The sequence below is a fragment of the Cryptomeria japonica genome, chromosome 5, assembly GCF_030272615.1.
Source record: "Cryptomeria japonica chromosome 5, Sugi_1.0, whole genome shotgun sequence".
Classification (NCBI taxonomy): domain Eukaryota; kingdom Viridiplantae; phylum Streptophyta; class Pinopsida; order Cupressales; family Cupressaceae; genus Cryptomeria; species Cryptomeria japonica.
The window spans coordinates 539,247,621-539,535,978 of NC_081409.1; the positions used below are offsets into that span (position 1 = coordinate 539,247,621).

Genomic DNA, 288,358 nt, shown 5'->3' on the forward strand with positions numbered 1-288,358 from the left:
CCAGAATCATTAATGAGACGTATCTGTTTTCAGTCTGTATATTTATATTTTTGCAGGGTTTTCATAAGGTATATATATATATATATATTGGTTTAATTAGCAAGGGGGTTAGTTTCCTCTTTTTTGTAAAACCAGATCTGTAAATATATATATATATTTTTTTTTGGAAACAGATTCTTGTAATGATACTCAATGTTTAAGTATGTTTATATATATATATATATATATATATATATATATATATATATATATATATATATATTTATATATATATATTTATATATATATATATATATATATATATTTATATATATATATTTATATATATATATATATATATATGGTTAATAGTTACACAAGTAAGCATATTTTTTTAAAAAATCATAACTTATATGGACTTTTATGGGAATCATATTATTTTTTTGTGAATAACAACAAAGTACATTTAAGGGGTCTCCTACATACATTATTTTTTTTTTTCTCTTGTCACTAAAATACTAAAACTAAATGCTAAGTATTCTTTTTTTTTTCTTGCAAAGAATAGTCTAATATAACAAATTTCATTTCTGCAATGAACAGAAAATAAAAGACTGTTTTTTTACTTAAATTTACAGCAATCTAACATTGTAAAGAACATGCAGCATTAAAATCCATTTCTTGCAGAAATCATAATAAATGCAATGGCTTCTCTTTCTTTTGTGAAACATATAAAAATTTTCATACAATCAAATGTATCACTTCTTTCATTTGCAGCTATCTAAAATAGGGAAAACATCATGTATTTCATTAGCAAGGTAGATACAAAATTACTATGGATACCAAATAACATGAATACAAATGGGTTGAAGTCCCAACAATGTTTCTTCTCTACATAGTAACTTAAAAACAAAACAACTCTTTTTTTTGAAAAGAATACTACAAATGCTCACTTTGCATCTTTTACACAAACTATTACATTAAATCTACCCTTTTCTCCTTTTTCTTTGAAACACCTTTCTGCAACAAAAATCAGCCACATAGCTCTTTATTTCATCTTTTCCCATTCCCATGCAACCTGCAATAAAACACATTTTGACCATGGGAAGCTCACCTCCCAGCCTAGGCTTACTAGAAGCCACCCCCGAGCTTGGAGAACCAAGCACTAGACGGGCTACAAACATGCAAACTCTTCACAAACATAGGAAAACACTTACATTCAAATTTCCCTTCCCAAGCTACACATTCACCACTTTCATGGTGACTCTTCCATGGGTGGAAGTGGACCAAGTACCAATGGGGAGAATGCATACCAAAAAACAATATAACATAAGCCACCTTATGGCAATACAAATGCAACCAAGAATACTCCCACAATCCTTATGCCCCCCAAAAGGCTCATGGCCATATTTACTCCTCTTATGACCCCCAAGTGCATACACAAGGCTATGCATCAAGGGTCATCAAGGACACCCTTGAGAACACTCTCCATGAGGAGAGCCTCTCACCCATGGCTGTCATACTCCTTCCACCCCAAGATCTTCCTACCCTCCCAAGGATAGGAGATCTTGGACACTCCCAAAAACAACAAGAAACACAAACAAACACATAGAAAAGAAAACTACACATTTTAACTTCAACAAAAAAAAACTTCATAAAACACATTCTTACAAGCAACTCTTTCTTTTACAAAACAACATAAACTAACATTTACAACATAACAAGAGGAAGTAAGAAGTAACCAACCTTATTCTGCCAAAAGGTTTGCTAAACTTAGTTGGGGATGAGCTGCCCAATTCCACACTAACTTTCTCCAAATTCCACCAAAAATGCTAAACTCCTACTAACTTTCTCAAAACAAGCATAATCTCCAAGAAGGAGAGTGGGTGATTACTCACTAAGTTTCCAAATTCTTGCCTAAGAAGGCCTCTCACACACTTCCCAACCCCCTTGGGTGAGGTGTGAGTTCCCATTGGTTGCCCTTCCCAAACTCTTGCACATTACTCAAATTGGAAAGGGAAAAGGTGGAAGAAGATGGGGAAGAGAGTCTAACTTCTAAAAGGAAGGTTCTCTATCCTAGGAAGAACTTTCTAAGTTGAATTTTCGTGCATCTTGGAATTATCACTTTTTGAAGTGACTAAATAGTCACATGGGAGAAGCCACATGTTTCAAAACACCCCTAACCCATAGGTATACCCTTTGGACCTTTGGAAAAGCCTAAAAACTTACCCTAGGAGTCCATTAAACCCTTTGGAAACCCCACTGAAGTTTACCTACGGGTCAAGCTTGAGTTGACCACTCCCAAGACTCCCTACCCAAGGCAGATTTGGGACCACACTCATGTTTTTGAATGGCTTTGGTAAAAACAAAACTCCCTCCAAGAGACAAGTCAAAATCAATGACACTTAATCAGCACATGTGTCAAGTGACACAACAAAAATACAATATAAAAATCACACATGGAATTTATCTCTTGAAAGATTACACATATACATATAAATTAAATTTTACACTCAAGCATTATACACATCACAAATAAAATACATTACAAGGGAGGGGTGTTGTCTCTCCAAATAGACAACTCCCGGCTTAACAAACGCACATTGGTCTAGGCTTGGTTCTCCATTAAATTCCATGGTCACATGGATTATTTCCTGCGCATCTCAATTAACACATTAGTAACTCCAAATAATCACAATTATACATAATCAAATACATGGATTTTCATTACACATCAAACACTCATACATTTGACAACAATAATCCAATATCTCATTTGTTTCAAATTCAATTTCACATATGCAATTAACATAATTTCCCAAAAATGAACCATTCATAAATATGCATCATTTTTCTTTCATCAAAATAAAATCCTGCAAATTTCCAATAACGACATTCACCATCATAATGTAATTCTATTCTAGCAACATATCTAAAGTTTCATAATCATCATGCATGAAATAAAGCATCAACATATGTCAGTGTGATCCAAATCATGGAATCATATAAGTTCTAAGTCCATAAAACATAAAATAAAGCAACCATAATAGTCTCAATATGCAAATAACTGAAAATGTCAAACTGAATCGGGGTAGGGCCTCACACATCTTGTGCCTGAATCACCATCATCTTTGTTTCAAAAACCAGAGCTCCCACATACACATGGTCAAGCATATGATACTCACCTTCGTAGACCATTATGGAAGTCTTATGCAGAGAAATATGCTCAATCACATATCAATGCTAAAAATCAACCACCAAAGCAATTGGATATTCAAAGGCATGCTCAAAATTTGGACACAAGGAAACCCCGTGTCAAATTTGGGGCAACACACTAGAACAAACTCATGACATGCTTGTAGAGTATGGTATACATGGACAAAGAAGATATGTTGTTCCTCAACATGACTCTATACCAAGTGGTCCATATACGTAGAATCATTATAGACCTCCTCCATATGAACATGTGTATGATCAATATCATCCATATATGCAACATGCTCCTCCTCCACCCAGTACTTCAGGCATGGGGTATGGTCCAAGAAGTTGGTCTCCACCGAAGAACAATTTGGAGCAACAAATCAGGGACTTACAAAAGAAAATGGAGGACATAAATACATTGAAGCCAACATACACAATGAGAGACATATGTCCTTATCCATTTGATAAGAGCATTCCAATGCCTCCTTTTCCTACACACTTTGTGACACCTAAGTTTGATAAGTATAGAGGAAAAGGGGATCCTAAGGCACACATAAGATAGTTTTTCACAGCTTGCATTGAGGTAGCTTCAGAAGAGACATATTTGATGAGATTATTCCCACAAAGCTTAGGAGATCAAGCTATGGAATGGTTCTCCCAACTTCCACCTGGTATTAACTCATGGGGTGACTTAGCTGAGGCATTTATCCAACATTTCTCCTACAACATAGAGATAGACATATCAATCAGTACTTTGTGCAACACTAAGCAAAAAGATGGAGAGTCATTTTCATCATTTTTACAAAGATGGAGAAATCTAGCCAACAGATGCTCTTGTGAAATTCCACAAAAACAAATGGTAGAGATGTTCACTCAAAATGTCAACAAAGACATTGGTTATGACCTAAGAAAAGCTTGTTTGTCCACCTTCAAGGATGTCATTGAAAAAGGCTTAGCAACAGAGAAGTTCCTAATTGAACAAGGAGTCACTAAGATATTCAAAGAAAACAAAGAGGACTTTAAAGGAAAAGATAAGCCAAGATTTTGGAATAAAAACAAGAACACGGTCAATGATGGTGTTGTGGATTCCAATACAGTACGACCTAAAATCATTTTTTCTGGATCAAGCTCTACAAACAATCAAGTGAATACTCAAACAACTTCTAGATCACAAAGGAAGTACACCCCATTGGGAGAACCACTTGAGTCCGTTTTCAAAAAAATAGTGGCAAACAAGATAATAACAATTCTAGATCTACCTCCATATGAGCCAAAGGTCAAACCAAATTGGTGGAATGATGATGAGTATTGTGAATTTCATAAAAGCAAGGGACATAAAATAGGAAATTGCCATCGACTGAAGAACATCATACAAGATCTCATTGATAGAGGTGACATTGAGATTGAAGGACATTCCTCCAATCAAGAACATGAGATGTTTAAGGAACCATTCCCAAAACATGACAAGGAAAAAGCTAAAGCCACAGATGATCAGACCAAATATACTAGAGCATCTTATAACTATGATTCAACTGTCAATCACATTTCAATGGACAATTATGTCTCTACCATTATCATCAAGGACAAAACGCCTGAGAATTCTACCCAAAGACCCAAGATTGTTCTAAAAGGCATTGGATCTTCTTCAGAACCTACCTCTGAATGTAATGTCACAACGCATTGAGGTATATTCACTTTTCAAGGTGCTCCAGTTAAAAACACCGCTTCCTCATCAACCAAGCCTGAGTAAAATCTTGTAGAACAGTTAGGGAAGACACCCGCACACATCTCCATCCTTGAGCTTTTACGCATATCTCCTGCACATAAAGCCATTCTTGACAAAATCTTGAGAGACACTATCATTCCTACTGATCTCAACGTGGACCAGTTTCAAGCCAAGGTGGGATACCTTTCTGTAGCATAGAAAATAGGAAATCATCACAAACAAGATAAACGTAATAGCTCAATCACAAAAGCATTCATTGCAATGATCTATCCTAAACACATTCAATAGAGACATGAAATAAAAACATTCAAAAGCAAAGATTATGCAAACCAAAGATGTGATTTGAATGCTCCTTCATGCGGCTCCATTGTTCTTCTTTCCTCTTCAAATGGTTTGGTTGTGGATCTCACCTACAAGCGCATACACACAATTGAAAGCAAGTAGACGAAATTTTTGATCAAGAGTACTAGAAGCATAAATTCGATAGTCTGATTAAGGATTCGGGGATTGATTGAAGAAATTCATCCAATTTATAGATAAATTGGAGAAAAGACAAGATTAGCATGATTCAATTCAAATGGAAATTGCAAATCAATTATGTCAATTATGACAAATTTATGACAAATTATGCACCTTCTATGCAAAATTTGTTGATTGATAATTTATGACAAATTATGACAACTTCTATGTCAAAATTGATTGATTGTCAATTATGACAAATTTATGACAAATTGACATGTCATTTCCATGAATTTAGGAGAGAAATAGGAGGAAATTGAAATTAGGAATTAGAAAATTAGGAAATTAGAGAATTAAGAATTTAGGAATTAAGAAATTGATGGAAATTAGACATTAGGTAAATTAATTAATAATTTGTCATTTATTAATTAATTCACAAAGAGGAATAATTAGCCAATTAAATGAACATTTAATTGCAATGAGAAGACTTAGGATAAATAAATAATTTATTAATCCTAGAAGAAGAAATGACAAACCAGGTTAAATGATGAAATCACAAAACCCTAGAAGATGAATTAGGTCTTGATGAAAGATAATTGACTCGATCATGATTTGATTTTGGATTGATAAATGACCAATGTGATAAATGATTTAATTGAGAAAATGCACCAATTGACGAGGAACAATGACAAATTGATCCAAATTGACATAATTGAGACAAACAACGATCGATGACAAATCGATCGCAAAATGACAAGATTGACAAGAGGACAAGAATTGATGACAAAATAGATTGCAAAATGACAATATTGAAAATGACCACGATTGATGACAAATCGATCGCAAAATGACAAAAATCGAACATGACAACGACCAATGACAAATCGATCGTTAAACGACAAGATTGAAAATGATAAGGATTGATGATAAATCAATCGCCAGATGACAAGATTGATAAGAGGACAACGATCAATGACAAATCGATCGCAAGATTGATAGGAGGACAAAACCCTAATTAGGATTGACGATGTCCAAAATGATGACAAATAAGCACGCACATTGATGCAATAGGATAAGATTGATTAAAATCATGACTGGAGACTATTGTCGACAAGACAAAATTCGAGAGCGAGATAAAGGAAGTATGTAGAAGAATGACTCGATGTTCGCAAATGATAAAAAACCAAGTGCGTATCATAGGAGAAATGTTAATGCGATGCAAAAACCTAAAATGAGACAATGCACAAATGTTAAAGTATGACTCCACAAGCATTGACCATTTTTAGGTGTCTACATTTTGCCCCTCTTTGAGACAATGCGATTGTAAGCGTTGTTTCAAAGAACAATAATGAAAATGCCTCAGACAATAACAATGACATATGCATGCCCCCTCGAGGAATTGACCGGAAACATGTAGAGAATAGGCCAATTGATCGATAAGAATGATAGGATCGAACGGACTGACAATCGGAGATCGGATGCATGAAGGACAAGCAATTGAAGATGCAAAAGACCGTGACCAACATAAGATGGAGAGGATGCACGTCCATCTATGCACTGACAAAGAGCTATAAATGAGACCAAGAGGTTGAAAATTGCTCATTTGCACTAGACAAAGAGGAGAATTTGTTGATCTGGACAAGGACACTTGCAGAGAGATGGCGAACATTCCAATGGCGGATCACCTCGAGGAACGTGTACGCACATACAGATGACCAGATGATGCAGGAGCAGCGGTATGGATCTCAAAAATCCATGTTTTCAATTTTATGAATTTTGATTGCTTGCGGGACATTGTGGGGCCCACAGGGGATGCCGAAAAGGACTCCTGCGCTTGTGTAGGGCGAACCCTGCGCTTGTGTGGGGTCTTCTGTGCTTGTGTAGGGAGACACAAGCACAAGTTACCTGACACAGGTGCAAGTTACCTAACACAGGCGCAATTGTGCAATGCAAACCCTAATTTTGGTCAAAATGATATGCAAATGATCTGGAAAAAGGGGACAAGGGTAGGATAGGTCAGATTAGATGAAAAACACCCTGAGTAGACATGAAAATGAGGAAATGCAACCCGTAGGAGCAAACCCTAAAACTGACAAAAGTTGCCCCAATTGTGATGCAGAGTCGACAGTATCCGTTGATCACGCGAGAGAACCGACCAGATTGCTTCATGCTATGACATAGACTCAGTAGCATAGAGAGAGATACCTTAGCAGGACTGGGGATATACTATGTCGCGTTCATGCCCGAGATTAGGGCAAACACAGGACTGCTTACCGCATTGGCAGAGCGATGGCATTCAGAGACTTCGTCCTTCCATCTGGCGATTGGAGAGGCGACGGTGACACTGGAGGATGTATGGCGTATCCTCCGCATTCCGATTCATGGAGAGATGATGGAGTATGACCCAGTGACAGGGAGAGACGCATTGTACAGATTGTTTGAGTGCGACGCAGATGATCTGGATATCATCGAGAGGGAGATTGGCTGGGAGACTATGGCGTCAGAGTATGATCGGCGATATATGGTGATAGCAGTGGTGATAGCATGTCTACTAGCAGGAGACAGATGAGGACATGGATTCCCTATTGGATGGGGAAGAGTGCTAGAGCGGATGGCGACAGAGGGGATGGTCTATGCATGGGACAGTGGACATTATGTAGTGTGACATTTTATAGTCAGCCTGCGGGCCATGCTTAGGACAGACAGTCTGATTTTGTACTCCGATATTTATTGTGGCAGATGATATGATATGCATCGATATGATGAGATGCAAATGATTTATGTGATTTTCCATGTATGGATGACTTATGCACTATTTATGTACCTTTGTGGAATATGTATGGATATATTTTTGTTTATGCGCTTTTTGATGCATTGATAGTATGAAATGGATAAAATGCTTGATATGATGCTTAATGTAATGCAAATGTACTAACCAAATGGATGCAGGATGTAGTATGTATGGTTGGAAATCGGAGCACTAGACCGAACTGACCAGCCGACCGGACGGAAGAAATGTTAGTAAGAAGAGAATGAGACGGAGCACAGTTAGAGATGAAGAAAAACTTGCTTTCAGTAATGCACTTTGTAGGTGAGAACCTTTATTTTTAATGTAGCAAAATGGATGCGTAGCATCATGGCATTGAAGGCCAGAGCTGAAATGCAACCCTTTTTGCAAAAGACAGACACATCACAGACAAACAACAATCACAATCAAAAGAAAAGGACCATGAACCATCCCGGTCACTCTAAATCACTTAGTGACATCATCGAGCAACATAGAAACATGATCGAAGATAAATCAATAAAAAGATAAGATGCACAAATTCCAACAAATCAAACAAACACCTTGATCTTCATTGTCAAAAGTTGAATGTACTGATAGGACGATCATGCTGTCTGGTTTCAGGACATGTGGTACCCCGTTTAAGACAGGACACAGTCTGGTTTCGAGTATACCACACCCTGTATAAGACCCATGATAATGTGACAAGGATAGATAATGTTGATGCTGATTTTTGATTGATAAGACAATGTTGATCAGTTTGAATGCTTGGTTGAATAGTTCATCTGTGAACGCATGATTCCGTTAAAGCGTAGCGTGTGATTGCGTGTCGTTGGATGTATGCTCAGTGACTTGTCTTATGCACAAAAGGATATATTTATTGACAAAATGCTTGTGTTTTTGGATTTTAATGTTTTGAAATGTTTTTGTGTTCATTTTTTTTTTCAGGACTTTATTTGATTTTTTTTGTTTTTATTTCAGGACATTTTTCAATTTTTATGATTGTTTTTTCAGGACATTTTTCCATTTTTATGATATTTTTTAAGGACATTTTTGAATTTTTATGATCTTTTTTTAGGACATTTTTGAATTTTTATGATCTTTTTTCAGGACATTTTTGAATTTTTATGATCTTTTTTCAGGACATTTTTGAATGCAAAAGTTCCAGTGATTGATCATGACAAGGGAAACACACCCCATGCACATCTGAAAGACATACATAGACCGGGACCAAAACATATGTACAAGAAATTAGGGTATGCAAGACAATGATGTTGACCAATAACAGGCCTGGGAGAGAACATTGGATCAAGACAAAGATAGACGTGAGAAACCGGCCGAGAAAAAGCATAGATGAGAGATCATGATAGATGACGGAGCAACGATCTCATTTTACACATGGCGCCTGTTTGCCAGGTTTTCACCTAGAGGGCGAATCATTTTTTTCTTTACTTTTTTGCTTTTTTACTTTTTTTTTTGTATTTTTCTCTTTTTTTCATTTTTTTGTATTTTTCAGGATCATATTTGAAGAAGTACTGATAGAAAATTATCCCCAATACTTGCAAAGATGCATGTTGTTTATAGGATCGGACAGAGGTTCACCTTCTGGGGTAGCAAGCTGATATGCCCCCGAGCCATATGCTGCAGTTACTATGAAAGGACCAACCCAATTAAGTTCAAATTTCTCTTTGATGATATCAGTAGACTGTGGATTCTTAGGGTTTGCCTTTAAAACCAGGTCTCCCACTTCGAAGTGTCGCCCTTTGACCTTCTTATTATAAGAGTGACGGAGACGGTTTTGATATGCTTGCAAATGTGTCAGAGCTGTCTGACGTTTCTCATCTAACATCTCAAGCCGATGCAGCCGAGAGACTCTGTGTGTCTCGTCATCAATCAGATGTTGCAAGGAGACACGCAAGGAAGGAATCTCCACTTCCAAGGGTAAAATAGCTTCCGCACCATACACCAAAGAATAAGGTGTTGCGCCAGTAGGTGTGCAGATAGAAGTGCGATAGGCCCATAGTGTTGGATTCAACTGAACATGCCAATCGCGACCAGCATCATTGACAACCTTTTTCAGGATCTTGATAATGGTTTTATTGGATGCCTCGGCTTGACCATTCCCCTGTGGATAGTATGGACTGGAGAAATGGTGTTGGATATGAAATTTTTCACAAAGTTCCTTGACATCTTTATTCTTGAAGGGACGACCATTAAATGTGACTATGGCAAGGGGAACCCCATACCGGCATATGATATAATTCAGCAAGAATTTTGAAATTTGGACACCCGTTATATAGGTCATGGGGATAGCCTCGATCCATTTTGTAAAGTACTCTGTAGCTGTAATGATGAACTTGTGTCCATTTGCAGAGGTCGGGTGAATCTTGCCAATAAGATCCAATCCCCATTGAGAAAAAGGCCACGAAGATATGACAGAATGAAGCTCTTGGGCTGGTGCATGAATGTAGTTTCCATGAATCTGGCATTTGTAGCACTTCTTAACAAAATCATGAACATCTTTTTCCAGAGTGGGCCAATAATACCCAGCACGAATCAACTTTTTAGCTAAGCTTAGACCATTGAAATGGCCTCCACATATACCATCGTGAACCTCGTGTAAAGTCGTTTGTGCTTCGTCAGAATCCAGACACCTGAGGAGGGTATGGTCAAAGGAACGGTGGTAAAGGGTGTCGGCGATGATGACATATTTGGCTGTCTGTCGGATAAAGGCTCGGCATTGGTTAGCGGAAAGGTTGGGTGGTAAGGTTTGGGATTTTAAATATTGATATACCTCATTGTACCATGGGGAGTTAGGACCAACAAGAATGCACATCACATCCACTGTCGGAATGTCAAAAGAAGGAACCAGCAATTGTTCAACTAAAAATTCACATCTTTCCATATTGTTTGGCATATTTAACATGGAGGCAATTGTAGCCATTGCATCTGCCGACTTGTTTTGCATTCTGGGAACTTGATTGAAATGGATAGCCGTGAATTTGGTCTTCAAGAAATCTACCATATGCTTATAGGGAATAAGTTTTTCATCTTTTGTTTCGTAGTCATCATTCACTTGTCGAATGACTAATTGAGAATCTCCATAGACTTGCAAATGCTTGATGTTCCAGTGGACTGCTACTCGGAGTCCTGTGACCAGTGCTTCATACTCTGCAATGTTATTTGTACAGTGGAAATTTATTCTGTAAGACTTTGGAATAGCGTCACCTTGAGGGGTGACAAACAAGATACCAGCTCCGGACCCGAACTTAGTATGGGACCCATCAAAGTATAACTTCCATTCATTAGAGGATGTGAAAGCAAAGACTAATTCATCTGGAAAATCAGTCAACATGGGATGATCATCAGAAATAGGAGCCTCTGCAAGTTGATCTGCTATGACTTGTCCTTTGATGGCCTTTCGCTCCATATACTCAATGTCAAATTCACTGAGAATCATGACCCATTTTGCTAGGCGACCCGTCAAAGCTGCTCGGCTAAGCAAATATTTTAAGGGATCAATTTTTGCAACCAACAATGTTCGGTGGCTCAGCATATAATGTCGAAGTTTCTGCGTTGCAAATACCACTGCTAAGCATGCCCTTTCAATAGTTGAATAATTGAGCTCATAGCCTACCAGTGTCCGACTGATATAGTAAATAGCTCGCTCTTTGCCGTTCTCATCTTGTTGGGCCAAGAGAACTCCTAATGTCGTTTTAGTGGCAGAAATATATAATGAAAATGGCTTTCCATCTATCGGAGGCATTAGAATAGGTGGCGACAACAAATATTCTTTAAGGGCTTGAAAAGCTGCTTGACATTGCTCAGTCCATTTGAAAGCGACATCATTATGCAATAGATGCTGGAATGGATGACATTTGTTGGCCAACTGAGCTATGAAGCGGCGGATTGACTAGAGCTTTCCTTGCAGACTTCTTAATTGCCGGAGATTTGAAGGTGGAGGCATATCCATTATTGCTTTGACTTTGGCAGGGTCGACCTCAATGCCTCAGTGAGAAACAATGTATCCTAGTAACTTTCCAGCTGTGACACCAAATACACACTTCTTTGGATTGAGCCTGAGTTTGTAGGTCTCCATTCGGTCAAAGATCGGGCCTAGGATGGCTAGATGACTATCTCGGGTGACATATTTGCATAACAAATCATCAACATAGTCCTCCATCAAAGTGTGCATGAAATCATGAAAAATGGTCGTCATTTCTCTTTGATATGTTGCGCCTGCATTTTTTAGACCGAAGGGCATCACATTCCAACAGTAGGTACCCCAAGCACAGGTGAATGTTGTCTTATGCTGATCTTCAGGAGCAATGCGAATTTGGTTATAGCCGGAGAAACCATCCATTAATGAAAGCATCTCATATCCAGCCGTCATGTCCACTATGATGTCTATGTCTGGCAATGGAAAATCATCTTTAGGGCATGCTTTATTGAGATCCCTAAAATTTGTGCAGATTCTGATGCCCCTAGTTACTTTGCTAACTGGTACTAAATTTGAAATCCAGTCTGCATAATCAATGGGTCTGATGAAGCCCACATCTAGCAATTTTTTTAGTTCCACTTTGACCAAAAGAGCCACCTGAGGATGCATCTTTCTAAGTTTCTGCTTGACAGGCTTAGCATCAGGTTTTAGTGGCAAATGATGAAGAACCAATTTTGGATCAAGGCCAGGCATATCTGCATAGGACCATGCGAAGCTGATCTTCTTCTCAATAAAGAAATTGACAAAATCTACTTTTTCCTGTTGTGAGAGAGAAGCGGCAAAATGAATGACCTTAGGGTTGTCAGGTGAACCCAAATTGATTTCCTCAGTCATTTCCACAAGTAATGTTGATTTGTCCTGACTTGATAGGGGTATGTCCACTCTTCCACCTTTGGGCGCCTCAGAGAGGTTTTCACCCGCAGGTACGTCTTTTCTTTTTACTTTTGTATGATCAGAGAGTGCCTTACGGTTTTCACCCAAAGATCTATTCTTTTGATTTTTTACTATTTCTTTTCTTTTTTCATTTTGATGACTGGAAGAGGGAGTTGACTCCCCAAAATATGCCATGGAATCTAGGTCAATAGCAAATCCTGCCTTGTGATCACCTTGTGGTATGCCTTCTCGTAGTCCAAGGAATTCTACAATTTCTTCGTCATTTTGAAAATAGTCCAATGTGAGCGGTTCTTGTTGGTCATGTTGGATAAGCTGGGGATAGATGAGGGGCATGTCATCATCAGTTGTAAGGAGAGAGAGGGCTGATATGGTAAACATATGAACATCTGTAGTGTCACTATCCGAACTGCTTGTATCGGATTCAGAGCTTGGATCCCAAAATGTCTCTATCCAAGCATGGGGACAGGTTTTAGGAAGAGGAGTTATTTCATGTTTGTCTTCCATAGGCAAGTTATCAGGGTCAATGAAAATATTGTCGAGGGCATAGGAGCTAGAAGAAAAAGAGCTCCACTCCCAATCATTAGAATCAGTTTCGGGTCAGGTATCCGCAGGTGTTATGTCATCGTCAGAATCACGCCCTTTTCGACATGTGGGCACTTTGGTAGATGTGGATCCAATTCGCAATGGTACAAAACCTAACCCTAAAGTTGGAGGTCGCCTCTTGGGTATGACAGGTTCTAGCCTTCCATTGTTGTGCAGGCCTAAGCCACTGCAACCATCATATCCTTTCTTTTGCAGCATAGTAAATCCTTTGCCATATCGTTCCACTGGCAATCTAACAGGTGGGGTCTCAGTTGGATCTTTATAAAGCCAATCTATGACATCATCATCTACAGTTTCTTTGTCAAGTTCTCCTCATCTTGTAAATGTAGTAGGAGGCTGATATTGAATAATGACCTTAGGTTCCTTTTGCAATAAATGCGGTTTGCCATATGATTTTGAAGATATTGGCAAATTCCCGATGAGGAATGTTTGATCCATTGAATATTCTCCACATCCTTGGTCTTGTATCTTCAATTTTCCTTTGACAGCATCTAATAATTGATTAGGATCCACATAGTTATGTGATTTGGCCTCTCCATTGACTGGGACTTGCTACTGAGGGGTATCCTTTAGCGTAGCACAAAATTGGAATGGATTAGGATCTCCCGGAATGGTTATCTCAGTTCCATTATAAGGATATTTTAAACATTGATGATAGGTGGATGGAACCGCTTTCATTGCATGAATCCATGGACGGCCAAGGATCATATTATAAGGGAGATCAAGGTCTAGGACTTGCAGGAAAGTGTTTTCTGTCACTGGACCAACTCTGATAGGCAATGTAATTATCCCTTTGGATGGGCGCTCAGCATCATCATAGGCTTTAATTGTTATTCTTTTAGAAGCATCAATGTCATTCTCTGTATACCCAAGGCCAATAACCACTCTCAAAGTACAAATATTAAGACCTGCTCCGCCATCTATCAAGACTCATTGGATTTTGTAGTTATGAACAAAGACTTCAAGGTGTAAAGGATCATTGTGAGGGAGTTTATTAGGTGAGATATCATTGTCAGAAAATGCGACATTTTGGGAAATGGCTAAATGTCCAATCCAGGCTTGAAACTAGTCAACATCAATATCTGTCGGAACAGTGGACTCAATTAAAGCCTTATCCAGGACTGCATGATGCATGGGAGACATTTTCAGCAACTCAAGGATTGATATTTGTGCACGTGTCTTTCCTAGATGATCCAAAAGATTATATTGACTTGCAGGAGTTGGCTCTGGAGGAGCTGCAGGAGCGCCTTTCAGGACTATCTTGGATCGATGAGTGTTGACTGCACAAGAAGGATCTTGTCCCTTTATTCTCAGGGTAGAAACATACTCAGTTGAAGCGCGAAAACAATTAATGACATTATTATAACCAGAACTTGCATAATTGGCCGTTTGGGCAGAGTTGGAAGAAGATGCTTTACCCTTGTCATGATCAAGCAAAGGAGTTTTAAAAATAGTATGATCAGTGTTAGAGGTCAGATGGGGTGGATCTACCTCAATTACTCCTTGCTCTAATAAATCTTGAATCATGTGTTTCAATTGAAAACAAGATGCAGTTTTGTGTCCTTTGGACCGATGATATTCACAGTACGCCTTATCATTCCATCAATGCGGTTTTACCGCTAGTTCTGCCTTGATATCTAGTAGCTTAATAAATTTTGCTTGTATCAATTGTCTCATTACTGATTGAATAGGCTCTCCCAATGGCGTAAATTGTTGAGGAGGCCCATCCCGCGATCGAAAGGGTTTGCGCTGCTGGTTTTGTTGTTGACCTTGTTGTTGATTGTACTGTTGAGTGTGCTGTTGTTGAGCAGGCTGTTGAGTAACATTGCTCATTGGTGCTTGATTTTGTTCCATAGTTGACATATTAGGAACACTCAATTTCTTGATCATGAATGGGGGTTGATTTGCATTCACCGCTCTTGCATCAACAACTCCATCATTAGTGACATTCTTGATCTTATACCAAAATCTGTTTCTGTCTCCCGAATAATTGGTGTTATCACTACCTTTATTGAGCTTAATAATTCCCTTGGCTACAAGAGCAGTTTCAATATTCATCCCTTTCTTAATGAGTTTCTCAATAGTACTGGGACTTTTCAATTTTAGCTCATACATCATTTCTGGGACCAAATTTTGGATAAACAAATTCACTTGTTGTTCTTTAGGTATATCGAGGGAAGAACGACTATACAAGCTTCGCCATCGTTGCAAAAAAGTCACTAATGGTTCACCTTGCTTTTGCTTGGTGTTGCATAGATCTGACATAGTCACATCACTGTCGATGTTAAATGCAAAGTGAGATATAAACTTTTGAGCCAATTCAGACCAAGTCTTTATATTTCTTGGCAAATGCGAATACCAATCCATGGCTTGTCCCGTGAGACTTCGTGCAAATAATCACATTAAATATGTATCCTCATAGCTCACTTCAGTACATGCCACGAAAAATGCATGAATGTGATCTTTTGGGTTGCCATTCCCTTTATATTTCTCAAAATTAGGTGCTTCAAAATGCTTAGGGAATGGAGGCATGTATACACTCTTGTCAAATGGATTAGGACATAAATCTTGGTCTGTATACAACTTCTTTGTTCCTTTAGTTTCTAATGCATCAACTTTTTGTTGTAACTGCTCAAGTTGTTGTGCAATTGTATCAGATTGTAGAGGTCCATCATTAATCCTGGTTGGTATTCTTTGTCGATACATCGCATTTCCGATCGGTTGTTGATACTCTGAAATGGCCGTTTTTGGTGTCTCTGGCACATAAACTTCTTGGTACATTGCTTGTTGTTGTGGTTGCACTATGCCTTGATATCGACCTTGTTGTTGTGCTTCTTGGAGCCTAGATTGAGATTGCAATTGAGTATGTTGTTGATATTGCACAGGCGCCAATTGTGGTTGTGAAGTAGGATAGCTTGCTTGCCTTGGCACATACTGAGGCACATGTTGTTGATGTTGACGAATCGGAATTTGTTGACTGTGTGCCAATTGTTGTCATGGTGTATATCCCATCATTTGTAAAAAACTTTGTTTAGGTGCTTTTCGTTGCTTCTCCTTAGGATGGGGTATAGCACTTGCATTAACTTGCTATGTTTTTTGTCCAATCCATTGTGATGATTGCAAGTTTGCATTAACTTGTAATGGTGCTGAAGGCGCTGCAATTTGTTGTCGAATGCGAACTTGTTGTTGTTGCACATTACTTGTTTGCACATTCGATTGTACCTTTTGTATATTACTCAATTGTTGCAACAATTGTTGTTGGTGCAAACCACTATCCGTAGCTCTTTGTGTCGCCATTATTGAAGGATTTGTCACAATAGTGTTTGGAAAAGATATTGAACTTAACGGGACATAAGAACTTTGTTGCATCATGGAGTTATTTTGGACATTGTTGACATTAGGCATTCCAGTTGTGAAGCTTTCCTGCATCTTAGATTTTGATCCCACTTTATGCATGTAAGGAACCACTTCTTGTTGAGGGACAGTTGTGAATGCTTGCGTGTTCTTCATTTGATCTTGTGTTACAGGCGTTGAATTGAATAGTGGATTATTTATTGTCTCAAATGGTGACTTTTGAGGAATAGTCATTGTCAATGCCTTTGAAGCACATTTGCTCATCAATGTAGGTTGAGTTGCTTGATGTGTATTGTCTTCATTTGGATGCGGGGAAAAACTTAACTCACCGCTTTGTTGTTCTTGCACATTGATTTGGTCACTTGAAGAGGTCACATTACTCATCATGTTAAGATACTTTTGTGGAAACATCTTAAAGACCTTGTTCAAGAACTTATCCATCTTTTTTGTTACCTTTGGATCTTGAAGGAATATGTCAACATCATCCGAAGCATCAGAATCAAATGAAGAATCTGGTTGGACATTTGGATTCATTTCTTGTTGAATGCCTTGATCTAAACCAAATCCTTGTGAGAGGGTTTGTTCTTCATATAATGTTTGAGTTTGAATGTCATGTTGCAAGTTTGGTTGGTTCTAATTGAAAGGCGCACTTCCTCTTGGAGTTGGTGGAACACTCCCATGTCCTGGTTTCATAGGTACAAACAATGGTTCATATAATGGAGGTGGTTCAAGTTGAACCATTCCATATGGTGGTAGGGATGTGTTTAATGAACCTTCAATTTGTACTGTTTGACTGGTTTGAAACTGCGAATTTGTTGTGTTGTCCATGGGTTGATACATTGGTTCGCCCATCTTTTTAGATTTAGATCTTGTCTCAACAGGCATGTCACTTATGCCAATGCAATGTTTTTGGAATTTTCAAGGATAATGTATGATATGAAACTAAATGCAAACTAGATAGACGAGCATGCAATCTATGTTTTTGGTTGTTTTGAAGATTCTAACAAACTTTTGAAATGCAAATCTAAAAAGAGACCCTTAGGAAATTGGAATGATGTCTAGACCTCAAAGGACAAAAGGACTTAAGTGACAAAAGGACAAAATGACAAAGTCTCCCCTATATGCTTGGATACTAAGCTAGGTTTGACAAAATGATATTGATGACAAAAGGACAAAAGGTTGACAAGGTCTAGACTTCTTAACAATGACTTAGGGTTGCATCAAAGATTTGGATTACCCAAGTATGACAAAACCTAGTTTTGACACTATATGCTAAGGGACAATTAATATGCAAGTGACCCTAATATGATATGATAATGATTTAAGCCTAATGAAGAGACTTAAGGTATGCGAATATGAATGTATGACAATGGTATGACTTCAATGCAAGAGAACATATGCAAATGGATGACCCTTATTGAAAGGAGTATGACTTAGATGAAACCTAACCTTGGTACTTGACAATGACTTTTGCAAAATGCAACCTAGGATGAACCTAAATGTAAGTAACATGCTTGTTGAGACAAGATTTTGAACTATATTTGACAACCATGTTTGAAAGTGTGCTTTGAAGATTTGTTGGACCTTTGTTGGATGAATGTCTCTTGTGTTTAATCTTATGTTTTGAATCAATTTGTTTTTTTGCTTTTGAAATGGGATGCAATTCAACTTCTGACAATCAAAGAATACAAGATATTTCAACTTAGACTCAAGACAATCATGCTCATTTCCACATTTCTTATGGTAGGCAAAGACATTAGGTACTTGAGAGGTAGACTCATTATGGGATTCAAGGAGAATACATAGATGCTTGACCCCACGGGCTCCCCTCTACGGCACTCACTTCTCAGGGCAGCCAAGCATCAATCCCCATGGAAATCTCCCCATGGCGAACTTAGTATCTCTTCCAAGTATCCGAATTTGTCCTTCTCAAGCAACTAGAAGGGTTTTTGGCCTCTAAAAACAAGGTGTTTAGTAAGGATTTATGTTAAGAGTTACTCCTTGATGTCACGCAAGTGTGATTGAGACATTAAGCCCATCAAGATACCAAACAAATGTAGTTGCGCAAGCACGATTTAGACCAAGAGGCCCTACTTAGATGTTGATATGAGAAAGAGTTCAAGGTTCATCACTTCCCAAGTAACTGCAATTCCCATGTAACACTTCCTTCAAAGCTTTCATTCATCGGGTATTTTTTTAGAGTGAGTTAGAATGCCAAGGAATTCTAGCCGTACTCACTTTGGGTCATTCCCTTCTCATGATTATCACTTGATTGCAAAAGCAAAGTGGTCGGGAAGGCAAGCCCTCTAAAGGAGACAAACAGTCAACAACACAAGCATGGTATCGAAGATCTGGATTTCTAATCACCCTAAGAAGGATGAGACAATACTCTCCTACTCCAATGTCATACTCAACAATCAAAGCAAACAAATGTTCATTCCAACCTATTTAGAAATCACTAGGTGCCTAAAAATTAAATACAAACACAAAGTTTGATTGTTTCTCCAAGGCAACCTGCAAAAACCCAAGTTAGAAGTTTGATACGCTTATTCTTTGACTTTTGAATCTGCACAAAGCATGTTAGTAGTTTGATTTATTGTCTTTGCCATGCGTATGCCAAGATTCTACACAGATAATTAGTACCAAAATCCAAAGCACAGAAAACAGAATGCAAAAACATAACAAATTTCAAGTAAACACTGCATTTTTTACCTTTGTTCTGGACTTTACACAGGCGCAGAACCCATGACACAGGCGCAGAATGCAGGACACAAGCACAGAATGTCTTCTACACAGGCACAGAATGCTCAACACAAGCGCAGGATGCAGGACACAGGCGCAGAAGTCTCCAGAAAACCCTGCACGACCCTATTTTTGGGTTTTTTGGCCTGCAAATCAACTTGAGAGCACTCAAAACACCATAAAGAGGTTAGAAGGTTAGTGTTCACGTCGGGTTCACCAATTAATGTAGCATAGGAAATAGGAAATCATCACAAACAAGATAAACGTAATAGCTCAATCACAAAAGCATTCATTGCAATGATCTATCCTAAACACATTCAATAGAGACATGAAATAAAAACATTCAAAAGCAAAGATTATGCAAACCAAAGATGTGATTTGAATGCTCCTTCATGGGACTCCATTGTTCTTCTTTCCTCTTCAAATGGTTTGGTTGTGGATCTCACCTACAAGTGCATACACACAATTGAAAGCAAGTAGACAAAATTTTTGATCAAGAGTACTAGAAGCATAAATTCGATAGTCTGATTAAGGATTCGGGGATTGATTGAAGAAATTCATCCAATTTATAGATAAATTGGAGAAAAGACAAGATTAGCATGATTCAATTCAAATGGAAATCTCAAATCAATTATGTCAATTGTGACAAATTTATGACAAATTATGCACCTTATATGCAAAATTTGTTGATTGATAATTTATGACAAATTATGACAACTTCTATGTCAAAATTGATTGATTGTCAATTATGACAAATTTATGACAAATTGACATGTCATTTCCATGAATTTAGGAGAGAAATAGGAGGAAATTGAAATTAGGAATTAGAAAATTAGGAAATTAGAGAATTAAGAATTTAGGAATTAAGAAATTGATGGAAATTAGACATTAGGTAAATTAATTAATAATTTGTCATTTATTAATTAATTCACAAAGAGGAATAATTAGCCAATTAAATGAACATTTAATTGCAATGAGAAGACTTAGGATAAATAAATAATTTATTAATCCTAGAAGAAGAAATGACAAACCAGGTTAAATGATGAAATCACAAAACCCTAGAAGATGAATTAGGTCTTGATGAAAGATAATTGACTCGATCATGATTTGATTTTGGATTGATAAATGACCAATGTGATAAATGATTTAATTGAGAAAATGCACCAATTGACGAGGAACAATGACAAATTGATCCAAATTGACATAATTGAGACAAACAACGATCGATGACAAATCAATCGCAAAATGACAAGATTGACAAGAGGACAAGAATCGATGACAAAATAGATTGCAAAACGACAATATTGAAAATGACCACGATTGATGACAAATCGATCGCAAAATGACAAAAATTGAACATGACAACGACCGATGACAAATCGATCGTTAAACGACAAGATTAAAAATGATAAGGATTGATGATAAATCAATCGCCAGACGACAAGATTGATAAGAGGACAACGATCGATGACAAATCGATCGCAAGATTGATAGGAGGACAAAACCCTAATTAGGATTGACGATGTCCAAAATGATGACAAATAAGCACGCACATTGATGCAATAGGATAAGATTGATTAAAATCATGACTGGAGACTATTGTCGACAAGACCAAATTCGAGAGCGAGATAAAGGAAGAATGTAGAAGAATGACTCGATGTTCGCAAATGATAAAAAACCAAGTGTGTATCATAGGAGAAATGTTAATGCAACGCAAAAACCTAAAATGAGACAATGCGCAAATGTTAAAGTATGACTCCGCAAGCGTTGACCATTTTTAGGTGTCTACACTTTCCATTCCACACTCCCTTACATTCACAGAAGCCAATGACGCCTCCGTAAGTCAGCCACATAATGCACCTTTACACATTGAAGCCTTCCTACACAAACATCGAATAAAATGAGTCCTGATAGATGGAGGAGCTGGTCTAAACACTTGTACATTGAGCACTATTAAACAATTGGGATATTCAGACAAAGCTGTGAATGTTGCAAACAAAATTTCCATCAAAGCATATGATGATGAAGAGCGTTCATCCAAGGGCACAGTCATTTTACCTCTCAGAGTTGGGCCAGTTACAAAAGATGTGATTTGTCAAGTCCTAGACCTGGATCTCACATACAATATATTACTAGGATGTCCTTGGATTCATGAAATGAGGGCAGTCCCATCTACATATCACCAATGCATTAAGTTTCCTCACAATGGAGTTGAAGTGACCATCAAAGCTGACCCAAATCCATTCATATATTGCAACAATATGTGACCTAGATCATAAATAACAATCCCAGTCAATCAAGAAGCTATTCCTTCTTCAACATATGTGGATCCAGATTCCTTGAAAGCTTCTACATCCAAACAATTAGAGCTAAAAGAAAAGATCAAGATTAAAGACCTTGGATGTGGTGAGTATATCTTCGATGTTGATCAACTCCCACTATCTCCTAAGGTATTCAGTCAACAGGAACAATCTACAAAAAAATTGCAATATCAAGGAATTGGGTGTGAACCACCTAGTGTTGTGGCTACTAAGTCTGAATGCAAATCTCCTCTAGTGGTGCAAGCAACCCTTGATATCAATAGTCCTAAGAGTAGTTCCAACAAAGAATCTATTGAGTGTATCGCCAACCCTCTTGAGAGCTCACATAGCTTTACCATTTCATCCACTCATTCCATTTCCACTCCACTTCCAGACTTGGATCAACAAGAATCACAAAAGCCCTCACTTATTGGGGATCAAAAATCAAGATTTGAAAAGAAAAATCTAAAAGTCAATAATAAAGAAAAGTCCTTTAGTCCAAATCAAAATCAAAAGCTTCTGGACTCCACAAAAATCAAAGTCAAGGATAAAAATTCTATGAAAGAAAAAGAGAAAGATATGATCTCCCCTAATATCAAAATAACTGGGGGCAAAAGTTCTATAATTTTTAGTCAAACAACATACTTGTTGATCCTAAGTCTCCATCATGCTATCCTACTTTCACTTCTTTTTACAATCATAAGCCTTCATCACTCATCCACTTGTTCCGCACATCCTTTCCCTTTTGGCTATACATCATGGACCTTTAATGGAGCTTCCTCGAAGGACTTTTCTATCAAGGGTGCCCAAACTTCTTCAGGTGACACGGATATGGGCCTGTGTAGTCCACACACTAGTAATTCTATCGCAGTTCCTTCATCAAGGAAGACAGCCACTCAAGCTACACATCATTCAGCCAAGGAACAATGCAACTACAATCATAAAGTCAAGCCTCACACATTTGAGGTAGGTGACTTGGTTCTTAGAGAAAATCCTAAAAATCAGCAAGAAATAGAGAAGAAGGGCAAGTTTGAACCAAACTAGCTTGGTCCTAACATCATCTTAGCAGCATATGGATCTAGTGCATATCAGCTCTCAACCACAGAGGGTGAACCTTTGGAGGATCCTATCAACAACATGCACCTTTGCAGGTTTTACACATAGCTCTTCAGAATATCCTAATTCAAAAATGCAAAAAAAATCAAAAAATTCAAAAAAATACAAAAAAAAATTATAAAACAAAAAAATTGTTACTTGGTGAAAACCTGACAAACAGGCGCCTTGTGACACAAAAAAAAAAACATTGAAAAATCAAAAAAGGTAAAGAGAAATAATTTCATCCAACGGTGAAAACCACTTCAGTGGTGCCCTGGGCAAGTACCATGGTGAAAACTGGGTCACCAGCGCCATTTGTAGAGACATTGCTCCTCCCTCCTTCAGGATTCACTTTCATCCTTTCACTTTGCGCACACTCACAACCTATTCGTTCATAATAAACTTACCCATTCCCATCATGTCTTGTTATTGATCTACCCAAGATTGGTTAGCCATTCATAATAAACCTCCCTTTTCACCTCCCTTTCCATCCATAATAAATCAGATCCTATCTGTGGCTAAGGCAAATCCTACGTCTAGTGATGGGTGTGGAACTGAGAGCATCGCCTGTTTTGAGGAGTACAGTTTCTTCCAGTTTTCTTCAGTCTATCCGTGCACAATCCACAATAAAGCAACATTTGCATCACAGATCCGCAATAAAGTTTCATCTTCTCCGCAATAAAGCAACATTTGCATCACAGATCTGCAATAAAGTTTCATCTTCTCCGCAATAAAGTATCAGTTTCATGGATTCAGTCAGTTTCAGATGAGACACAGAAGCAACAATGGGCTTCAACAAATCAAATCTTTCGACAGACTTAGACAACATATGGTTCAGTGCTATCTATCCTTTCTGTGAAAGTAAACATTGTGACCACAATCAAATAAGACTTATACAAGTGACAAGAGACACTACACTTGAGGACTACAGTGGATGTTGGTGTCGAGTCTTGGTTTTCTTTTTTGATTTTATCTTTTGGTGACATGTCTTTTAGCTTTTCTAGGATGTCTCCGACTAGAAAGGCGAGGATGGGGTATCGTCACCTATTTTTCTTTGTTGTCTATGGATTGTCTCTTAGTAATGCTATGACTTGTCCAAGGATATGAGGATACTGTGAGTCTAGTGTGAACTGGGGCATTCCTTGTTTGTGACTATCTTATCTCCATGCAAACAGGTACAATGACTTTTTGAGTCGAACATATGCCTCGATTGTCATAACCTACTTGCCATAATAAAGCTCAATGATGATAATGCACAAGAAGCTCTTTCACTTTCATATCTTCTATCTTCCATCCCCATTTCTTGATTGACCTCCATCGTCCTTCTTGAGTCTGTGTAGCCTGCTATCACATGACTGAGTATAATGACACACCAAAAAAAAAAAATCTGCATTTCATGTAGTTGCACCTGCATTATCACATATAAGCATTTCATACATACATATAGATATCACAATTGCATCACATCCTGCACACAACACATGTTAGTACACTTTACATTTTCATCATGTAAATTGTTATTTGCATTATCATATTCGTCTGCATTTCATACATTCACATTCACATATGCATAACATATAAAAACATAAAAGAACAAAAATATTGCATTTCATTATGTACATATTTGCATCCATATCATAACCATCACATATAAACATACATCATGAAACATCTCATCACATAGGTACGCATGCATATAGCTTCCGCAAAGATGAATCATCTCATATATATAATCATAAGTATCATGATACAATGATGTCTCATATGGCTACAATCACCCGAAGGTGTCTACATCATCATACAAAATGGTACAAAACTGATACAAAGGAACCCACTGATCACTCCTCCCAATACCGCTGGCAGTACTAACCCTGTCGCTGCCATGGTATCCCAAGCAACATCTCCTGCCCTCATCTCCAATGTCAAATCCTGGAACACTCGTCTAAGGGCATCCCTGTCTCCATCTCGATCGTACGGAATCAGCTCCCCATCGATCAGTATCTGCAGAATCCTATATACATCCTCCAGGGTGACTGTCATCTCCCCCATCGGCAAATGAAAAGTGCAAGTCTCAGAGTGCCACCTCTCCGCAAATGCAGTCAGCAATCCCATGTTCGCCCGAAACTCAGGCACATACAAAATATGTCTCAATCCCATAGCCTCAATCGCAACTTGGTCCTCGGCTGTCAACTCAGGTCGCAACCTATGAGTCGATGGGAATCTCTCTCGTGACTCTAGCATAGGCAAATACTCCTGTAGTCACACAAATCAATCATCTCGGTCCTAGTGACACTCACTGTTCATCACAAAGTGTTGCTTCTATCCTAGTGGTACTCCCTATTCATCACAAAGTACTACATGTTTGGCACTCCCTGTTCATCACAAAGTGCTGCTCACATTTGCACTCACTGTTCATCACAAAGTGCTGCTCATATTTTAGTACTCTCTGTTCATCACAAAGTACTATATCTTGGTACTCACTGTTCATCACAAAGTGCCTTGATCTATCTTATCCTAGGGCCTATGCTTGAGTGAATCCTCTTGAGTAGTTTCCTAATTGGCAACATATGTTCTATCACAGAATTCTCAATCCTAGCCCTATTTGCTATCCTAGTTTTCCCTAGAGGACCTGTTTGAGTGTATCCTCTTAGCAGCTTATCCAATCGATAGCGTATGTTCATCACAGAACTGCCGATTTGACCTAGAAGACACAAATTCACATTTTTTGGACACAAACGTGCTTTCATGACATAAACATGCATTTATTAAATTACCTAGCATGCATTAATGACAACAATAAATGCATCAAAGTACAAGGAGGTTTTGTGGTACTTACTGGCTCTCCTGCCTCTGTTGGCCTCTAAAATCGGCGAACGCGATCGAATCTGTGAACCAATGCCATCACTACTGACTACTACTGCTCTTTTCTCTCTCTACACTCTAATCTCTTGGAGGTGTAGATGACAATGAGGATGTATTTCCCTCATGGTCTATCTTATAGACTGCCCTAGCCCTCATTTCCCGAGTCAATCTTCATTATCCCGTGACTCTGTCACTTTATCCGGTCAGTCCATTCTATCCTGTCTTTCTTATCGAGAGATTGTCTATGATCTTTTCAGACATTTTTTCATCCAATCTCTTGAGGGGGCATATCATTCCCATCTTGGGGCAACTTTGTATCAGTTCATATTATCTTCTTTGAAACAACGCGACAAGCCGCATTGTCTCAAAGAGGGGCAAAATGTAGACACCTAAAATTGTCCAGTCTAATTAAATAAATATTTTATTTATTTAATTATCTAAGCTTAATTCTTCTATTAATTAAATAAATATTTATTTATTTAATTAATTCATTTATCCTCTTCTAGCCTTATTTCTCATTTAAATAAATACATTTATTTATTTAAATTATCCTTTTCCTAAATTAAATAAATATCTTATTTATTTAATTGATCTCACTCCTTCTATTAATTAAATCAATCTTTATTTATTTAATTAATTCATTAACCTTTTCTACCCATGACACATGTCATTCATCTCTTAATTCATACACTACCTACCCCTTTCATTATTTTATTATTTCTTTTACCTACCCTCTAATCATAGCCGGCCTCCTTTTACACCTCTCAATCTTATCCCTCCATTTCATATAGTGTCTTCTATATAAGGAGATGCTTCCTTCATTATCAAAACCCCCCGTGGACTACTTGACTACACTACACTTTTGAACATAGGCAATCCTACTTGCAACCACATTCTGTTCTTTGTTGAGCTCTTGTGCACATAAAATCTGAGAGCAAATATATCAAGCAAGATCAATGGAGATAGGAAGAATGGAGATTCAAACCCTATTGGACATGTGACGGTATAATCTTTGTGATTTCATTTGATTTGCATTGTCTTAGGTAATCTTCATATGTTATGGTGGATCTTTGTTATTGTTAGGCTAGGGTTTTGTGGTTGAATTCATTTAGTCTTTCAATATCATTATTATTGTTATCCATTTTCACCATATACAATAGGAAATACTTTGGCTAGAGACTTTAGACTCATCGGGACCATCTGAGTCCTAGGTCACTCTCTAAAGACTACACTCCCCTACTAGGAATGCACTAAGGTCACCGTCTTTAGGAGTATATTAAAATAATTATATAAACAAGCTTGAGTTCTTCCTTGCAATTCAGCCTAAAACCTTAGGAAGTCAAGTGAATCCATATGGGATTCCTTTTGAGTATGCATTGAATTAATTTTAACCTTCCAATTAGCATTATATGTACCCTTTAATTAAAAGACCAAGGAGCTTCGAGAACCAACTACTCACCCATAACCGAAACCTAATCCCCATCCCCGAACTCCTGAGTAGAAGGGACAACTCCGTCCCTAGACTGCCTACATACCCATTTCAACATGGGATCAAGGTGTAAAGTATGTAGTTCTGGTTTCTAACTATGGTTTAATGTAAACTATTTGGTGGGCACACAACCCTTTCTAGGGTCAATGTCCCAGACAATTTCTTTGTGGTTGCTACCCATGATGGTAGCTCTATAGAAAAAAGGCTCAAGGTGGCCTCATGCTTGTGGCCTAAAAACTAGGTCCTATTTCCTATTAAATATGTCACCCTTAATCTGTTATCATCTGTTGAAATCATCAAGATAAAATAAATTTCCAAGATCATAACACACAACCAAACCCTAATGGGGTTTTCTAAGGTTTAACTGAGGGAATGTAAATTCATTTAAAATTTATCTTTTTAGATTATCGATCCAAGAGGGATTACCCTTCCCTTGGATTTTAACTTCCAAATGACCCTTATTTCTCCCCGATGATTTAGAGGGATGATGCCACAGACACTGTTGTTGTAGCTTTATTAGGCATTAAGTGCAGTAGTTCAACATGATGGCATTACCCGTAAGTGTGACCCAGAGGCACCATAGATATCGAATGTTGCTAAGGTTTTTGGATTCAACTCCTCTTGTTTAGTTGTCTATCCAAGAATTTAACTATGAATTCATGAAATCATAAATAAAGGTTATACTAAAACAACTATGAAAAGAAATTATTACATGCAAGGAATTACTGCTTGGAATTAAAAATTGAGATATAAGTATTACATGCTAAACAATTCAACCATTTTAGAAATAGTATTTTCTTGAAATAAAACTATAATAATAACAATTAAAATTATAAAACTTGAATTATATACATGAAAGTACTAATCGCTTGAAAACTAAGATACTTATAGGAGATAGCTTACGAAAATGACCATTACACTTTAAGTATGAATCCTAAAACTTGAAAGATACTAAATTGTTTGAAAGAAAATTAAATGATTAAATAGAAAGACTTTGGAAAAGAGTTTAACATTAACTTATTGAAGAAAAAAAAACTATTTAATAATAAGCTTGAGAATAACCACATTATTGATAAACCAACTAATTCTTTCATTTGAAATAACATAAATTTTATCTTTAATTATTTTCTACAAATGATAACCTTACATAAATATGAATCCTAATACTTGAAAGGTACTAAATTGCTTGAAAAAAAATTAAATGATTAAATAGCAGGACTTTGGAAAAGAATTTTAACATTAACTTGTTGAAGAGAAAAACTATTTAATAATAAGCTTGAGAATAACCACATTATTGATAAAGCAACTAATTCTTCCATTTTAAATAGCATAAATTTTATCTTTAATTATTTTCTACAAGTGATAACCTTACGTAAATATGAATCCTAATACTTGAAAGGTACTCAATTGCTTGAAAGAGATTTAAATGATTAAATAGCAAGACTTTGGAAAAGAATTTAACATTTATCAAACTTAACACACTATACCATAACTTAAATAATTTGAAGGAACTAACATTTCATTTAATAATAAACAAAATGTTTAATAATAATTTATTTCATATGTTATTTGATCTCTTAATTATAATTCATCGTCAACATATTACTATAAATAACTCCTTATCCATTTATATCCCAAATATAAGGATTATATAGCATTTAAATAATTTTTGAAAGTAAAGTCATTTAAATAATTATAGAGCACGTGATAAGGTCAAAAGTAAACTTTACCCAACAATCATCCAAATATGAAAATAAATAAAATCTTTTTTTTTCGTTTTTTAATAAAATTTCCAAACACTTAAATTAAGATTATTCTTTTTAATAAATATAATTTAACAAATGATTTTTAAATTTATAGCTTTAATAGGGAAATGCAAATAAAAAAGTTTTAAAGATTTTTAGATAACTTACTAATTATCAAAAAGGCAATCTTCAAGACAATTTTATCCCTTAGCATTTTAAATTTTAATCCTCATGTAATTAAATAATAAGTCGATTAAATCATTGGTTCAAAACTATTGGTGCAATTTAAAATTAAGGGTGTTAATATCTATTTATAAAATAAGCAATTAATTTAATATAATTATGATTAATTTTTATACAATAGAACATAACAACCAACCAATCAAATCAATGGTAAATTTACTATAATTAATTTTTATTTATTTTATCTAAATTTATGTTTATCAACAAATAGATTACTTAATGTTTGTCTTAAATAAAATTGCCTCACAAAAATGTTATCTTAATTACCATGATAAAATTAAATTCAAATATGAAGGAAAGAATTTCCTTTTTATTTTAATGAATAAACAAATTAAGGAAGCAATCTCAACCCTTAGATTAGATTAATCTTAGCCCTTAGATGTATAGTTCACCCACAACCCTAAAATCTTTATACTAATACTAAAATTTAGGGGTTTTCATCCATTTCATTGTCGTGAATCTTGCAGGAAGAATGGAGAAGAATGAAAAATGCATACATAAGAGTTCTACAAAATCAATCATGCCTATCTATGCATTTGCAACCCCTTGTCATCAACCAGCTTCCTATTTTGCATAAAACCTTCTTAACTAGATGAAAAAAATTCTACCATACTGGTTAAAAATATGCAAATCTCTACAGATTTTGAAAACCCTTTTGCAAGGATTGAATGGTTGATTTAACAACAAGTTTTCAAGCTAGTTGTTTTATTTTTATTTTTATTTTATTTTCTTTTTAAAGCTGCAGATGCCATGACTTTCCTCAAGGGAGGTCGTATGGAGACTACGATAGAGCTCCTCCTAAAGGTTGCAAGCTTCTGGAGGCTGGAGGCTGCAAGCTTCCACGGGAACTCACAGACACCCCCTCCTACAAGCTTGACATTTTTTTATTTTTTATTTTTTATTTTTTTTTTTTTAATTTGAATTATTTATTTATTTATCTAATGATTTTCTTTTATTAGATTGTTATTATTTTATTTTTTCTCATTTTTTTTACTAATTATTAAATATTGTTATATTCACTGAGTTTGTGGATTTTTTTGAAAGTATTGTATTGCATCATAAGAGAATGGCAATAAAACTAAATTTTGTGCATATCTTATTTTTATCATATTTAATATTTTTCCCTATACATGTAAATGTATATATATTAAGCCATATAATGCTAATCACAACATACATTTTCTTCTCCTAAATTTATATATACATTTTCAAATAGATAAATAAATGGGTAATTACATAAACTCTTATAGAGTACATAAAATAGACACAATTTCACTATGACAACACCCTTTTTATTCAAATATAATTTTTGTTTCTAAGACTAATTAATCTAAGGGAATAAAAAGGTATTAGCTAATCATAGAGATTTTTCCATTAATTTTATATTTTTCAAGTAATATTGTAATATATAAACTATTATGGATGTAAATTAGAAATATAAGAAAAAGAAGTTGAATGTATCTTATACTACCTAGCTAGCTGGGCAATTAACTAATATTTTCAACTTAATAGCATTGTCTAGTTTCTTCATGAGGAATATAATAATTCATTCAATATCTTATATAACTTCCTAGAACCCAATCTATCAAGCATGACCCAAATAACACAATAAAAGCTATATGCACTTCAACCAATCTCATAAATTCTACAAAACAAGAATCTCCTTAAATGAGCATTTATCATTCGTTAAATCATAAGATGGTAAAGTAAATAAGACTTATCTCTCTATGTAACTTGAAAATAAGTAGACTCTTTCTCCACAATATTCCCTCCTCAAGAATACCCAAGAACTGGATCTGCAAAAGATCAAATCCTTCTTTTTACAACAAGATCCTTCTTCCAACTTCCTTTCTTTAAATCCATCCTCTCCTGCAATTCTAATGGCAAACTCCTTCCAAAACCTCTAAAATCCTGCAATATCACTACAAAATTTCTCCTACAAATAACATGATATTGAAAACTAACTTCATAAGAACTCAAAGACTATTTAATCACAAAAACAATGAACTCCCCTTTTCAAAAATCTAGAATTCAATATATAGAAAAGACAACCATTTTCCCACTACCAAAGGAATTATTGATTTTGAGATTCTTTTCCCAAAATAATCCCATGCAAAAATGATTATTGTCATAGTGGGGGTTACATGCAAAAATTTGAATTTGAATTTTCCTTCATTTTATCAAAAATGAATTTTGTAACTCCTTTATCATAAAAAAAAAAGCCATGAATAGAATTATTCTTGTCATAGAATAATTTTGTAACTCCCATGTCATATATTTGCTAAATATAATATTTATTCCTTAATATTTTGAATTTAAAAAAAAATCTAGAATCTTCTTATTTCTCCTACACCATGTGCTCAATTAGAATATTGAGGAAATAAATAATTTCCAAGTAAATTATGACCTCACGAGTGTATCACCACTATTTAATTCTTCTTTTAAAACTAATTCCATCCTTATTCAATTTTTCATCTCCAACTAACATTGCTCATAAAATTAATAATTATATTAACAATAGTAGTAGTAATAATAATAATAATAATAATAGCAAGTCATATTGAGGTCCAAAAAGAGGGTTATGACAATTTATGTGAATCATATGGTATACATATATCTTAGTCAACACCCCATCATCCCCAAGGCAATGGACGGGCTTAATCTAGTAATAAAATCTTAATGAAGATCATTAAGAGAGTTTTGGATGCAAACAAAAGAGCATGGGATTCAAAACTACGGATTGCTTTGCGGGCTGATAGAGTGACTATTAAGAAGGCTACTAGAAAGACACCTTTTGAGTTGGTTTATGGTGTTGATGCTAGACTTCCAGTAAATAATTTGTTACATGTCTACAAGTTTATTCAGAATCATGATATTAATATGTCTAACCCAGTGCAAGAAAGGATAATGCAAGTCACAGAGCTTGAAGAAAAAAGAAGAGATGCTCAAAAAGAACTCAAAGCACCAACAGAAGGTCAAGTATCTCTTTGACAATAGGATTGTTCAAAGGACTTTCCAGCCAGGGGATATGATCCTAATGTGGAATGCTAAAAACCAAGATAAGGGTAAGCATTGAAAATTTGAAATATTGTGGCTTGGACCTTATATGATAGTTGAAAATCATGGAACAGATTCATATGTCCTTCAAGATGCAGATGGGAGGAACATAGAGTTGCCTTTACATAGGTAATACTTGAAAAAAAAAATTCAGCTAGTCCTCCTAGTTTTTTTTGTGTATATATTATATAGACTATATGTATCCTCTTTTGCTTCCTTTTACTTCTAGTCTGTGTTCCTACAATTATGGACTCTCATGATAACCTGACATATTATATCCCCCCAACTAGAGCCACTATTGGGATGTATTTTGAAGTTTTTTCTCTAAAAATGGTCTAGGGTTTAAGTTCTTTGCATATCCTAAGCCTAAAACCCTAAAACCTAAATCCCAACCTTGCTGTATTTTCTTTTTGTTCTTTTTAAGAGGTGACCTTCAACAGCTAATTCCTGATGATTTAAGTTATCTTTTAATCCCATTATGTTATTCTGATGATCAGCCCCTTGTTTTAGCTATCCAGTCTGACCTTTTTCTTTTGTTGCTTAATTGTCCCTCACCTTCGACCAAATCTATGGCTTGCATTTGTGTGTGGTTGCGCGATTAGGTCAATTGGCTAGTTAATGCTAACTCTACAACCTCGCCTTCCTACCTGGCACATGGGTCCCATTTGAATAGGTCACATCCCACATGGATCAATTAGCTACAGCCAGATCGATGATCGTGGACATGTAAACAAAAGTGGGTTTTATATCTTTGTGATATATACCGATCATGTTTTTAGTGATCTGATGGCCCGGATTGTCGCGCAATTGCACCATTGATAGAAGCTACTCATTAAAGTTAACTCCACAACCCCACCGCTTGCATGGTAGGTGGGACCTACTCGAGCTCACTGGGAATTATGTGGACCAATGAATAAGTAGCACGTGGCATTGGCTAACATATTACTACAATGTTAGACTAGGCACTAGTGATTAGTCCATGTTGGAGATTACATGGCACAATGGGTCCCACTTAAATTAGTCACCACCTAGGTCAACCCAATACAGTATATAATGCAAACAACTTGAGGAAGATCAATGGACTAGATGCTTGTGACATTGCACGATTTCAAAAAGTTGTACTCAGAGGCTAACTCCACAACATTATTTTGGATGTAGCATGTAGGACCCACCAAGGCTGACGGAAAATGCTCAAGCCAATTTAAGCATGAACACTTGGATAAGTGAGCCATGTAACAGTGATTACCAAGAAGCAAATAGATTTCAATATGACTAAAGGCAATGACATATAAAATACAATAAATCCATTAACGTGTCAACTTCATATTCGTCGTCGATTGACCAGGAGATTGTTGTTGGGGCCTAAACGTTCAAATATGAATTGTAAGGGCTCTCTCCCACCATCGCACCAGCCTACGTCCCTGCAGTAATTGAGTCCAATTTTCCCGTTCTGATCCACATCTTTCAGATATTTTAGTATCGATTTTTCTCTAATTCACATCTATTGTGCTTTGTATATGCTCTAAGTTGTCTTGCATTTCTCTATTACTATAATTACGATTTCTAAGAAGCAACTGTCATCTATATTTTGTTGCATTCCCCTTAGCGTTTTGGCCTTCTCTACATAATTCTAGATTATTTATAGTTGTCTGAGTGCCACAATCTTAGCTTGAAATATAAAGGCTTCTTGTTGATATTTCATTGAGTTTGTGCATAAACCTTAACCCTATAAATGGAAAAGTCTTTTGGTTTAGGAAAGAGGAAGTTCTCTGAGGAGATAATCATACAACTCCCTAGATCAATGGAGACGTAGAAGAGGTCTAAGCAAGGATCTAGACCAGGTGAGTTCATTATTGACCATTCTACAGGAATCAGAGATGCTTTGATTCCACTAAGGGGTTTCAACCTCTAGAAAAGGGAGTATAACAAAAAGAAGGAGAGAATCCCAGTGTTAAATATCTACAATTGTAATTTGGAAAGGCTTGTCATTCCAAATTTCTATGTAAATACTGAATTGATTGTTGCAATTGCTGCAAATTATAGGTCTGATAGTAGAGAAATTGTGTCTAGTGAAGGTGGCAAGCTAATAGAGATTATAAGAGATGTCATCAATAAAGTTTTTATGCTCAACCCTAACATAGATTGGTCTATTGATCCTTAGGAGTTAGATATAGAATACAAGAAGAATGATCTGCTGTATAGAGGAAAATTGGCATCATTTAGGCCTCCAAACATAAAGTGTAATGATAGAAAATTCACACCACAACAAACTACCCCTTATAGCATAGATTTATTTGTTAATTATTTCCTAGACATATATTATGCCTTCTGTCAGGTACGTGATGCAGATGAAAGGAACCTGATTCCAAATTGGATGTTGATGATTTGTATGGACATCTAAAGCAGGGATATCAATAGGCATTTTGGCTATGCTTCTTTGGCAGCTCAAAGTCTACATAATGCCCTATATGATTTCAAAACTATAAAATCAACATTTTTTAGGTATTACTCTCTCACCCTAATGCATGTATTCCTATATAAAGGTCTTAAGGTGTGGCATCCTAATCTACAGATTGCAACCATGGCTAGAGGAGAACAGCTCTCGGTTCAAGAATGGACATACATTTGGGACTCACACATGGATGAGTCAAATTATCTGGTCTTTGAAAATATTTTTGTAAGAAAGATTTTAATTATTTTCCAAAAGGAGGTCAAGTGGGGTCTAAGATCAAGGGCTAAGGATTTTTCAGGCCCAAAGACCTTAAGCCTAAATTAGGTATCACCCACAATTGGGGATCATGGTTATACATTAAGGACCATGCAATTATAAAGATTTTTGGTAGCCCTGTCACTCCTAGGTGTTTTCCAATCACTATTCAAGATAGGGTGGCCTTCTTAGAAATCATGCATCAATTAGGTGAGGTTGATAAGTCCTTGGTAGGGGGGTCTCAAAAGAAAGGATCAATGATCCCATCATAGGGTGTGATTGGGATGTATCATTTTTTGAATAGGAAAGAATATGATATCCTTGATTCTATGTCTAACAAATATAGACTTCCTTGAGCCAAATATAGATTCAATGATTCTAAATGGCTTATCAAAAATCTTGGCAAGCTCAAGACACAAGAACATCAATGGAATGAGGAAGATGATGAAAACCTTATAAGAAATGCAAAAAATATGAGGAATTAAAGGAGAGATGACCTAAAATCCAACATAAGTAAAATAGAAGGAGGGAGAACAGTTTTTATGCTCCTGCTTGGAAGACATTATGGATTCTAGAGGCTAGGATGAGGGAAGTTTTTGTTACCTAGATAGATTTTGACAGTATGCCTATGCCTCATGAGAGGCCCCGCTTGGATGTTGTACCTCTAGTACAAGTGGTGGAGGAAAGGCCAAAATCTCCTAAGTCAATTGTCTCCCCATTTTCCCTACCTCCCCTCTCCTAAGTCCTCAAGAACCTCCATCCACATCTACTCTTCACCTTGAGTCATCACACCCTTCCCCTTCAAAAATGTTGCTTGCAGAAGTTGCCAAGAAGAAACCTATGGTTGTCTTATCCTTTGTTGGCCCTCTTTCTTATGTACCAAAGATACCCAGGGTTGTGACTCCTTTACATATGTTATCCCCGGGAAGGTATCCTATTTCAATCTTATAGGGGTTTTGAATTCCAAGGAGATGAACCTCTACCTCCTCAAGGACTTGACACAATATTAGGTCTCACAATTCAAGGTCCTCCCAAGGAGTTGGCCCTTAATGCATTCAAACATGGAGGAGATCTTAGTGAAGATGTTAGATTGATTGTTTGTCAACAGTTCATGAGTGATGACAATTTTATAAACACTAGAGAGTTCACGCATTCTATCATAAGAAATTTGACAAAGGAGATGGAAAGGAGCAGAGGTATCAACTTTGATGATTTGGACAATGAAGAAAGGTTGAGGATAAAATATAAACTGTTAAAAGTTGCAAATAAGCAATTTGTTGCTATGACTATTGATATAGGAAGGGAAATTGTGAAAAGGAGTGGGGTACTCCTTTTGGAAGGATGGGGCATTTATTCTACTATTGTCTTTGATTAGCTGAGAAAGAGGTATGATATAGATTTAAATTCAATGGATCCAGCACAAAGGGAGAAAGGAATTTCAGGAGTACTATTTGATGATCACCTTGATAAGTTAGTTATTTGGCGCCTTAGTAGAGTTACAAGAAGGCCTAGAATGAGTTATGAGCTTGACCAGCTATTTGGAAGCCTATTAGTCAAGAGAGTAGCTGACACATCCATCATAGAGGCAACTACCCTGGATCTAAATGTGGCAAAGTTTGTTGGTGGCCATGAAGACAGAAGAGGAGGTCACCATTCTAAGAGAAAGAGTGACTACTCCACAGGAACAATTATATGCAGGATCTTTTCATACACCGTTGTGCATGATTGAGCATACATCTAATGAATTTATAGGATTGAGGAATGATATAGCTCAAGGTATATTAGAGATAGTCAATTTAAGTAATGAAAAGGATGTGTTGAAGGTAGATGTTTTGCAGATGGCGAGGAGAATGAACATAGATATGGAAAAATCATTGTTGGAATCAAAGATAAATGAGATTTTGGACCATGCAGATGCAGCATGGGATGAACATACAGTTTATAAGGCTTTCTTAGGAACATTTGAAGTGGCAACATTTCGTAGCCTGCTCATTATCTCATATGAGAAAAACAATTCTAGTGTTAGAAATTCCACTTATTAAGCCTCTCCCAAGTTTCTTACATGCCATGATGGAGGGCTTTAAGGCCAAATTTGGGGTGATCGAGAAAGCTTTTACTATTCAAAAGATGTATACACAAAGAATTGATAATGAACTCAGAGGCTTTCATTGCCTGGTCACCAGTCACATGCCTACTCTGTTTGGCAGAGAGAGAAGCAGAATGGAGGGAGAAAAGGTCTTGAGGTCCAACACAAAATGGAAATATGACATCAAAATAATTTAGAGCCAGATGTTTCCTGATATAATTTCAGACAATGCACAGATCATCAAGAAATTAGGGTCATACATGCCTTGATAGTGGTATAACCATAATGGAGGTGATCAGATCAGAAATTGAAGACAATAACTACCAGCAACATCTCAAGGTTCTCCAAGACTTCAAGCAATCTAGATTTGATGATTTCTAATCCTTTCCTCTTCATTTTTCTTCTTTCTCTGATTTTGAAATTTTGAATTTTCAAATTCTCACTTTCCCACCTTTTTTATTATCTATTTATTTCTTTCTTCCTCTTGGTTAAAAAGGATATCTGATGGTGTATTTCTTGATTAAATCACCAGTCTTTTCTTCTACCTCAAGATTTTTATAACCATCTTGCTTATTTATTGAATATCTTTAGAAAGAGCTCATAAGCTTCTCTTTGTCACTATGTATTCAATAGGTTTGGAGGATTATTACACTTTTCAATATGATAAGGGAGCTTGAAAGAAGAAAAGAAATACTCCAGATCATCTTAGTCCATCTCTAACACCTACCACCTGTGAAGGAGCTAAAAATAATCTCTGTCTTTGTCAGAGAGATGAAAAGTTTTTTGTCTTTTTCCTTTTAGTCGGTCAACTAATTTTTGATTTTGTAAAAGGCCCAAAGCTTTTTGCATCCTCAAGTTTTCTATAAGATGATATTCAAGGTGTTGTTTTTCTTCTTCTTCCTCCTCAACAAAAATATAACTCATGTGGTTTGATATTGGAATCACGGTTTCCATTGCACCAAAAGAATGACCTATTAATTCCCAATACAACCGCGTGACACATAGAATCTACGAAAGGCAGTTAAACCATGTCATTAACCTATCGCTTGCATTGAACAACATAAGTAGAATAAGGGCGCACGCCTTACAACAATCCATGTCCAGCGCAAGTAGGGGGTTTGAACCCGTGACCAAGATTTATTGGTATTATGGATGTAAAATGTGCATTTCTAAATGGTGATCTTGAAGAGGAAGTTTACATTGAATAGCCTGATGGATTTTCATTGACAAATGATAAAGATATGGTTTGTAGATTAAGGAAAGCTTTGTATGGATTGAAGCAAACTCCTAGAGCTTCGTATGCTAGATTGGACAAATATCTTTTGAAGCTTGGTTACACTAAAGGTAATGTTGAAAGCAACTTATATTTCAAAGTGTTGGCATTTTAGTAGAAAGAGAGATTGTTGATATTCATTAAGGATATTGAGAAGGTTGTTGGAGATTATTGATATAACTGAAAAAGGATGATAACTATCTTTATAACATTATTTTGTCATTGATGTCAAGAAATTGATTTTCTGATTCAGTATGATGTTGCCATATCTTGAGAAGATTGATTTGAAGAGAATTAAGATGTCAATAAAAGACATAGAAAGAATGTGATGAATAAGGGGAGAAATAAGATATTCAATGGGAAACTATTACCGAGTTAGACAATGATGAGATCATGATGTTTAGATTGTTTTGATATCCTACATATGTTGTTGATTGTAAGGTTAATACTATACTATGTCACCGAGCAAAGAACCTAGTCGGTAAACCCTAAGGAACCTAGTCAGCAAACCCTAAGGTTATCGATATCGGTTAATCAAGATGGAATGTCTACCGAGTAAAGTTTAATATTTACCGAGTTGCAACTGAGTTATGACAGATCATATTGGATGAATATGAGCATTATTTAATGAAGGACAATGATTAGCTGGATATGTATAAATGATTGGTATGTCGTGCATGAAGTTTGTTAAGGATCTATGGCAAAGGAAAATTGGCAGGAAGATCTATGGTGCAGATTGAACCACAATAACCTAGTGCAAGTTCCTAGAAAGGACTACAAGTCCCTAGGCAAGGTCAAATGTTTTAAAATCGAAGGATGCATTGAACCTAGTCAAGATTGAAGATCTGATGGCTAAGATTGATCATGGGAAATGTGATCAAGGAGATTAAGCGGTTAGCAATTGTTTATAAATAAGGAATTATTGATAAAAAATGTATGCGGGCAAGTGTAAGCACAGGGATGCTACATAGTGATTACCGAGCACAGAAGCTTGAAGACCTATTTGAATAATAGATTAGGGAGCCCAACAGAGGGGCAAGGTAAGTCCTATGACAAGATTGTTTTGAAAAAATAAGAATCTTCTTTATCATTTTAGATGTGAAGTTGCAGATATATTTATTACTGTTATTTTGTAAGTGACGGGTAATCTCTTAACCAAGTGGACCTAACAGTCTTATTTGTAAATCCTTTAGCAAGGTAACATTCTAGTTGAGTGTTTGAAATCCTTTAACAAGGTCACTTCTAACAAAGTGAAGATCCTAACAGATCTGAGGGAAATCCCTTAACCGGGTCACATCTAGCAATGTGTTTGTAATCTTTAACAGGATTTGCTTTTAACCGAGCATACTCTAGAAGAGTATATTTCTTAGTGGGTCCGAAATGCCACAATGGTTTTTCCCTATTTGGGTTTCCACGTTAAATCTGGTGTTATATGTGTTATGATGATTATGTATTTATGAGTTGGCATGTTTAGCAGTTTTTGGTTATATTGCTGAAGTATAAGTTACTGAGGTTGAATCTGTTGATTTTATGGAAGATTAAGTTTGTATGATTCACCCCCCCCCCTCTCATCTTGTTAGCTATTAGCATCTATACTTTACATTTATTAGCAAAACTTACAATTGGTATTAGAGCTTTGGACTCCGAAGAAAAAATTTAAAGGTACTTGAGGCAAAGATCCGAAGATGTATAAAATGGATGCACCAAAGCTGAACAAGTCAAGTTTCTCCACATGGCCGAAAAGGATGAAGCTGAATTTATCAGGAATTGGAGAATATGCAACATATTATTTGGAGAATGATTACATACCACCAAGCACCAACCTAATGGCCTTGGAAGAGATAAAGGCAAAGCAAGAACATATTCAAGCTATGATTGAAATAACATCAGCATTGACCGACTCAGAGTTTAATGATCTAGAAGGCTGCAATGATGCAAAAGCAATGTGGACTAAGCTCATATCTATGTATGGCAGTGATGAACATGTTCAAAGAGAAAAATTAGATAGTCTAAGAGGACAACTTGAATCCATGAGAATGAATGAAGGTGAGAACATAACCCAATACAGTACAAGGTTAAAGGAGATTGTTAATCAAATTAAAGGAGCAGGAGGAACTATTGAAGAAAAGGATGTAACAAGTAAGTTGTTGAGAACCCTTCTAGCTGCTTATGCTATTCGAGTCTCTGCAATCAATGAATTGAGGTCTGTACCTAACATGCCAGTTTCTTTGGATGCTACTATTGGTAAGCTACATGCATTTGAGTTAAGTAATTTTGATAATAGTGGGTCTTCGGTAAATAAAGTAGAATCTACATTCAATTCTTTTCATATTGGTGAAACTGATGATTACAATCATAGAATGAGTAAGTACTCTGAATGGAATCACAGTGGAGCAAGTGAAAGATTCCGTAAGAATATGGAAGAAGTACACAAACTGTATGAGGAAATCAAGAAGCAAGAAGAGTTTGAAGCATTATTAGCCAGAAGGTTACCGAGAGGAAAAGGTAAGTATAAAGGGAAGCTACCTTTAAAATGTTTCAATTGTGATAAAATAGGACATATGGCTTCTAACTACCCTGACAAAGAATCTAGTGAAAAGAGAGAATACTGAGATAACAAGCAGAAAGACAACCAATACAGAGGACACCGAGACTTCAAAAGGAGAGATAGAAAGACATGTCTAATAGCTAATGAGGAATCAAATGATGATAAATATGATGAAACTGATACAGAGGAAGTTGTTTATGTGGCTATTAAAGATGGATCTGATGAAGAAAGGTATGAAGAAAAAGCCCTAATATCTCACATAAATAATAATGATTCTTGGATCATAGACAGTGGATGCTCACATCATATGACAAGTGATAAACACAAGTTTGTTAAATTAGAAGACTATGATGGAGGCTATGTAAGATTTTGTAATGATGAACCATGTCCGGTGAAAGGTAAAGGATCTATAACACTTCTTGACAATGCTAAATGTGATGATGTATAGTGGGTTGAAGGTTTGAAATACAATTTGTTGAGTGTAGCACAGCTAAACAATACAGGATACCGAATAGAATTTCAAAAAGGAATTGTCAAAGTTCATGACAAGCATGGAAAGTTAGCTGCTATTGGGACAAAAACAAAAGGTAATACATTTCATCTTGACTCAACTTAGAACAAGTATCTTTATGCTAAGATAGATGATACCCGGTTATGTCATAAAAGGTTTTGTCATGTAAATTTTGATAATCTGATCAAAATAAGCAAGAAGCACCGAGTAAGAGGTCTACCGAGTCTGGAAAAACCTGAGAATGCTATGTGTCGAGGATGCCAAATGGGTAAGATGACAAGATCAAGCTTTACAAGTAAGTCCTACACTTCTAAAGGAATTTTAGATCTAGTACACACTAATCTTTGTGGTCCCATGAAAGTTCAAAGTTATTCTGGTGATAAGTATTTCATATTATTTGTGGATGATTACTCAAGGATGATGTCAGTTATGTTTTTAAAAGAAAATTCAGAAGCTTTTCAAATATTTAAATGGTACAAGGCAAGAGTTGAAAATGAAACAGGAAGACAATTGAAATGTCTTAGATCTGATAGAGGAGGAGAATTCACTTCTGATGAATTTAACTTATTTTGCAATGAACATGGTATAAAAAAGCAAGTATCTACACCGAGAACACCATAGCAAAATGGGATAGCCGAGAGAAGAAACAGATCAATTGTGGATTGTGCCAGAACCCTGATGATAGAAAAAAGGGTACCTCAAACATTTTGGAGAGAAGCAATCAGCAGTGCAGTTTACACCCTGAACTGAGTTCAACTGAAGAAAGGATCTATGAAGACACCATATGAGATCTGGTATGACAAGAAACCTAATGTAAGTTATTTTAAAATCTTTGGAAGTAGATGCTATGTTCACAAAGACAGAAATGGAAAGTTTGATCAGAAAAGTGAAGAAGGAACATTTCTTGGTTATTCTTCTAGAAGTAAAGCATTTAAATGTCTGATCAAATCATCTAACAAAATAGTAGAAAGTGCAAATGTGAAAATTGATGAATTTGCAGAAAGAAATGATGAAGGAAATTCTAAAGAACCAAAATATTATGAAGACATTTGTTTATGTTCAACCAAGAAAGTTGCTAAAGAAAATGAAGATAATGTCCAGTTACCGAGTGATGAAGAAGATCATACAGAGCCTACCAAGCCTATATTAGCCAAATATGTTAGAAGACATCATGCATCAAGTCAGATTATTGGAGATAAGGATGATCCAGTGATGACAAGGAACAAAGTGAGATAGAACACATGTCTGATATCTGAATTTGAATCAAGAATAGTAAAAGAGGCATTTAACAGTGAAGATTGGGTAAATGCTATGACAGAAGAGATTAATCAAATCAAGAAGAATGACACATGGACATTGATCCCAAGATCAAAGGACAAAAATGTAATTGGTACAAAGTGGATTTTCAGAAACAAGCTAAATGAAAAAGGTGAGGCCATTCACAACAAAGCAAGACTAGTTTGCAAAGGTTATGCTCAAGAAGAAGGAATAGATTATGGTGAGACCTTTGCACCTATGGCTAGACTTGAGGGAGTAAGAACATTGTTGGCATATGCTGCTTTCAAAAATTTCAAGATATATCAAATGGATGTTAAATCTGCATTTTTGAATGGTATACTAGAAGAAGAAGTTTATATTGAACAACCTAAAGGATTTGTTGAAGACAAGAGTAAAGATCAGGTATGTAAACTAAACAAAGCTTTATATGGTCTGAAACAAGCACCTAGAGCATGGTATGAGAGACTGCACTCTTACTTAATCAAGATTGGTTTTATAAGGACAAGTTAAAACAGCAATATGTACATGAAGAATGATGAGGACAATGGAATACTGATCTCAGCCATATTTGTTGATGACATTATATTTTGTGGAAATGACTCTCTATGCAAGAACTTTGGAAATGAAATGTGCAAAGAATTTGAGATGTCACTAATCGGTGAGATAAAGTATTTTATAGGTGTACAGATACTGCAAATGAAAGATGAGATTTTCATTACTCAATCCAAGTACATAAAGGAAATCTTGAAGAAATTTGGAATGGAGCATTCTAAACCAGTAAGTGCTCCTATGACTACTAACTGTAAACTATCAAAGAATGATGAATCTACATATGTTGATGAGACGATTTACCGATCTATGATTGGGAAGTTGCAATATGTTGTGCATAGTAGACCGGATATAGCACATGCAGTAGGTATTGTTGCAAGATTTTCTGCAGATCCCAAGGAAACCCATATGACAACAATCAAGAGAATTTTCAGATACCTGAGAGGCACTCAAGATTATGGCTTAGTATATGAAAAGAAGAATGATTTTGATTTAAAAGTTTATACTGATGTTGATTGGGCAGGCAACATTGATGACAGGAAAAGCACAAGTGGTGGAGCTTTCTTTTTAGGAGAAAGACTAGTGAGTTGGCTTAGCAAGAAACAAGGATGTATCTCACAGTCAATAGCAGAAGCTGAATATGTTGTTGGAGCATTGAATTGTACCAATATAGCATGGATCAAACAACTGTTGGAAGGCATAAATGAAAAAGTTATCGAGCTAGTAACTATATTCTATGATAAAAATAGTGTCATTAACATTTCAAAGAATATGGTAATGCACTCTAAGACAAAGCATATATCTATAAAGTATCAGTATCTCAAAGAAGAAGTTCAAGAGAATAAAGTTGTGCTGGAATATATCATTTCAAAGGAGCAATTAGTAGACATCTTCACAAAGCCACTGCCAAGGGACACTTTTGAGTATCTCAGAAGCAAGTTAGGGGTCCTACCCCTATCTTCTACTCACTGATAGAGTTCAATGAAAGCATCAATTCGATGAATCTACAGAATATTATGTGTGGATTGCTGCTGATTTACGCACTTTAGAAGGTTTTCTAAAGGTGTGTAGGAAATAGTGAATAGAGACAAGTTGCTCTGACCGAGACTAAGATGATGCATAGCAAGGCAAATCACTTCACAAGGGAAGAGTTCATGATTTAGTTCTTTTACTTTTTGGCATTGTTGTCAAAGGGGGAGAAGACTAAATGGTTGACTGAATGGTAAAGCCTTGAATGATGGAAATAACAAAAGACTAATGACAGGGGTAGAAGATTGCAAAAAGGGAGAAGACTAAATGCAAGACAACAGCTCAGAAGCCTAATGAAAAAGGGAGAAGACTTCAAAAGATTTTAACAGCTCAAGCATAACAGGAGAAGTCTATCAGCAATCTAAATCCAAATCCATTTGAATATCTTGTTGGTATTACCATTTAAAAGCTGGTTTTGCCATCAATGCCAAAGGGGGAGATTGTTGGCATTTCAGGAGAAAGAGAGATTGTTGATATTCATTAAGGATATTGAGAAGGTTGTTGGAGATTATTGATATAACTGAAAAAGGATGATAACTACCTTTATAACATTATTTTGTCATTGATGTCAAGAAATTGATTTTCTGATTCAGTATAATGTTGCCATATCTTGAGAAGATTGATTTGAAGAGAATTAAGATGTCGGTAAAAGACACAGAAAGAATGTGATGAATAAGGGGAGAAATAAGATATTCAATGGGAAACTATTACCGAGTTAGACAATGATGAGATCATGATGTTTAGATTGTTTTGATATCCTACATGTGTTGTTGATTGTAAGGTTAATACTATACTATGTCATCGAGCAAAGAACCTAGTCGGTAAACCTTAAGGAACCTAGTCGATAAACCCTAAGGAACCTAGTCGGTAAACCCTAAGGTTATCGATATCAGTTAATGAAGGCGGAATGTCTATCGAGTAAAGTTTAGTATTTACCCAGTTGCAACCGAGTTATGACAGATCATATTGGATGAATACAAGAATTATTTAATGAAGGACAATGATTAGCTGGAGATGTATAAATGATTGGTATGCCGCGCATGAAGTTTGTTAAGGATCTATGGCAAAGGAAAATCGGCAGGAAGATCTATAGCGCAGATTGAACCACAATAACCTGGTGCAAGTTCCTAGAAAGGACTACAAGTCCCTAGGCAAGGTAAAACATTTTCAGATCGAAGGATGCATTGAACCTAGTCAAGATTGAAGATCTGATGGCTAAGATTGATCATGGGAAATGTGATCAAGGAGATTAAGCAGTTAGCAATTGTTCATAAATAAGGAATTGTTGATAAACAATGTATGCGGGCAAGTGTAAGCATAGGGATGCTACATAGTGATTACCGAGCACAGAAACTTGAAGACCTGTTTGAATAATAGAGTAGGGAGCCCAGCAGAGGGACAACATAAGTCCTATGACAAGATTATTTTGAGCAAATAAGAATCTGCTTTAGCATTTTAGATGTGAAGTTGCAGATATATTTATTACTATTATTTTATAAGTGACAGGTAATCTCTTAACTGAGTGGACCTAACAGTCTTATTTGTAAATCCTCTAGCAAGGTAACATTCTAGTTGAGTGTTTGAAATCCTTTAACAAGGTCACTTCTAACAAAGTGAAGATCCTAATAAATCTGAGGGAAATCCCTTAACGGGTCACACCTAACAATGTGTTTGTAATCTTTAACAGGATTTGTTTTTAACCGAGTATACTCTAGAAGAGTATATTTCTTAGTGGGTCCAAAATCCCATAGTGGTTTTTCCCTATTTGGGTTTCCATGTTAAATCTGGTGTTATATGTGTTATGATGATTATGTGTTTATGAGTTAGCATGTTTAGTAGTTTTTGGTTATATTGTTGAAGTATAAGTTACCGAGATTGAATCTATTGATTTTATGGAAGATTAAGTTTGTATGATTAACCCCCCCCCCCCCCCTCTCATCTTGTTAGCTATTGGCATCTGTACTTTACATTTAGTATCAAAACTTACACAAAGTGACTAATCAAGACATCTTGGTTATTGAAGTTTTTGTTCATGATATCATTTTTGGAGGAGAAGATGGACTATTTGAAGACTTTGCTAATAAGATGCAGGAAGAATTTGAAATGTCTATGATTGGGGAGATTAAATTCTTTTTAGGATTGCAGATTTCACAGACTGATAAAGGTATATTTATATGTCAAACAAATTACTTGAAGGGACTAATTAAGAAATTTGGTATGGAAAACTCTAAACCAGTAAGTACTCCTATGACTACAATTGATAAATTGACATTGAAGGATGATTCAGCTCCTGTTAATCGGACAAGATATAAATCTATGATTGGAGGTTTATTCTATTTGACACAAACAAGACCTGACATAATGAATGCAGTATATATTGTTTCAATATTTCAAGGTAATCCTAAAGAAAATCATGAATCAGCAGTGAAAAGGATTTTTTGGTATCTACAAGGCACAACAAATATTGGTTTATGGTATCCTAAATATGAAAACTTTAATTTATGTGCATACACCAATACAAATTGGGCAGGAGATGTAGATGAAAAAAAGAGCACCACCGGTGGGACATTCTTTCTTGGTAGTAGATTGATTTTATGGTTAAGAAAGAAACAAAGTTGTACATCATTATCAACAGCAGAATCAGAATATGTTGCAGCAACAACTAATTGTACTCAGGTATTATGGATTAAGAAAATGTTGAAGGACATAAAGGTAAAATGCAAAGAACCTATAATCATTTATTGTGATAATTCAGTAGCAATTGATATATCAAAGAATCTGGTATTTCGCTCTAAGACTAAACATGTTTCTATCAAATATAATTTTCTGAAAGAGAATGTTGAAGCAAAAGAAGTGAGATTGGTTTATGTGAATACTAAAGAGTAGATTGCAGATATCTTTACTAAGCCTATGCCTAAGGAAACTTTTGAATATCTCATAGAGCAGCTTGGGGTAATACCCTCAACGGTAGAGACTTAGATAGTTGATGATTGGCATCAAACTGGTAGAATTAACAGAGAAACCTTTTTTCATCTTTGATGAAGGAGAGCTACTTCTCAGGGGGAGTAGTTGGTTATAACAATTGGTTATTGTAATTCATTCAATGAGTTGTTTGTATGTTCTGGTATTTGTATTGCTTTGGCATTTGATGTCAAAGGGGGAGAGATATCTATGGAAAAACATTATCCTTTGGGGAGAAAGAGGTTATTCATTGGGGGAGAGACTTATACTCTCTGCATTTATTTTGATTTCTGGTATTGATCTATTCTAGAGATTGTTGGTTTTTGGTTTTTGGCATTCTGTTTTGGCACTTAGATGTTTTTCCATCTTGTGTTGCCATCAATGCCAAAGGGGGAGATTGTTGGTATTATGGATGTTTTGCATTGGTTTTGTTATTGATGTTAACACTTATCTTCTGGAGATCTTTGGTTATGTTGAACTGGCACATTATGTTCACCAACAAGTTCAGTGACTTATGCACAGTCACTGGTATATCATTCACCGACAGGTTATATTGTTCACCGGCACTAAGGATGACTTGTTATCATCTCGAGATCACTTGGTTATGTCAAAGACATGGTTTGGACACTTGGTTTTGGTATTTTGGTTATTGGTCCAATCGAGTCGACATCTTTGTTGTTACCAGCAAACTGGTCTAGGTTATGGACTGACATGCATTATCTATTCCAAATCAGCACGGCATGTTATGGAGATGATTCAATTAATTGGATATTGTTATAAATATATTGAACCGACATGATGCATTGCATCTTGACTTATTTGTAATTGGTTTAATTGTAATATTCTTGGTAAGACGACCTACACATTTGGTCTTAGGTTTTGGTATATATGTAAGATCTCATTTGTGAGATGATGTAATAGGTAGAAGGAAGAAAATAGTAGATGGTATAAGGTTTTGTGACATAGTATGTGTGAATACTAAAGAGAAGATTGCAGATATCTTTACTAAGCCTTTGCCTAAGGAAACTTTTGAATATCTCAGAGAGCAGCTTGGGGTAATACCCTCACCGGTAGAGACTTAGACAGTTGATGATTGGCATCAAACCAGCAGAATTAACAGAGAAACCTTTTTTCGGCTTTGATGAAAGAGAGCTACTTCTCAGGGGGAGTAGTTGGTTATAACAATTGGTTATTGTAATTGGTTCTATGAGTTGGTTGTATGTTCTGGTATTTGTATTTCTTTTCCATTTGATGCCAAAGGGGGAGAGATATCTATGGAAAAACATAATCCTCTGGGGAGAGAGAGATTATTCATTGGGGAGAGACTTATACTCTCTATATTTATTTTGATTTCTGGTATTGATCTATTTTGGAGATTGTTGATTTTTGGCATTCTATTTTAGCACTTAAATGTTTTTCCATCTTGTGTTGTCATCAATGCCAAAGGGGGAGATTGTTGGTATTATGGATGTGCCGCATTGGTTTTGTAATTTTGACAGTGGTATCTCCTTCATTCAATGTCTCCAATTTATCCCAAATAGCTTTAGCAGTAGATCAGTCTAATAATCCCATATGTCTCTTCCAATGCAATTCAGATGTGTCTCCATTCTGATCTTCTATATACCATAGTTAGTTCCATCAAGTTTCAAACTATCCTTCCTAAAAAACTTAGTTGCCATAAAATCTCCTCAAGCTGTTAAACTTCTGAGCAGACCATAGAGAAGGTTCAAGGAAGGTTTGAAGATGATTATCAGATCTTAATTGGTACTGAATCCAGAATTGGAGATGCTACTTTGAGCAGTACATTATCATTGAATTTAACCATCCAATTGTAGTCAGTGTGACTCCTATTTTGTGATTGAGTAGTGAGCTCTAGGCGATTGGCCTTTCTGCATGTGCAGACCCCATTTGTATACACATACTATCTGCAGTAGTATCATCTAATTGTGGGTAAGGTTTCCCACCATTTTTTTTCCCCTTATAGGTTTTCCACATACAAATCTTTGTGTTATGTGTTGTGGATGTTGTTTCTCTTTCTATTTTGTGCATTGAGTTTCGTCGGTATTAATATTAACTGCTAATCTGTCAACTGGCATTAAGTTTGGTTTACAGGTATTAAGTATCAAGTTTGAATAAGTTATATTTGGGTTGAAATTAATTGACAACTGATTCACCCCCCCTTCTCAATTGCCTTCGAGTCCTAACAAGATCTAATACCACTTGTTGGAAACACGGTTGTCATTGCACCAAAAGATCGACCTGTTAATGTCTGATATAACCTCGTTACACATAGAATCCATGGGAGTCAGTTAAGTCATTTCGCAAACCTACCACTTGTGATGCATAACACAAAGAGACCAAGAGTGCACACCTTGCAACACTTGAGGCTTCTGTATTGTTTTTGCAAAAGTGTTCATATGTTCTGTAGTGAAATATTGTGATTATGTGTCATGTTCCATTTGCAATAAATAGTTGAAAAGGATATGCACACATGTTTTGCAAAAGATAATCATTTGGAAATCAAATTCTATGAATTATATGTTGATTCTCTTTTCTTGTTATCCAGATTCTTATATGAATCAATGAAATCAAGGGTTTTTGGTTCATATCTCTTCACTATGTTTATCAATTTGAATGATTTTTAGCTTCTTCTAAAGTAGGAGATTAAATTTTTGAATCTTATTCAAAGAGGCTCTATATAGAGAGTGAGAATTGAGATATAACTATGAAATTCATTTCATGTTGTGATTGGTATTAGGTACCAATTATATAAGGCAAATGACGGTGCATACTATGCATATTTTATATTGTAATAATGGTTCATCTAATGTCTAGCCCAATGGATAAGGCACTCATTATGATAATGTATACTTAACTATGGAAAGGAGAATGATTTATCAAATGATATAATAACCACTTTATGGTTGTGTATTTTCTGCTTTTAAGCACATAGGAAATTAGTTCTCATTGTGATCAGATTAATATACAGATGAAGGCCATATCTTATGAAGTTTAGAATTTTTTTGATTCACATAGTAGTACGAGAGAACATATGTTATAGCATCACATAAGTTGAGATAATTTCAAAGATGCTACTATAAGGGATACCCACCTAGGTTTAACAGAGCTTGAAGTGTAGAGAGGGTGACTAGTTCCTTGTCCCTAGTCATTTCTATGCCAGTTGTCCCACTGATCCAAGACCTTAAGAATTGAAGTTGGCCTCTCATAAAGGATCTTTTCAAACAATCAATTGGAAACACCAACAAGAAGGATGGAACTTGGCATCTTTGTATTGATTTTCAAGCATTAAATAAGATCACCATCAAAAATTGTTATACACTTCCACACATTGATGATCTTTTCAATAAACTTCAACGTGCCAAATTCTTCTCCAAGATTGATCTAAAAAGTGGGTATCATCAAGTTAGAGTTCAAGAAGAGGACACTTGGAAGATAGCTTTCAAAATCAAAATGGTTCCTTTTGAGTGGCTTGTGATGCCATTTGGTCTAACCAATACTCCTACCACATGTGATTGATGGATGAGGTAATTTTTTTATTGTTTGGACATTGTCTTTATCATCTTCTTAGATATTCTTATCTTTTCTCACACTTGGAAATTGCATCTTAATCATTTGGAATATGTTCTTCACACACTTCAGTAGAACAGTTTGTATACTAACTTTCCTAAGTGTTCTTTTGGTCAAACATTCATCCCATATCTTGGGTTTTTTATTGATGCATGTGACATTCAAGTAGATCCTACAAAAGTGGAATTTATTCTCAAGTGTCCTACTCCTTCAATTCTCACTGAATTGAAGAGTTTTCTTGGTCTTTCAAAATTCTAACACAATTTCATCCTATATTACACAGACATTACCACACCTTTACACCAATTGGCAAAGATGAATGTTGCATTCAAGTGGACAAAAATTAACTCTCATGCTTTCAAGACATTGAAAGAAAAATTATGTTATGCATATGTTCTTCTTCTACTGGATCTCTCATATCCTTTTGAGATTGAAATAGATGCTTCACAATATACACTTGGAGTTTTTCTCAAGAAAAATGGTCATCTTGCGGTCTTTCATTCAAAAAAAATTATATTGTAAAAAGGGACTACTCCACATATGATAAAGAATTGTATGCATTGCTCCAAGCCATTAAGTATTGGAGACATTATCTTTTGGGAAAAGAAAAAATTTCTCATACTGATCACTTGCCTCTATAATTTCTTCAATCTCAAAACAAAATTGAAGAAGCCAAGCATATAAAGTGAGCTTCCTATTTGCAACAATTTCATTTGGTAATAAAATATAAGAAGGGGAACACCAACAATGTTGCAAATTATTTCAGTTGACCTTTTGCAACACATGCTTCAACTATTGTAACCACTTCTCATTTGGGATTTCAAACGTGATCTTCTTTGTATGCTCAAGATCTTGACTTTAGCACCACATACACAAGTCTATGGAATCCTTCAACTTTAAATTTGACACCTTTCCAAGATTTTCATATTGAGAATGGGTTACTCTACAAGATGGATAAACTTTGTGTCTCTGGCAATCATCAAACTTCTCTTCTCAAGGAGACACATTCTATTGTTTATGATGGTTATTTGGAAGAAAAATATACTTCATCATTTATAATTATTCTTCTATTGGTCTCATGTGCAATGAGATGTGTAGTTTGTTTCCACTCCAATTCAACCAACGGAAAGATGGGCTTGATTATTCATTTATATTTTCCTTATTATCCTTGGGAGAGCATTTCCATAGATTTGGTTAGTGCATTTTCATTAACTGTTCACCGCATAATTGTATTTTTATGGTTTTTGATTGATTTAGTAAGATGGCCAAATTCATCTTGTTCCACAAGACAAGTTTTGTACATGACTTAACACAACTCTTGTTTGACCATTCTTGGAGATCTTTTGGTTTACCAACATTGTTTTTTATCGTGACTCATGTTTTGTGGACCATTTTTGGTGATCTTTGTGGAAAATTTTGGGAGTTTCACTTAACTTGCCCACTTCTTTTTCATCCTCATTCAAACAACCAGATGAAAGTTGTGAACTAAAATATTATACAAAGTTTGAGGACTTATCACCATATTTCTCCTACCAAGTGGGGATTTCAACCTAACCCAAATAGAACATGCATACAACCACACATTTTGTTCATGTATAGCTCACTCACCTTTTGAGGTATGTCTTGGTTTTCAACCTTTGGCTCCATATGAGTTGCCTTTATCTTCGCCTTCTCTATCCACTATGCATATTCAAAAGGAGAAATAGAATATTTAATCCAAAGTAATTCAAATTCTTCAAGACTTGAAAAAAGAAAAACTAACTTATAGATCCCCATCTTCTCCCTCATACTTTTCAAGTTGGGATAGAGTTTGGTTATGATTGGACAAGTGTCATTTCCAAGAAAAATCACACAATAAGGTCAAGCCACTTCACGATGTGCCTTACACTATTCTTGAGAAGGTGTCTAAAATGATTTTTGACTTGATCTTCTAGCTCAGTTGGGCATCCATGATGTTGTCAATGTTGATCTCCTCAAGCACTACCATAAGTTAGCAATAGAGACTAAGCCTCTTGTCATCCATCCTACATATTTTGTTCCTGGTTTTCAGCTACCACTCAATTCCAACCAAGTTTTTTATGCAAAGAATCATCAAACCCAACATGGTTCCTCCACTTCCAACCTTATTGTCAAGAAAGGTCAACTTCCACATCAAGCTCATTAGATATCTCATCATTAGCTATCTCAATAATTTCTTTCTTTTGGACGAGCATTGGAGTCCAATGCCAATGTTGTTGGGAGGAATGACGAGGAGTAATATGGTATATTTATTCATAAGGTATAGATATTTATAGGTATATAAAATAAAATATTTTGGTCTTCTATTAGTTATATTATCCTATGTAAAAATGTAAAGGACAAAATCAAAAAGTTAATGTTAGTTTCATAGTTGTTAAGAGGTTAGCATAAATTAGTATATTGTTATTGTATTTGTTATTGGGTTATTATTTTCCATATCACATTTAAATTTGGGTAGATATGTCAAATAATGTAAATATGGCACATTTTATGCCTATGTAATTGTATTTTCTCCTCACATAGGAGACATATTTGAGAATAAAAATTTGCAGCTTTAATTGCAAAGAATATTGTTTTTGCTTGTATTTGTTATCTAACTGTAGAGATTAATGTCTCATTAGTAGAGTTGAACCTCTATTTATTTCTCATTCATTTTATTGTTTTTGTTTCAATATGTATATGTATATTAGCATAAGTTGTAACTAGATAATGGCTATGTAGTGATGAATTAGCAATTGCACTTCATTAGATCCAAGACAATTATACAAATCAATAATTGTGTATGGACCTTGTTATTAGGGAAGATGCAAAAATAGACTAATGTAATACCCTTAAATTTTAATAGTCCTAATCTCCAAGGCAATACCTTATTAGGTTGCATAATAGTATTGATAAAAAATAAGTGATATTAATTTATGTATTCATAGTTGAGGTTGCACCTTTTCAAAAAAATCAATAATTCTAAATTGTTGATGGACCTCTCCAACGGTTCATTGATACTCTTGAATTATTAACTTAGGGATAGCTTTGTCCCCATTTGAAAAATAGGGCTTTGATCATGTTTATCACAACAATTCTTACATGAAGATCAAATCAATGACAATAAGGCTAGGGAATTTTGAAAAGTTACTTAAAGAAGGTACCAATTAATTCCATATTGCAACTATGTGTGTAGTGCAACATATCATTGCGATCACTAATATAAGAAGGCTTTGATCACGTTTATCACAATAGTTTGCACATGAAAATCAAATCAATGACAGTAAGGCTAGAAAACTTTGAAAAGTTCCTTAAAGAAAGTATATTGAAGGATAATGGAGTATCATTATTATCACAATACCTATCATTATGTACAAAAATATGTAATGAATATCCATGGGTTTGCATGAAGTTTAAAATAACATGATCACCACAAAACATATCATTGTTTATAAAATAATGTAGCATAGCAATATTTTAGAAAGTCGGTGTTGTTTTCCGATTACCTCTATTGAAAAAAGGTTCATGTCTTTGGTTTTTTGTGGCGCCTGTGTTGATACTCTCTGTGAGTCCATTATAGGTGGCAATAGAGTGTGCTATGAGCCAAATGAGATAGGAAAATTCAAAAAAAAACCCTTTTTGGGCATTACTGTAGGGAGGAAAGGGTGGTTGAATATTTGGAGAAATTGAAAGGGTTTGATGAGCAAATTTTGGTTCAATTTGCCACATCCTAGACCAACAGAAGGATTGTTTTAGGGGGGATTTAATTTGAAGTGTCTGAGGAGGTTATTTCCCAAGCCATAGGTCTTTCCTTGGAGGGAAAAAGATGGAGGAGGACCAATCATTTTGCCAATAGCGATAGCCTCAATAAATTCTTTAAGGGGAAGGAAGCCCTTATTAAGCCAAGGATAACTTTAAGAAAGCGCCCCCCGGGAAAAAGTGTAAAACCCTGGCGAATCAGGCATTATTTTGGGGGAGAAATTTTCGTTTTGATGGCAAAAAAAAATTCAAAGTAGGAAAAAAAATCAATTTGTACTAGCGATTTTTTTCTAGGGTACGAAAATTCCATAAAATTCTAGCGAATAATACCTTGTTCTGTGGGGAAAATATATATTGTAGGAGGCGATTTTTTTCATTTAAAGAAACAAATATATAAGCATATGGGCGAAAAATTTTACTCCAAAGGAAAATTTATTTAAGTGTATTGGAGATTTTTATCCACCGTTTGAAAAGTATTTAATTTGTTTGGCTAATATTTCGTTATTTATGGAAAAATATATATTTTATTGGCGATTTCATGAATTCATTGTCATTAATAGACAAGGCACATCACATCACATTGAGTCCAGACTTTTCACAATGTATCGATAAGCATGACCTCATTGACACCTCACGCGTACCTAAAATCTATCAATGATTTTAAACCATTCAATGATTGTAGATCAATGACTAAAGTTTTATTTCGGCCCAAATTTCTGAAGAGAACGTAATTCTCTAGAAAGTGCCCGGAATAGAATTGGATTCAATAGGCACGTATCAAATGTCACGGTCGATAATGTTGGTCATTTAATATATGTCTTGTCACTAACTACAATCCACTCTACCCCCACGACTTCAGTGTGACTTCCAATATAGTATTTGGTATTGGTTTAGAGTTGTTTCCAATTTCATACACTAGTGCAATTATAGGAAAGATTTGTAGAGATATACAAAATATTTTAAAAAAATTAAAGGAATTGGATGCGAGAAAGGCAGGGAGATTGTGGTAGTTAATGCGCCACAATAGTTTTTCGGTTTTGTTGGTTTTTTATTTTGATCAATTAGTCACCCCTCATATTTAATCATCAGACTTCATGTACTTAGTTTTTTGGTGGTTGGTGATTTGGTGGGTCTTTTTTTTGTTGAAAATCGTATGTAATAGACTGTTTTTGACATTTCAATATAAAGTAACATTTACCGATCAAAAAAAAAAAATTTAAAGAAATTAATACAGATAGAGAAGGAATTATTACAATCAAGAGATTTAGCTATTTATAGACGATCTCTGCTTCTTTCATCTTCAATCAGCCTTTGGTAGATAAGTTGTCGGAGCTCACGGTAGTTAAATTCTACCTCTGGTTTAGGTCTATAGGCTTAGGCTATATAATTTGGTATTTTGATTTCTCGAGATGGACACTCCTATCCACTTGAGAAGCATGTCTATGGAGGACTAGAGGGCATTTTTGGGCTCCGTTAGAGACCCAACCCTCCAATCAATCTGTAAGGAGGTTGGGATGTTCACTAATGAGGCTGTGAGGATGGTGTTGGGTAGAGAGTTTTTGTGAAATGAAAATAGATACTGTGTTAACGCGGACGTTATGTCCTGGTTCTTGGCGTCTCTTCTGGACCTCAAAGGAGACAAGGTGGATATGTTGTTGTTGTTAAGGAAGGTGTTTCAAGAAGACTTCCTTGGAGATGACGTTACTGTTGTCATCTTTGTAGAAGTAGGGGTGGGGATCCCTTGGGCAAATGAATTAACCAAGCTTCTCCTCCCTGACCAAACAGTAGTTAGGCAACCTTTTCTTTTGAACTTTAATGCGGAGCAGTTGACGCATCATGAGAAATGGGCACAGATTGGTAGAGACTTTCTTCGGAAATGGTTTCTCCTAGATGACTTTCCAGACTACATATGGCTTGAAGAATTCTCACAGCTTATAATGTCTAAAGAATTCTACATAGAGGGAGGGCAAGATTCTTAAGGTAAACCATGAATGTGTCCACTGCCTATGCCCTCGCCTCGACCCCCTAGTAGTTTTTTTTTTTTGGCTATTTCCTTGTAACCTCACTCATTTTGGCTTTAAATTTTTTGAGGGACTCTGACATGTAAAAATTGTAAATTTGTGAAACATATATATTAATGATAATTTTGCAAATTCCAGTTTGTTTCAGTTTGCCTCTTATGGATATAAAAATGTTTTCTATTTCATTTTATTATGTGTTGCTGCAATCATGCCACGGCAAAATACTTAGCATAATCATTATATTTTGAAATATCTTAAATAGTTATTAATTTGTGTGGATATAAGATTTAATTTTCACTATAAAAATAGCAGGTCTATTCTAATTTCTTCTCTAAAGTTAAAGAACAAACTCAGTGTCACTTCTGAGATAGTCTTTTCTAAAAGATATTTGAAGTGCTTGACAAAGAAGTATTTGAAAAAACATAATGTCAGGGATTGGCTGCAAGTGATAGCATCCAATAAGGATCGCAATGTCTATGAGCTACGTTTTTTTTGTCTATGAGCTATGTTATTTCAATATTTTGTTAAACAATAGAAATAAATTTAATATTGTGATATTTTTATGTATTGTTTCTTCCTCTATATTTAATATATAAAAAAATCCAGTTCGTTTCATTAATTATTTGTACATTGATTATAAATATAAAAAAAAAGATGTTTATCTCACGAAAATAAGTGAATTAAAAGTCCAACTAACTTCTTGTAATTTTTTCTGCATAATTTCAATATTAAAAAAAAAGTCCAACTAACTAGATACATGGACGTGTATTTATGATCCTATTGAATATAATTCAAAGGGTTAACTTAAAATAGAATTCACATAGTTAATATAATTTTTTAAATATGTTTTAAGAGTTTTATTTTGGGAGTTAACAATTCGTATAGTTGTCATAACATCCCCTAAAATCATTTATATTTAATTTGTTAAGGTGGATTTTAAAGTTTATTTTTTAAAATAATTAAATAAACATATAAATTAACAAAATTAATCTAAATATTTAAAATTGATTTAATAAATATGTAGTTAAATAAAAATTAATTTAAATCTTGTAAATTAATTGAATTATATCCCTTTAGAGAAGCCACCTTCTTATCATTAGTTTCCAGTTTATGGAAGGTTACTAAGGCCTTGAAATCAACATCCAATGTGTAATTTTAGGCTAATGTATAATATTAAATTTCAATTATGCTTAAAAATATATCCTCTCATTAAAATCTTATACCACAAAAAATAAAATAAAATATTTGAGAGAATATAAAATAAAATAGAGAACATTAAATCTTTATTGATCGGTTTATACTGTTTTATTATATTATATTTATTCATCTTTTCATTTATCTTTTTAATACTCATATGTATATATATTTTGTTATATATATATATATACACACACACACATATACACATATATATACATACATATATATGTATACATATATGTGTGTGTGTGTATATATATTTATTATTTATTATTTGTGACGTTGTTCCATTGATCTTTTATATATTTATTTACTTATTTATCTATTTTTTGTTTCTCTCTCACATACTCTATTACTCATATGTGTATGATTATAAATTTATACTTGGTCTATAGTGGCAACGGTTGCACAGCCCTTACATTGCACCATTCACAAAACTGCAACATACATCATAACTGCTAGTTAACCATTGCTAATGCTGGAAAATATCCTTAAAGATATTTAAGGGCTACATAGCCGTTGTCGTCTATAGTAATGCATTTATTATTTAGATACTTAAAGATCTCTCCCACCTTCTATTGCCAACGCAACTTGCTATTTTGTGATTTGAAACTAGGTTGGTTCTGACATAGTAATGATGATATTTATCACTCATTTTTTATTATCGAGGAATGAAGTTGTCTTTTGTTCTTCTAGCAGCGGCCTTTGAGGGTCGATGTTTATTTCCCTTCTATGTGGTTGATCCTGGTTCCTAACCTTGTCTTGTCCCTTGTTGCATATGAGGCTTATGTCTAAAGGCTAACAATAACAACCCACGCATATTTATGATATTTCCCCTCAGAATTTATTACTCAAGGTAAGATTTCACCTTTAAATTCAGCATTAAGGCAACGTTTGATCACACCCTAATGTCTGAGATTAAGCTCACAAAGCTCCCTGTTGTAGATGGATACTCTGATAAGACTCAAAAGCTTGAAAAGGCAAATGGCCTTCTGGGGAGATATTACGTATGAAAGATTGCATGGCATCTTGTAGTATCCGCATGAAGTAGTTATTCATGCAGTGGCCAAGATATTAGGAAATGATTTCATGAAAAGTGATGATAGGACTAGGGATAATCCTGATATTGCTGCAATATCTCTTGTGGTTTCCATATATATACTGTGTGAGGCCCTACCCCGACCCATCCTAGAATTTGAGTGATTTTCATGTTGGAACTATTATGGATTCTTTATTTTTATGCACTATGGATATAGAACTTTATATGATCCCAGGAATTGGATAACATTGATATATTGATGCTTCATTTCTATGCATTGTGGATATAGAATTTTATATGATTCTAGAATAGGATAACATTGAGATGGTGTAGGTCATTATTTGATTTGCAAGACTTTATTATGATGCTAGAAATATGATGCATATCTTATGAATGGATTGAGTTTATGAGGACTATGATAATTGTTTATGTGGATTTGCTTTGATATATGGTAAATTGATTTGTATGATGTCAATTGTATGCAAAGTGGTTGAGTTGTATTCTTATTTTGTGTTTATTATTATATGAGGCTATTGGAAAGTACTAATGTGTAATTGAGATGCGCAGAAAAATTATCCATGTGACCATGGAAACATTATGGAGAATCAAGCCTAGGCCTATGTACGTTCTTAAAACCAGGGGTTGTCTATTTGGAGAGACAACACCCCGTATGTATTGTATTTTATTCGTAAACATAAATGTTTGCATGTGTGTAAATTGTATTTATTAAATTATTTAAATCATTCAAGGGACAATTGTCATGTGTGCATTTGTGATGTGGAATTATGTTGTAGTGTCACTTGACACATATGTTGTATGATGTGTTGGCAATTTTCATGTCACCTTTTTGAGAGATTTAATTTTTGTTTACTTGATATATTTCCAAATTATCCTTGAAGGTTCCATTAAATCAAGGATAGTGCGCCATAAGGAGGGTCAACTCAGAGTTGACCCGTAGGTTAACTTTAGGTGGACTTTCAAAGGGTTAAATCAACTCCTAGAGTAAGTTTTGGAGCATTTTTATTGGGCCTCATGGGATACCTATGGGTGAAGGTCAAATTTGGCCATGTGTCCTTCCCCTATGGCTTGTTTAACCACCCAAAAAAGTGGGTTTTCCTAGATGGCCGAATTTCATCTTTAGGAGTGTCATCCTTGGTTAGATAACCTTCTTGGTATGTGTCATTCCTCTTCCTCATTCATTCCTCTTCTTGAGGTGCCTTGGTTAGGGAGTGTGTAATACCTAGGGAAGACCAACCAATGGGAGCCTCTCACTCTATCCAAGAGGTTGGAAAGAGTGGGAGAAGCCTTCTTAGGCAAAAGATTGAGACTTAGTGAGTTAATCACCCACTCTCCATCTTTGGAGATCTAGAAATTTAAAAAAAAAACCAGTTTGAGAATAGAAATTTTGGCTAAGTGTTGCAGAAAAGATTTGTGAAATTGGGTTGCTCTTCTCCAAGCTATCCCTAGAATACCCTTGGCAGATTCAAAGTTGGTTTTTTTTCTTACTTATATGTTTGAAATCTGTTTGCAGGAATGCTTGATTATAAATGTTGTTTTTCCTTGTCTTTCCTTTGTGAAAATATTATGTGATATTCCTCTTATTTATGTTTTTTTTCTTGTGTTTTGGGAGTATCCAAGGCCTTCTTACCCTTGGGAGGATAGGATGGTCTTAGGGGTGGAAGGAGTTTGACAGCCTTAGAGTGAGAGGCTCTCATTTTGAGAGTGATCTCAAGGGTTTGTTTATCTGACCCTTGCTGCATAGTTTTGTTTATGCATTCGGGGGTCATAAGGGGAGAAAATATGGCATGTATGCCTTGGGGGTCATAAGGATGTGGGGTTAAGATGATTTTTGTTGTGTTCTTGGTTGTCATGAGTTGGTTGTGATTTACTATCTTGCAGTTCTCCTCAAAGGTATTTGGTCTACTTCCACCCTTGTAAACATCACATTATGTGACGAAAAATAGCCTTGGATGGGAATGTGTCTGTTTGAGTATTTCCCTTGCTTATTTGAGTTTGTTTGATTGTAACCCCATCTAAGTCTTGGTTGTCCAAGCTCGGGGGTGGCTTCTAGTAAGCCTAGGTTGGGAGGTGAGCACCCCATGGTCACAGCCTTAAGTTTTGAATGCAAGTTGCTTGGAAAAGAAAGCTAGGAGTTGCAGATTTTACTTTAGTTGCAGAAAGAAAAAAGAATGTAATATTGTATTTTGTTGAAAACAAAAGAATAGGAAATGTAATATTATATTTGAGTTGCAGAAATGTAAGTGAGGAGATTTATGTTGTATTTATTTTTTGTATAAAGAAATGTATTATTTTATTTAAGTCCTCATTATTAGGAATGAGAGACCAGTTGGTGTATTTCACCCATTGTAAAAGTTGACTATTGTATTCAAAATATTTCTATGAGAAAAGAGTGTTTTTTTTTAATGAAAGGCTATAATGTAATGCTGTTGTATTTTATCTTAAATCTATCCATTATATGAAAACTGTCATTTATCTGAAAAATGTATTTTATTTAAATCTGTCTTTTAACTAAATTCTGTCATCTATTATCTCTGAAATTTATATATATAAAAAAAAAAAAAGATGCAGAAAGAGAAAAGAGAATGTTTTTAGTGATTTTCCTGTAATATTTAAATGTTGTTGTTTACTGTCATTTTTCTACTTAAAACAAAAAAAGCAGAAAGGTAAAGTAGAACAATGTAAATTTACTTTTCCCTATAGATATCTAATTGAAGTTAAAAAGAAAAGCAATGTTGTTGATAAACCTAATAGTTTAAAAAGTCTTTTGTTATGTGTTTGTTTTTAAAAAAAGGGGGGGAAATGGATGCATTCACAGACCTACAAAACTAGAAATCTACAAATAGATTTATGACTATTTTATCAAACTGTTGAAACTGACAGACATAATAATGTTAGAGCTGCATAAATAAATAAATAAAAAGAGTCTACTTAATCTAACTAATATTGTATACATGTTTATCCAGATCTATTACCTGTATGTTTCTGTTAAAAAAATATGTATGTATATCTGTATATGTATATATATATATATAAATAACAAAAAAATAAATTTTAAAAAAATAGACTTGCCATCTTTTTTCTTTTTTTTTTCGGGGGGGGGGGGCGCGAAACCCTTACCTTTCCCCCCCTCCGGGTGGCGCAAGTCCTCAGCGGCGCTCCCGCAGTGGGCGGGCCGCGTCCGCCACTGTGGGCATCCATAGTGGGTGGCGTCGGTGCTACTACTGTGGATAACCACAGTGGCCGGTGTCGGGGCCGCCACTGTGGGTAACCATAGTGAGCGGCATGGGGCAACCACTGTGGGAATCCATAGTGGTTTTCCTGTGGACGCCTCCGCCCCCGCATTGGCCTTTCAACCTCTGCCCCTCCATTTCGGTCGTCGTCTCATGGCCACCGAACCCTGTATCACACACAGAATAAACACACACAAATATATATATATATAATAAACCCTAACCCAATTTTGGGTTAGGGTAAAAGCAATAAGAAAAAAAAAAAAAATTCTAGTTGTTAAAAATGCAACCCTAAACCAATTTCGAGTTAGGGTTAGCATTTAAATAATAAAAATATATTAGAAATGCAACCCTAGCCCATATTCGGGTTAGGGTTAGCATATAAGAATAATAGAGAGATTTGAATTATAGTTTTAATTATAACTTTTAAATTTAGGGTTTTTGGTAAATTATAATATAATAGTTGGTATAGTTGGCTCATTTTATAAAAAATATATATATGTATAAATAGGTATAGATTTAGATTTGTTTATCCTATTGTTTATATATATATATATGTTATATTTATATATATATATATAAGGGGTTAAGGTGAAAACCTATTTAATTTTATTTTATTAATAAATATTAATTAACGCTTAATTAATAATTTGACCCCCTTTCACTTTTAGCTGAATTTTAAATTGGGGGATAAATTTTATATAGTTCTAATATCGCAATTATTGATGTAATTTTATCAAGGATTATTAATAAGGATATTTCATAGATAATTTTTGTATTTAATTAAATGTGGACGTCAAGTTAAATGTAATTTGGGGGAAATTTGTAAATGATAATTATTAATTATTTTATACAAATTTTTAGCCTATGAGGCCAATCTTTGACCAAATTATTTAATAGTTGAAATTTGAAGGTTTAGGGGAGATTAATGTTGACTGTAGTATACAGTACATTTATTGGGCAAATGACATTATTGAATTTGTAACCTTATTGGTTAAATTTAAATAATGAATTTGCATGCGCCCAAAATAATTAATTTTAAATTTAAGATAGCATTATCACTATTTGTGGTCTGGAATGTTTTGAATGAAATTGAGATATTTAAATATCCCTCGACCTTAATTAGCGGCAAATTAATTAGGTTGATTTAATTAATTAAATTGCGATGATCCTCTTAGAAAATAAATTAGTCTTCACTAACTATTGTCGCCCTATTGGTTGAATTAATTATTCCAATCCTAGTAAACAATACTATCTACATCTTACTTAAGACAAAACTTAATTGACTTCGTTATAAATGTAGGTTATTCTATGAGATTTTAATGTTCAAAAAAAAAATTGTTGTTCTATTTTTGCCCAAAAGTTTGGGCATGACATTTTGGTATCAGAGCAAGGTTTCCAAAACTAGGAACCTTTCTCCATGATGTTTCGCTTTGACTATTTAATTAATTAAATTTTTCTCCAAAATTTATTTTTTTTATTTTATTTTCTCATTAGGATGCCTCCGACTACGCGACAAGCTCGCAAGCGCAGAAGGGGTCCTAGGCATACGCGTATGGCACGCGAAGATGTTCATAGGGAGGAACCGGTTCTGAAAGGGAACCCAGAGGCCCCTCCCGAGCCACCAGTTGACCCAAACCGAGACATCTCATTAGCACTTCAGAACCTGATTAGGATAGTTCAGGATAGGCTTCCAGCAGTCGACTATTATGCAGAGAACCAGAACTCAGGGAGCCATAGATCAGCATTTAGGGAATGGAGTAGAAGTCCACCTCCTAATTCCTTAGAGGGCCAGGCTGAGCATGAGCCTGAGTCCTTTCATCTACCTGGACCGCCTCTAGTAGCCGCACCTATTTATATTGAGAGGACACATTGAGATCCAGGGGATCTGATCAGAGAGGTTTTGTGCCTCCAGCCACCATCTTTTGGGGGATCTACCGATGGGGTAGACGATGAGGCTTGGATTTTGAGCCTAGATCGATGCTTTGCATTGCATTCTTATGAAAGAAATCTGAAGGCATGAGTTGCAGTCCACCTTTTGAGAGGGACGGCCTCCACATGGTGGAGACAGGAGGAATACAAGTGTGGCCTAGTTGCAGACACCCTCACATGGGAGATCTTCATGGAGAGGTTCAGGGAGAGATACCTATCAGAGCACTTCAGGAAGCGTAGGATAGATGAGTTCCACGACCTCTAGCAAAAGGGTCTCTCAGTGACCCAGTACAAGAGCAAGTTCATTGAGCCCCTCCCGTATGTGGATTACCTGAAGGATGAGAAGCTTCTCATCAACCATTTTATCAAGGGACTGAATGTTGGGATAGCAAAACTAGTGAGGATGGCCGCTCCAGGGAGCCTTCGGGTTTTCGTGGAGAAGGTCTTGATAGCCGAGGAGATTTAGGTCAAGCCACAGAACATGAGGGATCAGTTTTAGAACCGAAACCCAACACCCTAGTCTTTCGGGTTTCAAAAACCCCATTGGAAAGGCAACCATAGAAATGCATCGCGGTCCTATAAACCCCCTTCCCCACAGCAATCACAGCAGAGTCAAAGGCAGAGGCCCCCTTAGGGACAGCAGGGCTTTAAGCCCAAGTAGTGGCATTCATAGGGTCCTAGGCACGACCAGAGAGCACAGGGTACATACACACCTTCGACACAAACTCAGCAGTCCTCCAGCAGTGGGTATAGTGGCTCAAGCAGGACTAGTGGGCAGCCTTTCTCTAGGCCTCAAGGAGCACAGTTTTAGGCATGTGGTGCTTGTTTCACATGTGGAGCCATGGGGCACATGGCAAGAGAGTGTCCGCAGGGTCAGATGGCAGGTAGTCAGAGGATGGCAGCATCAGAGCCTACAGTTGCATATATGGGCAAGTCCCATAGGGTCTTCGTAGCAGTTGACAATCGCCAGGCAAAGCACTAGGCGACAGTTATTGAGGCTATAGGTATGATCAGAGGTATCGATATTTCTATATTGTTTGACTTAAGAGCTCCTGACTTCTTTATATCTCCATTGGTTGTGGAGCATTGTGAGCTAGTGGCAGTTAGGCAAGGTGCCAGTTGGGAAGTGGAGTTAGCATCAGGGGCTAGAGTGTCAATGGATTCAGAGGTTAGGGGATGTCCACTCCAGATTGGTAATACAACCACCTTAGTAGACCTTAGAGTTACACCACTCGGATCTTATAGCATCGTACTTGGCATGGATTGGCTTTACGCCCACAGAGCTAAGATGGATTGTCACCTGAAAAAGATTGAGTGCGAGGATGATCATGGTGCTCCCATAGTAATCACTGGGATTCAAAGGCTCGTGTCTCTTCATATGATTTCCACTATGCAGCTTAAGCGGAGCATGCGAAAGGGATGTCAGTTGTTTGCTATCACCATTAGTGATAGAGAGGAAGAAAGTGAGAAGGAGTCTTCCCTAGATGATCATCCCATCCTTGAGGAGTTTGCAGATCTGTTTCCAATCGAGCTACCTGGTATGCCACCTAGTAGAGAGATTGACTTCCACATAGATCTTGTACTACGAGTCGAGCCAGTTTTGAGAGCACTTTATGGGATGACCACACATGAGCTTAATGAGCTCAAGATGCAGCTTGAGGAACTCTTAGAGAAGGGTCACATTCATTGTAGCGTCTCCCCTTAGGGTGCACCAGTCATCTTTGTGAAGAAGAAGGATGGATCCCTTCGGTTATGCATGGATTACAGGCAACTGAAAAAAGTAACCATCAAGAACCGTTATCCCTTGCCCAAGATCGATGATTTGTTTGATCAGCTTCAGGGTGCTAAAGTGTTTTCCAAAATAGATCTGAAGTTAAGGTATCATCAATTGAGGATTGTGGAGAGTGATATCCACAAGACCACATTTCGTACCAGATATGGCCACTATGAGTTCACTGTGGTCCCATTCGATCTTATGAATGCTCTAGTCGTATTCATGAGTCTCATGAATGGGGTATTCTGCACTTTCCTTGACCGATTTGTGATTGTGTTCCTCGATGATATATTGATATATTCTCAGAATGAGAAGGAGCAAGAGGAGCATTGAGGCAGGTTTTGCAGTGTTTGAGGGACAACCAGTTGTTCGGCAGTTTGTCGAAGTGTGCTTTCTTTAGATCAGAGGTCAAGTACGTTGGGCATGTTACATCCGGTGATGGGATCTCAGTTGACCCATCAAAAATCAGAGCTATTATGGATTGGCCAATGCCAACCAGTGTGACAGAGGTCAGGAGCTTCATGGGTTTAGCAGGATACTACAAACGCTTCATTGAGGGATTTTTTAGAGTTGCACTTCCCATTACATCCCTCCAGCAAAAGGGAAAGAAATTCGAGTGGACAGAGAGGTGTGAGGGGGCTTTTCAGGATCTGAAAGGGCAGTCACTAGTGCACCTATCCTCATTATGCCAGACCCCATAGCTAATTTCATGGTATGCATGGATGCTTCCTTGGATGGTTTAGGAGCAGTCCTTATGCAAGAGGGTCGAGTTATAGCTTATGAGTCTAGGAAGCTTGAGACTCATGAGCTTAACTACCCTACGCATGACCTAGAGCTAGCAGCAGTAGTACATGCACTTGTGAGATGGAGACACTTTCTTTTGGGTCGTCATTTTGAGCTTCATTCAGACCATCAGAGTTTGCAGTACATCTTCACCCAGCCTAATCTTAATGCCCATCAGAGGAGATGGATGGAGTTTCTATGTGAGTATGATTTTGATGTCCACTACATCAAGGGGAAGGAGAACGTAGTTGCAAATGCCTTGAGTAGGAGACGACATGAGGTATACTCCATATCTATGAGCACAGATTTGAGAGACCGTATATTGTAGCAGTTGTCAGAGGATGGATGGTATCTAGAGGTTTGTTAAGTGATTCGATCATAGGAGACCTTGGAGGGGAAGTATGTGGATTATTCCTTAGAGTCCGATGGACTATTATGCCATAGAGGGTGCATCTATGTACCTTATCCCGGGGGATTGTGAGAGTTCATTGTCATGGAGGCTCATAGAGATCTTTATGCAGCGCATCCCAGGGTTAAGAAGATGCATGGAGACTTGAGGCAATTATATCATTGGCCAGGTATGCGGCAGCTTATTGCTAAGTTAGTAGCCTGATGCCTTGAGTGTTAGAGAGTCAAGGTGGAGCACCACCATCCTGGTGGGTTGCTCCAGTCTCATGCTATACCAGAGTGGAAGTGGGATACTATATCCATGGATTTCATTATTGGTCTTTCCATGTCATCCTGTAGCCATGATGCTATCTTGGTGACAGTTGACAAGTTGACCAAAGTGGCCCACTTCTCACCAGTCCAGACTACCTTCACAACACCAGCAGTGACATAGATTTTCTTGCAAGACATTGTTAGGCTTCATGGCATTCCATGCAAGATTATTTCTGACAGGGATTCCCTCTTCACTTCTTCCTTTTGGAAGGAATTACAAGAAGAAATGGGCACCAAGCTCAATTTCAGCACAGCCTATCATCCAGAAATGGATGGATAGACAGAGTAGGTTAACCAAGTGTTAGAGGATATGCTCTGCATGTGCGTCATGGATCATCAAACCAAATGGGAGGAGTACCTTCATTTAGTAGAGTTTGCCTATAATAATGGGCATCACACTTCTTTGGGGATGCCACCTTTTCAAGCTTTGTATGGAAGACCTTGCAGAACACCTCTGAGTTGGGACCGTATTGAGGATAGAGTGGTCATAGGTCCTGAGATAGTTCGTGATATGGAGCAGTAGGTAATTTTGATTAGATAGCGCCTTAGGGAGGCACAGGATAGGCAGAAGAAGTATGCAGATGCAAAAAGGATAGACCAGAGTTACATGGTTGGGGACAGAGTTTTTTTGAGAGTGCGGCCGCATAAGAGTCCAATCCATTATGGAAAGGGTTCTAAGCATGCACCTCGCTTTGTCAGACCATTTGAGATCCTTGAGAGGATAGGACCAGTTGCTTATCGCCTAGCTTTTCCACCTAGCCTATCACGCATCCACGATGTGTTTCATGTTTCAGTTTTGAGGAAGTATATCTATGATGAGTCTCGTATTTTAGATTAGGATGCCTTGCAAGTGGAGTTGGACGGGCAGCTAGCTTTGGAGCCCATTCACATTTTGGCTCGCCGGACATTGGCCTTTCGAGGTCGAGAGCTGGACTAGGTTAGGGTATAGTGGGATTTCTATGATGAGGTTATAGCTTCATGGGAGGATGCAGCACGTGTGAGATCACAGTACCCTCATCTTTTTTATGAACTCCAGGAGGAATTTCATGGCTAGAGGGGGAGGGTGTGAGGCCCTAACCCGACCCATCCTAGCATTTCAGTGATTTTCATGTTGGAACTATTATGGATGCTTTATTTTTATGCACTATGGATATAGAACTTTATATGATCCCAGGAATTGGATAACATTTATATATTGATGCTTCATTTCTATGCATTGTGGATATAGAATTTTATATGATTCTAGAATAGGATAACATTGAGATGGTGTAGCTCATTATTTGATTTGCAAGACTTTATTATGATGCTAGAAATATGATGCATATCTTATGAATGGATTGAGTTTATGAGGACTATGATAATTGCTTATGTGGATTTTCTTTAATATATGGTAAATTGATTTGTATGATGTCAATTGTATGCAGAGTGATTGAGTTGTATTCTTATTTTGTGTTTATTATTATATGAAGCTATTGGAAAGTACTAATGTGTAATTGAGATGCACAGAAAAATTATCCATGTGACCATGGAAACATTATGGAGAATCAAGCCTAGGCCTATGTACGTTCGTAAAACTAGGGGTTGTCTATTTAGAGAGACAACACCCCATATGTATTGTATTTTACTCTTAAATGTGAATGTTTGCATGTGTGTAAATTGTATTTATTAAATTGTTTAAATCTTTCAAGGGACAAGTGCCATGTGTGTATTTGTGATGTGGAATTATGTTGTAGTGTCACTTGACACATATGTTGTATGTTGTGTTGGCAATTGTCATGTCACCTTTTTGAGAGATTTATTTTTTGTTTAATTGATATATTTCCAAATTATCCTTGAAGGTTCCAAGAAATCTAGGATAGTGAGCCATAAGGAGGGTCAACTCAGAGTTGACTCGTAGGTTAACTTTAGGTGGACTTTCAAAGGGTTAAATGAACTCCTAGAGTAAGTTTTGGAGCATTTGTATTGGGCCTCATGGGGTACCTATGGGTGAAGGCCAAATTTGGCCATGTGTTCTTCCCCTAGGACTTGATTAACCACACAAAAAAGTGGGTTTTCCTAGATGGCCGAATTTCATCTTTAGGAGTGCCATCCTTGGTTAGATAACCTTCTTGGTATGTGTCATTCCTCTTCCCCATTTCATTCCTCTTCTTGAGGTGCCTTGGTTAGGGAGTGTGTAAGACCTAGGGAAGACCAACCAATGGGAGCCTCTCACTCTATCCAAGAGGTTGGAAAGAGTGAGAGAAGCCTTCTTAGGCAAGAGATTGAGACTTAATGAGGTAATCACCCACTCTCCATCTTTGGAGATCTGGAAAAAAAATTTAAAAATGAGTTTGAGAATAGAAATTTTGGCTAAGTGTTGCAGAAAAGATTTGTGGAATTGGGTTGCTCTTCTCCAAGCTATCCCTAAAATACCCTTGGCAGATTCAAGGTTGGTGTTTTTTCTTACTTGTATGTTTGAAATCTGTTTGTAGGAATGCTTGATTGAAAATGTTGTTTTTCCTTGTCTTTCCTTTGTGAAAATATTATGTGATCTTCCTCTTATTTTTGTTTATGTTTTTCTTGTGTTTTGGGAGTATCCAAGGCCTTCTTACCCTTCAGAGGGTAGGATGGTCTTGGGGGTGGAAGGAGTTTGATAGCCTTAGAGTGAGAGGCTCTCATTTTGAGAGTGATCTCAAGGGTTTGTTTATGTGACCCTTGTTGCATAGTTTTGTTTATGCATTCCGGGGTCATAAGGGGAGAAAATATGGCATATATGCCTTGGGGGTCATAAGGATGTGGGGTTAAGATGATTTTTGTTGTGTTCTTGGTTGCCATGAGTTGGTTGTGATTTACTATCTTGCAGTTCTCCTCAAAGGTACTTGGTCCACTTCCACCCTTGTAAACATCACATTATGTGATGAAGTTTAGCCTTGGATGGGAATGTGTCTGTTTGAGTATTTCCTTTGCTTGTTTGAGTTTGCTTGATTGTAACCCCATCTAAGTCTTGGTTCTCCAAGCTCGGGGGTGGCTTCTAGTAAGCCTAGGCTAGGAGGTGAGCACCCTATGGTCACAACCTTAAGTTTTGAATGCAGGTTGCTTGGAAAAGAAAGCTAGGAGTTGCAGATTTTACTTTAGTTGTAGAAAGAAAAAAGAATGTAATATTGTATTTTGTTGAAAACAAAAGAATAGGAAATGTAATATTATATTTGAGTTGCAGAAATGTAAGTGAGGAGATTTATGTTGTATTTATTTTTTGTATAAAGAAATGTATTATTTTATTTAAGTCCTCATTATTAGAAATGAGAGACCAGTTGGTGTATTTCACCCATTGTAAAAGTTGACTATTGTATTCAAAATATTTCTATGAGAAAAGAGTGTTTTTTTTTAATGGAAGGTTGTAATGTAATGTTGTTGTCTTTTAAATGAAATCTATCCATTATATGAAAACTATCATTTATCTGAAAAATGTATTTCATTTAAATCTGTCTTTGAACTAAATTCTGTCATCTATTATCTCTGAAATTTATATATAAAAAGAAAAGATGCAGAAAGAGAAATGAGAATGTTTTAAGTGATTTTCCTATAATATTTAAATACTATTGTTTACTGTCATTTTTCTACTTAAAACAAAAAAAAACAAAAAGCTAAAGTAGAACAATGTAAATTTACTTTTCCCTATAGATATCTAATTGAAGTTAAAAAGAAAAGCAATGCTGTTGATAAACCTGTTAGTTTAAAAAGTCTTTTGTTGTGTGTTTGTTTTTTTTTAAATGGAGAAAATGGATGCATTCACAGACTTAGAAAACTAGAAATCTGCAAATAGATTTATGACTATGTTATCAAACTGTTGAAACTGACAGACATAATAATGTTAGAGTTGCATAAATAAATTAAAAAAAGAGTCTACTTAATCTAACTAATATTGTATACATGTTTATCCATATCATTTTTTGCATGTAATATGTTGTCATTAATCTTGCTATTACCTGTATGTTCTGTTAAAAAAAGGGATTCTAACCCCAGAAAATTACACACACACACACACACACACACACACACACACACACACACACACACACACACACACATATATATTAAAAAAAAAAAAATTTAAAAAAGACTTGCAATCTTTTTTTTTGGAGGGGGGGGCGGGGGGACGAAACCCTTACCTTTCCCCCTCGGGCGGCGCAGGTCCTCGGCAGTGCTCCCATGGTGGGCAGGCCATGTCCGCCAATGTGGGCATCCACAGTGGGCGGTGTCGGCACTACCACTGTGGATAACCACATTGGGCGGCGTCGGGGCCGCCACTGTGGGTGACCACAGTGAGCGGCACGGGACTGCCACTATGGGAATCCACAGTGGTTTTCCCGTGGACGCCTCTACCCCTGCATTGGCCTTTCAACCTCCGCCCCTCCATTTCGATCGCTGCCTCATGGCCACCGAACCTTGTATCACACACAGAATACACACACAAAAAAATATATATAATAAACCCTAACCCAATTTCGGGTTAGGGTAAAAGCAATAAGAAAAAAAAAAGAAAAGAATTCTAGTTGTTAAAAATGCAACCCTAACCCAATTTCGGGTTAGGGTTAGCATTTAAATAATAAAAATATATTAGAAATGCAACCCTAGCCCATATTCAGGTTAGGGTTAGCATATAAGAATAATAGAGAGATTTGAATTATTGTTTTAATTATAACTTTTAAATTTAGGGTTTTTGGTAAGTTGTAATATAATATTTAGTTGGTATAGTTGGCTCATTTTATAAAATATATATATATATATATAGGTATAAATTTAGATTTGTTTATCCTATTGTTTATGTGTGTGTGTGTGTGTGTGTGTGTGTGTGTGTGTGTGTGTGTGTGTGTGTGTGTGTGTGTGTGTGTGTGTGATTTTTATACATATAGGTATATATATAAATATATATAAGAGGTTAAGTTGAAAACCTATTTTATTTTATTTTATTAATAAATATTAATGAACGCTTAATTAATAATTTGACCCCCTTTCACTTTTAGCTGAATTTTAAATTGGGGGATAAATTTTATAGAGTTCTAATATCGCAATTATTGACGTAATTTTATCAAGGATTATTAATAAGGATATTTCGTAGATAATTTTTGTATTTAATTAAATGTGGATGTCAAGTTAAATGTAATTTGGGGGAAATTTGTAAATGATAATTATTAATTATTTTATACAAATTTTTAGCCTATGAGGCCAATCTTTGGCCAAATTATTTAATAGTTGAAATTTGAAGGTTTAGGAGAGATTAATGTTGACTATAGTATAAAGTACATTTATTGGGCAAATGACATTATTGAATTTGTAACCTTATTGGTTAAATTTAAATAATGAATTTGCATGCACCCAAATTAATTAATTTTAAATTTAAGATAGCACTATAATTATTTGTGGTCTGCAATGTTTTGAATGAAATTGAGATATGTAAATATCCCTCGACCTTAATTAGCGGCAAATTAATTAGGTTGATTTAATTAATTAAATTGCGATGATCCTCTTAGAAAATAAATTAGTCTTCACTAACTATTGTCGCCCTATTGGTTGAATTAATTATTCCAATCCTAGTAAACAATAATATCTACATCTTAGTTAAGACAAAACTTAATTGACTTCGTTATAAATGTAGATTATTCTATGAGATTTTGATGTTCAAAAAAAAAATTGTTATTTCATTTTTGCCCAAAAGTTTGGGCACGACATACTGAGCGGGATAGAGACGTGGTTGAGCGAATCTGTAGGGAGGTTTTCATCTGAGCAATCCTTGTGGAATTGGACAAAGTGTTGGTTAATATTGATGATGAATTAACTATTCCCAAACCAAGGTACTATGATATCCTTATACTAAACAATCATTTGTTCCCAAGGATGCCTATTCTGACAATTTATGATGCAGGTGGATTTGCATTAAGGAGAGCTGAAATTAGGTGGAGCCTTAACTTTATCCTATGTCTCTTCCAAGTCCAAGGACCCAGTTGTGAGGATTGGTTTGAAAACTACCTCGCAGAGGAAGGGATTTGGGTAAATGAGAAACCAGAAATTCCGGCCAGGGTGTAGGCCTGGCTTAATGGGTAGCCTGAGACAGAATTTTGTTAAAATAGTTATAAAATTTAAACCCTCGAAATGTTATTTTTTCTTTAATATATTAGCTCCGTCAGACTTTGAAGTGATATAGTTTAACTGTAATTTTTAACTTTTACAGTTAATCATACTTGATATAAATCGGTAATCATACATGGGTATTTTGATAATTTGAAGGCATTATGCATTATGCTTTTGATAATTCCTCTCTTAAAGTTGTCTCATTGATGATTACTATGGATTCATATACTCTATTTTAAAAGCATATTTTTGACTAACATCTTGTAGAGGAGATTGCGGAAGAATTGTTGAGTGGTTTTACAAGTTCGTTGCAAGAAGAGTGGAAGCTAATCGAGAAAGAATGGACATCAGCGAACAAGCTTAAAATCTGGAAAATGACTCATATCATTAGATAGTGAAAGGATAATCCTTAGTTGATGTAATATTATGTTATGTATAATAATGCAATAGATCACTAGACATGTAAATGGGGAGATAAATACTAAATGCTCACCTCAATTCTTCTGCAAAGTCCAGGGTGGAGAAACTTTGTAATTTAGATTGATCTAGGATTTTTTGGAATTATGTTGGACTTAATAGTCTCGGGTAAGACTGGAGGTTTTCTTGACTCTCTTCTTTCCTATCAGTGCCTGCACTGAATGGAGTTTGTATAATGTAGCATTTTATTAATTATTAATAAAATGGTGGCCCTTGGCCTTTTACCAATCCAAAAAAAAATCTTGTTTCCATAGATAAATATTATTTTACTATTTTATAGAAATTATAATTATATACGCTTTCATTAAATTTTTTTAATCGATAATTTAATAGTTTTATTAATAAATAAGAAAGATACAAAATGTGGTGGGCAATTTTATTTTTCTGCCATGCACAAAACCACCAGACTACAAAACACCTATTCTAAACCCCTATTGCAAACCAACCCCAATTTGGATGACATAGCAGAACCCATCCAACTATCCATAGTTAAATAATTTTAAATTTCAAAGAATATACATAAGAGGAGAAAGGGGATTAACCCCCAACAAGAACATGCAGGGCACATATCAAAAAGCACATCAAACTAAAGAGCACTAGGACTCCTCAGGAGTAGGAAGACCTAGCAAGTGACAAAGATCCGGGTCCTCTTTAACATTAGCCACCACCTTGTAGGCCTACTCAATTGCCCCTCTTGGGCATAGCTCTCTTCCAACTTCAGCCCGAGAAATCACATGCAGGGCATGGAGGTATTCCTCCGTACGCATAAGCTTGGCGCACAATTTCACCGCTACCCATTTGTGTTTGGCTCGTCTTCTACACCTCCTCATCAATCCTTCCTCTTGCCACCTAACAAATGGGATAGTAGCTACCCTCTCCGAGCTCCCTTTGGTAGGAGTGAGTCCCACCTACTACACCACCCTCAGTATTATTGCATCCAAATTCACCAAGTTGTCTTCCTTGATGAGGGTGGTGAGGGTGTTTTGCACCTTAAACACCTCCTCCTCAACATCAAATCACCACGCTACTATGAGGGCCAAAATCTTGTTGTTAGTTCAATAGAGATGCCCTACATAGGCAAAGTCTTCACAGAGGAAAAGCTTCACCGCATCAACGAGCTTTTTGTCCTTACATTTGAAAAAGTCTTTCAATCATTTGTATGTCACCTTCCCCACAAATGGGACAAGCTTCTTGTTAGAGGAAAAGAAGAAATTCGCCTCTATTGCAGATTTCAATTCTCTCCTTCACCAAACTAGTCTCTTTGAGAGGAATTTCCCACTACCACACACAACCTCAGGATTAGCCCTAAAGGAACGATTTAACACACCTCACGATTATCCATAAAGGAACGCTTTCATTAATATAATTTATACTTTTTAAAAAAATGTATTTTAAATAATATTTACAATACATTAGATTATATTATATTATATCTTATTTATTATCTATAAATTCATAGGCTCATAGAAAATTCTTTCATTACAATATGCAGATATTATAATACTATAAAGGCAAGTACTAGCCAATACGTGGCATTTGTTTAATTAGAAAAAACTTTAATTTTCTAATTTCTTTTCTTGAAATAAATTAAATCCATCAAAGTCTTGGACCATCACTTTGATAAACAATATGAAAATTAAATCCATCTGAATCTCGGACCATGTCTTTTCATGAGCAACGAGCATAGATCAATGACATAAGGTGGATTTCAGGCTGAAAGTGGAAACGATAAACATTTTTCCAAACTTTGCCTGGAAACACCAACCACCCATCGGACGATGAAGTGTCACTATGTCTAGTTATGTGGCTGAAAAATGGCAAAAGTCTTGGGACCCATGACAACTGACAATAGATACCATCATCCGTTGGATGAGCAGAGATCTATTATACAGTTTAAATAATCGGAAGACAACTGAGAGGGAGGGTGAATCAGTGGTCACAAATTACCGAAAGCATTAGCAATTTAAACTTTAATACCGAAATCCAAAACATTAATACTGGAATAGAAAATAAACCAATTATGCATAAACAATAATCATAGAATAAATACCATCCACATGACACCAAGATTTGTAAGTGGAAAACCCGATAAAGGGAAAAACCACGATGGGAAGCCTACCCACAATCAGCTAATACTTCTACAGTAATTATGTGAATTGCAATGAAGGGGCCTGCACTTGCAGGAAGGCCAACAGCCTAGAGCACACTGCTCATCACAGAAGGAGTCTCACTGACTACATATAAATCCAGACTACAATCTGGAGAAGTGTTGAACTACAAAAGATAGCATCTACTATGCCTGAGTACAGTTTCGGTTAAGCTCAATACTGGAGGACTAAATCCTCTTACACAAACCCAATTCGATCTCTAATGATCGACCAACTCCTCTGCCTGAATGATATTACATTATTCGCACATTACATTCCTTGACCATGACCTCTTACATTAACCATGATGATCTACAATGAGATCTTACATCTATTTATACAAACCCTCAACTATAAACAATCAGGTCAGCCACCAGACAATAAACTGATTACATAATTACAAACCATGTCAGCCTTAGACCAAACAAGTAATATTAACACATAAGACATCCTGGAAATACAACAATAGGTCCTATCCACACGTTACATTAATGTCGGTCCATAACCTTGATCAAACGGGACCAATTATAGGTCCACACACTTCAGCAACGATCTCCAAACGCCAAGTCTCAAACATGATCACCAACAGCATCCTAAAACTCCATCAGAAGCTGCACTAATACCACTTATGCAATTCATCAAAGATCTCCACCAAAAGCTCTGCCAATGAAACCCTCGCTGAAACCAAAAACCAATCTTCTAAGAAAGCAGGATAGCATCCAATCAACAGACCAAAACCAACTGGCCATATGAGTATAAGTATCATGAACAAGCCATTTCCATCACCGGATTATATCAGAGCCTACCGGATCATGCCGGATCCAAGTTAACCAGAAACTACTCATCCTACCAGGACCGGAAGAGTGTCAGGAAATCATCCAAACAGATAGTGTTGACATCACTGACAAAACATCAATGCAACACATAATCAATTCCACCAAATGGCCAACAATATCCCCCTTTGGCATTGATGGCAACACTAGATGTGAAAAACATCTAAATACCAAGAAATGCCAAACAAGTCTCCCCATGTGGAAGACAGCCAACAATCTCCTGCATATAGCAATGAATATCAATATATCTCCCCCTTTGAATAATATATCTCCCTTTGACATTTTTTACTTTTTTACATCACTATCTCTCCCCCTTTGACATCAATGCCAGAAATCTAACAGAAATATCAAAGCAAAAACATAAGCCTTTGAATCTCAAAGCTGACTATTCCCCCTGAGCAATAGCATCCCACATCAGTGCCAGAATGAATAGTATCTCTGGTAATGCATGTCGGACTGATGCCAAACCGAATCAATCAAGTCTCTATCGGAGGGGAAGAAACCCCCAATCTGTCTCTCAAGTACTCAAATGATCCCTTGGATAAAGGTTAGTGAAAATATCTACAATTTGTTCTTTAGTGTTCACATAAACCAGTCTAACTTCATTTGCTTCCACCTTCTCCTTCATAAAGTTATACTTGATAGATATGTTCTTTGTCATAGAATGAAATATCGGATTCTTTGATATATCAATAGCAGAAGAGTTATCACAATGAATAACTACCGGTGCATCACAATTCACCTTTATATCCTTCAACATTTGCTTCATCCATAAAACTTGTGTACAGTTAGTAGCAGCAGTAACATACTCAGCTTCAACAATAGATAAAGAAGTACATAACTGTTTCTTAATGATCCATGAAACCAACTTCTTTCCAAGAAAGAAAGCTCCATCAGAAGTACTTTTCCAGTCATCAACATCTCCAGCCCAGTCATCATCTCATCAATTTCTAGTCTTCTTCTTGTCATCACTCCATTGCTCTTATCCCCAATGATTTGATCTTCAAAATGATTCAGTCTCACATGCCTAAGAGTCTTCTGACTCTCTGTTCCTCTTCCCTGTTCTTTAGTTACTGTAGAATTCTCTAATGTTGCCGGAGTAACTGGTTCAACTCTTTGTTCCAGTAAAGGTGCTACTGGTTCAGATATAATCATTTCCACTGTCGGTTCCTTCTCATAAACTCTGATTTGACTTTTTCTCAGCTTATCTACTTTGCCATTAGCACTCTCCACAATTATCTACAATCTTATAGCATCTATATGATTTACTTTCATTAGAATAACCAAGAAATATGCCTTCATCACATCTAAGATCAAATTTCCCAATAGTATCATCTCTCCTGATATAGCATTTACTACCAAAAATTCTGAAATACTTAATTGTAGGTGTATTGCCAAACCATAATTCATAAGGTGTCTTGTCAGTTTCTCCTTTGATATGTACTTTGTTGAATGTATAAACCATTGTACTCACTTCTTCTCTCCAGTAGATATGAGGTAGATTTTCTTCCATCATCATTGTTCTAGCAGCATCCAAGATAGTTCTATTTTTCCTTTCCACAACTCCATTCTGTTGAGGTGTCCGAGGAGCAGAAAATTGTCTTCTTATACCATGCTTGTCAACAATGTCTCTATTTCCACTTTAGCCTTAAAGATTTTAAACTTTTCGAATGCTTCATATAGTTCTCTCAAAAAAGTAACCCACATCATTCTAGAATAATCATCAATGATTAGCATGAAATATCTATCACCATGAAAACTTTTAACTCTAGTAGGGCCACACAAATCAGTATGAATAAGATCAAGAACATCATTTGATTTATCATGTATACTCCTAAAAGAGGTTCTGACATGTTTACCCATTTGACTTTCTTTACATACCAGATTATAGGGCTTCATAATCTTAGGTATATCGCTAACAGCCTTAGTTGAACTAATCTTCACAATGCAATCAAAATTCACATGACACGGCCTTTTATGCCATAGCCAACTCTGATCAATTTGTGTAATCAAACATGTCTTCTCACCAAAGTTCAAATGAAATATATTACCTTTTGTTTGTGTACCGATTGCAATCTACAAACCATATCTGTTAATGATTTTGCATTTTCCATCCTTGAACTGTAATTGAAATCCCTTGTCTACCAATTGTCCTACACTCAAAAGATTATGCTTCAAACATTCAACATAATAAACATTGTCAGTATTGTTCTTACCATCCAATGGTATAGTTCATTTTCCCTTGATCATACATGCCTTGTCATCTCCAAATCTAACTAGTCCACCATCAAATTATTGCAAAGACAGAAAATTCTTGTTATCTCCAGTCATATGATGTGAACAACCACTGTCAATTACCCATTCATCCTTGTCCTCAATTTTAGCAGCAAGTGCTTTCTCCTCAGGTACATTCTCTTCTAGTGTCGGATCATCTTCCTTGATAGCCAAGAATACCCATTCCTTCCCATCATCAGATCCACTAGAAGAGTCGTCTTTTGGTTCATCATCTGAATCAATAATGTCTTCCTCATCCGCTATGTAGCATTATTTATCTCTATTTTTCTTGAATCTATACTTGTTCTGATATCCAGGGTTAGGCTTAAATGATCTTTTGACTCTTTCTTCAAATCTTGAATTCCTTTTAGGACATCTAGATGCAAAATGACCAATCTTATTGCATGCAAAACATTTAAAAGGTGCTTTTATTTCATACTTACTTCATACCAGTCCTTTCGGTACTCTTCTAGAAAATAGTGCTTCAAGTTTCTCAAACTCATCATCTTCTCTCTTCATATCTTCTAATTCTTTTGCATATAAATTTTTCTAGTCTTGCTTACCAGTTGTAGATGTAGATGCATGAAAAGCAGGTTTAGTCTTCACAGCTCTAGAAGGTCCAAATTCCTCAATCTCAAAAGCAGATAGTTTCCCAACCAAAGTATCTTTGTTAACAGATGTATTAGTCATTGTTCTCAACTCATTGATAGTAGTAGCCTTCATTTTGTAAGCCGGTGATAGGGCTCTCAGGACTTTAGAAACAATTTCATCTTCGCTTAGGGTTCCACCACAACATTGAATTCCCATAACAATCTCATTTACCCTTTCCATGAATGTAGTAATCCTTTCATCTTCTTCCATCTTCAGGTTTTCATATCTCACCTGGTAACCATCAAGTTTAGCAATCTTCACTATAGGGTCACCCTCATTAAGAGTCTGCAACTTATCCCATATAGCCTTTCCAGATGATTTGTCGGTTAATCCCATTATTTGTTGATCAGAAAGTGCACACAAGAGGGATTCTCTTTCTCTACAATCATTCTCAAGCTCCTTGTCTAGGTTAGCCAAAGGAGGATTGCTAGATCTTGGATTAAAGGGTGTGACGCCATTCTGTGTGATCTCCCAAATCTCCTTGCCAAGAAATCTCAGATGAGTCTCCATCCAAATCTTCCATACTGTGTAATTTGTTCCTTCAAGCCTCAGTATATCCCTTCGAAAGATAGCTCCAGAAGAACTGGATGAACTTGAACTGTTAGTTGCCATAGGATCTTCCTCAAGTGGTTAAGCTTTCTGCAGAGAGGACCAAAGCTCTGATACCACTTGTTAGATAGTTCAAATAACCAGAAGACAACTGAGAGGGGGGGTTGAATCAGTTGTCACATATTAGTGAAAGAATTAGCAATTTAAACTTTAATACTGAAACCCAAAACATTAATACCGAAATAGCAGATAAACCAATTATGCATAAACAATAATCACAAAATAAATATCATCCACATGACAACAAGATTTGTACGTAGAAAACCTGATAAAGGGAAAAACCATGGTGGGAAGCCTACCCACAGTCAGATAATACTTCTATAGTAAGTATGTGAATTACAATGAAGGGGCCTACACTTGCAGGAAGGCCAACAACCTAGAGCACACTGCTCATCACAAAATGAGTCTCACTGACTACATATAAATCCATACTATAATCCGGAGAAGTGTTGAACTGCAAAAGGTAGCATCTCCTATGCCTGAGTACAGTTCCAGTTAAACTCAATACCAGAGGACTAAATCCTCTTACACAAACCCAATTCGATCTCCAATGATCAACCAACTCCTCTGCTTGAATGATATTACATTATTCGCACATTACATTCCTTGACCATGACCTCTTACATTAACCATGATGATTTGCAATGAGATCTTACATCTATTTATACAAACCCTCGACCATAAACAATCAGGTCAGCCACCAGACAATAAACTGATTACATAATTACAAATCATGTCGGTCTTAGACCAAACAAGTAATATCAACACATAAGACATCCTGGAAATACAACAATAGGTCCTATCCACACATTACATTAATGTCGGTCCATAACCTAGATCAACTGTGACCAAGTATAGGTCCACACGCTTCAGCAATGATCTCCAAATGCCAAGTCTCGAACATGATCACCAACAGCATCCTAAAACTTCATTAGAAGCTGCACCAACACCACTTATGCAATTCGTCAAAGATCTCCACTAAAAGCTCTGTCGGTGAAACCCTTGTCGAAACTAGAAACCAATCTTCTAAGCAAGCAGGATAGCATCCAATCACCAAACCAAAACCAACTGACCAAATATGAGTATAAGTATCATGAACAAGCCAATTCTATCATCGGAGCCTATCGAATCATGATGGATCCAAGTTATCTAGAAACCACTCATCCTACCAGGACCAAAAGGGTATCGGTAAAGCATCCAAATAGATAGTGTTGAAATCAATGACAAAACATCAATGCAACACATAATCAATTCCACCAAATGGCCAACAAGATCAATGACTTAGGGTGGATTTCGGCCCGAATGTGGGAAGTAAACACATTTTTGAGAACTTCACCCGGAATTGAATGTTTTATATTTAATTAACTATAATTAAGTCTAAAATGCTCTATTTCAAGCAGAAGTTGAAAAGGATTAAAAAGACTTCAAAAACAGTCCGGAAAAGTGACTCGTGTCTAGTGACGTGGCCAAAAAATGGCAAAATTCTTGGGACCCATGACAAGTGATAACAGATACCATCGTCTGTTGGATGAGCACAGGTCAACGTATAAGGGTGGATTTCTATCTGAATGTGGGAAGTAAACACATTTTTGAGAACTTCACCCGGAATTGAACGTTTTACATTTAATTAACTATAATTAAGTCTAATAGGCTCTATTTCTGGCGGAAGTTGAAAAGTATTAGAAAGACTTCAAAAACAGTCCAAAAAAGTGACTCGTGTCTAGTGACATGTCCACTGTCCTCATAATTTAGACTGAAGCAATGAATGTTTTATCCTTTGGCAGCTAATAGATATTAATAATAATTTATAAATTTACAACAAGATTCTAGAAATTTTACCCTTTTGGTATTACTTTTGAAATTTTCAATGTTTTCAAAATAAGTGACTCATAATCGTATTTCATTTCTTGGACAAACCAGTAAATCCAGAGAGATTCAGAAATGGCTACTAGATTGAGGAATGCAACAGAGTCTATCTGTGCCAATCTAGTGAAATAGAAATTTTGGGTAAAATATAGAACACCTACATCTTGCGTTTTTTATTTTTTTTGAATCTCGTGGTTCAATTTGAGGGTTAGCATTTTCAGGCTTGTATCTAGCATTATTTTGAACCATTAACAGTAACAGCAATGGGGAAACCGGAAAGTAGTAGTTCAACAAAAAGCCAAGTGAATAAAAAAACATACCTAACCAAACTGGTTAAAACACCAGGTTTCACTGATGAATACCATGATATTTATGACCCTCCTATCCATAGTAAAAAAAAGATATCATAAAAATTAGACATGTATTGTCTAATAAGGCAGGAGATCCAAACAGTGCAAAATTTATTGTTTTCAACACAATGTTAAAACAAAGTACAAATAAAATTGCATTGTGGGATGCTGGATTGGGAAGCATGGTGTTACTTGAATTATTCCCTTGCCCTGAATTTGTCATGGTCTGCGCTGAAAATTATGATGAAGATAAAAAAGCAATTGCCAATAAAAATACAAAAGAGAAAATTCTATCCATAACCGAGGGAGAATTTGCTCGTTTGTTGAACCTAGGGTTTGAAGCACAAAACTCAAACGTCCACATTAACCTTGAAAAGGTGGCAGATAAATATGAGAGTCTCGATCCAAGTCATAGAGATTCATTTATCATAGCTCTAATAATGTGTGGTACTCCATTGGATTGGAATCATAAGCCTCCTTATGATTATAACATTTTTGTTCAATGGGTTTAGGATACTATTTCCTTGCTGAAATTTTGCCTGGGATTGGAAAATGATAGGAAAGTGGGTGCTAGCCTTCTTGAAATTATTTTTAATATCCATTATCTAATCATTTAATATCCATTATCTAAGTCAACTAGTAAGATATAATTTTGTTGAGCACATTTTTCAATCCATGCAAAAATAATTACTAATGATCAAAAAAGGTTCATGTAAGACATTTAGGTTCTCATCCTACTTGTGCTATCTTCTTCTATCCAAGTATCATGCAATATTCGAGACCAACAATCTTTACATTGTGAACTATAAGATTGATGAGAAGACTCAGAACAGAACAGAGTGTCCAATATATGAATGGACACCTAAGATAAGGATGGATGATAATAGAAAAAACTACAACCATTTTGTAAACTTCTTTTTGGCACCAATGTTTCATGTAATTACAAGCACTCCAATGCCTAGATTGTCTGGGTCTTGTATAGATTGCATTCAACTCAGAATTCAAATACAATTGGTTGAATGGTTCTTCATGGAAGAATACACTATGTTAAGGTTCTACGGATCAGAAGTAAAACCCTACAAACTTCCAATACATGTGACAGAGAGTGTATTTGCATTGGAATATGTACGGCAGTTGGAGAGCACAGATAGGCTCTTTCATGGTCAGGAAAAGAAGAGAATATTTCCTTCCTTGCCTTTCTCATGTGGAGGGTTCACATTTGAGAGAAAAGAATTCAATGTGGCACATGATTTTTTGACAATTTTTAGCTTTGGTGATGAGGGTCTCTGGCAGTATGATCCAATCAGTGTAGTTCAAGAAAGCCTTAAGAAAAATGGGAACTCTGAAAGGTTATGTCAACATGAAAGTAAACCATTGCTAGAAAATCTTAGAAACATGGACTCTTGGGATGAGGTAAAAAAAGAGATGGAGAAAATTGTCGCTGACATTAACATTTCAATAGAACAATTGTCATCACAAATTATGGCATTGCACACACAGAGGACAACAGAGCAGGACAACCAAAATAGGAGGTCCTACAATTTCTACCAAAAATCTGCTAATCCATCTAACAAATCTATTCCCAAAACAATTCTACAAGAATGTAAAGACATATTTTGGACTCAAACCAAAATAAATGATTTTTGGACTGAGTAAGAATCTCGGTGAACCAAAGACTAGTGCATAATTTGAGTCCATTGACAAGGATGAAGATTTTAGAAAATTGTAGAATATGGAGCATCCCACAATAGCATATGACAGGAGTGATGATGAAAATGAGTATGAGGTTGAGGCCACTCCAACAACTACTACAGACCCTGCAATCTTTGGTGGATTCAATGAGTCCATGAAAGAAAAATATAGCAAAGGGGCAAACATTGTGGAAAAAATGAGTTTTGAAGATGGTGGTCTAGGTCCCACAGAAGAAGCAATTTGGTTTCCACTTGAGGTACAACTTCCATCAGATTCAAAATCAAAATCTCCTATTAAACTGGTCATTGGACTTGATTTGTCAGATTCGTCACGGAAAGGTACTACTCATTACCCTCCAGCTCCACCTGCATTTGTTATAGGTTCAAATCCACAACCACCACCACATCATGGTATTCCTATTGGTGGTGAATCAAGTGCCACTGCCACTAGTGGGGAATTTGGGGATATTATTCCTATTAGTGTGCAGTCAAGTACCACTGCGACTGGTGGGGTTGGCATGGGTACTACTATTGATACTAGTTGTCTTGGTGTTGGACAAGTGCAACAACAAAATATCTCTCACAAGAGGCCACTAGTGGTAGATACTCATACTATTCAGAATCCTATATCAAGTGTCACTATCGCTACAAAACTATCATTTGCAGCTTCAGAACATACCCCTCAAAAGGCTAGAAAAACTACACATGCAAGTGACAGTGGGACAGGATCAAGATTGGTTGTTGGTACTCCTCATAATGCATTAGTTAAACCCATAGGCATAGGTGGAACTGGAGCCTCTGCTATTTCACCTTTCAAACATTCAATTGCTTCAGCAAGCCCAGATTTTCAATTACGTGATTACTATGAAAATTTTGAAATCACAACAAATATAAATGTAGAAGAAAAGAGAGCATTGCAAAGGGTTGCCCTAACTGAATTTTTATAGGAATAGCATGCAATGAACAAGGTATTTCCAACATATGACCCACACAAAGATATGATGGATTTCATGGTTGTTATGCCCCCAAATAAAGATAAAAATCCACCACACAGTCAGATAGATCCCTCTGAATTTCAAGTTAGCACCCTCCAAATAGATTTTTCTAAAGTACAAAATGTGGACAAAATTAGTGTGTCAAAAAAGACTAACGAACTAGTCTACACTTCACTGCTAAAGGTGGAGAGAGAGAGAGAGAAAAATAAGCTAGAGAAACAAATAAAAAAGTTATAGGAAGACCTGGAAAATGAAAAATCAAAGAGGAAAGTAGCAGATAACAAGTGCAATGATTTACAAAAAAGGATAAAAAATTTGGGCTCTGCAGTAGAAATTGCAGAGTATGAAAAGATGGAGCCAGAATTGAAGGAACTGAGGGAAAAACTGGCTAAGCAGTAAAAAAATTGATGATGAAAGAGCCAGTTCACAAAAATTATACAAAAGTTATGAGCTTGTTGCTACCGAAATAAAAAAAAAAAATAGGACCTATTAGATCATGAGAAGGAAAAAGAAAAACATTTGGAAGAGGAGGTAGAGGAAGAAAGAAAAAAATGTGCACAAATGAAAGAAGACTTACAGAATGCAAATGATAAAATTAAAACTTCGAAGGACAGATTGAAAGATAATATAAAAAATACAACGAAGTATATACAAGAAAACATTTGGGGGCAAATAATACAGAGGAGTGACAAGTTGCGTGAATGGTTTGAATTGAATCAAAGTCAAAGATTAATTTATTGGAAGATCAAAGGGCACATTGAGAAGAGCATACATGTTTATTCAAAAGAGGATATGGCAAAACAAATTTTGCAAGTAGTCTACAGTACCAATGATAGCTATTTGGCATCCAAGGGAATTAGCAATCGCACTGATGCCACAGTTAAGACATCATCTATCCTTCAAAAATGCCAGAAACTAAGGTAAATATCAAAAATTATGGATAAAGGTGGCAAAAAGATATTGAAGTTGCAAGAAAAGACAACCACTTTGATTAAACTTGGTTTGTTGAAGTCCATTGACCCATCAAATAAATTCATTGGAAAAGAAGCTTACAAAAAAAGCATGGAGAAAAAAATAAAGTCTGATTTAGACTTGCTTCCTAAGAAAACAAATCCCCAAAGATTTCTGGAATTCATCAAATCATTTACAACTTTGAATGCGGTATTGGGTGAAATAGTGATGTCAATTCACTCTTCTAAATATGGATTGTTGATGAAGTTGTAGTTGACTGACCATAGTTTAAAGAATATTGAACTTACATCAGACGAAGAGTGGAGCACCCTACAAAAACTGGCACAGAAATCTCAAGAATCATAGTATGTATTGCACAGTTTTTTGCTTTTACTCTTAATTTCAAGGTTTTATGTTTCTTCTGTTTGGAATTCGGCATCACTTGAAATAACTCCATTTTATGAACAGGAAAAAAATAGCACTCGCTATTTCTAATTCAGCCTATGATGCACAGTGCAAACCTTTAGCCTTGTAAATTTGTATTCTCAAATTCTCCCAAGTTTTAACATTTTTGCATTTCTCTATTTTTTATTTCTAGGTTTTGCGCACTGCTATTATCTATATTTAATTTGTCATGGCTTGAATTAATATTTAATTTTGAAATATGTTCTTTGAACAGGAGACATGTAGCAATTGTTAAATTGCTAAATTGCTAATCCGGCCCATGATGGCCATGTAAATTTGTGTTGAGTTTGTGATACTGATGGCAGTTGGGATGATATATTCATTGTTCAGTGCCCTAGTAATTGATTTTGATGTTGAGTCTTGACATATTGCAAATCAACCTGAAGCTGTTGTTGCTCCCTTGTTTCTATAAAAGGGAATTCAGAGTCATTTGCAAAGGGTTCTGAAATTTTGTATTGACTTTTGCATGGAGAATCACACAGAGTTGTGTATTAAATGGATTGTATCGTATGGCTATATTTTGAAAGAATTAATGAAAATCTAAGTTCTCAACATGTCTAAATAAACATCTTTGTATCAATAAACACATTATGGTCTTTTATTATGCTATTTTAAATCTGAAAATAAAAAGTTGAAAAATAAAATTACAAATCAATATTAAATTCTAATTACAAAAAGTTGACAAACTCATAAAATATCTTCAAGTTATCAACCATAATAATATGCTTTTGTAATATGAATGATGAGATATAGTAATAAGATTAATAAATACTAATCTCTTATAGTTGGCATTCCTCCTCATCAAATTCAGAGCTTTCTTGATTTTTGTATGTGTTTTCTTCACTTTGAGTCTACATACCTTCGCTCAACTATACCTCAATGCTACTAGTAGGTCCAGTACATGAGTCAATAGTCCCACTGGCACTTTGGTTTGAAGTGTTTCCCAAACCTCTTCTTTTAGATTTGGACCTCCAAATTTTCAATGCCCTATCGTAAGGAAAAGTGTGGACATCATACCTAGATGTATAGAGCCTCAAGCAATTTTCCAAATTTTTGTCTCATTTGTTTCTTAGCTTTGATTTTAGGAACCCCAAACCACTGAAAAATCTCTCATCTTCCACCGAACCCAATATCATGGTAAGACATAAATCAGCAAGCTTGAAATATTCTGATATTGAATCACGCAACACTTCGCTCTAACCTAGATTTTTCCAAAGCCTTGTTATTGATCCCTCTTCGTGGGGGTTCTCCATTTTGTCATATTGTTCCCTCATAGTGTATACAAAATGAGTTGATTTCTCTCTAAGAAGAGTTTCGTCTAGATAATATTGCATTTATAGTTACTCCATTCAATTCTCTAGATATGCAAAATTGTTTTATCAAAGCCAGTAGCTTACTTCAAAAATCTGTTGGACTGTTGAAGCTCCAATATTGAGGAAACATAATAGACATGGCTTCGAGTAGTTTCTCATGAGAGAATCTTCTTCTAATATGTGAGGAAAGATCATACACAATTTTCTTTACAGAAGTAGTTACAGACTCAACAATCTTCTCAAAATCTTCCCTTGTAACTCTTGCTAGTTGATTCTTGGGGTGCTTTCTTGGTTCCTCAAGATCAACCGTGGCATAGAAGTGCATTGGTATCTCAACTCCCCATGCATTGGCACATACCTCCCTGTTTGCATTGATTTGTAAAAATTTATCAGGATTGTTCAAATATGTAAGTGTCTACCACTTAACAAATTTTTCATCAGATAGTGTTGGTTGACTTCGATAGAGATTATTGAGGGTCATACATGTCAACTTACGCAGCTTAGCATATTCTGCAATATACATATCTCTTTGTCAGGCTTTCTTCATAATATTCCTTATTTCCTCTAGCATGGGCAGAAGAGCTGCTAAATTTAAGAGTGTCTCTATATTACTTAACGTCCAAAGAAGGTCAGGAAATTTTGGTTGCTCTGATTCGTCACGAGTTGTGTGAAATAGTCCAATCAAGGATGGATATTCTGAAAAAACTTGATGCGCTGGACCATCCAAAGAGATCCATCTAGAATCATTATCCTTGAGAAGCTTGTTCTCATCAGTTATTCCATCAACAAAGTGTTGAAATTCCATAAATCGCTTGGAACTTCAATAGAAGTGTGAGTAGAGCTCTCTGATTAAAATTTCAAATTTTTTTATCGGAGCATACTTGCTCACGATTTTAAAAGATAGATTCATTATGCGAGCCATGCAGTGAATGCCAGTAATGTAGGGTGTAGAAGAAGTTTCCATCTTTGTACAAAGACCGTTCTTGTCACCTTGCATTACTAAAGCTCCATCCGCTCCAACATACACCAATTTTTTGGCAATCGTCATGTCATCCATACCTCCATATTCAATTAAACATCTCTTTACTAGTTGAAATAAATTATCCGTTGTCGCACTATCCTTCATTTTAACAACAGATACTAGATGAGGTTTGCGGACATGATTTTGTATGGTATAAACATGCATGCATACCCACGAAGTATTATCTACTGTCGTAACTTCGTCTAAAGACAATGCAATAAAGTTTGACTCTTATTTTTTCCTTTACATCTTTTTCAACCTCAGCAAGACAACTTGCCCATTCCCATCCACTGTTTACTGACCAGTGACTATTAGGATAGTTCAGAACTTTCAAAAAGTGAAATAAACCACTAATTGATGGGAAATCTATCATAACACGCCCTCTGCTCAAAATATAAAAAATAACACTTAACTGAACAGCTTTTCCCAGTTGTTTTGTTTGCATAGCTTTTCCAAAAATAGCTTTAATAGAACCTTAAACTTCAGCAAGCTTCGTCTGTATTTTCTCATGAAAATAATACTCTTCGACATTCCTCACATGCTTACATTCCTCCTTTGTTTTCCATCTTATCACTGATTTTTCAACTTCGTCTATCATTTGTTTTTCATAAACTTTACCCATATGTTTTTCTATGGTGTCAATTTTTAGTTGCAACCTCTTTTCCTTGTTATGTTTCCAAGTGCAAATCTTACACCTGCATTCTATTGGAGGCTCACCTTCAATTGGATTCTCCACTAGTTCAATTAATGGATACTTTACTGCCCAATTAATTTGAAAATTCCTCACTGACATATCCCACTCTCGATACTTTTTTTTATTTTGGTTGATCCTTTTTTTTATTTGGCTTTTATTTTCCCCTTTCGTGCATTATCATCTATGGCATTATCACCCAAGTCGATTATATCATTTCGGCTAACTTGGGTATCTACCAGATAATTTTCTTCAAGTCCATCCTGATCAGATATATTAGGTTCGTTGTCGTCTTCAACATGCAGTGTAGGATGTGAATTTTGTACTTGTACTTGTGATGATGTACATTCCTGATTTTCACCATAATATTTGCCAAAGCCAAAGTACGAAGACAACGTTCTGCATTTTTTTGGCCTCTCATGGCCTTCCCCACATTCAGGATTCCTACCCTTCCTCCTGTTTGACATCTCCAACGATATATTGGCTGCAAAAAAAATATCAATTTGTTGAAGAAGTAATAATAGACTATAAAGTATAATATATGTTTCATTGGCCCTACGACCTACAATATAGATGTCTGAGGTCTCCTGACTGACCTTTTGGCATTGACGGGTCCCCACTGAATAAGAATGAACACAACAGTGCAAACAGATATAGATAAATTAGGAATAATATTATAACACTCCAAAAATATGATCGCTCACCTTTAGGTCACTAGCAGTCGCCAATGCAGTCAACAGCAATGATTTTCCTTGGTCTGAACCGTCGCTATTGATCCGAATTCAGAGCCTAGAACCCACTAGATTGTCTAGAGATAGATCTAATCTTTGAATGTATTTATACCAATCCTTATATGGTGAATTTCACGGGAATTTTATATGGTATACAAATATTTGGTGAATCTTGCTTAACTATAACACAACTTATGTAATTTTCAAGGTGATTATGGGTCGTCCAATTAATTGGTAAATACAATAGAGTTGGCGAAAATTGGGATGAATGGAGACACACGTCGGCAAAATGTCGGGCGAATTGGATCTTCCTGGCCAACAAATCTTCTTATGCCTATAGGCGATTTATGGTCATCTATTAAGGCAACCTCGGAGAGTGTAGGCGAAAAAATTAAATTTACCATGTGTCCACCGTAAATTGTATTGGCAAAATCCTTTCTTAGAAACAATTAATTACATAAAACATATTGTGATTGGGCCGTGAATTTGGCAGAAATTGATAATGTTCTGGCAACATGGCCACCCCCAGTCGGTACATTATATTCATCATTTCTCAGGTCGCCGATGTGAAAAATTTGCCATTGACGAATATTCACCACTAAAGTAAACTTCGTATTAAGCTACAGGGCGGCTTTATCAAGGAAGAATGACCGCACTCGTGGAACTAAGTATGCCTCATGGTTATGAAATATTCTACCCTTGAGGGTCACCACAAGGTTTTTTATTACTATCAAATGCCTTTGCTAAATCATTTTAGGAACAATGATCCTTGAAAGCTCCATTATCCTTAAAAGGCCCATTCTTCTCCACCAGGGCCTGATTTACAAACTCTACTCCTACCATTCGGCCTTATGTCCCCCAAGAAATATTATTATGTTTGAAAGCCCTCTTTATACTTCCCACCCTCTAGTTGGCTATGCGGGTGGCCTTACTTCCCCTAGAATTTTTTGCCTCTCGAGTGAAGCCTTTGCCTCTCCACCCATTTCTTCCTCCTCTGTGACTATTGTTGAACTTGGCCCTCCCACATTTTCCTCACCTGCTACTAGCACTCTCAAAGAGAAAAAATCCACATGTTCCAAGGGCAAGAGAAAAACCTTGGGTAAAAGGAAGTGAATTGTCATTGACAATTCTATCTCTGAAGAGAATGAGAAAGAGGAACCCAGTGTCAAGATTGAAGAGAGGAGGATATCACATAGGATTGCCTCTCGTGATGTGAGTGGTAATAAAGAAGGCAAACAGATTGCTAATGAGTCTGAAAATGACATTGGGGAGGGTGATGGTGGGAATAAGAATTTAGAGAAGACTGATGAGGACACGATGATTGGGGATGTTGGAGTCGATGATGAAATGAGGATTTTGGCTGCTATTGGACCTCCTTTGGATTCTCAAGAAATGAAGGTGGACCCAGTTGAAGAGTTGTAAAAGCTGGACCATACTAAAGAGCTGGAAAAGGTGGACCCTGTTGAATTGTTGGGACTAGATATTGGGGATAAGGTGGACAATGAGAGGGAAGGGGATATATTGGTTACTGCGGTGAAGGGAGAAAACAGGGGGAGAAAAGGGACTAGCAAGAAAAAAGGAGTGAGGAAAGAGGAGAAGAGGAGTCATCAAACTGTTGAGGGTATGCAACAAACCTTGAAGGTAGACAAAGATGCTAAGATGAGCAACCAATCGATGGAAGGTGAGTTACAAACCTTGAAACTAGACATACAAGAGCTAAGAAACAAGTTAGAGAGCCAAGGGGTGAATGTGTAATTGCAAGCCCTAAAGATGGATATGAGAGAAATGAAGAACAAATGTGATGTTCACGACAAAACAACTTACAAGCATAAACAATCTTTGCCTAAAGGTTATGCATAGCTCAACAACCGCCCTTTGTCTACTGTAGGATAATGCCCTGGGAGAGGAGGATGAAGACAAGGAATCATGCAAGGAGTTCTTCAAGTTTCCCACCGATAACTGGGACAATGTCCTTAAATAGGTTGGGTTACAAAAGTTTAGTCCCTAGGTCTAGGTGTTTCTTTCATGGCTACTTTGGATTTACGGGGTTTTATCCCCCGTTGATGTTTATTTTGTTGTTGTTACTTTGTTTAGACATTTTGTTTCAATTTTTGGTTAACTTTTTGTTGTGAATGTGGTGTTAAAGTTGAATGCCTTTAGGTTGTGTTAAGGGATAGTGCCCTAGTTTTCGCAACTTTTAATATCAAAAACATGTCTACAATAAACATCTCAAACCAATTATTAATGTGAAGATTTTATGGAAACAAGAGTGTGAGAAAGAGCTAGGGCACAACAAATCATGGTCATTAACCACGAAGCAACTTCTAGATGTGGTGTTTATGAAGGCTTCTCAGAGGAAGATGGAAATAGAGACTACACGAAGGAAGATGACAATGACAAGATTTTGCTTGACATTTTGTTAGCTGCTCACCTTGTTGCTCGCCTAGAGGCTAAGGATGATGTTCTCGATAATTAGTTATGCTCCAATGATGCCTGAAACATAATTGTTGGATTCTCTCTCATGTGGTTCGGGCTTTAGTTGGATGGTCAACCTTTGTGGCAGCCCTTGCTATTTTTGGCATATACAAGGGCTTTCCTTCAACTCCTAAGACTTCAAAAGGGTGTTCAATTGCTAGGAAAAGTATGAGGAAGTATCAAAGGGTTCGTTGGATTTTGATAGTCGCAAAATAAAAGGTGTTCGAAGAAGAAGGATAGGCCTTCTCCCTCTATTATTGAGGAACAAATGATCAATAATAAGTATGAAAATGAAAACAGCAAAAACTACGCTTCAAAGTGCCCAAAGATGAATGTCAGGTTGAAAGAAAAAATACCATAATCCTCTCCCTTGGTCTCAATAAATTCAAGATAGAGGATTTTGCTCCTCATTTGTTAGAAAAACAAGCTGCTCAAGGGCATTATTTTGAACCACCCTGATGGGTTGGCTGGTTGGTTTTGTAATGTTAGTTTCTGCTCTCTCTTTTTTGTTTTGTTGTTGTGTCTTGTTGTGATTTTGTTCGGTGGTGTTTTTTGTCCCTTCTCTAGGTTGATATTGTTATATTTCTTTGCTTAACGTTTTATTGTTAAAGTTTCTAGGCTCTTTCAAAACCCTACTTTCCTTGGTGTCCTTGGCGGTTGTTGGCTTGCTCTCCAAACCTCTTTTGATGGTTTATATTTTTTATATGTGACGGGCTGGGGCCTTTCCCCACTTATCTTACTCAAAAACATGGCTACATTTATGGATGTAGAATTGCTATGACATGTAGAGGTTTGGAATATAATCATAAGGTGCAACAATGTTACATAATAGAGTGATCAATAAGTCTTTTAAGTTTTCCTTGATAAGGAGCGAAGAAATAATTTGTTTTTGCTAAATGGAAAATCATACCAATAATTATCTGATTACGAGACAGGTATTGAGTTTTCATCTATCAAAACATTCACATTTCATTTATGGGATGAAAATTAATTTTAAAATACCTAAATCAAATTTAAAAGTACAAAATAGGGAATTTTTTTTAAGATGCCCCTCACATCCACCTAGTGCCTTAATTTAACTTTTGTATGATATTTAGGCATTTTTTCTATAAAACCAATCATTTTTTATTAAGACTATCAAATGAAAAGGGAGTTTATGGATAGGTTATAAAAAAATGTATATCAAATTTACGCCTTGCTAACTTGTCTACATAAACATAGTTTGGATAGACTATATCACATACAAAGAAAGAGTTTGGATAAGTTGAGCTTGAATGGATGGTTGACACAAAATTACATGATAAACAAGATTGAATTTTAAATCAAACCCTCACATTTTGAGAGAAAAACTAGCATACCTTCATAAGTTCAATTTGTACAATTTTATAGTTTCATAAGTGCAATCTGTAAAGTTTCATAAGGTACCTAAGAATTTCATAGTTTCACAAGTTACCTAAGAGTTTCATAGATTCAATTTGTAGAATTTCATTTAAATTGTGTAACATGCTAGCCACCTTTATGTACCTAATGAACAAGATATTGATCATCTATTTACTGACATATAGGTGCTTAGTAGGTACTATGAAGAGCACATGTCTCTCCTTGAAAAGGTAATTTGGATATTGAGAATAAATTGGTGTTCAATGCTAAGAAGTGCAAGTAATGCTAAAACCTTTTGTGTGTACCTTAGTCATGTGGTGGGTGACAGAGATTGTGGTAAAACCATCTAAGGTCCAAGCTATTTTTAATTAGCCAAAACAACTACCATAAGTGAAACTCGAAGCTTTATAGGTACAACATAATACCTCAAAAAAAATAGGAACTTCTCATATAGCATTGTCCTATCACATGAAGCCATGCACAAAGGAATGAAGTTTCATTATGGTAATAAACACTAACAAGCATTTGAGAAGTTGAAAAAAAAAAGTATTGCAATAACACTTTGACTTTAACCGATTTGCAAGCAACATTTAAGGTAGATATAGATAATAACAACTATGTCATAGGCGTAGTGTTTTCACAAAGATAGGCATGTGTGTTATCACTCAAAAAAGTTCAAAGGAGACATCTTAGACTACAACATTTAAGACAAACAACTTTATGCTATAGTTTCAATAAAGAACTGGAAAAACTAACTCATGAGAAAAGAGATTGCAGTACACATATATCATAAATCCTTGTAGTTGTTGCAAGCACAAACAAAATTGTAGTAGTCCAAACATTACAAATCGATGGGAATTATTTAACAATTTCATTTAATTGCCAAAAAAAAAAGCATCATGTGACAAATAGGGTGGTTGATATGTGTGTTGGTTAACAGATTTGTCTCCTTCTTGAAATCTTAACTATTATATTCTTAAAGCAAAATATGACTCTGTTTTACCCTTTAGAAAGAAACAAATATACCAACAGTTGGAAGAATTAATGATAATTCAACCTCTGCGTTAGAGGGCGGCTCCTCATATGATTTAAAATGAATTAACTGTATAATTGATTTTCGTAACACTTTTAACCAGAAAGTATTGAAAAGGCTTCAGCATTTATCCATCAACACAAATAAACGCCTAAATTTTCTTGAGAAATTGCTTAAAGAGGAGTTCACAGACTCCGATTAACATATGTTTACTGCATACATTTGAAACAAAATGGAAACTCAACACAAGAAACTAGCAGCTTAACCGAGACTCTCTCATGCCTCACAGGGCAAGGGGGATCAAGCTGATTTACAACATGCGAGTCATCCAACAATCTATAATAAATATGAACCAAAAAGAAATGCCGAGATAACTGATTATCAGATTAAATTATGCCCACATAACAACCTAAGAAGAATTATGAATCTCATAATGCACAGATGCAAAGATGTCTCAACATTCTATTAATAATCAGTCATTACTTCATTTTCCACAATTCGTATCAAAAACTCTTCTATTGTTTCTAAAATCACAGTTTCAGAACCTATTCAAAAGCAAGCTTTTCAGCTTAAATAGCCACCAGGCCATAGTTTTTACATAATTATCAAATAACATTTACTTTCACTTCAGTAAAAGAAACCGTTCATATGATACAAAAGAGAGCTTAACTAATAGCCACTGAAAGGCCAGCATTTCATTGTAGCATAACTAAACATCTACCGCAACTGAGGAAGTTACGGGCTTGTCATGTTTTGTTGCAGATCCTCGCCATTCTAGGTGTGCGGTCGAAAAGTTCAGGATAACTTGGAAATAGGGCAGGCCAATGTGTATGATCCTCTCCTTACATACTTCCTTGTCCATATTCACCTGTGTGACCTTCGCTTTGTGAACCTCCAAGTGATCCGAACAGACAATGAGCATTGATTCAATCCTTGCTACTTTCGAAAAGTCATCGGTAGTCAAAGATTTTGTGGTCTGAATGGAATGAACTCTATCTTGAAAGACTTTAATCATGTCTACAACTTCCTCAATCACTTTAGCTCCCTCCTTCATGAGTTGGATATCAATACATTTAAGGTCCTTCTGTATAGTATCAATCAAATCAGTCAGTCCCCTGAGTAGCTTAGTGGACTCTTCATGGCCCTACCCGATGATTGAGTTACGACATTCCACGTTTTTTTTTGACACATATAGCACATTATCATCTAGGTTCTCCATTGGTTTCTTAGCTAAGAACTTCGCCACTCCATACTTCTAAACATCATTCATTTGTGCGAGGACTGCTACCCACTTAACCCTTTCCTTTTCCCAAGTGATTGTCTCCAGCTCAAGTTCTTTATTCACTATTTCTGCATCTTTATAAACCTTGACCAGATTAATAATATATTCTGATCCTTGTTGAATTATTAGATCCAGCCATTTGTTGAACATCTCTGTCACTACCCTGTTCCTTTGAACTTGATCAAGAATCTTCTGGTTTGCCGGAGACTTAGGGTCAAATGACACTAGTATCTATGACAATGGTTGAGGATTTGGATTATGAATGGCATTGATGTACTCTGTCATCTGTGCAACCATTTGTTTCATTTCTCTCTTGTCTTTTTCATCTTTCCAAGTCTTGGAGATTATCCTCTTTGTAGAAGATTCCAAATGCTTTACATCCACGACCCTTGATGCGACACCCAAATCTATTTTATCCACAGTAAAATCTTCCTCCGTAGCCTTATCTGCATCTCTCCCAGGAATGGGCTTGGCCACTTCAGTTGTCTAGTGTCCTGTTGTGTCATCCACATCAAACATTGTTTGTGTTTTGAGCTTTTTGGGCTTTAATGCTTTTCCTAAGCATTTACTAACCATGTCCTCCAATGGGATGGTAACCGGCACCACACTCCTTTTCTTTCCAATTGCGGTTTCCAGCCATCTTGGAGCATTGGTAGATCCTTTAGGTGGCGGGGTGACCTGTGTATCTGGGGAAGTAACGATTACCAGGGCATTCATGGGATCCTGTTGAGTTCCAACTCCTTCATTTGTATCCACTTCTTGCATCCCAGGTTCACTTTGATCCTGTGGGTCCATTATTTCTTCAGGCTCTTCATTGGGATCTAAATCCACCACGACCTGTTGCAGAACAGGCTCTCTACACTTCTTCTTGCTTCTTGACCGGGTTACTCGAGCAGTTGTAAGACTGGATGGCGACCTTCCTGACCTTCTTGGTGGTATTTTCTCTACAACGGGCTTTGAGACACCTTCAATATAAGTAATTTTTTTAGTGGCAAAAACAGGAGATTGAACCAGGATGTGTGAATCACTTCTTGATTCGTGTGGGGACATGGAAGGACCCTCCTTGAATTTCAGTTTCCTCAACCATCTTTTTGTTCCAGTCAATTTCTGGAATCGATTTCCCTTCAATCTCAGTACCAAACTCAGGGTCCAGGACATCTTCCTCTGTATCTTCCAATACACCTGATGTATTAATTGGGAGCCTCAAGACAGCTATCTGCCGCAGAGTGAATCTTGACCACAACCTCTTTCTCACTTCATGCTCATCCTTGCAATTTTCCCAATACTCTTCTATCTGAGGTTCATGGCAGAAATGACTACCTATGTTAAGGTTTTCCCTTGCATAAACTTTGCTGTCAAATCTTCGCCTAGCTACAATGGCTGCAAATTCATCCTTTTGAACTCCAGTTCCAGATTCAAAGCATCTGATACCGACTTAAAGCTGTAATACCCAAGCTCAATGGGAAAAACCACCCCGGATTCTCCCTTTGCCCCTAGTCTTTTATCTATATAGGCTAGCTGCCTGCTCACCTCTGTAAGTACGAAGCTATCAAAGGCGTACCTGGGCAATTTGAATGGTTGGCCTTCAAAACCTCCTACCCGTATGTAAGTAAATTGTGGAAACTGGATAAAGAAGCTTCCATAAATACTCACAAACTCCATAGCCTCTGCAGACATTCTCTTGTTGGCATCACCTTGAAGTTCAAAGGCCATTCTTCCCGCAAAGACTCCATTCCATTTGTCAATTTGTTCAACATATCTCTGTTGTCGCAACAAAGGGTAAAAATCATAAACCCTCATTCCATCAATCCAAGGTTCATTGGGTAATCCAAGCCAATCCTTTGTGCAGGCTAAAATATAAAACAGGTAAGAAGACATGTAAAACCCACTCATACCCACAAAGTTGCTTAGCCCTTCGTGAAGCCTCTCTGCAATTACCTGAGACCAATCCAGAAATCTGTCACCAAATAGAACCACTTGGACGAAAAAGTACATCCAATCTTCCCAATAGAAGGAATGTGATTTCTCTTTTACTCTATTTAAAAGCACAACAATGTCCCACAACTCAGTGATAAGGTGTTCTCTAGTTAAGGGTTTGGGTAGTCGTGATCCTCCTTTCTGAACCCTCAAGAGCCAATTTCTTGCAATTACACTTCTATACTTGCTCTTCTTCTCCGAGAAATAGGCGTATGAATTTCCAATGGTCCAATCCTCATACTTCTCTTTATGCGGAATACCCATTGTTGCCATCATTGTTTCCCTATTAATATGGACTAACACCATCACTAGTTCTGATACATCTGTTCTCAGAATCATATCTGCTCATACAAGCCAACACTAAATCTGGACACGGTGCGGCTAATGGAAATGCAACAGCTTCCACAAGACCACTCTTAACTATCTTCTCCATTAGCGACCCAACCTGAGGATTCTTGGTCCTTTCAAGGAAATTACCCAAATTTGCATGAACTAAGGAGGTGTCTTCCATTTCCGGCAAGATACTCACTAAACATGAGGTTCGGTCAAGCTTTGGCAGCACAGGCCTCATTTTAACTATCTATTCCCTTAACCAAGAAATTCTAACAACAATACAATATGCTACCCCAACAATTTTTTAGATCTTCCCCCTTTCTATACTAATAAAGCTTCAATGCACAAAGAAACACAACATAGGAGGAGACAACTGAACTTACCCGATAACACCATGAAAACTGGAAATTCTTCTGAAGAACAATGTTGGATTTACCTTCGGCGCCTCCAATTAATTAAAGTCAGGCAACTGCGACATTCCTAAATATGGAAATAAACTCATACATCTTCCTTTAATCAGACGGGCAAATATCAATAGGGTTGCACACGCTTCATCATGATTAACTTCAAGTGTGCGAAGTAATGTTGAAATGACAAACCTAACACCTCCTTAATTAGCCATCACTTCCGCAGAAGAAATTTGATATTTTCATGATTACCTTCCACATTTAGAATTTCAAAAAGTCGAATAAGGGAATATTCCTTCTTGTCGCGCCGCTTTTATTTCCACCAAAAAGCTTTTCGGATTAGTTTGAAAAGAACTTATGAACCTTGAACCACTTGAACACAAGGTTCAATGGTTCAAGTTCATTTAAGCAATAAAACAGTAACGGTCGGCACAGACAACACCGGGAACGAGCGACAAAAAAAAAGGAATAATTAAAGTGAACCTTGAACCTTTTGAACCGCTTGAAATTTGGTTCAAGGTTCAAGACCGCATATCAACTTAACATAAAAAGAAAGACTTGCGCTCGTCATATAACAATACCTTGTCGCAACCCACTAAAAAGGCATTTTTGAACCTTGAACTCTTGAACCACTTGAACACGAGGTTCAATGGATTCAAAACTTCAATGACCGAAAACCAAGTAAACACGTTTGAAAATTTGGTGACAAACCGGAACAACAGACTTTTTTTTTCTTTTTAAACTGCGCTTTGAACCTTGAACCCTTTGAACCTTTTGAAAAAGAGTTCAACGATTCAAGTACAAAGAGAACAAATGACCCGATGGAAACAAAAGGCACAAAAAGATAACCCACAAATTGGAATAAATTTTTAAAATGAAAACTTATGGGTGGACTAACAATGTGCAAGTAGCTTGTCTAAGTAAAAAGCTTTTTCTTATGATGTGTACATAGAAGATTATAATCATGACAAAAATTTCAGCAATGTATATTAGACCATACACAACAGAAAATATGAAGGATTTGATCCTTAAGATAACTACTATATATGATAACCCTTACACAAAATAGATAAACTTGGTCAAACCCTTACACAAAATAGATAAACTTGGTCAAAAGAGTGAAGAGTTTTGTTAACGTGAGAAGCACACGTGGCACATGTATAATGACAAATAACATTCAATGTACACATAACACTCATTGTGTCAGGCCTATTTTTTATTTTATGCCACCAAACCCACTTGATATCTATGTGGGGCAATCAACTAAGGGGCTTAAAAATCAAGACTCGGATTGATAAAGCTCACAAGTTTGTAGAAAAGGCTACACGGATACACTTTTGAATCTACAATAAATTAAACTAGTCTCAACTCAATATAAAAGATTATATGAAAAGAATATACCACGAATTTCATGTTGGTTTGGATCTACTTTGGCAAAGAGAGATAGCAAGTGCATTTACAAAAGTTGAAATGTCTACAATATGATCTAATTCAAATTAGAGTGGGTGGGGAATAATGGTTTTTGTTTGCAATTGCCCAAGTATATTAAGATATTGTCAATGATCAAAGTCAACCAATTGTACTTGTTCATGCCTTCTATGTTGGATGAAGAGCAAGCGTATGTTGTACTTTGTTAGATAATTTTGCATGTAAAGAGAGATTAGTTAAGACGTCATTCTAAGTATAAGGGATAGGTGGACCAAGTATAGAGAATTGAAAACATTGTTCATTGGAAAGAAAAGTTAATTCTCATAATGGGCTAAATGGATGTCTCGTAAAGATGTGTGAAAAAAATTCCCACATCTGATTGTATTTTGAGGCAATTTGGGGAAACAAGAGCCCCTCAGTTGGAAAGTGCAATCTAAAATTTGCTCCAATAGTCCTATGTTACAATCTTACTTCCAACAAGGTATAGGTCACTTTTGGTAAAGTTGCAAAGAATGATAGGCTATTGCAAGTGTTGAAAAACACATTGCAAATGTCTAGTGAATTGTTGCAAATGCACTCTAGCATGTTACAAGTCGTATGTTTGCACCCTAAATGGCATGGTCTCTTGTGGAGTTGTTCCTGACTTTGTACAAGTTGTTAGTGCAGCATTCTTCTATTTGAATCATTGAAGACAATTCTTATTGCTTTCAACAATGTTACAAATGTCAAAAAAAGGATGCAGAACAAGTCGGTGGTAAATAATTCTATAGGCATCCTAGTAGCAATTCCAAACATCATCAAGGTGCATAAGTACCTAATCATCCATGTCTATAATTGTTGTAATAGCGACAAGAAGAGATCATTAAGGCAGAAGATTATGAAAAGGGATAATTTGACATCTTTGAAAAGTACTTGTTTGAGTTTGTTTCAACACATTTGTTGTTTTCATATTGGGTGGGATTAGGGCAACAACTATTTTGTTATTTTCACAAGTTGTTAGTTACCTGGGAATCACATTGGCTTACTTTCCTTGATGGGCAGCCTTCTTTTCTTTGTCCCCATATGTTATGATTGATACAAAAGGTCATTTTCTTTATTGTGCAAGAGTTGGATAGATGCATGGACAATTTCATATGGATAACCACTGCAATCAAGGCAACTTTCCATCTCCCAATGTTGGGCAAGAAGCATATTAGGTGACCAAGAAGTCGTTGAGGTCCAATTGGCTCAACAAACACTCTTTTCGCCATGTCAATTCTCTCCACGAGCAGTGTTGCATTGGCAAAGAGGGTGTTTTCAGAACCAAGTGACAGGTAGCAGTGATGCTTTGGAAGCCATAATGGAGCTGGGGTCCTTATTGCTACAACTGATTTTGTTTTTGTGTTTACTACACATTCGTTTGCAGGATCTTTTGAAGGTGGCATTTGTCTCGTCTTAAGGGAATGTAATTTTTTCCTTTGTCTTATGGGTATCTTAGCTTTGTTATGTGGTTCCATGACTTTCGCTTAGGCTGTAGTAAGCCATTTTTCACCACTCCGTCTACAATAACTGGTATTATTTGTATTTAAAATGTTTATGCTGCTCTATGGGTGAAGGCCACAATAGAAACAATAGAACCCTAAATTCACCTATAAAATAACAGGGAGCGAATAAAATGCCTCTTTTTTTAAAATCACATGTAGGAATTATAAATATCATTATATCCATAAAAATATCATGAATTATTTTGTTCATTTCCTAAAACAAATTTCAACATAGCAGTGTAAGTTATTTCCTATTCACATATAAATTTTCAGCAAGTCAAATTAATCAATTATGTCAAAGAATAATTCTGCCAGCCATTAAATTTAGAAGAAAAAAAATCAATTCCAATTTTCTTCATTCTTCATAAAAAAGCAAGGATAACCTCGAATTTCTTTGAATTATTACATCAATTGCTAAAACAAGACTTTGTGGCAGCAACTTGTATACCAGAGTAGGCCAAGCAAAAGGTTGTACTACCAAAAAAAATGTGAGCTTGACAAAGTCAACGAGTAAGCCACTATGAGCCCAAGATATGTTCCTGCAATGATCTACATATAGAACCAACACCCAAACCACACTATGTACACTCCCTAATCAAGTATTCTTCTATCACCCTGAAATTTAAAATAAAGGCAACCAAGGGAATTCTCCTCCCTGCTACTGAAAAGTTCTAAATGTAGATAAGTTTTCCCTACTCTGCCATTGCTAGAATTCTGCTCGTACATTTCCTACAAAGATTTATTTACTTTACAAAAACTAATTTTCCCTATATTTTCCCTATAATAATATATAATTTGTAAATATGTATCAATAAATTATCCTACCAGATATAAATTCCCCTTAAATAAATTTGAAAGTGTGACCGACTCAGTACCAAATAATTATATGTATCAACCGAAATAATTAATTTAATATAATCAAAAACTCTTTCTGATCCATATTGGGAGCGACAGAAACAAACAAAAAGAAAACCAAGTGCATGCTCAACAAATTTCAATGCTTCATATTTACACACTAAAGCTTTAAAATAGATCTTACTGTATGAGAACATTGATACCAAGGAAACTTTCTGAAAGCCGCCATTGGTCTAGATTTCCCGAGTGACTCAAATATAGATACCAAACAGAAATTTAGCAACCATCTTTAAGCACTCAAAAATCCTTTGTAAGTAGTTATACAATTCCTGCAATCCATTCTCATTTCATTTTACATTCTATCAAGGCAAAAACGATTGAAAATAAGTTCTCATATCTGGACAAACCCATATCAAAACTTCAAACCATTTCCAAAATCTTAAGTCCTGAAATGTGACAATTTAGTGATGTAGAGTTGAACTCGGTCAGTGCAAAATGTCATTGATGCCACAGCTTATACAATTGCTCGTTCACATATTGAATCAACTTCTACATTAGTACCTGTAAGGTCAAAGAATATCCTATCAAACAAACCAGTACCAGCATAAAATGTATAAATCCCTTTGAAATTGAACCAAAACTGTGAAGAAAATTTGCTCAGACAAGAACAGCTTATAAAGAATGCTTACAGCAAGTCACACTAAATGACTGAGATGCAGTTTTTCATATGATGCAATTGCTTTCAACAGAAACATCTTTCTTCATACTCATGAAAATAGTTTATGAAATTTGAAAAGATAGTTCACATCCAGTAACTTGAGAACTTTGCAGTTAGATTACTTGCATGTTTCATTATTGCAGCTACATCAATAAGATACTTAAACCCCTAAATGCCCTTCAAAAAGACAACCGTCACAAATAGACAAATGGTGTAAGCATCACCATATCAATAGATGTTCAGATGCATTGTGCCCAGTAAGCACTGATTCAGCAACTTGGTTTCACACTTCATGAATGATAGCAAATTGCCAATGCATATCCCCACACAACTATTGCAACACAAAAAAAAAAAAACCAATATTGCTTAAAATCATGGAAGATCTAGCATATCTTTCCTAATCAAAAAAATGGATGCCTAGGAAATCTTAACATTTAATGATTGATTGTGTGTTGACTTTCACTTCAAACTGTGTTCCTCCTCATGGATTTGCTGGGGCTAACACCCTGGGGTCTGGAACTTCCTGCAGCAGCATTGGTGGTTCCCTTGGCTGTTTTGTGACCCTTGAGCAATAGCGATGGGTGGAACAAATGTAGGATCCTCACACCTTGGGGGATTCAACAACCCCTCATTGTATTTCTTGAGTTTCTTATTCTCCATTTCTAACATTTACTTCTTTTCTTCAACTCTGTGTGCCTCAATCTCCTTGGCGGAATCATTTAGCACTTGAAACTCTTGTTGCTTCATGGATGGTCCAAGATCAATTGTCGTAACCTGATAGTCCATGGGAATGGTTTCATCACTAGGCTTCTCAACTGTTGGGGCAGCCACTTGCAAAATGCGAGATCCTAAATCATCTCTATTAATTTTAAAGAACTTCTTTGCCTTCCTCTTTTCTTTAGCCTTACCAATCCGGGCTAAGAAGTCATCTATATCTTCAATGGGCTGCATTTCTCCAACTTTCTTCTTTTCCATGTTGTTCATCAACCAATCAGGAATTGTAGAAAATTCCATTCCATCCTCGAGCTGATCATCATCATCAACTCCTCTTAAGGTGGAAATTATCTCTTCATCTACTCCCCTCTTACTAAGGTCTTCCACATCATCTCCTAAATGGACCCCAAGTTGAATGGTTGGAGATCTTGGTTGTTGTTCTTCATCTTCATGTGGTGCTGATTGAATTGATGCGTACTCATCTCGATCATTATCTAGTAGGATCTCTCTGTAGGCTAAGGAGTGTCAGATTTGTGCTTCTTGTGTCTAGATTCTTGACCGGCAATCTCCTTACCCTTTGCTTGCATTCCTCCAGCTATACCCTTTCTTCTCTTAGGAGCTTGATCCTCTTCTTCATTGTTTGTTCTCATATCACTTATAGTTCTCTCATCATCATATTAATAGAAGACTCTTCGCTTTTCATCTTCTCATAGGTCAAAGTAGTACTTTGCCTCCTTCGCTTGTTGATTTGTTTGTCTACCCATTCTCTACAACAATCATTCACTTCCCTCATCAAAATGTTTAAATCCACTACTTCAAGCTGCAACCAATCAAGTGATGGAACCGGCTTGTCTTTCTCCTTACTATACGGAGGATGAATATGATTCCCATCATCCTTTACTTGATCAAGAATTGAGAAGAAGTTGAACTTCCTCATGAAGTCCACCGACATTCGAGACCACATCTTTCTCCTAACTCCAAACTCATCTGTAAGATTTGCCCAATAGTCCTTGATGTCAACCTTGTGCATAAACTTCTCTCCTTTAGCTGTTAAAATCCTCTGAAATGTATCAAAACGGATCCTCGCCTTGTATATTCCAAGATGGAAAAATTCTAACTCTTCATTAGCTATATCTGTTGTTGCCGCGATGGGGCATATCTCCATCATTTTCCCAAGCGTGATAGAAAAAGTAATGCCTTGCCTATGATTCTCTTTTTGTATGCAATCAAACTCTGATAACTACCTCGTTACCTCAAGCAGCACCATCTTGTCTGTTGGATACCTAGGAAGCTTGTAAAGTTCGAAGGTGAATCCTTGGATCCTTAGGTATGTGAAGGTAGGGAATTAAATAAACCATGATCCATGTTTTTCTACTAATGACATTGCCTCCTTGGACAACCTCTTATGTACTCCACCCCGTTGCAACTATGCGAGGTACATAGTGAATGTATCATTCACCATTCTATATTGATCTTTCTCATGTAGGTGGAGTTGCGGATAACATTCATACACCTTATGTTGTCCTTGCTTGTTCCCTACTTCACGTTTGCATATTAGTCCTTTGTATTTGATGTGTCTTGCGAGCATGTAGACTAAGTAAGAAGTCATGTACAATGACTTTGTTCTCTCCAAATTCCTCAACTGCATATCCAAGTTATCATTCATGATCTTTGCCAAATTTGTCATCATTGTTCCGAATGAAATCTCCTCAATGAAATAATACATCCATGTTTCAAACTAAGCTCCTTGAGGTGTTCTCAAAATCTTGTTGAGTAGAAATATCATGTCACTATACTCTTCTTTGAAATCTGAACTTAGGAATCTCTTCGACAACATAGAATGGTGACGCCTTGTTTCAAGAACCCACTCATTGTTGATAAGCATCATACATGTATTTGTTCCTTTTCTCAAACATAGCTTGGGCATCCTCTTTAGTTCTTGTTTGCATGCCCTGGTAATTGGTTATCCCAAATGCTTTTCTTACTGGATCTTCGGTGAGGTATGCAAGCACCAACCCCTTAGGTGTTCTAATTGTTCTTGACTGTGGGTCGTAGTGCCTAGCACACTCAACCATGAGCTCATTCCATTGTATTGATGGTGGGAATTCAGCTGCATGGTACATTCCACTCTTCATTATGTTGACTGCTAAGGGAGAGGGTAGTTGGTTCTTTGTTCCGTACATCCTTCGTTTTATCCTCTTTCTATCCAGGTACTCCATGTTGGTGTCTCCAACCTTCTTCCATTTGGAAGATATCTGAGATTCTGCATAGTGTCCCTCTAGTACTTTCCTCAACTGAGTCTTCCTTGCAGCTATCCCCACTTTTGACATGGTACCTGTATGAAGCTAGAACTCAACAAACTTGAACAAATAATTTTCCAAAATTAACACAGGTTCTGATTTTAATTGATTTTCAGACTTATTAGCTTTCTAAAATCAGAAATTTGAAACTATGCAGTGCTGATTCCAGAAAATACAAAGGATTTGATCTAAATCTGGAAATTTTGCCTTAACGAAACCTGATTTTCAGACTTACGAAAAGTCTGATATAACTTATAAGTCTGAAAATATCCTTCAACTCAGAAACGTGAATGATGTTGCAATCAAAATCTCTGTCTAAGTCTGATTTCTGAGTGTAAAGGTCTGAAAATGTCTGAAAATCATCCCCTATCAGCTGAAAATTCTTCCTTTCCTTGCGCAATTCTTGTAGCTGATGCAATCTGCATTCATATTGGCTGGAAATGATATGTTTTTCCCCTTGAGATGATGGCTGGTAATGGCATCCTCAGCTAACACTGGTATCTTCAATGATGCTGTGAAACATCATTAAAGGTGGCACCATTGATGCCTTAGGCAAATATCACACCTCTTCCTCCTCTTGCTGACATAGGCAATTCTAAACCTCTTCTCTTCCAGCTCACTTGACCTTGAATCAGTGACTTAATGATTATTTTATTGCTTGCTGGTGTTGTTTTATATAGCATTTCACCTTTTGTTTTCACCACACAGCGAATGTGGGACAAATAAAATGTTAAATCAGCCACGTGAGGAAAAACGATATGCATAGGGACAATAAAATTCAGCCACATTTCCCTTTATTTCGTCCACCAAATGAAATGGTGGAGAATCGATCTCCATCTAGACTGATTTGTCCTTAAAATCCTCACTTAATTTTTATCTTATACCCCTTGGTGGAAAATTGATGCCCATTGGGACACTTAATTTTGGTCAAATTCTTATAATTCAGCACCAAGTGGAAAATCGACCTCCATCAAGACACAATATTCATGTTATTTTTGCATCATTTCATCCTTTACTCTCCAAGTGGAAAATCGATCCTTGACAACACTTGTGATTTTTGCTTGGTTTACTTTATTTTGGTCGCTTTTCCTTCAAGTGGAAAATCGTGCGTCATCGAGACTTTCACTTTCCTTGTGTATTTTCACCTTGCAAGCCCAATGGAAAAATGACCTCCATCGGAACTCTTGATTTCCTTTGTTTTTGTCCTGAGTGGAAATTCTTTCTTTAGTAATCAAGACTTTCCATAATAATACCTTCATTTGCTTGTCTTGGAGTGGAAATTCGACCTCCAACAAGACTTTACTTGTCCTTATAGGTAATTTGATGCTCAGAATGGGGTGGTAAAAAGTCCTGCATTGGGACTTTACTGATTTTCACTTAACTGCTCAATGGAAAAACATTTTCCATCGGGACTTAGTTGATTTTCATGCTTTTTAAGTCTAATTATATCAATTTATGTAGTGGAAATTCTATTCTCATCAGGATTTTGTGAATTTTCTCAAGATTTCAAGGGTGTAAAATCAAAATCCATCGGGACTCTGCATTTTTAGGTTCATTTCACCTTTTAGGAGTGGAAAAACGACTCCCATAGGGACTTTTAACATTTTCACACAAAACTCGCATCAATTAGCAACATTTTCATCATTTTACACTCAAATTCTAAGGCAAAATTGAAACTCAAAACTCAGCTAGATAGATTAACATGCTAAGGCAACTTGACACTTAGGATCATTTAAACATTTTTAACATCCTTTTCAGCATTTTGAACCTATTGACTTCAAAACTCAAAGATTTATCATTATTTGCATCATGGGGACTTGAAAACGCGACCATATCTAAAAACGAGGCTCGGACATTTGAAGCTCAAAATTGTCACTCGACTCCCAAAACCCTAAACAAACAAAAGCAGAAAGCAAAGGGGGTCCCCATTTGCAATGGGGTGATGTGTGAAAAGGTCACAACACTACCCCCAAATCCTTGCTCTAATTTTAAAAAACAAAAAATCAAATTATTTCTGGGCCATATTGGATGGAATAACAACGTTTTTTATTCTGTCAACTTTTTCCCAATTAAATTCATGATAACTAATTACAATTTTACTTCACTTTGCTAAGTTAAACCTTATGGCTTATCCTAAGTAATGCTCCTAATGCTGTACCCATATTTATAGACTTGTCTAAGATATAAGTGCATGAATCCACATAGAGCTAGTTTTTTGAAATTTCACTCATGCATGAATATATTTTATTAAGCAAATTTTAACAATTTTTTAGCAGTTTTTTGAAATTTGCCAAATTTCAAATTTCATGAGTGAAATTCGATGAATCCTGTGACTAAGACCTCAACCATAGAAACTAAATGTGTTTTCTGTAATGGGGTACATCACAAAACAATGTCACATTTCATATGCCATACAACCCTTCATGGATGTCTTAGTGTGAGACACAAAATTGACGAATGCTTGTAATGTTCTTCTTGGACATGATTTCATGTAAAAAAAGTTTGAGTATTTACATGTCACAAGAACAAAGCAACATCATTAATGGAAAGTAAGCAAAACAAGATGCACTGCATTATCAAAACTCAACAAGGCAGCCTTAAAATTTCATGAGAGATGGGGGCAACATCAAAAACCTTGGTTTATATTGATCTTGAAATAAAGAAAATAGCCAAGCCAGGATGAATTTCCCCTTAGGTTGTCCTAGATCCTAAGGTGAGGATTGATCTTGTCCAATAGATGAGATTTATCTATTTTCCATTGGGATTAAACCCTAATGAGGATGCTAATCACCTTTTAATTTCTTGTTTAGCATATTAAGGTCTTAAAACATTGGATGGGAGGCACCTCCCTAGGACATAAATTATGTCCCTTGGTCACTTTATACGACCATTTAAAAGTGACTTTACAAAGTAATTCTATGTGTAAACTTTTACCCCCTTGGACCCTTGGCCCTAGAAACTTGACCCTTATTTGACTCTAGGTGAATACTACCACTGAGGTGATTGTCTAAAACCACCTTTTTACCCATAAGTTCCATGTTGCAAATGGAGATGTGTGAAACCTACACCCCTTAAATCAAATACCTCATTTCGACTTCCACCCCAGCCAATACAGCCAATACATTATCTTGCCTACGTTTTGGTGGTGTTTTTGCATGTGCATGTGTGTGTCATTGTTGACCACTCATCACATTCAAGGTTTCCTAGAAATATATCAAAGCAATACTTGTATCATTTTTTGTGCAATTTAGTGTCATCAAAAGTCAATATAGCCAATGCTTAACTTGTAAACATAATAAAAAAGTTATTTATGAAATGACAAATATCATAATTGCAAATCAAAAGAAACAATTATAACTAGGTACAACTCAATATACATGCTAGTTGGTATTCATTTCACAAGTGGAGATCAGTGATGGACTTGTAAAACTGAAATATTATTGACTAATATGTATTCAAAGGCTACTTCTCCCAAAAATACTCATAGATTAAAATTTTATTAAGCAGCATTTTACAGGGTAAGAAGCACACGTTTTGAACAGTTCTACATGGCTAGTCTTGAGTCCAGTGTTCCCGTTGAGCTTCCATCTCCTGTCAATGTTCGATTTCGATCCTGAACTTGAAGTGCTATGTTAGTAATGTAAATACAGCTTGACCTTGTTTTAGAAATTCAAATCAACTATCCATATGAAATTACAATGAACAGTCAAAAAGAATGCATAAGTATACCTCCATGCCCCATTTAATATAATCTGGTGACTCGCAAGCTTTGTATTCATCCACTAAGCTCTGCACTATTTCTCGTGATTCATCAAACTCTGACAGATCATTGTCCTAAACCATGAAATAGCATTTATTAGATAACAATGGTATAAAAAAGTTCAATGTAACCAGACCAAAAAAAAAAAAAGAAAAAAATCAAATAAGAATAACTTAGCAAATTATTAATTCCTTAAGCTAGTTACCCATTGGCAAGAACCCAATACTCAGTCAATTCTATATTATCAAACACTTGTAACACATTTTATTTTCACACTGAAAATAGATAAAACAATTGAAATCACACGATTGACTCAAATATAATATGCATCATTATAAATCATGGTAGAAGTGCATTCTCCTGTGTCTAAACATCAATGCACCATTCTCACAATTCACTAGCATCATACGTTCAATAAAAATATCAAGTCAGAACTCCATTCACAATGTCTTGGCAAGATATTACTTGGTGCACATGATGTGTAATTGTTCATCAAAAGTCAAATTTACACACATAATGGGGATTAGGAAACAAATCTGAAATTATTTATGAGAATTAAAATAGTTAGTAAGATTTTGTAAACAAAACTTGCATCAATATCTACATAAGCCAAGGGAACGCTGATAATCATTATTATGGAATGAATTATACACATTGTTATTTTCATTTGATCTATTTGTTTCTGTTTGAAGGGTGTTTTAGTAGAACTGGAATTCCCAGGTCATCATCCAAACCAGTTTTTTGGCACTCACATGCAGAATTTCTTCCTAGCTTGTTTCCACACTATGTATCTGTCTGAATTTTCCATATAATTGAGTGTATAAGTAAATTCATGTTCAAAGAACACTCTTCATGCTATATGAGACGGGCTTAATCAAGAATATTTGAATTCACACAAGCTCAGCATCAAGAAAAACCAATTGCAATATGTGAATACACCATATCAATGATATTCAGCTGTCAGTAACATTTGTAAAGTTTATTAAGAGTTGATTGACAAGGTGATCATTCAAAGAAATTATATTATTTAATATAAATATGGCTTCGGAAGAACCTTACTGAATTAGTACACAGTCAAAAGACAAAACTAACTTGAAGGTCAAAGCTTTATTATACAAAAGGTGTTCGATGAATTTTCTCTATTTAATTCCTATTTTAATAAAAGATCTATCATGAGTATGATAAAAAGACATAAATTTGAATACCATGCATGTAATACACTTTCTCAAGACTATCCAAGACAGTAACAAGTATACAATTGTAGAAAAAATGTATTCCAACTCTGTATTTCTGAAAGTCAAAGGAACCAAATCGTAGGTTGAATTTACCATCACACAATAAACATTTATTACACATAAGTTTTCATTGATCCCCTTTTAGCACTGATTCAGAGTATACTCACATTGACTTGCTAGGTACATTTGTTGATGTGAACATATAAAGAAAAGTTAAACATTTAGGTACTGCGCATTAAAATTTGTAGTTTACAAATTTTACAATTGCTCTAGTTTGGTATTTCTACTAAATCTCATGCAGAAAAAGAACTTATAATTTCTTTTTTTTCTGTGTAGGGTAACTGGGAACATCACTGAATCCTGGCCAGTACCAAGCATGAAAAAGCCATGTTTGTAGACGTATTATTACACATGCATTCCTGCTGAGTTGTGGACATCCTTATTGCAATGTTGAGATTCGAAATTGGGTGATTCTCTTTACAAATGCACCACTTTACCATTACACAATCACCCCATCAACTATTATTTCATAATTCAAATACTTATTCTCCCTTCTATCTCTGTTCAAACAACTTCATTCCTAAGAAATATTTACCATTGTTAATATTTTATGTGCAACAGACATTTCAGAAATATGTTCATTAGATAACTAAAAATTGTTTATCAAATAATCAAATAGATCCATCTTCAAAAACCTATTTTGGTTTTGTCAAATATAGAATACAAAATTCTTAAATTCCATATCATATACAACTCTGCAGTGAATACTCACAGCAAACATAGGGAACTTCCGATAGTTGTCCAGAAAGGCTTGTTTCTTCCTCAACTTCTCATATTGGCTTAGACACTTGCTAAAGAGATGCCGAATGCTTGTGTGGCTTGCCAGCATAAGACCACTAACCTGTGTGTTATGAAGAATGCAACAAGAGTAAAAAGTTATGGAACCTTTTATTTGTGGTCTACTCTTGAAACAGGATTTTTAAAGTAAAGTATTGTTGACACAAGCCATAAAATGCAAGGTTAAGTGTTTGAATGATTCATAGAGGCTATAGAAATTAGTAATTACATAAGATAACAATGATTAGGAGCAACATACCCTATGAGAAGTTTGTACATAAGGAGATTTTCTTGATAAAGCAACCTGAAAAGAATCCTTTTTGTCAATTCCAAAATAAAAGATACAATTGTTCAACATCAATAATAAAACTGAATTTCAAGTATCCATCAATACAACACACCTGAATACTTGCTGGGCCCCATTCAATAAAGTTAGCAAGTTTCCTTTCACGTATTCTCTGAAGACTTTTATGTACCTTTACACACAATATATAGAGTTAGTGAAGAGCAACTTCCAAGTCTGAAATATTGTATCTGCATAGCATTAGTGTCAATCAGCAATATTAATCCAAAACTACTGAACGGTTGTGTTCTGATTATCCACATATCCAAATGGTTCATTAGTAAGAGGAATGTGACTCGAAGAATGAAACATACTGTGGCAGATGATGCAATGAGTTCATATCATAGTGCTTCCTACACCTACAAGCAACTTGCTTTCACATTGGTCCCATGCCTCTCATTCAGAAACAATAATTTTCAATATAAATGAAATACCTGTGTGGGATCAACTTCCCCTTGAATTATATTCAGGATAGATATATATTTTGCTTGGCTTGCTTCCTTTGTACGAGCATAGGAAGAAACCATGATGTTTTTGGCCTGAACCATCAGAGAAACTAAGTTATCTGTAAGCTACCCAAAAGTACTTTCCAAAAAGAACAGAAAACCATCACAAGAGGCAAATTTTATTCATGCCTGCAAAAGCCTTCTCATAACATCAAGTACAGTTGTCTTGCGAATAGCATTGGCCTGCAGACCAGAATAAGTTCAGAATAAATGTCAACCAAGCTCTAAAAAACAAGTACTTATCTTTAATGAATTGCATCCTATAGAACCAAAAAAGTAATTAGTTTGCTAAATGCAATTAAATAAATTACCAGTATGCATTGCTATCAAATACTGTCTAAGAAAGAGAACTAGTTTGAAATAAGAATAACATTCTATTTCATCTTCATCCTTGGCAAGAAACAAATGAGGCAATTCGGGCCTTAGACATGTTCTAGAGCCCTGTAATTTCTACTGCACATGCCATATTGAAAAATCGATACACAATAAAATCTATATGGTACAGCAAATCAAACTTAATAAATAAAATACTTGCTGAACTAGATAGAGAATGCTAACTCATAACTAATTTACAATTCTATTTCAACTTCATTCCTGGCTTGAAATTAATGTTCCCCAGGGCCTCGCTACCCATAACAGTCATTGACATTTTGGGGACCGTGGAATTAGAATGGGATGCCACACCCTCCCATTTCCTTTATTTCTGTAAATGGATGGGACATCCCCTCTATTTCTGTAACTGGATGGGGCATCCCCTTCTTTGGCAGACAACGGAAACGCCCTGGCATTCCCAGGAAGGCAAGAGAAGCCATCACATCCCTTGATTGCCCTCGAGATGTCAGAGCATCTCCCATATAAGAATATAAAATATACATGAATTAGGATTATTGAGATTTTTAGTGCTTTAGGTAAAATATGAGAATAGAACAAACACAAGGAATCAAGGTAAACTAAAGTCAAACTAACAACTCAACTAATAGAAATCCAGACAACCCCCAGATGAAAGAATCTTTGGATGGGAACAAGCATCTGCTTGAGGAAGTTCAACATCTCCAACACCAAAAGCAGTGAAAATCTGGAGGTCAGGATCTCTGGACGTCCGAAATGCAAAAAATAGAAAAGTAATTTAAAAATAGAATATTGACTTCAGAAATACAATAGAGCAATTATCACATAGACTTCTAGCTGTTTCTATCTTCAGTATATGCCAAGTGCAAACATGTGATGATAGTATTTCAGACTTGTTAGTTATTATAATGTAGTTTAATCTTCAGATGCACTGTACAAGCAGTAGCCTGAGATTTTGTCAATTTTGGAAAATGTTGGGACTCTGTCCTTTGCTTGGTGAAATTATTTATTGTAGCATGCTCCAGAGTAGCTTGCCTTAATGAAAAAAATCTGGAAGGTGACATTATTGCCTCTTCATATAATATTTAACAATCAAGAATTATAGATAAAAATTTGTATATTGTTCTTGACAAGCTTACCAGACATGACTATTTCAAGTTTAATTTATTTTTTGGTATTTTAACACATTTTAATAACTGTCCGCCAAACTGCCCAAAATCTGGAAACTTTTTTGCCATCCGTAAAACCCTTCCTCTGAAATTCGGAGAAACATTACTTGAAATCAAATGCAGTATAAGACTTCAGCAAATACAAATAACCCTTTATATTTTTGTGATTGCCTCAGAATCATAATATTTATTTCCCATTGTCAGCAAATGGGAAAAAATTGCTTCCATAAGCCTTCAATAAATAAGACTTCAAATAATTGAAAGAATCTTCAATAAATATGAATAACATTACTTGAAACATTACATAATATGGAAGTAATGTTTCAGAATTGTTAGTTATTATACTGCATTTTAAACAGAAAATGCAAGAGAGTAAAGTTTTAAATTGTTACAAGGCATACGAATAATATAATTGAAACATTATTTGAAATCAAATGCAGTATAAGACTTAAATAAATAAGAAAAAATATTTTCTAGTTTTAAATAGAAAAAAGTTAAATTGTTTTGGCCCCATGGTTTTCACAAATGAAATTTGTAAAATATTAATACAGATATGTAATATATATATATATGAATTTGCCAAAATATATTAATATATTATATATAGAGAGAGAGAGAGGAAAAGGGGGAGATACTTCAATAACTGATAACAACAATATCATTATGTAAATAAATCATGAGAGCAGTAGTATAACAGCATAAAAAATTTCAATAAAGCATTATAAAAACAGTCTCAAACATCAAAAAGCCATGGCCTATCAATATCCAAAAGTCTCAAACATGTATCCAGAAGTCTCAAACATCAAAATACAACAGCCTATGAAACTAAGCCCCATTCGGACTATCACTATCCAAAGAACTTAGAACATCTGAGTCACTATCACCCTCTGCTAGAAGTGGATCATCCAATGGTAGCCCAGCCAGTCCTGGTTGTTGGTTTAGTGTTTTGTTTTGGTTTTAACTCTTTGTGTTATTTCAGGGTTCCTTTGTAGTTTAGAAGTCCATGTGGACCCCCCATGGACAAATAGAAGCAAATAAAATTTAAAAAAAAAACTTTTTTTTGTTATTTTAAGCCTGGAATCATTCCCAACCGCAAGGGACAGCTAGCCATTTTGGGGATGGTATGATGCCAAGGGGACGTCCCCTTGCTGTCCCAAGGAAGGCGAGACGTCCCAAAACAGCTGGGGACATCTTAGCGTTTCTTGGGATTTTTGGTGTAGCAAGGACGGCAAGAGGATGCCCCCTTGGCATCCCCGAAACGGCTATAGGACAGGGACATCAGGTTCCAGGGCAGGGGATGCATCCCCATGTAAGCTAAGACTAATTTATGATTGTTTGAGTCTGATGAGAATTGAACTCAGTTTTTATCTATAAATGAACAAAGATCTACTTTTTGTAAATTCAGTTTTATGCATGCATTTTAAGATGATTTTACATATTTATGTAGTTTTTAATGTTTGGGAACTTTGTTGAGTTTTTTCCTAGACTTTTGTCCTATAAGTTTTTCAACTAAGAACTATTCAATTAGGTTTTTGATTTTCAAAGAGGTAACTTTATCTAATCCAGATATATCATATATCAAAATATATGAGTTATCAAGGACCTAATTCATCAAAAGCTGCAAGTTTAATGCAAGAAGATGCAATAATTCATTAGACAGCAGTTTATCTGACTCTTAGTTAATTTTATAAATGCATCTCATGCCAATTTGTCTTTGGATTTAACCATGGCTTATTGCAAAGGTTCATCCTAACCCAAGTTAATCACAAGCATTGCAGTTCCTAAACAGCAGTTAATCAAGGACCTAATTCATATGACTTATCAAGGACCTAATTCATCAAAAGCTGCAAGTTTAATGCAAGAAGATGCAATAATTCATTAGACAGCAGTTTATCTGACTCTTAGTTAATTTTATAAATGCATCTCATGCCAATTTGTCTTTGGGTTTAACCATGGCTTATTGCAAAGGTTCATCCTAACCCAAGTTAATCACAAGCATTGCAGTTCCTAAACCCTTGCAAGGACAACTCCTAACTCTAAATACGAGAAAGTGATTAGACATAAGAAGTTAACTAGTTCCTATGTTACACCAAGTTTCCAAGATGGGGAGGCATATTTTTGGGACTGATTTTTCATAAGGAGATTGACAAGGCATTCATTATATACATCATAGAACCTTAATACATAACATTAGAATCAATTTATCAATAATTTTGATCAATGATATCATGGTTTCTTAGTTTCTACTGTGTTTAGGACTAATGAATACAGTCAAAATATTTCCCAGTAAACTCAACTATTGAAACATCCCAAAACTATTTTGTAGATGCTAGTTTCCATCTTCTTCTCAGTTATGATTCCAGCAACCATTGAATATCATGAACAACTAGCATGGACAACAAATTTTGGATAATAACACTCGTTAATTTACATCACAGAATGTTATCATTTTATAATTATTTCTTGTGGAGAGTGTTCCTCCACATAGATCAGATGTTTATCTTTCACTATATAATCGAATTATTCTTCCAGAGCATCTTTGCTTATTCAGGATCAGTGTTTGAAACAAGCAGTCTGATATATGCACCAATTATCTCTACCACTGTCATTACACATATAATTAGAAAACTAAGAAATCACTTTATTCAAGTTTATTCAAGATACATTTAAAGTTACCAAAAGCTAAGATAACATGAAAAATTGTATAACCAACCTGCCGCTCAACCGTAAGGGGTGTGTACCCTGTCATTAAAAAGTGGCATCTTGGAGTTGGTATCAAAGATGCAACCAATCCAACTAGATCATTATTCATATACCCTGGGTAGCGAAGCGTCGTCGTGCTAGCAGACATCACTGTTGATACCAATGAGTTTGTTTGTGCAAATGTTGGGTTTTGTATATGGAGGCGATCCACAGCAATTCTATTCAAAGCAGTATTGTCAAGTACCACAACACAGTCCGCATTAAGGGTAAGTCTCTTGAGAGTCAAAAGAGAATTGTAAGGCTGAACAACAACATCACTGGTTTCCATCTGGTTTGGAAAGACACTGTATGTCTGTACTAGCTTTTTGCTGTATCGATCATTCAAAGCTTCTAAAAGATAGGACCCCATTCCTGAATTCATCAAATTATAAAGTATAATTATCATTCATAAATGTTTTGAATCTGGTATAAAAACAGTTGCTCAAACTCAGTTTACTCCAAATCTCACAAATAAACAAGAAAAATCAGTTAGAAAATACAATCAAATGAATTATGTTAAAAGGTCCATAGTCATACCAAAGAAGAATGAGCTTAAGTGAAGACCCATTACTTACCATTAGGACCCAAAGTAACAAATGCAGTAAGAAGTATCTACACCCTAAGGAAAGAATAGTGGCCCCATCACACATAACAAAAGACATGGAAACAGCAATCCCATGAGGATACATCTAAAATTCTTCCAGACACGTGATATGAATAAATAACCAGCTGAAGATATCATGCACCTCTAAGCACGGAAATTACCTTCCATGACCTTAATTTCACACAAAAGATATTGTGCACTTAACAAATTAAATATCAAAAAGATGAACAAGTGCATCAAATAAACAGTTAACCAGCCAACAGAATACCATACTCTGCAAGGTACATGAACAATTAACAATTAGGTGTCAGAATTTAAATCCTGATTAGACAGTACAAAAATATGACTAGAGGTCATATGTAAGTGTAGTGTCCCTACTAGTTAGAGATCACTGCCCTGCAAAACAGATTATTAGAATACAACATATATATATATATATATATATATATATATATATATATATATATATATATATATAATCTAATTTGCAATTAAACTTCAATTACTTAATTAACACTAATCTCAATTCTTATTTAATAAAAAGGATACGAGTGCAGTATTGGGACATGTCCTTAGGTGGTTGTGAAGCTCGCCTTATTGGAACCCATCTTAGTTCCAAGCCATACCAGGAAATCGAAGGTTAATCCGATTCCTGTCTTGGGTGTAATTTCTTACACCCAAGCCATACCAGGAAATCGAAAGTTAATCCGATTCCTATCTTGGATGTAATTTCTTACACCCAAGCCATACCAAGGCAGACCATCATAGATGATCAATTCCTTGCCTTGGATGATGCATCTCATCATCCAAGTCTACCAGAGAGGACCGGCCAGATCCATCTCTTCTTGGATGACTCTTTATCACCCAAGCCATACATATATGCATATAGATATTCAGTATATACTGCCTACCAGGGATTATCATAATCCCTAAATTAGACTACGAGGATTTCCTCCCAATAGCCTCCATCATATAATCACATTATTGCCATTCATTGATATACAACATTTCATAACAATTCATATTATCAATATCATTTGCATTATAATTCATATTATCATTATTACTTATATTATAATCTTGTGACATACAACCTTATGCTAAAATTTTGTAACATACAACATTGTAATAATGATGACATAATTTTGTAACATACATATTATAATAATCATGACACAATTTTGTAACATACATATAATAATCATTACATAATTCTGCAACTACCATTATAATTATAATAATGACATAACCATAAAATACTACGAGTATATTTATATGTGTGTGTGCGGCACACACATCCACACACATATACGTACATGTGGCACCTCTGCGATCTTCTCCTTTTCTCTTCCTCTAGCTATGTCGTTGTACTTCCTATCTCCATCTATCCTTCCGTGCCCCCTGTGGTCCTGCGGTTTGTATGGGTTATATACCCGTGGAGGGGAATAGTCGTGTCCCTCCACGGGGTCCCTTCTGTGGGAAGGGGTGTGACAGGTTGCGGCTACCGTCACACCACTTCAAGAGATCTTCCCGTAAGGGCACGAAGCTTGTTTATTTCCCCATCTTTAATATATTTAAATATATCAATGTATTTCCCGATCTTTAAATATAATAATTTATTCCTTGTAAATAATATATTAATATTATTTAATAATTTAATTCCTCATTATTTAATAATTTAATTCCTCCTTTAGTATATTAACCATATTTAATATATTACATCATTTTAATAATTGTCTTTAATTTATTAAATCATTATAAGGCTCACATCGGGTAGTATGGTAGGGTTATCACAGTAAGAACACAGAAATGTTAGAATATTCAATCAAATCTATTGTTAAAGAAGAATTTGTATTGGAGAGAAATGAATTAGATACTTAATATGGAAAACATCATTTATCAGATGCATATTTTCCTTTCTTCGTTTTATTTTGAAAAGAATCAAGTTCAGATGACATTGCAACTACAATAGTTTTATGATTTTATAGATTGATTATGAATCACCATTTGACCTGCATGTAACATGCATGTAAGATGCCTTCCTAAAAATTCAACATTACAGTAGAACATTTATACACATGCACTTCCTTCCATTAAATTCACAAAACTCCCTAACCATGTTCTGTTAGTGGAGTCAAACGAAATCTAAAGCTATAATAGTTGTAAAACCTAATAAAAGAACATGTCAAAATTTAATACTTATTTGTACATAAGAGGTACATGCTTGGATTTCAGGAATCCACACATGTTGCATGTCAGATACCCATAGTCAATTCTAATCTAAAAAATTGAATTGGAGATTCCCAATCCTAACAACTGTAACAGGAAAAGCACACCAAGAATGCCCATTCCATATCCTTATTCCCTTTTTTAAATGTGGTGGCATCTTAAATATTATTTCCAAATCACTGTCACTCATGCAGGAATGCTTCCATAGATCTCCAATCAAAATACATTTGCATTTCAAAACTCTAGGTTAGGAATTTCTTGGGGTTTGAGTCTCAATCTGCCATTCAATGCCCATCTCATGCCCTTCCATCCACTGTTTCCAGTCATTTCTGCGATGAAAATAGGAAATTTTCTCACCTAAACAGCCAACAGCTAATAAGACCTAGTGCTTTGCCCCTAGAGGAGGTCACGCCTCACTCTCGAAGCAATATCTATTGAAATCTAAACCAAAATTTTGGATCTGGTAGACTCGAGAAGTGTCAAATATCTATAAGAAAGATCTGAATGGATTCATCTAGTATCACTCATGATACATAATTTACAACCCCATTTTCCCATCAAAAAGGGAAAGTGAGTGCTATCTGAAGCCAGAAACGCCCACAAATATCTCCTCTATCAATGGAGGATCAATAATGGGTGCTCAAGGAAAGAGACCTAAAATGCAGATTTATGATATTATCTTGTCCCCAACCAAAAATCCTGAGAGTTTGGATACAAGACAACTACAAACCCACAAGATCTATTGAGGTTCTCCTAATACCGAATCAAAAAAGACTGGATCTTCCAAGGAGGACCATGGCTCCTAAAGAAATAAAGACTGTTTATGAAATACTAAACTCCAGCTTTTAATCCAACAGTAGACCTTCCAAGCATAGTACCAGTATGTGTTAGGCTACCTCTTCTCCCTAGTGAATAACAATCGGTGGCAGAAGAAAATCAGTGGATCCATTGAGGAGCATATAACAGCATCTGAAAACACAATGAATCCAAGAATCCTGTATCATGAATGAGTCTGTCTGAACCAAGGTCCAAGAGATCCCTTTGGAATAGACTGATACTTGAAGTTGGAGGAATCAAATGGCAACAACCATTGGACTACAAAAATGTTCCATTCAAATGCACAGTATGCCAGGAGAATGGACACTTTCAAAGAGTGTAACAATAGGCAAAAGTCCAAGGCACCCCATGCTGGAAGGAAAAAAAAAGCACAAAGAAAGAGAAACAAAAGCAAGAACCTGATAAAAATCAAAAAAAGACATCCAAAAAAAATTTAAGTTCCAAACAATTTATGTGGGAAGAGTCTACAGCACAGTCACTTAAGCCAGACAATACTATCAAATCCCCTTGATGCATTAAAAGGCATTGTTGAGGGTGACTCTGAGGATTAGGACAAAAAGTCAAAAACAACAGGAACCTAGAGTTAGAACCAATTAAGATTGTTGCTCAGCCATTCTCCTATTGATACAAACCAATCACAAGAAGTCAGCATATACACTTCCAAAAAGGGCAACACATGGATCTTAGAGGCAATTGAGGAGGATGCATTTTTTTAGTTTGGATCTCCCTCCTTATATGAAAATCCACTATAATGTCAATTGTGAACATCTCTAGTTATACAAACCATCCATGTTGGAAAGAGGAGAAGAAGAGTTGGTGCTATCTTTAGTGGAGAACCTAGTGTATGATAAGAGGGTTGTGCTCCCCAAGGGTGTGGTACTTCAGCAAAAGTAGAGAGAGATTAGGAAAGGGGTTCACGAGTCTTGGCAAGTGGGTCCTAAAGGACAAAACGTGGACAAAGCCCATTGGTACTCCAAAGAGAAGGTGGGGACCTTGTTTCTTCATCTTATGTCTCATTATGCTTTTAAGGGACCAAAAGGCATCTCTACAAAGGAAGGTATGATCCAAAAAGGATCAAGGAGGTTTGTAGCCTTAAAAGGAGTGATTAGTCAAGAAATTGGATGATTGTAAATACTTGTTTTGTCACAAACAGAACAGTCAAATTCATTAGGAAGCAATTCCAAAAGCAATGATGATCAAAAGTGTGATCATCAAGGCAGTTTTGTGAATAAGCAGTGATATTGTGATTGACAACAACGATACTGTTGTGATGTTTTCACACATCGCTCCATTGCAAATGGGGACCCCCACTTTTTCGCTTTCTAGGTTAGTTGTCTTACCTTAGCCACTGGTAGTTGTAGAGTCTTTTGCTATTAACCTTGTGTTGAAGAAGTATAGTTGGTCAAGAGGCCAGGAGGAAATCAAGTTACGTCTCTCTCTTTTGGATGGAGTGAAGGCAGCCAGTTATCAAGGCTTTTGGAGTGGATGACTCATCTTTTGCTTTCAGGGCTAGGAATGAAATGAATAACTAAGGCATTAACAGTAACTTCTTTTGCCCTTCCTTGGCATTGACTGCCTTCCTTTGCCCTTCCTGTGGGATGTGAAATGAAGCAATGTGAGATGAGGTGTCAAGTCAAGAGGGTTAATTGCACTTTGTTGAAAGGCAGGTCGCATAGGGCAAAATTTGTCTAAGTATCGGAAAATTTCCATTGCCCTCTGACAGGAGTGATTTCCATTGCCTAGAAATTGGAGCGAATTTCTTCCTTTGCCATCAAAAAGGGTTGATTGCATTTTGTTGAAAGGCAGGTTGCATAGGGCAAAATTTGACTAAGTACATGAAAATTTCCATTGCTCCCTCATTGGAGCGATGTGACTTCCTTTGCTCCCTGGCAAGAACTTCGCTCACTTCCTTTGCCAATGGAAGAGAGCTATATGACTTCTTTTGCATACTTGAAGGCGATTTGATGAATTTCAACTAATGGAAAACAAAGTCTTAAGCATTTCTAATGCTTCACTTGCATGGAACCTCACCTTTGCTCATTAGAAGGATTGAATTGAGGGAATAGTACTGAAAGTGCAAACTTCGCTCACTTCCTTTGCCAATGGAAGGGAGCGAACTTGCTTCCTTTGCCATTGGAAGGGAGCAATTTTCCTATGACCACACCCAGTGACATGAGTAAACACACTTTGGCACCAAAAATTGAATTTGAAAAAGAAAATGTGCTAAATGATTAACAAGTCAACCACCTTGAAGAAATAATATTAATTTTATTTTGAAATAAAGAGGTCGGCCTATAACTGAAAAGTCACACCCTCATGCTTGATGTATATAAATATCAATTCAAAAGGTTCATTTGATCAGCCATTTCAAAGCGAATTTCTTCTCCACAAGAGCAGAGCAGCGAACTCAATCATAAGCAAAGCGAATTATATCATAAGCAGCAGAGCAGCGAATTGGATCAGTAATAAGAATGAACATTATCTATTCATCTTCAGCATCAGCGAACCTTGTCTACAATCAGAATCAGAAAGGAAAGCTTTCTGGACAGCGAGTTCAACCTCAACATCAGCAATCAGGACTTGGAAGACGATAGCACAAGAAAGTCAGAGATGATATGTATGATTGCAAGGGAATACGAAGGAAGCATAAAGATGAAGGAGAAACATCAAAGACGTGTTCTACACACTCAAAGCAAAATATTTTCTACATTCCAAGGCGAGTCAACACCTTCACAACTTCAAGGAAGATAAATTCAGGACATTCAAGAAGGGGAATAACAAGACGAATCTAAACTCAAAACAAAGGATTTCACAAATACACCAAAGAATTCAAGTCAAAGACAAGAAATTTCAAGATCAAACATCATCATAACATTGAGTTACTTGAATAATGTTGAGTATCAAGAGATATTGCCCAACATTCCTTCATGATAGTCTATTAAGTCTACAAGCAAAATGAGGTATCATCCTAGTCACCACGCTATCAATCAAAGAGTTCCACATCAGCATGTCTAGATGCAATGCACCTAATTCATCTTATGGAGGCACAAACTTCGAGATACCTACCCCCATTTTCTATTGGTTCACATTTGGTATTGAACCTAAATGTAATTTTCTCATTGGCCAGAAGAGTTTGTTGTAACAAACCCTAATTAGGGTTTTCATCTTGTAATCGTGGCCATTGATCTGAAGTCAATCCTGGCCACTCATTGTAAAGGAAGCTCTATATAAGGCTCAAACTTCTCACTTGTAAAATATAATAGAAGGTTAATAGTGAATAGCAAATAGTAGATAGCAGCTAGAGTAGAGTAGGAGGAGAAGGCAGAAATTGTTGCCAAAGTTGTAAATAAACTTCCTTTTCATTGAAGTTATGGTGGAATGTGTTGTTTCTTTACAAGTGCATGGTTTTTTGTTGGATCTTCATGTTAGATGATGAATAATTAGATGAATGGAAGGAATTGTGCATGATTCATGGTGAAACTCCTAATCCACAACGCTAGCAATTTGTTGATTGCAAATTCGCCTTGTGTGATCAACTAGAACACTTGAATGAGCTTAACTTCAATTGTTATGCAATCATTGATATGCATTCAGTTAATGGTGTCTGTGCTTGATAATGATTTAAAAATCATCTAATTCCCTTAGAAGATCGCACTAAGCTTTGCGGAGTTGTTGCATTGCATGTCAAAGCAGGGCTTAGTCGTGTTTCCCCAAAGATTGTCCATCGTTCCTACATTCCTAGACTTCTTAAACCCTATGCCTTTTGCCCTTTTTTATTCTCCAAGCAAGTAATTAGAATCTAAGTTCCAGCAATTCAAGCATTCAATTATTCAATGTAAGTCTCCTTGGATTACCAACAATCACATCAACCATTGAGCTTATCCACAAGTCGTGACCCGACATTAGGAACCTTGGAGTCTTCCATTTGATCACATAATATAGCATTTGGGAGGACTTTGTTCAAGAGGGGATAAGATACTTTTGAATATTTTATTTTGTGTTTGATTGTGCATAAAAAACACATCAACAAATACCATGAGCTACAAGACAACTTTGTGATCAACAACAATCATGTACAATTAGTGGTGGTTCCATCAAACAAAGCCATAAAAAGAAAAGGCATATGGAATGGCCAACTACTTAGGTTGTATGATGATTAGGCTACTCTAGTGCATGGGAATAGCACTCAATAACATAAGAAATAAAAGAGAAAAGAGAAGAGAAGGATGTTGGAAGATTAGGGAGCACAAAGCACTTGGCACATTCCAAGAACAAATTGTATACCACTTTTTGTAGAGGACATCGGTTAATGATAAAATATTTAGGACTACTATTTGCCACCTATCAAGTTGGGTTTTTCCTCCCAAATTGTGCAAAGTTTGTTGAATGTGTTGCTTGCATTTACCAATAATAATTGAAAGCGATTAGTTAATTGTGATTTCAGAATTTAAGTGATTTTGTAGCCACAACCTTAGCCTTTGTAGCAATGAAGGATCATAAAAGGCATCCAATTAGCCAAATTTGAAAATGGCAAGGATGAGTCCTCATTCATGAGGGAATCCTTGTGTTCACAAACTTGTCTTAGAACACAAGGGCTAAATTGAAGTGGGTAACAAATGAATGGAAATATGTCCGCACACGAGTGAAATAAATAACCAAATAGGGTGAATGTATAGGAATATGTACATATAAGGATAAAGCAGGGGTTACAAATTGTGTCAGAATGAGTGTGTATAGAATGGATAAATGTTAGGGGAATGAGCCCAACTTCACACAAGTCCTGTATCAATTAAAATTTCATCAAGACTTGTACCAATTACGCCATTTCTTATCATTGTATCAAGACATTTCCCCAAAATGGGCACAAAGCTTTTTAGGGTTTAAAATTGAGGTTAAGTAATTTTATTTAATTTAGTATGTCCTCACTCCAATTTAGAGTTTACAATTAGGGTTAGGCAATTTTTTTATTTCCAAAATGTACTAAACTAACCCTAAACCCTAAATGTTTTAGACTTGACAATTATGTTCATTTTAAATTAGTATTTATTATGTTCTAAAACTAATCCCGATGGACTTTTTTTGCATTATTTGGCAGATTCGAGTTATCATGTTGCATTAAAAAATAACTTTGCATGGACAAATGGCATATTCATTGCCAATTCAAACAAACTCAAATGCAAGGGGTGGAAACATGAATGCCTTGTTTTCAACTCATACTTCACCTAGACTGCAACCACTTTTTGAGTACGAGTGGAATAAGACTATTCGCAAGCAAGACAAAAAGACCATTGATGATTTTTTGTATTATTATAGCATGTCATTCAATATTCTCAAGTTTCCATATTGGCAAGCTATGATCAATGCCATTGCAATTGTAGGTATTGAGTTCAAATACCCCACTTGTAAGACTTTAAGGATTAACATGTTGAAAGGATGCAATGCAAGATGTGAGTGTTGTCATTGCCAATGGGCTAAGACAAGTTACACTATCATGTCAAATGGATGGATGAAAAGCAAGAAATCACACTCATAAATTTTCTTGTGGCAACCAAGCTTTGCATATTGTTCCTAAAATATACGGATGCATCAAATAGGGTTAAATCAACATGGGTGATTTTCACTCTTTTGATGATAGATGGATTGACAAATGCATTGCCTCCTCCATTTCATTCAATACTATCTCAATCCAACATTGTTTTATAGTGACTCATACAAAGACATTCCAAAGGTGACAAAGTGCCTTTTCAAATGCATCAAAATATTTTTCCCTTCTTCAAAGAATCGACAAGTATGAATGAACGGTTTTAATGAGGTCCACAAGATTCAACAATCTAAGGGACCAGGACTAACAGCCTTAATTTCTCTTCAAACTCCTCTCAATGTCTAATTTCCTACTATGAATCTTGATTAGGAAGCTAGTCGTCTGGTTAATCCTAGCTTCATCTAATAACAAGTCAACATTAGCTGTTTTTATATTGAGTATGGATGTCATCATAAGTTGTATATTCCATGATAAGTGGCATTCTGTTTCCACAACTCCCTTATTGCAAAATATGCAAGATCAAACATTCCAAAGGTGACAAAGTGCCTTTTCAAATGCATCAAAATATTTTTCCCTTCTTCAAAGGATCGACAAGTATGAATGAACGGTTTTAATGAGGTCCACAAGATTCAACAATCTAAGGGACCAGGACTAACAACCTTAATTTCTCTTCAAACTCCTCTCAATGTCTAATTTCCTACTATGAATCTTGATTAGGAAGCTAGTCGTCTGGTTAATCCTAGCTTCATCTAATAACAAGTCAACATTAGCTGTTTTTATATTGAGTATGGATGTCATCATAAGTTGTATATTCCATGATAAGTGGCATTCTGTTTCCACAACTCCCTTATTGCAAAATATGCAAGATCTCTCTTCCCAAGCTTCCTTGGATATCTTCCACTTACCAATCTCACATCTAAGATGATGCAATCCAATCCTTAATTGTGCAAATAACAACATCACTTTTCCTTCAATAACTACCCCGAAATATGTTTTTTTACTATGATCCTTAGTTGGGTTAAACTCTTTGATGTAGTATTGTTTTTTCCTACCCAATCTATTTTGTCCACATAGCAGTTATAATTTTTTCTCTCACATAATTTTTTATTTCTTCATTGGTGTTAGGACATTCATGCAAATTGATGACCCACTTGCTCAGCCAATTGTTGTTCAGCTTCATCCAAGTTTTCTTCCTATGGCCTAGCACCTCCTCCACAACTATTTTTGGCCAATGATGATTATTCATGTTTTCAACCTTCTTTAAATAATTTACTAGCCAAATTATCAATGATGCCTCCAACAGAAAAGCTCCTGCTTCAACTAAAAGGATTTCATATAGGCCCATAATTTTGGCTTTGAGATTGCTTGTGATTAGATGTTTTTGGATTCTTTCTAATTGTCTCCAACTGCATTTTGACATGTTGCTTCGCCACACTTCACAACCGTACAGGGCAACCAGCATGACCAGCAAACCAAAAAGGGTTTGCTTGGTTTTTGTTGTGACCTTTTCACACATTGCCCCACTGCAAACGAGGACCCCCTCTTTCCTACTTTCTATGTTGGTTAGTTTAGGGTTTTGGAAGCATAGTGGGCAATTTTGATTTCTCGTGCCTGAGTCTCAGATTTTTTATCATGCCGAATTGTCGTTTAGGGTTTTTGAAGTTATAAGATCAAGCACGTAAAGTGGAGATTTTAACTGATCCTAATTTTGTCTAAGTGTAGACCTTTTGAGCGTTAACGTGTTTTTGAACGTCCACATCGGTGATTTTAAAGTGCTGAAGTGTTTTAGGGCTTTTCGAAGTTGTTTTCCCGCTCCTAGGAAGTTATTCCAGTTGATTTTGCACTTTATCCCAATAAGTTTCCTTGTTTTTTGCTCAAATTTTTGGTGAATTTGCCTAGGTCAAGATGAGTTTTATTGAGTTTTAAAGTTTCCTAGTGGTTTTGAGTGGAAAAATCATCATATTCCAGATGAAAATCCATATTCTAAGGGTTAAAAGGTCAAAATTCCAAACTAGAGGTGCTTTTCCCCTCATATTCCTGACCACCCATGATTTTCCCCACTTAAAATCCAAAGTGGACATGGATTTCCCTTGAAATCCAGACATGCACTATTTTTCCCCCATTCAAAATCCAAGATAGAGGCAATTTTCCATCAGGATGATTAAATTTTGTCTAAGTGTTGGGAATTTTCTTGACTACCTTTGAATTTCCCCTAGGAAGTGTGGATGAAGTTGAGGATGACTTAAGTGAGGATTCCTGATGACTATTGATTTTCTACCAAAACTTTCATGACGACTTTTTGTGGATTTTAGTGCAGATAATGATTCAAGACAGTGCCAATTTCCACCAAGTGCAAATTGAAGATTTTTGAGTCCGGATTGCTATCCAGATTGGGGTCGATTTTCCCCCAAAGTGTTTTTTTTTGCCAAAGTGATGATTTCTAGTTGGGATTTTGACTCCCAACTTGGGTCGATTTTCCCTTAAAGGCAATTTTGTGCAATTTATGATGAAATTTTGTCCGGATATTTATCCAAACATGGGTCAAATTTCCCCAATGTGCATTTTTTTTTTAAATTATTATTTGGATTTGGATTTTTAATCCAAATAGGGATCGATTTTCCCCATGGGTTCAATTTTGGATTAAATTTTAAAATCTTTTTAATGACGTGACCCAAATTTAATTGTTTTTAATGATGTTGACGATTATTTAAAAAATAAATAACAATTAACAATTAATAAATGACTTTTAAATTAAAAAAATTAATTATTTCCCAGGCAAGTCAATTTTCCCCACAAGTGTGTAAAAGAGCAAATGTTTTATCCCACATTGCTTGCGTGGTGAAAACTCAAGGCAAAAGCAAGTTTAAAAGAGGAGGCCAGCATTATAATACTATTATATTTGCCAAGTGTGAGCTTACTTAGGCGATTTTTCCTCCATCTGGCGAATTTTAGCGAAGTGTCAAGTTGACACATTGGGCTGAAGATTGGTTTTATTGTTCAATCTTCCTCCATTCCCAGCCAAGGCGATTTTTCTTGGCTGCCATTTGAGTGTGTTTGAAGCATCATTTTTCAGACTTTCGCGATTTTGGGAGGATGGCGCCATTATAGGAGTTAGGCGATTTTTTTTGGGAGGATTTACCTCCATTTTAGCGATTGATTCTCCTTGGGTGGTGGCACCATTGTTGGGAACTTGCTGATAATTGTTCTCAGACCTAAATTTCACCATTTTGCAGACTTATGTGACCTCCATTGTTGGCTGGTAATTAATTTTCAGAGTTCATTCTTCATTGCCCGGCTAATTCCAACTTGGACGATTTGCATTTGGAAGGGCTTTGTGGAGTTTTGTGTGTGTTTTCAGACCATTTACATGCTGTTGCAGGTCTGAAACTCCATTGATAAGGGGCTGTCTTCAGAAAATCATCATTTCCAGCCACTTGTCAACATAGGCGATTTCGCTTGGGAAGCATTTTTGCTTCATTCCGAGGCCATTTTCTAAGTTTATCTTCATTCCTAAGGGTGCAGGTAGGTCTAAAAACTCCATTTTCAAACTTGTCTTCAGACTTAACTATCATTTCCAACCCTACATACATACTCAAATTTACCCATGTTTGCCTTGAGAAATTGATTTTCATCATATATTTTGCATTTTGAGTGATTGCAACATGATTTTAAGTAATAATTTACACAGTTGCAGGTTGTCTTCAAACTTTTGGCAGCCATTGTTGACTTCGGAAGGGTGTCCTCAGACATTTTTTGTGTGAAAGTTATCCTTTTCACACCTTTCCATAGTCATCTCTTGATCCGGTACGATGTCGAAGTCTGGAATCAAGGAAAGGAGGGAACAACAAAGAATAGTTGAGATGGGATTCTATCCAGAATCCAAAGATGTCATCCAGATTGAAGGAGATTACAAACGCGAACATGCATTTCTTGAACATGGGCCAGATGCGACAATGGAAGTTTGGAATTGGAAGCCAAATTCCTTCCCCAGCTTATGTGAACATTATGAAGAGTGATATTTATCAGGCCGTTGGATTCCCGCAGTCCATACAGTGTAGCGAGCTAATCCTGGAATGTGCACGATGTTATGATCCTCACTCCCGAATGATCAAGACTCCTAAGGGTGCCATCATTGCCTACCTTGTTGAGGATACTATTGCTAAGGTGTTTGGAATTCCACGTGGAGCAGATATGAAAGATATAACTAAGGATGAATATGAAGAAAGATAATAGAGGAAGATGGATGCGTGCAAGACCGTAGTGAACAAGGAGTGGATGATTGATCCTAGGACTCATCATTCCAAGGCTCACAAGACACTCATGTGCACGGACTTCAAAGATGAATATAGTGATTTAATATTCCTGCTTAACTGAGTGATGGAGGTGTCACAGGGTGCAATATATGATGAATGGATGTTCTATTTCATCCAGGATTGTCGAAAAGGAACATTGATTAATTGGTCTAAAATCATAAGTGACAATCTGGATTTTCAGCTGAGGAATGTGGAGCGGTCCAGGTCATTCACCATGACTTCCTATTTGGTGTACTTGCACGATTTGTTACCTACAAGGGATTGATATGCAGAGGTGAAGTCGGGAATGGACAAAGACAATTCAGGAATTATGAGTGCTATCCACAGCTGAACATGTATTGAATTGAAGATTATATGAGAGTGAATGATGTATTCCCTATGTACATAACATGAATGTTGCAAGGCGGAATCCACAGGAAGTTGTCCAAGGAGGCAACAGAGCTGATAGAGAAATATGGATCGTGGTTCATACAGTTTCCCACTTTCACATACCTCAGGACTCATGGATTTCAATCCGAACCTTACAAGCTTCCTAGGTATCCTACTAATAGAATGATCCTGTTGGAAGTGGTGAGACAGCTTCTGGAATATGATTCTATCCAAAAAGAAAAGCACAGAACAAGCATGTCATTTCCTATTTCAGTGGGGAAGACATTGGAGGTTTGTCAATCCGTCATGGCAACTAGCACAGTAGTTGAAGAGCTTGCATTCTATCGATTTGCAACAAACAAGAGAAGAGAAAGATTTGATCCAGATATGAAAGTTGGAAGGATCGGGGGAGATAAGTTCATCCACAAGGTAGACATAGAAGATTATTGAGCCAACCTAATGGACGAGCAAGCAGTAAAGAAAAGAATGTGGTCCAGAATGTTAGTGGACTTATGAGGAAGTGTGGACTTTTCCTCATTCCTGATCAGGTATTAGATGATAAGGATCATATGTATCCACAATATGAGAATGAAATGAAGGCAATTTTATTGCATAATTGGTCAGAACTAGAAGAAACAGATTTGAATGTGTTGACGAGAGAGGTCTTGAGTTTCTCTTGAGGATGGGTAGACCATCAGATGAACAGGGTAGTTGGCATGAGTGTTACCTTCACTTATGAAAGGATGAAATCAGAGGAATTCGCTTCTGAGGATGATCAGAGAACTATCAATGATATCAAGATTCATACAAATGAGGAGAGTCAAGCTCCTAAACGAAGGAAGAACACATCAAGAGAAGTCAAGGCTAGAGGGAAGAAGATTGAGAAGGTCAAGAAGAAGAAGCAACAGACTATCATTCCTTCACCACCCCTCAATGTCTCATCGATCAAGGAAGTTGAAATGCCAAAACAGAACAAAGAGGTTGAGCAATGTTCCAACACAGTGATATTACTAGAAAATGTTCAAGATTTAAATGCTATAGCTACATCTGCTCCACCAAATGAGGATGAAGATCAGTCGGGATCCCCTACTGTCCTTTTGGAGGTTAGTTTGGGAAAGAATGTATATGATTTGACCAAGGATAATCCTGATGATGATGATGTTATCTCGACATTGAGAGAGCTTGATCGAGAGATGTGCCTCGATGATGGTATGGAGATGGCCGCTATTCCTGATTGGCTAATGAGGAGTGTGGAGAAAAGTAAGATGGTAGAGACACAGCCTATTGACGACATTGATGACTACTTAGCTAGAAGCAACAAGGAGAAAGAACCTAAGAGGGATGAGATTTTTTCACACATAGCTAGAGATGAGACAGGGATGCAAATTGCGCAGGTGGTTGTTCCTATTGGAGATGTGACGACAGACATTGCTACTCCCATGGATTTACAAATTACTTCAGTTGCCCTTGGTCGTACTACAAAAGAGCAAGAATTTCAAGAAGTTGTCGATACCCTCTAGGCAATCAACACGAGATTGGATTGGGAGATAGAGAAAAGAGAGAAGTACGAAGCAGAGAATATCAGACTTAGAGAGTATATTGCAGGGATAAGGCGTGAGAATCCCACCCTTATATCCCCTATTGCAGTCGATCGTGGACTACATACACATTATGAAGCACCAAGAGATACGCTCTTGGAGGTGGAGAAATGGATTGAAGATACAAAGAAACAGGCGGATGATTTCCTTACTCATTTTGTCCAGGTTTTTGACAAGACAACAAGGCTTATATTCAAGATATAGTATTTGGAGGGAGTTTGGGAAAAATTCTAACCTATTCACGAGAAGACTATTCCACGCCTCAGAGCTTTGAAGAGGATTCCTATGTCCACATTGATCAAGGAGAATATTGTACACAATGGAGATAGATATGATTTCCATGGCTAGTATTGTTCATTAGCCATGAAGAAATCAACTTATGAGAACGCACAAAAGAGTTGTGCAGAGATGGAAGAATCAATTCATGATATTCAGTTGAAGATCCTTGCCTCAATTGAGGAGTTATTGGGGGTTGATGTCAGTGAAGCCAATGGGTTACACTTAGCAAAATTGAGAGACAAAATGAAATTCATATATTTCAATCAATTGGACTCTTTGAAGAAGAGTCAGATAGATGACTTGGTCTCCTTGTTGATTCATGTTGGATGCTTGCTCTGATGCACTAGACGTGATTGATTTACAGCAGGATACCTTACCCAACATTTCCATGGAGGAGATAGATTTTGTATTAGCTAGAATCTTGGAGTATGCTAGGAGAGAGAGAGAGATACAAGAAGGAATCTTCTAGAAGATTCCCTATTTGATGACTAGGTATATTTCTATTGGGCCATATGTTCGTGGCACCATTTTTTATGTCAACCCTAATTAGGGTAACTCCAAGGCTTTGTTGGCATGATCTTAGCCCTTGATTTAGTTTTAATCTTGGCCATCCATTTCGTATGAGACTCTATATATACCTCATTGCCTCTCATTTGTAAGAGAGATTTTGTAGAATTGTTGGTATATGCTGCAGCTTTTGAATATAAATCATTGTTCGACTTGATGGTGATTTTGTTTCAGTGTTGTTTTTGCATTCAAGGTTCTCAATTCCTCCAAATTAGATTAGATTTTTAGATTAGAATTTTCTTTCAATGTTTGTTAAATTGAATGAAAGAATTGTTGAGTATATTTGAGTGGAATCTATTAATCCATACCACTAGCCTCTTGCTGATTGTAAGTGCATCATGCGTGGTCAACTGGAAATTTATGTAAACTTAACTTCAATTATTATATGTCCATTGTTATGCATCAACTTGGATGGTCTCAATGTTTGATGATAGTAATTTGAAAATCTATGAAATGCACCTTAGAAGATTGCACTAAGCTCATGTCAAAATCTGTTTGACTTGATGGTGAGACCTTGCCTAGTTTGATTCCACTAAATTTGTTCATCATTTCCTACATTCCTAGGCTTAGAATAGATTTCCTGAACCCTATTCCCTTTTTGCCATTTGTTTTTAGAAAGTCTTGTTAGAATTAAGTCAAGAACTACATTTGCCAAATCCTAAGTTATCAGCACACCCATTCCACATTCATGATATACAAAGTTAATTCGAACAATTGTGTAAGTCCCGAAGTGAAAATAGCAATTCACATCGACAATTAAGTTACCCACTCATCAAGACCTGACTGTAGAAACCTTGGAATCATTTTACTTGATCTTATCCTTAGCATCTGAGGTGATTTTGTTCAAGAGAGGGTAAAATACTTTGGTATTTTATTATGATGCTTGCATGTGCATAAAACACACATCAACAGTTTTTTAATCCTAAAGTTCATCTTTTCTGCACCTATTTTGAAGTATGAGGCTTCCTATCCTCCCTGTATCCATTTCATTCTACAAGTAGCTATTGCAAGAAATGGTAATTGATTGTATTAACAATGGAGACAAAAGGCTCCATAAATAAGAAATTACAAGATGTTGTTTCTAAAACAGAAAAAATCATAAACAGAAAGTAGAAATAGAAAGATGCTAAACTAACTAATATAAATGGCCATTAAATATAACATTAATTACTTTAATACCCTCCCTTAATGGTCATTCTACTAATTGTACCAAGTTGCCCCCAAATTTTACAAACTTATACAGGCTCCAAGACTTGGTTAGGATATCTCCAATGTTGTCCTCAGTTAGAACATACTACAAGATTACAATTCCATCTTCAACAAGTTGTCTAATGAAATGACAATGAAGCTCCACATGTTTGTTTCACTCGTGGAAGACTAGATTCTTGGCAAGTTTAAGCACCCCTTTATTGGCACAAAACAAGGGTGACGACCTTGCTTGAGACATTTTCATGTCAGAAAGCATCCTCCATAGCCATACTACCTCAAATGTTGCTTTAATAGTTCTCTAATACTCTGCTTCGGTCGAGGAAAGAGCTATTGCCTGCTACTTCTTACTAGCCCATGTGACTGCACCCATACCAAGACTAGAGACATACCTAGAAGTAGACTTCCTATTATCAACAGAACCTAACCAATCTAAGTTTGTAAAAACCAATCAGTTGAGGATCTTTGATTCTGTTGTATAAAATGCTAAAGTCAAGTGTCCCCTTCACATATCTCGGTACATGTTTCGCTAAAACCCAATATTTTGCTTTAGGGGTTGTAAGAAAGATGAGACTACCAACTAGTTGCCTGAAAGTTTACTCATTCACCACAAGTGATTTGGTTAATAGTTTCAGCCCTTTCTCCATAGGTGTAGATGAAAGTTTGCAATCTGCCATCCTGAACTTATCTAACAAACTCCTGGCATACTTCGACTAAAAAATGAAAATGCTGCCACCTGTCTACCAAACCTCTACACCAAGACAATAATGCAGAAGTCTCAAATCTGTCATATCAAATGTCACACACAAATTCAATTTAATGTGCTTGAACAAATGTGCTCCACTACTAGTAATGATAATATCATCCACATAGATGACAAGAAAAATGATGTCATTACCAGCACTCTTGACATACAAGTTGGGATCTAAAGGACTTTATGAAAGCCCTGTTCTACCAAATATTGATCAATCTTGAAGTACCATGCCCTAGGGCTTTCTTTAGGCCATAAAAAGCCTTCACCAGTTTGCATACCTAGTGCTCTTTTCCTACAACCTTGAAACCTTGAGGCTGCGTCAAGCAGACCTCTTCCTCCAAATCACCATTAAGGCACTCTTCACATCCAGTTTATGAACTTTCCGACCAGACTATGTAGCAATGGCTAGAACTAGTTGGATGGTGCTCATCTTTGTGGTAGGAGCAAAGAATTCCTCGCAATCAATACCTTATTTCTGTGAGAAGCCTTTAGCAACCAACCAAGCTTTGTATTAGTCAAGTGTTCCATCAACTTTGAACTTGAATTTAAAGACCAATTTGCAGCCAATGGGTTTCTTCCCTAGTGGAAGATCTGACAAAACCCAAGTAATGTTCAGCTTCCATAGCCTTTTCCCATTCAAGCTTACCTTTTGCCTCTAAATAAGTTTGGGGCTCATAAACACTCTGAATGTTGGCCATAAGAGCGAAATTGACTATGTTCTTTTTCTTGCTCTTGCCTCCGAAAGATCGACCCTCAACAAGCCCATCATTCCAAACATCTCTGTTGTTGCTTTTTCTTGCTTTTCCCACCACTTAGGTCAGAGAGTAGAATCATCTACTTCCAAATCAGGAGTATCAACATAACTTGGGCTGCCTAGAATAAAATCATCAGGAAGCTAATCCAAGTTATCCTGAGAGAACTTTGGTAGTACAATGTCATGACTAGAAATTTCCACTAGTTCGGGTTTAGAATCATCATAATCCCTCCCTTCATATGGAGCTAATGGAAGCCTAACACCTATATCTTTTGTCTGTAAAGGCTGATTTTCAAGACACCGGATGGGAGAAGAGAGCAAAAAGGGTCCACCTTCATCAAAAATCACATCTTTACTGAATGTGAGACGATCCGTGTCCACATCAATCAACTGATAGGCCTTATGATTGTCACTATAGCCTGTAAGCATCAACTTCTAAATTTTGGAATCCAATTTGGTCCTCTTTGCATGTGGAATCCAAACATATGCTATTGAACCAAAAAACTTGAGATGGCTAATTTTTGGTTTCCTCCCAAACCAAGCTTCCTCAAGAGTCATCTTCTTAACGGCCTGTGTGGGAGACCAATTCAGAAGGTATACTATAGTATACACTACCTCAGCCCAAAACTTCTTAGGCACATTCTTGTTTTCTAGCATACATTGAGACATCTTTGTTCTGGTTCGATCCATCCACTCAACAACACCATTCTGTTGCTGGGGGGTATAGGGTGTGGTAAGTTCGCGCTTGATACCATGTTTAGCTCATAATTTCGTGAATTCAATGGAACAGAATTCATACCCATAATCTGGCCTAAGAGTTATGATTTGATATCCTAACTCTTTTTCAAATAATGCTTTAAACTTCTAAAATTCATTAAACAGATCTAATTTTGCTTTGAGAAAAAACATCCACATTTTTCTACTAAAATCATCAACAAAACAGAAGAAAATACCTAGCACTAGTGACCGATATCATATTCATTGGTCCACAAACATCTGCATTAACCAATTGCAAGACCTCGGATGCTCTCAGGGCTTGTCCATATGAGAATAGAGTTCGATGTTGTTGGAATCCAAGAACACTGAGAAGGGGGGAGGGGGGGTTAATCATTGTTCTACCGAAATGATCAATTTTAACTTTATTAAACCATGCATTCACCAACCGGTATACCGGTACATATAGAATTGAAAGAAGTAAAGCAATCAATAAGCCAATCACACAAATGAATACCATAACACAGAGAATTATGCGTGGAAAACCTCAAAGAGGAAAAACCACAGTGGGATTTGTGACCCACAATATCAATCCACTTGCCATATGAAAAGATATTACAAATATGGGGGCCTGCACTTGCAGGAAGGCTTCCAGCCTAGAGCACACTGCTCATCACAAAAAGGAGTCTCACTGACTACATAAAAATCCAGACTATAATCCGGAAAAGAGAATGAACTGCATAGATAGCATCTCCAATGCCTGAGTACAGTTCTGGTTTAAGCTTTGTCTGTTCTGGTTCTAAAACCCTAAACCCTTATCAGAATAACCTCTTACATAATCAACATTCCTCGCATTACAAAAATCACTCTCATATCACTCCTCTAAAATATATCAAAATGATCTAATCAACTAACCTATATACCCTTTACAATCCTCATGCCTTATGTCAGCTTACATAGATAATTACAAAATGAATATACAAGTCGACTCAATTACATATATACATAAATATCAAAATCAATTGCCAATTGTCGGATCTTCCAAAATGATGTCGGCCTCCTATACCAGTATCCTGATGAAGACATGTCGACCTGCAATGCCAGTACCAAAGAATTCCTCCTACCGATGAAGATACCTACCGATGTCAATGCCGGTGTCGGTGAAGTGTCTGCCGGTAAACAACTAAACCAAAATATGAAAGCCGGAACATGTTGCCAGCAATGACATATTGAAACCAATAAAATGAGTGTCAATTGCCAACAATCTCCCCCTTTGGCATTGATGGCAACACTCATGTGAAAAATGATAATGGTTTCCATCTGTCGGTTTCATCCTGAGACTGCTCCCCCTAAGCTGAATATCCATCTGTGATCATGATCTATACAAAATACTCCATACCTTCGATGTCAAGAATATATTTTTTGCCTATACTCCCCCTTTGACATCAATGCCAAAAAAATACCAAAAACCATGACGAAGAATGAAGTCTGTACAAAGAATGTTCCAAAAAACCTTACCGAAGCTGAATATATTTTAAAATTTCCAGATAGGCTTTCTCCAAAAGCTCTAGATAGGTATCCTAACCTGATTTGAGTGTGTCGAAAACAGATACAAGTCCATTTAGCATATGGGCATATGACTCTTTATCCTTAAGCTATGTCTGTGTAGGCTAACCAACCATATCAATACACTCCTTATGTACACTTAATGAGTCCAACCGCGGACTCACCAAACCTCTGAGACCTCTAGCTCTCCTTATAATTTTATCCTTATCTCTTTCCAGAGCTGAAACTTTAGCTTCCAATACCAAAATTTGACCATCAATGGAAGTTGTTAAAGAATTTGATTGATGCAGAGCATTTAAGAAAACCAATCACAACTCTAGGTTCATGTTGATCCATCCATATTTTAATAATGATAACAATTCATTAGAGGCATATTTCATCATTCTTCAACAATCAATCAATCAAGAAAACATAAACTTAATCTAGATATCAAACTTGCCAACTTGTTGTCCCTTTGGATAGACCTGTACACAGAGGTCTATAACTTTCTAACCAGATTTAAACACCTCAATCCCTTCGGTCAGACCCTAAATAACTGGCTTACAAACAACATATCCAAACATTAGCCACATCCAACGGTTAGATTAAAAGTTATGGCCGCTGCATTGAGACCCATTTCTATTTCCCAAACAAATCATGTGCATGCCCAGTCCGCCTAGGGCATCAAATATCTTTCAAACAACAAACCAAAATGATCCCAAACCAATTTCACATGAACCCTTTATGGTTTTATTTTCATAATATGCAATCCATTAAATTTTCCGATGGTTTAATCATTATATAAAGATAAACCATTGCCTGCAACTCCATTGAAGATGGTTTAAAACCAGTTTTCACCAAAATCTTCATAACTTCCACAAATATAAACAAAAACGACTCAGACCAAAGGGAAAAGAAAGAGGATTCACATATCTTTCCAATAAATCTGTTTAGAGGTCTTAATCATCCCATATGAGTTCATACCATACGCTGAAACATGACTGTTCTCAAGAAATATCAAATCTGCAATTAACAACTTTCACCAAAAATTCCATACTTCTTAATTTCTAAACATAATCACTCCAAACCAAAAGGAAAAGAAAGGTAATTCACGTATCTAGCTATCCATTATACATATACAAAGGTTTCCAGGCCATACATGGTCATACAAGGCCTGGAACAAACATAAAAACTGGAAAGCCAATCAAAATAGCAATAGTGGAATGCACCAAAATGTATCAAAATGTTCTTTCTTCCCTTTTTTTGGGAGGGAATGACCATACAATGCCTTTTTATAGACTCTTGGTCAGTTTGGACCTTATAACTACCTCCAAGACCTTTCAACTTCCCATTTACAACTTTTAATGCAATTTTGCATTATTGCATTTTTGCCACTTTTCATCTTTTTGACAACTTTTTGTGACATTTTCACAAATGACCCCAGAACTTGACAAAAACCTTATAAACATATCAAATAACCCTTAAATGACCTTTTACAGGCATTTATGCCCTTTCATGGCATGTTTACATCATTTTGACTCTTTGACCCCACTAGGTCTTAAATGGACAACTATGCAACTTTTACACAAATGGCTCAAGTAGCCTTACATTATGACTCCATTGGATAAAAATGAACTCAAATACATACATATATTCTTTACAAGTCATAAATGACCCAAATATAATCAGATAGTGACCTTGGACATCCTGATTGTGCTTCTACAATGGGGTGCTCCTGCACCGTTGATCCATCAAAAGAATTAACCATACCTACAATCTTCTCCTGAGATTCCTTAATCCTTTTATCTAAATCAGCTGTAAGTAAGCCTGTGTTACAACATACTCTATAAATATTAGTACACAACCTCAATGCATTATCAATCAATTTCAGCTTATCATTAATCTCCTTCTTCTTCGACTCAATCATCTGATCAAATGTTGCTCTCTTAGCCTGTGTAAACCTCTCCAGTGTCTGTCGGTTTGATATCTGCTGTAAGGATTGAAAGTCCTTGAAAATGTGCTCTGTGATTGTTTTAAGCTTGCCAGATGGGCTTGCTCCTTTGTCAAATTTGCACTCCGAGACAAGTCTATGCGAAATTGGGATAGACTGATCAATAACTCCTTTGTCCACAAATCCTTCCTTCATCATTTTCTGTGCAGCCATCATCATGAGCTCAATAGAACTCATCTCAGTTATGCTTTTTTGTTCAACCTGTGAGGTGTCAATTGACAACAATGATGGGCTCACTACCGGTTCCCTGTCGGATTCCTTTCCCTTCTCTTCTGATGGTTTATTAACTTTTATAGCTTCCTCTCTTGCACTGGTGGCTTCGCCACTTGATGCAGTATCAGTTACTGTTGGTTCCTCCTTATGAACTGTGACCTCAACCTGTACACTCTGAGAATATGTCGATATATCTACATTTGTCGGTAACACCTCTGTGTCCTGTACATTAGATTCTACCGGGGGCTCTATATCCAATATCTTAATATCTTTCAAAATTGTAGATGAAGTACCTACTATACCTTTACCTTTCCCTTCAACCGGGATGTCTATAGTGACAGTTTTAGGCTTCGATGAAGTATAAAAACCAGGGTTTTCAGCAAAGAATTGAACCCATGCATTGTGGGTATCATTGATAATCTCATTAACCCTACCTAACATAAGACTGACTATCCTGTGCTTCCTTTGAAAGATTTTACTGTCTGCAATCTCAAGTGTCATATCCAACTCCTTAAGAATAATGGATACACAGGTAGTTAACAATTCTTGAATTTTTATCTGCTTGTCCTCCTCCATGGCAGATAATCTTCTAGCATCTAAATTGTTATATAACTGTGTCGGGATTTGCTTCTCAATTTCTAACAAGGCTTTCTTATATATATCCAAATACAATAAAACTGCTTCATCGACTTCTCTCTGTTCATCATCATCTAAATGCTCATAATTAAATTGTACATTCTTCAACATACCATCCTTAGTTATTTCATCAACCAATTCTGCACAAGTCTTAGGTGGAATAATAGTTACATTACCAAAAACAATTGCAAGGTTGGTATCATCCATCTTCTTTCTTCTTCCAGTACCGGATGGAGTAGAAGGTGTTTCCATTGGAGCTTTTTTCCTTGCCGGTACCTTGATTGTAACCTTCCTAACCAATTGCTTCCTTGTTTCCTCCTTTGACTCTTCACTTTTCTTCCTCAATACCCTCTTGAATGCTAAGGGTGTGTCATCCTCAATTCCAGAGTCTGATGGAATAGGTTCAATAAAAACTTCAAGCTCTTTTCTCTTCCTTCCTTTTTCCAGAACAGCATCTATTAATGCTTTGATGTCCTGAGATACCTGTTCCACAAATTTGCTTGCCTTGCCCTGCTGCTTCTCCCTCTTCTTCCTGTTTAACTCAATTTGAACCTCTTGCTTTTTTTGTTCTGCAGTACCAAATGACTTCTCAGCTTCATCAATAGGTGCATCAATTAACATCTTTGCATAAGCATCTAGAATCTGAGCATCAACTTCATAACCCATCTCTTCAATCCATATCTTCTAGGGCTTGACCGCTTCCATCAATGTTTCATCATTTTTAACCATGAAGCATATCTTGGTTGAGTATTTCTCAACAATTTGCTTCGGAACCCTCTCTCTCAATTTCATAGCCTTCTGGAATGCCTTGAAGTAACCCCAAACCTTATCATCTCACTGACTACCCAGAGTAGCAATAGATTGTTTCAATTGTCTTCCTACCAGGATATCAAATGCCCATTGCTTCTTCCCAAAACCGAGAGTTTCATTTATGAAAAACAGCATCAAACAAACAATAAGATTACCATACCGGAATGTTCCCTTCTTCTCTCCTTTGATCTTCCCTAGGTTAATTAATAATTCATCTAACATCCATCCACAGAGATTTAACATCTCATTATCCCTCATTATCTTATGTGTTGCATAAATGCAAGAGCTAGAAACAGAATTCAAACGATTGGATTGAGACCTTGTAACCAATAATCATGCTACTGAATCTGATATCTTTGTCTATGATAGTACTAACCCTCATCGATCGCCGGTTTGATGTTGCGTCGGTAATCTTGTTAACCTGATCATTAGAAATCTTCTTCTCCGAATGCTGACCAACCTGCGGCAAACCGGTGATGGCCCTCCTTCGAGATTTTATACGGCATGTCCAACCAGATGAATTCTCCATGCACTCTGCTCAAAACATATCTGACAATCTCATCTTCAAATTCGGGAATATCCAAGATGCTAGTAAACCCTAGATCCTCAATATGCTTGTACTCGAGCTTAATCTTTCTAGAATCTCCCATCAACTCGCTCATATACATGCTCTTAATATCACTAGTACCCAAATCCTCAATATGACAGTGAATGTATGCTCTGACATCTTCAACATATACAACTTCCGTGACACAGGAAAATGAGACAACCGAATCATCCAAGGTGGCAATATGCGGACATGGTTTGAAAATCGACCTAAGACGATCCTTAACCTCGACAACAATGGGATTTGCAATAAAAGTTGGTGCAGAGGATGATCTCGCTTCCATGATGAAAGATAAATTCGATGAGTACCTAAAATAGTTGCCGGTGAAAACCCTAAAGAACTCTTCCGATCGCTGGTGAAATCGCTCAAGAAAATATCAATCGCACTGAATTGCCTTAGACTTGCTCTGAATCGCTCTTACTTGCTCTGAATGCAAGGTGATCAAAAATGAAGTGAATTCAACCTTTTATCCTCCAAGAAAACCCTAATCCGTCATTGATATGAATGACTTCCGGTGAAAGATACTGGATCTCGATCAAACATCTCCATGTCGGATAAGCATTTCCAATGTCTGGAACATCTTCCAGAACCCTCTTCTCGAGGCATAAGCACTATCTTCATGAATTTTGCCTACCCCTAAGGCATCTGCCTCAGTTACCGGATGAGCTTCCTGCCGGTGCAGGAGCAACCTCCTATGTCGGTTGAGTAACCAGAGCATTCCCATCTGCTGATTGATCTTTTAACTTCCTGACCCATTTCTTGATATGATCTTGTCGGATTTCATTGACCTTCTCTTTCCCTTTCTCATTCAATCCATCATTATCAACCGTTGGATTTTTGCTTCTACAGAACTTAGCAATGTGTCCAATTTGTTGCATGCATAACATGTAACATTGTTCTTTTGAATTGCTTTGCTAAAACCGGTAAAATTGTTTGACCTGCACTGATTAGCCATATGTCCAAATTTTCCCCATGCATAACACTTAACATTCATTCTGCAATCTTTTGTCTTATGACCATACTTATTGCATTTAGAACATTGACCGGGAGCAGAATTATAGTTCTGATTTGCTCTATTTCTACATTGCCTAGCCATGTGACCAAATTCATTACAAACAAAGCATCTACCATTAAATTTGTAAGCATTAAGTTGTCTTACCGGTGCCTTCTAATTTTGATCTTCATTTGCAGTACTGGAACTTTGACCTTCTTCAAATCCAAGTCCACTGGAATCTCCATTCTGCCTTTGACTTTTCAATAACTGATCAAGCTGTGTTGAACTAACCTTGAATTTGTCCTTATACTCACTTGCAATAGCCAGATCATCTCTCAAACTTATCATTTGTTTTTCAAGTTCTTGTTCATTACATTGGGATTGCACTAAATCAGTTCTCAACATATCATTTTCATGAACCAACCCGATGCATTCTTCAGACCTATCTTTCAAGGATCTTCCAAAATTTTCTTCATTAATCTTTCGGTCCTCAATCTCCTTTGACATTCTCATAGTTAAGGCTTGCATTTCATTCCTCATGACCATGTTCTCCTGACTCAACTTCAGACATCTCTCATTAAGGGCATCTTTCTCTTCATTATCCTGACTTTGCAGTAGTCCCTTCCTCCTAGCTTGAACAGATGGCAGCCTCTCCTGTAGGATAAGAGTGAATTCATGAGCAGAGTTCAATTCATCTTGTAACTTCAAGTTCTTCATTCTTTCAGCATCATAATCTTCAAGTGCTACCTCAAGTTGCCTTTCCAAACTCATATCCATCGATTCCAAATTCAGGATCTCCCTCAAGCTGTTAAACTTCCTCCGAGGCACAAGGCTCTGATACCAATTGTTGGAATCCAAAAACACTGAGAGGGGGGGGCTGAATCAGTGTTCTACCGAAATGATCAATTTTAACCTTATTAAACCATGCATTCACCAACCGGTATACCAATACATATAGAATTGAAAGAAGTAAAGCAATCAATAAGCCAATCACACAAATGAATACCATAACACGAAGAATTATACGTGGAAAACCTCAAAGAGGAAAAACCACGGTGGGATTTGTGACCCGCAATATCAATCCACTGGCCATATGAAAAGATATTACAAATATGGGGGCCTACACTTGCAGGAAGGCTTACAGCCTAAAGCACACTGCTCATCACATAAAGGAGTCTCACTGACTACATAAAAATCCAGACTACAATCTAGAAAAGAGAATGAACTGCATAGATAGCATCTCCAATGCCTGAGTACAGTTCCGGTTTAAGCTTTGTCTCTTCCGATTCTGAAACCCTAAACCCTTATCGGAAAAACCTCTTACATAATCAACATTCCTCGCATTACAAAAATCACTCTCATATCACTCCTCTAACATATATCAAAATTATCTAATCAACTGACCTATATACCCTTTACAATCCTCATGCCTTATGTCGGCTTACATAGATAATTACAAAATGAATATACAAGTCGACTCAATTACATATATACATAAATATCAAAATCAATTGCCGATTGTCGGATCTCCCAAAATGATGTCAGCCTCCTATACCAGTATCCTGATGAAGACATGTCGGCCTGCAATGCCGGTACCAAAGAATTTCTCCTACCGGTGAAGATACCTGTCGGTGTCGGTGCCGGTGAAGTGTCTGTCGGTAAACAACTAAACCAAAATATGAAAGCCGGAACATGTTGTCATCAATGACAACATATTGAAACCTATCAAATGAGTGTCAATTGCCAACAGTTGCTTCCTTGCTTGGCAAGCTTCGCACACACCATGTGTTTGCTGCTAAATCTTAGGTAAGCCCTCTACCAAATTCTCCCGAGCCAACTAAGAGAGATATGATAGGTTGAGATGCCCATACAACTAATGACAAAGAGCGTTGATGGATGAACTCTTCGCAGCCATATCAATCTCCCGACACTCTCCAGTATCAACCAACCTATACTATCCATGATCTTCAAAGCCAACTGGAATTGTCTTCTTGGACTCCTTATCAACAATGTGGCACTTGTGTGCACTGAAGAGGGCATCCAACTTCAAACAATGTTGCATCATTTGACTAACAGAAAGTAGATTGAGCTCCATGCCTCGAACATAGTATATGTTAAAAATATGAGATTTCTCCCACCAAATGTAATCTGGAGGTTGCCCTTGCTGACAATCATATACTCTTCACCTCCGTTGAAGATCACTGAATAGGAGCAAGCCTTATACTCTGTGAACCAATCTCTCCTGTGTAAAGTGTCAAGAAGCTCTAGAATCAATGTACCAAACAAATGATTTGACATAGTCTGCTGGTCTTTTGGCCATAAATGCATAAAAGGTAGACTTCTCCTGCTCAGCATGCTCTGCAACATGGCCCTTCTGTTGAGACCCTCCCTGGTGTGATTTCTCATCAGCCAACCATTTTTTCAATTGTTTCTTCATATAGCCAAGTTTACCACAATAATGATATGTGATAACCTTGTTGGAGTTGTCCTCGGATTTGCTTTGTCCTTTATGTTGAAAGGACTTGCCTTTGCCTTTATCTTTGGCTTTGGCTGTAAATGCTTATTTTGGAGCGAGTGATTCAATACGGTTTCCAAATTGTTGCTTCCATCTATCCTGTTGTAGAAGCTTGTTGCATAGGTCAAGAAACTTCAAGTCAACGTTGAGTGTTTCAATCAAGTGTTTGTAGGATCATGGTAATCTTTTCAACGTAATAACCACCATATCCTCTTCTTCAATCTTTCGACCAATGGCCTCTAGTGGATAGCAAATATCCTTGATCCTTGTAAGATGCTCCTGCAGGGACATCTTTTTGTCCATCATGATTGAAAACAGCATATTCTTCAAAAAGAATGCTAGGCTCTTGTTTGACATTTCATGGAGATCCTTCAAATGCATCCAAAACTCTGCAACTGTCTTGCCAAACGACACTTGTGGAAGCATGTCATTGGTGACTAATAACTTAATGAGCATAACCGCTTCCCAATTAAACTCATCGAACTTGTCCTGGTCTTTTCTTGTCACTGAGTGATGAGCAATTTTACCCAGAACGATCTAGTTTAAACACCGATATTGAAAGATAGCGAGCATGCGTTGTTTCCACAAGTTGCAATTCTTGTCGTTGAAGCACCGACTGCTTTCCAATAGAATGTTGGCCAACAACACCATCCATCGCATTTTCCAATGCACAAAAAACAAGGACAAACAACAACAATGAACTTCGAGAAAAAAAACTACTTTTTTTTTCAACCCTTCAGACACAGACACCAAGGCAAATTCGAAGCACCACAGTTTTATCCAAAAACTGGTAAAAAAAAATCTGCAAAAATTTTTTAAAAAGGCTTGTACCCATATGATTTCTTTAAAAAATATCAAAAAATATGCAAACCCTACCTGCAATTTTTGTAGAAAACCTAGGCACACAACAAATCGCAAGCTAAAGAAACCTTGCCTAACTACAATTTTTGTAAAAAAATTGCTCAAAAATTAGTGCAGTTGCACAATTTGAAGAACCTACAATTGTGCGGATTTAAGTTCCCCAAAAAAGCCGTGATTCTCAATGGAAAACGACGCATTTTTCTTTTGCAAAACAAACCCTTGATGCGATCCCTTGACGCGAGCAAAGAATAGCTCCTGCAGCCATACTTTTTAACAAAAAACCCTCACGTTTTGACTAGAAACAAACACAAGCTTTCAGATGCGATTTTTCTCAATCGACAGCCCTTGCTTTCAAACGCGATTACAGCAATAAACCTGATACATTTGCACAAAAACACAAAAGAAGCCCTCGATTTCGAAGAAGAAACCCACACGAAAACATAGAAGAAAACGCCCATGATTTTTCACCTTGAAAAGCAATGAGAATTTACAGACTTTAAAATCTGTGATTTCAACAACAAAAAAACCTTTGAATTTTTTTCACCTTGAAATCCTCGAAATTCCCAAAATCACCACGATTTCCAAAAGATAACACCTTCGATTTTGAAACAAACCCTCACGATTTGAAACCTTCAATATTTGTTGTAAAAAAATCAATGAAAAACTTCTGAAAAACTTTCCAGGTTCACCACAAATTTTGTTATAAAAAATTTGCCAAAAAATGAAACTGGCTCTAATAGCATGAAATGGTAATTGATTGTATTAACAATGGAGACTCAAGGCTCCATAAATAAGATATTACAAGCTGATGTTTCTAAAACAGAAACAACGTTAAACAAAAAGCAGAAATAGAAAGATGCTAAACTAAATAATATAAATGACCATTAAATATAACAATAATTACGTTAATATTGCAAACTTGCTCTCATATGAGGAAAGAAAAGTATTTTTCACTATTGTTCCTATAGAAGGTAGGATCACCTTAAAACCAAGTATTTGCAATCAACTTTTGCCTTTTCCTCTCTTGCATTTGAAATACATTATAGATGCATCTATATCAAAGATGATAGAATCTTGATAAAATTCGGGGTTTGTGAATACAAGAATGGAATTTTTTCAACAAGGAAACTAAAACATACAATGGATGGCAATGTACATTCTACATCAACTATGCAGCTCATCTGCTTGTGAGCATTTTTGGGGTGTATTTAAATGCATACACTCTAAGAAACACAATTGTTCGACTTTGACTCAATAGCAAATGATGATTTTGTGTTTGTTCACCAACTTTTGTCTTTTGCTCAAGAAAATTTGGGGTTAAGAAAATTTCAATTCTAATTCTAAATTATGGTTATTGTATTGTTGCAATATACAATTACAATACTTATTACCTACATTACCACGAGACGCGTCTCCTACCCCTCGGATGCGTACTGGAGATGGAGACGCGTCTCCGGTACCAGAGATGGAGACGGAAACTTCCCGATGCACATGCCATTTGGATTGGCTATGGTACCAGCAGTATAAGCAATTTTAATATCAATTTTTGTTCAATTTTAAATTTAACGTTAAACTTTACCACTGTTCTTGTTTTCAAAGTTCTGTCATGATATTTTCTGGAAATTATTAAATTATATATATTTTTTTAAATTGGTGTCTCAAAGTACCCGTCTCCTAGTTTTGAAAATTAGCCGTACCAGTACCGGTACTAGTCTCCAACATCTCCAAGTACCCCCGTCTCCCAGTAACCTTGCTTATTACATATATGTCACAAATTTATGCATTCAATTTAATTATACTAAAGGGCATCAAAGACAATTGATTGACCTTGATAAGAATGGTTCATAAAATCATAAGAAAGTGATCCATAATTTTCTACAAAATTATCCTTGTGAATTACAAGTCATCACTATATTGTTATGCTATGTTCTAAAACTGTTTTCAATCTTTTGGAAGCTATGTGATTATGTAACTTAAACCTATAAAAGCATTCTTATACACAAACACTTTTCTCAGTGATTTTGAGATTGCTGAGTACAATACACACTGCATAATGCATTACTACATATTTTAACTTGAATGTCTGAAATTCAAGACTCAAAATCAATTACAAACTACAAAATACAAATGTCAACCTGAAAAGTTGCAATTTCAAAGTGTGATTTGGAGGAAAGTTGAATTCTGCCTCTTATATCAATTGAGGTCCTACATATGGAGCATTACGGTATTAGCAACAGAAAAGAGACTCTTTGAAGATGTGTTCAAACAATGAAGCTTGCATGAACAAAGAGCTGTTGTACATGAGAATGACAGTTGTCTTTATAGGGATAGAAGTTATAGTGAAATGAAAAGCCTATATCATAAGACACTGTCTCCTGATTACAACTCCTCAATTGACGAATACATTTTCTTGCTCGATTGAAAGAAATTATGCTGAATATCAGTATACAATGTCAAACAAAGTTCAAACAATGAAATACATTAGGAATGAAAACACCCAGGCAATATCCCTAGATGATAATCAAAATCTGCACTTAGAGAGAGACTTATTTTTTTCCAATAAAGAAAAGTTTTAAATATTGAAAAAGATATAAAATACACAAACTTAATCTAAGCATATGCTTGCAGGGGATGTTACAACCACCTTGCTGAAGGTGTAATCAAAGCAAAAATCTATTGAAATCAAAGAAACATATCCACATAAGTAAAATAAGAATCTGCAATTAGTTTTAATCTAGCTTAGGTTAATATATGATTAAAAACAAGGGCAGAAAAAGAAGCAATAAGAAACATAAATCCTTGGCTGTCATCATTGACAATGTTGCAGAATGAGGGAAAAAACAGGGCAAACGGCATATATAGCAAAAACAAAAAACATATTACCAAAATATCAAAAAAAATTGGGCATTTTTCAGTCAAAATCTCATTGACCGGTATTTTCATAATATCACAATATATTTATGAATTTCTCAGTGGAGTTATAAGGCACCTGTAACTAGATTTCTACATTGTAAAATTTGGCTTGGGCAGAACTTTTGCTCCTTGTAATAAAATTTTGCATTATAAATTATAAAGGTTTGATGAAATGAAGTGCTTGCCATCAATTGAACACAGTAAAAGGTAAAGAAGCATCATAGCTCTTCCAAAGTTCTTAAAACAATCAATCAACTAACATGGCTTACATGTCACAATCACGGAGATTTTGAATGATTTTTCCTCTGCTAGCATTTAGAATGCATGCAGAGATTTTAGAAGTTGTCAGAGATTGGAGAATTCTCAAACCATCAAGTACCATCAAATGCTTATCAAAAGTGATCATGAGCCATCAGTTTTCATAAGGAATTCCCACAGAAATATACTACGCAGAAAAGGAGTTTTCATAATGGTTGCTGGAGCGCCTGGAGCTTGCACAGATAATTAGGCAAATGAAAGAACTGAGAAGATTCTCTAGCAATCTTAACAAGCAATCATGACAAGAAGAGGTTAAGGAAGATACTTGCATTGCAAGTCGTAAAAAATTATCTTCAGGACCTTCCAAAAAAGAAATAAAGCAGGGAAAGTAATACTTAACCAGTCAAGGGTTTAACCAGAGTATCCACGAGCACATTTCAAACACATGGCATAATCTCACTACACTGGATGAAATTGTAATGGCATAAATAGAGATCCAAGTTCTATCCCTAGCATCTTTTGAGTGTTTCAAATCAGCATTAGTTTTAACCTAATCATTTTCTTATTGTCAACACTCTTATTGAAGTTGGATGCAATTGTGTATGCTTCAAACTATAATTCGTAGACTCGAACTTGGTGAGTACTCAACAAGCCCAAGATTTTCGACTAGGCAAAGACTCAGAAAAAACAAAGGTTTATTGGAGAGTCAATGCAGGGTTTTAAACTTTTATAGAAAAAATCCTCATGAAATACACATCTTAACCCACATTATAGCCCTGCCCCGACGCATTTTAACCCATGTTGGGAAATTTTGATCCCAGGTTGCGATTTATTGCCTCAAAATCACATGAAACCCAACCAGTTTTCGTCTTAAATCCAATGATTTTTCATCTGCAATGAGACTCACAAGTTAAAATTGAGTACTTGCCCAGCTGAAAAATCCATGAGTACTTGGCAAGTACTCGCAGAGTTTTCTATCCATGCTTCAAACAGTTAAATGATTGAATTGTGGCTCAAGCGCTTAGCATGATATTTTGTGCAGATGATCAATTTAAATGTTATGTTGAAAATCTTACCATTTTCATTGCGCTTAATTGTATTAGTTAGAGGCTATTTACAAGAGTAGTTTGTTATGCACTATTTTGTTGCATTTGCTTTGTAGGATTACACAATTCTTGCACATCACACAATTTTCTTTTTCTATTCTTAGAATAAGACTTAACCCTTCTCAACCCATTCCCCACCCCCAATATTAATTTGAAATAGAATAAGGGAGCTGCCCTAGATCTGGAGGTTGTTCCAAGCTTGAAACACCTTGGATTTCTCTTTCTCACAGTATGAGCCTATGACTATGGGTGCAACTAACAGACAATTGGAAGAATGAACTTCAAACCAATTAAAAGTCAATGCAGAAATCAAACCCATAACCATATCAATCCAGCAAGGTACCACATAGAGTGCAACAACTGGGAAAAGAATAAAAACCTGAACCAGTCCCTCCAGCTATTGAATGACAAAGAACAAACCCTTCAAGGCTGTCACTTCCATCTGCTTCCCTGTCAATCATGTCCATTATGTCCTCTTCCACCTGTTCCCCCTGCAAATTTCACCAAAAATTGAATTGAGTAAACAAACATCAGCAAATAATGAAAAGTTGAAAAACCAAAGATAACTGAAACTCAAAAGAATCTACATATCAATTGTACAAAGACAAACTGAAAAAACAGGAAATCATAGACTTGCTTTGAACAACAAGCAACAATTGTTGATTTTTACGCAGACCTTCCCAAGATCTTTGTGCAAAAGAGAATAGTGCAAATTAAATAGCATGAAAACTTATATCACTTTTCCCACATTGACGAGAATGATGCTGTTTTACAACTACATAGAATGAGCAACCTTTGTGTGTGTTCAATTGGTTTTACCCAGCATTAACAGACTCAACAAGGCTTACTTTTTAGTTTGACTTGGACTCAGTAGACTGATTTTTGACTCAGACTAAGACTTGGCTAATTTTACCAGACTTGCACTCAGAACAACCAATGAGTACTTGACAAGTCCTGTGACCTGACTTTATAGTCACCCTAGACTTAAAAACGTCCATAACAGACCATCATCTGCTTTCTCCTTGATATTAAATATAAATGGCTGAATAACAAACAAAAATAATTCCCAAATATATGTAATTAGCATTATTTAGCAAACAGACTTACTTGGCATAGGACAAATCAATTTCCCAAACAAAAATCTCAATGCAATTCGTTTTAAATGTATTAGAGAATTGCATTTAATCATACAAATTGCTGACCTAAATCGCAAGTCACAAAATGAAGTGTGACCATTTGATACTGCTAGTTTACACCATTGATTTTTAAAAGCAATCTTTTTGGGAAGTCAAGCAAATTTCTTCTTCAACAATGTGGAAGATGAATTCAAGATAAAACCCACATCCAACAAGAGCAATGATCAAGTAAAAAACAGCCACCAAAAACCATATTCATACACTTCTATTGGTGTAGATTAATAGATTGGCAATGGTGCAGATGAATGCTCAATCCCCATGGGAAAAAAGGAATGCAAAAATACCTCAATAAGTCATCTGTACATACAGGAAAGAAGGAGTCACACGTACAGAAACCATGTAGAGACAAGATATTTACAGCTGACATGTTGAATTATATTTAGGTAGCTGTCCAATTATTATATTGACAATAGATACAGAAAACATAGAGAAAGATGCCAATAACAAAATCAATTTGACCTCTGGTCTCCAGGTTAAAAAAGGACAGAAATCCATCTAACAGCCAATATTCTCTAAACATGCTTGAAGAACAAATTGATAGCTTCAAGATCATCAACTATTTTCGCCTGGGCATAAAGACTGCCATTTTGGCAAACTGGCACATTCTTACCAATTGTCAGTGCTGACTAATTTGGCCTATGCAAATGGATTCTCATGGCCTTGAAAAAACAACTAACAGATGAAATAATAGAACCTTCTAGTTGCATGGCTGAGACTATTTGGAAAGAGTATCGTGATGAATATATCCTTGACCTACCAATCAAGGTGCCATTAAGAATGTTGAAAAGTCTTCCATATGATATCCACCATACAAGTATAAGTGAGAATCATCAGGCAAAAGTTGGCAACAAGTGCAAACAAGGGCACAAAGTTGGGTAAAATTGTAAAGCAACCTGTTGATGGTGTTTTTACGCACTATGCAACACATAATAAAATACTAAGTATTCTATCCTCTCTTAAACAAAGACTCTCCAAATGCTAAGTTGCGTGATCAAATGGGACGACTCCAAGGTTCTAGAATGTCAAGTCTTGACGTGCTCTTGGATAGACTAAGTTGTTTGATGTGATATTGCTGGAATCACAAGGTGGACTTATGTTGAATGCTTGAATGTCATTGGAACGTGGAATTAACTTGATTGAAAAGAAAAAAGAAAAAAAAGGATAGAGTTGAGAAAGCTAATCTAATCCTAGGAATGTAAGAGGAATGGATAATATTTGATGAGAACTCAACTAATCTTTGTTTTGACATGCGGCGAACATCTCCACAAGGCTAGTGCGATCTTCTAGGGATAGCTTTATGATTTTCAAATCACCACTACTAGCATAGACACCATCAAGTTGATACATATCAATGGAGTGATAATTAAAGTTAACCTTGGCTAAGATGGATCCAATTGACTACGCAAGACACTTTACACTCAGCAAGGTGTTTAGTAGTATGGACATACGAATTTCACCATCAATCATACGCAAAGTTATTCCATTCATCTAAACAACATGAAAATCAAATGAGAAGTAGAGATCATGCAAATTGCTGAATCGACACATAAAGATCACCATATCTTCAATGAAAATAATATGCCTCTTACAACAATGTCTTGCCAACAACCTTTGCCTTCTCTTCCCACTCTACTCTAACAATTTGCTTGATATCTAACTTCTATTTGCTATCTATTAACTTTTACAGATGAAGAAGTGGAGCCTTATATAATGCTCTCATTACAATTGAGTGGCTCAAATTGATTCACAATCAATGGCAAAGATTGAAAGATAGAAACCCTAATTAGGGTTTGTTACAAACATTGCAAAGCATTTAATGCTTGACCAATGATAAGATTACATTTGATGGGACACATGTCCTTCCTTGAAAATTCGACCAATGAATGACGAGGGTAGGTGCATCGAACTTTGTGCCCTCATGTGGCAGTTATCCTCTTTGATGGATGAGTTGGATACATTGAATCTGGACACCTTATCTTGAAATGATGTAATTGGATAAGTGATGATAGGGTGCCACCTCAACTTGTTCTTTGTAACTCATCACAAGTGTGTGGATGAATGAGGCATATCTCTTGATACTATCTCCCATCTTGATCACTTGCATTCTCCTTGTCTTGTGTAGAAACTCATTTGTCTTGGATATGTTTCACTTCCCAACCTTGGAATCCTTCGTCTTGATTAGCGTTGATCTTCTTTCCCTTCTCTTGATCACTCCTTTGTACTAGCATTGCTTCTTGGATTTCCAGAGGAAATTCAAGATTGTGAAAATTTCCTTCTTGAGTGCTTGATGTTGATCGCCACCCTTTGCCTTGGTCTTTGTAAAATTCCCTCTTATTTTTTTTTTGAATTTTTCCACGATTACATTCAACACAACAATTGTTATGGTTAGGAAATGAAAACCAAATGCTGCTAAAAGGTAACCCTTCCACTTTCTGATCACCAAGAGCCCAATGTGGGAAGGTGAGAGCATACGGTGACAAGGGGTTCGTTAGCTTTCTAATCCACTGGAAATTACAATGCAATTACAAAACTGGGCGACAAGCCAGCCCCTTCCACTTTTCAGCGGGATGAAGAACATAAACTTGGCGGTAAACCAGCCAAGGCAACAAAGCATAATAGAACCAAATCACTCTACCGCTTATGCAGCGGGAGGACTTTTAAATGAAACTATCACTCAACCGCATATCTCAGCGGGAGGACTTTTAAATGACTATCACTCAACTGCATATCTCAGAGGGAGGACTTTTAAATGAAACTATCACTCAATCGCATATCTCAACAGGAGGACAATATCACTCAACCGCATATCTCAGCGGGAGGACAATATCACTCAACCACTTGCTCAGTGGGAGGACAAAACTGAATTACAAACATACAGGCGGCTAAGCCATCCTCTTCCACTTGTTCAGCGGGTAATACAACATAGAATGAATTAGTCAGTACTACTAAAGCAATTCTTGCAATGATAGAAATGTGAAAGGAGATAGAGTGAAATACATATCTTATGAATTCCCTAACACATTCTGACCAATAATACTACTTGCTGTTCTGAAATCAAATACAAGGAAAATGCAGAACCAGCCATCCCGAAACCCACTAAATTGCTTGTAACTCACTCAAAACACCACAAAATCATGCCAAATCAGAGGCAAATGAAGCGTATGACATAAGTAAACAAAACAATACCTCGAAACTGCAAATGAAGAGAACCAACAGCAAGGCACACATCCCAATGCAATTCTGGAAATGGCGTTTTTGCTGAAAAGTTCGATGTGCAACTAAAAATTGGAGAGTTCTCCAAATGCCACGCCAATATAGGAGATTTATTGTCTCTCCGGTACGCTTCCAACGAGCCCTCACCCAGAATGATGCACTCAACACATAGGCAGCTACGAGTGAAATACACTTTCAGCCGACACACACCAACAATACCAAAAAACCAGCAGCACACTCAAATCTTTGCCAACACACCCAAAATATCACCAAGAAGCTCACAACTACGCACCACAGCTAGGAGTGATGTCTCACACTCGAAACCGGAAGGAAGGGTCTAGGAGGTATTCACCCTCGAAGAATGTCTAGTCATTCCGACAGCATAACAATATATTTTCTCTCGATGCCAAATGAGGAGCCCAACCTCTGTTTATATAGTTTTTCCCATCTGAAATTCAAATGAAACTGCCTCCCAATTTCGCCTCATTCCAATTGCATTTCATTTCATGGTGGACCCAAAGAGGCGCCCACTTTCCCAAGTCAAAATCGCGCCAAGGAGAGGGGCCACGATTTTTTTTGTCATTATAAATTCTTTAAAATATAAAGAATGAAGTCTCCCTTTAATTTTCCAAATAAATCGCCCAGACATGACTTAGGAAAAATATTATATTTTGTACAATTTCCCATAACATCAATAAGTGATAAAATAATTAAATAATAACCTTAGGATAAGGAATAATATTTAATTAAATTGCTTATAGTTCCAGTACTGATTATTAACGGAATCCAGATGAGGCTGAATAATGAGGATCACTGAATTGTGCTGGGACAGGACCAAATCCGGGACTGCCAAAAATAGAATACCCCAAACTGCTACTTACTAAAAATAGTAAGTCATGAAATAATGCTCCAAAAATCGTTATCTTCGCAACTAGAGAAAAAGCTTGGCCAGCTTAGCAACTCTGTACCATCCTGACAACCAAACCCTAACTTACTAAAAATAGTAAGTTCACCTTCCACCCCTGACAAGTCTGGATCGAAACTCCAAGGAACATGGGAACCCTTAATTCATCTTTCCACATAGCCTACGGGTCTCCGGAATAGGCCAATGGACCACTGAATGCAACATCACAAGGAAGGGGACATTACAGTGTTGCTTTTCCTTGTGAATGGTTGATTTCCTTGATGTAGTCTCGAAAGATCTTGAGTTTTTCTCCCTTGAGATTGCCCTTTTGTCTTCATTTTTGGAATGTGAATTTGTCCATGTTTCACCATCACCCTTATTCGTTGAATATGTTGATCTTTTGTTATAATTGTTGAATCCTCAGCCCTAAATGTAAAACTTGAACTCTTCTACGTGAATGATTGCTCACGCCTCCATTGTATGTTCATCCCTTTTCATACCCCAAGAGCTTCCTTATATTAGACCTGAAAAGGAAAACATTTTGATCAAAATTGTGAATCAAAATTCCAAGTTAAGAGAATACAAGATAATTCACAAGAGTCACTTCATAAAATCCTTAAAAATCTGGAAATAACCCCTTTAAATCAGGAAGTTCTGATGTACTATATTCGTTTAGGCTATTTTCTCCAAAATCGAATTGTTGATGATGATTTAAATCATTTTAATCCTGCAGCGTTTTTGCTTATGCGATCTAACTTTGAATTGTGCTTTGGATGAAATGGAATTGCCTTCCCTTTATATCTCTTCGAGACCCTTGAACTCGCACCATTCATGATGTTCCAGCCGACTTAGTAAATAAATGAGTCGTTTTTGTCTTTGATTCAAATCACATTGCTTCTTTTGATTTTCCAGCCGACTTGTAATTGCAATGCTTTGTTTTGCTTATTTTATTTCCATCGATCACATTTTGAATAGAATGCCTCCTTCTATGAGTCAGCCTTCCTTATCCTTGCTAGCGCCTAAACATATCAAATGCTTCCCTTTCTTGCCTTGAATACAAATTGCATTTCCTTAAGTCGCTCTTTTCCATTGCCAAAGGAAGTAATTCAATCGCTTACTTAAGTCGCCAATTTGGCTAGGCAAAGGAAATGACACAAGGCTTAGTTCGCAATTTTGAATGGTCAAAGGAATCGCACTATCCCCTTAATTCGCACCTTTGACATGGCAAAGGAAGAGCTGATGTCGATGTTTGAAGTGGCATTACCAATGCCTTAGAAACTTTTCGCTATCCATTCTAAAGGTTTGTGGGAACCAAGCAATAGCACGAGAGTGAAGGGAGTCGAAGGCAATGAGGTGGAAGAGATGTCATGGCAAGAAAGGATGAGGGGATGTGGTAAAGAGATGTCATGGGGAGGTGTTGTGACCTTTTTCACACATCGCCCCATTGCAAATGGGGACCTGTTGTGACCATTTCACACATCGCCCCATCGCAAATGGGGACCCCCTCTTTTTGCTTGTTTTTCGCTTGTTTTCGCTTTCGTTTTTAGGGTTTTGTTAGTCAGTTAGTTGTCTGGATTTAGGGCTAAGCCTTAGGGTTTTAAATCTTGCCTTTTCAAGCCAAAATCCAGTCTTTTTTTAGAGCTTTTGAGCTTTCTTTTCTAGAATGCAAATTTTGAATGCAATGATCTCGCCAAAATGGTCTAATTTTCAATTGGAATGTTCATGCAGAGCTTAAACTTGTCTAAATGATGACCGTCAATATGAATTTTTGTCTGACTGAATATTTTGACCAAATTTTGACTTTTTTGAAGTTTGATCCTGGGCATTGGAATTGATTTGTTTTCGCCTCGTGAAGTGTTAAAATGTGAAAAATCTTGTTATTTTGGCCTGTAGGAGCAAAATCGCTCCTGTCCCTCAGTGAAGGACGGGAGCTCATTTTCAATTATCTCATCATCCTTGTAGAGTCCGGACAAATTTTACGTTTGAAGTGATAGAGAACGACAAGATCTTTCATTTGAATATAAATTGAAGATTTTCATGAGCACAGAAAGGCCTCCAGGAAGAAAATCGCCCCTGTCCCTCAGTAAAGGACCGGAGCTACAATTCAAATTTCGCCTTGTCCTTGCAAGATTTTGATAACTTAACAATTTGAGGACGCCCAAAGGAAGATACTTTGCCAAATGAATATAATTTGAGATGCAAAAACGAAGGAAAATGACCTATATTGACTAAATCGCTCATGTCCCTCTCCAAGGGACCAGGGCGAAGTACCTTGTAGCTCTCGTCCCTCTCCTAGGGACCAGAGCGATTTCCTCCATTTTGCAAAATCCAGACAAGGGTTGAGGCAAGTTTACGTTCAAAAACGAAGGAAAACATGAGATGAGCACATTGAATATAAATTGAAGATTTTTGGGACGTCCATACCAGTGTTAAATGCCTAGTTCGCTCCTGTCCCTCAGGAAGGGACCAGAGCGATTTTTGATATAATTGCTTTTTTTGCAAAATTACAAACAATGTCAAGGCTTGGGCGGATAGAGGGAAGAAGGACGACTCCGTTGAATATAAACTTGGAACCTGGCAAAGTAAGATAAAGGCCACAAAGGGAGGATCGCTCCTGTCCCTCTCCAAGGGACCAGGGCGATACAATGGTGATGATACGTCCCTCCAAAGTTCAAGGTCGTCCCTCCAAGGTTCAAGGCCGATCCAAGCCAGGACGAAGGGTGGCGAGGACATTTCAAGGCATTTCCATCAAGCGCAACGTTGCAAAGGTCATCACATGGAAGGATTTGCACTCTAAAGACCTAGATCGCTCCTGTCCCTCTCCAAGGGACCAGAGCGATATCTACATAATGGCGTAAATTTCAAAAGGCAAACAAGTTTCAAGTTACCAAGAGGGTCGAAAGGACATCATTCCACGCAATGAAGATGATTGCAAGTTGGTACAAACAAGAACAAGCATGTTATGATGAACTTCGCTCCTGTCCCTCAGGAAGGGACTAGAGCGATATTGATATATTAGATTAATCCATGCAAGATTTACGTAAAGACAAAGATACACAAGGTTACATATGCTCCAGGACATCGTTTGAAGATAATTTGCAAGAGTTTTAAACGTCCAAACATTGCTAATCAAGGTAAAAGTCTCCCATCGCTCCTGTCCTTTGGACAAGGACCAAGGCGATACTATTAAAACACTCCCGTTCCTTCAAAGATCAAGGCGAAGCGAGGTTAGGAAGTGCGAAGGACAACGTTTGAAGGACATTGCAAAGGAGATCGAAGTTTAAAAGTCGCCAAGATCAAGGAGAAATAATGGATCGCTCCTGTCCCTCTCCAAGGGACAAGGGCGATGGTCCCTTTTATGCATCCAAACACATAATGAAAGCCAATGGAAATAAGCGCAAAGGACACGAGCAATGATATTTCGAAGGTCAAAAATGCAAGGTGAACGTGAAAACATGGAGATCGCTCCTGTCCCTCTCCAAGGGACCAGGGCGATAATGGTCATGGGATGCATTTGCTCGCACAAGAGAGGCATTCAAATTCGAAGGACCACCAGATGATCGATTTGGGAGGTGAAAATGAAGGAGTTGAACGTTAAAAACGCAAGAATCATGCCAAAAATCATGGATCGCTCCTGTCCCTCTCCAAGGGACCAGAGCGATGAGGTACGTCCTTTTATTTTCATATCTTTGGCGCCAAATTTAAACAATTCGAATTTCATTAAATGCTTAATCGATTTAAAAATTGAAAATCTTATTTTTTATTGGCATTTAATATGGCGTTAACATTTATTAGTTATTTTTGCCTTATTTAAAAATCGAAATTTACAATTTAAAAACGCAAGGCATTAATAAGTAATTATTTAATTAATAAAAAAAATCGATTTGAGCGCTCATATATGGAGGTCGGCCTTGTTATGTCATTGCAAATCATTTAAAAAATGGTTTTATTTTTATTAAGTCGGCCTAAGGGGTAAAGGATGCAAGCGCTATATAAGGGGGGTAGAATTATCATTTTCTACGTCATTATTTTACCTTCCTTCATGCGAGTTGACAAGAGGCGAATATAGTGCGAGTTTCATTTATCCAAGGTGGCGAAGACACTCCAAAGGTGGTGCGAATTGCATTGAAGACCAAGGGTGGCGCGCTTAGACATTCCAAAGGTGGTGCGACTTCAAACCAAAGGTGGCGTAGACATTCCCAAGGTGGTGTGAGGCGTGCGAAGTGTGTTTAAAGAGGTGCGAATTGCATTGAAGATCAAAGGTGGTGCGAATTCGAAGACCACACCAAGAGCGAATTTGAAGATCCATTTGAGACCACGTCCAAGGTGATAATTGAAGATCACATTCTCTCCAGAGGTGGCGAAATCAAATTTGAGGGGATCATATTGAAGATTATCTTTATACCTCAATTTTGCCTAGGCAAATTTTGTTTTTGCATTCTAGAGTTAGCTCTCTATTGAGGTATGGCGATTTAATTATTATTGTTTTATTCATTCATCGTCATATTTCAAATTTTGAATTTTAAATCTCTTAGCTCAATCATTGTATTTTAGGAAATGATAACTCTAGGGACTTATCATGAGGTTTCCTAAAATCTATCTCTCTTATCTACGTTATTTATTGCAAAATCTATTTCTTATAATGAAATGTTGTGTAGGTATGGCAACCCCAAAGGCGGGAGCATCCACCAGTCGCTCGGCTCTCATGAAAGAAGATCAGAAGACTGAAGAAGTGGAGACCAAGATCGTGTCCAAGTGGAGCAACATTGGAGATACAAACTTGGGGAACTTTAGCACGAAGAAGTTCCGAGAGGTCCCTTACATCGGCAAGCCATCACCTGTCGCCCGGAGAATAATAGAGAGTGGCATTATCAAGGCGGCCGGTTTTCCTCCAGCTATTCAGTGCCACGAGTTGATGATCGAGTGTGCCCGTCATTACAATCCACAGTCCAGGACAATTGTGTCCAATGAGGGAAGCACTTTGGCGTACCTTTCAGAGGAGGCCATAAGTGAAGCCTTCCATCTTCCAGAGCACAGGGACATGATATACAAGAGCATTGAAGGAGCCAGATCAGTGTACGATGATGATCCAGATGCTTGTCTAAGCATAATCAACAAGAACTGGCTACTCAAGAGTCGTCCCCGTCTGAGCAAAGTACCGAACACACCGCACCGGATTGATTTCCAAGAGGAGTACAGAGATTTGATTACCATGCTCAACAGAGTTACAGGAGCACCTCATGCCTTCTATTTTGAGAAATGGATGTTTTATTTCATCCAGGTGATTGTTCAAGGAAAGGGTACAATACATTGGGCTAGGATAATTAGCCATTGCTTAGACGTACAGTTGAGAAGACTCAGGGCTACTAAGTCCTTCCACATGAGTTCATATGTCATCTATGCCTTAATCAGGAGCGTTGAGTACGCAGGACTACCTCACAGAGGAGTGATTGGAAGAGGACCCGGCGAGGTCAGAGTTTGTGAATCCTATACCCACTTGCATCATCCACCAGGGAAGAACTACAAGTTAATCAATGATACTTTCACGATGAACATCACCAGGACGCTGCAAGGAGGGATTCACAACAGATTATCTCAGGATGCCCAGGAGTTAATCAAGAGGTACGGTGCTTGGTTCATTCAGTTTCCCAAGTTCACTTACATTAGAGTGTATGGATGTCCTTTACCCCCATACATGTTGCCGAGATACCCGACAGACAGAATTGTGTTACTTGAAGTAACAAGGCAGTTGGCAGCATATGTGAAGGCATTCAGACACAGACATCAGAATGGAGTTCAGGTACCTATTATTTTGGGTAATTCAGTTGAGGTATGTCCCAATGTCTCAGCCATGGATGACGCAGAGAGGGAGTTAGCCTTGTATCCTTTTTCATCTTTTGCTTGGAGGAATAGTTTTGATCCTCATGGACATTTAGAGGAGACAGTCGGTAGAAGATTTAGACATGAGTACCAGATTGAAGATTTTATGATGAATCTCCTAGATGATCTCGAAGTGAAACGTAAGATACATTCTAGATTGCCTTTGGATTTTATCAGGAAATGTAAGATTTACAGAGTAGCCGACCAAGCTCAGGACAACGGCAGGCACATCCAATCTTCATATGATAGAGAGAGCAAAACAATAAGTTTGAATTGGAATGAGCCCGAGGCCGTGGATTTAGATGATTTGATGGCACCAGTCTTGTCTTGTACTCGCAGATGGGTAGACGTTCAACATCAGAAGTTGAGAGAACAAGGCATAGCCATGTCTTTTACTTTGGAAGAAAAGCCAGCCGAAGGTGGAGCCAGTGTTAGTGAAGGCAATCCTAATCCTAGGAATTCAGGTGAAGGTAACCTTCGATGTGCCAGTGAGGGCAATCTCCATTCGAGAGGTTCAAAGAGAAAGGAAAGATCAGAAAAGAAAGAGCCTTCCAAGAAAAAGCAAGGTGCTAACAAAGATCAAACACCAGGTACTTCTTCCAGGCCAGAGGATAGAACAGTTCGAGTGGAAGAATCCATGGAATCGATGGTACAGAATGATAGACAGGAAGAGGAACAGGCACAGCATGTTTCATCCGATGGATCTCTCCGAGACTATGATTTAGATAATGATAACGAAATAACATCTCCTCCCAGACAAGAAGAAGTAGTACATAAAGAAATTCAAGTTCAAGAGACAAGATCAAATATCCCAGATTGGTTGAAGGAAAGATTGACTAAGGTGATCGTAATTGAGGATGAAGACAGTGCAATTGATTTAGAGAGCCTCGTGGGACGTTCACATATGACAACAGAGAAGAAGAAGGCTATAAAGATGTCCAAGATGATTCGAGATGAGACTGGATCTAGAAAACTGCAGATAGCTACACCGGCAGCAGACAAATATGAGGGTGAGATCCTAGCAGAAGACTATCATATACAGACTATTGAGTTAGGACCATCCACAGCAGAGCAGACTTTAGATGATGCCACCGACACATTTGAGGCATTGAAGGATAAATTTAGAGAAGAAGTAGAAAAGAATAGAAAGCTTGAGAAAGAGGTCGGTGCATGGAGGACATATTTCAGTCACATCAATGAACCTTTGGGACGTCAGGATCCAGTTAGATCACCATTGCAAGCATTGCCCCTTCAATCAATCAATGAAGCAGAAAGATTCAGGAATATGGTCCAGCGTACATGTAATTGGATGGATAGATCCCACACGGTGGCCATTGAGTTTATTACAAGGATGTCGAAGATCACCCACCAGGCTATCCAAGTTCTTGAGATAATCCACAGATTGATGGCAACAGTAGCTGCATTTGCCCATACCAAGGACGTTGTCATCCCTGTCTTGAAAGTTATAAGACATACATCTAGAAGAATTTTAGCACAAGAGAGGATCTTAGAAGGTGATTCTCACAGTTTGTTTCAGTGGTCAACCTTACTCCATATAAAGAGTGTTCTCTTTGAGGACATCAGTGTTAGATGTGGTCAAGTTGAGGAGGTGATCAATCCGATCCAGGACAGAGTATTTGAAGTACTTCGTACCATTCTTGGCAAAGGGATCGAGGTCGAGACAGATGTGGATTTACAGGAATTTGAAGATAGAATCAAGATCATCTTTCGCAAAGACGCAGATGTTACAGATGAGCAGTATGATCAGATGTATGCCACCATGCTCCTGATTGATAGAACAAAGGAACTTGAACCTACTTGGGACACAGCTCTTCTAGATGCATTTGATCAGGTTATCCACTTAGAAGAGAGTATCAAGAATCTTCCCGAGATTCCAATCACAGAAATCGAAGGAATCGTGACAAAATTCATTGCATATGCTAAGAAGGAAAATTGGAAAGGGAATAAGATTCTAGATGAAAGGTTGTTACAGATGACATGACATCTTATTTCTCATTGGTTGATACCTCCTAGATTTTTGTGCCAAATTTAATATTTGGCTATGTATTTAATATTGTTCAGTAAAAAGGAGGTCATTTGTAACAAACCCTAATTAGGGTTTAGGTGTCATGATCTTGTCCGTTGATTTACTTTCAATCTGGACCTTTCATTGTAATTGGGGATGCTATTTATACCCCCATTTTTCATTTTATTTAGGGTCAGTTAATAGAGAATAGAGTTAAGAGTGAAATAGAGAGATTAGAATTGTAAGCAATTTTTATTTTGTAGCAAGATTGAGTCTTGAAGAGAGAAATTCAAGCAATTGTTGTATATGATGACTTGGAAATCAATAAAATATTGAAGTTATGGTGTTTTGTTGCAAATTTCTTAAGTTATCTTCATGGTTGTTGGATGTACTTGAATCACGCTCAATCAAAGTAGTTTGTTAATTTGAAAGACTAAGTGTGAGATTTGATATTTGGTAGGATTCGTAATCCAAACCACTAGCTTCTTGCTGATTGTAGGAACGCCTTGCGTGGTCGACTGGAAAACACTTTGAGTCCTTAACCTTCAAGCATTTTCGCATCTAGGATATGTACCTTCGTAGTAGTGTCCTTGGTCTTTGATGCATTGAACACCATTATTACCTTAGAAGATCGCACTAATTTCAGTTAAGTTGTTATCTTATGGCAAAATTGAAATTGGTTGAGTCTTGCCAAATCTCATTCATGCTAAGTCGTTCATAGGGTTAGGCTAGATTAGACCTCTTAAGCCCTATCTTTTTCCATTTTTTTTGAAAGTTCATTTTAGATTAGTGAAATCTTCGAACCATTGAATCCGTAAGAAGCCTTGGAGGAAACAGCAAATCACATCATACCACTAAAAAGCTTGTCCACACGTGGAGACCCCACTAAAAGAACCTTGGAGTCCATCTAACTGATCCTTTTTGCAGATCTTCAGCAGTTAGAGACTATTTTCTCAAGAGAGGATAAGATGCCTGTCAGTATTTTATTCTGTGTATGATTGTGTACAAAATACACGTCAACAGGACCCTCCCTTTTTCCTGCTTTCTAGGGTTTTTGTTAGAGCCTTGTGACCTTCCGGCATCAGTGTTGCCAAGTTTGTCAATTTTGAATGGTCTAAATTTTGAAAGTCATGAGTCAGTTTGTGCAAGCCATGGTTAGAACAGAGTCTAGACATCGTCAATATGCCCAGAAAGTCCAAAGGACGAAGATTGCAATTGAATTGGGTCAATTTGGACAACTTTCTATTTTTGGAAAGTTTTGCTTTTTCCTGTTTTTTAGGAAGTTTCGTTTTTGGCATTTTGAGCACGATCCCTGAAATGGCTATTTTTAGAAAAAAAAAAATCCTATTTTTAGGGATGCTTACTTTTTCTATTTTTGGAAAGGGATCTAGGGCTTGCACTGTCGACTCTGAATTACACTGGAAATGATCAACAAATTCCTTCAAAATTCAAGTTTTGTTCGAAAAGGTCAAATTCCTAAATTTTAAGGATCATGAGGAATTCAAGGGATGATTGAAGTATGGTTTTCAAATTTCAAGGCAATCTGAGGAGTATTGTTCAAGTTATGAAGATTCGAAGTTTTGATCTCATGGTGCGTGGATTTCCTGAAGTCCACCCTCCTTGGTTCTTGAAATCCATGAAGTCCGGCTTGGAGGTGATAGCAATGGGTCATGAAGTTGAGAAAGTCTGCCCTTGTCTAAGTGAAAGGTGCCTAAGATGATCCAAGTCCGCCCTCAACGTCGTGGAAGGAAGTGATAAAGTCCATCCAAGGGTATGAAGGTAGCATGAGAAAGGTTCCTAAACATCATGAAGTCCGCCTTAGGGTATGAAGCAATGTGGCATGAAGTAAAGTCCGCCCTCCTAAGATCATGAATGTGACAAAGTCCGCCCTATCAAGAGGTTGAGTGCACAAACTCATGGAAGTCCACCCTATCAAAAGGTTGAGTGCACAAACACAAGGAAGTCCTCCCGCCTTAGTCACATAAAGAACTAAGTCAGCCCTCATGATGTATGCTAGTGAAAGGTGCACAACTCCCCTCAAGTCCACCTTGTAAAGTGCAAGGATATGAACAACTCCGCCAAGAAAGAGGTGCAAAGACATGTCTAAGTCTGCTTTCAAGCATGAAGTGCAAAGGTATGGTGAAGTCCGCCCTAAAGTGAGAGAAGAAGCAAGTGAATGGTGCACAAGTCACACCAAGTCCATCCTCCTACAAATCCAAGTGCATGAGCTGAACAAAGTCCACCTAGGGCTAGTCAACACAATGGGAAGCATGCTAATGAAGTCCAACTTGAAGTAAGGAATGATAATAAGCAAAGGTTCTTAAGTTTCAAGTCTGCCCTTCCCCTACAAGCTGAAGTGCAACAAGTTGATAAAGTCCTCCTGAAACATGAAGAATGGTGCACAACTCAAGTGAAGTCCGCCCTGCATCACTTGCAAGTGAAAACAAAGCCAATGAAATCCGCCTTGAAGTATGAAAAGAAGGAATGAAGCCAACCAAGTCCACCTTAGAGAAAGGATATGTAGTGCAAAGAATGAATGAAGTCCACTTGAGAAAGAGGAATAATTCTCACAAAGTCCGGCAGTTATATGAAAAAGAATGACAAAATCCGCCTTGCTGTCAAGAAAATCTGCCTAAGTTCGAACTAAGGGAAAGAAGACAGTTTTTAGAAAGTTTCGAATTTGGAAGGAGAAATAAGGATAGAGTTCGATTCATGAACTAAAACTGAAAATAAAAACTTTCTCCTTGAACTAAACTCATGTTACTTTTAGCAATCAGATTAGCAGTATACAGCAGAAAATCAGAATACAAAGTAAATCATACGCACAACACACATGTACCCTGGGAAAACCTCCCGCTTGGAGGAAAAACCCAGCAACAATTCTCAAATCTTGATTAGGCAATATCCATTGAAGTTACAATGAGCTTCACACTCGAAGTTAACAGCAAACTAATCACAGTAATAATTCCAACCTAGGACACACTGTAATAGTGAACTTATCTGCCAATGTTACAGTCACAAGAATGAACATCGTTGCCCCTTAAATGGAATCTGCAGACCTCCAAAGGTGATCGTTGTGCTCCTAGGCAAGTTCGCTGTGCTACCACTGTGATACCAATAGCGTTCGCTGATCACTGAAGGTAGTTCGCTGCTTGATAACAAATAGATAATATTCGCTGAATATGTTTGATCGCTGAGATTGCATTGCTTATATAGGTGATTATGTCCTTAGTCACCCTTGGTCGGCCTTGCATATTTTGGAGCCAAATTACATTTCAAATATGGGTCAAGGTCCATTGACAAGTTACATCAATTGTTGCTTATTACAAGTTTCATTTGGGATGGGACTCAATATGAGTCTCACTTAATTACAAGTTACATATACCAGTCAGTTATACAAGTTACACCCATCGCCCAAATAGGGTTTTCACAATAAAGTGATATGTCAAAATGCTAAGGCCGACAGGCCACTCAGCATTTTATGTACTAGGTCGACCCCAGAAGGGATCCAACCTAGCTACAAATCAACACTCCCTCTTAGCTAGGGAGGATTCCTTCTGAAAAACCAAGTCACATAGTGACAACCATCATGGCTACTCCCAGAGGGTGAACAAACACATCATGGAATTTCTTCCATGACATCCACCATACCTACTCGCAGAGGGTGGATCCACCATGCATGCTCGTAAAGGGTGGAAGAGGGCTTTAACCTCAAACTTCTCCTAGAGAAGAATGCAACTACACCATGCCTACTCGCAAAGGGTGGATCATAAGTACATCATGGACTGGTTCACTAGTTCTCAATCCAAATGTGATGTTTCAAATTTAAGGAATAGTTCACCAATGCAAACTTCCTTACACACTCATATTGTACTAATGGTACTCCCAATTTTCCCAATGTACTAATGAAGCAATCTACACTATGGGGGATGGCATACATTGGAAAAATAGGCTGCTCCATTAGTATGAGGGTAAAGGAAAATAGTGCAAACATAATTTTTGAACTTATAATGAAGTTTGCATTGATGAAATATTCTTTAATAACAAAGCATTATATTTGAATTGAATATATGAAAGTTTTACCAATGGAAGAAAACTATTTGAAACGACGCATGAAGGAGATTTTTGAGAATAGCAATCATATTCAAAATTTCAATTAAGATGAGAGAATGAACTTAAACTATTTTCGGAAGACTAATCTTAATTTTATTTTATTTTTTAGAACTCTCCACCTATAAAAAACCTTTATTAATATTAAATTAAGGTTTAAAATTAATTAATAGTGATAACAACTTTTTTGTTTAATTGTTTCAGGTTTACTTTCCCTAGGTTGCACATTTTTAGCATCTTCAATATGTTTAATATGATCTAAAAGCACGTTTCCCATTTCTTGTGGACTTGAGAGAAGAATTATTTAAAGGTGTTATACTAAAGAAACACTCTAAGTGTTGTTAAAATGGGCACCCAAGTTATGGAGACTTTTGTGTTGTGTAATAAAGTTTTATTTCTTAAGTGGCCTTGGCCAAAGGTTGTGAATGAAGTTCTTTCGAAGAGAAAAAAGAGAAGAATTAGTAATTGTCTTATGGAGAGAAAGTTGGGCGCGCTCAAGTAGCTACATTTAATGTCCCCACCTTGAAATAGGATCTAATAATATAAAATAAGAAAAAAAACAAAAATACAAAAGAATAAAAATAACATTTAAATTAAAATATAAAATTAAATATAATTAAAATTTAACTAAGTTAATGAATGGTCAAAAGGCATAAAAAGAAAAGTTGGGACTCCCTCGAACATGAGATATAAAAGAGAGAAGAGAACCTCATTTGAGAAGGGAGATGGAGGAGAAAAGAAAGAAGGGAGCATGTGAATCAAGGAAGAGTCAATGGAAGAAGGAATGTTAAGTAAACAAGGAAGTGACTCTTCCAAAGGAAGACAGAAATTATGAAAGGTTGTGACTATTTCGAAGGGTGGTTATTGTGAAAGGTTGTAACTCTTTCGAAGGGCAAGCATGTTGAAGGGGTACGACTTCTCCCTCGCAATGGAAGATATAAAGGGAAGAAGGTCTCATTTGAGGATGGGAGGAAGAGAGAACAATTGGAAAAAAATATATTATTTTAAAAGGTAGCAATTGTTGATTTTATGTTAATCTTAGCAATCAGATTGACAGTGAATAACAGAAAACACAAGACAGACACATAACACTGTGATACCCTAGGAAAACCTCCCTCTTGGAGGAAAAACACAGCAACAATAAATGCAGATCTGATTAGATTATTCACTGTAGCTTAATACGTCTTCACCCAGCTAGGGCACAACACATAACTTATTTGATATAATGCAGATCAGATATCCAAACTTGATAATGACGCCCAGACTGTGATTCAGTGGTCCTAGTTGAGGTTTGCTTGTCCTTGAGAGGGATCGCACAGCAAGCACAGGTATTAGACAGTATAGCAGGTTCAGCAGCCTGGGAACAACTTCAGCAGACTGGGAATGATATTCACCCAGCCTGATTCAGGTTCGATAGCCCAGAAATGCCTTCGCTCAGCCATGAGATGATGTTTCCAGCAGTAACATAAATTTGCTCTTCTTTAGATGAACTCGCTGATAGAAGAACCTCAATTTGCTGACTTTGCAAGTGTTCGCTGCCCTAGGGTGATTCACAGGTGCAGAGATTAGATGCATATGAGTGTGATAGATCTTATGCTTGGTGTTCACTAATCTCTAATCATACTTTGCTGATCACTAAAGTAATTCGCTTATGGTAGATAGGAATGTGTTTGTTGAATGTGTGTCTTAGCAATTGCATTAGCATTACATATATATGAGACTCTAGCCATCAGTTTGCCTTAGGTCGACTAGGAGTCTAAATTACAATACAAAAATATAAGTTGGCGCCAAAACCAAATAACCCCACACGTTAGGCAAGATAGGGTAGGGTTAACAAAACGTGCTAGGTGCAAGATAAACCCACAAGTTACATATGCATCATCGCTCAAATAGGGCTTGCCCTTAAGGTTCACAAGTTACATTGATATCTATTTGGGCCCAGCCCAATTACAAGCTATCCAAATTGGGGCTCAGCGCTAAACATTAATCAATTATATCAATACAATTCATTTTAAGGCCAAGGGCCACATTAAAATTAATTACGCTAGGGATTCGACCTAGCTACATTTCAACACTCTCTCTTAGCTAGGGAGGATCCCTTTACACCGTGACCATGCTTCATGGACTCTTTCCATGATATCCATCATGCATTCCCACAGAGGATGGTTCCAAGATACATCATGGATTCCTTCCATGATATTCACCATGCATGCCCACAGAGGATGAATTCAATATACATTATGGACTCCTTCCATGATATTCATCATGCATACTCGCAAAGGATGAATCCTAAGTAAATCATGGACTCCTTCCATGATACCCATCGTGCACACCTGCAGAGGATGGATCCACCTTGCATTGCCCGCAAAGGGTGGAAGATGTCTTACACCTCAAAACTTCTCTACAAAGAAGTATAAACAATCACCTTGCACTCCGCAGAGGGTGAAAGAGGTATTACACCTCAAAGAAACTACCACCTTGCACTCCGCAAAGGGTGGTCCCACCTTGCACTCCGCAGAGGGTGGAAGATACACACAATGTTATCATAGGAGCTGAAAACTCCCTCTTTGCCAAAGTATATTTCAAAGAAACAAGGAACACATGTTAGTTCTATCATAGAATCATAATCAAGAACATCCTTGCAATAATCATAAAACAATTATAAATTCAAAACTGATTTGAATTCAAATGGTTAGCCATACTTCTCAAATCCAACACTAGAGATATCAATTTGTTTGTAGATCAGTTTTCAACATCAATGGTTAGAAAACAGCAACATGTTTAAGCTTTACTAAATATAATCAACAACAATGCATTCACTGAGGATAATGGGGAATATGTAACTCCCTCTTAATCCTTATCCAAGTAATAAGTTCACATTATTCAAAAACTAGTTGATTTACTCCTATAGTTTTAAGAATCTATCAACTATATCCTTAATTGAAAGTGTGAGTTGAAAGCTTGTATAGGCTTTCATATCTAATCCTGATGGCACGAGCTGATTTGATGTTGGACTCCTTAGGCCATGCAAGAACTCTTCCTTCAGAAAATACAACCTGATAACCTTTATCTTCTAGAGCAGATATAGAGATTAGATTCATTTTTATTCCAGGTACAAACAAAACATTACTGAGATGAAGGGAAATACTAGAATCTAATTTTAAGGAAGTAGAGCCAAAACCTCTTACTGCATAACGAGCATTGTCACCAATAGTCACATGAAGGTTGGACTCCTTCTCGACCAAATCTAAGAGATGCTCCCAATAGCCTGTGATGTGTCTCGATGCACCACTGTCAATCAGCCAAGTGTTACTGTTTGACTGAACATTGCTTCACAAGGCTGAGACAAAGAGGAAGTCTTCATTATTCTGTTGTTCTGAGACTTCATTTAGGTTCGCTTCTCCTTGCTCAAGCAAAGATTGACAGTCCTTTGCAAAGTGACCAAACTTGTTACATCGGAAGCATCGGATGTGAGACAAGTCCTTTGGTTTCTTCCTTGAATCAGGAGCAAAGGGTCTGAAATCTCTATTTCTCTTGAAGTTATTCTTCTTCCAATGACCACCTTCCTTCTTAGCTGTGAGGTCATGATGATCACTGTCATGAGGACTTATAATTTTTCCTTTCGCAGCCAAGCGAGATTCCTCTTGAATGCAATCTCCTCTCAATCAACCAAATTGAGGAAGCTCCACTCTTGCACTGATTCCTTGAATAAAGGGCTCCCATGTAGAACGAAGACCATTTAGAGCCATCATAGTTAAGTCGTTGTCTTCAACATTCTTCCCAACGGTAGAAAGTTGATCCCTTAGCTCAGAGATCCTCATGAAGTAAGCAGCTACAGGTTATCCTTTCTCCAATCTGATGTGAGAGAGTTGATTCCTTAAGGCAAGTATGTAGCTAGTGTTGTTGACTTTGTACATCTTCTCCAATGTGTTGAACATCTCTCTCGCAGTCTTCTTCTTGGAGATGGATGACACAATGTGATCTTTGACGGAATCAATAATCATCCTTTGTGCTTGGTAGTCCTTCTTCTTCCATTCTTCCTTCTACTTTTCGTCTTGAAGTTCAACAGCATCCTTGCCGACATATTCAGCAAGGTCATTTAAGGCCATCATTATTCTGACCTTCCATGAAGTGTAATTGGCAGAACCTTTCAACCTATCTTCAGCCCTAAGATAAGAAGCCATGTTGACCTGAACTTGAGTAGTAGGTTAGACTGAAAAATGACTGTAATTGATGAATCTAATCACAACTATTATGAACCAAGCTTTGATACCATGTTAGTTTTAGCAATCAAATTAGCAGTATAGAGCAAAAAATCAGAATGCAAAGTAAATCATACGCACAACACACATGTACCCTGGGAAAACCTCCCTCTTGGAAAAAAAACCGAACAACAATTCTCAAATCTTGATTAGGCAATATCAATTGAAGTTACAATGAGCTTCACACTTGAAGTTAACAGCAAACTAATCACAGTAATAATTCCAACCTAGGGCACACTGTAATAGTGAACTTATCTGCCGATGTTATAGTCACAAGAATGAACTTCGTTGCCCCTTAAATGGAATTTGCAGACCTCCAAAGGTGATCGTTGTGCTCCTAGGCAAGTTCGCTGTGCTACCACTGTGATACTAATAGGGTTCGCTGATCTTTCAAATAGGATCGTTGTGTATTGATGATTTTTGCTGTCTTCTAGATATGTTTGCTGCTCACTGGATATGTTCGCTGTCTTCTAGATGAAGTTCGCCGATCACTGAAGGTAGTTCGCTGCTTGATAACAGATAGAAAATATTCGCTGAATATGTTTGATCGCTCAGATTACATTGCTTATATAGGTGATTATGTCCTTAGTCACCCTTGGTTGGCCTTGCATATTTTGGAGCCAAGTTACATTTCAAATATGGGTCAAGGCCCATTCACAAGTTACATTAATTGTTGCTTATTACAAGTTTCATTTGGGATGGGACTCAATATGAGTCTCACTTAATTACAAGTTACATATACCAGTCAGTTATACAAGTTACACCCATCGCCCAAATAGGGTTTTCACAATAAAGTGATATGTCAAAATGCTAAGGCCGACAAGCCACTCAGCATTTTATGTACTAGGTCGGCCCTAGAAGGGATCCGACCTAGCTACAAATCAACAACTCAGATTCAAATGAAATCAGAACTTTCCTGAGGCCTAAACTCAACTGAAAATCAAAAATAGAAAATTTCTCAATGAACTAAAATTGACAAGGAAACAAGATCATTTATCGAATGTCTAAGTTCAATGTATGGAATGAAAATAGAAACAAGATAAGTTCGATCTAGGATGGATGAACTGTGTTTCTAAATGCAGAATTCGAACTTCCTTTGGTAGTTTATACTTATAATGAATCGGTCATTCATTTCATTCATTTCAAAGGTTCGAACTTGGAGAGTAAAATACTTTTGGAGAGAAAGATTTCAAGAGTTTTCAAAAGATTTCAAGGGTTTTCAAGAGCATTTCAAAGACATTCCAAGTGCAGATTCAAAATTTTCTAAGACAAGCAGCACTTTCTTACTTCTCTCTTGCCTAGATTCTGAAGGTGACAGGGTTTTTCAAGACAAATTCTCATGGTTTTCGATCTGGTTTTCAAGTTTTGAAGGAGTTTTCAGGGACTTAGTCTTATTTTCACATATTTTCCAGGATTCGAATCTGAATTCAATATTTATTTCACAGATTTTGGGACTAAGTTATTCATTCTCAGATCAATCAAAGACAGATTTCACTCCCAAACCTTCAAAACAGATTGAGTTTTCAAGGGTTTCTAAAACTTCTAATTGTCTGCAGCATGTTAAAGGCTAAAAGTTCTGAGGAATTGGAGAATCAGAGCACACTCTACCATCAAACCTTCGAAAATCACCTGAAAATGAGGATTCTAACTTAATTTTCTTTTGGTTTTGCAGGTCGTAAATGGCAACTGAAAGCGGGATCATCGCAGAAAACACAAATAAAGTTTCGAGCCAAATTCAGAATTGAAGACAGGACCATGAGCAATGTTCGTCCAAGCATAGAGATGGCCAAAATTTGGCTAAGTATGAGAAATACTTCACAAAGGGATTCTTCCCCAAATACGAGGCAATTGAAAGAATCTCAAGGCATCAGGAAAGAAAAGTTCTCAGACTTGGTGAAAATATAGAAAAGAATTTCAGACTTCTTGGGGAATTTCATCTACAATCCGAAACCTATGGAAGCAATCAGGACAACTTCTTGAAAGATTTCATCTCCTGAAGAAATTAAAGACAAGCTCCCAATCAGAATCAGATGGTGACAAGATGGAACAAATTTCCATACTTAGACGATTTCTTCGTACAAATTGGAGAATTCAAGGAAGACATCCACCACACTAAGGTGGCGCCTCGTCATCTCCCAACCAATCAGATTGTTCCAAGTCAACATGTCTAGGTTCAATGAACCTAACTTATCCACAGAAGCTTCTAGAGGGCACACTTAACAATGCAACAACCTTCTATTTTTATTGTTTGCTCATATTTAGCAAGAAGGACAAGTGTCCCCAAATGTAATTTTCTCATTGGTCGAGGGGTAGTTAGTTTTAGGAAACCCTAATTAGGGTTTTGATCTTTCAATCTAGGCCCTTGATCACTGTTTGATCTCGGTCGTTCAAAACTTTTGTGTGCCTATATAAGGTTTCCTCCTCTCATTTGGAGAGTGTTAGGTTTTTGAAATATTGTTGCATGAAGGTCATTTTCAGATAATATATTACATGTGTGCTTTCTCCTAAGGCTTTGTAATCCCTATTGTTTGAGTGATTAAGCAAGGTTTTCAATTTCTTCAACATATTAGTTAGAATTTATTTTACGTTGTTAGATGAATGAAAGATCTAATAAGTATTGGTTTATGGTGTATCTCTGCTCATACTTTTGGTGAATTGATGATTTTCATTCACTGTGCAAAGTTAGTCTGAGCTTTCCATTTTGTGTATGCTTAAACTTCCGATAATAAGCACATCCTTTGAAGATTGCATCCACTTTGTGTAAGTTGTCTTAAGTGAGGCGGAACAAAGTGTGGTTTATTGAGTTCACCGAATCAATACCGTCTCTGGAATTCATAGGAGTACAGTAGACTTCTAAACCCTTATCCTTTTGTCCTTTTTTTGAAAGTCTTAAACCCTGAAAATCCCAAAAAGAAAGAAAGAGAGAGAGCTTTAATTGACAAATCCATCTAAGTGCCAAAGTTGTTGACAACTCGTTCATGCATAAGTCCCTTTGTGTATTACCAACAAATCACAACACCCATTGAGCTTATCCACACGTCAAGACCTGACAAAAGAAACCTTGGAATCGCCATATGATCTTCTAGTAATCTTAGAATAAGCAGTGATTTTTCAAGAGGGGTGAAATTATCTTTGGGTACTTTATTCTAATATTTGGTAGATGATAAAACAGACACCAACATGAGGTAGATGAAGGGATGTGTGGTAGGATAAGTGATGCAGTCAGGGTTTGATGAGTGTCATGGTAGGTAGGAGGTGAATGGTAAGGAGGGCAATAGGAGGGTAGTCTAAGGGGAGTAGAAGGGTAAGGGGGTATTGTGGGAAGGAAAGATAGGTTAAGATGAGTAGGCTAGTTTGGGATCGGGGTTATGAAGGGTAGAAAGGAAGGTGAATTAGGATAGGATTGGGGTAGTGGAAGGGTATGCTAAGGGAAATAAGGGGGTAAGGAATGTGAGATGTGGGTTAGAGTATGTAGGAAATGGTAGTTGGGAGGTATAAGGGATGGAAGAAAGGTAGGAAGTGGGGTGATGGAAGGAAGGGTAGTAAAGATGAAATGGGAAGGTGAATGGAAATGAGGGGAGATGGTAAAGGAAGAAAGATGAAGTAAGATGGAGGGATAAGGGATGGAAAATAGAGGGTGGAGGAAGAAGGATGAGTGGAAGGTGAAGTGGAAAGTAGTGGAGGATGATGAGATAGAAGATGTAGGTGAGGTAGTAATGGTAGGTGAAGGGTAAGTAAGGTAGTGAAAGGAAATGGGAGTGAAAGGTGAAGTGGAAAGGTAGGAAGTAGAAGGTGAAGGTAAGGAGGTGTGGGAAGTGGAAATGGAAGGGGAGATGGATAAGTGAAGGGGGAGGAGGTGAAGGGGAAGGAAGGAAGTGAAAGGTGGTGAAGCGAAGGATGGATGAGAGGAAAGAAGGTGAAGAGAAGATGGAAGGAAGTGGAAGTGGAAGGCAAGGCTGGATAGAAATGGTAGGAGATTGAAGTGGGAATGATCAGAGTTTGGGCATCCACTAGTAGTGATGGGAGAGGTAGGTCGAAGGTTTAGGTAGGCAAAGGAAATGTTGTCAATGCCTATGTCGCTAATCTAGGCAATCAAAGGAGATTTTCATGCCTTGGCCAAATTTAGCATTTCATCTCTGATTTTGCAAGCAAAAGATGATGATTATTGTGAATCATTCACTTCCTAAGAGTTGAAAACAAACAGACCTCACTTCATCCTAAAGAGAGGGACATGACTTGATTACCTCTTAGCCACTTAAGATAACCAATCAATTAGATTGTAGTCATGGAAAGGACATTGGTTGGCCATTATGGGCCACTGCAAAGCAAAAACAATGGATCAAAATGCAAATTAGAGGAGTACAACTCTTTCCATTTTTCATAAGTTGTGCATCAAATATAACCAAGATGCTAAGTTTAAGGAATAAGCAAGACTATAAAGGTTTGCCACTTTGTTGCAATACCCTTCTTATACTTGGGTAGCAAATAAAACTATTGAATGTAAGATGCCTACCACAAATGTCAATGTTCCTAAATCTTCCACCAACAAACAAAAACTAAATAAGTCGTTGATCGATATCCCGGATGACCCCCTTGTCAATAAAATAATAGCACCATTGTTGTGCATGTACCAAGGCATACAATTACTTGTGCTAGGTGCTATATAATTGAGCATTTTATAACATGGCCTTTGAAAGATAAAACAAGTTGACCTCCCTACTTAAATATTGCACCAAAGGCATACTACAAACCATTTGTCTAATATTCAAATGAAAAGGCTGCAAGTCCATGTGAGAAGATACCGAAGCAAAACAACAAGCATATTTCAAATGGCTAAGTACTCCTACAGTTAAGGGCTTTCTAACTAAAGAGTTAATAACGAACACGAACTAACATATCAATATCATGAGCACTTCAAATAGAGGTTGATACCCCTAGAAAAGAGTTAAGGATTTAAAATGTTGGACAGATGAACAATCCTTGAAGGACCTAACCTTTCTCTAAATTTGCATATATTCCATGTTCTTCAATGGGGAAGCTCATTTACTTGAAGGACTACAACAAATTGCCTTGGATTTCCCATTTGTAAAGAAGATCCAAAAATATTTGAACATGAAGCAAGTAATTGTCCCAAGCCTTGATATAGAGTAAGATATAATTTAAATGGATACCAATTTACAAAGATGGGACCTAAAAATGTCATTTATAACATGTATAATATGAGTGCATTGATGATACCAAAAGTCATGTGAACCACTTGTAGAGTACAAACCTTCTCACAACAACTATATTTCATATCTTGCAAGGATTCATGCAGACTCTATGCACAATAAAATTGGTCAACAAGGTCATCAGCCTAAGCACATAAATGGCAATTGTAGAAAATCATTTTGTTAAGGGCCAATTAATTTATGACTGACCACCATTTGTCATGCTCTTTCTTTGAGACTACTAAAGCCGGGGATCATTATGTAAGACTATTGGTATATAGCTTTTCCTTACAAAGAACAACTTGAATAAGTGCTCTATCTCAATACCTTATATTACTTCAGTGCAATAAGGTGATCTATAGGTAACTGAGACAATTACAAGGAAGCTCACACAATTGAAATTGAGCCACCCTTGAAGGATCTCAACTTTCTTTGAACTCACATAATCTATGCTTGAAGGACTACCTGTCTTGGAGTTGGTGTTCACAAAGGAGATCTCAAACTGTCTACACACAATGCAAATCATTGTACCACGTTTGATGTATACTAGGATGTCAATTTGGTAGATAACAACAAATTTGGAAGGAGATGTCATGACCCAACCATGAGTAGAGGACAGCTGCAACAGAAAATCGTCTTAGCGATAATGATTATTTTTGTTGGAAGAGTCAAGACCTGTGATCTATTCAGAATCTACATCAGCAAGCAGGCAGAGATCCAAACACAAAATCAAGAATAGCAAAAGGATTGCTTGAACATCAATGTGAGAATTGACTCCAAGTGGTGCAATTACCCAAGGATTAGTTAAGGCAAAGAGGAATGTAGCCAAGGGACACTCACTGCAAAGAGAGGCCATGGGGGAGACACATATCTCTCCACCCGATGAAAGGATTAAGTACCATCTATTGACCCATAAAGGAGAGCATGAACATCAGATTAAAAAACCTGCAGCAATCAAGTAAAGAACTTGACTCCAGATCAAAGAAAAAGGATCAGAATTATCATGCAGTCAGCACTTATCGACCCATCTAGAAAATCATTGCAAGGAAAGGCATCAAAAGACAAGGACAAGGACTGGTCTAATAAGAATTACAGAATCAGAAATACATACATATAAGCAGTATGAGTCTATCAAATATTGTGGTTCTAAATCAAGGCATTATCTACATCTCATCTAGGAACCTATTGACGTGTATTTTGTACACTATCAAACACAGAATAAAATACCTAAAGGTACCTTATCCTCTCTTGAGTAAAGCCTCCGAATGCTGAAGATGTTGCGAAAAGGATCAATCGGGATGACTTCAAGGTTCTTGTATGTAGGGTCTCTACGTGTGGATAAGCTCTCTGTGGTATGATGTGATTTGCTGGAATCACAAGGGGACTTACATTTGATGGTTGAATGTCTGATCTGCTTTGAATATTGCTGGAACACAGGATTTTACTAGCTTTGATTTGAAAAAAGGAAAAAAGATGAGGGCGAGGAAAGGATCTAATCCTAACACTAAGAATGTAAGAGCAATGAATGATCTTTGATGAAATTCTAACTAAGTCTTGTTTTGACATCACAGGAACATCTCCACAAGGTTAGTGCGATCTTCGAAGGAAAGCTTTATGATGTTCAAATCATCACTGCAGGCATAGACACCATCACGTTGATGCATATCAATGAAGAAGCGATAATTGAAGTTAGGCTTAAGCTAAACGATTCCAGTTGACTACGCAAGGCAAGTCTGCAATCAACAAACTGCTAGTAGTATGGCTATACGAATTCCACCATCAATCAAGCATATTTCTTCCACTCATCTAATAACATGAAATCAAATATGATAAGTATAGAGACCATGCAAATTGTCGAATCGACCCATAAATTTCACCATTTCTTCAATGAAGTTACAAGTCTTTTACAACAACACCTTGGCAACAATCTTTGCCTTCTCTCTCTACTCTACTCTAATTGCTATTCTATCAACTAACTAATCACCTTCTAACTACTCTCTATCTATCTTCTAACTACTTCCAACTATTTTCTAACTCCTTTTACAAAATGAAATGTCAGGGCTTATATAGTGCCCTCAATACAATTCGATGGCTTAGATCAATTCGAGATCAATGGCCAAGATTCAACAATGAAAACCCTAATTAGGGTTTGTTACAACCATTACATAACATTTAATGCTTGACCAATGATAAAATTGTATTGCTTGGACACATGTCCTCTCTAGAAAATTCCACCAATGGATAGTCGAGGTAGGTACATCGGAGTTTGTGCCACCTTCCATGAGTTAGGTACATTGAATCTGGACATGCTGAGGTGGACCACACTGATTGGAGAAGTGATGACTAGGATGCCACCTCGTCTGACACTTGTAACTTGGTAGATATTCAACTTGATGTTGTTGAGAAGCTAGCTTTAATTAATTCATCTGGAACTATCTGCTTCTTCAACGAACCCTTGTTCTAACTTCTTGTGTCCTTGATGTGCAAGATGATTGTTGTACCTCGCCTTGGAATACTGGATTGGAGAAGTCGCCCTTGATGACGTTAGTCCAAAGAAGGCCATCCTTGTCGATGCTAGGCTGGATCGAAGAAGGTCGTCCTTGTCCTTGCTTGATCGTCCTTGATGAGAACCTGCCGACTTGTAGATCCTCCGGGCTTTGGAGTCGCCATCTTGATACCTACACAACATTTCAAAATTAGTAATATATCTTGAAATCTAAAAATTAAACTTTAAAAGGAAGATTCAAGATTTTAATTTAGGAAACCTCATGATAAATCTTGAGTTATCATTTCCTAATTAACCATGTAATACTTAGATTTTTCCAAAAAATGTCTAAAAAATCAAACCTTGAATAAGGGTGTCAAGATGATTTCGCCATACCTCCTCTTGAGTTTTAAACTCTAAGAAATGATGTAAAAATAGATGAATTTTGCTAGGCAAAGTGTAGATCAAAGCTCTCCCTTGGATAAAATGCACCTCCTTTAGCTTGGAAAAGAACTCCACCACCTTAAGTCTTCAAAAATCTGGAAATTCGCCTTCAAATACCTTCAAAACATCTGGAATTTATCCTCCAATCTAGCAAGAAATACGCCTCTCCAATAGCCTTCAAGATGAATTTCGCCCTCCTTAGTCTCCACACTTGGTAGAAATTCGCTCCACACAAGCTAGATTTCGCACCTCCTTCCTTGCTCTCCAAATCGCACTTGAAACAATGAGTGAATGATTTGAATAATGAAAAACACACCCCAAATATATAGAGCGCTCGCTATTTCACCTCCCCATAGGCCGACTTGATGAAAATAGGCCAAAAAATAAATAAAATTAAAAAGGAAGAGGCCGACTTAATTAAGCAATAAAAAATGATACCTCAAGCGCTCTTCTTTTAAATTTTAAATTAATAATAATTTAATTTCGGAATGCCTCAATTAATAAAAAAAAACGATTTTCCAAGGCTCAAAATTAATTATTAAATGCTATGCGCTTTTCATTAAATGCCAATTTAATTAGAATTTTTAAAAATATTTCGAAGTTTTTTGGCGAACTTGGCATCTAGTGCGATTTGCTAAAATAAGGAAAAAAATAATGAATTTTGATAACTTCGCTCTGGTCCCTTGGAGAGGGACAGGAGCGCCTTTTCACTTTTGTCCTCAATCCTTCATTTTTTAATTGCCAATTCATGTTATGGGGCTAGCAATGATGCCTTTCGTCCCTTCAGTGCATGTTCAACTCGTTTTTTGCAAGGCAAAATTGATGTTCTAGAGATTTTCGCCCTGGTCCTTCAGTGAGGGACAGGAGCGATTTTGCAAATCCAAGCTTATCCGTCCTTTGTTAGCCTTCCAAATTATATTCAATGGATAAATGATGTTTTCCTTGGTCTCTTCAAATCATAAAATTGTCTTGATCCTGCAAGAACAGTGCAAATTTGAAATTCAAGCTCCGGTCCTTCAGTGAGGGATAGGAGCGAATTTTGTCTTCTAGGCCAAAATGCTTCACTTTTCACCATGAAATGTCTTGGCTAAGGAAGATATCATCTTGTTACACGCCATGAATAAGAGTTCAAGTCTAAGAAAGGTCTAAAATTGTGCATATAAAGAAAATCGCTCTGGTCCCTTGGTGAGGGACAGGAGCGCTTTTACCTTTGTAGACAAAAACTCCATCATTTCATTGTCAAGTCTGGATGCTCTATCATGCTCATTTCGTCCTTCACCATGCCTTTGATGTTCCAATTTGACCAAACAAGGTCAGGAATGACTCAAATAAGCCTTTTCGCCCTGGACCCTTGGTGAGGGACAGGAGCAAATTTTGACTTTTTGAACTCTCTATCAGGATAATTTTTATGGAATATAACATTTAAGTATAAGAAAGAAGAAAGTCACTTATACTTTAAGTTATATTCCATGTATACTTTCAGGATGTTTGAGAGTGGTTTCAGACCTCCAGGAGTTATATTGCAAAATCTAGTTTTTTGAGGTTTTTCAGTTTCCAGGCTTAGTCAAATTTCAAGATCAGGACATTCCAGACTTAGCCAAATTTCAGGATCAGGACTTTCAGACTTAGCCAAATTCAGGATCAGGACTTCACTCAAGCCGGACTTGCTATCCTATTGATCTCCCCGACAGCACTCAAAAATGCAAAAGCCAACTGACAAAACCCTAAAAGACCTAAAAAAAAAAAACCCTAAAAAGCAAAAAACATGGGTCCCCATTTGCAATGGGGCGATGTGTGAAATGGTCACAACAGAACCCTAGGGCAAATTAAGCAAGTCATGATAGGGGACATTACAGAAGAGAACCTAAAAATGTCCAGTATAAATATCATGAGTGGATTGGTGAATGCAAAAATCATCTCACAAATAAAAATCTTATCTCATCAGCAAAGTTTCAAATGTTGCATGGCTCCATGCATAATTTGGTACACTATAAGTGTGGTCCAAAAGGTTGTCAATCCAACAAAGTGAGGAGCAGTAATCCATGATTAACAAATAGTTCTCGTGCGCTTTCTTCAACACTACTAGACAAAAAGATCCTCAAGGAGAAGTATTAAATTATATCTTGCCCTCGCAAAGCAATTACATGATTTGGTACTCAATTTCGAAGCCCTCCATGGGTGTGGTATGGTAAGGTCATATATGGGTAATTAAGGTTAGAACAAAGAAACTAACATAATTGACATTCCATAACTAGGACCTTCTTATAAGACTAATAGAATATTGGATGAGCCTCAAAAAATAATTTTCTTTGGGTTCTTCCCTTCCCAAATGATAAATAACTCAAAACTTATGCAAATTATGTAAAAGTATTGTAATTTCCAATTTAATGAACAGGTTATATGCAGGATGGTGTATTTTAATTTTGATATTATAACTATGACACTAATATTTCTATCTTTCTTTTACTGCAGGTTAGGAAGATGAACATGTATCGATTTCAATGTCATCTCCTTTGGTTTGAATGATGTATAAGTAGTAGGATGGCCACGATCAAGTGGCACCTTGATCAGACATGTCTTTTAGACATGTCCGACCAAGATGTCACTTGGTCGTGACCCTTACTAACATTAACCGATCCATAACTAATTGGTGCTTCAAACATACATGTTAATGTATCGGTATCATTGATAATGATAACAGTGCTTGTTGACATACCCGATAATGAATTGGTATCATTGTTAATGGTAACAATGCTTATGTACATATCCGATAGTGAATCGGTATCACTATTAATGATAACAGCGCTTATAAACACATCCGATCATGAATCGGTATTTGTTAATTGTTTTAGATATAAAACATACCCGATAATGAATCGGTATCAAAGCATATAATAATGGATCAATATAAAGTAAACAATAACAATTACGGTTAGCATTATATGCTATCGGGTTAATACCCCGATAGCATATTAATGCTGATTCATATATGAATCGACATTAATATGCTATCGGGTTAGTAGCCCGATAGCATTTAGATTGACGCTTAACATAGTTAAGTAGATCGTCAATCTAATCCATCATTATCCAATATCAATAATTATGATGAATGTTATAGTCTGATAAACATAAAGCATGAATGAGTAAACTAATAACAGAGTAGAGGGTTAGGAGAGTCTTATCTTGCAGAAGCTACTAGTGCATTAACACTCCCTCTTAGCTTTTGGAAGATAGATAAAGTAACCTGCATCACATTTCTTTTCATAATGTCAGTCTCCAAGAATATATATCATCTATACATATGATATCACGTATCATCAGGACATAGGATACAAATATAAGACATTACTCTAAGTATGTATCACCCAATCATGTGATATAAAGAATTCATCATTTTATTATAACAAAATATCACCTAGACACGTGATATTAGTATTGCCTAAACACGCAACACTGAGGATAAACATATGAGGATGGTTAAATTCTCATCTTATCCATATTGTGATATGTGCACAAACATTTTATTCAAATGTTTTATCACAACACCATCATGGCACATCCATGACATACCAGAGATCCAACATGATAACTGGTTTGAGAATCATAAGATCGTCACCTTAAAATGTCTGCATACAAGTGTTCATAATCTGAGAAATCGTCACCTCTTAGATATGAACACAGGGGGTAAACCCATAATGTCTCAACATGACAAAAAGAAGTTTGACATTTTCAACATCTTATTTACAAAGCAGATTACCTTTCTATCATACCTAAACCTTTTCTAAAGTGATCAACCTTCACTCTAGAAAGTGGTTTGGTCAAAATATCTGCAGTCTGATCTCCCGTACTAACATATTCTAATTTGATCACATTTTTGTCTACCATATCTCGTACATAATGGTATGGGATCTCAATATGTTTGGATCTATCATGGAATACTGGATTCACTGAAAGTTTTATGCAACTTTGATTGTCCCAATGGATGATAGTAGGTTTCATCGGATTACCAAACAATCCCACAAGCAACTTTCTAAGCCACACCGCTTCTCGGGCAGCCATGGAGGCTGCAATGTATTCGGCCTCGGTGGAACTTTGCGCTACAGAAGACTACTTTCTGCTGATCCAGGATATCATGGCTGATCCCAAACTGAAGCAGCACCCAGAGGTGCTTTTCCGATCAGTCACACTTCCAACCCAATCTGAATCTAAGAATCCGTGTAGATTAAGATCAATTTTCTTATACTTGAGACCAAGGTTTAAGGTGCCTTGTAGATATCTCATAATGTGTTTTACTGCTACTAGGTGTATTTCCTTTGGCTCACACATAAACTGACTCAAGGCATTTACTACATAGCAAATATCTGGTCTTGTATTTACCAGATACATAAGAGACCCAATCATTTGCCTGTATAGAGTGGGGTCAGTAGAAGGTGATTCTGCTGCTGCTTCTTTGAGTTTATGAAGATTGGTTTCCATTGGAGAGGTCATAGGTCTGCAGTTGAGCATTCCAAATCTCTTCAGGATGTCTAATGTATACTTGCCTTGGTTTAGAACAATGTTATCAGGATTCTGCCATACTTCCAACCCTAGGAAATAATGAAGGAATCTCAAGTCCTTCATATCAAATTCTTTGGATAGCTCTTTCTTGCATTGATCTATAAGGTGATCTTCTCCAGAGATTAATAAGTCATCAACATATAAAATTATTATTAGCATATCACCTTTATTCTGTTTGTAGTAGAGATTAGGATCTGCATCATTTTTAGAGAAGCCTAGTTTTGATAGATATGTGTCAATTCTTTCATACCAGACCCTGGGAGCCTGTTTGAGCCCATATAGAGCTTTCTTGAGTCTGCACACATGAGATTCTGCATGATGGATCTCAAACCCTTCAGGTTGCTCTAGGTATACTTCTTCAGATATCTCTCCATTAAGAAAAGTTGTCTTTACATCCATTTGATGCACCTTCCATCCCTTTGCTGCTGCAATGGCTAGTACGGCCCTGACTGAAGAATATCTGGCTACAGGAGCAAATGTTTCTTCATAGTCTATTCCTTCTTTTTGAGAAAATCCTCTGGCTACAAATCTTGCCTTATATTTTTCAATGCTACCATCTGCTGCATGTTTGATCTTGAAAAGCCATTTAGAAGAAACAACAGACTTCTTAGTTGGCCTAGGAACAATTTCCCATACATCATTTTTCATTATGGATTGATACTCTTCAGACATAGCATCCTTCCATACTTGATGTTTAAGGGCATCTATCACATTGTCAGGTTCGTTTTTAGATAGATCATTCATAAGAGCAACATAGCTCGTAAATTTATTAGGTCTTTTGATTTCTCTGAAAGTTCCAGAAGGAGCAGCAAACCTCTGAGCTTCTTCTACTGTTTTGGTGGCCCATAGTGGTCTTTTCTTGAGATTTATAGGTGAGTTTTCATTTTCATTTTCAGTTTCATCTAGATTCTCCCTCTGAAACTCAGGAGCAGGATTTTCATCTAAGTTAGAGGTAGGTACATGGATTTCAGGTTCTATGAAGTTCTGAACTCTTTTGAAAGCTAGGTCCTCTTCAAATATTACATCTCTACTTAGTTCAATATTTCTTTGACCAGGTACATAGATTCTATAGGCTTTGGAGGTTTCACTATATCCTACAAGTAATCCTCTTTTTCCAGAAGGCTCTAGTTTTAGTCTCTTTTCTTTAGGTATATGGATATAGACAGGGCATCCAAATATCCTAAGGTGGCTAATATCAGGCTTAATCTTAGTGAATACTTCTTCAGGAGTTTTGTCCTCAAGATGGGAGTGAGGGCACCTGTTCTATATATATACAGCGGTGTTGGATGCTTCAGCCCAGAGATTTGTGTTAAGGTTTTGATCTAGGATCATGGCCTTGGCAGCTTCAACTATGGTCCTATTTTTCCTTTCCGCTACCCCATTTTGTTGGGGGTTATAAGGTATAGTAAGCTCCCTCTTAATCCCATTATCTCTACAAAATTCTTTAAATGAATCTGATGTGTATTCTCCCCCATTGTCGGTTCTTAGGGTTTTAACTTTGTTTCCTGAGTGGTTTTCAGTTAGTGATTTAAATTCTTTAAATCTAGAGAGGATCTCTTCCGATTCTTTACTTTTCAGAAAGTAGATCCAAGTCTTCCTAGAGTAGTCATCAACAAATATTACATAATACAAGAATCCCCCTAGAGAGGATACTGACATAGGTCCACATACATCAGAATGAATTAATTCTAGAATTTTGCTAGTTTTCCTAGTACTATTTTGGAATGCACCTTTGGTATTCTTACCTAGGGCACATCCTTTGCATGCCCCTAAATGATCTTGCTTTAACCTAGGTAGACCTGTGACAAGGTTTCCCATTGAAGATAAAGCCCTAAAATTCAGATGACCTAATATTCTATGCCAAACTTCATTTGCATTAGTGGCTTCATGGATTAGGGCTAGATTAGGTTCCGTGCACAGTTCATACAAATAGCCTAGTCTCTGTCCAATGGTCTTTGCCTTCTTGATGGAGGAGTTCTTTGGCCAAGCCAATACTCTGTTGTCCATGAATGTCACTCTGTATCCGTTATCTTCTAGTGCCGATATAGAGACTAGATTTCCTTTGATGCCAGGGACATATAGTACTCCTTCAAGCCGCAGGGTTATGCCTATCTTCAATTTGATGGTGCAGGTTCCTACTCCTCTGACTGGATGTGTGGAGTCATCTTCAATGGTTACGTCCTCATCACTCTCCTCTGTCATGGAATCAAGTACTTCTCTAAACCCAGTGATGTGCCTGGATGAACCACTGTCAATCACCCATGAGTTGATTTTGTTAGAAGCTTGACTTGTGAGTGCTGAGTAGAATACGTATTTCCTGGAGTCATCTTCCCCTTTAGTCTTTCCTGCTTTAACAAATGTAGCATGTTTCTTTGTTCTTTCCGGGCATTTTGCAACGAAGTGTCCGAACTGATCACATCTGTAACATTGAATGTGAGATAAGTCCTTCTTTGAAATATTCTTGCCTTGATGACCTTTTCTCTTTCTAAACTGCCTTTTCTTGTTATGCTTGGTGGAGTTGGTGTTTAGAACTTGTAGGTCTTCATCTATATTCTTGTGTTTCATTCCCATCTTGTTCAATCTTGATTCTTCTTGGAGACAATCATCCCTTAATCTTTCAAACTTGGGATATTTGGACCTTGCATTGATGCCTTGGACGAATGTGCTCCATCCACTAGGCAATCCATCTAAAGCAATGAGTGTTAACTCTTTGCTTTGGATCTCGTAGTCCAGAGTTGCAAGTTCATCTTTTAGAACTGATATCCGCATAAAGTAGGCGTTGATTGTCTCCCCTTTGTTCATGGTGATGTGATTTATTTCTCGTTTTAATGCTAGAGTTCGACTTGCATTTGATATCTCAAATGTGCTTTCAAGAGCTTTGAACATTTTATAGGTTGTCTGATGTTTTCTTATGATGGGCATTATGTTGTTTCTCACCCCATCAACTATTATTTTTATTGTCTTTTCATTTCCCTCAATCCATGTTGTTTTGTCAGGTTCATTTTCGGGTTGATCATTTTTAGTTTGAACAAACGAATCCACTTTGTTCTCCTTTAAGATCATTTAAATTCTGAATTTCAGGCTGAAAAATCATCGCCACCTCCGAGTCTGTCTTCGAATCTGATAGCACTCGCCATTTGAAGAAATGTGATGTAGTATATAAACTTGTTCTTAAATTTGTTTCACGAAATTAAATAGCCTCAAGTTCGATCAACTTGCCTCTGATACCATGTAAAAGTATTGTAATTTCCAATTTAATGAACAGGTTATATGTAGGATGGTGTATTTTAATTTTGATATTATAACTATGACACTAATATTGCTATCTTTCTTTTACTGTAGGTTAGGAAGATGAACATGTATCGATTTCAATGTCATCTCCTTTGGTTTGAATGATGTATAAGTAGTAGGATGGCCACGATCAAGTGGCACCTTGATCGGACATGTCTTTTAGACATGTCCGACCAAGATGTCACTTGGTCGTGACCCTTACTAACATTAACCGATCCATAACTAATCGGTGCTACAAGCATACCTATTAATGTATCGGTATCATTGATAATGATAACAGTGCTTGTTGACATACCCGATAATGAATCGGTATCATTGCTAATGGTAACAATGCTTATGAACATATCCGATAGTGAATCGGTATCACTGTTAATGTTAACAGCGCTTATAAACACATCCGATCATGAATCGGTATTTGTTAATTGTTTTAGATATAAAACATACCCGATAATGAATTGGTATCAAAGCATATAATAATGGATCAATATAAAGTAAACAATAACAATTACGGTTAGCATTATATGCTATCGGGTTAATACCCCGATAGCATATTAATGCCGATTCATATATGAATCGACATTAATATGCTATCGGGTTAGTAGCCTAATAGCATTTAGATTGACGCCTAACATAGTTAAGTAGATCGTCAATCTAATCCACCATTATCCAATATCAATAATTATGATCAATGTTATAGTCTGATAAACATAAAGCATGAATGAGTAAACTAATAACAGAGTAGAGGGTTAGGAGAGTCTTATCTTGCAGAAGCTACTAGTGCATTAACAAATTAATCAGTGTTAACTCTTTTCTACATTGGACAAATGGACTTACTATTGAAATTATAGCTAAGTTCGGATTACATGTAAATATAGCTTGCTATGAATATTGGGCAAGACCTATATAATGTAACTTGTGGATAGGGCAAGACTTATAGAATGTAACTTGTGGATAGGACAAGACCTATTGAATGTAACTTGTATTAAAACGTGTTGAAGCTGACCTATATTTAAATCACTTGTAACGTGAGGGCTATTTCAGTTTTGGTGCCAACCTTAAAGCATTGAATTGTAATTAAATATGTTCTTCATGCAAGCCGACTTGGGAGAATTAAAAGGTTAAGTCGCCTATATATACAAGGCTATCAATCATTGTATGACACAACACACTCAAGCGAATTACTTCTCTAATCTTCAAATCATCTAAGTATTCAGCGAATCCTTCTAAGAGATCAACGAATTCTTCTTGAAGACAGCGAACACCACTAAGTGACTGCAAACTGGTTTCAAGTGGCAGCAGTCATCATTTGAAGATCAGTGAACTATTCTTGAAGGCTGTGAACACCATTCTAGGATCAGCAAACTTCATCCCTGGGACAACAACTTTTGTATTGCAGATAAGTTCATCATTTCAGCATGCCCTAGGTTAGAAGTATAACTGTGATTAGGTTGTTGTTAAAGAGTGAAGCTCATTGTAAATTAAATTGGTGTTGCCCAATAAAGATCTGAGATTAGTTGCTGGGTTTTTCACCTCCAAGAGGGAGGTTTTCCCAGGGTATCTGTGTGTTTTGTGTTTGTTCTTCATTGCATTCTGATTTCTATTGTTTATTGTTTAATCTGATTGCTAAAATTAACATGGCATCAGAGCAGGTTCCTACTATAAAGCCTAACAGCTTGAAGGTAGATCTTGTATTACTTCTTTCGCAGGACTAGGGCTAGCATGAATCAGCAACGAATCTGGACAATCTACCTGCTTGTCAAATTGAGGGCATCGATGGGGCCGTAACAAGGATATGAAGGGTTCAATCTTTGTATACAGTTGTTCTTACTCCTCTACCCTCATTTGCTTACCTCTATTAAGAAAGGTTTGGAGACTTGTATATGCCTGCCTTGTCGTTATTGGTATTAGTTCTTTCCTACAACCCTAGTTTGGGATCTTAACTAGTGCACAGGGTTCTCTTGCTTGTTAACTATTTCATCAGAGAGTGCCTTCATATGTTGGTTTGTGCACCTGTTTCCTTCTAGCCTCAGATCTTAAGTATTTCTTTTATTCCATTAAGGGCGGTATAATTGCCATCCTAAGGTTTCTAACTATCACCCTAGTTCGAGCTTTGTTCTTGCATTAAGAATTTGTTCTAATCCTTAGTTCGGATTGTTGAAGTTGGTATTCGGATTGTCTCACTCTCTATTTTGAGTATGTTTATCTCTCATCCTTCCTGATATGATTTGCTATGAATATGCAATGATCCAAATTGATGCATTGATCTGAATATATCATCTTTGACACTTAATATTATCAGCATTTGTTGTAGATATAAAACTAGGAGTATCTTGACGGATATACAAGCAAGCATAAATAGGAAAATTGAAAGATGAATGAAATTTATAGGAGATTTAGAAATATGGAACATTAGTTGAAAACGTATAATGAATAGTGTCCTTTAATCATTGGTGTGATAGGCATGTAAAGGTAAGATGCCTTAGTCATCCTATTCAGTAGCTATGCCTAATGATGGCCTTACTATCTTCATATTATGATCTGATCCTTTATGATACTTGCTGCATAGTTTTGATGCACTGTATTCTATCTAAGTCTTGAAATGTTCAATAGTCTTGCTGCTCTGGAATTATATACTCTTATGATGTGTCTCTTGATTTGCATCAAAACTTTTAACATCGTATGGACTATATTTTTTGTTCTATGAGTGTTTTATGTTTGGATAAGGTTGTAGGGTTGTGACTGTTCAACTATTGGTTCTCATCAGCTCTTCGTAAAGCTCTCATGATCTTTGTTATACTTTTATTGTAACCTTGCTCTACTCCTCTTGTGTAGAGGATTGCCTTTAGCTCTAATGCATTTTTTGTCATGGTTTTCACTATCCTCACATAATATTCATTGTGATATTATCTCTTCAATTTGAGCATACTGCCTATTGCATTTTTTTAAGTATTCTCTTGATGATGAAACCTAAGATGAATAAGGTATCTAACTTATTGAAGTTGTCTTTTGATCATACTCTTGTGCTCAACTACAATGTGTATCCTTTTGAGTGGTTGATACTCATATCTGATGTTACACATTGGCTGGAAAGACAATTTGGCTTATATACCTTGCTTATGGATTTTGTAAAATGTTAAGGTTTTATGAAGTCATACACTTGCCTTAGTTTTCTGATATAATCAGGCACGGCTAACTCTCTGTTATTCAACTATGGAAAACAATTTTACATTTAAAGAATGTTGTGTAGCTTTACACTATGATTGAAGTTGATCATAGACTGGCAATATCCTTTTGAGCAATCTTGGCATATGTTGTCAATGGTGGAAGTCTATAAATAAAGAGATAAGTTATTTTACATGTAAATTCATTCTATTGGGATATTTAATCATGTTAATGTTTCTCTTCAAGATATTCTTGAATTACCATGCCTTCAAGCTTAAGAGGGAGCTTGGTTTCTTCACTTGAAGGTATGACATGATAATAATGATTGTGCTATGGGTCCATTTTGTAAAAGTGAATTAAGGAAAAGATTGGCATTTCTCATCTTTGCTTTATGGTAACTTATGTTGGCTGCCTTCTTTGATTGATTCTTATATTATGCAATCTTCATGAGACTTGATTACCACAATTTTATATTAAGAATCAAGAGGGACTTCCATATGGAAGTTTTTGAGAAAATATGAAGCTAGATGTGGAGCTCATAGTTAGAAGGAAACATTTGCTCTTGCTGCTAGATATACTAATATTAGAACCATTATAGCTAATGTTGCAATTTGGAAGTTGGATATAAACATTGTTTTCTTAATGTTGTCTATATTGAATAACTAGAAGGTTATGAGAATCAAGATAGAGAATCTCATGTGTGCGGATTAAAGAAAAGCTCTTTACGGCCTCAAGCAAGCTTCTTGAGCTTGGTATGAGAAGATTGACAAGTATTTGATTAGTTTAGGATCTTGCAAGAATGATATTGATTATAACCTTTACTTTAAAAAAAAAAAAAATTGGTGAAATGCTAATTCTGGATGATTTATTTCTAACTGGTGAAAATAGTCTTATCTCTACATGAAGAAAGAATTAGATTCAGAGTTTGAAATGAAGGACTTAGGCTTAATGCATTACTTTCCAAGGTTAGAAGTATGGCAAGATCTAATGAAATTATTCTAAGTCAAGGAAGTATACTGAATAGATTTGGAATGATGGATTGCGAACCTATGTCTACTCCTATGGAAACTAACTTGAAGAAATTGAGTTCATTTTTTTTTGCAGATCCATCAGAGTATAGACAATTGATTAGATCCTTGATGCAATTGTTATCAACCAATTTATGAACAAACCAAAGCATGTTCATCTTGTTGCAACCAAGGATATCCTGAGATATTTGCAAGAAACAGTTGGCTACGAGCTGAAGTATCCAATCAACACTGTCATTTCCTTGGAAGACTACTTTGATTCTGATTGGGAAGAATGTATTACTAACAGGAAGGACACTTTAGGAATCTGTTTCAGGTTGGGTTCAGTTGTGATCTCTTGTGCCAGCAGGTATCAGTCCTCAGCTGCATTGAGTACAGCGGAAGTTGAGTACATTGCATCAAGTGTGAAGCAATGTGGCTTCACAAAGCTTCTTGCTAGGTTGTTTGGGCAACCTTGGAAACCCACAGTCATTAATTGTGACAATCAGAATTGTATTAAGATGTTTGTTAATCCTATATTTTATGACAGGTCAAAACATGTGGAATCTCATTATCACTACATTTGTGATATGATACAGAAAAGTGCAATTCAACTGAAATATGTCAGCACTATTGCAGCTGTTCTCACCAAGCCTCTTGCTCGAGTGAAGTTTGTATACTTCAGAGAGAGACTTGGAGTTGTGAAGAACACAGCTTTGGCTGAGAGGGAATCTCCGTCGTAGTGATGCATTAAGTTGCATCTTCCACCCTCTGTGGGCAATGCAAGGTGGAGTCACCCTCTGCGGGCAATGCAAGGTGACATTGGATCCTTCTCTGGGAGAAGATTGAGGTGAAAGACCTCCACCCTCTGCGGGCAATACAAGGTGGAACCACCCTCTGCGGAAAGCAAGGCGGTAGGTTAATCTTCTTAGTAGAGAAGTTTTGAGGTGTAAGACCTCTTCTCACCCTCTGCGGGCAATGCAAGGTGGATCCATCCTCTACGGGCAATGCAAGATGGATATCATGAAAGAAGTTCATGATGTGTATTTATATATTTGTGTGTATTCATTTCTTGCAGGTGTGCATAATAAAGTTTTGAATCCATCCTTTGTGGGCAATGCAAGATGGATATCATAGAAAGGTCCATGATGATTTGGTATTTGGCTAGAATCCTCCCTAGCAAAGAGGGAGTGTTGAAATTATAGCTAAGTTCGGATTAAATGTAATTATAGCTTGCTATGAATATTGGGCAAGACCTATATAATGTAACTTGTGGATAGGACAAGACCTATCGAATGTAACTTGTATTAAAACGTATTGGAGCTGACCTATATTAAAATCACTTGTAATGTGAGGGCTATTTCAGTTTTGGCGCCAACCTTAAAGCATTGAATTGTAATTAAATATGTTCTTCATGCAAGCCGACTTGGGAGAATTAAAAGGCTAAGTCTCCTATATATACAAGGCTATCAATCATTGTATGACACAACACACTCAAGCGAATTACTTCTCTAATATGCAAGTCATCTAAGTATTCAGTGAATCCTTCTAAGAGATCAGCGAATTCTTCTTGAAGACAGCAAGCATCATCTAGAAGACAGCGAACACCACTGAGTGATTGCGAACTGGTTTCGAGTGGCAGCAGTCATCATTTGAAGATCAGCAAACTATTCTTGAAGGCTGTGAACACCATTCTAGGATCAGCAAACTTCATCCCTGGGACAACAACTTTTGTATTGCAGATAAGTTCATCATTTCAGCATGCCCTAGGTTAGAAGTATAACTATGATTAGGTTGCTATTAAAGAGTGAAGCTCATTGTAAATTAAATTGGTGTTGCCCAATAAAAATCTGAGAATAGTGGCTGGGTTTTTCACCTCCAAGAGGGAGGTTTTCCCAGTGTCTGTGTGTGTTTTGTGTTTGTTCTTCATTGCATTCTGATTTCTATTGTTTATTGTTTAATCTGATTGCTAAAATTAACACTTACAAGATTGAGTTTATATGCTTCTGTAATGTCCCCTATTAGGAACCAAAAAAAAATTTGTGCCTAAATTCTTAAATTGCCAGCGGCTTCTTATTTTGGGATTAGTGGTAGCAATTTTATAAGATCTATATTGCCAGATAGGGTTCAGAAATAGAATGACTGTTGTTTTAGATCTGCAATGTCATCTAAATGGAGTAATATAACTACACTGTAATATATAAGATGTCAATTCACGAATTTAGAAAGATATCAACCTTATAGATATAAGATGCACCACTATGATATCTGACTCGGTCCCAGTCAGTGTTTCAGAGACAAATGACTTGTTATCAATTACAGTTATTATAACTTTAAGTGAACATCGAATATTACTGTTGTATGCTACTATTTAAATATGAACTTATATTGGTTTGAAAATAAGAGGATGATCGCTGTTCCCGGTATCTCCTCTTTCTGTAGGTATGTGTATTTTTTTTTCCCTTGATGAACGGATTTGATATCCATTTATATCTCTGATCAGTGATATTATTTGGAGACCTGTCCCTGCATAACACCGGTTCATTTAATCTAATTGTATCTCCTTATAACCATCGATTTTATCCATACTTAATGATTATTAGTTTGAGCCTTGACTAATAACATATATTTATAATTATCGTAGTTGTGATTAGACACTTCATTAATATAATGATTCAAGTTGAGGAATAGTTGTTTATCGAAGAGGTCATACGATTGAAGGTAAAGGTCGTGAGGTGAGTTCCGGGTGAATATGTCACTTCTAATTCTGAAGATTTGATATTGTGCGCTGCAGAAGAGTTCACTGTTCATATATTTTTAATGCTGGCTTTTCTTCTTTGGAGATGAACGATGTCTTTCTTTTAATGCATGAATTATTAATTAATGGTTGCAAAGGCAGACAGATCTGACATGCATCAGATCTGGTCTACCACTAACTATGTGTTTGCTAATGACTTAATCAATAGGATGTAGCCCATAGGAATTACCTTCAGGTATGATAAGTCTTCACTGTTATGTCAATAAGGTATATATTAAATCTTGTTTATTTATTATTATTAAAAATTTATTTAGTTCATTTTATTTATTTATTTGGATATATATATATATATATATTATTTATTGTTAAATTCTATTTTAGAGAGGGCATCATATGGGAGACATCACAACTTCACTATGTAATATCCCTTCTTAAAATGCCCTAGTTTTCCCCAGATTATAATTCTTAGTTATTAAAGGAGGGTCAAGAGAGGAGTACCTTTAACCCTTTAATAGGAGAACCCTGCAATAATATTAGTTGATAATCTACTAATTATATTTGAGTGATTAATTACAAACATACCAAGTAAATAAAGAACTGATCATGATAAAATAAGAGAACAACTATGTAGAAATAAGAAGGCTAACTATGTTTCATAAGACAAAGAGAGCTAACTATGATTTATAAAGTAAAGTAGAAAGACTATGAAATAAAGAAAAAGCTAGATAAATATAAATGTAAAGATCAAAAATCTTGGGTCATAACCATAGGAATCCTCATTATCTTGATAGGGTGCCTTAGTAACGGTTCTCCCTAATCAAGTCACTTTGTAAGGGTGCCTTAATAACGGTTCTCCCTCTGTCTGAGAGGGTGCCTTAATAGCGGTTTTCCCTCTATCTGAGAGGGTGCCTTAATAGCAGTTCTCCCTCTAGAGATAATGTTCAGCAGTATCAAAGATCAGATTCATAAACATGGATATATTGACAATCAAATGGGCAGAATGTTATCAGCCTCGGTCATAAATATGCAATGTTTTAATACTGTAAACATACAGATATTATCACGCAAAAATTACCATATAATGCATCTATAGTTTGTTTGTATATAATTCATAGAATTCTTACCAATTTGAATATTTGGCTGAGTATATTTGTGGCATGTATTAGGCTTTTTCTTATTACTTACTTCTTTCTCTTTTCTTCCTTCCCTCCATTACCTCTTCTCCTCTCCTCATGTCTATTGGAAGGTATTTATCCTTCCTATCGTGGGTGGAGAGACACATATCCCCAGCCACATCTGTTGGTGGCAGTGATCCCTTTGAAAGGTCGCTGCCCCTCTTAATCGCCGTCATACTCCATTGGGGGTGATAACAATAATAATCATCCCTTTTCAATAATCGGTTAATATTCATTTAATCGGTCAATTATTATCTAATGTAAATAATAATAATCAGTCAAATTAGTATTATTTAATGCCATTATTGGGAATACGTTCAAAAATTCTTCTATAAGAATATAAGGGGATATTACTGCCTGTCACTTAATAACAGTTCTGATCTGATCTGATCAATGGTACTCCCACTAGATGCTTTAGACTCCTTTGTTTTATATCTCTCAATGTGAGGGAGAGGCACACCTCTTCATCACGTATGCCCTTTGGCAAGAGACACACACTTTCACAATTAGCACCCTTTGAAGGAGTGCAACTCTTCATTATTTCTGCCTTTTGAAAGGGACACAACCTTTTCTCAATCAGATCTACACTTCTGATTCCCAAAATTAGCCCCTCTCAAATGAGGTTCTCTTCTCCCTTTTATATCCCATGTTTGAGGGAGTCACAACTTTTCATTCCATGTCTTTTGACTACTCATTAACTTAATTAAATTTCAATTATATTTAATTATATTCATTTATATTTTTATTTTTATTTTATTCATTTGAATTTCAATTTTATTATTATTATTTACCTTTAAATTCTATTTCAAAGTGAGGACATTACACACCATCCTTGCGCAGTCATAGGTCTTGGTGAAGCCACTAAAAACACCTTGCTGTCATATTGATAAGAAGTTTCAATTATAAAATTGTGGCGATCTAGTAGAGTGACAAACAACTATCCTAGCATGGCTCAATGCTCATCAATTACTTGCCAAGGACAAATGTGATCTGTATCTTTTTTTGACCCACCACTATACATATAGGTGCAGATACATTTCTATTGGCAACTGTACTTCATCTGTCAACTTTTGTAAAATGGGTTATTCTGATTGTCATTGTAAAGGATAAGCTCAACCTCACCATCTTTGACTCAACAATTATGCATAAAAAGAGCTTCCCTATTGCTGGAAGAATAGTCATTGACCATTAAGATCATGGTAGCTATATGATATGTTTAGTTGAGAGTCAATTTTCAAGTCAAAAGAGAGCAAAAAAACTGTCATTTTTTCACCTAATCACTTCTTGTTGAATCCTTGTTTCTCATAGTCATTAATGTTATTTTGTTGTCACTTGTCTAAAATCAATGTCAATATATGGCCATCATGATTTGCTTTCCAGCACATCAAATGAAAGGCAAACCAGAGCTCAAACACAAAAGAGGTCAAAAATCATTCCGTCATGGGAAAATGGGTATCTAGTGTATTGGAGCACTTATCCCCAATGAATGGACACCTACTGCATAGGAGAACTTCTCTCTAAAGGATGGATACTTTTCCCGTCATAACAGTAATGCCTAGTGTATTGCCAAGTGCCTCTCCATTGTATATCCAACTTCACATGAACTTTAATAGACAAAGTGTGCTCCTTGCCATAAATCATCCAATGTCGACATTAATTAGAACAAAAAGTGACTTGAGTGTTGTCTAGCGTCAACTTAATATTACAACAAAAAGTGTACAACCAATACATTGGCGCATGCTTCTCATTTAAGTGTCCAACAAAAAATGTACACCAAATTCATCAGCGTGCACCTCTATTTTGTAGTGTCCAACTTAAGTTTAGGCTAAAACATAAAAAGTGCCCATGCAGCATATCAACAAACTTCTCTCCCCTGGGTGTACATTTTTTAACAAAAGCCAAAAAGTGGCATCCTTTATATGAGCATCTGCCTTTTCAATTGAAATACACCAGTGCATTGAAATTGATAAAAAAAACTTTTCATAGCTTAAAATCTTTAGATATTACAGCAGTAGTCCTGAAACAGATATTAAGGCTTGCAACCTCAACTCGGGGCTATCAAAATAAATGTCGATATTTCTTTATTCCCAGAATATGTTTAACTTTATATATATGCTCACAATGAAAATTAATGCATGGAACTAGCCATCATTCATGAATCATCAATTTCGTTGAGAATACAAATAGTTATGCCCATAAACCCCTGATGACTGGCAATCTGAGTCTCAATACAACCTACAGCCTGATTCTATACAATTAATGCAAACATATAATATTCAGACCATAAAATCATTCAGTTTGTAACAGAAAAGTCATACTGTATAGTTACTACTTATTACTGGCCCTGGATCAAATATCCTTACAGTTCCTTGGCACAATTCCCTCAAACTATGATATTTCCTGCAATCTGATGTTCCCCTCCTGCCTGGCATCGACTCCTTACATGTCCTTGAGGTTGACGTCTCAGTGACTCTGGAACAGCAAGTAGCAAGGTATCCGTCTTACTACTACAGACCTCTCAGGTTGGCATCTAAGAAGGTATATGCATTCATTTAATGCATAGCAAATTAAAACTTCTTCAATGGTCCTAACAGTTCCCCAGCCACACAAAAATACAAAATACTGGTCGGTTAAGCGATAACTGCCCTAGGTCGGCCTGAGAGCCGACTCATTACAAGATTTATTTAATTATTTATTGAACACACTCTCTCCTAGGTAGGCCCAAAACAACTAATTAAAATATTTAATAATTTCATTTATTATTATTCTATTTACTTATTTAATCAATTAATTAAACAAGCAAATAGATGACCTGGCCGACTTGGTCCTAGCCGGGGTCATTACAATCCACCTGTTCCGAATGTGGCTTGTCCTCAGGCAACTTTGGACTTGAATCCATACCTCCCCATGTCTCCATAGTCTGTGTCTTCATCAGAAATGACCTCGATATAATGAATTTGTCCTTTGCCCAAACACCTATTACCTAGTTGCCATGATTCTCTACATGTGAAACATAACTTTTTTCTTTGCACCTCATTTTTAGACATCTCCACCGTATTTGTCTTAGATGGTATCATGTTCTTCTAAGGAGACTTATTTTGATAGCATAGGAATTGTTTGCTTGAGACTCCATCTACCTTTAGTCAAACAATCTTCAAAATTCAAAGCCCTATTAATGGCTTCTTGTAAGGTGCTAGAATTAAATGCTCTTACTAACCCTTTGAGGGATTCAACGAGACCTTCTATAAAAAAGACCATAAGCCTTTTCTCTGACACATCAAAAATCATTATTGCTAGTCTTTGAAATTTTGTTGTATAGTATTCCATCTTACCCTTTTGCTTTAGTTGTGCTAACTCCCTAAAATGAGTTTATAGACCCTTCCCATCAAACCTCTCCAATAATATTTGGTTGTAGTCTTCTAAGGTAGTGATTTTATCATGCCCTTGGGTTACCAAGCCATGGTACCACCATACGTAAGCCACACCCTCAAGATGCAAGGCGGCAAATTTGAAAGCCTCTTCCCTCAAGCATTGGATTCAATGAGAGATATGTATCTAGTTTTTGTAACCAAGCTCTTGCTGATGAGCTTCCAGACCCACCAAAACTTGGGATGGTAATCTTCTCCAATCGGTGTAGGATGTGCTTTCTTTCTCTATACCCTTTCCTCCCATGCCCAGTTGCTTTCTTCATCTCATAATAGTCCCTGAAAGTCAGATATGCATGGATAACATGGCTTGGGGCATAGTATGCATCATAGAAGCAAACATCTGCAAAAAATTGTGATTATACGCGATTAATCAAGAGTCGGGGAGCTTGCCATTTTTTTTTAATCGATAAAAGGCAGTCAATGATTTTTTTACAAAAAGAATCGCCAAAAAAACGCCAGATTAATTGGGATTAGCCGGGAAAAAAATGCAAACCCTAATTCGAAATTCAGCAAATGTATAAAAATTATATGAAATTCACAAAAAATTGTCTTAAATTCGTTGGATAACTTGCAAAAGTTTCTTTCGTTAGTAGATGACTAGTTCACACTTGTCGATAAGTATGAGAGCCACCAAAGGGCCGCACGCTGATGCAATGCTTCCAATGGTAGGGTTTGCGTTGGTTCCCAAATCAATAGATTCTAAATCCTAAAGGAATAGCCACTAACTTATCAACAGACTTAGAATAGGATTTGGCCAACGAACAAGATTCAATCACAAGATTGAAATCTTCTACACTTTAGGCTCTGCAAAACCAAGGTGAGTCTCCCTTACAATGTCCTAATGACCTACAACAACTCTATGCTCACACATTGCATGCTACAACAGATTATCCCAATTAAAATATACCAAGGAAAGATAAATAAACTCTTGGTTTTGGCTACAACCTCAACTTATAAGCATCTAGGCAACCATTAGGACTAATTTTTTACACTACACCTACTTCTAGTACAGAAAATGAAATGATACTTTAATAAGATTTGTCAATCTGAAATCTAGGCAAGCCCCATGACCAGTGCCTTGTTAGGGCAGCAAAGTCAACCCACAACAAGTAAACATTGAACTCAAATAGCATGAAATACAACCAATTAGTTATGAGCATTAATGCATTACATTAACACACTCCACCTTAGCTTCACTACAACCATACTTGAAGATCCTACATATACAATATCATTCATTATCCTATCATAAGCAATTTAATCTCTTCCTTGAAGAGAAGCTGAAGATAAAACAACACCAGAACATGCTGAGACAAAATAAAGGATCCTTGATCTTTTATTTCATAAAACGATAACAGTACATAGAGGAGACAGCTCCAAGAAACTCATAAAACTTGCTTGCACACTGATTATAAACTATTCAAACACACGAGATCTACAGGCTGAAAAATAAAACTCTAATTTGCACTAATTTCAGACTGCACATGGAAGCCTTGCTTCCAGAATATTTTTCAAAAACTACTTCAAAATCCTTTCTAATGAAGATAAAAGAAAGCTAAATACATCAAGAAGAAACCCTAAGAAAACCCTAAAAGAATCTTCAAGAGTCACATGTCTTCTTTTTGAATTTTTTATTCTAAAAATCTGCATTTTCTCCTCATTTATGCTTTCAATCTACACTTCTGAATCTGAATGTGACATCTCAAAAAATCTGAAAAAATGACCCTACAATTACACATTTTTTGTGACAAAAGACTTGTCACACTCACACTCTGCCCTTTGACTAAAAATTTCCCCATATGGGCCTCTGTCTTTTTGTTGTCCATATTTTTGTATTAACAAAAATAGACAACCCCTTTAAAAAATTTGTTAAAAAATGAAAAAGAATTACTCTAAGGCACGCTTCCCGAGGCAAAATTTTGCTTTGCCCTTGGATTGACTTAATCCTCAATCCATCCTCCATCCATGTTTCAAATTTCATCGCATTCCGAGTTCGTTTGCTATGTTTTTTCTTCAATTTCAGGTTTTTTCTTCCTAACTGCAAGTGGGAAATTTTCGTTTGATTGCAAGTTTTATTTTTCTCTTGTTTTAGTGTTGTAGGGAAATTTTAAAACAATTACAAGTGCACTTTATTTAAAACTTGTCACTTGTAACTTACTTTTTATTTCCTTACATATTTTATGTCTTTTAAGTTGAACAACTTTTTGGACAAATTATAAGTTTAAAAGAACTTGTAATTTCTTATAAAAATTCCTACTTAAGTGATTTTAAGTTGTAGTAAGGATTCTTTTTCTCTATTACAAGTTTTAATGTTCTTTTTACTTATAATAGGGTTTTTATTTCCCTATTACATATTTTATGTCCTTTAAGTTGTTTTATACTTGTAAAGGGGATTTTATTTCTCTATTACAAGTCTTTTGTTTTAAGTCATTTAAAACTTGTAAAGGGGATTTCATTTCCCTATTATAAGTTATTATGGCATTTGTTTTTGCTCTTTCCTCTCACAAACCTGATTTGCCTTAGGAGTTGAAAAGAGACAATTAAAACTTGTAGAAAGGTTTTTAAAACCCGATTGCATGTCTTTACTTGCATTTTAAACTTGCTCCTTCTCTCCAAGAACCCGACTTGCGTTTTTCTCCAAGGAGTTCGAATTTTGGAGGAGTTTCAAATCGATTTTTGTGGGAGAATCCATGGAATGAAGAAGGCGTGTCATCCTTGAGACGTTTTTGCTGCATCTTGGGCCACATTTTTTGCTAAATGGAAGGCGTTTTGCTCCTTGTTTGCCACGTTTTTGCCTCCTTTCTAGCCATTTTTGCAGCACTTATGGAGGTGTTTTTGGTCTTCTAACCTAAATGATTCACCTCCTTGCTTCAACATGTGGGTCTGCTAGGCGTTTTGACTCATTCCTCCTCCTCCTTGGATGCCATTTTTGGTGCTTTTGGTTGAAATCCGAATTTGTTAAAGTCGTGGCAAGGGTTTCAACGTGTTGGTTTTGCCTTCTATTTAAGGAGCTCATTATTTCTTTCAAAGTTTTTCCATCTCTTTGAAGGGCATCTTGATCAAGCAAGGTATGTTTTATTTTCAGTTTTGTCTTTATTTTATTTTTGTTGTTTTCAAATTCCTTGATTGCTCATGATAGTTGTTTGTTTTGTTCTTGTTTCAATTTGGGTTTGAGAGAGATCTTCCCATTCTATCCAAGTCTTGAATGCAATTTGAGAATTGCATTGTCTTTCCCTTCACATTTTTCCCTCTTTACTTGCATTCGGGTTTTTAAAGTCCGATTGCAACTAAGATGGAAATGTTAGTTTTTCCCCTTTGGTTGAAAAGATTTAATCTTCTTTTGCCAAAACTTCAAGTTTCAAAGTTGTCAAAAGCTTGTCTTTCTAATTTCGGGGTTTAAGAGCCTAATTACAAGTAAAGGTTTTTCCCATTTCCATGTGATTAAAATGAAGTTGGTCTTCCAAAAATTCAATTCATATCCATCCGCATTCATTAACCTTGTTCACAAACTTCATTCCCATCATTTTTCTCATGTCAAAATCCCATTTTCGTACATTCCTTCATTTTTCTTATTGCAAGTCTATTTGCATTTGGGTTTTAAAAACCCAACTGCAAATATGTTCTACCTCACTTGCATACTTGTAACACATCTCCCAAGATCCGAAATTGGCTAAAAGCCAAGTTTCAAGTGTTCCTATTTATTCACCATATTACTCTCAAGAGGGATGGAGTTTTTCCCCATTGAGAAGAAGAAATATATTTCTTTCGGTTGATCTTGATGTTGCTTTGACACTTTTAGATCTTCGTCGTAGCATGCCAAGCTCTTGTTCAATGACTGATTTACCGTCATCTTCCTCTCAAAAGAAGATGAAATACAAATATAATAAGTACCAAAATGAGATCTCTCCTTCCCAAGTTTCCACTCCCATGGAGCACATCAAAGATACGGAAATAGGGCATGTTGACATGTCAGAGTTCGTTAAATGGGTGGAGGATCCCAAGGATAGCAATATGCAACGCCTGTTGGACAGCCACATTCACCATGCTTCTTCCTTTCCAGTGGCTGCCCTAGAACCTGAGTTCATTCTTGCTTGTGCTAATCATTTTGACAAAGAGACAAGAACTATCAGGAATGATGATGGGAAAGTGATAATCCGTCTTGATGCGGACACTATTGAGAAGGTTTTCAGAATACCACCAGCACCTGTGTACATAGAAATCTCCAGAGATAGTGCAGCTGAGTACTATGTTTCAAGAGAGAAAGATTGCAAACGCCATATCAATAGATGGACCAGTGAGCCACAGGTTGCTTTTACACGGTGAGCTAAGTTGTACCGTTGTGATTTCAAGTGGGAGATCGGAGACACAATCACTCTTCTCAGCAAGATGATGGGTTTGGAACATTCTAATGTTTTTGAACCATGGATGTATAAGTTCATCATGCTCATAAGGCAGTCTCTAACACATCTCTTGGGGCGAAATCATCAATGATACCCTTTGTGAACAACTTGCAGCAATTCCTTCCACTATAACGTTCTACATGAACTCATATTTAGTGTATATAGCAGCGTCACTAAACACTTCCCTGGTCTTTCTACCAAGGGTGATCGCTTGCTTATACCCGTGTGGGATTACTATGACCAATTGCCTTTAAGACCCAACAAATTGCACTACAGGAGGGTCCAAGACGCCTTCTTTGATCATCATATGTCCCTGTTTGACAAGACATTGAAAAACAGAAGAGTGTTAGATGCCGCATGGGAGAAGGTGAATGAATATGGTTGCTTATTCCTTCAATTTCCAACTTTCACTTACATGAGAGTTGGATGTTATAGCAGCCAACCATATATGCTTCCTAGATATCCAACCGATAAGATCATTCTTATGGAGTTGAGAAGACAGATCATGGTTGTTCATGCACATCAATCTGTTAAGCATAAGGTTGGAATGGGAATTTCTACAAATAACCCATTGAAAATTGGCCATTATTCCCTCATTGCATCCACCAAAGCCAAGGCCATGGAGATCGAAATGCAACAAATAAAGCTCAAAAGATTCAAGCCAAGAGTAGATTTTGATTACCGAGGCATGAAGGAGAAGATCAAAAAGTCCTTCACACATGTGCATCGGATAGAAGACATCTGGGTTGATCTCCGTACAGAAAAGGAGGTTCGTAAGATGGATTATTGCAGACTCACTCTTGAGCAGATTGTTGACTTGAACTTGGTGAACATTCCTGAAGGAATGATTGATGATGGAGAGATATTTGATCCTGAATATGTTGAAAAGGGAGTTGATGAAACACCACTTCCATCAATTCAATGGTCACATAAGGAATGTACTTCCATTCTTGATAGATTTCAAACTATCTTAGCTAACACCAATACTTGGCTCAAGAGCAACGGCATTAGACTCATCAAGATCAAGATTGGAAAAGAAGATGATTCTACAAGACCTGTTGGACTCAAGTTTGAAATCAAAATAGACAACAAGGAAGGTGCATCATCTTCAAAGCACGAGAATCAAGTTGAGAGTTAGGAGAGCAATGGTACTTTCTCCTGAAGAAGTGACAGTTCGAGGGAAAGAAAAGCCTCAACTTCATATTCATGTAATTGATGTTGAAGATCCAACGGAGGAACTACAATCAGATAATGCTCCCGAGTCACCCATTTCGGAGTCACCTCATGAAGTTCCCCCTCAGATTCCTTTAGAATTACCTATGTCTTCTCTTGACGCGAATGTGGATGCTTTTTCCACTGTTCATATTGTTCCTATTTCAGCGGGTGAATCTCCTCAGAGGGTCATTCCAATTTCAACAACAAAGTCGTCTCTTGATCATCCTGAAGAGAATTTGATGAATATCTTTGAGGATAATCCTGCATATACCCCTTTGTCAAAGATTGATACTTTTGCTTCTAGTTTTGATGAGTTCATGATGCAGTCATCAAATCCTCTGGTTAATGAGCAATCTATAGTTGTTGTTCAAACAGTAACTTCTCCCAGGATGACGACTGTCGTTCAAACAGAAACTGCTTCTCCCTCACTTTCAATTGTTGCTCAAGGAGAATTGATGGATTTACCTCCATGGCTTAGTTCTTTTACTCCTAAAAGGAAGAAGCAAGATATCTCTCCTGACATCTTTGATTTCCAGCATCTCAAGCAATCAAAACCCAAGGTTGCCAAAAGAGCTAAGACGATTTCAAGGGTAACAGTGGAGAGAAAAGGATATAGTTTTTCTTGAAAGAAGAAGAAAGACTGTTGTCTCATCCATTTTTAGTTTAAGAATAGTTTATAGATAGGGGGAGCCTTCCCTTAATTAGGAGAGTATCATACTCACACGCTGTGGCTGAAACCACAATTTTGCACATCCCCCAGGTGAACAAAATTTTCAACCAACACTTTTCTCTACTAGGAGCCTACCTTTTATCTCTGATCAAAATTAGAAATTTCCCTCTTTGTGACAATCACTTTCTGCACATTTCCTTTTGTTCAGAATTAGAAAATTTTCCCTAGTGGCTAGAAAATGTCACATTTTCCCTAAAATATAGGTAATCACTGCCGCACCTTTTATTTGCTGCATTCCCTTTCAATAAAAATATATCTTCAGTGTAAATCACACCTTGTTGTAGCTGCTCATTCTGTAGTAAAAACATCCTTATGACATTTTCTCCCTTAAGCAAAACAATTTGATCTTTTATTCCTTGTGTGATAAAATAACTACTTCATTGCAAATTTTTTTTGATCCAGCTCTCTAAGTATCTGCTTGAAAGGGGTTTCACTTTTAGATGAAAGTTCTCCTCAAGTGAAGATTATTTTACCCAATTTGCCTCAACTCTTTACACCTTCCTTTGAATGAAGGCATTTCACTTTGCTTCCTTTACTGGCAAAGATATGTGAATCTGTTCCCAATGTGAAAACTACTTTTACCTTTCTCATCTCATATACTTGCACTGGAAATATTACCCTCATTATTTATCTTTATTCTCCATACAGAAATACTTGCATCTGCAGAACTGTTTGTATAACCTGTATAAATATTTCACATTGATATTCCCTTCCATCATACTGATTTGGTCCACGCTTCCATGGCAATCATAGCAAATTGATCCCCTCTGCATTTTGCATACTCAACACACCATGTTGGTTACGTGTGCGTACTCGATGCCTCATTTCAGCGAGTCTATTGGAGTTACTAAGTCACATAAATTAAACTTCAACACTCTGCGAGGAGTAGGCATGATGCTGAAATAATTGTAACGAATCATTTGCTAATTTACACATTGTGACCTGCACTTTTGTTGCCCTCCATGATTTGGCCGATCACATCATAAGAGAACCCCCATTAAAAGTGAATAGTTTCGCACCAAAACCTTTGGGACCACTCACAAGCGCCAAGCAAACATGTCTACAAAATCACTGACCTCCCTACATTATAACCTGCTTGCACGCAATACTTTGTGGCGTTTCCAACACGCCCTTGCCATACCTGCATTTACTACGATCAATAGGGGATACAAAAGTCACAACGAATGTATCCGTCTTATCACATTGGATCAATCCAGCCTCAAGGGTATTGGCAGGAGATTGCAAGGTCCATAGCCAACTCAGGACTCCATTTCATCTTTCACTCATTATGTGCGCTTTCGAACTATCCATCGTTCAGCCCCAGCATTGCTCATGTAGTCATCTCATTCCACGGGACTACACACATATGGCGGCTACAACTATTGCATCCTACAAAATTCTCCCTTTCAAAGGCATGAAATAAGCATCATTACTTCCTTTTCTGCAAATGAAACAAAACCTTTGGATCTTGCTAATTGATGCAACTTGTGTGTATTTAGCGCCTGTGGCAATCCATGTTTCAGGCAAATCGGTTCCTATGATGAGAGCCTCTACATTTTAAAGACATGTTAATGTCTTCTTCACTCCTACGCATTCATACAAAATAGATTGTGGACACTGTACATTGGAGGAGCAGGGCAATCACTATTCAAACCTAACTCCTTATGTCGCCACATATTGCTCCTTCACTGCGCTGCAACAAACCCTCGACACTGTAGCGAACATCGCCCCAACCCATGTGCTATCCCTCCGGCTCATTGTAACCAATGATTTTGACTCTGGTCAATACCTTCACAAGGGCCATTTGACTGCTTCAAACATTCAACCTCCTTCACAAATCTATCGCATCATGGATCATTTACTTCACTGCTTATGAACTCAACATTGTAAAAGAATTGCCACAATCAAGTCGGGTGACCAAACCCTGATCTTTTGTTCCCCCGCTATCTTCATGTGCCCTAACATTAGTTGTGGGGGTTGAATTCCCCTATTGGCTTTATTTCATCTTTTTCTCCCTGCAGCAACTTTCTCCAACCCTGCTTCACAACGCGGGGTGGCAAGGTGATTACTCTGCTTGCCTCCTTAGATTGCCCATATGTACCTCGCAGGACCTTTAGTGTGCCTCTCCTCAAGCTGCGAGATTGCAGGAGGATTACTCTCTCGTGCCTCCTTTCTTATCCCGCATAGCCACTCATATGCCTCTTCATGCCTAGTGGGGTGGCGGGGTAAGCTTTTCCCTGCCAGCCCACACACTTCTTTCGCACGCCAAAGAGTTGTACGGGGTAAAGAAATCCTAACCTTGTAATGCCTTCACGAGATGCTTATAAGGTTTCTCTTTTGCTTGCTTCATACATATGTCCCAGGGAGGGGCCCACCGCCACTTCTTAAAGAATTTAAAATCATAAAACATTTGAGAATTTTTAGTGGGACGATTTTGACCACATTCAGTCATGCCCGCCCTGAATCATTATAAAATGATTTCTTCTTTAAAATTATCACAACCAGCAAATAATTAGTTGCAAGATAATTTATTTTACCCTTCTCTTTTGCATTAATAGGCACATAGATGTGATAGATGTGTTATCAGTATTTTGGATGGTGTTGCTTTTGTCCTGATATCCTTAATTTTCCAATTTTCTGGATTGTTCCCTTGTCTGCATTAAATGGTTTTTTAGGGTTTAGGGTTCAATAATTTCAAAATCATTTGGTTAAAGGGCCTTTATGTCAAATTGTCTTAAGGACTCATTTGTTTGTCCGTTACCTTTTTCACTTAACCAGAAGGGTCACCACATCGTTAAAAGGGGTCATTTGAGCTTTAGGTTTAGGCAGGCTTTGTTAAAACTAAAACGCTTTATATTTTACTAAAGTCCTAAGTATGTTTCTTAATGTATGCATCGGGTTCTTAACGGTTGGGTAAGTCTTGTTTGATCCTACGGTTTTCGTGATACCGAAATAAGGAGTCGCGCGTTGAATACACATCGCGACTCAGCGACAAGCCGCTAGTGGCGGGGCCGGTCAGAGTGTCAGCAGTGGCGATTAAGTGTTAACAGTCAGCGGTGGCGGGTAAGTGAAAAGGGACATTAAAGATCGAACGATAAGGATATGATCTAACGGTTGTCGCTAGACCGCGATAAAGAGTTGCACGGGTTTTACTCTTCACGAACTAGCAACTGAATGGTGGGCTCGGCCAATGTGAGCGGCTCAGGTGTTTTAAACGGTCAACAAGTCCAGAGGAGATCAATGGTTGTCGCTATACTGCGATGGGGAGATGCTAGTCCTTTACCCTTCGAGGATCAGCGACAAAGGGCAGGCGGGTGACTAAATGGTGGGCCCTCTTCAAAGGCCTAAGTGATTAAAAGGTGTGCTAATTTTGCGTGATCTAATGGTAGTCGCTTGACCGCGATGGAAAGTTGCTCGATTTTTATTCTTCGTGGATCAGCGACTGAAAGGAAGAGCATACTGAAAAACTTCTTTTCGGTCCGTTGAAGCGGAAAATTCAAAATTTAAATGGATTAATTGCAAAACATGTGGCTCCATTGATGGTAATTAATGCTCATTTGCTGCCGGGGTGCCTTCATAAAACCTTGTTTTGAGATTTTAATCGCACAAGGCATTCAAGAAGATTAGCAGAGACAAGGTGCGCAATTTTTGTGAATTCTCAAGCGACAAGTAAGTTTTTCTGTGACTGTGGTTTGCATTTCTGCTTGTGTTGATATTGTCTGGTGCTAAGAGTTTTGAAGGGTTGTTTGAATAGCAAATTTGAAGTAAGGTTAACCTTAGATTGCTAAAATGGCAACGCGAAGAGAATTTAAGGGAAAGATAGACTATCAGGAGAGAGCTATCTATGATGATTTTCTGGAACAATTGGTTCAATCCACGAATAGTGCCACCAAGATAAAGGAACTTGTGCCCAAGTCTCTCGGCCTGCGGATTAGTGATGGTTTATATGATAAGGGATGTTGGCTAAGAGATCCCCAAATAGGCATGGCAGGTCTAGGTTTGTTCGCGGTAGGGTTTGGTCAACGGAATGCACCTGCTCCTACAAATAACATATGGGAACTAGACGTTGGGAAATTAGTGGTCCCTGGGGTTTTCATGGATGTTGATTTATTGATTCAAATTGCAAACAGCTATGACCCCATCACCAGGATTGTGAGGAATATAAGTGGAGGCCCCCTAATTGAAATTACAGCTGATGAACTTAAGAAGGTATTCCGGTTAAATGAAGCCTCAAGTTATTTTGAGCTCATTGATTTCGAAATACTGAAAAGGTTTATGATGCCCAGAAGGATCATCTTAGGAGTGGGCCATTGAGGGAATTTTTTGCAAAGATAGGAGGATTAACACTGGTAAGCCCTGGTACAGCAGAACCTTTCCCTATGAATTTCTTCACCTTGAGGGCTAAGGGTATATATTGGTCTTTGTGTCAAATTTTTGGAGAAGATGCAGAGAATGCCATGCCCACTCATTACATGCTTATGATGGCACAAATTCTAAACCCATCCATAGCAGTAGCATATGACTTTGCACCCTATCTTGCAAATGTCATCCATGAGGGTTTAATTGGGATCAATAATGCCAAGGTGGATAGACCTTTTGGTTGGTATTCAATGTTAATGCATATGTTTTTGTTTAAAGGTGCAGAGTATTTTGCAAAAGATATGGACCTGTTAAGAGAAAAGGATGGGGAAGACATGTCAGTCCAATTGTGGAGTGCAGATCTGTCTTGGGACACGGAAGAGGCCAGTTATCTGAAGTTTGATAGATGTTTTGCATCTAGGCTTAGAATTCTGCTATGTCAAGTGAACCCTAGGATCCCAAAGGTTCTCCTTGAATTCATTAGACCCGAGGAGTTTATAGAAGACATTAAGATTGTACACAATTGGGGTGACATAATTTTATATCCTATTTCTATTGTCTTTAGAGTATATGGTTTCAAGGGAACCCCATACTTGCTCCCCTATTAGGTCCCCTTGAAGATTGGTATCGCTGAAATTATAAGACAAATTGGGGGTCTGCAAGAAGCAAAACTGACAAATAAAGGAAGAGGGACAATCTTTCCAACTGTCACCATTGCACATCAGTTCATTATTACGAAAGGGGGTTGGTTACATTTTGAGAAGTTCCTCCAGCCCTACAAATTGCCAACAGCAGTGGCCAGGTTTGCTGATCCTAAAGACTTCTTTAATGGTATGTTCAGGAAGAAGGTCAGGTGTGGGGCCAAAGTTCATCAATTCTACTCCCCCGAAGATTTAATAAGGAATGAATTTAACTTGGCACAGCAAGAGGTGAGAAAGGAAAAGTGGTTAGTATTCAAGAAAACTCTTGATTTTGTCCAACATTTTGATAAGAGTTATGATCCATTAAAGAGTTTCCACCCATTTGAGGAAAAGATTAAATTTTTGATAGATTATTTTGAGGATGCCATGCAAACTTTGAATGAGAAAAAGGATGCAGCAATGAAGGTCGACCTTGAGAAGGCCAAGCTCATCTTCACCAAGCCCATGTTTGCTAAGATTGTTCCCCCTGGAGAGTATGTAATGTATAAAAAATCAGGATACAATGTAGTGATGCCTAAAGGGGATGAACCTTCCACATCAAAGGGCAAAAGGCCAATGGAGGATGCTCCTGAGTCACAAACCTCCCCAAAAAGGCAAAGGTTGGAAAAAGAGGCCCAACCAAGTAAATCTTTGTATTCACCATCTCAATCCACATTGCATATAGGTGATGAGCAGGCACTTGCTAAGCAATTAATACAACTAGGAAGCCTGGGGGAGATTTCATTTACTTATGGAGAATTGCAAGAAGGAATGTCGGAAGAGCCAGCAGGTGCTAAAATGGACCTGACTACTGAAGAATTTGCAAGCAGGGAGTTGGATCGTGTCATTAAGCAGGCTAGTGATGAATTTTTGGCCGATGACAGTTTTGTAAAGTTAGGAGCCTTTTTGCAATTTGTTTGGAGGAAGCATATGGGGCAATTTAAGGAAAGATGTGAAAAGACGAAAATTGAACAATCCCATAAAGATACATCTGCTATTGAAGTAGAAATAAAACAGGAGATGCTAAAAAAGTTTGAGGCAATTACCCGTGAAGAAGGGAGAAAATTGATTGCAGATGCTGGAGTGCTAATTCTCCCAGAATGGGACATAGCCGATGCAATAATTTTTGATGCAATAAGGAAAGAAACCAAACCCTTAGAGGGAATAACTTACAGTGATGACCATGCAGCCCTAGTAATGTGGTCACTTAAAAGAGAAGAGAATAGAAGAAAGGGAGAATCCTCAGGATCTGACTACTCAAGGGGCATGATTGTAAAGAGAGTCAAAGATACAGGGGTAGTTGAAGCCATAGATGGCACACTCGCCGAAAACTCGGCGAGTGACAAAAACTCGCCGAGTTTTTGGACCTGGCGAGTAGTAATGACTTCTACTCGCCAAGAAAACTCGCCGAGTTTTTGCCAAAAACTCGGCGAGTTTTAAAGAAAAACTCGCCTAGGTTAGCATAACAACAGAAAACGGCCAAAAATACATGCATTATTTGTTTTTCTATATGGTTTTGGGCTGAGAAGGGGGAAACTCACTTGGAAGAGCCCACTATGCCCTCAAGTAATCGCCGAGTTTTTTGGTCTATCCGTCAGGATTCATATATGGAATATAACATTTAAGTATAAGTGATTAAGTTATATTCCATATACACTGTCAGGATGTTTGAGAGTGGTTTCGGACCTCCAGGAGTTATAATGCAAAATCTAGTTTTTGGAGGATTCTTCAATTTTCCAGACTTAGTCAAATTTCAAGATCCTTCGGCGATGCCCCTTGACCCCAACTTGGGGCCCTGCCCCCAAACCCCCGTCAAAAAATATAGGGGGAAATTGCGTTGATGGAAGTAGGGAAAATTTAACCTCCGAGTTTGATTAGGCTCCATATAACAACATAATTAGCATTGAAGAAATCCTGGTATTATACATTTTAGAGTTGAAAGTTTGAAACTATGAGTATGAATGATGAAAGTTTGAAACTATGAGTATGAATGATGAAATTTCAAATATGATGAAAGTTTGAAAGTAGTTTTAGCTAGAGCTGGGAAGAGGAAGTTGTATTTACTTTTGGTTTTACAAAAACTATTTACTATTTTGCTTCCAGCCATCAGCATTTCTCATGAGGATGCGATTTTGTAGACACTTTGCATTTAAATATATCTAGAATCAGCTTGTTTCTTTTGTGTTATCATTTATTGACTCATTGGATGCATCTTCTCATTAAATTTTGCAAAAAAAATGCATTTTTTATTAAAATTAAGCGTGTTTTTACGTTGCCGAGTTTTTCGCCGGGTTTTTCCGAGTTTTTCCCGAGTTTTCGCCGAGTTTTTTTTTCAGGGGCTTGGCGAGTCGAGCCGAGTCGCGAGTAGTTCAACTATGGTTGAAGCTACTAGCACAACCTTAGAGTCTGCTAAATTTGGAGCGGCAGTGGCTGAAAAGGAAGCAAAAGAGAAAGTTGACCTCCAAGCAAAACTAGAGGTAGTCCTCAAGGCCTACAATGCAGCAAAGCTTGAGATAGCTTCTAAAGATAACATCACTGCAGAGCTAAAAGGTAAAATGGAAGGACAGTATCAAAATGGTGAGTCTTCCCAACTAATGATTGCTTCTTCTCCTGCTAGGCCCCCTCCTTCCAGTCCTATTGTTGAATTCCCTCCTTCCCCCATGACTTCTGGTTTCCAATCAGCTGAGAACATTCAAGATGAGATGGAGAAATTGAAGAAAGCTCAAGCAATTTTTGCAAACAAATATGAGAAAAAGATCAGGGGTACCATTTTGAAATTTGTTGATACTGTTGGAGCAGCAATTGTTTATATAAACATGAAAAGGATATTGACTCTTTTGGGTTCTTTGAAAGAAGAGAAGACTATTTTGGAGCCAATTTTGGATAAGTGGACTGTCAGGGAGGTGGATTTAGAATCCATATATTCTTTATCCCAGGAAGAAGTAGGTGTTGATGTCACTATAAAAACTACTTATGAATTAGTAAAAGGTTTGTCCAGGTTTGCAGCGGAAAGAGTCAACATAGAAAGGAGGGCAAACTTGTACCGAAAAGAGTACGCAAATCAAAAATTTGAATTGTTTCCTGGAGGTTTTTTAAGTATCGGTAAATTGAAAGATAAAGAAGTATGGCTTGGGGAGCTAGATCATAGGTTGTCTCGGAGAATAAATAACATTATAAATATAGATGATACTTATTTATTTATTCAAACTATTGAAGAGATTGAGAAAATAAAATCACATTTTGGCTTTTTGGAGAAGGAAGTTAAACAGTTAAGGGAAACATGGAAAAGTTTGAACAAGCTGAAGAAAAAAATTATTAGTTTCTCTTGGCCTGATGATGATACATTCAAGGTATGGGAAAGCAAATATGTTTTGAAAGAGACAGAAGCACAGGAAGATCCTACCGACGCTCCAGCATGTGGGAGTTCATAGGCGACCTGAAGCGGTTAGTTCTTGCAACAGATTTTTTGGGTAACTGGAATTTTGAAGAATTAAAGACACCTGGCACCTGATCTGCAAATATTGAGAAGTCAGTTGGCCATTTTCTAGCTGGACAACTAATCAGTTATGCTCCTACTTCAATTGTAATCGATGTAACTTTTGGGGAGAATTATGGTTAGGATAGGAATATTCTTCTAGGGAAGTCCGAAGCTTGTTGCATCCAATTTTTATAAATGGATACCAGGACTACCTAAAAAGGATCGCAGAAATTTTGTATCGAGGCTCTGGCAAAATATATGCAGGCTTTTGGTTTTGGCATTTGGAGTCATTCTTGTGTCTATGTAAAATTTTGATGAGAGAATAGTAATATACAATCAAAATATTTTTTGAGCCCAGATCTGTGTTGTCTTTGTGTTTGTGTACTAGTTATCATTTTGATTAGATGATCAAGGATTGTTTAGTTAGATGATTTGCAAGGCAAATGATGGGAATGTTTTAGGTCTTCTCCTCCAGGAGGAGAATTAAATATACTTAATTCATCTTCATTGATAATCAGTAAATTTACATGAATTTGATGACTGGGTCTAGCATAGGTTGAGACCTTATATATGTCAGGCATATATAGATCCAGTATACCAAAGTGGTGATATGTATGTGAATTCTATTGTCAAATTTTAACCTGATTTTGATGACTCTGAGGCCCAAATAAGGCACTAGTTTAAGTTGCTAGTGTTCGTGCTATTCTTTGTGATCCTTTACAATGAAAATAAATCTTTCATTTATGTTCGGTTGCACTAAAGTGAAAAGGTTTGCAAAGATTTGCACTAGTTTTCTGTAAATCATCTACTAAATTGTGAGAAAGTAGTCACAAATAGGTATACCCACCTAAGCTTTGTCAAGCTTGAAGTGTAGGAGGTTTTCCTTGTAAACCTTGTTAATTGTTGTCTTGTTTCCTATTCTTGTTGTTCTCTTCTTTTGTGAACAGAGACAAAGGATTTTAGAGAGAAAACCAAGTAATCAGAAATTGAGACCAACAAGATGACTTAAGCAGTTCCCCCTTTTAAAGGACCCAAATAACAAATTTAAAATTTGTCGACTTTAAATCAACAAAATGGTTTGAACCATTTTACTCACCACTTCGTCTAAGTTAACTTCATATATGGTATTATTTAAATCAAAACAATACATTTTCTTTTAATAGACTTTAACTTATTTCACTACCCCTCAACATTTAGTTAGGCCCGGCTAAAAAAAAATTCGTCTCTAGACAGCTGACCTGCTGAGAATGTTCCGAGACACCAACTGGATGAATTTTGGGTACGCGAATTTGAACAAACATTCATTAAATTTGACATTCGACACTTGTGAACTTTGAGCAAAACCACCTAAGTAGCTCCCGGAATCAACTTCAAAAACTAACGAAATCACCTCCTTCGGGCCTGCGAACTGGCACACTTGTAGAGTGTTATACAGCAAATCCAGAATGCCAAGTAGTGTTTCATGATGACACTTGAGGTGAAAAATTTTAATCCTCAAAGTCACCCACTTAGCTGTTTTGTGAAACTGCACCTTTCAAGTCACACTGAACCCTGTACAAACCCTGAGTTGAAAAAATAGCAAACCTTCGTTTCAAAACCCACCACTTAGCAAACTGGCACATTTGGATACCCTGAGCAGGTGTGCAGGAGGATTCAACCTGATTTGATCAGGTGTGAAATATTAACCCTCAAAGTTGACCTCTTTGAAAAATCTGGAAATGCTGATTGCGGAACCCTGAAAAGTTCATTCGGAATGGGCTTTGAAAAGATATCAAATGATGAGCTGGGGGGCTACAAACCGGCAAAATGGTAGATAATTGTGTAGGGAATCACAAGGTACACTTGCTTTTGTATGCAAGTCAATAGGTGATCAAATAGGAATTCAAATGCGAGGCTACTTTCTGCAGATTTACACAGTTCTGTTTACAAATCTGAACTTTTTGCAAACAGAATGGACTTTGAAAACTTATCAAATGGATTCATGGGGCCAAGCCAACTCACATGGGGCTTCATAAAAATGCAGAGAACCATGGGAAACTATCAGTCAGGCTTAATACTCATCCGGTGCAAAGATGCAACCTCTCAAATTTGGTCTCCTCAAAAAGGTGAAACACTTGCAAACAGCAAACCAACTTTAGGAACTCAAAACAAGGTCTTCAAAAACTCATCAAAAATGATCAGTGGAGGCTGTAAATGATCATAGGACATCTCTAAAAGGTGCACAACACTTCCCCAAGGAGATTTTGCGTGACAATTAAGGGATGCTAAAATATGGGTTCTCAAACTGAGCTACTTGAGCTTGTTCAGCAGGGGTGATTCTAAGTGCATTAGGCAAAATTTTGAACCTGGGCCCTCAAAATTAGGCAAAAATTTTGAGGTCCCAACAGTTTGTATACGAGTCGGGAAAAATTGCCACCCGATATAAATGTTTTTGATATTAATGTTAAAAAGACTTTTGTTAATGTTGTTAATTTTAACACTTTCAGATTAACTAAAACTCAGAAAATCAGAATTTATTTACTGATTAGATTAATTAGATTAGAGATTTATAGTTTCAGATTTAAACACAGCAAAGAAAGATAATGAAATAGAGACAAGACACAATTACCCTGGGAAAACCTCCTAGGAGGAAGAACCCAGCCAGAAAAGATCCTCAGATCTGATTATGGATTATAGTTATGCAAACATTACAACACTTATCTCATGTGTTTGTAGGTTCAGATGTTGCTGTCACAGGAGGTATGGCAGATCGAGGTGGCTGCCTTCAACATTCACTTGCTGTCATGTGAGAGATGGATGTTGCTGTTCCCTTAACCTAGATTGCAGACCTTCAAGGAATTCGCTGACTCCTTATGATGGATTTCGCACCTCCTTCTAATGGCAGATTGCTGTAAGTGCAGATGTCATGTATTTCGCACCTCCTTCTAATGAAGGATTGCTGTAAGTGCAGATATCATGTGTCTCCTTGAAGTTCGCATTAGGCAGGCATGTAGGTTTCGCATGAATGAAGAAGCAGATCGAATTGAGTGAATAATAATGAGTTCTTGCCTTTACTTATATGAGGAGAGAAACCCTTTTGGATAGGTCAGCTTCCTTTATAATTAACTTTAATTAATTATATTTGTTTTCTTAAATGCCTTGTAAGTAGGGTCGGCCCTATTAGCAACACGTTGAGTGTTTTAGGTTTGTGAGGCGAAGTTTAAGGTTGCCGTGAGGATAGGGCTTTGCCCTACACGTTTGAGGAAAGGGCCCAGCCCTTTTGGGCGGATTCCAATGTTGCCTAAGGCAATTGGAATCCGCCATTCCCTAATTAATATCAACAAATGTCGCCCAATATAGATGTCATTTGTTAATGTTAAAAAGACTTTTTAAAATTGCAGGATTTGAATATAAAGGTAGCTGCCCAATATAAATGTTAATTAAAAAAAAAAAATTTAAGTACAACTTAATGAATATAAATATAAAGTCTATTTTGATAAAAATTGAATATATTAACATTTGCTATAAAATTTGTCGGATTAACCATTTAATATATTAAAAATTAAATATTTTAGAATATTTAATTTAAATTTACTATTATTTTAATATACTTATTAATCATATGTTTTCCAAATACAATAAAATTTGGTATTTTTATTTTGTTTTTAAAATTGAAATACAAAATTAATATAGTTTGATTTTATACTTTTAAAACTAAAGTTAAGTGTTTTAATTTGTTTTCAAAGTTAAAAATATAAATATTTTTTAAAATAGAATTTAGTATTTTTATTTTGGTTTTAGAGGTAAAAATAAAATAATTATATAGATGTTTTAATGTTTTGTTAAATAAAATTTAATGATTGTTCTATTTTTATTTTTTGAAACAATTGTTTTTAATGGTAAGAATAAAAATTTATTATTTAAAAAAATATATATCAAAAGTATTGAATCTCAACTTAAATATTAAATACTGTTTTTTATTGGAATAACACAAAAACAGGTTGTTTTTTTTAAACGACGTATAAAGGATATTAATAAAAGATATTAAATAAATTTAAAAATATATAAATTCTTAATTAATATCAATAAATTTGTTAATATTTCGGAATTTTGTAATTAGTTTACAGGTTGACTCTGTACAAAATCACAAACTATATTGTAATTGACATTTTGACAACCGTTACCATCTAGTTATTATTTATGTTGTGGTATGTTTTGTGCAATGTAATCAGCGATATGAATATAAACAACAAAAATCTATTTTTTACAATTTATGTGTTGAAGTTTCTATTTTATTTGCCTACAATATCTCTATGCTATGGAAATGCCCTTAAATATAAAAAAAAGTAGTTTTTGATAGTTTTTCTGCAATTTTTTACAATTTTTTATAAATCCGATTTTTTCATTGTACTTTTGATTTGCCGATTAATTCCCCAAATGATTAATGCTACTATGGTATGCATCATGAAATCTTGTCGTGTCTTCCTCTAGATAGGTTGTTCTTCCCCAATATCTTCAGTTGTTTCCTTGTCAAGAAATTTAACCCTGAAGGTCATGGTATTAGTTGAAACTCTCCCACCATTAGCTGAAGCTTTTTCACCACCAGCTGAAGCTTTTCCTCCACCTGAACTGCTGCCTTCAGCAACATTCTGAATGGGCCTATCAGCACTTAGTTGCTGGCTCATTCCTCTTAAAAGTTGAACTATCTCCCTCATGGCATCCCTCACGCTGGTATTAATCTCTCTAATCTCCCTAATGAAATCTTGGGGATTTGCCTCTTCCCTATCACCCATTGCCTTCTTCTTTTCCCTTTTGTGTCTTTGATCCCTATCACTCATCAAACCACAGGCTGGCACAAAAGATGGCTCTGATACCATTAAAATACACTAGTGCGTTGATATTGAAAAAAAACTCTTAACATTTTAGATAATTACAGCAATAGTCCTGAAATAGAAATTAAGGCTTGCAACCTCAACTCGGGGCCATCAAAATAAATGTCGATATTTCTGTATTCCCAGAATATATTTATATATATGCTTGCAATGAAAATTAATACATGGAGCTAGCAAACATTCATGAATCATCAATTTCTTTTAGAATACACAGAGTTCTGCTTATAAGCCCTTGGTGACTGGCAATCTAAGTCAACCTACAGCCTGCTTCTTTCCAATTAATGCAAACATGTAATATTCAGACCATAAAATCATTCAGTTTGTAGCAGAAAACTCATACTGTGTATTTGCTGCTTATTATTGGCCCTGGATTGAATATCCTTGGGGTTCCTTGGCACAATTCCCTTCAGCTACGATATTTCCTACAATCTGATGTTCCCCTCCTGCCTGGCATCGACTCCTTACAGGTCCCTGAGGTTTGTCTCAGTGACCCTGGAACAGCAAGTAGCAAGGTTTTCGTCTTACTACTACAGACCTCTTAGGTTGACGTCTGAGAAGGTAAATGCATTCAATTAATGCATGGCAAACTAAAACTTCTTCGATGCCCCTAACAGCTCCCCAGCCACACATATAAATACAAAATACTGGTCGGTTAAGGGATAAACTGTCCTAGGTCAGCCTGAGAGCCGACTCAATACAAAATTTATTTAATTATTTATTGAACACACTTTCTCCTAGGTCGGCCCAAAACAACTTAATAAAATATTTAATAATTTCATTCATTAATTTTATTTATTTAATTAAAACAAGCAAATAGATGACCTGGCCAACCTGGGTCTAGCCAGGGTCATTACATCAATGGAGTGTGCCAATAAGAACAATACAATAAAAGTGAGATCTCATGGTGTGACACACACCAATACAAAGAGTGTCAAAGTCAAATTTAAAACACTAGAAAAAGTGTATAAATGTGAAAAAGGGTGCACAAATACAAAGGGTGTACAAGTAAACTGAAAAACATGTCAAAAATTGCACCAAATGATCCTAAATGCATGGCTCTCCAAAGATTGGACAAGCTTTATTAAAGGAAAATTCTTCAGAGTTTTCGATTAAGTTAAAATAGCTTTTTCAAGTGATTTCAGCAGGTTTTAAGTGTTACATAAGTGGGGTTCATCCTTATTTTTCATACCCAAACACTAGCAGAATTTACCATATGTTTTCAGTCATCACATATGCAACAGTTATCAGCAGGGTTTAATCATTCTCAGACAAAGGTAGAGCAAGGCTGATTCTGGTAGGTTTTGACAGAGATATCCCAGTCTTTCCATCATTATAAAGTTGTGTTGCTGATTTCAGAAACTTTCCATAAGCACCATGAGATAGAACTTGTTGCAGGTTCAATATTGGCGCATCATTCTTTTGCCTCTATTTTTTAACATTCACAGCAGGATTATAATTAGATTTTTCAGTGTTTGTCTTCCTTTCCAGTAGTTTTCAGAAAATTTCAGTCATTGTTCTTATAAGGCACTGAGAATTAAATCTTTTAACTCACTTTTCATTCTAGCACCAAGGTATTTCAAGGCCATCAGTTATACTTTTCATTTAATTCCTATGTCATTCCCATGAGATAAAATAGTCATCATCCTAAGGTTCACATATTTGACATTTGCTAACAACTAATAAGTGAATCCAAGTCGACGGAAGACTATTAGAGTGCAAACAAACACAGCTGATAATACAATTTGTATACTCTTGCAATTAGAATAAGTACAACTTCTAGGATGACAATATAAAAACACAACATACAACTTATCAGGAATCATTCAATGAGTGATGAACCTGGTGATATCCGCTTGCCCAGTTATTTCCTGCTCCTCCTCCATGATCAGATAAATATATGTTTTCATGATTATAAAGATTTCGGTAGTCACTGTTTTGAATGCCATTTATAACTCTAGGCTCCAAATCCATCAAAAGAGCTCGTGGAATGTAGTGTTCATCATCTGCTTGATAAAAGAACACATCTTTTCTATCACCTCCCTGTAAAATAAAAAATGTTTGTCAGAACCAAGGATTGATCAAAAGGCAAGTGATGGCTGAATTACCCTCACTAAGATTGCATAAGTAAAATGCCGAAGGGATGTTTACAAGGAAAGTGAATAGGGAAAAAACTTATGGGATACTGAAAAACACTGTATGGTCAAATCTGAATGCTCAAGGGTAAGTAGAATGCTTAAGGGGAAGAAGAGTACACTTGGAATTGTCTAGGGATCAAATTCAGCATGACTTTATACTCATCCTAATCTTTAAAAAACGAGAAATGTGGAAAGAATGACAAACAACCCAGGGCAAGGGAATCAAAATTGCTTGGCATACAAAACAGTGATATCAATAAAATATAAAAGTAGAACATTAAAATCCAAACAATTTCAGAAGATTTTAAACACAAACATAAAATTTAGTATAAATTTCCAAAACTTTTATGTAATCCCCAATTTCAATTTTATCATTTTGATTATATGCAAGTAAAACTTCAAACTGTATTAAACCCAACAATAACACCATAGCATTTTTCTGCAGATCAAAAGTCAAATCCAACATCTATCCTTGCCAATAACGGTCCAATATGTGTGATGAAGCATACACACTATCCTATTAACTATATAGTCTGTGCCATATAACAGAACAAGATGAGCTAGCTTTTATCCCAGTAAATAATAATATCCAACTCAAAATTATCTAACAGATGCCCCTTTGCAAAACAAGTGACCTGTACAGAACTTTCAGCAGCTCCGTCACTATGCCACACTGCCTCTTCTGCTCTGAAACACATCAAAAGGACCTAGACCTCAATAGGAAACTCATTGTTGCTATCATCTATATAGCCTCAGCAATTCCAGATCATAATTGTACCTGATTTGTAATCAAGCTCTGTGCAACCCAAAAGATGAAATGGAAAAAAATTGTAATGCAAATGCATATTCCTTGAAATGTGGCAATAGTGTTGTACCCTCCTTTCATCTTAATTACTCGCATTTTATAATTAAATGATTAAATCTTGCTGAAATTGTGTAAGAGGTAGGGGAATCACCTTGATTTAATGGACAGTAAATTGGGAATTTCAAGGGAATGAAATATCAATCAATTGCACTTTTTCCCTTTAATTTTCATGTTGTTAGAAAAAAAGAAAAAAAATGGCATCAAGTATAAGTGTGAGCAGGTCTTCATATGGACACTCATAAAATATAGAGACTAATATTCTTTTCTTTTTGAAGTTCCATGATATTTTGTACACCTACAGGAAAAAAAAAACTTATGTAGTCATTTTTCATGTCCAAACACGAGCCATTTCTTGTCCAATTAGTCATTACAGGATCATTGTCACCTAAGTTCATTGATGTTGTGTTCTTGAATTCTTATCAGCGTCATTGTATAGCCAATGCCAGACAATTTCCAGTGCATCAGCTCAGACAAAGAACAGAACTTGAGGAGAGCCAAAATTGTCTAAGTCATGGAAAGTTGGCATCCCGGTGTATTGGGGAGCACCAATACACTAGACCACCAAAAATTAAGTGGAGAAGTTGGTGTCCAATTGCATTAGAACATGCCAATACACTAAATTGCCAAAGAATGAGTTTTGAGTGAAAAAGTGGCACTTCAGTGCTGAGGTATGTGCCAATACAATAGACCACAAAAAATGTGTTTCAAGTGAAAAGCAACACTCCAGTGTATTGGTAAATGTGCTAAACTATGTCCAAACAAAAGTTAAGTAATAGATTAAAAAAATTATAATTGAAGTTTATTTTTAATTATATCAAGGGGCATGTGAAGGGTTATGTCCATTGCAGGTAAAAAAAAATTAAGAGAGACCAAGCAAGGAGAACAGGCATCATTAAAAATACATTTTTATTATCTGATTATTACTCCCTGTGGGCATCGAACTATGGTTCAGTTAACCTTAGGACAAAACCCTCTAGGGTTTAGAATTGTAGGACGAAAAGCGATTTGATACAGAGATCACCATCATGCAGCTCTGAGTTTGAATTAGAATATCCTTACAACTAGCAGCAGATTGTGACTTTCTAAGGGCAACTATAAGGCAGTTTACAGACAGGAAAAGGAGTTTCACTAAGAAATAAATCGCTGCAGTATTTGGACAGATTAACAGCCACTCAAAGGAACTAATTTAGTCATTCTGAACTATATTCTGAGCATTAAATCTGATTTACAAAATATACCATTATATTAAAAAATTAAAAATAAACAGGATATCAAAAGGGTCCAAAGTGCGTGCTCTACCAAAGGGGTGCCGAAAAACGAAAAAATGCATAAATGAAAGGTCGAAAATGGCATACCAAGTCAAAAATGTACTTTTTGCCTAAAAAGATATAAAGCAACGTATGACCCCAAAGTTTTAAGTTTGGTCTGAAATTCAATAACAAATTTGAAGAAAGCGAATAAACACTATTAAAGCAAGATCATCATTGTTGCAGGTAGAAAAGACAATTTCTTCATAAAGTAAAAACAATAGTCTGCGTTCTTGAGATGCAAAAAGTGTTTTTTGATCATTTGTGTAGAACATGCTTGCAAACTTTTAGCACAAACCATTTCCTCAATTTGTTTTAGATGTTAAAACATAAGATTTCAAGCTTTTAGAGTGATATGCCTGGGTAAAAGGAAATATGTAAAGAGTAAAGACAATCATCAGAGAAGTCAATCAATTCAGAATAGCTATTTTTTGCTGCTTCCATCTTTCACAAGCCACTTTTATTTGAAGAAATCTAGAAACAATTTCTGTTAAGCATTTAAGTGTTTAGATATTGCTTGGTTTTCAAACAATCTAATTTGGGCAAATCCTTTAATTAATATACTTTTTATATTTATCTTCAATATATTGCACTACCATGTAAAATATGCAATTGATTGATTCCATCTTTGCAAAAACTTATTAATTAGTATGTTGTGCACTTAGATTGAAGCGACTGTTAATTTTGTGCCTACTTGTTGCTGAGATTTTTGTTCAAATTAATTTGTGTGACTTTGTCTATGTGCTTTGTCACTTGAATATAGTTCAATAATAAATGCAGATTTTGCCTTGCAGTTTTTATTGATTTTAGTGTTTGCAACTGTGTATGTGACTCCAACATTTAACTCATCATATATTCTGTTTGTTTTCAATCCAATTCAGTTCTTTTGTTGTACTCATTCTTTATGGTTTCTGGTTTGGCTAGAAAGTGTGAGTGTTTGTTGGTTGTCATAGGTTAGGTTATAAAATCATTAAATATGTCATCTTGTCTAGAAGATTTGTTTGATTTTGTGCATATACTCAAGAACAAAAAGATAGGTCTTTTTCTTTAATTTGATCTGCAGAATTATGTCATTCATATTCTTAAAAATTAATGTTTATCCCTGAAAATTCTAGGGATTATTTTAGCATTTTGATGCAAGGTGTAGGAGTAGATAGGTGACTCCTCAACACCCGCAAAATCCAGCAAGACCAAAGCAACTTCCACAAGAGAGAATGGAAAGATAACTTGCAATATAAGGATGCATAAAATGAAAGATTGAATATAAAAAATACAATGAGATGCCTTGTTTATAAAGACAATGAGTGATGTAGCATAAACAACTAACATGACACAAATATTAAATGCCTAATGCAAATATTAAATGGCTAGGTGACTAAAAATAAATAAGAATTACATGACCCAACAACTAACATGACACAAATATTAAATGCCTAATGCAAATATTAAATGACTAGGTAACTAAAAATAAATAAGAATTACATGACCCCATCATAACTAACTTTTAGAAATGACACCTAAGCCCTATGTTAACTTAACCTATGAATATATCCCCTAACTAGGAAACTACAAGGTACAAGACCTTGACTAGGTACTAGACATTATTAACTCTAACACAAGGGAGCTTCTCCTTCTACGATGAAGAAAAGTTCATGCTTACACATTGTTACATTTGTTGTTGTCCTCTAAGGAACAAATTAAAATGCTAACATGATACACTACATAAATTTTGAACATGGGAAGTTAAAATCAGTTGCATAGGATGGGAGGATTGCCTAATAACATTCAGAGTCTCAATTGTTTTCTCAGGAAAGAGCCATGAACTAGAAAGAAGATAAGAGTAGAGGGAAAAATTTTAATTGTTTTCCCCAACTCTCTGAATTGATTGTGGGCAAAATTTGTAGTTGTGGAAGATTCATCTTAGAAAGAATGTGTTTTCAAGTTGTGCTTTTAATATATAACTCGACTGCATTAAAAAAGGTTCATTCTGGTCTTGAAGGGGAAAAAATTAGATAATTCCATTTGCTTTTATTTTCCACTTGTATGGTCAACTAAATAAATAGTGTGATACAGAAAAGTCCTCTAAATAATAATAGGCGAACTCTTCTAAGTTGCACTAAAAACTTCTTACCAATGAACAAAGCAGCACTGCAGGCAGATTCAGACATGAAACATTTATAACAGCCATGAAATTTCCTTTTATGCATCTAAGATTTAGAAGTAGAAGAATGTCAGAATTGGTTTTCTGTTTGGTCCCTTCAGGATTGTTAGTGAAAATGTATTCAAATTTGCAAAATCTAAACTCGGTGTTTGATTTTCTTCATTATATACACACAGCAGAATAAGCAACTGAGCTGAGCAATCGTTAATGAAATTTAAGCTCAGATATTTCTCCTAAACTCCATCCATCTTGAGAGCCTCTTACTTTCTCGGAAATACTAGAATAGACAGATTATGCCTATCAATGTCCATATCTTCATTCCTCAAACTGTTTTGGAAGGATTGAAAATGCTTATGTTTATCAATGTTCTTGGCCAGAATTTACCTTTACAATTAGATATTGTTGTTTCCAACAGATGTATATCTGTCCTGTTAATCCGTAATGCTTATTCCTCCAATTTGACGTTTTCTACTGAGTTGCCAGTATAAGTTTGGGTTTGGGTGTGGCTTCCAGATTCAGGTACAGGGGTGTGCCAATTTTTCTGGGCCTGGAGTTCAGTACAACTTATGTACAGACATACAAAAATATTAAAAACTATAGCCAATAATAAGAGCCAATGATTAGACCAATAATGCACAGGCAAACTCAAATAAATAATCATATTGCACTTCATCAAGAGCATTAAAATCATCAGGTGGTTCATTACAACCACTAACAATAGCCACTACAGTACTAGCCACATTTTGTGGCCCACTCTTCACTGATGAGTCAACTAATTAAATTTAAGTGAATGAATCATCCAAATCAGAATGCACTGATTCTACATTCCTCGTTGCCCCTTCCTTAAGAAGTTGGAATGCACGGACCAATTCCTCTGCCTTTTTCACAGCTAGTTCATTACAGTTAATTGAGTAAATAAAAGAGTATGTGCTCCAAGTCACTCTTGTGGATAAGTCTATTAGACTTCAGCTCTTAGCTTTGTTTCTTTTGGAGGTATAAGACCTCATCCAGCCAGCACTAATATTCAACATCGTACATGTATTTAAATTAATGAAGAGCGCATAACACATTTAGCAGCATATTTATCTTGCCTTTTAAACTATTTGCATAAGTTTTCTCCTCTATGTCCTGAGTTATAGGTCTTAAGGCTTTAAGCTCAGCTTGCACACAGGGGTTTACAGTTTGTAGAATTGTTCATATGTAAAAGAAAGGGAGACCATTAACATAGTTTAGTTGATACTTGATACATTATAATGTAGTGCTTTGTGTGGTTATTTCACTATTATAGTTCAAGTCATTTTATTATTGTGAAGATTAAGTCCCTAACACAACTGAGACAATGTTTGTAACAAGGCCCTAGTCAAAGCAACCTGATCTTTAGGGGTCATGATTAAGAAAAAATATGCACTGCATCCGAAACAGGAAAACTCATTAATCCAGAGAATTTATTTATTTATTTAGGAAAACAAGTACCACTACAAGGAACCCTCTCATTGTTAAACACCACTTGTTTATATTACCACACAATATAGTTCCTAGGTTAAAGCCCCGTAGCCATATCCTATTGCCCACAAAGTGTTGTTTCATAATCATTATTTTTGGTTACAGGAATACTACCTGCATATAGAAAGTGAGGGCAACAAATTATTGCTGATTTCCAACACATGAATGAAGATAAACATCAAGTAATTTTAGCCATATGAATTAATGCTCTATGGAAGCTTGATGGCGATCATATCATATAAGGTCTTATAACTATCGATCACAAGCATATCCTGCAGTGACCACATTGTGTGTTAACAGCCTGAACATGGTTCTCTTGCTTCCATATGTGTGTGCATGTTGTACACAGGTCCTCTTTCACTACATACACAACCTCTTTGACATCACATTATAACTCTTCATAATTCTGCACCTGGATCATCTATTGCTTACTAGCTATTAAATTATCTTCTAGGTTCAAACATATTTGCTTGCAGTTTCTGAGAGTGATACATGTTTAATCAGAAGGGTATACAAATGTAATATGGTGGACTATATCAAATTTATTAACTCAGATTTACGTGGATCTCTATCGACAACGATGTCACCAGCCATCCACCCATGGTGCACATGCCATATACCCTGCTAGAATGCTGCATTGTTAAACATTCAAACCAAGATTATGCATGTGAAATTTCATAAAGTGTCAAGATTAAGGTGGTCAAGTTGATTCCATTTAATAAATGCAAGGCATGGTCCAGTGAAATGAGTTCAGAAAAGTCAGATGTGTAGGTCAAACCTTATACAGAAAGCATAAGTTGACACTTTAAAACCAAGACAGCATAGACAGGTCCATTAGGTTGCTCAACAGAGAAGACTATATATACCATCACATGACAGGTATCCAATACATTGTTGCCAGAATTAGCCCAAGACTTGTGGGTGCATACTATCATTTTGTTCCTTACCTATATTTATTTTCATTGTGTTCCCTACCCATATTTATTTTCATTTTATTCATAAGTTGCAATTGAAATGCATGATATTAGAAGTGCTAGTACTAACTCGAAACATTTATCCTTGGACTTCTACCTGTCTTCTCTCACATTATTGCCTTAGTCTGGAGCTATTCAAATGGAAGGATTCAATGTGTCAATCATTATATTAACACATAATTACTTTTGAGATTGTGTTTTACTCATATGCTTGGTAATGCTGTATTATTAGTGCCAGCACACCCATTTGTTTGACCTGGGTGCATTTCCAAGCGCCAGCCATATTAGTTTATAAGAAGTTTTTCCCACCCAGACTGTATGATGCCTATGTCCCTCTCTATGCAAAAAATTCATCCTTATCTGTAGCCATACATCCAAGCTGCAGTTCAGCTATTCATTTTCAAACAGTTTTAACAGCTTCCTTCAAATTTTTATCCATCAAAATTACAAATCCAGAAAAACCAAGAAAAAGATTAGTAAATAGCAAGTTTGTACAAAACAACATAGCTATGGCATGAAAACAAAAGGAATGACATCAAATACAATGCGATTTTAGTTTAAAACATTTTTAGTTCCACAAATTGGTGTTGCACTCATTGTAAGAGGTGGATCAGTTAAGACTCAAACCTAGAACCAACCAAAACAATAGCACCACAAAAGTTCTTAACACCTCCAATCTAATGAAAAATTAAATTCCGAACCTAGTTACATACAAATAATATTTTGCAACAGATGCTCCCATAACTGAAAGAGAAAGTAAATTGTGATAAAATTATTAATTAAAATAAGGTAGATAGAGATGCCTGTGTGGCAAAATCTTCAAGAATGCCTTCTTTGCTGATGCCGTGTTCAAGGCAGAGCTGCTTCCAGAACTCCATACCGATCTGGTTTCCACATTGCCCCACTTGCAGTGTTATGATCTCCCGAGGCATTTTTCTTTTTCTCTTGAAACGCAAAAACAAGAGGGAAACCTCAAGCTGCAGGAGCCACTTCAATTGCAATTGAAACTAGTGTCACGTAGCACCTATTCCCTGCTATTGTAACATATTTGAAAGTAGAGTTAATATAATGTTTCTACTAGTTAGTCTTCATCATTGCACCACAATTGAAAATTACTATATGTGTATTGAATAATGAGCTCTGTAAAACTCACAAAATGTTATATGAAGAGTTACAATGGTTAAAAATGTAAATAAATATTTAAGAAGTATTTGCTGGTCAGAACCACATTAATATTATACTAAAGCAAACTTGACTTATTTAAAAATATTTTTTTTTAAAAAGGATATGATGATAATGAAATTCAATTTAAAGAACACAAAAATTAAGATGGAAAGTATGACGAGAGCTGAGAATAAATGCCTCTATCGAAGTTTTTTAAATAGTTTGAACATATTACTTACAAATTCGTTCTCAAAAATAGAAATACTACAACTCTCTTTCATTAAAAGAAGGTATATGATACTCAATGCCATTGTAATAATCCATAAAATTACAGTAATTGAAAAGATGTGTCAACTACCTATAATATCCTATTTACAAGAGAACGATATAGTCAAACAACTGAAAACTTATCCCTACATCTAAGTTGAAGAGTACATTGAAGTCCCTTACCACCAATGCTATAGCTAAAAAATTCCAACTTTCACTAAGGCGAGGTCTAGAAGCTGGCATTGCAAATGAAATTTGGGTGTCAAATATCAGTGGGAACTTACAAAATTACTAGTCAGGTGTCCAACTTCTAATGTTTTTAGTTTATTTATACTTCAAGAAAAAAGAAAACGCGGTTCCACTTCCAACAACACTCTGTTGCTCTTACAATTAAGAAAACTATTTTTAGTGGCAGGATAAAATTTGCTATTTCAATAATCAGTAAAATGCTAAGAAAAACAATTTTTATGTCTCAATTAAAATATTTTTTATATATATCCCTGAATTTAGAAAAACAATAATTTGAAGTGTATCCTTGTTCGGGGGATTTCAGGGTTAAATGGTCAACTTGTTAATAGAACCAAGATCAGATGGATTCCTCCTCCCAATAAAGAATTCAATTTGAACTTCAATAGTGCATCTAGAGGTAACCCAGGATTGTTATGTGTAGGTTGTGTCATCAGAGACTCACAAAGAAAAATAGTTGTATTTACATTGAAAAAGCTACAATCAAGGACCAATAACGAAGCAGAGGCTGAGGCACGCCTCATTGGACTATCACTGGTTAACACATGAAACATAAATAAAATCTGTATCCATGTGAGCATTTATCTCACCAAACAAGCCAAATAAAATCAATGTTTTGGCAGTTCCAAGACAATTTGAAAGGGACTAACTTCAAGATATCATAGTTGAATGCTAAAACAAGATATCAAGGAAAAATTTTACGTGAGAGTATTACAAAATATATAGCCATGTGATAATGAAAAGTGGAACTGATATAAAACCGAATTGATATAATGAAAAGTAACTCGTGAAGATTCAATAGGCTGTAACTTACAGTTGAATACTAAGAAAAGATATCCAAGAAACATTCCACTTCAAAGTGTTCAGAAATGCATGGCCCCGCATTAATTAAAACTGGAACTGAAAGATCCCTGATGGATCCCTTCGCTGATCTGCTGTAGTTTTTATAATTATTTTAATTGAATTTCCTATTTATTACTATAATCTTCCAGAAATAGACAGAAGTTGCAAAAGGTTGAGTTCTTTTTATGTTTTGATAGTTTTTTAGCAAGTAATAATTGAAGAACAAGTACATGAAAAGAGTACTGGAAATAAATGTTCATACACAGCCAAATCAGAATCGTACCAAGCAGATTTCTGATTATTTAAATCAAATAATTATCCAAATAGTGATTCCAAACAATTCCAGGAAGATTACAATATGCAATGAGTCCAACCTGGATGAAGAGTGAATACTGTAATCAAGAAGGAGGCTGCGGCAAACATCCAAAGCTCTTACATAGCTCCACGTGGGAAGAGAAACGGGCTGCAAAGTACAGTCAAACGGCTGCAAAGTACAGTCGTACGGCTGTTAGGTGACGCCAAGATGGAAACCCCAATCTCCACGCTGAACCCTAACTCTGTCCACTGAATCCTCCAAAAAAGATCTCGTACCAACTCTAAGGCACTGAAAACTGAATGCAAGAACCAAATAACCACGGTGCTGGGGGCTACGTCCCAGACAGGCAAGACCCTGGGGTTTTCGTCCCAGATGCTGAATCGCTCTCCAGAGCAAATTCTCCAAATCAAAGATGAAAATGTGTAAAAGATACCTGATAATTAGGTTACCATCTTGTTGTGACGTTTTCACACATCGCCCCATTGCAAATGGGGACCCTTGCTTTTTTGCTTTTTAGGGTTTGTTTTTTTTGGTCTTTTAGGGTTTTGTCAGTTGGCTTTTGCATTTTGAGTGCTGTCGGGGAGATCAATAGGATAGCAGGTCTTGCTGGAGTGAAGTCCTGATCCTGAAAATTTGGCTAAGTCTGAAAGTCCTGATCCTGAAATTTGGCTAAGTCTAGAATGTCCTGATCCTGAAATTTGACTAAGTCTGGAAACTGAAAAACCTCAAAAAAACTAGATTTTGCAATATAACTCCTGGAGGTCTGAAACCACTCTCAAACATCCTGAAAGTATATATGGAATATAACTTAAAGTATAAGAAAGAAGAAAGATAGAAGGAAATGATAGAGAGTTCAAAAAGTCAAATTTCGCTCCTGTCCTTCACTGAGGATCCAGAGCGAATTTCGCTCCTGTCCCTCTCCAAGGGACCAAGGCAAAGCGCTCCTGTCCCTCACCAAGGGACCAGGGCGAAAGGGGCTTATTTGAGTCATTCCTGGCCTTGTTTGGTTAGATTGAAACATCAAAGGCATGGTGAAGGACGAAATGAACTTGATAGAGCATCCAGATTTGATTAAAAACAATGAAATGATCAAGCTTTTGTCTAAAAAAGATAAATTCGCCCTTGTCCCTCCCTGAAGGACCAGAGCGATTTTCTTTATACACACCTTTCAAGACCCTTTTTCGGACTTGAACTCTTGTTCATAGCTTGTAACAGGATGATATCTTCCCTAGCAAAGGAATTTCGAGATGAAAAGCGAAAAGATCTGGCCAAGAGGGCAAAATTCGCTCCTGTCCCTCACTGAAGGACCGGAGCTTGAATTTCAAAATTTGCATTATCCTTGCACGATTAAAGTGATTTTACGATTTGAAGAGGTCAAAGGAGGCATGTTTTGTCCGTTGAATATAACTTGAGTGGACCACAAAGGAGGGAATCAACCCAAAAGACAATAATTGCTCCTGTCCCTCTCCAAGGGACCAAAGCGATTTTCTAAAAGGGCAAATTTCTTGCAAAGGTAAGGCAAGTTTTGTGTTTGAAATGAATGAAAGAAGGCGTGGTTGGTCCATTGAAGGTAATTCCGAAGGCTAGCGAAGCACAGGTAAGCTCATGATTGCAAAATCGCTCCTGTCCCTCTCCAAGGGACCAGGGCGAAAAACCTAAAAGGCTATCTCTTTTCTCCAAATTGGGACGAATCCAGGCTAAGGTACAAGTGGAATGATACTTAAAATGCTTCAGGGTGGAATGGAGTTGCAAGGACCACAAATTTCGATGACAATTGGCTAAGTCGCTCCTGTCCCTCACCAAGGGACTAGGGCGAAATCCCCACATATGCCTATTTGCCTAACATTTTGAAATGCTTTTTTTTGTTTCCAGGACTCAAGAAGGAGTGGGGAATGATGTTTTATGCTTTGAAGGTAATTGGAGGTTGATGTGATCAAGAGTCTATACAATGAATTAAAGAACGCTCCTGTCCTTCATCAAAGGACTAGGGCGATTTTTATAAAATCAACAATTTCCCTCCAAAATCACGTCAAGGCAAGGTGGTGCAAGATGAGAAATGCTTTTTTAAAAATGGTGAACAAGGAATTGCTTCCAAAAATTGACAATCCTAGGCTCAAATGCAAAAATCGCTCCTGTCCTTGACTGGAGGACCAGGGCGAAAATCTTGGGAGAGCCTATTTTGCTTGGAGGAAACGAGTTAAGCATGCATAGAATGAACAATGGGGATCATTGCTTACCCACAACATGAATTGGCAATTTCAAAGATAAAGATCAAGGACAAAAGTAGAAAATCGCTCCTGTCCCTCACCAAGAGACCAGGGCAAAAATGTCCTAAGGCACACTCCTTCTAAAGATCAAGTGAATTAAACTCAAAGTTCCAAATAAAAATGCCATTTTGGATGCCAAGGATGAGGTTTTGAACGTGAAAGCAAGGAATGCAAGGCTTAAAATGCAAGAGCGCTCCTGTCCCTCTCCAAGGGACCAGAGCGAGGTTATTGACATTCATTTTTTTTACCATATTTGGGCATAAATATCCTCCAAATCGCATTAGATGCCAAATTGCTAACTTTGGAATATTTGAAAAAAAAAAAAAAAATCGAATTTCTATTATAAAGGCATTTAAAATTAATTTTTGTGAAATTAAAATTAAAAAAGATGGAGCACTTGAGGTATCATTTTTTTTTATATTTTATCAAGTCGGCCTCTTCTTTTTTTCAATTTTATTTATTTCGGAGCCTATTTTATCAAGTCGGCCTATGGGGAGGTAAAATGGTGAGCGCTCTATATATTTGGGTGTGTTTGTTCATTATTCAAATCATTCACTCATTATTTCAAGTGCGATTTGGAGGGCAAAGAAGAAGTGTGAAAGCTGGCCTATTTGGAGCAAATTTTTCTCAAGTGTTGAAGACTTAAAATGGTGGAGTTGATGCTTGTGAGGACTAAAGGAGGCGCATTTTGCTAAAGGGAGTCTTGATCTACATTTTGCCTAGCAAATTCACCTTATTTTTGCATCATTTTTTAGAATTAATTCTCAAGTGGAGATATGGCAAGATCATCCTAGTCCCAATGTTGAAATTTTGAATTTTGAACTTCAAGTTTTGAAAATTGCGTAGTTAATTAGGAAATGATAACTCAAGATTTATCATGAAGTTTCCTAATTAAAATCTTGAATCTTCCTTTTAAAGTTTAATTTTTAGATTTCAAGATATATTACTAATTTTGAAATGTTGTGTAGGTATCAAGATGGCGACTCCAAAGCCCGGAGGATCTACAAGTCGGCAGGTTCTCATCAAGGACGATCAAGCAAGGACAAGGGCGACCTCCTCTAGCCTAGCATCAACAAGGATGACCTTCTTTGGACTAACGTCATCAAGGGCGACTTCTCCAATCCAGTATTCCAAGGCGAGGTACATCAATCGTCCTGCACATCAAGGACACAAGAAGTTAGAACAAGGGTTCATTGAAGAAGCAGATAGTTCCAGATGAATTAATTAAAGCTAGCTTCTCAACAACATCAAGTTGAATATTTACCAAGTTACAAGTGTCAGACAAGGTGGCATCCTAGTCATCACTTCTCCAGTCAATGTGGTCTACCTCAGCATTTCCAGATTCAATGTACCTAACTCATGGAAGGTGGCACAAACTCCGATGTACCTACCCCAGCTATCCATTGGTGGAATTTTCTAGAGAGGACATGTGTCCAAGCAATACAATTTTATCATTGGTCAAGCATTAAATGTTATGTAATGGTTATAACAAACCCTAATTAGGGTTTTCATTGTTGAATCTTGGCCATTGACCTCGAATTGATCTGAGCCATCGAATTGTATTGAGGGCACTACATAAGCCCTGGCATTTCATTTTGTAAAGGAGTTAGAAATAGTTGGAAGCAGTTAGTAGATAGAGAGTAGTTAGAAGGTGATTAGCTAGTTGATAGAATAGCAATTAGAGTAGAGTAGAGAGAGAAGGCAAAGATTGTTGCCAAGATGTTGTTGTAAAAGACTTGTAACTTCATTGAAGAAATGGTGAAATTTATGGGCCGATTCGACAATTTGCATGGTCTTTATACTTCTCATATTTGATTTCATGTTATTAGATGAGTGGAAGAAATGTGCTTGATTGATGGTGAAATTCGTATATCCATACTACTAGCAGTTTGTTGATTGCAGACTTGCCTTGCGTAGTCAACTGGAATCGTTCAGCTTAAGCCTAACTTCAATTATCGCTTCTTCATTGATATGCATCAGCGTGATGGTGTCTATGCCTGCAATGATGATTTGAACATCATAAAGCTTTCCTTTGAAGATCGCACTAGCCTTGTGGAGATGGTCCAGCGATGTCAAAACAAGACTTAGTTAGAATTTCATCGAAGATCAATCATTGCTCCTACATTCCTTAGTATTAGGATTAGATCCTCTCCTCGCCCTCGTCCTTTTTCCTTTTTTCAAATCAAAGCTAGCAAGAGCCTGTGTTCCAGCAATATTCAAAGCAGATCAGACGTTCAATCATCAAATGTAAGTCCCCTTGTGATTCCAGCAAATCACATCATACCACAAAGAGCTTATCCACACGTAGAGACCCTACATCAAAGAACCTTGGAGTCATCCTGATTGATCCTTTTTCGCGACATCTTCAGCAATCAGAGGCTTTATTCAAGAGAGGATAAGGTACCTTTAGGTATTTTATTCTGTGTTTGATAGTGTACAAAATACACGTCAACACATCTCCTTATAACTCCTCCCCTCTAGCTCGAACCCTAAAAGTGTATGAAAAGTGCGCTTAGGCTTATAAAGTCTTATTTCTCATTTTTAGTTGCCAAGTATAGAGAAAACGCCACTTTTTAAATATAAAAGAATTTCGTTCATCAAAAGGGTCCCTCACAAATGGGAAACATTTAGAAAAGTTCAAGACCTTTCCAACGAGCTATAACACATGGGCATATGCATCCAGATGAAGCCAAAAACCCCTTATTACTCCAAAATGGCTATAAATGTAGCCTTATTTAATTAATTAAACGCTAACTTAGGAAATATTTAAATATATTAAAAATATAACCCAAGTAGCTGCAGAAGGCTCAAATGACTCCAAAAGCCTGAAACAGAACCTGCCACTTGTCTATGACTAAAGTCGGAAATCATGGATCCACTGGCAATCTTATCCTTAAAATCTAGGGATGCTCCTAGAAACTAGGAAACATACCCAAATCTTTTGAAACTGAAACCAAGGAATGGTCTCATGGAAACCCAACCCTAGATACTGTCATAACCTCCTAAATAGTAGGAATAGCCTCCACAAATGTAGGAACTACCTCCTAAAATTAAGGAACTGCTCCAAACTGGTCTACTACTGCCAGAACACCAAATCCCAAACACTGAATATCCTCACCGAGTCTCTATCCACCACTGTCAGCCTACAAGACCCCATAATAAGCTGACTCACATGGCTTTGCTAGACAGAGCTAAAGAGGGGACATGACAGGAACCAATATCTAACTGCATATTATAATGAAAAGAAACTCACATAATAATAAAACTCTTTACTCACAAATATTCAGGGGGAAAATATTCAAGGAGTTGAATTCAACATCGAGTTAAATTCATGTATATATACAAACATTAAGGGCAAACATAGACGCTAAAAATATATCTCCAAACACCAAAAGCATCAAACTCATAGACAAGCAAAACCATGACTAAGAATCAAGAAGATAAAAAAACCATGGGCTAAACAAAATCTGTCACGCAAAAAAAAATAAAAACACAAACACAAACACACCAAAAGCATAGTATATTCTAAATCCAAAATAGAAGGATCAACTAAAGCATTACTAAAATAGAAAGACAAAATCCTGAACAACACAGTACAAATGCTCCCCCTTTCCTATCTATCTTCCCTCTTGAAAAGCAAAAAACTTGGTGCCATATTAAGTGCAACCACTACAACTCTCATTAACAAGCCCTTGATCCACTATTTGTCATGGATCAGCCACAGCTACTGCCTGTACAATAATAAAGCAACCCCAGTACAGAACCCTTTCAACATCATTGCCTGAGACCCCACAACTGCCCTGTTAGATGTGTATGCAAAATGCGGAAGCATAGATGAGGCACACGAAGTGTCTAACAAAATGCCTCTAAAACGTGGTCTCATGGACCAGATGATTCCAAAATATGCACAAAATCAATTTGTGAAAGAAGTCTCTAGAAACTTTCTAACAAATGTACCTAGCGGGTGTAAAACCACATTCAACAATCATTGCCAGCATTCTTCCCACCCATGCCAAAATAGAAGCTTTGGAACAGAATAGGGACATCCATGAAAGCATAATGAAAGGGGTACTTAAGTCACATGTTATAGGGCAACTACATGTTATGGATGCAGCTGCCCTGCTCGACATGCATGCAAAATGTGGAACCACCATATTCAGGGAACAGAGACCTACACAGGACTTTAGGACAATGGTCAATACAAAGGCTACATAAAAGATGAATGTAAAACTGATAATTTGTCGAAGACCATTAAATACATATGACTTTGTGCTTCACCTAAAATTAGTTTTGCAAAACTTCAAATCTAGTTAAAATGAGAACCGGCAGCAAAATCCAATCAAACTACCATAAATCGACAGAATTTAATCTCAATAAAAATATATAATAATAAATAAATCAAATTTATAGGCTGTAGAATATTAGCAGGAAACCATGGAAACAAGAATTTAATTGCAGCAATCTCTTGTCTGCTTTTCGGTTTAATTTTTTTCCTTTCAGACAACATTGTATGTACTATTACATGAGTTCACAAGAAGGCATTCTGTAAATATAGCTGTATGAGATTTTCCTCGCAAGATTCATATCAGACCATTCAATAGATTTCCTCTTAAACATCGATACAGAAAAAATCTAAAAACGCTTTATTATCTATTACAACACATGCTCTACCACATTTTAGAGAAAGAATTATGCCCACATTTCACAGTGAGGGTTTGCGCACATAATGCAATTCAGTTCACATACAATGCACAAAACACGTAAATTAAAACTCATATACTCTGTGTTTCCCAATAAACGCGAAATGAAAACAAATATACAAAAATTTAAAATCCTGAAGGATTTAAAAATACTAAAACAAATAACCCAAAGAAGCATAACAGAACAAAGATTTGTCCTCTCTAAATGGATCTCAATTCCGTCTCCTTCATATCGAAGTGTTGCCTCAGGTGCTCTGTAATGTGACGGAAAATCTACGGCCTTTGGAAACGCGAGCAGCATTAGAAGAAAAAAAGTTCGGTTAATGTTAATGTTTTTTCAACCAAAGGTCTACATTTGCAAAAAAACAAGTGCGCCAGTAATTTTATGGGGTGGGATTTACTGTCGTTGTTTCAGGGGTTTACAACAGCACCTAGTAGTCTGCATATATACAAACCAAAGGTGTGGCGCGGGTATGTAATAGAATGCTTGTGAACGTACAGTATGTTAGCAAAAGCGGCAGTCTTTGAACTCTTAGCAAGTCAATGTTTCTGATTTTGACGTTAACAACAGAGATCATTTTTATGATCATCCAATGCATATCTTGGATTTGATATCGTCCATTCTCAATTGTACATGTAAGTGAGGTCGAAAGCTCCCAGAGAGAAACGCCTATCGGCGTAATAACAAGAACAGCATAAAGCAAAATGATTCACAACCCTAAGCCTTTGCTTATCAAACAGAATAATTCTGTGTCTATTTTTTTTGCTCGTCAACTTATACTTTACTAGCAGTCAATCGAATGAAGCAATACCAACAACGAAAACATCGAATCATCACTTTAAGCTGCAGAATAATGTTTAACGTCTTCAACTATTAAAAAAAATATACAAAACTGAAGGCCAAAACAGTGCAGACATTTACACTTACCCTTGTCGAAATTTGTTTAATTGTCCAGGAAATCGCATATCTGGATGAAATTGAAAGGGAAATCAACAAGAAGCTCGGAAGCCCCACCCTTTCCTGCAATTCATAAAACCGCTACAACTGGACCACTGATCTTATTGGAGAAACCTCAGAATTCTCGCACTTCGCTACTTAGAAAGCCGATCACTTCCAAAACATCAAAACAACCACTATTTCCCCCAATTTCGCAAACTTTGCCCACCCAGATCATGATTTCTAAAATTTTCGCTCTTAAATTTTAATTTACAATATCAGTAGAAAAGGAAAATGCTTTGTTCGGTACAAAAATCCTGGCTCTATTTTTTTTAAATGTGTTTTAAATGTTCACCAATTTTTCTGTCTCTTACAAAATACAACCTCAAAAAATTTGGAGGGAACTACATTTAATGGTTAGAATATCTAAAGTTATATAATGAATGGGTTTATAATAATGATACGTTAAACGTAAGTATAAGGTATCAATAGATTATAGGCAGAATATTTAAAATGGGATTAGAAATTCAAATGTCAGAAATCAAAGGAATTTTCAACTATGTTATTTAAGAAGGGTATGTTATTTTAGGAAGGCTTTTCAATATAATGGACAATTAGGATGGTTATTATTCCTTTTTATAAAAGTGGAGATATTATCAATTATTCTTCCAATTATTGTACTATCATGATAAAAGTCTTTAAGAGTATGGTGGAGCACAAACTTAGCAATTGAGTAGAAAGAGAAGGGAAAAGAGCAAAAGGACAAGTAAGTTTTACACTAAAATGATTCACTATTAATCATTGTGTCACACAAAATATGGGATTCCCAAATAGGAGATTCATGTTGCTTTGTTGGTTTTTAAAACACATTTGGCACAGTGTGTACAAGCAATATTTGGAATAAGATGGAGGAACACGAAGTTCTAATGAATATCAAGTATTAATTCATAGGTTATGAAAAAGTTTGAATCAAAATAAAATAGGTGGAAGTATATCAAAATATTTCAAAAGCAACATTGATGTCAAACAAGAAGTTTGTTCAGCACAACTTTGTTTGTGTTATACATTGATAAGTTATAGTAGTGTGTAAAAAAAGTTGATAGAGGGGACATTCAAATTGCTATATATGTAGTAAATTTACTCTTATATGTAGATGATATTGTCTTAATTGCAAATCAACTCATAGTTTGAGAGAACATGTGAGGGTTATGGAGTTGTTCCACTGGGAAGATGGAATACAAGTGAACACCAACAAAGTCAAAGTCATGATCTTTTCTTTATAGACAAGAAAGAAAGGGGGAAAACATCAAGGGAAGCCAACTAGAGGTAGTGGAAGAGTGCAAGCACCCTAGGCTTAATTTTCACAACAAACTCAAATGAGATACATGCAAGGCAAAAAGAATATAGAAGATTGGAAGGTTTTACACTCGCTGCAAAATAGATGAAAGAATGCAAACTTGCAAGATTGGAAAGCAAATAAGACCTTGCTTGGTTTTCTTATCATACCAATAGTCCTTTATAGGTGTTGGGTTTGGGGCATCGCCATATCAAATTGAAAATGGAAATAGACAAAGGTGATCTAAAAACATTTAATCACAATCTTACTCAAAATTCAAAACTCTAGTTTCATATAAGATTTTATTAGTTAAAATTGGTTATTTATTGACGAAGTATCAACAATTGCTTAGACATTATGATATCTAGAAGGGGAAAAAGGTATGAAGAATTGGTGTTGGTACCAAATGATGACAAAGAAAAGCTAAGTAGGAGGAATAATGTGTGATGTCAAAAAAAATCCCAACGAAATTAACAAGTAAAAATAGTACCAAATTTTTTTTTGTGTTAACAATTTCAACATAACCATGTCATAATGCACACTTACAAACCAAGGATGGCATCACGCATGAAAAAAATACAAAAAAGCATGAAATAGAGACTTTAACCACCATTAAATAACTCATCACAAAGTTTACTAGGAGTGATAAGCTATCATTCTATAGTAAAAATCAATTAACCATACCCAATAACTAAACAAAACATGAAGCATAGTTCTTTATCCAATTTTTTAGTTCAAGTGTGAATGAATCAATATGTAACTTAACATTGTATTACAAAATAGAACATTTGGTCACTTAATTAGATAATCAATTAATTACTTCATTACGAGACATGAAATTATAAGGAAAAGAAAGGGTAGAATAAATTATCATTCTAAACACCATGAGAAAATTCCCAAAACCTTCACAACACATAAAATAGAGTTAAAGCATCACTAGAGTTTTTCAACAATGTAGAGAAAATGGTCACAATACACTTATCAAAATAGCAATCGCACATCAAGGGTCAATACTAAATTCTACCAAAACAAAATTTTATATTGATACTTATGCATAAAGAGTTCAATCACGTGATGACAACACTGAAATATTTCATAACCCTTAAGCATATAACATTTTGACTTATCCATCTCAAAATGGGTGTGGTGCTTGTCAACAATTAAATTTGGTTAATCAATTTATTTCCCTTAGCCATTTAATTAATTAATTAGCCCATTCCTATTAATTAATTTCTAATTAATCAACCCCCCTTTGATCTTGTCCTATTAATTATTTTTTAATTAATTAATCCCCCAATCCTATCCTCCTAATTAATTAATCCCCCTTTTTTTGATTAATTACTTTAATTAATTAAATATCCCCTTTCCAAGCCCATGGATTAATTAATTTGGTTCAAATTCCTATTTGAGCACATGGCTCTTAAATTTTCTCCCTAACCTCCTTCCAATCCTATCCTAACTAACCCTATCCTTCCAACCCACTTCCCTAGCCTAGTCATCCCTCCAACCAACCTTATCCTGTCCCTTATAACCTCTCACACATGTGTGCACATCCTAACCAATTCCTAATTTTGGGGAAAATATCTTATTTTGGGTGGCATTTTTCTAAAATGGACATGTTTCCCTAAGGACACATGTCTCTCTTCCTTTTTTGGGAGTGGCTTTGCCCAAAACAAACATGTGTCCTCATGGACACATGTCATTTATTTTCCATCTAGTTGAGCCACTTGTCCTTTTTTGGAGGACAAGTGTCTCATCTTCACCTCTCCTTCCCTTCCTCGTCTTTCCTACTTAGTCCCTCCATTTTTAGACCAAATCCTCTCGAATCCACTTTCACTCAATTGTATCGTCACTCTGCCGAAATTATCACTCAACTCACACTTCATCTTTTATCACTCATCATTCATCATTTTGCATCATCATCATGGAGCATTATCGAGCATCTGAAACTACGTCACGAGCACACATCCAATTGCGAAATAATCAAATTAAAGTGGAAATTATGGTTTGCATTGTTTATCATTTTGTTCTACGATTTAGTTTTACCATCCTAATCTTGAGGTGTATGATGTATTGTGTTTGCCTGATTAATTAGCTTGCTTTTTAGTCCTTAGTATCCATACACACATTTTCATCTCACATTTTCTGGCATGCCCGGTGGGACCCACTTCATGGGTCATTCTAACATTTTTTGTTGTTTGAGTGCATTTTTTGATAGATTATGAGCACTTGCAAGCAAAAAAGTGGAACTACACGTGGATTTCCACCACGGTGGAAGTATATTTTATTAATCTCGAGTTTTCACGAAACAACGGGAACATGCCCTGAAACAGCGAGAATGCTACCTGAAACAGCGGGTTCGCATTCCCGTAACCATACAGAAGGTATAAATCTCCATTTTGAGTTTTGGGAATCTGGAAAAGTTTTTTGGCATTTTTCTGCACAGCACCGAGAACGCACCCTGAAATAGAAGGAATGCGCGCTGAAACAGCGGGAACGCACCCTAAAACAATGGGAACGCATCCTGAAACAACGGGTTTGCACTATGTTGTAGCGGGTTCGCTCATTATCATTTACATGATTTTTCAGAATGTTATTTTTCTACTAATCAGCAAACTTGTATGTTGTTGGATGATTTAAATTTTGCAAGTTTGCACCCTGAAACAGTGAGAACGCACCCTAAAACTGTGGGAACGTACCCTGAAACAATGGGAATGCAACTTGAAACAGCGGGTTTGCATTGTGTTGTAGCGGGTTCGCTCATTATCATTTACATGATTTTCCAAAATGTTATTTTTCTACTAATCAGATAACTTGTATGTTGTTGGATGATTTAAATTTTGCAAGTTTGCACCCTGAAACAACGGGAACACACATTGAAACAACGAGAACACGCCTTGAAACAACGAGAATGCACCCTGAAACAGTGGGAACGTGAAACAACGGGAATGCACCCTAAAACAACGAGAATGCAACCCGAAACAACGTATTTACACTGTGTTGTAGCGGGTTTGCTCATTATCATTTACATGATTTTTTAGAATGCTATTTTCGGACTAATCTGCTAACTCGTGTGTTTTTGGATGATATTTTGCTAATGTTTGTGTAGCAAATCGAACGATAATAAGACCCCATGCTTTTAAAATATTAACAATTGGTTGCACGACCGCTAAAGAGTGGTTTTGTGAAAACATATTTCCTTTATCGCATTTCAATATTTGCATCTTGTGTCTTATGGGTAATTAGGCACACTTGAATTCAACTAAGGAAACGGATATGTTTTATCTTTTGAGTACTTAGGCACACTTCAATTTGATGAAATGAAATGAACCCCATGTCTTTTGTGATTGGCACACTTGTGCGCATGTAGAGTGGTCCTACTGCTAACACACACTATCCTCTTCCTCTGGCTCTCGTGGTCGTAGGTGCAAGAGCAAAGTGTTAGCGACACTCATTTTTCTTTTTAGTAGCAAATCACCTCTTGGGGGTCTCAGCACCTTAAGGGAGTGTTTCAAAATAGGGGCACGTTGGGGATAGCATCTCTCCCAGCATGACCTTGAGCGGTGTTTTTCGAGTCACTATATAAAAAACTCGATCAAACGACTTAAGTGTTGAGTGAATTCGTCGTATATGGAGGCCTTATCTACACCAATAATCTCAATTAAAGTCTTGAGCAGCTTGCTTTGAGAATCCATTATTGGACTGGACCCATCAGAAAATTACTACAAACCATTGTTATAGTGGTCCCAATCCTTCTACTTGTTGACTCAGGCATTGTGATACGTGCATGTTGAAGACACCCCTCATGTACCCCCAATTTGAGAGAGAAAATTTCTCGAGATCTTCGGGTCTTTAGAAATTCAAAACTTGGCATGCCCGAGAAGTGTGTGTCGAGGGTGGAGCTAGTGTTGCCAAGCTTCTATCTATCTGATTGGAAGTGGTATTCTGGGATAGGGGATTCAACAAGTACTATCATTTGACTATCCTGTGAAGTGCATTATTTTTTTATTGCATTCTATCATTCGTATGTGCTTGTTGTGTTTATGTCACAACAATCTTTTGCCATAATCAGTATTAGTCATCAAACACATCATATTTCACGCAGTCCTAGTTGTTGTTGTCCTACAGTGGGTTCACTTCCTGGTATAGCAGGAAGGCCTCGGTCTTGAGCTAGATTGACATACTTAGCATAGTCACTGTCAGTCAAACTCTCATGGGTTTGCTCTTTACTCTAGCAGGTTTGTTGTTAGTCTCTCCTATCTTTCATGATCTTGTTCTTAGATGTCATTGTGTTGTTGTTATGGTGTTTGCATTACCTTAGAAACTACTTGATTCTCTAGATGTTAGTTATCTTCATGATCTTGTTCTTAGACGTCGTCACGCTGTCATAAACCTTTCTTGATCTATCGACAATTTACACCTATCTTTCATGATCTTGTTCTTAGACATCATTACATCGTCGAAGTGATGTCCACATCACATTAGAAATCTCTTGATTTTTCAGTAGTTGGTATCTATCCTTGTGTGTTCGAAGTCTTAGATGTTGTTGTGCTAGCACAGTGTTGTCCTTTGTTCATTAGTTCACTCTCAATAGATATCTTTGGCTCTTTGCTTTTGCATTCCAGTTTGGCTTCTAGCTTACATCGTTATTATAGTCCACTAGGGTCTCGACTTGCATGGTCACTTTTATCATCTTAGTTGGTAGTCGTCACCTTAGTTATCATCATCTTGGTTCTTGCATCATCACTGTCGTCCATCATCATCTCTCATCCCCTAATTTACGTCATCATTGCCTTCTTCCTAGGTCATCAATCCGAACATCATCCATCCAAAATCAAAGATCAAACTTCATCTTCTTCCCAAATTCCTCCAAGTCAGTCCTTGTCTCATTCTAAGCTTTGATCTATCATCCATTCTCATCTTTCATCTCTCTCCAACTCATCAACTAATCGTCATGTCACAATTCTACTATGATGAGTGTGGTCACCCATCATTTTCTTCCACTTCACCCTATGTCGATTATGATGAGGGTATGGTTGATCAACCTAATGAGAGAAATATCCAAGTCATGTCTCAATTCTACTATGATGAGTGTGGTCGTTCGTCATTATCTTCCACTTCACCCTATGTTGATGATGATGAGGGTATGGTTGATCAACTTGACGAGACATATGTCCAAGTCATGTCGCAATCTTATTATGATGGGTTTGGTCATCCTTCATTTGCTTTCGCTTACATCCCTAATCCAAATCCATCAATTCATTACATAATCCCTAATCATAGTCTTTCATCTTATCTAAATTCTCCATCCAGTTCTAATCTCCCATCTAGTTCTAATCTTCCATCTTATGTCACTTCTCCATCCAATTCTAATCTTTCATCCTATCTCAATCCTTCATCTAATCTCAATCTGCCATCATTTGTCACACAAGTTGTGACTGGGGGCATGAATTACACAATGTCATTATCATTTGTGCCCCCATTCATCCAATCAGCATGCCACAAGTGATCAATGCTCCACAATATCAATCTCAAGTAACATCACAACCTGTTGTTTCAAAACCATGATTCAGTTATCTATAGGCACCGCCTTCACACATTGTTGTCATGAACATTCATGAACAAGCACATGGCACCAGTTGCAATCCTTCATCTCACCTCAATCCTCCACCATCCACTTCATCCTACCTTAGTCCACCTTCATCCATTTCATCCTACTACAATCCTCCACTGTCCATTCCTTCTTCCACCTCCCACACCAAAATCCCCATCACCTACTCCTACCATCATTCAAACTCAATTCAAGGAACCTCTCATCCTTTTGTCCACCCCATATACTCAAGTCAAGGAATCCCCCATCCTTCCATCCACTCCATCTCCCTCGGTTGAAGAGCCTCTCGTCCTTCCATCTACTCTAGTTATCCCAGGTGATGAATCTCCCATCCTTCCATCCACTCCATCTATTCCAATTGATGAATCTCCCATCCTTCCATCCACTCCATCTCTCCTAGTTGAAAAACCTCTTGTCCTTCCATCCACTCCATCTCTCCCAGTTGATGAATCTCCCATCCTGCCATCCACTCCATCTCTCCCAGTTGAAGAACCTCTCATCCTTCCATCCACTCCATCTCCCCAATTAAAGAACCTCTCGTCCTTCCATCCACTCCAGCTATCCCAATTGAAGAACCTCTCCTCCTCTCATCCACTCCATCTACAACCAAGTCACTGAATCTCCCATCCTTCCATCCATTCCATTTGAAGAGTCTACCCACTCACCTCTTGTCACACCATCCACACTAATCCAATCATTCCAAGATCTCATTCCAAAGCATGCTCAAAAAATTATTGATCTGAGTCAAGATCCTACCATTCCATCCCCTTCATCTCAAGATCCCCTATCATCCCCTATTCCAATTCAAGAACCTTTTGTCCCATATACTCCACCTCTTGATCCTCCATTTTCTCCTATCCAAACCATCCCACCACCATTACTCTATCCCCTTGGTTCGCTTACATTCATCCATGTCAATTCACTCACAGTAGAATAAAATCTCATATATACCACCCATTCTCCTCCATCTGATAAAGGACTCGCATCTTGTTACCAAGAGAACAAATATCCTACTTTTGATAAAATGCTCAAAAAAATGAACTATCAAAGAAAAGGCTCAGGCCTACGTTAGCAAGGTATTTTGGAGCCCATCCATGTCAAAGCACATCCAGGATCTCATGGTCTTGGTTACTTATCCCAAGGCACTTCATCCAAAAATGCTGGTACAACTAATGCAAAATCCAAGTATGCTTCCAAACACCCCATTACATCTCCCCATCGTTCCTCCAAATCAATTATCGACATCCCCCCTCCTCCATCATATAAAGCTAAAACAACCATCCATCTTCCTGCTTCATCCTCTAAATCTATTTTGGGTCCCTATATCCCAAAATCCACCTTCATATATTCCCCACATGCAAAAAACATTTTGGGCCATTATATCCCAAAATCCTATCCTCCATCTTTTCCTACTCATCCCTCCATACACAAATCCCACATCTACATCACCCATCATAAACATACTAGTCCTTTCATTACCAATCAGGATAAAAAAAGCACATATCACCTCATTCCATCCAACATCCCACATTCATCATTTCATCCATATTTCCTTCATCTCCTACACCTTTGCACACTCAAGGCTACTAGCATAAAATTTGGATGCCAAATAAAAAATGCATAAAGCTAAACATCCACAACAATATAAAGATGACCATGTCCACTAAAAAAGACAGGTTCCAATAGTGCAAAAGCTGATATAAAAATGCAATGAATCCCAAAGGCCACAAAGGCAGGCCCACTAAAGTGAAAGCAAAAACAATGTGGATTCCAAAGCAAAAAGAAGTAGTGCATCCAAAAGAAGAACCTGCAGTGGCATCCAAAGTTGCTAGTCCACCAGCTAAACATTCTCCCCCTCCATCTCCTAAATCTATTTTGGGTCGCTATGTCCAAAAGCTACCTATCATAATGCCTCCATCATATTCACATGCTACATCCATCTCTCCTCCGCTCATCTCACATCCTTCACAACACGTGCCAATGTTGGTCATGACAACATCCTCCATCACACTCACTTTACCTCCTTCCATCCAAACACTTGTCACTACCGCATCCCTTACATTCCCCATCAAAACCATCTAATCCAAGCCTTTACATATTCCACTCCTTCCTAATAAATTTGTACCAACATCCAGTGATGACTCCAAATGGGCTCCTAGTACCTTGATATTGAACTTGATGCTTGAGTCCTCCATTCATCTCCCTTATCACATATCTTCCAAATCCATTTATCCTCATCTATATCCATCCATGAATTTCCTCCCAAACATCAAAAAATTCCCAAAAAAATAAAATAAAAAAGAGCAAAGAGAAAAAATTCGTTTAGTGGTGAAAACTTGGCAAACAGGTGCCTTGGACAAGTACCATGATGAAAACCTGGCAAACAAGCGTCATGCGTAATTCACCTCATCCTTTTGTTGTCCGCACTTGGGGTAGGCTCTTCTTTCCATATGGTCATTTCCTTCTCCATTCCATCTGCCTATCATATCTATCATATCCCATCCATTTCACTTCCTCCATCCTCCTTGGATCTCGTTGAAAATAAAAGCCCATCGTGTATACATGCTTTGGACACCTCTTGGCCTCCATTTCCCTATCACACTTTTCCTCCACTCACCTTCATATCCACACATCTTTACTCCATTCCATGTAATCATTATGCCTGTCTTCGTGATCTCCATCCACCTATCACCTTGTCTTCCATCCACTTCTCTCAACTTCCTATCCCTCTGTCAATCATATTATCATATCCAACTATCCACTAATCCTTCTCTCTTGGTTCCTCCATCATTTCATCCATATCCATTCATCTGCCTATCCTTATCTTCTGGTTCCTCCATCATTTCATCCATATCCATTCATCTACCTATACTTAGATCTCCATGTTCATCCATTCCTTCATCCATAATCAGTTCCTACCAATCATCATCTACCTTTGTCCCTCATCCTTTCATCTCTTGTCCGCATCTGCAATTCTTTTGTCTTCGCACCCTTTTCATCCAATCCCCTATCCTTTCATCTCTCCCATCATATCATTCCATTGCCTCTTGCACCCCTTGTCATTGGTATCTATCTCTAGGATATCCCCATGTAATCTAATGCAATCCATCCAATTAACCCATCTGCATGGTCATCGCATCCCACTTTTCTTTGCGTGGTATCCCATGGTACCCACAATCCAATCGATTTGTCTTCCCCAAACGATCCTGTGTTCGCCTTCCCCTAGTCCATGTTTGGTTCCTCTCCCCTAGAACGCCCTCTCGCGGCCTCCCCTTTTGGTGGCGGGAGCACCCTCCCTCCAACCCTTTTAGTGGTGGGAGCGCATTCTTGCCATGACGGGAATGCCCTCCCGTCGACCCTCTCAACGGCGGGAGCACATTCCCGCCACGATGGGAATGCACTCTCGCCATCCCTTCCCTTGGGCGAGAGCGTGTTCCCGCCATAGCGGGAACGCAATCCCGCCCCTTGCCCTTTTGGCTTTCTTTTTCATGCCAAAATGCTTTTTTTTCTTCCAATCGCAACGCCACATGCATCGATTTTGAAAACCCTCCTTTGCGCATTCATCTAATCAATCCGTCTGCTCCTTGCATCCACTATCGTGTTTGAATCCTATCCATATCCTTCACTATCCAAGGTCAATCATCCATTCACATCCATGGTTTTGCTCCCAGCCTTGTTGCAAGACTTGATCCTATCAATCAATCCATCGTCAATCTCTCATGGTTTTTCATCTTGACTGGGGCAAAATCGTACATGTCCTTGGGTCTCCCTCCATCATTTGTATCTCTTGTACATCTTGTATATAGGGTATTGTTGTACATAGGCATCCTTTGGTCCTGTCCTTTGAGATCATATTATATCAGTTGGTTCTTCAACAATCATCTTTGAGCATCTTTGTCATCATGATTGTATCAAATGCCTTTTGTTGTCCCATCATCAATCTTTATCCTGGTGTTGTCCCGAGATGTATCCTTCTCACCAACACCCACCATTTGTCTGCGCAGAATGTATCCTTCCTCAAGTTAGACATCATCAAATCCTCATCCCATTGGTTATCCTTTTAGCAGAAGACATTTGAGACACTCGTGTTGGCTTTGATTCTTTTTTATCTTTGTTTATCTTTTTAAGCTCCTTGGTCGCCATGATCCTTTATATCATGGTGCGCTAGGAATAACATGGCTCAGGATGTGATCTTGTTGCTTTCAATTTTTCTTGGCGTGTCTTTTTGATGTGCTCCTTGTTGTACACTCATGAGGTCTTTGTTATCTCATGTTACATTGGGGCATATCTTCTGCTTGGGGTTCTTCTAGCACCATTGCCTGCAGGGTCTCTGTAACCCTGTGTAGTGCTAGATTAGCCCGTGTGTCTATTTATACGTGTCAGTCCATGCATTGGTTGTGAAATTCCACCCTGGTTCTTCGTACCTTAGTGACTCACAAACATTGCTAAATCAAAAAAAGTGCTCAGTACATGTTGTCCTAATTCGCGGGTGCTCGCGCTCCATCATCATTTCGACCATATCATTCATTGCATTTGCATTTTTCTCCCCATCCTGTTATGCCTCTTTCCTTCTATCCTATCCACTAGGGCACTATTTCTTTCAAGACACCATCTGGTTCCTTTTTCCCCATGCACCCTCTCGAGGGGGCATCCCTAACTATTCCTTTGTCCGCCTGGGGCATTTTCTCGCTCCCCTTTTTTCTTCTCTCGCAAGTGTCTTATTGTCTTTTCACCGACGCTATTCTAGCGCCACCACGAAGAAAATGTTGACACTAAAATTTGGTTGATCAATTTAATCAAATTTATTTCCCTTACCCATTTAATTAATTAAATATCTTAATTAATTATCCCATTCCTATTAATTAATTTATAATTAATTAATCCCCCAATTCTATCCTCCTAATTAATTACTTATCCTTGATCTCCCCCCATTTTTTGATTAATTACTTTCTCCCCTTTCCAATCCAATTAATTTGGTTCAAATTCTTATTTGAGCACATGGCTCCTAACTTTTCTCCTTAACCTCCTTCCAATTCTATCCTAACCAACCCTATCCTTCCAACCCACTTCCCTAGCCTAGTCATCCCTCCAACCAACCTTATCCTATCCCTTCTAACCTCCCACACATGTGTGCACATCCTAACCAATTCCTAATTTTAGGGAAAATGTCTTATTTTGGGTGGCCTTTTCTAAAATGGACATGTTTCCTTAGGGACACATGTCACTCTTCCTTTTTTGGGGGTGGCTTTGCCCAAAATAGACATGTGTTCATTCCTTTTCCATCTAGTTGAGCCACTTGTCCTTATTTAGAGGACAAGTGTCTCCTCTTCACCTCCCCTTCCCTTCCTCATCTTGCCTACTTAATCCCTCCATTTTTAGACCAAATCCTCTTGAATCCACTTTCACTCAATTGTATCGTCGCTCTGCCAAAATTATCACTCAACTCACACTTCATCTTTTATCACTCATCATTAATCATTTTGCATCAATATCACGGAGCAATATCAAGAATCTGAAGCTACGTCATGAGCACACATCCAATTACCGAATAATCAAATTAAAGTGGGAATTATGGTTTGCATTGTTAATCATTTTGTTCTCCATTTTAGTTTTACCATTCTGATCTTGAGTTGTATGATGTATTGTGTTTTCTTGATTAATTAGCTTGTTTTTTTTTGTCTTTAGGATTCACACACACATTTTTCATCGCACGACACCTTGTTTTAAATAATACGATGATGACAAAAGTGATCCATTATGGCATGTACAATGATTCTAAGTAGTGTGCATCCCTTATTTTCATGAGGATAATTCCATGCTAAATTGTTCTCATCAAGTGTGTGTCTGTGCATGTACATGGATTTTTATTATCTCACACTTCTCACTCCCTTTGAGGATTTGACTAGTAATTCCATGAATTTTTTCTCATTATAACATTAAGCCTAAAACACTTTTTTATTATCTTATGTAATGTAAACAAAAGGATGAAAATCTAATTAAAGATTGTACTTTTAGACCTCAAGCTTTGTTTCATAATATGTTATCTTTATTGTGTGATAATGAACTTTAATGCATATGTATGGATGATCTATTTTCAATATTTGAGAACCAAAATATTTATTCTTTCAATTTTAGAATTATGTGGTATTGTGTATAACTGTGAGTGTACCTTCTCAATATGTTCACTTTTATATCAATATATCTATGACAGTTCCTCCTTTTGCCATGAGTCGACATTGTTATCCCATGTAAAAAATAAGGGCAATGAGGATGTACCTAATGGCGATCATCATGTATAAATCCAATCAAAGGAATTTATAGAATTCATTGCATTGAAAATCATCCACACATGGTACTACAACAACTCATGAAACATAATTGTATTACTTTATATGTAGTTGTACCAGTTGATAACTCTAACCTTACACTACACATAGCTAAATAATTTTCTCCTATCATTTGCATGCATGGACATTATATAGATAGATGCATTGTATTCAAACATAACACTCAATATATCATGGAAAACCCCCTCTATTGACTCTATTGAGGTTGTTTATCATGTGAAAAATATACAATGCATCAAGGGAATGATCCTAATTTACTCTATTTCGAGGTTACGTATGAAATAAAGGAGAAACCGCCTAGTTTGAAACCAATCTTTAATCAACAAGAGACATGTAAAATACAAAATACAAGCAAAGAAGAGGAAGAAACACATAGTTAAGAAGGAAAACTTGATGATTTCTTGTTAGAAGACAATTGTAATTGCAAAATGAATGTTGTAATGTTCCTTTTTTTAAAACTAGATAAAAGTTTGCTCGCTCAAGGAAATGTCAAAATTCAGGAATCATAGTTCTCACTTGACACCTCCCAAGGAGCTGTCAAAGATTAGGGATTAGGCATGTTGCTTTAATTGTTTCAAAATGTTACCAAGTGTTGGGATTTGAAGATACTATTGATCCATGCCAAGGAACTATTAGAAATTGGGTATCAAGGTTGTTGCTTGATGCATGTGAAGGAGTTATTGTAGGTCGAGGATTGGGGTTGTGGCCCATCGTATGTTAGGGACCTATCGAAGGTCAAGGGTTAGAATTGTTTCCCACTACATGTTAAAGAGCTATGAGAGGTCATGGATCGAGGCTGCTATATGATACATACTAATGAGCTATCATAGGTTGATAATCAAGATTTCTATCTAATGCATGTCAAGGATCTATCAAAGGTCGGGGATTGAGGTTGCAACCTATGCATGCTAAGTTGAAAAGAATGAGAAATTCTAAACCTCGTATGGGAAAGTTTGTGAGGCTTATGTTGGAATTATGTGTTGTTGTCGTTGTCATTGATGCCAAACTTGTTGTTCTGGAAAGTTGTTGGTCTAGAATGTTTGTGGTGTAGAGATATCTTGCTATGTTGGGGTTGCAATTGTTTTATTGGTTGTTCCGAAAGTGTTCGAGTCTGGAAAGTGTTGTTGATGTTGTTTGATGTTGTTATCTTATTTGGTTATGTTTTTGGCATTATGGATGAGCTAGTTTTGTGGTCCAAAAATATCTTTGTATTCTCTAGAAGTCATGGTATATTTCATAGCAGGTTGTGATATTCTTTGTTAAACCTATTTTTGGGTTCGGATATGATTTGTGGAAGGTTATTTGATATGTTATGGGTCTCATCATAGCGTGTGGAGATCCAAATAAGAGTTTGTGTTGGAGAGTTTGTTTTGACCGTTAATTGTCTATATGGATGTGTTGCATGTTGGGATGTTGAAGTTTTTATTCTGGTGATTACAAATTGGTGGATCGATCTTTGGAAGATTTGTTTTAGTCCACTCTTTCTCCTAGAGTGGATCAACATGTGTATTTTTTGTCTGAAAGGTGTATTATGTTTCAGGCCGACTTGGTTCAATATTTGATGATCTATCTTGTATATAAAGGATGTATGTGATTAAGTTGTATGGACATAAGAAAGTAAGAGGTTGAGAGGAAGTATGTGATGTGAAGATAATCAGCAAAATTCATAGCAAAGAAGAAGAGTTTTGTTCGAATGATATGTGAGTTGTTTGAGAATGTGTCAAACATATGAGACAATGTTTTGATGCATGAGGTCCGAGTTGTGTGAGTTGTCATTGGTCGCTTGATGCAGAGTTCAAGGACAACTTCATAATCAGGAGATCCTTCTTTTCAAATTATTTTTGTATCTTGCCTTGTTGCAGTTAGCTTCAGGTCTACAAGTCCTCTATTTGTATCTTGCCCCAAGAGAAGTTAGCCTTGGTTTGCAAGTCTAGAGCAGCGAGTTCATTCATTTTAATTTGATATACATAGTGGATATATTTTGTGGGCAAGTGCTCGCCATGGTTTTTCCCTATTTAGGTTTTCCACGTAGAAAATCTTGGTGTTCATATGTTGGATATGTGTTACAGATTGATTGTTTGTCCTGCATTGATTTTGTTTGAGACTCATTCACCACCCTTCACCCCCCCCCTCTTAGTCCTGCCTTGGGTTCAACAACTTATAAGGTCATTTTATAATCTAATGTGTAGAATTAAAATTTGGGCCTTGGTATCATTTTGGGTCTAGACTAACTAGTTTGATCTTTTAGGTGGGTAGCATATAAACCTAGGAAAACTTTTCAATTGTAAGGATCCATGTTATGTTATTGTTTCTTTTGGGAACTTTGCGTACAAGCAATCTTCTATGGATGAAAACCCATGGGAGATTATGATTAGTGGACATAAACACATTGATTGCTAGAATCAAAGGACAATAAACCTTTGATTATTGAGATAATTCTCACTCAAGCAATGTATTGGAGATTTAAGTTATAATACAATTCAGTATTTCTATGAGTGCATTATTCGTTGTATATTTTGGTTGAAGGATTTTTTATTAAAATAAATATCAATTATTGTGGAGTTTGATTCATCGTGTACAAGTTCATTTGTTGATTAACTTGTTGATAAATGCTATTCAAGTGTGATTAATTATTGTTATTTGGAAAGAGTTGGGTTAATATTGTTGTTTATGCTTTAAATCTAGTAAAAATTCTTCCCTGTATATTAATAGTATGGACGATGTCAACAAAGCTAGGCTAGCATAGCATATTCTACCTTAGGTGAACACAACTAGCATTCAGATGAGATAGTTGGAGCTTTTAGATCAGCCCTTTGGGTGGGATAGGAGAAGCCTTTCTCCTATGCTGATTTGCTTATTGTTTTATTTTATTTTATTTTCCTTAAAAATTATATGAAGTTACATTATAGTGTTGTTAGAGCATGTTTTATGTCAACACGTTAATGTGTGGTGATGCAAATTCATGCAAAAAAGGTGATAGGGAAATTATGTACTATTGAAGGGAAAAGAAAAAAGTGGTAGTTGCAAGTAATAGAAATAAGAAAGTCCACTTCAAGAAGGTCATTAGGACTAAAAAAAGAGAGCTAGCTAGACAATTTCAATCTACCCTAAGGGATTCAATGACAAAGATGGTAAGGAATTTAAAAAAGATGAATCACAAAGGACTATTGGAAAATCTACTCCTAATATATCACATCTTGTATTTTATTTGCATATGTATGCCTGGAATGTGGTATCAACCTACAATAGATAAGAACACTTCAAACATACACATGAAACATTACATTAGAGTTAGAAGTCAAAACAAAACAAAGCAAGTTAATAAATCAAAACTCTTTAAAATCATTTTGTGCTCCTCTATCTCTAAAGATCTCTAAGATTCAAGGTGGCCCTCACTTGGAAGAGCACTTGATCCTCAAGATGACAATCTAGAGAACGAGATTTAAATGATTCTAGGATCAAAATGGATGCAACTAAGATACTGGTGAATGATCTAGATATGAAACTAGATAATGGTATGGTACAAGACATTGATATGAAGCTAAAACTAATATGAAAATGATATTAAAATGAAGCTAACATGATATGAGATTAGCATGTTATATCCAAGACTATAATGATATAAAAAATGATCTAAAATGTTATTCTATCAAAGAAAGATAATGTGCTTAATGTTATGAGACTATTATATAGATGCATAAAAACTTGACATGGAGAATGAAGAATGAGAGTTCTGTTTATAGGGAAAATAGGGCAATGGAGGGTTGAAATTGAATAACCTCAACAAGGGCTAGGATTGGAAGTTACTCAATCCACGTTTACAATTTTCACCAATGAAATGGTGACAATTGTCAACAATAGGTGGCTTGAGAGGATATGCAAGAGGCATTAAGTGCCTAAGAAGACACGAAGGTTACCTTAGGAGCTGGGTGAAGGCTGGGTTAGGGTTATTCATTGGATAAAGCTTTTACCCAAGGGGTAAACTCTTGTGCAAGGGTTAGATAGGGCAACTAGGGTTAAAACCATGAGTGCTTGATAAGACCCTTGGGTTAGATGAGGGTTAAGTTAGAGAGAAAGTCTCTAACCATGTGGGAAGGTTGAGTTAACCATTAATGGTTAGGAAGACTTTGGGGACAAATTTGTAAGAGTGTTTCCAAATTTGGGAGTACTCAACAAGTTAGCTTGTTGAAGAAATATAGCCTTAAATGCATTTAGAAGACTTTCTTCCAAATGTGAGAAGTGACCTCCTCAAACTTAGCGAAATGACATGATTAGGACTTGATTGAGGCTAATTAAAAGGGTTTAGAAGAATCTAGAAGGCTCTAGAAGAGGTTTAGGAGGCAAGTGGGAGATGTAGGATTTTGCAAGTGGGTGAGGGGAAAAAAAATTTAATTAAAATAAAATTAATTTATTTTCATTTTAGTTGGAGCTTGCATTTGTAAGATTTTGCAAGTGGGGGATTTAATTAAATGTAAATTTGATTAAATGGGCTAGAAGGGGGATTTAATTAAATGGGAAGAGGATTTTAATCAAACTTTAGTTTAATTAATGGATTAGGTCTTAGAAGAAAGAGGTTTAATCAAATCTTTAATTTGATTAATAGGTTAATTAGAAGAAAAGGGGATATTAATTAAATCTTGATTTAAGTAATTGGAGGAATTAAGGATAATTAAATGAATAAAATTCACTTAATTTGTTGTTCAACTTTTAGGTGTCTACAACATCAGTACTGTATTTGAGGCTATGCTTGATTACCTTGTGGTTATTTGATTATGGATAATGTGATTTTAGATGCATGAAATCAAAATTAATTAAAAAATAAAAATGAAAAAAAAAAGATTATAAAGAAGTGTGCTTTGGCCATGGTTTATGGGACTAGCCCACTAGTGCAAATCTGGGTGCAAGTGGGTGCAGGTACATTTCAAAGACAATAACTTGGTTGAGGTAGAAGTGCCCTAGCCACTTGGAAATAATTATCATGATGTAACTCGATGTACTCACACACTCATGTATTAAATTCATATTATATTGTGATGTTGTTGTGCATTTTATGATCTCATGAATGCATAGTTTTATGTGCTTAAATGATGTTTGTAGACATGTAAAATTGACTACAATAACTTGTTTCAAATGATATATTAGGAAAATTAAATCACCACCTTCATGTTTATGTCATTGCACTTTTAATGTGTACATGCTACGTATACACAAAAAATAGTTCTTTACCTAAGAAAGTACAAAGATACAATTGTTGTTCACTTATTTTATTATGTAAATAAAGGAATTATAGCATCTATGTTTTATTTTAAAATTATAAATTAACAAGAAAAGGTTGTAGGTGTATGTGGATATTTATACACACACATGCATATGATATCTTCAAAACCCTTTTTTTAGATCTTTTTATGTCTGCATTATGAAACAAGAAATGTCAATGAAATTAGATTATTTAAAGAATTATGTAGTGCCCTCTCTCTTTTGGCTTGTTAGACTTTGTCGTTTTGAGTCTTCTGTGTGGTTTTGACCCTTTTGCTATTGGTCAATTTTGTTTTGGTTGTGATGTTTGTCAATGTCTTTTAGATTCATATGTGACATTCATACTCTATGCTATGTGGATTGTTGGAGTAATGATGATTTTCATACTGTTGTCCATGTTATGATTATTTGATGTTATCTATGCATTGATAGTTAGATGATCATTAAGATGGTTTATATATGTGATGTTAGGATTTAATCATTATGTTTATCGATGATTATCTGTTCTGACTATACACTGCATTTTATCTCTAATGCACTTGGATGAAGGGGAAAAGCGTTGCACTGCTCTTTATGGGCAAGTTACGTCTCTTTCAATCCCTTTTCATGGTATGTTGTTATATGGTTTACATGTACATGTTTGACAGTTTGCTTATGTAGCTACAGGTACCGAGCATCGACTCCATCTAAATCTTCAGGTTTGAGCATGCTCTACAACTCAATGGTAAAGTGGAAATTGGAGTATCAATCAAACCCTAGACATAACCATCATTCTTATGGAATGAGTCTTCTGTCAGGTATTTTGGTGGATGTTGTTAGCCTTGTAATTGTTGGTCATGTCCTTTTGACTTCATGTTTTGTTAGTTGCAGTATGTCATCTTGGAGTTTGGTTAATGTAATTAAATATTATTGAGAAAAAGATTAATTTTATAAACAAATAGTACTTGAATGTTTTATATTAATGATTTAATTAATAAAATTTAGATTGTGCAAGATTAAATTAAATTAGTTAAAATTATTTTTAACCTTGTCGTATGTGATTAATTAATTTGGGAATTAAGGTATTTAACTTGGTATTTTATTGTGCTCAAAGAAAATAATTTTTAAAAGTAATTTATATTTAATTGATTTCAAATTATTTTGGCATGAAGAGAGTTACAAAATAAAATTAATGAAATTATTAATTATGGGTGTTCACATGCATATGGGGGGGAGTTATTTGAGGGGAAGAAATGATTTTCTTCTTCCTCTAAAGATTTATGTCCATGTTTTATTTTCCTAGTAATGGCTTTGAAAAGATTTGGGGAAAAATTGGTTGGGAAAAAGAGAAATTTGGGAATCAATGGATCTTTATTTTTGAATTTTCTAAGAATTTAGAGAAAGGGGGATTGAAATTATTAGTTGAAGCTTTTCAATTTGGTGTGTCTCACTTTTCGGGTATGAAAACCGAGGATATTTGTCATGCCCAAACTTTTGGGCACGAACGGAATAATTTTTTTTTAAAAACATAACCTAATGAAGCTAAGTTCATTAAAATAATGCAGTATTCAAGTTTTGTCTTAACTATGTTTGAGTTAACACTACCACTAACTCAAGTAAGCGAAAATAATTTAAATGCGGAATACTAAAAGAATTATTTATTGTCTCATCAATTTCAATCAATAAATTAACTCAACCAAAAATCTCTAAATTAATTGACAAAGATAATATTAATCTCCAATAACCATTAATTGCTTTTAGGAACTAAATAAATTAGTCCTAGCACTTAGATTATTAATGTCTATATTTTATTTCAACAATAATTAAAATGTGGTTAAACTAATTCGACTAAAGGGTCAATTAAATCCATAATGTAAATTTCCCTATAAAATTTAGTCTGGAATAGCCTAAATTTAGGTGGACTAAATAATCCCCTAAAGTCAAAATAACTTATAAAGTCAATATAATTTTCTAAAAGATTACATTCTAAAAGATATTTAAAATTAAAAAAAAAACATCATATTCGAATATTTACATGCCCATATGTTTATATAAAACATATATAAAATATAAATATATCATAAAATAATAATCTAAAAAATTAGACCTTTATATATATATATATATATATATATATATATATATATATATATATATATATATATATATATATATATATATATATATATATATATATATATAATTCTTTTGTTTCCTAAATAATAGAATAACCACCCTAAAATTATAAGTTATAAAACAAGGAATTCCTACTAACCTTACTATAATATATATATATATTTCTCATTCTATATTTTTCTTTATATTAAAATCCTACCCTAACCCGAACTGGGTTAGGGTTTTATGTTATTGTGCAGGGCCCAGGGGGAGTGGCAGAGGCCATGGAGGAGGAGTGGCGGAGGGTTTGTATTGGGCACCGGGCAGGGGCGCCATCGGAACGCCATTGTGTTTCCCCACAGTGGCGGTCAGGCGCCGCCCACTGTGGGTAAACATAGTGGCGGGCCAGGTGCCCTTCCACTGTACAGTGGAAGGCCCCCGTGCTGACCACTGTGGCGGCCTCTGTGCGGACCACTGCGGGTAGCCATAGTGGCGGCCCGAGCCGCGCCGCCCACTGTGTTTAAACACAGTGGGTTCGGCCCTGAAAACCCTTGATTAGTTTTTTTTTTTAAGTTTAAAAATATTTTATTTTATTTTTTTCTTTTGTTCAAAATATATATATATATATATATATATATATATATATATATATATATATATATATATAAGATGCATAAGATATCTAGGGCTGACTTTACTATGCAAATATATATATATATTTTTTTAACTTTAAAACAGATTAATTAAAATTTTCAGATTTAAAACAATGTATTTCTCTTTTTTTTTTTTTTAAATACCATGTAGCTAAAATTAGAGATAGTCTAGTTAACTTTATATTTATTTTTTGCAATTAAGTAAAATGACAGAATTAAATAAATTTAAGTAGCAACTATATTAGACTAGAAATCATTGAAATAAATCTTAGGGATAGACATGTCAATTTTAGATTTACTTTCTGCAATAAATCAAGGGAAAAAAATAACATAATTAATTAAACTACCGCATGCAACATTAGTGCTTCATACTAAATGGCTAACTAACTATATTTTCATTTAGAATTTCCATAAATAGGACTACATGTTTTACTTCCAACTTACTAACATACATGCTTTTCTATTTCATTCTTTTCCAATATGTCAAATGCATAAGGGGATAAAATGAATTTCTTGAGTTTCAAAATAACATATACACAACAAATATTATTTTCAGAACTATCGGAACTAAATCCAGAAATACACTTTTTTTTTTGCAATAATAACTTAATAAAATAATGCATTTCTTTAGAACATATTAAGAATACAATATAGTCAACATTACAAATGGGTGAGATGCCCAACTAGTCTCTCATTTCTATTAAATGAGGACTTTAAATAAAATAGATACATTTTTTTTTTTTTAAAGTAAATACAACATACAACTTTTTATTTACATTTCTGCAACTGAAAATATCGCATCCCTTTTCTTATTCTCTTTCTGCAAATCAAGTACAAAAACCAACAACTCCTAGCTTGTCTTTTTCCTTTTTTTCCAAGCAATCCTGCAAATAAATCATAAGGCTTTGACCATGGAGTGCTCACCTCCCATCCTAGGCTTACTAGAAGCCACCCCCAAGCTTGGAGAACCAAGCCCTAGACAGGTTACAGACATGCAAACACAACAAGCAAGGGAAAAACATACAACAAACACTTTCCCAACCAAGGCTACACTTCATCACAAAATGTGATGTTTTTACACGGGTGGTAGTGGACCAAATACCCTGAGGAGACTGCAAGAATGGTAGATCACAAAGCCACCTTATGGCAAACAAAGATATATTCATAAGTTCATTAACCCCACATCCTTATGCCCCCCAAGGCATTCATGCCATACTTTCTCCCCTTATGACCCCCAAATGCATAAACCAGGCCATGCAGCAAGGGTCACATATACACCCCTTGAGTTCACTCTCATAATGAGAGCCTCTCACTCGAGGGCTGTCAGACTTCTACCACCCACAAGACCATCATACTCTCCCAAGAGTAGAAGGCCTTGGTTACTCTCAAATCACAGGAAATGCATAAAAGAATAAAAAAAAGGTCGCATAATAATTTTCACAAAAGAAAATACAAGAAAACAACTTTTTCATTCAAACAATCTTTCCAACATATACATGCAACGTAAAAAGAAACAAAAGAAGAAGATGAACCAACCTTCAATCTGCCCAAAGGTTTACTAGAACTAGTTTGAGGATGAGCATCCCAATTCCACAATTCTTCCTTCTACACTTAGCCAAAATTCTATCTCAAAACTATTCTTTTCAAAATTGCATACTCAAAAAATGGAGAGTGGGTGATTACCCACAAAATCTCTAATCCTTGCCTAAAAAGACCTCAATGAGAGTTCTCACAGGTTTCTAAAACTGAAAAAAAAGAAAAAGTAAGTGAAAGTGGAAAAAGGATCTCACATCAAAAAGGAAGGTTATCTAACCTAGATGGCACCTTCTAATTTCAATTTTCTCTCACCTTAGGAAACCCACTTTTTGAGGTGACTAAAGAGTCACATGGGAGTAGACACATGCCTAAAAATACTCCTAACCCATAGGTATACCTTATGGACTTTAGGAAACACCTTTAAACTACCCCTAGGAGTCCATTTGACCTCTTATAAACCCATCTGAAGTTAACTTTCGGGTCAAACCTGAGTTGACCACTCCAAAGACTCTCTACCCAAGGCAAATTTAGAACCACATTCAAATGTTTGAAAAAGCTATGGTTGAAACAACTCCCTCCAAGAGACAAGTCAAAAATCAAGACATAAATCAACACATGTGTCAAGTGACACAATAAAATACTTTACAAAATTACACGTGAAATTTGTCTCTTGTTGGATTTACACAAATTAATAATTCAATAAATAAAATTTAACACACATGCATCATTTACTTTCACAAATAAAATGCGACACATACGGGGTGTTGTCTCTCCAAATAGATAACCCCTAGTTTTACGAACGTACATAGGTCTAGGTTTGGTTCTCCATAATATTTCCATGGTCACATGGATGATTTTCCTGCGCATCTGAATACACATTAGTACTTCCAAATAACCTCATATAATATTTAAACACATGAATAAGAATACACATTAAACACTCTCCATACAATTGACATTAAACAAATTCAATATATCTTGTATCAAAATAAATCCACATAAGTAATTATCATAGTCCTCATAATTTTGATCCATACATAAGACATGCATCCTATTTCTATCATCATAGTAAAGTCCCGCAAATCCAATAATGACATACATCATCACAAAGTTATCCTATTCTAGAATCATATAGAGTTCTATATCTATAATGCATAGAAATGAAGCATCAATATACATCAATGTTATCCAAATCATGGAATCATATAAGTTCTAAATCCATAATGCATAAAAATAAAACATCCATAATAGTCTCAACATGAAAATCACTGAAATGCTAGGATGAGTCGGGGTAGGGCCTCACAATATTCTTGGGGATTTCCGCCTCTGCTATTGTGCGTGAATTACAGGCAGGGTTTGTTTGAGGTAGGGTTCCAGATTTATTCCCGCATGAAGAATTTCTTTTAGTTTTATTTCAAAATAATATTGTCTGATGTTTATCCAAAAAGAGAAAAAAGAAATGGTTTGTCTGAAAATGGGTTTTTGGGTTATTGGAATTGATATGTGAATTGGGTTAAGTTAAATATTTATTGTGAAATTTAGAAATATTTTGGGGTTAGATCCATTTAAAAATATAATTGTGCATTTGGATTCAAGATGTTAAATTTAATTTTTCATCCTTTAGAATTTCTCTATGAAATTCTTGTATGTTTGTGTCAGCGATGTATTTATTTTTAAACACAAACACGTATATATATATATATATATATATATATATATATATATATATATATATATATATATATATATATATATATATATATATATGTATATATACGTGTTTGTGTTTAAAAATAAATACATGTGTATATATGTATATATGTGTGTGTGCATATATATATGTATATATATATATATATAGAGAGAGAGAGAGAGAGAGAGAGAGAGAGAGAGAGAGAGAGAGAGAGAGATGATATTTGTTCAAAGTCTTGTATGTTTTGGTAGCTGGATGGTGTTACCTAGCCTTCTTTGGATACTCCCCATATGTTATCTTATTCTAGCAAGAGAGTGGCAAGCCTTGCTATGGTATCTTATTGTTTTACCATCTTGTGATTTTTCGGTTTGATCTTTGGAATTGTATGAATTCCTAAGTGCAAATCTTGGGGAAGTGAATTTCATTGGGGGTCGGGACCCAAAGTGGTCACCAAAGTAGCTCAATTTAAGTTTTTAATAAAGTGATAACATAAAATAATGAACTGGGGTGGGTAACTAGCTCACATTGAATAAGATTAATTTGTTACCTCTCTTACTTTTGAATGCTTGTATAGGTTCAGGGTAAGCTGAGAAGGCCTGGAATGACATCCACCAATCTTGTCCCTACGAAAGGTTAGTGTGGTCCACTAGAGTTTGTATGGGGGTCGGGGGTTGGGAGAGGTCACCAGGGTAACCCAGGATGGGGATCGGGACCTAGTGAAGACCTACCAGGGTAACTCATGACAACCTAGTGATGACACTCTTCCCAATTGCATACCTCGTGGTTTCTTTTGGTGTGTCCTTCTGTGATTTCTTGGGCCTATGGAAGTTGTTTGTTTGTACCTTGAGTTCCTATATTCTTATACTTGTGGGTGTTTTGAGATTGTAGTCTTGTGAGTCTCATGAGAGTTTGTGTATCATCATGTTCTTCCTTTTGTCCCTTGGGTTTGGCTGATACCTCCTAGCATGGGGGGTGGATCTGATGGTAGCACATGGTTGGGTGGAGTTTTATTCGCACCCACTGGGTTTTGGTTTGACTTGCATTTTGATCGAGATAGCTTGTGAGAACATTGAAGATCTACATTGTGTTCCAGATTTTATACTCTCTTCATTATTGTTCTCTTGGAGATATATATGTATGGATATTATATATTGTAAACAATGATCATATGTATATTCTCTTGGAAATGTATCATGAATCGTGTACCTTGTAAAGGACAGTGTAATCATATTTATAAAAGTTTCTTTTGTTCTTGTATGTGTGGTTATGTTATTTGAGTAACATAGTTGTGGGGCCTCAAGGACTCTTATTAGATAGCACATGTTCATTTTATCTTTATCTTGTATCGTCATGATACTCATTGCATTTGTATGGTTTAATTCTTTTATAATTTAAAAAAAAAAAAAATCACATTTTTCAAGTTTATTTTGTTTTTGTCCTCTAGGCCTCATAGCAGGGGCATTACACTTGATATCAGAGCCCATGTTCAAACACTAGGTTCTCTAGGTGTTCTTGGGTTCTTTATTGCTTGTTAATCTTTTGCATGTGTATGTAGATATTTATACACACACATGCATACGATATCTTCTAAACCCTTTTTTTAGATCTTTTTATGACTGCATTATGAAACAAGAAATGTTAATGAAATTAGATTGTTTAAAGAATCATATTTTCTTATGAGACTAGAATTGTTTATAAATCACAAATATTTATGATGCTAGTTTTAATAGTGTATGAAATCCAATTTGTATCGACATAAGAGAGAATTAAAATAGTTCTTTTGAAGCAATAGTTCATTCACATATAAAACATGATTGAAGAAGGGGGACGACAGAGCTAGGGTTTCATAGAGATGGTAGGGCTCTACTGATATGACACTACAGAGGGAGGGGGATCAAGGATTACCAGAATAGAGAATGGAGACCACCCTTTAGAGCATGGCGAGATTAGGCTTAAGTAAGTTCAGAGGAGCTCCGAATGTGAGAAATTTGGGGTTTGTCCCGAGGAGAGAAGGGTTGGAATTGGTGGGGGTTTGTGGCGATTCATTATAGTTTCAGAGTCAACTTCAAGACCATTGAAAAGAAGTTTTGGAGACTGAAACAACAAGATGCAAAATGGCGATTCATTATAGTATTTAGGTCTCTGTTGGTGTTCTAGGTTCTATATTTTTGCTATCTTTGTGCTTTCTTTCGTTGTCTATTCTGGGTTTTTAATGATATGTTATGTTAGGTGATCCCTTTCGGTGGGATCATTTTGTCTTTTTGAAGTGATCAGGCACTTTTTTCTAGCAGTTTTGTTCTCTTGGCTTGTACAAGGTTTGGGTACCTTTCAAATACCTGCTTTTACTTAATCAAAACAAGATGCAAAATGGTGGTGAAAAAGGTATGCATGGGATTCAATCACTATTAGAGTTATCTTGTATTAACTAATAATTATTTATTTAATTATTAGTCTATTATACTCTACGCTTAAGCTAAAGTTAGGCATTTAATAATATTGTAGGTATTTAATAATTATTCTAATTAGTAAATACACATTATCCCTTTAGGGTTTCTTTAGGGTTGCACATATTTAGGGTTGCAAATCCTTTTATAAGGATTGTACTGTACTTTTTAATTTTCTCTCTCTGAATGATAATCTTCTTCTTCAAAGCCATTATTGTGTTTTAGCCTCCAATCTTCTCTTGTGACAGGTATTTTGCTAACAGGTGTTCCTGGGATCTCTGAAGTTGTATTTCCTCAACTTTTTCATGGTATCAGAGCCTATATCTACTACTACTTGTTCTTGAATTTTTCAGAAGATTTTTGGAGGTTAGGGTTTCAGTTTTTTCAGATTTTTTTTAATGGGATTTGGGGTAGATTTTTTGTTTCTGATCATTTTGGGCTCAAACGGACCTCACTGTTGAGTTCAGAATGCCCGAACATTTTCTTGGGTTTTGCCTTTTTTTGCACGAATTTCGAGAAATTAGTCAAAAAATCATTAAAAAAAATTTATAGCAGTTTGGTCCAAAAAAAGACCTCACCGTTGGCTTCCAAAGGGTGTTTCCAGTCATTTTTATATATAATTCGACCTATTTCGGTGACAAGGGCATCTGGGCCATGATTTTTTCATTGGCATGCTTTACGAGGCACAAAAACCGTACGACTGTACTTGCAAATGTGTCAGAAAATTTTCGTCAAAATTACCCACTTTTTGCCCTAAAAGAGGGTTTTTTTTCTTTTGGCCGTAACTTGATTATATGGAGGTGTTTTTTCAAAAAATTATATCGTCGGAAAGCTCTTTTCGAGCTCTCTTCAGATTTGGAGGTTTGATCTTCTAATTTTTATTTTTTATGGTGTTTTTTGCTGTCAAAGCTAGAAGTTCCTTTTTGCACTCCGGGAGACATAACTTGAGCATCCAAACTCCATTTTTTGAAAACTTTATATCGTTGGAAAACTTGTTCTGTGCACTTTCCAGTCATATGAGTTTTCTTTCCAGGTTCTACTCTAGGTACATTTTATTCAATTTTTTGTTTTTCAACACTCTGGTGAATATCTTGGATGTTTCAAGTCCTGGGATCTCTTTCTTTGAGCAAGATGTCTCGTCTTTGGCTATTTTTTATGTATTTCCAGCCTTGTGTCTCTTCTGATCATTGTAGAAATTTTTTTGTAAGTATTTTCTTTATACAAACACATTGAGATAAAGTGTCAGTATGCATTGTATACTTGGGATCTTATGATGGTATGATGAAAGAATAAGTATCCAATCAACTACTAAGAGGGGGGGTGACTCAGTAGATAGAAAAACTGATACAAACTTCACCAATCTCAAAATCAATCTCTTAAAGTAAACTTAGAACTATCAATGCAATATCACTGTCAAGATAAAAACTCATAAGATAAACCTGTTGACTATTACAACAAATTAACAGTAAACAACTTCAAACTCATAAACATCCAAATGCTTTTTCATATGTCAACAGACTTCATTTCTCAATGTTTCCGATTATCATGACTTATCAAAGTAGTTAAGTAAATCAACCATAAGAACATAACCACAAAAAACATTCACCACTTGACACAAATATTTTTGGCGTGGAAACCCAAATGGGAAAAACCATAGTGAGATGAGACTCACAAGATAACTATCTGAACTCTTCTGAAGTTAGCCTTGTTAGGAGCCTAGCCTGTTAAAGCTTTACAAAACTCCTGTTAAGAACATGTCCTGTTAAGGACTACCCAGTTAAGGGATTGACTACAATGCCTTGTTAGAAGCAATACCCTGTAAGGAGTAACCTCAGTAGAGGATTTGAAAATCCAAGCTAATGGATCAGCTTGTTAGAGCTTACATAGTTAGGGGATTTCAATTCTGCTGTAATTGTTAGAAAACAAAAGGATTTTGTTTATTTGTCTGAATAGCACCACACTTGCTTGATCATATCCTTTTCATGCTCCTATCTGCCTTAACTCAAACTGTAGATACATCATTCGGTTCGGCAACCACACACTCAACTGATCTTTGCCAACTCTTTGTCAACTCTTTAACTAAACAACTGATCGAACTTATAAACAAATCAATTAGGTCGGTAACACAACAAAAACCTAATTCTCATAGAGATTACAAACAAGTCGGTTCAAGTATGACCATTAGATTACATAGAAATCTCTGCACATCAATCAAGAAAACCTCAATCGCTCCTTGATCACCGCTTCATCAATCTTAGTAACTCATCATGCGCTTTGCCTTATATGTAGTATAGTTGCTCATTCCCTAGACAAAAACTATTACATCAACGTGCCAAAATCACTTGAAATTGTCTTCATATAATAATCATACGTGGCATAATCATTGCCACTCATCATTAGATCATAAACCAATATAACCAATTCACCAAACTTAATCGGTCAGGGTTTATCAAAAACAACAAGTAGGGTTTGTTAGGTCCCAGGAAGGACAACTGAGAGGGGGGTGAATAAGTTGTGAACCAATTTTTAATAAATTGTAATCCAAATGCAAATTATTCTGACTTAAACTTAAATGTCGGTAAACCAAACTTAACTGTCGGTAAAACATATTAACAATTATAGCAGTACCGGTTTAACTTAATGTATAAAACATAAAGAGAAACAACATCCACAACACAACACAAAGATTTTGATGTGGAAACCCGGCAAGGGAAAAACCATGGTGGGAAACCTTACCCACAATTAGATGATACTATTGCAGATAGTATGTGTATACAAATGGGGTCTGCACATGGAGAAAGGCAAATTGCCTAGAGCTCATTGCTCAATCACAAAATAGGAGTCACACTAACTACACAATTGGATGGTTAAATCAAATGATAATGTACTGCTCAAAATAGCATCTCCAATGCTGGATTTAGTACCAGTTAAGCTCTGAACATGAGTGTCAAAACATCTTCATAACCTTACTTCAACCTTCAAATAATGTCTACGTGATTCGCACAAGGTTCTTCTTATTTTCGCTCTTTAATATTCAAACACACTCATACCATAACCATATCCTGATCTTCAATAAGACCTTACAATTATTTATACAAAACCTAAGACCAAATGTATAGGTCGACTCACTAAATATATTACAACTAAATTAATTACAAATAACTCTTGATGTGATACAACATGTTGGCTCAATACATTTACCACAATATCCAATCAATAAACAATCTCCATAACGTGTCATGTTGATCTGGAGTATCAGTTCATAACCTAGACCTATCTGTTGGTAAAGACAAATCTATCAACCTGATTAGACCAATAAGAAAAACACCAAATCCAAACTTCCAATCCATGTCTTCGACATAACCAAATGATCTCCAAGTTATCATCGCTATCAGTGAACCATATAACCTGCTAGTGAACACATACCGGTGACTGTGCATAAGCCATTAACCACACCGGTGAATATAATGTAAACCTCCAAGAAGAAAAGTATTGACATCAACGACAAAACCAATGCAACACATGACAAAGTCATCCATAATACGAACAATCTCCCCCTTTGGTATTGATGGCAAGACTAGATAGAAAAACATCTAAGTGCCAAAAACAGAATGCCAAAACCAGTAAACCAATCAATCTCCCAAAGGTAGATCAATACAAAGTTTGTTACAGAACCAAAGCCAAAATACATATATCCAAAGAGTATATATCTCTCCCACAATGAATAATATCTCCCTCAAGGAATAATGTTTTTCCATAGATATCTCTCCCCCTTTGACATCAAATGCCAAAGCAGTTAAGAATTCAAAACATAACATTTTGCCAACTACTCCTCCTGAGAAGTAGCTCTCCTCCATCAAAGTGGGAAAAAGAGTTTTCTATTAGTTCCTGGTGGTTTGATGCCAATCTTCAACATCTAAGTCTCTACCGGTGGGGAAATTACCCCAAGCTGTTCTATGAGATATTCAAATGTTTCCTTAGGCAAAGGCTTTGTAAAGATATCTGCAATTTGCTCTTTAGTATTCACATAAACCAATTTCACTTCATTTGCTTCAACATTCTCTTTAGAAAATTATACTTAATAGAAACATGCTTTGTCTTAGAGTGAAATACCGGATTCTTTGATATATCAATTGCTATTGAATTATCACAATAAATGATTATTGGTTCTTTGCATTTTACCTTTATATCCTTCAACATTTGCTTAATCCATAATACCTGAGTACAATTAGTTGCTGTTGCAACATATTCTGATTTTGCTATTGATAATAATGTACAAGTCTACTTCTTGCTGATCCACCAAGAAATAATGCACCGCCAGTGGTACTCTTTCTGTCATCTACATCTCCTGCCCAATTTGCATTAGTGTATGCACATAAATGCTACTACTTATCAAGTTGCCATTAGTTTTTATATTCAAAGTCATACTATATATTCTAGTCGGTTAGCACTACCGAATCATGCAGTCGTTATAAATAGAGAACTCGGTATGCACAGTCTAGTCGGTTACAGAAGAAAGCAGTCATAGAACACAGTATTCACCGAGCTATCTACTGGGTATCTTTTTATGACTACCGAGCAATAAAGTTAACACACCAAGTGAAACGTGTTACTAGATACATTGAGCCTGGACATGCATATGAAAACGTGTTACAAGATTGAGGCACATCTAACCGTTATTACATTGGAAATTGCACTAGAAGATTGTGTATGATTGCGAGGTCAATCCAACCAATGAAATATTTTGTTTAGTTATTCATTCGAGGAATCTTGTTTGTAAGATCGAAGCAATGAATTAGATCACCATTTTAAGAGATCTATTTATACATCATGAGAAGAGAATAAAGTGTGTGTGCATATATGTATGAAGGAAGACTGTTATAGAGACATAGAGGTCACCGAGAAGATTTTTAGAGAATAGTCGAAGAACAGAGTAAACAGAAGGGTTTACCGAGTTACTATATGAGTTACTGAGGAATGCTATAAGCAAGGTAATCTTATTCCGAGCACATAGAATCTGCTATAACATTTCAGATGTAAAGTTGTAGATATTTGTAATGATTTTATTGTAATATTGTGAGATTAAAAGAGAAACCTTTAATAGGGTAAAAGACTTTAACCAAGTCTATAAATTGTAAAGCCTCTAACCAGGTGCAACATTCAGATTAATGTTGTAAAATCCTTTAGCGAGGTAGATCTAAAAGATCTAGTTACTCCTAACAGGGTAAGCTATCAGAAATAGCTAAATGTAGCTCTAACCGAGCAATCTTTATTATTGCAGTAGTGAAGTTGTGGGTGCCATCCCCACCGCAATTTTTCTCTCTAACCAAGAGTTTCTGCGTGACCAAAATATATGAGTTATAGAGTGAATCATGTATGATTGTTATCTATTTGTTTTAACTTTATTTTATGTTACTGCACCATTCTGTTTATGCATAACAGTAAGGTTATTATTAAAGAAAGGTTTTGAAGTACTAATTCACCCCTCCCCTCTCAGTACATTAGCTTTCCATATTGGGCCTAACAATTGGTATCAGAGCTACATTCTTGGAAAAGGGTTTAACTACCTAAAGAGAAAGATCTTATCAATGGAAGGCTATAAACAATCTCAGAGGATTGTGTAGCTGCAAGAAGAGCTGGATCATGCAAATCAAGTGATTGCAGACATGCAAAGACAAATGCAAAAATCTCTGAAAGTAAGAAGAATATTATCTGATGACTTGCATGATTCTCAAGAGTTAGTGGAACAAATTGAAATATCATTTGAGAACAATATATCTGAAGAAACTGAAGAAATGATTGGTGTTGAAAGAAAAGAACAAAGCATTGGCTGATCAACTAAAAGCAATGAAAAGAGAACATGAACATTTCAGTACACAGATGACTGAAAATCTAGATGCATTGAGGACAACAGAGGATAAATCAAGAGATCTACAAAGAGAGAAACAACAACTTGAAGTCTTAGTATCTGATAAGAATGATGAAATCATAAGGTTGACTGGGATTCAACAAAATATGACAGATCAACTGGGTTATGCACATCATGAAGCAATTCTAAAGAATGATGAAAATCAAGCATTGAAACTTGAAGTATCAAGGTTGACTGATGAACTTGAAACAGAGAAGAAATCCAAATAAACATTGAAGAAGAGTTATGATGCATCAAAGATGTTGGATGAGCAACTGAATACAAGAAGACCCAACAAAGATGCAAGACTCGGTTACAAAGGAAAAGACTCTACCGAGAAAGGAATTCATACTACCGAGAGAGGAGAATCATCAAAGCAAGCTGGAAACAAGAATAACATCAAAAGGAAGAAGCCTATTTGCTACTACTGTGGAAATCAAGGTCATACTGCCAACATATGCTAGATTAGAAAAGGTAAGCAACCGAATATCACTAAGTCCAATGGATATTGTTACAATTGCAATAAATATGGTCACACATCTAATCAATGTAGGATGAAGTCTGTTAACAACTAACAGAAGGCAAAATTCAAAGGGTTTTGTAGAAACTGCAATAGATATGGACATAGTACCGAGAAGTGCTGGTCTAAGCAAAAGAACTACATGCGGTGTCCACATCGAGCAGACACTAGAGGTTACCGAATTCACACAGATCCTTACCGACAATATGCAACAGTACCATGGGATTACAATACAAGGATATGGTGCGAATGTTGTGGAAGATATGGACATATTAGTGCCAACTGTTTTATAAGGTTTGGAATGACCAACTAAAGATCATGGAGAAATTCTGGTATGACATGTTTTCATTGTCACAAAGTTGGACATTTAGCTGGAGATTGCAGAGATCAAACTAGAAGAGACACTGAAGAGATAAAAGAAAAATTTAAGATGATTTGGAAAAAGAAGGAAATCATGTAGATGAAGAAAGCACCTTACCTATCGAGTTAGGTGCACCTATTCCAAATTAATCAGAAAAGGTATGAAGGGACTGCATTCTCTAAAGGTTAAATCAAAACAGTTCCTATTCTATTATGTACAAAATTCAAAATCTGCATAGTTAAAATGCAATTAGTAGGTTTGAAATTCTATCAAAGTACTTTACAAGAAGCCTGTCAAGTCGATGTATACAGGAAGCCTATCAAGTCGGTTAATGAAGGAAATTTGGTTACTCGGTTAAAACGAAAAAAAAAGAGTAAATTGGTTAAAGGTGAACCAAGTGCATTTAATATTTTGACCTAACTTGCACGAAAATCGATAAGGTATTTTGTACTTAAAGGTATTTTCATGGTCATTTTTATTCACCAAGTTTTCAAGAGAGCAGAGTAGAGTGAATCAAGGCGATCAAACTTCATTCAGAGCAAATTTCAAGGTGTTTACATCAAATCTCATCACATTGTTAAGCTAGTTTCGGATCTTGTTGAATTGCTATTATCTACCGAGTGTGAAGCGTCAGTCGTTTGTAAACCCTAAGGATAGTTTGCTAAATTTTACCTGAAACCTACAATGGCGCCCAAGATTCAAGATCTCGTAGTTGTCAAGAATGTGGAGAAGCCCTCGTTGAAATACTCTTTAACTCCTAAAGTCACCTCTGAACCATATGACAAAACTGCATTTTCACTCATCCCTGATCGAGTCTTGTTAGTCGAAGATGTTAGATTCTTCACCAAATGCCATGTTGAAGAACTCGGTCATGTTGAGATTAGTGACACATATGATGAACTTTGTACTGATGGCAAAATGGATAGCAAGTTCGAGCATATCAAAATCAAGGGATTAACTGAAGCCCTAGCCTATCCCCGTGTGTTCAAACCCCAGTGGGTTAAGTTTGTTTTAAGCAGAGTTCATGATGATTTTATGTGGCTAGAGGAGCAACCATTCAAAATTACCAAGGAAGTCATTCACGTGATCATCGGGTATCCTATCTATGATCATGCACGAGCACAGAAAATGATATCACAGAAGGAGCTAATCAGTCTAACTGGAGTAGAATCTGATTACCGAGGACTGCAATTGAACAATGTCACTGATGCAAAACTTAAGTTTGCAATTAGAGTAATTGGTTGTTGTTTCTTCCAATCTGCAAGGGAAAACAGTGTACCATGTGCAGCAGTTGACTTGGCCTATAAAATAGTGAAAAAGGGAATGAAAGTAGATTTATGTGTAGTGCTACTAAAGAACTTGTTTGAGAACCTGAACACAATAAGGAAGCTGAAGAAGAACAACTTGGAAAATACACTGAAGTTTGGTTCACTTCTTGTATGCATGTTTTTCTACTTTGAGAAGTTCTTTCCCCCAGTCGGTAAAGTAGTTTGGGAGCTACACCGACCTATCACCCATCAAATCAATGATTTTATCAAGAAATTGGGAGATAATTTTAATGATATCATGGATGACTATTTCAACAAATTTCAAGAGAAGATGCACAACAGGTACCGGATTCCACCACAACTGGTAGAGAAATATAAGGATAATATATGTTTTGAGGTAGACACCGATTACTGTTATATGAATGCTGTTGAACCAAGGACTCAATCTTTGCCACCAATGGGTTATGAGATTGACTATGATATAACACAATAGCAAATTGATGCCTATCTATCATTGCCAAGGCATGCTACCGAACTAAGATATGGAACATATGAAGAGGTGAAGGAAAAAGTAAAAATGAGCATTGTAGTACCCAAGGCTACAAGAAAAGCTATAAAAATGATAAAGGTTTTATCTGAGAAATTCAGAGAAGAATACTCCTCTACACCTGTCAAAGGCACTCTTGCCATTACCGAAGAGGAATCAGAAGCTCAAGAGGCAGCAATAACATTAAGTATCGAGTTGCCTAAGGGTAAAGTTTTGAAAAGAAAGAAACAGGACATTTCAAAGGCCCTACCGACTCCACCAACAAAGAGACCTAACACTAGAGCATCAGCTGCATCACCGAGTAAGAAACAAAAGAGTGTTACTGTACCCAAGGTAACCAAGACCTATAGCAAATCTACTCGGAGACTCATTTTGGCAAAAAGAGTCTAGTGATACAGAATCTGATGATGCAAACAAATTTCAGATTGTAAAAAGCAAGAAGGTAAATATTCATAGTGTTGAAAATTTTTGTGCCAATCTTAAAGAATATGGTGGATTTGTAGGATTTAGATATGTCAAGTATGAGACTAGGAATAATGATGAGAAGCGACAAATTGAAGAAGCTATCATCTGCACACTTCTAAAGTTTTGGCTAGCTCCATTAGAACTAGTAAAGTCACTTCCGAGTGAATTATACTTACATATTGATAACAGATGGAAATATACAACGGACTCAGAGAGACAAATAAAAGAAAGAAGTCTAGTCCATCTATTCCCTGATATGTCTGTAGCAAAAATTAAGGAGCATTTGACAACATACAATTCAAAATTTCTTGTCAAACAGAGAGCCTTAAAATTTATGAATGGGCTATACATTGATGTGGAAAATGAGACAAAAGCCAAGTGGTAGGAAATCTTCAAACTAAAGGATGTCGGTGAACAATCTCAAGTTGAAATTGTTGATGTCACCGAGCAAGATCCTGATGTCACCGAGCAAGGTCTTGATGCTACCAAGTAAGACCCGACTGACACTATTCAAATTGATGAAGATGTCATGGATGAAGAAGCACCGGAGCAGGAAATGATTGAAGGCACTACCTATGCAAAACTTGTATCTAGTGAATCTGTTTTAGAACAAGTTCAGCCTTATCCGCCGGTGAAGCCACCTGTCTCAACCGAAGCTCCAAAGGATACAAAACAAGGCACTGAAGCTCACAAGTCTGAAGCAGCAGAAGATACAACTAAAGATCAGATGTCTCAAGCACCGTCTAGCACTAAAAATGTTACAGCTGAGACCCCTAGTACTGAGACACCCAAGGACACTACAACGGCTATAGGAACCGACCAAAGTGTTGCATCTACCGAGCAACCTACCGAGGGTTAGCAAGCCTCACAAGCACTTGTCTTGGTACAACTGATCAAAGGAAAAGAGAAGAAGGTGAGAAAGCATAGTTTCAAAGTTGATTTAACTAAACTGATAGTGTTGCCCAATGTGGATATCTTAAAATTAAAAGGGCAAGCACTTATTGATTTCGATGAACTATGCAAAGCAAAGGTCGAACAGGAAAAACAATTGGCCATTCAAAAGAAGAATAAAGTACTATAGAAGGTAAAGACACTACTAACCGATATGCTACCTTCAGCAATAGTGTCGACCGATGCAGCCATCCACATTCAATTGGATGAACTCCTTACTCAAATAGAAACATCTGGAGTTGATGCATCTGAGTACTTGAGCAAGCTAAAAGATAAAGAGCTTATTGTAAAGATGATAGAAGAGGTACAAAAAGCTCTCGCTATAGGAAAAGTAAAGCTTGTCAAATTCATTGCTGAGTTGTCCCCTCAACTCAAGCATATTCTTTATTTATTTCAGAAACTTTGTACATTTTCCTTATTCATTAAAGATATCAAGAATAAAACTGATGCAATTGAGAAAGAGATCACCGATCTCTCAACTAAGTTGACCACCAAGCCTAATTCAGTTCAGAATTTTTATACCAAGCTTCAACAGCTCATGGCTCAACAGTTAGAACTCAGAAATGAAGAGCATAAGATCAGGATGGATATAACGACCCTTCAGACATTATTCCTTCCTCATCTCTCATCAGTTCAAGAGCAGATTAACCGAGCTACATGCCTATCAACTACACAAGAGGGAAGCACTCTTGATGACTTAATATCACTATTGGCTGATATTCAAGCACAAAATTCTTTAATGGAAAATGTAAAGGATGCACTCTCAGTCGCACTATTTTTGATCAATTACCGCCCTCGGATGGAAATTAAGTTTTTGATGTTTGTCAAAAAGGGGGAGTAATACTATATTTGGAGAGTGACACAGTTTTGGTAATACAGTTTTGAGTATTGTATATAGGGGAGTATACCGAGCAAAATATACAGAGCATGCAAAATCTGAGTTATGTACAGAATAATGATAAGGAGAGTATATCTGCATATACTATTTCATTGACTATTATATATATTGTCAAGTGTAGTCATTTTGCAAAGTATATAGATTTTTGAGTTATGGCTTTGAAAGTAGTTTTTGTCAAACATCTCAACTAATGTCAAAAGGGGAGATTGTTATTACTTATCAAGTTGCCATTAGTTTTTATATTCAAAGTCATACTATATATTCTAGTTGGTTAACACTACCGAATCATGCAGTCGATATAAACAGAGAAGTCGGTATGCACAGTCTAGTCGGTTACAGAAGAAAGCAGTCACAGAACGCAATATTCACTGAGCTATCTACTGAGTATCTTTTTATGGCTATCGAGAAGTAAAGTTAACACACCGAGTTGATATTCACTGAGTGAAACGTGTTACCAGATACATTGAACCTGGACATGCATATGAAAACGTGTTACAAGATCAAGGCAGATCTAACCGTTATTACATTGAAAATTGCACTAGAAGATTGTGTATGATTGCGAGGTCAATCCAACCAATGAAATATTTTGTTTAGTTATTCATTCGAGGAATCTTGTTTGTAAGATCGAAGCAATGAATTAGATCACCATTTTAAGAGATCTATTTATACAACATGAGAAGAGAATAAAGTGTGTGTGCATATATGTATGAAGGAAGACTGTTACAGAGACACAGAGGTCACTCAAGAAGATTTTCAGAGAACAGTCGAAGAACAGAGTAAACAGAAGGGTTTACCGAGTTACTATATGAGTTACCGAGGAATGCTATAAGCAAGGTAATCTTATTCTGAGCACATAGAATCTGCTATAACATTTCAAATGTAAAGTTGTAGATATTTGTAATGATTTTATTGTAATATTGTGAGATTAAAAGAGAAACCTTTAATAGGGTAAAAGACTCTAACCAAGTCTATAAATTGTAAAGCCTCTAACCAGGTGCAACATTCAGATTAATGTTGTAAAATCCTTTAGCAAGGTAGATCTAATAGATCTAGTTACTCCTAACAGGGTAAGCTATCAGAAATAGCTAAATGTCGCTCTAACCAAGCAATCTTTATTATTGCAGTAGTGAAGTTGTGGGTGCCATCCCCATTGCAGTTTTTCTCTCTAACCAAGAGTTTCTGCGTGACCAAAATATATGTGTTATGGAGTGAATCATGTATGATTGTTATCTGTTTGTTTTAACTTTATTTTATGTTACCGCACTATTCTGTTTATGCATAACAGTAAGGTTATTATTAAAGAAAGGTTTTTAAGTACTAATTCACCCCTCCCCTCTCAGTACATTAGCTTTCCATATTGGGCCTAATAATAAATCAAAATTTTCATCTTCAGGATACCATAAACCAAGATTTGTTGTGCCTTGTAGGTACCGAAAAATCCTTTTAACTGTTGATTCATAATTTTATTTAGGATTGATTTGAAATATAGATACAATACATACTACATTAATTATATCAGGTCTTGTTTGTGTCAAATATAATAAACCTCTAATCATAGATTTGTACCTTATTGGATTAATAGGAGTTGAATCATCTTTCAATGTCAATTTATCAGTTGCAGTCATAGGAGTACTTGCTGGTTTGGATTTCTCCATACCAAATTTCTTCAAAAGTTCCTTCAAGTACTTATTTTGACATATGAATATACCTTTATCTGTTTGTGAAATCTACAAACCTAGAATTTTTTTATATCTCCAATCATAGACATTTCAAATTATTTTTGCACCTGATTAACAAAGTCCTTACATAATCCATCTTCACCTCCAAAAATGATATCATCCACAAATACTTCAATAACCAAAATATCATCACTGGTGACTTTGTAATATAGGAGTTGAGAAATACAACCCGAATAACCTGTTACAAGGAGAAGCAATGAAGCAAAATCTGAAGAACAAGAAAAACACAGGAAAAATATTCTCCAAAAAAGAGAGCTCCAATTCACCAGAAAATGTATATTGAAAAGATAATACAATGAAAAGAAAAAGTAACCTCTAATAGGTCAAGAAACCCTAAAAAGGGAAAACCCTAGGTTTGCACATAATAATTAATTAAAATAATTAATTATATGCACCTAATGTTAGCTTAAGTGTAAAAAGATAATTGGAAACTTAAAGAATTAAATAAATAATGTTTAATTAATCAAGTAAAGACCCAATTACTCTAACACCCCCCCTTAAGCTAGACTTAGGGAGAAGCCAAAACCTAGAACAACTACTGAAAGCATGAAAGATGGGTCCCGGCAACAAGGCCTGATCAGGTACCCAAATATAATGAAATCTCTATGAAACAGAGACAAAGGAGAAAACCCAGTGGGAAAAAAACTCCTCTCCAAAAAGAGATAAAAGAACATGCTGAAAGAAGAAGAAGGAAGGAAGGCCTCATAAAGACCCCCCAAGGACAACTTCCTTCACCCCAAGCATAAAGCACAACTGAAGATAGCGCGGCGATGCAAAAGGTTTCGTGAAGATGTCTGCAACCTGCTCAGAAATGGGAATGTACTCCAGAATGAGAACACCATTCTGAATCAACTGACGGATGAAATGCATGTGAAGCTCAATGTGCTTCGTCCGCTGATGCTCTACTGGGTTGCAAGAAATATGAATAGCACTTTGATTGTCACAACAAAGAATAGTGGGACTATCAGGAGGAAAACCAAACTCAGTCATCAACTGTCGAAGCCATAAGATCTCCTGACTAGCGAGCACAACAGAGCAGTACTCAGCTTCTGTAGAGGATAATGCATGAGCAATCTGCTTCTTGCAAGACCATGTGATAGGACCAGAGCCAAGATAGAAAACAAAGCCGGAAGTAGACTTCTGATCAGTGACATCACCAGCCCAATCGGAGTCAGTGTAGCCAACAATGTGAGGTTCCCCTGATGTATAATGAATGCCATGAGAACTAGTGCCCTGAATGTACCTCAAAATACGTTTGGCAGCTTGCCAATGACTCTCATGAGGATCATGGGAGAATCAAGAGACAAGACCAACCGCAAAAGAAATATCAGGACGGGTGTGAGTCAGGTACAACAAACTACCAACCAACTGCCTGTAAAGTGTAGAATTGACTGAAGGAGTGGGACAAGCTATGGTCAAAACAACCCCTGACTGAAATGGTGTGGGAGCAGGCTTGCAATCAAGCATGCCGAAGCGCTGAAGCATGTCAAGAGCATACTTCTACTGGTAGAGAGAGATCCCATTAGAAGGCTGAATCACCTGAAGACCAAGGAAATAGTGCAAGAGACCGAGATCTGTCATCTCAAACTGATCCATCAAGGCACACTGAATATGCTGAATCATAGAGGATGAGCTACCCGTGATGAGAAGATCATCAACATATAGCACAAGAATCAAAATGTCACCCTCAAGAAGCTGAATGTAGACGGTGTGATCAGAATGACTGCGGGAGAACCCAATGGAGAGCAAGAAAGAGTCCATCTTCTCATACCAAGCCCGAGGGGCCTATTTGAGACCATACAATGAACACCAAAGTTTGCAAACCAAAGAACTATCCTGCACAAATACTTGAGGTTGTTCCATGTAGATTTCCTCCTATAGATCCCCGTGCAAGAAGGCACTCTTCACATCCATCTTAAAAATAGGCCAACGTCGAGAAGCTGCAAGAGAGAGTACAAAGAGAATGGAATTCATCTTGGCTACAGGGGCAAATGTCTCAGAATAATCAATACCCTCAACCTGTGAAAAACCCTTCGCAACAAGACGGGCCTTGTACTCATCAATGGAACCATCAACAACATATTTAGTGCGATACAACCAGCGACACCTAACCATATTTCTGCCCTCAGGAAGAGGACAGAGATCCCATGTATAATTCCTCATCAAAGAAGAATACTCCTCCTCCATAACACAATCCCACTCAAGGTGACCTGTCGCCTCTGAAAACTTCTGAGGATCATCTGAAATAACATGACTCAAAAGACTAGAACCCACTGTGTGAGAACGAGTGCGACGAGTATGTGAAGGGTCACCAGCCAGAGGACCTGCCGCTACAATAGTAAGGCGAGCCCACTTGGGCATCTGAGGTGGAGCAGGTGAAGGTGGGGATGGTGGGGGTGGGGATGGTGGATCATCAGCACCATCATTAGAATCATCCTCAAAAAGATCCTGAAGTGGTGCAGTGGCCGAAGTAGGTAGAGGAGTAGACACTGGAGTTGGGGTATCCACTGTGGGAAGACGCTCATCAAACTGAACATCCCGTCGAAACAGGACCTCTCTGGAATCAGGATCAAACAACCTGTATGCCTTAACATCCTCACAGTAGCCAACAAAAATGAGTGGTCGGCTCTTCCGCTCCATGGCTTTCCTTTGAGCATCAGGAATAAAGGCCCATGCCTCACTACCAAATACCCGAAAAAAGGAAACATCAGGCTTGTCATGAGACCAAGCCTCCTCAGGAGTCATATGTCGAATAGCCTTGTGAGGCATCTGATTCTAAATATAGTTGGCACAATTGATTGCCTTAGCCCAAAAAGATGAATCCATGGACCTGGACTGAATCATACAATTCGCCATCTCCCGTAAAGTTCTGTTCTTGCGTTCAATGACACCATTCTGCTGAGGGGTGTAGGGAACAGTAAACTGATGCTGCAAACCATGCTCAGTGCAAAATCTCTGAAAGCCTGATTCACATACTCCCCCCCATTATCCGTATGTATCTGCCGAATAGAACAGCCAAACTACTTCTCGACAAATGTCTTGAAGATTCAAAATGAATCAAAGACATTAGACTTGTACTTAAGAAAGTACACCCATGTGCGTCTGGAGAAGTCATCAATAAACGTGAGTACATACTTGGCCCTTGAAAAAGAAGGAGTGGGAAATTACATGAGATCACTGTGAATCAACTCCAAGGGTGCCAAAGCACGAGAGGCTCTCCCCTTCAAAAAGGGATCTCTGTGATGCTTGCCAAGAACACAACCATGACAAACACCATCAGTGCAGGAAATCTGTGGGAGCCCAAGAACAAGTGCCTGTGTACTCATCTGCTGAAGATATCTGTAATTGACATGGCCCAATTGCTCATGCCAAAGATTACTCACTGAAGCTGCATGTGCTATGAGAGATGAACCTATACCCGAAGAGGGCTCAAATTCATCAAATCTGAAGAGACGAGATGCAGAATCCACACTACCAGAAGCCACAACCAAATCAGGGTCATGGAGGTCCCGAATAACCAAATCATGTGGTGAGAACTCAACTGTCTTACCAGAGCTAGAGTGGCAAATCTGATAAATGGACAGGAGGTTCGTCAAGATGTCAGGGACAACCAAAACATCCTGTAGAGTACCCCCATCCAAAGAGATAGAACCTGAACCCAAGACGGAAAGCTGAACTGAGTCACCCACTGCAATCTGTGAAATACCACAAGAGGCAAGAGAAGTAACCAACTGCTGAGTGTGTGTCATATGGTGAGAAGCACCAGAATCTAGAATCCAAGTGGACCTAGAGGTCGAAGCTCTAGCAGTGAGAGCATGACCTTTCCCTGTGGAATGAGAAGACGCCCGAGGTAAGGAAATGTGATGCTACTGCATGGCTTCCTCTAAATCCTCTAATCGTTTCCAACACCTGGAAACTGGATGTCCATCCTTTCCACAAAAACTACAAGTGTCTGATGATTTCTTCTTAGTCTTGGAGGAAGACTCATCGGACTGTGAAGATTTCCCTTGTTTGGGAGGAACTGGTTTTGAATCAGACTTAGGAGCAGGCTTGGAGGAATTCTCACTACCTGCAGAAGGCTTTTTTGGCTTTGGTTTCTGCTTCTGTTTGTCCTTCTCCTTAGAGGACTGAGCAACCAATGCTTTATTCTTGGAGCCTGAGAGAGTATCCAACTGAGAAAGATGAGACTGCTCATGAGACAAGCGCTCACAAAAGACATCAAAGCTAGGCATGATGAAATTAGTACCTAAACCATTCATGGTGGAGTAGAAAGCAGAGGCAAAAAACTGAAAGGGACCCCGAAGCTTTGAAAGAATCAAATGAATGCACTCTGTATCAGTCTTGTTCTTTCCACATCCCTGAAGAACAGATCTGGTAGTCTTGAATTGGTTCAAAAAATCCTCAATAGTGGGAAAGGTATCAGGTAACAATGAAGTCAACTCTGCCTCAATATGTAATGCCCGAATCTCATTGACCCTCCCGAAGAGAGAATCAAACTTCAACCACATATCCCAAGGAGTAAGCAACTCATCAAGGTGAAATAGAAGACTGTCAGAGACATGCAAAGTGATCAAACCCATGGCCTCATCCAGCTTGTTCCGGTACATAAGAACCTCATAAGGATGATGTAGGTCTGGCCGAACCTCATCTAAAGTAGCCCACAACCCTTGTGACCTGAGAAGCCTCATGATGCGGGGCTTCCAGGTGTGATAGTTGTGTGAAGTCAACAACTCAACTGAAGGATCTGCCATGAGAACAAAGAAAAAACTCTGCACCTGCACCTGCTTGTTGGTTGTTTTTATTATGTGATCTTTCAGAATAGACAGAAGATGTAGAAGGGTTTGTTTGTTTTGAGAGTTTAGGTGTTCCTGATTTTTGATATAAATGACAGAAAGCAAGAAAAAAACACCCCCCCACAATGGAGAAACCCAAACCCTAGTACATAGTAATGAGAAGGAAGTAGTGCATAAGCAAAAAAACTTCAAACTGATATCTCATGTAGTTGGTGAAAATTCTGAGAAAAAAGATCACAAATATGAATAGAGCATGCTGAGAGCTTTCCAACACCTATTCATTTTTGAAAAACGGAGTCTGTTTGCCCATTCTATGGCCCCGAAAGTGCAGAAAAGAAGCCCAACTTTGATTGGTAAAAAACGCAGTCAAATAGGAGATCTAGGAAAAAAATCCACCACCACGAGGTCCGGCTCAGAATCACCTTTTCAATGCCTATTCGTTCGCCAAAATCTAACTTCGGATGCACGATCTAGGCCCAAAAAATCAACCCCCTCTCAAAAAGACTAGAGAGGAGGGGCTGGTGGTGCTCCGGGCGGAGGTGGCACTCGGGCCGGGTGCAGGTGGCACAGAGGCAGAGCGGCACTCAGGCCGAGCGGAGGTGGCACGGTTCGGTGGAAGTGGCGCAGCCCGGCGGTGGTGGCTCGCCGGCGGTGCGGGAGCGGCGGTCGGAGCGCCGGCCGGAGCGGAGGAAAGTCGTCGGTGGGAGACGTCACGAACGGCCAGCGGTGAGGAGCGGCCGGTGCCTAAGCCAGAGGCCTGCGGTGCCAGTGGGGCCGGCCTGACAGGTCCGTACGGCGCCAGACTGTCAGGTTCGGTACCCTAAAATTTGGGTAAAAAAACTTTTTTTTTAATGCGTTTTTTTTGATTTGTTTGTTTTTTTTGTAACTTTTTTTTGAAAAATCAAAACAATTCAGCCTGCATGCCATAAAAGGCAATTTTTTTATCGATTTGCGTGCCAGGGCCGTACGACATGACTTGGAGAGAAAAAAATAACCCAGATGCTTAGGGGTCAAAAATGGACAAATTTTATATGACTATAGGGGTTTTTCGGTCTTCTAAGCACGATGGTGAGGCCCGTTTAGGCCTAAAGTGATCAGAAAAAAAACCTTAACCCTAAGCACACAAAAAATGCCTGAAACCCCAGATCTGCTTCAAATGCAAAATTCTCAAAAAATAGGAACAGGTAGCTGCAGATCTGAGCTCTGATACCATATAGGAGTTGAGAAATACAACCCCACAGTAGCCTGCAGATCTTCTGCAAGCCGAATAACCTGTTACAAGGAGAAGCAATGAAGCAAAATCTGAAGAACAAGAAAAACACAGGAAAAATATTCTCCAAAAAAGAGAGCTCCAATTCACCAGAAAATGTATATTGAAAAGATAATACAATGAAAAGAAAAAGTAACCTCTAATAGGTCAAGAAACCCTAAAAAGGGAAAACCCTAGGTTTGCACATAATAATTAATTAAAATAATTAATTATATGCACCTAATGTTAGCTTAAGTGTAAAAAGATAATTGGAAACTTAAAGAATTAAACAAATAATGTTTAATTAATCAAGTAAAGACCCAATTACTCTAACATGTAATACAAATTGTTGTCAGCATTACCTTTTGTGTAACCAAGCTTCAAAAGATATTTATCCAATCTAGCATACCAAGCTTTGGGAGCTTTCTTTAATCCATATAAAGCTTTCCTTAACCTGCGAACCATATCCTTATTATCTATCAAAGAAAATCCATCAGCCTGTTCAATGTAAACTTCCTCCTCAAAATCTCCATTAAAAAATGCACATTTTACATCCATTTGATAAACTTTATAGTTCTTATGAGCAGCAAAAGAAATAGTCTAACTGCCTCAATTCTGGCTACCGGTGCAAAGGTCTCATTATAATCAATTCCTTATTTTTATGAATAACCTTTACAAACTAATCTTACTTTGATCCTGATTACTTCTCCATCTTCATTAAGTTTATTCCTAAGTTCCAATTACATTTTTGTCTTTAGACAGGGGAACTAATGCCCAAGTGTTGTTCTTTTCAATTTGTTCTAATTCATCTTCCATTGCTTTTATCCAATTTTCATCTTTACATGCTTCAATAACAGATGTTGGTTCAACTTGAGAAATTAAACATACCTCTTCATTTGCAAGTCTTCCTCTAGTCATAAAACCTTGATTTTTGTTTCCAATTATTTGATTTTCTGAATGATTCAAACTTACATACCTGGGTTTGTTCTAATTAACATTCATAGGCTGTTGTTCTTCAGTCACTGTTGAGTTTTTTGATGATGTCGGTGTGAATGGGTCTTCATTATGTACCAGTGCAGTCTGTGTCGGTTCATTTATAATCATTTCAACTAGCGGTTCTACAGATCTTGAATCTCCTCTAAAGTGTTCATCTATCTTCACATTAGTATTCTCAATGATTTTTTGTAACCTTTTATTATAACATCTATATGCCTTGCTTTTAGATGAATAACCAAGAAATATTCCTTCATCACTTCTAGGATCAAATTTGCCAATATACTCATCTCTTCTAATATAACATTTGCTTCTAAATATTCTGAAGTACTCAAGAGTAGGAATATGACCAAACCATAGTTCATAAGGGGTCTTACCGGTTTCACTTTTGATGTGAACTCTGTTAAAAGTATAAACCATTGTATTCACTTCTTCTCTCTAGTACACATGAGGTAGATTTGCTTCCATTAACATGGTTCTTGCTGCATCCAGAATAGTTATGTTCTTCCTTTCCACAACTCCATTCTGCTAGAGTGTATGGGGTGCTGATAGTTGTCTTTTGATTCCATTTACTTCACATAATGCATTAAATTCTTTAGATGTAAATTCTCCTCCTTGATCTGATCTTAAACATTTGATTTTCTTGTCGGTTTCATTCTCTACCACTGCCTTGAATATTTTGAATCTTCCAAAATCTTCTGATTTCTCCCTGAGAAAAGTAACCCAACACATTCTAGAATAATCATCAATTATTAGCATAAAGTATCTATCTCCTTGTAGACTTCTTGTTCTTGCTGGACCACACAAATTAGTATGAATTAAATCAAGAATATTATTGGACTTCTCAGTAATGCTCTTAA

The 288,358-nt window shown here is 36.6% G+C and overlaps 1 protein-coding gene across 2 annotated transcripts; it reads right to left on the reverse strand.

Moving 5' to 3' along the window:
- Positions 1–103,529: 103,529 nt before the first annotated feature.
- LOC131034560 (tubulin gamma chain) lies at positions 103,530–241,206 on the reverse strand. 2 transcript variants are annotated; one of them, XM_057966079.2, is made up of 13 exons: positions 240,828–241,206; positions 230,900–231,127; positions 222,991–223,191; positions 152,690–152,801; positions 118,047–118,447; positions 113,946–113,999; positions 113,745–113,849; positions 113,369–113,443; positions 113,227–113,271; positions 112,903–113,031; positions 110,865–110,969; positions 110,667–110,748; positions 103,530–103,964 (listed from the first exon to the last, which is right to left on the reverse strand). In XM_057966079.2, exons 2-12 carry the CDS (start codon positions 231,026–231,028, stop codon positions 110,680–110,682), a joined length of 1,425 nt encoding a protein of 474 aa, XP_057822062.2. In that variant the 5' UTR covers positions 231,029–231,127; positions 240,828–241,206; the 3' UTR covers positions 103,530–103,964; positions 110,667–110,679. The 2 variants fall into 2 exon arrangements, with proteins under 2 accessions (XP_057822062.2, XP_057822063.2); XM_057966080.2 differs by having other exon boundaries at positions 230,900–231,130.
- Positions 241,207–288,358: the final 47,152 nt, after the last annotated feature.

Bases quoted from the DNA above. Each gene is read 5' to 3' on its own strand.
- LOC131034560 (XM_057966079.2), bottom strand. From the start codon at position 231,028: ATGCCTCGGGAGATCATAACACTGCAAGTGGGGCAATGTGGAAACCAG. The intron at 110,970-112,902 runs GTGAGTATTCAC...TTCATGGTTTAG, and splicing joins GGAAGTTCCCTATGTTTGCT to GACAATGATCTGTCAGAGTT. The intron at 110,749-110,864 runs GTATACTTATGC...CTTCAAGTTCAG, and splicing joins ATATTAAATGGGGCATGGAG to GATCGAAATCGAACATTGAC.